Raw genomic sequence first — 288,358 nt, 5'->3', positions numbered from 1 at the left:
TTTAGTATTTAGTTGGACGCTACCGGGCAAAGTCTCCGTCATCAGCTGTGTTTTTGGACAAAAGCGGAAAACATCTTCAGGCCCCTCTGGCTGATGGAGAGCCTTGTTAGGGAAATCCTTTCTGACTTCTTCCTTCGCTCTGCTCTCCAATTAGGTCCAAAACACACAATAGTAAACAACGAGGAGTTCTCCAAGTCAGAGGGTTTGGAAAAGGGTAACAACATCGCAAGTCAAAATCCAACTTTTGCATGCCAATAATGTTCATTTAAACATTTTAAAATAGATATTTCCACCAGTATTACATGTTTTAGCTAAATAATAAAATAAATTAAAAAAATAAACATATAAATCTTTTCCATAATTTAAAATCTTTGGCTGGATGTTTTTATTTTCCTCCAAGGCAGCAGATTTCCAAGTGTCTTCATGGAGAAAATCCACTTTTGATGGTCTTTAGTGCTGCCTCCCCTTCAGGTCTGTGCTCATTATGTTACGTGCACATGAACCACTTGGGTCACATCCATGTCCTGCACACAACATCACCCTCATTGTTTTCCAGCAGAGAAGTCAAAGACACACAACTAAACCTTCTTTAATACACAATGAGACACAAAAGTGCTGTTGGCTTTAACCCAAAACTCAGCCTTAATAATAATTCTGCTCTTCATCCCACATCTTACATGTTAAACAGGGACCACTGGGAACAGAATCCACCAGTGATCTGGAGCGATAAAACCAGAACAGATTTCACGAGATGAGTAAAAAGGAAAGAAACTTCAGCTCTGGGAAGGCCGTGCTGATAGATACAGCCGGTCAAATAAGAACAGACAAGGTGAATTAAGTTGTTATGTAGTTCTGGGTGCTCCATGTTCACCATTCCGCCAGTGTCTTCAAAATTCTCCAGGGACTGGACAATATTGCATGTCTGATCTCCACACCATTACTGACCTCTTTGACCTCTGAAAGTAAATAACTCATAAAGAGGCAGAAACATAAAACCATGACGTAGTACGACTCCCGGTCAAGCCTGTGGGGCCACAGCTTTGAAACAACCGGACCTCAATGTGACCTAAACGAATGAACATGGACATGTTGGACCTCGTCCTTAGTCCAAATAAAGAACTCACTCCATTTGTGGCTGGTGAGAAAGTGGCGTGCTACAGTGTCACTGTCCTCCTTTTCATTCACATATGCAGGTGTCCTGCACGACGGGTCATGTGACGTGGTTTTGCCCAGGTAAAAAAACCCCTTTTGTTGAAATTCTTGAGCACTAAAGAAGCATTTATCGACATGACAGTGAGGATTAGGATTAATGGTCTACGAAGTATCCATTTGATCACGTGATGCTTTGTCTATTTTTCTGTTAGGTTATGCTTATCACTTACAAGTATAACTATCTTTTGTCTTTGCCTATGTCGGTCTAATACAGCCATACCTGTAGAAACACACAAAAAGCTTTTTCAATAAATATTTCATGACAGTTTTTGAGATTGTGTAAATTTTAAGGGTGTCCTCAGTCCCTTTTCCACCTCAGTATATTTTATGTATCCTTTATTTGATCATATTCTAATGATGGCCTGCACTTATTAGAAAAGTAAATGTTTTAAATGACTCCCATTCACATTCTTAGGGAGAATGGTGTTAGGGAGTGAACTGGGAAGCAGCCCCGCACACTCACAAATATGTGCATGTATAGATATTTAACATTATTTTTTTGTGTTCTTTTATTTATTTATTTTTTTACCACTACATCACCGCTGTCAGAGCAAATGACGACTATCCAATTGAGGGAGTCTGGGTGAGGCGAGAATGAAGTTTTTATTCCTTTTGCGTGGTAGCATCAGTCTTATGTTGCCCTTGAATCTCCAAGTATCCCCACTGGAGGTGTTCAGGCTGCATGAGCCATCATAGTGGCCTCTATCATCCATTTGATCTCTGCAGTCAGAGCGACAGCTGTGTCTCCTCAACATGGTGGTGTTGGATTTACGTCTGAAAAGAATGTAGTTTGAGGCACCCCCTGCTGTGAGCATGCAGAACGCTAGCCCAACGGGGCTCCTTGTTAGCCTTTGAGGTCACATTCAGCCCCAGTGTTGGTCTAGAATTGTGAAGTACAGCGGGGGAAAAAAGATTTTGGACAGGATCAGTGCTCTACTGTGTGCTAATGACCTTTAAATATTAAATTGATGATGTGATGGGTTTTTTATTTTGCTCAGTTTTTAACACATTCTCAAGTTCTTTCTTTACTACTATGTCAAAAATTTTGAGGCCTGCCATCTTGAAGCTGTCAAGGGTTTAGTTTTGTCCGTTTGCAGCCACAGCTTTTGAAACGCAAACAGATTTTTGAGACTGTGTTAATTTTATTTATTTTTTTGCGGTGGGGGAGTGGGGGGGCTGTCGATGAATGTTCCAGGTCGAAAAGAAAATTCAGTTTTCCCAAAGATTTTTTACCTCATCCAAAATAACTGGTAGGAATCTCAGTTATATACCAGTATACAGTGCTGGGTCACTGAATGCTGCCCCTAGTGGTCGTTAGCATTTGTATGCGGTAATTTGCATTATTAAAGGGTTGTGAATCATCCCAGGAAAGCCTCCTTTGTTCGATGATGGCTTTTCTTGTTTAGCAAGGATGGATTTTTTTTTTTCTCTTCCTTCAAACCATCTTTCTTCCATGGCCAAAACCTGAACATTGCTGTCTTCGCAGGAGCGTCCCTGGAGGTGTAAATGGACATTCTGTCCTGAGGAGTTGGCTCTACTGTATGTGGTCAGCTCATAGATTCATCAGAGGACTATAAAACAAATATCCCAGTATTTACTCACAAAACTGGTCTAATGCCGTTACCACACGTGTTGTCTAGATTTATTTAAGCGTCTGCGTTTTGGGTGAATGGGGAATTCTTGACGTGTCGTTTCCAAGGATGAATCCGTTCTGTACAAAGACGCGGTACCAAACAGAGCGGACGGAGACAGTGGGTGTGGAGGGCGTGTGATTGCGTGCGCGAGCTCCATTAGCCGCACTGCTTTGACATCCCACCAGGATCACTATGGCTGTGAGAGCTCACGGCTGGTCACCCAGTTTGTGCCTAAAAGGTTTTTAATATTTCATTGAGTGTAATGCATGCATTACCTGCACACTCACTATATTTACCTCCCAGGTCCATTTTAAGTCAGTGTGGATTCTAAATTTGACCTCTGAGAAATGGTCGAGCCGGCCTGCTTCCATCTACTCTTTGTCCATTAAAAATGAATGAAAACATGGCAAATATATTTGTGATGTAGAAAGATTCACATCAGTGACACACACACACACACACACACACACACACACACACACACACCAATGGTGTTCACTGACAACAACAACAGTAATTAGACGACCAAAAGGTGCCAACTGTGGAAGATGCGGTTTGTGGGCACAAGTGTTTTGTAGATTATTTCTTTGTTGCTGCCTCATGATTCTTCTATGGTTCAAAAACCTGTTTATGGTGTCACATTTTTAACACACGAGGGCGCTTGAAACTTACATGGTGCGCATTTAGCTATCAAACAAAAGTTGGCGAGTAAAAGTGTCATTCACACGTTTCTGTAGCGTAACAAAAATTATTTTCCAAACTCCCACTACAATCATGTGCTGCTAGCTCCTGGAGAGCTCAGAGACTGACTGCACACCCCAGGTCTCATCACTCCCTGCAGTTGGGCTGGTAATAACAGTGATTTCTCTGCTGTGGAGACAAGAGGCACAGGGAGCAGAATGAGACAATAATTAAGAGATGAAATCATGTGTGAACATGGTCATGCGTTTAGCATTCAGATGAAGAGTTTCCTGGATGACCCCAATAATTCAGATGAAAGTTTGCATCCAGGAAAAGGGCTGCCTTCATGGCCAGATATGCTATGCTACATGCTATATTACAACTGTGAAGAGAAAGGATTAAGAAATATTCAATAGACAATTTGCAAATCTGTATTTTCATACTTTTAAATGATATCAAAGCAAAAGGTAAATCCTGCTATTTTATGTCAGGTCTTCTAGTGATGAGGTTTGTCCCAGTGGGACAGAGACTCTACAATTCCAGTCACTGCTGATACACCTATAAAAACATTCTGTAGGTCAGATTTGGGCGACAGAAGATCGAATAACATGGACCTTCAACTCACTTTCCACTGATATGTCTTTACCTGGTTAACATGTGATCTGTATTTGGACAGTGGGTCTGTGAGGTGTGTATCATCTCAGTTACCGTCGCCAAGGTTAAGTGATAGCCGCCGTCTTTAAGCAAACTAACATGAAAAGTTGTAAGCAATTTTTATGAAATTTCCAGGAAACGTTCCTAACGGTCCAAGAGCTGGTTCAATTTTGTTCCAGATTCTGGAGGTACTTTAGCCTTTGGAAGATCAGGGTCAAGGAGCTTTGATCATAAAGCAACCTACTAAATTATGTAACCCTGCATTGCTAGTGCCTATAAACTGTATATGTATACTATATTAAGAGTGTAAGTATTAATCATGTGATATAAACCACACCCACAGACCAATCACATATGGTGTGTCTGATATAAACAAGTTATTATATCATCATAGTTGATACTTAGGGGGTCGTCCTCTTAAAAAATGTCTGTACATTTGTGCACCAGAGGCTGTCGCAGTGAAGTTAGCCAAGGCTGCCTGATCACCTGACAGGCCTCTGTCACCCCACTGGGAAGTGGTCTGGTCTGGTCTGCTCTGCTCTGCTCCTCACCAAGTAGAGTAGTGATGTTATTTCTTGTGTAGTTTTTCTGCCCCCCCCCCCCCCTTCTGTATTGATCTACAGGTATCACCGCCTTCAGCGCTGCATACTGACCTCCGACCCCGCTGACCCACTCAACTTGCACCTTACTTTACTTATTATAATGTATGTATGTATGTACCGGTATGTATGTATGTATGGTATTGTATGATCTATGCCTCTCCTCTCCTCTCCATTCTCTCCTCTACCTGTCCTCCCCCTTCTCCTCTCTCTCTACCCAGCCCCCCCATCAGCAGGAGGGTCCCCCTACATGAGCCTGGTCCTGCTCAAGGTTTCTTCCTGTTAAAGGGGACTTTTTTCTTGCCACTGTTGCTTGTCTGGGGTTAGGCCCTGGGATTCTATGAAGCACCTAGAAACAATTTTGATTGTAAAAGACGCTATATAAATAAAGCTTGATTGATTGAATGATTGATTGATTGAGAAGCAACAGGAGACTGAGTGGTTAACTTAGAGGCTTTTCAATAGTCCATCCTTGTTACATCTACACAAGTCCAATAAACACTTACCTAAATGTCTTTCTGGAGTTCACATTCAACTGCAAACTGCTCCAGCCTGAGCTAAACTTGATAAAGCCACTGATTTTTCCACATGTAGTAAGAAAGCCATCACAGAGATGTACACATGATTGTAACCACTCATATCCATAATTGTCAGGAACCAGATAAGAACCCAAATGCGACACACGAGTCTGGCTGAACACCGCTTTATTATCGGACACAGACAACAGACAGGATTCTCCGGGGAGCGAGCAGAACAGAATAGTCAGGGAGAGGCAAGGTCGAGATCGGGCAGAAGGCAGACAGAGTTTACAGGGGAGCAGGCTAAAAAGAATGGTCAGGAACAGGCAAGGTCGGAACCGGGCAGGCGGGCAGGCAGGCAAACAGGAAAACACTGGAAAATCATTGGGGAACGAATAACGATCTGGCAGGGAGCAGGTGTGCCTCCAGGGATTAAGAAGAGTGCTCATTAGTGTCCTGATGCACAACAGGTGTGCGGGGCGAGGCGGCTCACAGGCATGATTGCACGCAGCTGTGACACATAACGTTAAACCCTGAAACCACCTGTCATATACAGTACTGAGCAAAAGTTTGGACACACCTTCTCATTCAATGCGTTTCTTTATTTTCATTACTATTTACATTGTAGATTCTCACTGAAGGCATCAAAACTATGAATGAACACATATGAAATTATGTTCTCAACAAAAAAGTGGGAAATTACTGAATACATGTCTTATATTCTAATTTCTTCAAAGTAGCCACCCTTTGCTTTTTTGATGGCGTTGCAAACCCTTGGTATTCGGTCATTGAGCTTCATGAGGTGGTCAGCTGAAAGGGTTTTCACCTCACATCAATGGCGTTGGGACCATCGGTCGTGTTGTGCAGAAGTCAGGTTGTTCCACATCCAACAGCCCTATTGGACAACTGTTAGAATTCATATAATGGCAAGAACAAATCAGCCAAGTAAAGACAAACAACCGGCCATCATTACTTTCAGAAATAAAGGTCAGTCAGTCCAGAAAACATATTAATGAGAAGGCGTGTCCAAGCTTTTGGCCTGTACTGTACGTGACTCTGAGAATCATTTGGGTTATGTGAGTATTAATCGAAAAGGTGCAAAGCCTTGTCAATACAGCTCTAATTCCTGTGACAACAAGTTTTCCATGTGAACGTGAATTCCAGTTTGTGGGTATAAGTGTTGAGTGTGTTGTGGTCACAGGCACCAATGTGAAAATGGCTGACAACAGTGATCCAGGTGGAGCTCTCAGCTCAGCTGAGGCATCACCTTTAAGTCAATAATGTATCCAGAATTTACTGTACTATTTCAAATAATATACAGCTTCAGACTTACACACTTAGCTTACAAGCTAATGTACCCGTTCAGCTCACCTAAAGACATCCACTGTATTTAAAGACAGGGATCACCCATGCAGGGTAAAGGAAGACAACCACGTAACAGCGACGGTGACATGTCAGATCATATGCTTTATCCTTCTTTCATTTTAATGCGAAAAATTCCCTTTTTTTTCCTTTTCACTGTTAAAGACCATTGCCTCTCTGGTCATGATGTTAATACGTGGTCATAATTTGACAGGATATAAAACATTTACAAAATTTAAGCTGGGATGGTAAAGTACAGTACTTAAAGTAATGTTTAAAGTACTGGAGGCAGCCTTTGGGGTAAATGTTTCTTGATTTACAATGTACGAGAAAGCAAAGAGGAAAAGAAACCGGATTTATACGTAGGAACAATGGGCACCATAAAATATCCACACACTCTAATATTTCATTGGAGTGCCTTTAGCTATGATTGCAGCAGGCATTTGCTGTGGCATTGTTTCAATATCTCTCTGTCCCCACCAATGATGATGTTTACAAGGTGCCACTTCCCCTTTCTGAGGCACCAGATGGTTTTCAAGGACGGCAGACTGAAAGCCCGACTCCATGGCCTCATCAGCCTTCTCCCTCATCCATGTTTTTGACGCAGTGACAGCCAAAATTGTGTCTTGCATAGTCTGCTAGTATTTGACTGGCGCCTTTGGGGTCCCACAAGCTTCCCATGATTTGAAAGCTTCCGTCAGTAACTTGCACCACCATGAGAAGCACTGCAGCTCCAACAGCACAGGTTGCGATTCACGTGGTTCCTATAATGGCCACGTTTGCGTATGTAGCTGTGCTTATGCGCATGTGTGGCCAAGTGTACCGGGGTCACGTACCTCTCAACTGTGCCGTACCATGCTTAAACTTAGAGTGTGTCCGTAAAGCCCTTCCTAAGGGAGCAAAGGACATGCCCGTGAGGGTGCTTTCCAAGAGCTGCCCAATTAGCTTGGTTCCTTTGTATTTTCAGCTTTTTAGTAAATGTTTAATTCACTAAATAACAATGTTAGCAGAAATTTGATGACAGTATCTGCGCTGGAGGTTTTAGCATCCAGTCTCAGCTGGTTGGAATTGTGGGAGTTCCCCACTGACTCCACAAGGCAAATGGTTTATGAGGCTTTTTAAGCTTGGCAGTGTAAAGGGACCGTTGTACTGGGCACTAAAATTGATGTGCCAGGCCAGACTGGAGCCAGAGCTGACGTTTGGCTGCCCCGGTTGGCCCTTTGAGATCAATAGCAAAGAGCATCATTCATCTCGCGGTGCTAGGGCTCATTTAATGGATCTTAAATTCAATAAGCATTGTCACCGCATGTGGGAATCAAAGCTTTTGGTTTTTTTTAAGCTTTTGTAATTTGGTATTATTCTATACAAAAACACGTGTTCACAGGGAGAACAACAAGCAGCATCTTTACGACCTCCACTGTCAGCTTAGTGACTGATCGTTGTATTATCGGGCTGGTCGATTGCTAATTTGTTCATTCAGGCATTCAGTGACACATCTAGATTTACGCACATATGGAGATATTTGTTGATGATGCTTTGTAATTGACTCTAGAATGAGAGTTTGAGTTTACACACAGACGTTTGCTCAGTGTGAAACCAATCCTCCAACTCCAACATTGCATTAAGTGGAACTGCATACAGACGTCTCTGTAAGCAGAGGGCGAGGGTATGAGGCTGAGCTGTAATTGAATACCAACAAGAGTGGTGTCTCCACACAGACCTCTGAAGGAGGATCTGACCTTGAGATGCCATCATGGGCAGACAGGCAACACAAAGAGCCAGCTAGCTAATAAGATTAAAAAACATGGATCCCAGGGGATGGAGATGTGACAAGCACATTGATTCAGTACATCTCCCCCATTTCCATCTCTGTCCCCATCTCTCCCTCCTTCTTACCCCCCCACTCTTCTCTCCATACATGCCTTATTTGGTCCACCTCACTCTGCTGCCTGCACAGCGCTGCCAACACGTTTGACTTTGCGTTGTTTTTCGACCTGATCTTTATCTTACACAATATTGGCAAATTAATGTGAATTATGACCAGAGAAAGTTGTGGCTGTTATTTTCTAAAATGTCACTGTGGTTTGTCTGATGCTGTTACAAAATGCTTCCCATCATTGAAGCATCTCATTGTCAGTAAAAGAGCGGCCTGCTTGCCCTCCACAAATGTCATGTCTGAAGTCGTCTCTGTGTTTAAGGTCTGTTATTGGATGGATATCATCTCCGATGCACCATTATTGCCATATCCCTTCCTTTACTTTGTCTCTGGACTGTTACCACAAGGATATAATCAGCATTAACTGATGTAACAATGCTACTTGATAAGCAAAGATAAGCCCTTTTCCTGTTATTATCTTCAATCCTTGTCATACATTTCACACAAGTAAAACAATTTTGAATTAAGTATTATCTTCAATATGTTATCATTATTGAAACCTGCATATTGTCACCTTATATTACAAAATACATTATATTGAGACAGTAAATAACAGGAATGGACAGTAACTTTTTTTGATAATTGTTGATAATATTTTCTCGTGTTCTCTCTCTCTCTCTCTTTCGTGACCCTCAGTCTCCTACAGACTCACCATTTGTTGTCATGTGACAGTTTTATTGGCTAAAACATCATATCAATAAAGGTTTTGTTAATAGATGTCATTATGTAACTTTTCTTTATAGATAAATTCAGCTAATATACAAAAGTACATGTACTCAGCACATACAAAAAAAAAAATCAAAAGCAGACTTTTAGGGCATCAGCATATTCAATTGTCATTTGACAGTTATATATATAGACATGGTTCCATTCCTGAGGAATTGTTTCCATTTCATGCTGTGTGTATGTTGTTTTCATAATAGTAATTTAATAGGACGCCGCTAAATGCATTTGTGATTTAAGTTTAAGTTCATGTTTTACAGTGTGAGAACATTAGTGACAGTGAACAGGTGACCATGAAAACAGCAACTTTATGTCCTTTAATTATGCCCCTTCTTTTTGGAATTTAACAGCAAACAGCTGAAATCATCAGCCTTGATATTTGCATGTGTGGGCTGAAATGGACGTGCACATTATCAAGAGACTTGCAGGTTTGTTTCCGTTAATTAATATTAGATGACTGACTGCCAAAGTGGCAGCAGACACATTATGTTATGTGACTCAGCTCAAGATGCTCGAGAGTTCTGAGCAATAAGAGGAGCTTGTTAGAGGATTTTGTTCTTACATTTTGTTTACTTCCCCATATAATGAAAAGAATTATGCTGACATAAAGCCATAAATCACAGAAACTGGCGGTTATTTCGGTGTTCTGCTATTTTGTTTGTTAGGACAGACTGAGGTTAGACATTCTTCTTCATGGCTTTCATTCGTATCATTCTTTTAGTCATTTTTAAAATCCCCAACGTATCCTAATTCTACTGAGTCTAAATGCAGATGTGTTGAATCCCTGCAGCCTGTGAAAATTAAGTTTAGGCTGTAGTTTGAGCAGAGGGAAGAAAAGGACAGAAAGATCAATTAAAAAGGTAAAACCAGAGGTCACCCCCAGGACAGTTCAAGGTAGAGCGCTTAAATGCATCATCATTTGCTGGTTCCCCTTGTGGCCCCGCTCTCTAATCAAGACATCTCCTGTTAACGAGGCTGCAGGAGAAAGAGACTAAGGACACCATGTAGAGGCCCGATGGGTCCTTCTGATGTCCCAGTAGTCTAAAACTCTCAGTAATGTAGCCTGAACAAGACGTTTAAAAACAGGCTTCATTGGGGTACTAAAAACCAGCCCTGTTACTTCACTATTGTTTCCAATAAGGACTTCAAAAAGGGATTGTTAGGCTGGCATTTATTAATATAAAGCTGATCGTTTTGATCATTCAGCTGAAAGTTTTTCTTGTTTTCACTAGTTCCACCACAAAGACTCTCCATCTTTTTCAGAGGAACACCGTCCTGATGAAATGTGCGTGTTGCGTGATCCTATTGAGCAGCTTAGCGTGCACATCATATCTATCCAAACACAAAACAAAGAGCAGGAGGAGATGTTCATCTGCCTGATTAACAACTTCAGCCATTGTCTCCTTTAATTACAACAAAGTCAACAGCTCCATTATACAGCCCCTCTATCTGTCTTTCATCCTGCGCTCTCTGAGGATTGGGATGGAGCTAAACAAAGAAGGACGTAGTTTCATGGGTAGGCTGCTGAAAAGGCCTGCGATCAATACTTAGTGGAACACAAATGGTAGAATGAGGAGAGGCACGTTCCAACACATGTTGGAGGTTGGTATTTTTTCCTGGTTACTGGCCTCAGCTCCTCGGTGGAGAAACTATTCCTCGCCTTTAATTGAATTGCTGTTTCTATTAAGCAAGAAAAGCAGGAATCAGTCATTCGGTCAGCTGATCAAGCTTTCGACTGGTGCAGTAACCGAAGCTGTCGGCCTGTTAACCAGCAAGGCAGCGTCTCCACACACGGTTCAAAAAGTTCTCCAGGATACAAAAACAAGTCCATCAGGGAGACGGCTGTCAGGTCAGGCAGTCCATCTAAACGTCCGTCAGTCAGAGGGTGATGTATCAGTCCATCGTCTCCTTGTCTCATGTTAACGCTTCTATTCTGGGGCGGGGACGCCCACATTAATGCTCTGTGAAGAGGGTGATTGATGGGGATGACGAGTGGAACAAATGAGCTCGCTCACTTCGAAAGCAGTACAAAAAGAGTTAGGGCTTGTCATTAATGACCGAGGTTTAACAGCAGCTGTAATACCGCTCACGGTTACAGATGAAACCGCATTTTGGCTGATCAAGATGACTATGGTAATTTGCTCCAGATTATCTCCCAACAGGGGACAATCTTCAAGCCATATTTTATTGAAATTGGGGCAGCTGTGCAGTAAAAGTTAGAGTGGCTGGCCCATGATTGAGGGTCAAAGGTTTAAAGGATGGATGGCAGATGGAGAAATCTGGGCAGTGAATAAAGATGCACTCTAAATTCCAGCATCAAAAGGTCTCTCAAGTAAGAGCTGTAGACCATTTAGTTAACCCTAAAGTGATCAGACACGTAAGGGTTTACTATTGGAGTTAGAGCCATTCGGAACTGAAAATGAGTTTCAGTGTTTGGGGTGTTACATCTCTTCATTTGTTGATCAAATACTTCCGCACTTCTGCTGTGTCTTGTTTGGCCATATATATATAATAACCATATGCAAAATTATTAATAATAATGCATTTTTACATACCTCAGATGTCAATGTTAGTTTCACAGTAGGATTATGGTTTAAGGCTGATGAATGGTAAAAAAAAAAGTAAAAATACAAAAAAGGAACATTTGACAGACTTACTTCTATAGAGTGTGAGAAAAAGTTATTGTCTTACCCAAAATGACTAAAGTATATTGTGGATAAGAGGCCATAAAACCCAAAAATGCACAATAGGTAGAGAAACACTCAACCAAATGAGTTTATTTTCCCTTAACTTCCCTCATAACTGCCAAATATGAAGCTTCTTATCAAAAGCTAACTTCAGTGTTGTGTTTCCTGCAGTCTCTTTAAAGTCTTTATACTGAGTCCGTCCGAAGTCTCTCATTTAGTAGAAGCTGTCACATGAACTGGTTGTTGTGGTCTCTAAAGGTCGATTTCAGTTGTATTTCGACTTTATTTGTGGCATTTTGATGTTTTTTGTTTTTTTTCCCCCCGTGGGGTTGAGGTAGAACATGTGTCAGTGTTCCCTCAGAAACCACTCCTGTCAGATCATTCATTGATCACTTTTACATTTATGATTAAGGATTCTTCTATAATCGGAGCTCAGTCTTACTATAGCAGATGTCTTTCACATAATGCTGTAGCTAAGTTTAAGGAAGTGATCCCTGTGCTGATCCTAGGACCACTGTGTGTTTCCCCAGGGATCAATCATTATAATCTTAGCCCTGCTGAGGTTGACTCTATTGCTGAAGGTGCAGCAACCTCACTGAGAATCACGCTTGATTCTGTTGCCCCCCTGAAAAAGAAAATAATAAATCAGAGGAGGTGTGCCCCCTGGTATAATTCATATATCAGGACCCTCAAGCAGAAAGCGCGCAGACTAGAAAGGAAGTGGCATTCTTGTAAAATACACAGCTATCATGTAGCCTGGAAAGACTGTCTATTAGTTTACAAAAAGGCCCTTCGCAAGGCTAGAACAGCTTATTTTTATTCCTTAATTGAGGAAAATAAGAGCAACCCCAGGTTTCTTTTCAGCACTGTGGCCAACTTAACTAAGAGTCACAGTGTTTTAGATCCATGTATCCCTTCTTCCCTTAGTGGTGAAGACTTCATGAGCTTCTTCACTGATAAAGTTCTAGCTATCAGAGAGAAAGCTAACCAGGCCATCCCAACAACTGGACCATCACCAGTATGTGGGAACATACAGGGTCTCCAATGAGCCCTTAAACTCCTTCACTCCTATATATTTTTCTGAAGCGTCGTCGCTAATTCAGAAATCCAAGACCACCACGTGTCTTTTAAATCCCATCCCAACACACCTGTTGAAGGATGCTTTACCATTGATAGGCAGTTCTATCCTGGACCAGATCAATTGTTCTTTGACAGGTTATGTACCCCGGTCCTACAAGGTGGCAGTGATTAAGCCGTTGCTTAAAAAAACATAACTGGATCCTGATGTCTTAGCAAATTATAGGCCGATATCCAACCTTCCTTTTATCTCTAAAATTCTTGAGAAGGTGGTGGTGACTCAGTTACTGGAGCATCTGCAGAGGAACAGCCTGTTTGAGATGTTTCAGTCAGGCTTTAGAGCTCATCACAGCACAGAAACAGCACTTCTTAAAGTTACTAATGAGCTTCAGATCATGGACAGCACTAGACTGGTTTACATCGTATCTATCTGATAGATACCAATTTGCCCATGTCCATGGTGTTCCCTCCTCATACAGTAGGGTAGTGATGGGAAGATGATACCTCAAGGAGTGTATTGATACACTACACAAACTGTGTCGGCACTGTATTGATACTGTGTTGGTCACCCACTAGTGACCCCTGCAGTAGTTATAAAATGATTGCAGGTAAAGGAATTCCTTGTTTGCTAAACTGAGTTGGTATGTAAAATATAGCAAATTTGAGTGACAATTCAGAGTTACAATTTTTTACTTATGTACACACATTTTTTGTTAACTTAACTGTTAAATCATATGAAATAAGACAAAAAAGTGATTAGTTTATGAATTTTTATTGAGGAACAAAAGTTTTTGGAGTGTCCTTGCTCCAAGGCGATTTCTCCTCTTAAACACCAGCTCCCCAGCCTTAGAAAATACTCTTTCACATGGTACAGATGACGATGGTGAGCAGAGAGTTTTAAGTGCAAGTTGATGCAGATGTGGATATGTTTTCTGGTTCTGTCACGAGTATCTTCCAATACTTAATTGCCATGCCGAGCTCTATAATGCCTCAGCTTTGATGAAGTGCTCTTATTGATGTAAGATAGCTCTGTGGAGCAGAGCCGACACTTCACCTACAATAACATAAAAAGTGAATTTATCTGAAAACAATTCAAACCTCTTACTAGAACAGAGTAAAAACTAAGGTGACGCATTGCATTCACTTGTTAAAAAATAGACACTCTATCTCATAATAACGAGATCCTGATCTCGTTATTATGAGATAAAATGAATAAAGCAACTGTCAGGCTTTTTAACTGACTATCATATGTATCACAGGTCATTCACTTGATAAAGTGAGTGCAATGGGCCACCGTTAAAAATAGTATATAACAGTAAACAATGCTCAAAGGAGAAAAAGATTTCGCTTGTTTGGAGTGACAAGATCAAAATTATTCCACACTGGGGAAAACTTTTTAGAACGATCCATAATTGTGCAACTGCAAAACTCCATCCAACAAACCCACGACATGTCGATATAGTTTGTTTCCTTATAAACACACTTTGGCGCGGCACATCCAAACGATACAATTCCTGTATCGGTCACGTGATTCTTTCTTAAAGCAATACACGCACCGATACGGGGTTTCACTCTTGAGCCCTCGGCACAGTGTTGACGCACCAGTGTCACTCGTCCCATCACTACAGTAGGGTTAGCCATGGAGTTCCACAAGGTTCTGTACTTGGACCAATCATCTTCACCTTGTACATGCTTCCCTTAGGGAACATTATTTGGCAGCATGGGATAAAATTTCATTGTTATGCTGATGACACCCAGCTTTATTTAACCATGAAACCAGAGGAGACAGAGAGGTTAGTGAAGCTTCAGACCTGTCCTAAAGACATAAAGTCCTGGATGTCTTCAAAATTCCTTGTCCTTAACTCAGGAAAAACTGAGGTCATGGTGTTTGGTCCTGAACCTCTCAGGGATAGATTAGATCACATGATCACTCTAGATGGTATCTCATTAACATCCAGTCTCTCTGTGAGGAATCTAGGAGTAACTTTTGACTGAAATCTCTCCTTCAACTCACACATTAAAACTCTAAACTCTAAAGTCTCTAGAAGTGCCTTTTTTCACTTGAGGAACATCACAAAGATCAGGAAACTACTGATGCAGCATGATGCTGAAAAGTTAGTCCAAGCATTTGTTACTTCCAGGCTGGACTATTGTAATTCTTTATTATCAGGGTGTTCAAACAACTCTTTAAGAAGTCTCCAGCTGATCCAAAATGCTGCAGCCAGAGTTCTGACAGGTATTGACAAAAGAGATCACATAACTCCTGTACTGGCGTCTCTTCAATGGCTGCCCGTTAAATTTAGAATAATTTTTAAAACCCTTCTTTTGACCTACAAGGTCCTCAGAGGCCTAGCTCCATCCTACCTGGAGGAGCTAGTGACACCTTACCAGCCCAATAGACCGCTCCGCTCTCAGAATGCTGGTCTACTTGTGGTTCCCAGAGTTTCTAGGAGTAGAATGGGGGGCCGAGCATTTAGCTACCAGGCCCCCCTGCTATGGAACCAGCTCCCTGTCCAGGTACGGGAGGCTGACTCCATCGTTACTTTTAAGATCAGACTTAAAACCTACCTCTTTGAAAAAGCTTATTGTTACTAATTCTGTAGTTCCAGTTACTATTATAGACAGACAAATTATCATACTTAGGGGGTCGTCTAATCGTTAGGTCACATCTTAGCTGTGCTGTTATAGGCCAAGGCTGCCGGGGTCCAGAAACATGTTCATCTGACAGGCCTCTGTCACCCCACTGGGTCATGGTTTCCTCTCCTCTCCTCCTCCTCATCAAGTAGTTATGCTGATTCTTGTGTAGTTTTTCTGCTTCTCCCCCCCCACCCCTCCTTCTGTATTCATTTACAGGTATCGCCGCCTTCGGAGCTGCATGATGACCTCCGACCCCGCTGACCCACTCGGCCGGCGGCTTGCATAAATAGTGTAATTTTGTATATGTTTCTGTGCTCTGTGCCTCTCCTCTCCTCTCCTCTCCTCTCCTCTCCTCTCCATTCTCCTCTCTCTCTACCCAGCCGGCCATCAGCAGGAGGGTCCCCCTACATGAGCCTGGTCCTGCTCAATGTTTCTTCCTGTTAAAGGGGAGTTTTTCCTTGCTACTGTTGCTTGTCTGGGCTTAGGCCCTGGGATTCTGGAAAGCGCCTTGAAACAATTTTGATTGTAAAAGACGCTATATAAATAAAGATGGATTTGATTTGATAAAATTCTACTTCCTCTCAGTTTTTGATACACTCTGATACACTTAAGTATTACATTGTTGAGTATGTTCGTTGTTTTTGTCTGTTAGCATTCACCCTTCATCTCGAAAATGCCTCACATCAGCCTGCTGAAGGTAGCCACTGTTGTTCTGCACTTCACTGGCAAATGAATCGGAGACGTTACAGCCTAGTTTTTCATTTGTTCATCAGAAATGGACACAGGCTTGTTGCATTATGCATGCAGAATCATCTTTTAGAAGTATCTGTTCTTAGAGAAGTGCTGTATGCGGTGTTTTCCTGCATTTATTCAGGCTGTGGTTGTTTATGAGGTCATTTTAACCGGAGCCTCTCCAGACTCCAGCCGGTTTCACGCACTAGTCTTTCACAGAAATTTAAAGCCGGCATGCTACTATCATTATTATCACTGTTTGTAAAATCAGCTACAAATTATGGTTGTAAAATTCTCTCCTTCCGATTCCAGATCTGTTCTATTAGTTCTTATTCTGCTTGTGCACGTGCATTAGGGTCTCCTCCTCACTAGACATGGCTGAAACACTTCCTGGAGAACTGGTTCTCTACAAAATGGAGGTTTATGTCTGCGTTCTTGTGGTCTCCAAGGCTGAGTCCATCATCCTGTAGAGGAACGTCACTTCATTCACGTGTATTTGTGATATTATCTGCTGCAGCACCACCCACAGCTCAACACCAGGGAAGGTAAGGATGGCTTGCTCCTTCATCATCACAACAGCATCAGCATCCCTGTGGAAGCTGCACCAGGTTCCTCAAAGTTCCTGCTGACTGCAGACTTTGATTGAAGTTGACACAGGTACTATTGGACTGGGAATTGAATATGTAGCTCAACAGTAGCTGTGGCATGTCTTTTGACATAGGAGAACATATTTTGAAGTCTGCTCACTTGCTTGATTGTCAGTCACCCGCAGAAATGAAACATGTCCTTAAAGGCAAATACCAGTCAGGCGCTGCTGTAGCAGCTGTTCCTGATCCTCCACTGATCCCTTCCAACCAGCCCAATCTTATTGCCAACATGCACCCAAGTCCCCTCCTAATTGACATGGGCACACCTGCAGAACCTCGCACTTCTGCTGCTCCTATTAAAAACTCACACATAATTCCAATTATCTTCAGCCAAAATCTAGAAATGCTAGCAGAGGGTGAGCCTCCAAGCCAAATGTTAGGAAAAGTGCCTCTAAAAATGATTCAAGGCCAAACTTAAGAGCTTCAATGCCATGTTTGGCTGCTGAAATATATGAAAAATAAATTGGGCGATCGTGGGTCAAGCTTCCATCTTTTCACCCTGAATAATCTTGGGGACTTCTGGCAACTGCAAAATTATTTTCAAACTTTAAGTTGGTTCAATTTCATGCTTAACTGGCTGATCGCTAAACATTCTGACATTAGCACAGAAAATCTACTAGAATCATTTTACAGAGCAGGATTGCAGCTTTATTCATATGGGTGGGATCCAGACGGCAGAGCAGCAACATGTTTAGGCAATCCTGGATTTCTGCTTTGACTTTCATGAGAGTCGTGTGCTTCACAGCCTTTGTTAGCATCAGGCGATGAGCTACCAGGCATTTGCTTTTCTACAGGAAGCAAATCGAGAAGGCAACGTTCTCCTGGTTTCAAAGATGTTGAGTGGGGTTGTGTGTGTTTTTCTCTTTACTATTATCCATGCTGCATTGTGCTTTGTTTCAGCTCCTACGCAAATTTGACTATTTGAAAATCTGAGTCAGGCTCGATTTAAAGAGCTCAGCTCATGCTGTTCTTTTTGTTGAATGGTGAGTGAAACTGTGTCTACGTGTCACAGCCCCATTTCCCCAGTTCCCTCCTGTCCCTCTGCCCCAGTAATTTTCCACTCTCCCTGCCTCTGCTCCACTCTACCTGCCAGCCACTCCCACCCCGTCAGCTCAACTCCACTCACCTGCAAGAACAGCTGCAGCTTATTCCCAATCAGCCCTGCTTATAAGCCTTCCCTGCACTCTCAGTCTTTGCCAGATTGTTCTTCTGCATCGATGCGAGACTTTTCAGCGTTATTTCCCTGCCGGATTACCGGTTTCCGACCCTGCCTGTCTTCGTTCTGCCTGCCTTGCCTGTTCCCTGGACAACCTACCTGCTTTCTGCCCCTGACTACGACTTCTGCCTCAGCGTTTCTGGTTCCTGTCTGCTCCCCTGGTTTTGACTTCTCCGTCTGGCCCCGACTTCGCTGCTGCTCGTCCCCAGTCCTCTCCGCTACGTCGTTAGCCTCATCTCCTGTAAGCCCCTTTCTGTCACTCCTGCCCGCTGTCAGCGGAACTGCACGGTTCTGAGGATTTACGTCCGTCCCCCCCGTTTCCGCATTTCAGCTCTGCTCGACCCACTCCCCGAGCCTGCAACCCATAGACTATGTTTGGGCCCTGAGCCTGAAGAACAGACTATTTCCTGTGTTTCCTTGTCTGCCTGAGTTCCTGTTTGCCCATGTGCTAATAAGTCATTACCACGGCCCAGCTTTCCAGAGTGCTGCATTTGGGTTCAAATTGCACCTGTCACACTACATAGGTTTTTTTTTTTTTTTTTTTTTAAAAGCTCACATATGTTTGTAATCTTTAAGATGCTTTAAAAGAATCATTAGTGGTTCATTCATTCAGAATTTCCTCCACATTTGCACAGGTAACTGAACATGAAATGAACAAAGGTTGTTGGGTTGTGTGGTTTTATTTTATGTTTTGGAAATAATTTGAGTTGTTTGAAGACAGTGATTCAATCAGGGAGTCATTGTTGCTGTTGTGTTCTTCTGCTTCTTTCTTTACCCAATTAATTCATTTTCTCTCACCTGATTGTCCCATTTGTTCAAATCCTTAGTTTCCAGTTTTTTTTGTTCCCCCCCCCCCCCCATCAACTGTAGCCTGAGATGATTTTTGCCTACTGTAATTATTGTAGGCTGTTTTTGCTAACAACCCTAAATGCTTCCTGTTTGAGTGTGGATGTGAGGCGGAGCTGTCTTGGCTTGGAGTAAATAAAGAGCGCTGGACTGTCGCAGGAGATTAAAACTTTATTGAAGAGCAGAATTTAGTTTCACTTTGAGGGTTGATCTCTAAACTAGGACCATGAGAGCAACTCACTATGGTAGCCTCATTAGATTTGTTGGATGAATTGTTACTATGTTAAAGCATTGTCACATTTAAAACCAGACTGGGAAATGATGATGTGATTGAATGGCCTCCGGTCTGGAGCACTTAATGAACCCTGCTGAGTGACTGTGATAACCAGCACGCTGCAGCAACGCTGCCAGAGCAAACACACACGGCTGCAGATCTTGGGTAAACACGGCAGTTTATCCCTGATCCAAAACCACACGCTTCACTCTCCATCCAGTAAACAACTTCTGCAAGTTTCTCACCAACAGAAGCACAAATGTTTGGAGTATGTTAAGATTTCAGCAGTATATGGGGGGGGGACATGTCAGTTTGCTTTCTGACTGTGCTGGATTAAGTGTCTTTAACTCTCCTCTTCACCTTTAAAATAGGTCATCTGGATTTCTTTGCAGTTTCTCCTCGCTTCTTCAGTTGTGACCGACCGCTGGGATCCCCGATGGTTGAGATAAGACAAGATAAAGTTTATGGTTCCCACAACGGGGAAGTTGTTGCATCAAGAAAAGGTCAGACCATCAAAGATAAAACAAAAAAAACAGATAAAACCTATAGGCTATGTCGATTATATACAATGGAATGAGGTATGTGTAAAAAAAAAAAAAAAAAAAAAAAACTTTCAGATTAACTGATGGGTGCATACATACTGGTATGAGCAGAGTTTGTGAAACACAACATAAAAATAGTACATTTTAGCCCTGCTGTGTGGGTAATAAGGCACAAAATGGCAGAAGTGGTTGATTAGTACAAATCAGCAGGTGGTTATAGTGTTAAAAACCTGAAGAGGTATTGTGTAGTCGAACAGCATTTGGAATTAATGACCTGTGGTGGTATTCGGTTTCAATAGTGGGTGGAGCAGTCTCTTACTAAAGGAGTTTAAGGCTCCTACAGTCTCATGTAGGAGGCGAGAGGAGTTGTCCATGATTGATGTCAGCTTGGCTCACATACAAACAGAGCCAGCCTGTCTGAGTCTCATCCTGTCCCTCTCTGAGCTTCCACAGCAGACCACAGTGGAAAAGACAGCTACTGCCACCTTGGTCTGGATGTTCACCGGTGCAGTCTGAGGATAGCTCCTATCTTCAGAAAAGCTTGGGTGTGAAGTGGGAAGGAGAGAGCGCTGTACCCTGTGGGGCTCCTGGTCTGCAGATTAACACCTCAGACACACGTGGTAAACATACATGACGCTCCAATAAACAAATTATTGCCTCAATTAGACCGTAACTGGACAGGTGAAGTGCATGTAAATGTGTTAGTCCGACTGATATTGGTGCTCTCCGTATCTGACTGAGACATGCAGATAATGCGATAGGCAGAAGAGAAAGTCGATTTCCTAACAACCCCCGCATATGACCCTGGAACAAAAACATTCAAGGAAGTCTGCATTAGAATACGGTGTTTGCCTCTCGACATCAATGCGACCATGAAGGAGAGCGAGCATCTTATCTACACAATACGCACCCTAACTTATGTACAAGGTGGTGCTAGTTACAGATTTCTTGGTTCAAGCTCATTGCAAAGACTTGGGAGTTGTGCAGGAAGAGGCGACAGGACATCTTCAGAAGACCACCGAGGTGCTCTTCAGCGAGCTACTGAACCCCAGAATGCTGACATTGTACCCTGCGATGAGCGGGGGACTCACTCAGGGGTGTAACTTGCCTTCACCCATATGTAGCTACGACAGACTCCAGCACTCTCCCGGTGACCCCTAAAGGGATGAAGTGGTTAACAAAAGAAGAAAATTATGTAGAAAATGAACAAATCTGTACCTTTAACCATCTCTCTGTTTGAAATGTGGTCTGACTCCAGTTGCTCTGGGACAAGCCATGTTGACGCCAAAGTCCAATTCTGAGCATAGCTCCTTAAAGCTGCGCATACAAATGTAGTGATGGCTGCAAAGTCTCCCATAATGTGGTAAGCTGGTGCGGTAGTTGGTGGTCCACACAGACAGGTGACAGTCGACTTCAGCTCCTTTCACCTCCCCCCTGCAATATCCAGGTGTGCCAGTGACCTGTGCAGCAGGTAGGTGAAGCAAACTGCAAAGGATCCATCTTGCCATTTGCCAGATGTTGGAGGTGGGTGAGAATAATCCTCTCCATGGTCTTCATGAGGTGTGAACTGAGACCACATCTAATGTTTCCCACAGGAGGGGAACTTTCTCCAGACTGATGCTCATCTTGCACATGTGTGTAAGATCAGAGCCAGTCACTTACCTTGCCCTGGTCCTCTTTAGCTCTTTCCACAGAGGCTGGGGAGGCACTTCACCCTCAGATGAAGGTGTGATGTAGTCAGAGTTCTTCAACCTGGATGACTGGAAACATTGACCAACACCTGTTAAACCAGCTAGTGACTCTATTGCTGAAATTGTGCCATCCAGTCATTCAAGTTGTTGGGGAATTTCTGGACCCTGTTTGGAGTCAGATGAGTACCGGTGCTCCAATCAGGACTTGGACTTGAGTCTGAATGTTATGTGACTCACAGCTCCCAGTCTTTGTCCAAGAGTCGACTCATGGTTTCAAACTAAGACATAAACCTTTGTCTTTTGTCAAAAATGATGAGATAAATTTTGGTTGAAAACTAGGAAGAAAACTCAGATTGTCTGCCTGCTAAAGCAGATCCAAGTACTGGGAATGCTGTCAAAGCTGCACCCAGGAAATTCCTTGGTAGATTAAGGATCTTGACTTGGACTAAAACACTGCTACTGATGGCCTAAAGTGGACACGACTTGCACTTTGGTGACTCTGATATAGCCTCACAAATTTGTGACTTTATCATAACAGTGGTTAAACTAGTTTAAAGTTCCTGTTGGCCTTTGGGCAGAAGTTTGACAGCCATGGAGTCAAGATGCTTAGTGCGTGTCCACTTTCATGTAGTAAAGGAAAAAAAGACTAAACTAGAAAATAAGCATGAGAACACAGCAAAAGACAGAGGAAAAAACATACATGCAATATAGCAATTTGGAAACTCCTTTCTCTGGGTAAAATGGTGCAGTAAGGTAAAAAGGAGAGTTTAAAAACTTGCAAAGGATGTGGATTCTTTATGTAGTGGAAGGCTGTTACATAAGGAAGGCATGGTAAGACAACCAAATGATTTTTTGGGGGAGCTGAGGACCTGTCCTGATTTACTGGTTTTGTTGAAAATTCTAGCTGAGCATTCTGCATAAGGTGGAGATTATGGCTGGGATGCAGGATTCAGGAGGACTGGAGAGAAGAACATTACAATCGTTGAGTTTAGAAGACAGTAGAGCATGAAGAGCAATTTCAGCCTTGTGATGAGACAAACCATGCAAATTTTAGCAATGTTACGGAGATGGGAAAAGATTGATTTGGTAATCTCTCTGATATGAGCTTGAAAAGATTAAGTAGAATTAAACACAACTCCCACATTTCTGAGGCCCAAACTCTGTGTGATCATACATCCATCAACATTACAACAAAAATGTGCAGACAACTTCTTATAATTAGAGGGCCGGATCACCACTGGGTCAGTCTTAGCAGCATTTAACACTAAGATTCCAACTTATTTCATTTTTATTTCATTTTACATACACGTGTCTTTAGATCACAGGTCTGAGAGGGTTCATCAAGCTGTAGAAGGAAGACATCTGCATAGCATTGATATTTTATGCCACAGTCTGAGATGATTCCTTCTGGAGGTAGCAGAATATAAAACAAAAGAGGGCCAAGGATAGAACCTTGGGGCACACCAGAGCTGTCATCGGAGCGCTCGGAGAAATAATTATTTAAATGAACACATTGTATCCTAAAAACTTTTCTTTCGATGTACCGATCACGTGCACTGACACGGATTCTCTAAGTCAGGGGTGGGGAACCCTTTTCATATCGAGGGCCATTTCAGTTTTTATAAAGTCCTCCGAGGGCCATACTATTATGAACACATACCTAGGGATGCAAAAAAAAAAGACCAAAAAAAAAAAAGTCTATAACCACTGTGTTACTAAGTCTCATGATTGCTGCATTTGAGTTTGAATTATTTATTTAGCACACATGCATATAAAATCACCAAATAAATAGAATAAAATGACAAGTAAAATATGTTTTCATGATCATACAAAACAATAAAAAGAGGTGCAGAGTTGAGGCAAGAGACCCGTAAGGGCCTGTTCGAGGCCTCTACTCACAAAAACTGCAATACAAGATAATCAAGAAAATAAATGAAAAGAAAGAAAGATAAAGACAATAATAATAACAACTAGAAAGCACTCGGAGAGCGCAGACCTCCGCCAAGCGCAACAATTCCTGGCATATTGTGATTTCCACCATAAATATTAGTCCCACATATACTTTGACTACATATTTAGATTCCTTGACCATAAAAACATACCGTTAGCCACTGGAATCATAACAATATATGTCTTAGTTCAGTAGTTATTCACGAAAAAAATTCACGCTTTGAAACAATTTTACTTTGTCCGGCGCGAGCGCCTCAGCGGCGGCTACGAGGTGCGTTCACGAACTCTCCTTCGGCGTGAGGTTTCAGCTTCGTGGCTATTAATTCACTCACCACAAAACTTGCACGCGTAATATTCTCTGTCGGTACATGGTCGTGTGAAAGCTGCTTGTTGAGCCTCCAAACTCCGGCGAAGAGCATTAATTTTATCCAAACTCATCTGTCCTTTCAACTCGTCGAGTTTAGCGTTTTTCGCTAAGCATTTTTCGTCCGTGTCAATCAGTCCAGCCCACTACGTACATCACATGCTGTGTTCACTGACCCTGACCTTGATTCGGACATAACATAACCATCTGTTTTATCTCAGAAAACGGGAAAATATTTCATCTTGTTACGAAAGAAATTTCAGGATACGAAAGGCAAAAATACGCTACCGCTGCTACTCGCAGCTCGCGGAGTTTAGCGAATGGTCCCGCTGTATAAGTGCACATATAAAATATAAAAATCTTATTGCGTTGCGGGCCGGTAGAAATGGTCTCGTAGGCCGTATACGGCCCGGAGGCCGGAGGTTCCCCACCCCTGCTCTAAGTTATATCTCAGCTGGCTGTTGTGGCTATTTTGAGAAGTTCAGACCAGAGAAGCTGCATTGACCTCTTATCAAGGTGTCTGAAGGTTGAGATAATGAAGGTCACAAACATGTGACTGTATTCTCTGTCGAAAAGGACAAACATCTGCATAAAAAATTAATTCATTTTTTAAATGAGCACAAAGTTAATAGAAAATCACAAATATGTCTGGTGGATTTTCTGTTTAATATATGCGATTACATATAGTCCCATTCATTTATTAAAATGATCTGTGTGTTTTGTAATATGCAATGTAAATATATTACAATAGATATTCCAGTCCAGTAACAGGTTAGCCCACACTGCTGCTCACAGGCAGCATGATTCTGTCGCTGCTGCGGCCTCCCTTTGAATGATGATGTAGGTCACAAATGATATTGAACCACTTTGGTGATTAAGTTGTTTCTGACGGGGCATTTTTCAGCACACTCTTCCAGCTTATTGCTATCCACGCTTGGATATGTGTTATGTTATGCTATGCTACATTAGCTTATCGTGTTTGATGCAGACACAGCAAAACATGATTCTCTGTTTGAACTACACCCATTGGGAGAAGCGCAGCCTGTTTGTCTGACCTTTATCCAGGATGTAAGGATGCATATGTTCCTTAATTGTTTTGAAATGATGGGAACAGAGCAACAGGCGGTTAAAATCGAAGCTATTTTTGCTATCACCATTTCTTAACATCGTCACATACATTGTATGTGTGTAACGTCGCATAAAAACACAATTAGAGAAGTGAAACTTAATGTAGAATTATCTAAGTGTTGATCTGACCTGAGCAGTTTCACATTGCTTAAAGGAGAAATATCTTTAAAATCTGATGTTGTTATTCTTAGACGCACCACACCACACAACAGCGTGTCCGCCACCACCATCACCTCATACATCAGCAAATGAGTGCAGCTTAATGGACAAACTTACTGACCTTGATTTAATGAACCAGGGAAAAGCACAGATGTCAATCCAGCCTGCAGCAAACTGCCTGTATTCAATACATATGCAAGCAGAGACATTTCCATTTTTCAGTAATGACATGTGTGTTCGCTGAATTCCTGATCAGTTAGGGACATAAACAGCTCGTGGCCTTTACTAGATTTCCTTTAAAACATCCTGTGACATTAATGCATTCTGATCAATGGCATTCATCACATCATCCAGAGATGATGGGGAGAAATCTTTAAAAAATGAATGGAAATGTTGCTACCAGCACCACAGTGGTTTGACAGTGAACCGTCAGGACACACATCTTCAGCGTTTTATTGATTGATCTGGAATCACAGTAGCCACGGGGCAAGGTTGATAAACATCAGTGCATTTTCACATTATCAGCTTGCTGTGTCTTTCGGTTCAAGGCCCCACCTTGATTCATTCGTGTCATCATAAGGGAATTGATGGCAGCTCCACTGTTCCCATTTTGCCAGTTGGTCTTTTCTGTTGTTTTCCAAAATTGAATTATAGAAACATGAGCTTCGGCACAACACATGTAATTTTACATTGTGTATTTTTTTTACTGAAAGATATTCCATTACTGCGCTGAGCCGAGTTGTTTCTCATTGCCACATGTTTGGACCTGCATCCTGCTGCTTTTCTGACACAGTTGGTGCAAATACTTGTTGTTTCCAGGCTGGTCAAGCTGGACATGTGGACAGTCTGTATACACTTAATCACATACTGCACCCGTAGTACAGGTGTTATTATCCAATATAAGGTGGTAGCATAATAGCAGATTCCATAATATTCAGGTTTATCCACTCATACTTTGTCCTGATTGTATGGAGACGGGCTGCTGCTCCGCCTTGTCAATCAGGGAGGTAGCGCCCCCCCGAAGCATCATTGGTTTTCTATAATTGGGATCATCATTTACAAAATGAATGCTGCACTGTATTAAAAAAGACAGTGACAATAAACTCATTAGAAAACTCTTTATTGTGGTAATAAATCAACAAGGGTTTTAGAGATGCTCCTGCAGCATTTTAATCAGTCAGCTCTGACTTGTTTGTACGGTTGTTTCAGGGCTTTTTGGACTATATTGCTGTTGACATTTGCATAGGTGGTTGTGTACTTGGCTAATTGATTTCATTATTTATTTTTACGCGTGTCTATTGCACAAGAAAACTCGCAAATTATGATGAGGCTGACTAGACAAGTAAAAGAGTGTGAGAAAGGCCCTCGGCCCCTCAGGGTCTACGAGGTGTAAATTGGTACAGGACTCATTAGTACTGTTTTAACACTGAAATTAACACGTCAATGAGGGATTTTCTAATGCGGGTCGACCGGCCTCTGCTCGGCATTTGGGCACTTTGACATTGCCAGTAGTAGCTGGTCTGAGATCCCTCTGAGGGGGGTGTGGCTGCTTTTTTCTCCCTCTCATAAGTCATCATGACACCTTTACATGCAGCGGAACATGTGAAGTACACGATAGTCAGCAAGACGATGGTCAGCAAGACAATGGTCAGCAAGAAGATGGTCAGCGCTGTTGTTTCGTACTTTGCAATTTTGTCCATTTTTACAAAGTTTACGAGCTTAGTGCAGATTGAAAAATGTCCGAGGGTTAAATCAGTAAAGGGGATGGAATTTGTGGCTAATCTGGAAAGGCTATGAGGCCTTTTTTATTACTCCAGTGACTAGGCTACTAAGCAAAAGAGTAATTTCCAAATTATTATTTTTATTTTTTAAATAAATTATTGTTGGCAAGTAATGTGTGTTGTGTTTCTTAGATTCCTGACAACAGTGGAGGATGTGGACGACACTGGCGGAACGGCTAGCTGGAGAGCCGGAGTCGCTGAGGAGGTTAGACTAGCACTATATTAATTTGAAAAGTTCAGAATAAGTGTGTCCCAGGTTGGCTATATTGCCATGGATAACTGTCCCACACAGGGCACAAGATGGACCATGTGGCTACAGAAGCATTCGGTACATAAACAATAGAAACAATCCCCGATCGGTGGGATTTCTAGAGTATTTATTACACATTTGATTTGTTTGATTGAAAAAAACAGGAACAAAAAATTCTTCGGAGGTCAGTCTCTGTTGACTGTCTGTCCAGTGACAAAATGAGTACGCAACATGCATCACTGTCCTTGGGACATTTAGCGGGAGGATGTGGAACACCTTTTATATTACAGGCAAGCCGAGCTGAGCCACTGATCTAACAAAATGCGGTAACCACCCGTTCAGTGCTGAAACCGGAACAACCTGCTATTTTCATGCAGTCTGAAAGAGGCTTAAGTGTGAGATATCATACGGCTGTGTCATACTACACTGTTTTACAAGTGTTTACAATTTTCAGTTGTAAATTAAGGGTAGAAAAATGGACACATATTACAGTTCATGCAAAAGGGTGGCATTATGGATGGGGCTATGAAAATGTGCAGTGATTTAGGCCTTTAATTGTCTTAAATCCATGGAGAGCTGCTGGCTGGTGATTTGCTGTCCATATTTGACATATTTGTTCTCTTAAAACTAATTAAATCAGGCAGTTTTTCCTCAGTGCTTTCCAGTAAACGAAGGGTATTTTAACAAGAGCCCACAGGAGACACCGTCATCCTCTAACTTGATGTTATCTACAAGTTCAAGATGCCACGTCTTTTTATCTGGAATTAGGCTTTGATGAATATTGTATGAAAAGGATCCCGCGTGCAAAGCGACTGACCTTCACTGCAGCTTTGTTCCCGTGTTTGAAGCTTTGTCAAGACTCGTAGACTTCCAAAGCCACTCTGGTGAGCAGAAGTCGAGTGAAAAGAACTGTATATTATTTAACTAGCAACAGTCTAATTTGAAAAGGTTAGTTGCACGGCTCAACGGGGCAGTTCTATGGCATTAAAAGTGCCATAAAGTGCCCTTTCCCCTATTGGTGAGCTGTCTGAGTTTGCACATTCAGCTGCATAACTGAGATAAAGGTTAATCTGTCCATGTCAGATTGCAGTGTAATGGCTGTCTGTGGACTCAAATAACAAACCAGAGAAAACACACACACACACATTGCTATGCCATATTTACTTCATTTGATAATTGCTAAAAGCACTTTAAATATAAGTATGTTTGAATATAGCGTGATTTCATATCTTCACCATCAGGGGACGTGGTCCACTGCAGCTTCAGAGTCTCCAATAAATAACTACTTACTTTTTAATCAAAGACACTGAGAATTTGGCTCCACCTTAACACACATGCCTGGAACATCTGGGTGTCCAGCTGCTTCTTTTGCTAATCCGATTGGGTGCCTCATAGTCTGAAAACATCTGGCAGCATCTCAGCACTTTGATTCATCTCACCTGGCAGAGCCGTGCTGTTTACTTTGCTCGGTAAGCCTTTTAGAACGCACTTTGAAAACTATCTCCGGTCCCAAATGCGATGCATCAACATCCAGGGCGGCAGGACTGGAGACTAACTTTTTTGACCACCGTCCAGAAAATTGTCCCACCAAAGTGAATGCACTTCATTGTCCCCCCAGTATTGTATGTCTCTAGTCTGGCTTTGTCATTTCTAATTATTGCCACGAAAACATTAATCAGAGGAGTGGGAAATGATTAAAGGTAATTTTGATACAATTGATTTAAAACAGTATACGGGAAAAAACTTAAAAGAAAAAGAAAAAGTGAGAGAGTGAAAACTAATAACTCGACTGGGGCTGGATCTCGCATTGATTTTTCTTTCTCTCTATTAATGCTTATGTGTCCGGCAACATTGGCTCCAGGATCTAACACCTGCGGATTGGCCTGCGCCCATCTTTGAGAACTCTCGCAGGAATTAATCAGCTCAGAAATGGTTTAAATGGACACTCTTGGGCTTTGAGGGGGTTTCCCCCTCGGAAATCCTACCCTCGTTTAACTGGAGGTGTGTGAGACAGACAGACAGACAGACAGAGAAGTGAGACTGAGCAAATTACCAACCAGGCTGCCTTACAGCTAAATAGCCCCACTGCCTAGCTAAAGCTGCAGCTAACAAAATACTCAAGTGATTTATTGATGTGGTTACGTTGGACTCCAGAGGTGAACGAGCAGCAGGTCTTCTTGGTTGTGTTCTCTTGTCATTTTTTGCCACATCATCCCACCCAGGTGTTTTTCTTTTTAAAAAGTGAGGCGTAATGGCGTACAGCGCGATGCAGCTCCTGTGCTAACAGTAGTACTGCTAACATAGTAGCGTTGCCTTTATTGTTGATTCTATCGGCACTCTCGTGCTTCAAGAGGTTTTACACCTCAAAAAACATACAAATAATGTCCCGAATGCATCCTGGGGGCTATTAATTATTGTCCCAAATACATATTTTTTGTCCCTGTGATGTCCCTAGGTGTTAGTCTGGCATGTACACACACACACACACACACACACACACACACACACACACACATCTCTATTAAAATCTGTTTTGCTGCGGGGGAGTCATTACCGTGCCAGGCGTTGAGCTTACTCCACAGCTGTAGGTGACACTGGCAGCCAGCCCATTTGTTCCTTTAACTCAAAGTTCATATTTTGGGTTGCTGGTGCCAGGGGTCTCCTCATATCTGCACCTCTAACATCTGACTGGAAAACTCAATCTCTGACTGCACTCACATGCTTCTGTCCCCTTCAAAGCACAAAAAATGCCGCAGTCTTGATTGCAAAAGCTAACCAGGATGATTGCCCCGGTGGATGTAAATCCTATATTTGCATGTGATTACATTTCAGAGTGATGTATGAGTCACGATGGGGCGGACCTGTGGGAAATATCACACTTCTTAACAATGGTATACTAACCATCTTATATTGGATCTTATGTTCAAAGAGGTAGGTTGTGACAGCGGAAGTAAAAAAATGACAGGAGTTGCTACTGTTTCTTTAGGGAAGCCTGGGCAGTTTTGAGGCTACTCACTGTCTAAAACCTGAGCTTTCCATGGTCCAGCCACATTCTGGAAACTTCATCCTCAAGCTGTCAGAGGATTTGCCATCTGGAGGTAATTGCCACTGTTTTACATGGATATGGTGTTGGTAACTGTGGAGGGAGTGACCTGTAGAACACCCAGATCCTGGCTGATCCTCAGGGAGCAATGAATGAACATTCACGATGCTGAATTTAACATCTGCATCTTTTGGGTCTCATCTCATTTATGTGACACTGCTGAAGGCCTGCTGTGGTAGATGCCAGCAGAAAGTGTCATGAATTGTGTGCTTTGCACACTAAAAGTGATTCTCTTCCTGAGAGTGCAGAGGGTGGTGTCACCCGGAGCCCCACGGCTCAATCCCTCTACTGTCAGCTGAGATCATTTTAGCCACTTGAGTGCAGCTTCTTATGAACTCAACCATAGCTAATCCACACAGCACGCCGTCTGATAGCTTCCTTGTGGAGATATTATTGGATCCCAAGTGATAAATCTTGGTCGTTAGAGCTGCGGTTTGGAGAGATTTGGAGTAGGCCATAAGATGGGGAGGGTTAATCGATAAAGTGAGTGGTCCAATCACCCGCAGGGGGCTGTGCAAGTGCTGTACAATGTCACTTTTGAATTCAATAATCCACAGAACCTTTCACTCCTCCTGCATAGCCCTTGTCTCTATTTTAGTTACAATTTCCCGTTTAGACACAGATCTATGGCACTTCAATACCAACAGAAAGAGCCTATATAGGACAACGCGGTTAAAACCGGGAAATCACATAAAAAACACTGTAGTTATCTGAAAAGCAAAGCACTCACAAGCGCGTACATATAGACAAAAGATAAGGGGGGAAAGGTCTTCAGTATAGTGTGTAAATTACTCTAAATTAACATAATTTATAAAAAATGAACCCCGTCCAGTTCTCCGGATCCAGCTGTGCCCCTTGCTCAGGTATAGAATCTGTCCTCTTCATTCCAACTGTGTCTAGTTTATTTTAATGCTCCATTTTCTTGTAATTGTATTTTATTTCTCCAACCACCGATCCACCACAACCCGATGAGATTACCTAAACTTCAAACCACGACATTGGCCTCAGGCCTTAAATCATAAACCTAATAACACGCAAAACCCCTGCAGCCTGGGGGGTGTTTCCTCTCACCCACAGCATAGAATAGAAAAGAAAAGGGCAGAATGCACAATGTTCTTGTTTCTGAGTGCGTGGTGAGCGTCACACATAATTTGGTTGTAGTTAATTAAGCGGCACATAGCAGGATGGCGGGGCGCCGTTGTAAGCGATGGTAATGATGTGCCACCTATGCTGCGAGCACGCTGCAGATCTGATTGACTGTGACACTTCCCTTGGTGGATAACCTTCAAGATGTTGAGAGAGGGCAGCTCTGTCTCAGCGGAGGATATAGCTGCTGATAGAACAAGACAAGTGGACAACCAACAATGCCCACTCAAAGAAAATAATCCAGGATCCATCAGTAAAAACTCTTCTGATTCCACCTCATCGACCCACCAGCACTATTTGATTCCATTTCTGCTGTACTTACACATTTGGGGATCTCACTCTATCAGCAGGCAAAGGGAAGACTTGAAGAGAGCATGAGTAGATGTTTTGAAGTGTGATCTGCATTTCTGCCTTCTTTTTAGTGGCTAACTGTGGCTGCGACCATCATCCCCGCAGGGCCACCTGAACATGTTACAACCAGCCAGCGAGCTCCAGTCACAGCTGCTTCAAACTGACCCGACGGTCATACAGAACCCTCAAACAGCTCCCGGCGGAAAATGATGCAAAGAACGTCTGAAAATGCCGCCAGTCATTTGAGCATGAAGGAAGGAGAAGAACGAGCGATGTGGAAGGGAATTCTAATCAACCTTGTTGGGTCACTGGAGCTGCGGTTGAGGTGCTGCCGAGGTTGGGATCAACAGGGTCTTAGCTTTTAGGAAGTCGAGATAAAGTAAACCTCAGTCCACACATATCTTAATAATTAGTGTGTGTACTATGTCAGTGTGTTCTGTGCTGGACTAGAGTCCAAAGAGCCACTGATGGGATAGATTCCAGCAGCCTCTATTTGCTTCAAGCATCTTTTCTGATTTTATCTTTAAAGGATGCATGAAAAAAACATAAAACTGAGCTAATGAATGGCACTATATATCTATTTTTTTCATTAAAATGTGATGATAAGATGAATGAAAAGATGGTGTGGGAAGATATGTTGGAGCTCATAATAGAGCTTTTTGTTCAGAAATCTCAGGTCAATTCTGACTGAAGGGGTGTGTGTGTTCCAGTATTTAAGGTTTAAACTGGTGGTTTGTGGGTTTACAGTTCGTTTTTCTGGTCTGCATCTCCTTACTGAGGGAAGGTGGCCTGGTGGTTTCTGTTATGGAGGTGCTCATCAAAAACCTTCCCAGACCTGCCGAGGCAGCAAGAAATGGGAATGTCAAGCAAGGTGGGGGCGTTTTTTGGCTTCTTTATGACGCTCTGCTGCCTTCACTCATCTGCTGCTGTGCAGCCAGTGAACAGGGCAGAAGGTTACTGCCCTGTCCAGTCTGGTTCTTCTGCTGATGCACCTTCTTCGGTGCTGCTGTGATGAATATGAGGACCATCTGTTCACATTTATCACTGAAGTAGAGAGGAGTCACCTGAACGACTGCTGCTGTTTTCCTTTCTTTTTTGATGTTAAGGGACATGATGTTCCTAACACACCTACTGGGTGGGCTGGGCGTGATTATCACCATGGATGTAATTAACGCATCCTTTATTGGAGCCAGTGCCGCCTCCGAGGGGGAAAGGATCTTGTCACCAACCCTCAGTCTCCAATTCAGGTAGTATTCAGGTGGGAAAATCTACCGTCATCTACAAGAATCTTGGTTCCATAGGTAACGAACGCTGAAAGGTAGGTAAAAAAGAGCGTTTTCACAGCTGTCCCAAGATATTCAGAGTCTTTGAGGATCAGTACCTGGACTGGGACAGGCTCGGATATGTGGTGACCTGTAGGTCTGAAGTCACTGAGGTTGCTGAAATCAGGGTTTGTAATGCATGAAAATAATGGTTGCTGATTTGTGGGGGATTTTTGTGAAGACTATTGAGATCTGGATGGTAACAGTCTTCACCTGCTTTATCAGGAACTCCATTGAGCTCTTTTTGACCATTACAAAATGCCCCTGTGAAGAAATGGTATGGAGGATGCAGTATTTCAATGATGGTGCACTCATCAGACAAATTTTAGGCAACAGGAGTTAGATTCCTCAGCATGGCTCACCAGCCTTCATTTTGTCTTGCCTACAATCTATGGCCAATCTGGACAATATATAAAAAAGCCTCCAGCAGTCTGTCTATGTCAGGGTACCCTTGGAGTCACTTGTCATGGCGACCAGACATCAGATGTCTCGGAGTTCTGTGTCACAGTAGATGAGTGATTAAACGTAGTTCACTGTCTTCCTTCCACAAACACACAACACAACCAAAATAAAGGTAATGTAGCTTCCAGCTGTTGCGTCTTTTATTGTCCCCTCTCAACCATCGCCCACCCACTTACAACTGATTTTAGGTTTAGGAATTATTGATAGACCAGGGTTAGAGGATGCTGCCACCACAGCCCTCCTCCCAGTGGGAGGATTAGATTCATTTAAACTAGGACATTAGACATTTTACGGCTTCCTGACCACACTTGGCTCTGTGCCTATCCATGACCGGTCAACACAAAGTCAATGGGAAATTAGAAGTCAAGTGTAAATGCACGATATACTGCAACCGCAGTTAATTGTGGTGTGCAGATGAACCCACATTACAGGGAGATGGGAGTTTGCCCACAAAAATGTCACTTCAGTGTAGGAAAAGTCAAGGCTTCCATTGTCATGTCTCATAAAATAGCTAAGAGCATAAATCCACCCTGTGATGGGGAATTTATCAGCACAGGGTCTTGGACCACCTGTACCTCTGTTACACCTCAGCTTGTGTATTTAAGCTGTGACAGAACCATTCCATGATTTAAACTTACATCTACTTAGATGCCTCCATTTAATCAATCAATCAATCAATCAATCAATCAATCAATCAATCAATCAATCAATCAATCAATCAATCAATCACTTTTTATTTATATAGCATCTTTTACAATCAAAATTGTTTCTAGGTGCTTTACAGAATCCCAGGGTTAGCTACTTTCAATCCCAGTCAGACCAGGAGTGCTTCAGAAAGCCTACCTTCAATTTTCTATTAACCACCAATTATTCTGAATTGGCATCATGGGGGAGGGGGTACAGTACACAATCCATTCACTCACAGCCAGAGGCCATTCGAAGTCTCCAATCAAGTGTGCAAGAGGAAAATCAAGTACCTAGAAAAGCCCAGAACCAACTGACATTCTGGTACCCAGGTATGCAGAAATATAAGCTCATAAAGGTGGGTTCCAATAACCAACTGAAGGGAGGTAAAAGGTAAGACAGGGCCATTGGAACTGCAACAAAGCAGGCCAGCACAGAGCATGCACCATTCTCTAACACTATAGAGATATATGGAATCTCCACTGACCCTAATGTGTACAGTTCTGTCCATTACCAGATGTTGGACTCAAGAAAGCACACAGGCCAACCTGAATGTTGCAATATGGCCTATGAAACACAGACAGTCACATCGGTTTTAATCTAAACCACAGGAAATCACCGGCGTGACCCTGTTAACCATGCAAAGTTCTTGCAGCATTGTGTCAGGTCAGTTTTATTTAGCTTCACTAACAACATTTTGCCAATGAGGACAGCAGCCTTTGTACCTGTCCCCGACTGTCTTGTAGTTTTTGCTATCGTGTTCGACCTCCTTATCTCACCTGCTCTGTCATATCGAATATAACAAACAGAGCTTCCTAAACCTTGGAATACAGTACTCACACTCCATTTCATTAGCGCTTTCTCCTGACCTGGCCTGGCTCCTGGACACTCTGCACCAGGAGATCAAGACAAAGGAGCCGAGGGGAGCAGGCCGCGAACGAGGCTGGGTTACCAGTGCTGCATTTTACTAGTGCCAACTTGAAAAAGCTGATTTTGACTGGAACCAAGAGAAGTCTTTGGACCATTGTTACTCTCGCTATGTTTTATGTGTGTGTGTGTGTGTGTGTGTACATTGCACGTTGTAGGTAAAAATGCAGCTCATCTTTATCTTTATATCTGCCTGTTAATATGGAAAAACAAAAATCTACTGTGCAAAGACATCAAAAGGAATTGTACAATGGCCTCCTAAATCTTTTATTGCTTTGGAAAGAAAAAATCTCTGTGAGAGGAAGCAGGCAGCCAGTAGCCCCCCCCCCCTCCCCCCATGACATGTCAGACTGGGCCTGAATGGGTGCCGTCTCTCGTCGATCTAACGTCATCTGTCATAGTGCAGCTGTTCAGTATTCTCCATACAGTCAGCATCTGCTGCCTCCTCATCCTACCAGGACTCGCTCTCTCTCTCTCTATAAGTTATGTGGCGAAATCCATACGGACATGGGGACACACTGAATAACGTGTTTTCTCCTGGCTGCACCTGACCTGAGCTTTTGAGCAGGGCAGCTTCATAGCCAGCCAACATGAATCTACATGAATGGAGCTGGAATGAGGGCATATCGTTCGGATGAGCACAGTCACCCTCGGTGGCGGTGGAGGTCCGAGCGTGTCGATATCCCCGTCAGGCTGCTACAGTCCTTCTCTCTGGGACTTAACAAAAAAGCATGGTTCAACAACGCAAATCAAGCAGCATCATCAAAACTGGCCATGCCACCAAAAACTGCCGGCGTCTCATGAATTTGACATCTCCTGGGCCTGGAGGGGCAGCAGCTCTCTCTGACATATGTGGATGATCTTTCAGGCTCGTCTCAGCCTCCCTCTCCAATATCCTTGCTGATGGACTGGAACTCGGCCAGCAGGGCATGCAGGCATCACATGTCTTCTCTGGATCAGCTTCACATAAGTACCGCAGTGACCAGAAGACTTTCTGCTTGGCAGGTGTGGATCTGCAGATGGTTGTGTGTTTGACTGGACCGGACTGACGTCTCCATGCAGGAGGACGGGGGCGTCCACCGACCATGGGAGCGAGACATAAAAGAACCCCAGCTTTGATGTTTGGGAAAGAAAAATGACACGACTCAAAGAGATCTCACCGACAGCCCTGGTACATTTAAATTTCACATTTTTGGACGGCCTTCACAACTTTATAATAGGGGGCTGGATTGAATCTTATTTGAGCAGAAACAATAAAAGGTGTTTTTGGATTCCTGTAGACCGTGCGCTCGCTAACGGCTGTTCTTCAAACATCTTTTTAAAGAGCTTTTCTGTATATATAGGCCAGATCTGTTGGGTCTTAATTAGTCCTTGTGATCTGTTCCGTTGTTCTGCAGCCCTGTTTGAATTGGGCTACACAGGTGTATTTTTACATGCGAGTCAAGGCAAAGTTAACTGCTGTTGTTCTCACTCGCTGCTCACAAACAAAATCTCACCTGTGATTTCCACACTGATGATCCAAGGATACGTGGCTTCGCCTCTTATTGTATAGTCGTTCGACGTCCTACTTATTGGAATATCTGGACTATTTCCAAGGTTAACAGACACTCCCTGGGCTTAAGGGAAGAATGGTCTTGTGGCTTGTTCTTGACACATCATCTCTGTGTCGCCTGACAGCTCTTGGTACAAAGTCTGAACAGCAATGGGTAGTTTGGTGGTTTTTTTCCATCCTTGCATTAAAACTGCTGAACTGGGAGATATTTTTTGCTTTAAAAAGCAAAAAAAAGGAGGTGTCGGTTGTGTCCCAGTAATTCCAAACGTAAAACTCACTTTGAGGAAGTACTGTGTGAACTTTATGTGGCAAAAGGACGATTCGGATTACAGCGGATGCTGATTATCAGTCATGTGCAATATCGTTGGCTGTGGCCTGGTCTTGTGCAGAAAACCATCTGCTTCCTTTTCACATTCGCTGGGCATCAAAATACCAGCCTGGATGGACGGATGCATCATTCCTCCCTCATCATTTGTATTCATCAGAGGGAGAATGCCTGAACTTGATATTCAGGGATGTTTCTCTGATTTCCAGGCTCTGTAAAACTCTCCCTCTCTTCCATTTTCTCCTTTGGTCCTCTTCCTTTTAACTCTGCAAGGTAGAAAGAATTCATTATTTGAATACATTCCTTCTGTTGCTAATTTGTCGGGGAGTGAAACGAAGGCTGATGCCCTCGCCGACCTGAATCTGCCGTGTCTAATTATGCCGTCTACCTTTTTTAGGTCACACCTGGTGACACTCTGCCACACTCCAGCAATGTTGAGTGGTTCTTTTAATAGGTTCTCTGCCACAGGTTCCACTTAAAAAAAAACAGATTCATAAGAATCAGAATTACAGGATGTAGAAGAATCGTTGATGCTCTTAGACAGAAAGAAATACACAAAAGGGTGAATGAAACAATTCCAATACCCCCAAAGAAGGAGGCTAAGGTTAGTGAGCTACATGCTAGTGTAGCATTACCTGCATACTTGCTAGTCTGGCTAACTGGATTATCAAATTAGTGATAGAACGTTTCTGATGTTGAATGTAATACAGGAGTTAAACATTTTAAAGTGGTAAAAGAAAAAAGCCACACTTTCTGCTGGAAAACAGACACCCCCAGTTATTGTGTATTACTTCACATCATTGCTAAAAGACAGTTCAGATGGCTTTGATTCAATTTTGAAGAGATATATAACATTATGTGTGAGGCTGTTGAAATAACAGAAAACAACCCATTGCCAGCCACACTGTAACAGCCAGAAACAAAAAAAGGCTGTGCGACAGGGGTGGGACGAAAGATCGATGAATCATAGAGATGTGAAACAGAAAAATCAATTAGCTGACAGCAGGCATTGATCTTTAATTAAAGCAAAAAGTCTGCATGTCTCACCACACTGGTGCTTATCATTCGCAATGAGGCAAATTTAACTTGGGAGCTAAATTGGCTGAGAAGAAAGTTTTTATTGCTCTCTTCCTGTCAGTTGGGCGACCATCATTCGTCAATTCAATTTTGAACAGGATCAAGAAGAAGGAAGGGGAAAAAAAGCTGCTTCTGCACTTCCACAGGAAGAATTTATGCCAGCCGGCATAACTTTGATTTTCTTTTTAATACTGCCTTTTTTTGTCCATTCAGCATTGTGTATTGCTTTAATACCTGTTGGAATTTCAAGGAGCACCGTGGGTCTTTGTAGAGGTGTGGGTACGAGTCCAGCCCAGTCTGCAGGCTGTGAGACAGGGGCATGAAGTGGTTCCTTTCAGACAGGTGACCCTCTGTGTCACATTGTTTCAGAATATGTGGGTGGAAGTCCTCAGTCCTCCCATCACAATAGCTGAGGGCTTCAGCCCAGCAAAACCAGATTTCCATCATCTGATTTGACATTTTCACTTCAAGGTTTCTTAAGTTCCTTAAAGTGACTCACAGCCACAGGCGCAGATGTTAATTCTTTAAAATGTCTGTTAAAAATGAATAAAAGGAGATATGCTTAATATTTTAATGGCTAGAGTATATCATTAGCTACCGATAACTCTACTTATATTCAGATTTGAGGTGTTATAACGGTGTCACGATATTTGTCATGTATCATCATTTGAGGTATGCTGTGGTCCTGATATTCCTGTCCCTTTTTTTCTGGAGTCCAACCTATTTAACAATTTTTTTTTAACAGTTGACCAGTCAGTCAAACCGAAAGTTACTTTAATCAGTTTTACCCTGTTTCACTTCCCTGCTGCAGAACAAATTTCCAGTCAAACTCCCCTGACACTGAGGCTTTGCTCAGCACAAGGAGTTGAGACAGAAAGCCCACAGCACTGAAAATGAAGGACTGTTAAATAATTTTTGACAGAAGGGGATTCAGACCTGGATTCAAACAGACAGGCCTCAGCCAGGAAAACACAGCCAGGAAGAGTGTGTGTGTCACGCTCCACACCTTCACAAGCCATTGTGATCAAGTCCTCTGAATGGATGGGTGGGGAGAAAACAGAGCCACGCACACACCCACCAACACAAAGGAACACACTCTTAGATACTGCTGGTGTGTCACTGGCCTTTAGCACCTCTGGTCCAGACATATAAGATGCACCTTTTGTCACCGTCACCAGTGTCTCATCTCTCATTTCTTGTTCCACTTTATCCCTTTCGAGGTCACAGGGTGAAGGCAGGTCCACCCTAGGGTGAGTTGCCAGTTCGTCACAGGGTCCTGCATGAGCATGTGTGGGCTTGGTACCTTGCTCAAGGGTACCTTGGCTGTGTTTGTTTGTTTGTCTGTTTGTTTAACCATGAGTCCATTCATGTTGGATGTTTTTTGGAACTGTATGTCACTAAGTGGCCAATTAACACCAAATTAGATGGTTGCTTGCTTTTTAAATTGAAGGCTTTTAAAATGAAATTAGGTGTGAATGAGTAAACACAGCACCATATAACATGAGGCTTTGCCATGTCATTTGGAAAAACAGCAAATGACATTTGAATGTACATATCATGTACATACCATAGTTCTATTCTAAAGATAATGGCTAAAGTGGCTAAAGAGAATAACTTCAGCACAAATGAAGTATGAGGCGGTTGTTTTGAACAGAAACTCTTAAAGAAGAGAACATTACAGTGTGAGGAGACACTGTTTGCTCATCAGAGCTCCACTGGCTCCATTTCCTTTTGGAGTGTCACTCACTCCAGCTGCTACACCGCTGGTTTGAAAGACCAGTAACACCAAATACTGGGAAGCTAAAGTTCTCCTCTTCTGATTTTCCTCTATACTGGGGCTGTAGAAGGCAGACAAACAGGAAGAGTAAACCTTTAATATGGCAACATGTACAGAAGTTTATATTTATTCAAGCAGGAACGGGACCTCAGACACGATGGAGAGCATCATTAGAGAGTAAGAGGTCAAAGGTTAAGAGCCACTGGTTCTCATATTGGTGAATTTTCATTCTCTGACTCTTCTGATCAAACACGCATGTGGAATATTGGTTGTGCCTGAAGTAATTTGCAGACATTGGTGAGTTACAACATAAATGGGAAACAATAAACAATAATAATTAGCTTCTATTCTGAATTTTCCACACCGTTATGAGAGAAAATATATACAGTTATTTTAGACAGCAGGGGTACAGAGACCCAGGAGCTGCTTGTAGGAGAGGATGAGTGAAGGATGAGGTGAAAATGATTAGTCTGGAATATAAAATAACTGCTTCTAAAGTTAGCATGAATGCTAGCAGTTGCTTCCAACCACTCATCCTGCTAATGGAAATATTTGACTTAAAGTGAGGACTTTGCCCTGAAGCAGCACAGACATTTATCAGCATCAGGGTCAGAGGCTGGAACCCCTGGAGTGAAGGATGACAGACCCGTGTGTGGGCTCATTCCATTAATCTGTTTACATGCTCAACCCCCGTCATTGGCCAACATCATTCTCCAAACATCAGACCCTGTCTGATGGTCTGACCTGCCCGTTTTGTATTCACACTTTATCCATTCTCACCAAATAGCTTTTTTGAACCAGTGCTTGGGTCATATTTGTGGTCTGTGAATCACTTGTGCCTATTTAGCTGGATGAAGGAAAATGTTAATATGCTTCAAAAGGAGTAAAATGCAAGTTTGTCCCCAAAACATTTAAAATACTCTAGAAAATGAAGGCTGCCAGAGGGTGCTGGAGCCAACTAAAATGTCGACTACAAACAGCTACCATAGCAAGTGTTAACTTATACACTAATTATATTGTCGGTTGATTATGTTCATGCTGTATTTATGATGGTCTGTGGTTATATTAAGTTGAATTAAGTTAGTGAAACTTAGCTGAATGTCATGTCAAGATGAAAATGAGGACCTGTGGTATGGGTCTATAAATTCTTCTCTGCTTTCAGCCGACTCCATCTTTCATAATGAATCATAATGATGCCTTTTAGGTTTTGTATGCAGACATTTGTGATTTGCAGCGGTCGTAGCTGCAGCTCAGTGGTAACTGGCAACCTGAATGCTAAAACTCTACCAACCTTCTGACTGGGCAGAGAATAAACATCACAAAATGACAACATCAACATTACTTTGCTTTTGAAATGAGAACATTCTGGCTGGACTACACTTCATCAGTGAACAATGCATTTTAATTAACACTAACATGCAATTAACATGATTCCTTAATGTCTGGAGATATATCAGGACCATTTTAGGATGACTTATACAGTATAAGACTTATATAAATGTCTTATATACAGCTCCTAAGCAGTGTAACCACGAAAAGACTCAGGGAGGACATGAGGCGTCCACACAGAACCAATCAGCTCCCTCGGGCCTTGATGTGTTACCACCCTGTAACAGTGTCCAATTCAGGCACACAGTTCTCTGCTCACATACACTGAGATGGTGCAGAACATTCCTTTGTCCTAGCAACCATAAGCCTTCTAAACAGGCGCCAATAATTAATTGGAATGCACTTTAATGCAGTGTGTCAATTTAATGCACTGTTTGTAGACTGTCTACGTTGTTCTGTGAAGTCTCCTTCATGCTGTCTCGTTGATGTAATGTTGTCTTAAACCTGCACATCTATTTTCCCATTTGGGATTATAATAAAGTCGAGTCTGGGAAGTATGAGAATTCCTTTTCTTTGGTGCTTTTTCCCCCCCAGTGATTTTAGACTTTAGTGGCCAACAACAGAGCGCCTGGACCTGTGATTATTTCTAACCTCTATTTGACGGAGTGCAAGTGTGTTTTAAACACTGCATTTACACCGGCTGCATCAACGACGCTGCCCTTGTTAAACCAAAAGAACCCAACAGAAGTTAAAAACATGGTGCAAATGCGCTGGGTCAATAACTACAGTTGCCCACATGAACGCTTTGGCAAAATAAATAAATAAACACGATGGGACATCTGTTATGTTGTTTCATCCGGAGCATTTACTAAGCTGCTAGCATTATCTGAGATAGCTGTGGGCAAATATGTGCCCTAAATCATAGATAAATAACTGAAAAACCAATAAATTTCAACCACTTACAGGCTTCAAAAATATTTTTTTTTCAAACAAATTTGTCTAGGAAACTAGCATATGTTAGCCAAAAGCAAGCAAACAAGTGTTGGAGGCAACACATTTGTTCATATACTTCTTAAATAACTGTGACCTTCTCTTTACGGGAAATTCAAAGGTCTTGAATCCGACCGAAATCGTTTTCCTCAAGAGCTCTAAAAAGCTCTGCATTCTTTAATTCTTCGTCAGTACAACAGCTAACTCCGTTAACAAGATAAAGGACGAGCTCACCAATAGTGGCAGATCATTTAAATCCCATGTGGATCAATGTTAAATGTTTCGAGGTACCAAACTCTTGGAAGAGGACCTAGCTTGTACCAATATGCTCCGTTGCCTTTCTCTTTTTATCGTCCATTTTCCATGTGTTTGTTTCTCTAGACTTTGGAAGGAGGCGTTGTGGCGTTTTTAAATTTTGTGTTGACTTCAAACATCGCTGGAAGTGACCGAATGCATAGTGTACCTTTACGGAGAGCTTATATTCTAATCCAGTTATTTATGACTATAACATTGATAAACATGAGATTTAAATAAATGTCAAGCGTCTCCCAAACACGGGTAAATAAACACACTCTTTGGAGTGGCGGCTGAGATGATGTCAGGACTTTACGGTGTGTAAGGTGGCTGAGAAGTTCAATGCAAAATAATGTTGATGAAAGAAAAAAAAAATTACACATTTTTAATTTGATTAAAAAAACCACAAAAAACAAAGCACTCTTTCAAAATATCACGCACAAGACCAACTCTAAAACAAATGAAAAATAGGACTAATTTAATGGAAATGTATCAGAAGTTACCGAATTGGATGTATGAGTAGTTTATTTCAGTTGACGCATAAGTAGGGATATGTGTATGTCTGCATACATCTGGACAGACGGAGTTTTCATGAACATCAAGTGAGGACAGCCTGTATCTTCGAAAAAGGCCATTACTAAAAAACGAACTGTCCGTCCACAAGAGGAGCAAAACTGGGCAAGCTTTATAATAGGAAAGGACAAAAAGGACATAACATTCACTTCATCGTTTTACCAAACCCACGAGACGTTTTTCTTCTTCTTTTGGTGGCAATTTATTTAAGGGTTGGTAAAAGTGTTCTGAGTCAATGGAATTCATGTAGTCCTGATAGAGATGGAGGATTCTGATTACATAACGTGTTCCAGGACAGTACACGTTTCCTTGCTGATGTGAGCTTTACAATTAGCTTAGCTTTAGAATGTATATTAAAGAAAATATATTCTATTAAATGAAAAGAGATTAAAAAAATAATAATAATTACCTTTTTTTATTAGATGCATCTATTTCTTGCTCCAGAAATCATAGAGCTTTGCTCTTGGTGTAAAAGGTCCTGAAGGACCCCTCTGATATGAGTTACTTTAAAGAAAAGACCTGGTTTAAATTAAATTAAACTAATTAAATTAAAAAGAATGAGCATAAGTCATTAAGCTTCCAGTCTCCAGAACATACTATATATTTTCCAATCTGGAGGCCATACCTCCCAATGGACTCTGTCCACTCCGCTGGATCCGGTAAATCATACAGGCATTTAAATTTAATAGGGATTTCAGGGTGATTTTTTTATCGACTGGTTTATTGATGCATGACCTTTTCCTTGAACAATTCAATGATTAGTAAGAGTGTTCCAAGTCTTTTGAATGTTTGATGGGCAGTTTTGTGACTGCAGCAAAGCCTGTGTGGAGCATTGGTGCAGATGTAGAGGGGTCGTAGTTTGTTACATGGGAGCCGCTTTGAGCGGATATCAGGGTGAACAAGAAAGTTCAGTGTGGGACAGACAATAATGAGTTCAAGCCAAACATGAGAGTCACATTTAAATTTCATTTGGTGTCTCAGCTGCGACGGAGTGCGCCATCATTTCCATCTAACCTATATGTCCTCTCGTTGTCATCTGTTCAGTGACAGATTTAGAAAGCTGATGAGCATTTAACTGTTCCATCACCAGCACCTGGTTGATCACACGGGTAGAGTAGATAGATCGTATTTTGCTCGGAAAATGAGATGTTAGCAATAATCGGTCCCTATATTGATATTTGCTTGATTGACATGAAGGTCAGCCAGTTTTTTTCTAACACATGGGTCACCACACATGTGCAAGGTCAAAGTTTGTCCAACATGCAGTTACTCCGTCCCCATAGCTTATTACACTATTAGCTTTCAAATTATTCCATCTAAATAAAGGGTAAAAAACAATATACCGGATATTAAAGGGAGAGAAGTATGAGCCTATGAGCAACACGTGGAGCAACACGTTTAGACTGTGACACCGACTTTCCTCTGGAATCTAGATCATTCCAACATGGTCATTTCATGCTGAAACAGACCGGTGGGCCCCCTGGTCTACGTAGAGACGTCCCAAGAGCCTGCTGTAACTATGAGCATTCAACAAGCTTAATAGGAGATACGGGAGGAGCGCGGCACAATTTGTTAGTGAGTAAGACACTTTCAAGTGTTTTCAAAGGAATGACCTTTTGGAAATTGGGAAATTTCAGGGATGATATTGCCCCTCTGTTTTTGCAGCGCTGTATGGAGTAATAACACATATCGGAAAACATCCCACATCGGCAGGAACATGTGTGCTGAGACTGGCATAAAAATGGACCAATTTACTAGAAACCCAACGGCTTTGTCCTGGCTGATGGTCTCCAAACATCAGGGGAGAGTGAACAAAGGTCTTTTTAGACACTAACATTTTTCTTTTTCTCACTTGTACACAGTTTCAATAAATGTGATTAAAGTTTAAAAAAAAAAAAAAAATCTCAACAATCTGTAGTTGTGGTTGACAAGGATTTTATTTTCAGCACCAACAAATCTGCCGTCACCTTCGTCTGCAGCTGAACATTTCATACAGTTCATCATCATGTCACCTCCAGAAGTTCTCTGACGACTCCGCTGCTGTCAGCCTCAACACTGATGGGGACGATACGGAGTACAGAGAACTTATTCAGGACTTTGTGGACTGGAGTCTGCGGAACAACCTCTAGATCAATGCCAGTAAAACCAAGGAGCTGCTGGTGGATTTCCACAGGCGTAACAACCCCCCCGCCTGCATCCTGGGAACAGACATCAAAGTTGTGAAGACCTGTAAGTACCTGGGTGTTCACCGGACTGGACACACAACACAGACGCCCTTGTCAAGAAGGGCAATAGCAGACTGTTCCGGCTCAGGAGAGTGCAGGGACCACTCCTGAGGACTTTTTATGACTTTTTATGACTATGATGGGATCAGTCATCTTTTATGGGATAGTCTGCTGGTCCAGCAGCATCACGGACAGGGACAGGAAGAGGAGGGACAGACTGGTAAGGAGGGTCAGCTCTGTCCTGGGATGTCCCCTGGACTCAGTGGAGGTGGTGGGAAACGGGAGGAAGATAGCTAATCTGTCATCCATGTTGAGCAACACGTCCCACCCCCTACAGGACACTCTGACAGCACTGGGCAGCTCCTTCAGTGAGCGGCTGCTCCTCCCTCGCTGTGTGAAGGAGAGGTATCGCAGATCTTTCCTGCTGGCTGCTGTCAGTCTGCACAATAAACATAATGCCCGCTAGTCTGCAGAATAGTAGACGTAAATAAATAACTGTTTTTATCACTGGACTCACACTATAACATTACGATTCTCTAATAGCATTTCAACCATTTTGCACATACTGAATATTACGTATTCTGATATCTATATTGTATACACTCTTTACTACATACAGGTATACAAAAAGGCTAATTATCCATTTATCTTGGATTATATATAGACATATATAATTTTTATTCTATTCTTGCTTCAATTTTTTTTCTGCGTGTTTTTCCTGCTGTTGCATTGTAAATTTCCCCCTGTGGGACAAATAAAGGAATCTGAATCTGAAGTGACAATAATGGTTTCTCTACCACATTAATGCCGCTGGTATTGATGGAAAGGGACCTCACACTCATCAGCAGATCCTTTAAAATGTGTCATCGAATGAATTGAGGTTATTTGTGTAGAAGAGCCAGCTGGTGGGTGAATGTGGTGGAAGTCCTCCCAGTGGTAACTGCTTGTTGTTGTTCTTGGTAGAGCTATAAAACTCCTCACATTGTTATATCGCACCCTAAAGTTCGCTGCATTAGCTACTTCATTTGACCACACGTGCATGGTGACCCCTGACCTGGTATGTATGACGTGGTATGCAGTCAGGTAAACAACCAAAAGGAAGCCTACCATCTTATAAGGTTTATAACTTTTAAAAATATGAAAATGAAGATAAACTCTAAGAAACTTCTGATTAACTCTAAGGGCCAAAGACATCAAGAAAATAATTCCATTCCATTTCCATCTCTTCTTACCTCTCATCGCCAGAAAAGCAATCAGGGGAAACAAATGCTTCAATCAAGAAAAACAAGAGGAAAAAGAAACAAGCTGCCTCCTCCTCAGGTTCATCACGCTAAAAATGTGATGCTATTTCTTTGCTTGAGACGATGCTGAGTTTCTGCCTCTAACTGGTTTCATACGTGTCTTTAACACATCATTAACAAGTCAACGAGCCGAAAAACCGCAGTGTCCTCAGACAGGCTGAGACGTGCAGCCCAGAAACTGAGGAGGGAAAAAAGAAGGTGAGATATTCCTCTCCCCTGGATTTAAATGCCCCTGCGTAAAAGCCTGCTTTTCTTCGCGGAGAGCATTTTAGGGTCTTTGAGAGCCTGTAGAACTTCCTCTCTGAAAGCAGCAAAATGGTCTGTTTGTTCATATTTCCTTTTGTTGTTATTCACCATCTGCCAGCAGCACAATCATTCGTTTTATAGGAGAACATTAACAACCTGTGTGAAATTAGTTTTTCCCTTTTCCCCCCAATTTTCAAAAAAAAATTCAATGACATCAAATTGTTTCTGGAGGCCAAACAATAACACACCTGAAGACGTAGATGACCAGAATCACAGCAAATCCATGTGGAAACTTTAATAGCACAATAGGATTCGTGAGTGTTTTGCCAGTAATCTTCCGGTCTGAAAATGAAATCCAATGGGGATATGCTTTTACGTGCAATCTGCCTCCAAAAAGCCCTGCCTCCAATCTGGTGTCAGCAGCTAAATTTCTCCATCCTAAAATATGATCTGGTGGTCCATCTGATATTATTTCCATAATTGTTCATCCTTAAAATGGGGCGTGTCTATTTTACTGACTTCTAAAGTTAGACCCACCCCTAACTCCTCCAACAACCACGCCCATTTATCCAAATATGGTGCTGACCTGTAAATCACTCCGGCACATATTTCACACATATTCGGTTGTTGTTAGCATTGTTACCAACAACAGGTGATGATCATTGGCTGCAGAACCCGGATCACTTCCTATCAATCAATCAATCAATCTTTATTTATATAGCGTCTTATACAATCAAAATTGTTTCAAGGCACTTTCCAGAATCCCAGGGCCTAACCCCAGACAAGCAACAGTGGCAAGGAAAAACTCCCCTTTAACAGAAAGAAACCTTGAGCAGGACCAGGCTCATGTAGGGGGACCCTCCTGCTGATGGCCGGCTGGGTAGAGAGAGAGGAGAGGGAGAAGGAGAGGAGAGGAGAGGAGAGGAGAGGAGAGGAGGAGAGGAGAGGAGAGGAGAGGAGGGGAGGGGAGGGGAGGGGAGAGGAGAGGAGGAGAGGAGAGGAGGGGAGGGGAGGGGAGAGGAGAGGAGAGGAGAGGAGAGGAGAGGAGAGGAGAGGAGAGGAGAGGAGGAGAGGAGAGGAGGGGAGGGGAGGGGAGGGGAGGGGAGAGGAGAGGCACAGAGCACAGAAACACACACAAAAATACACTATACAACGGGTCAGCGGGGCCAGAGGTCATCATGCAGCTCCGAAAGGCAGCGATACCTACTAGGTGTCCATTAAACCTAAAGTGTTAGAGCAGCGAATCAGATGAGGACATAAAGAATAACCTGTGTAGATCATTGAAGGGAACTGTTGCACTACTTTTTTTACTCCCCTCATCTCCTCTTTTCTCTGTTTTTAATCTCCTTGCCTGGACAACCTCGAGCAGATGGGTACCCCAAAAAAGTTGTGATTTCTTCTGGATAAGGGAGGATTGTTTTGTCGTTTCTTTTTTCTTGCTAACTGCCATCAACATCAGTGTTTTCTCCCAAGAATTCATCCTGAGATATTTATTTTTGTTAATTGACACTGTATAAAAAGAATTGATTGAATGTTTATAATATGATAATACTACATGTCCTAACCCTATCCCTAGCCTTGTGGCCCTGGGCCATCATGGATTAGGGATTGGCAACATGATCCCTCTGCCAGGTGAGTGTCTCATTTTCCTAATAAGGCAGCAGAGTAACTCTAGCTTTAAACTTTAGAGGAGCAGCAAAATAAATGTGTCTGATCCTTGAATTTAAAGGGTTTTAGTTTCTTCTCTGGCTGAACGTTTAGGGTGACGGCAGGTTGAAGCTGTAGGGTTGTAATAACATCTGCAGCTGTGCACACAGACTCTCTGCTGGATCTACAGCATATCTACCTAAAAGTAAAAAGTCAACTAAAGAATGTTTGAGGAATGATTCAATCAAATCAATCTTTATTTATATAGTGTCTTTTACAATCAATGTGCCATTATTTTAAAGGACAGAATTTCTCTTTGTTCTGCAGACGTTCTTGCAGAAGACTGTGTATCTGAGACTTGTTGGGGCTTCTGATTCTTTACTTCTGCTGAAAATTACTTTTTTTTTCTTGTTTGCCTTATTATCATGCTCACCACATTTCTGACACCTTCCATCTATTCTTATAGACAGAAAACTTGAAAAACCAAAGAACAGAGACAACTTGAGGGGATATTTTATGTCATAGAAGCTGTTAAAGCAAATCAATTATTTTGTGGGTCCTCCACTTTGGAGTGGTGGACCACCTGCAGAGCTCTGCTCTTCCCCCGTCATCAGGTAGTAAGAAGAGAGCTATCATGCAAAGGAAATATAACATGAAACATCTTTAGATGAATAAAAACAACTGCTAAAAGATGCAACATCAACCAATATGGATCATATACTCTATACAGTATAATCTATCAGATTTGATAGAGGCCGTAAGTATTTAAGACACGTGTGTTTGTTCATGTTAAATCCTGGAAACACACAATAAAATTGGGTATAAGAATTTATCACTGATGTTAAATCTGCTGTGTAACTCAGACCTGTAAACTTCTTTACCGTATTTTGTTTCCTTTCTGCTTGCGCCACTCAGACTTCTGACTCTTCATCTGACGCCTTTAAGAGTTCTTCTGACTCGAAAGCTGATCGTGCAGCACTGATGAAAAACAGCCATCTGCTGATCTATTTACACACTGGGACAACAATGAGCTAAAATATTTGGATGCTGGGGGTTGTTGTTGGATAGGCTGGAAGAAGGTTGGAGGAAGCTGGATCTGGCTGTAGACCTCCACATTGAAGGTTCCTCTGGTGAAATCAATAAAACGGTGAGTTTATCCAGTCACGCTGACAAATGACAAAAAAGAAAAGAAGGGTTTTGATCAAAAGAGCTACTAATCAATCAGAGCAGACAATCAATGCACTTTACACAGAAGACATTAAGGTTTATGTATTATCTACCACTGGGTAAATGAACCCTGGTTAGCATAATCATCCAAATTACCATATTTATTGCTGCCAAAGATGGAATCGAACTAGGCACAATAAAGATTTCAGGTGATTGCACTTCCACTAAGTGATATATTTTTACTCCAGTTAATGCTAAAAAAGGTTGGTGATCCTCAGTATAGAATCATTACATTTTAATTGTAATAGTGGGGGTGGTTTTTTTTTTTTTCAAATAATTCAATTTTTTTCAAATTCAACTTGGACTTTAATGCCAAATATTTATTTTCTCTTAACTGACCGCGCTCTTCTTGCGCACTGCTAGTTTTCGATTCAATGCTGAATTATTAACTACCTAACTGAATTACTTACTAACTAAAAATATCATTAAAGGTCTTATTAAAGTGATTGTAACATGGATGATGGGACCACACTCACAGTGCTGGAGAAGAGTCAAACTTGGGTCACTCACCTAAGCTTAACCATATTATCATTTTGATTTGTCCAAACAGTTTATATAAAACTGGATGATAAGAAGAGACCCTCATGTCAGAAACATGATGTGACCACTACTAAGTATAAAATACTCATTTAATTATCACCAGAGAGATAAGAAGATGTTCAGCTGGGGACGTGAACATTGCTTAGAGAAGTAAGCAGACAGCTTGGCATCCAGTTTGGCTAATGGTTGAGTTGGATACACTGTAGAGTTGCTCAACCTGGCCTAATAAATATTACTCATCTAGTAACTCAAAAACTTCATACCGTAATTTCCGGACTATAGAGCGCACCTGATTAAAAGCCGCATAATCTAATTTTAGAAAGAAAATCAATTTTGTACTTATACAGGTCGCACCAGATTTTAGGCCACAGGTATCCCACGTAGTAATATGCAAAATTAGATCGAAAACATTCAGTACCGGTATATGTTTTTATTACCGTAAGAGACGAGTCACTGATGGGTGACAAACAGACAGGTAAGAAACAACAGCCACTCTTTTCACTTGTATGTTTATACAGAGACCTTAAATCCAATTTTTATCACGTCAGGACTTTTTAACTTTTCTTTTAATTTAATCCGCTTAGCAACATAAATGACTATATTCTACCGGTAAATGCTTTTTTTTCTGATGGTGTCTGTAATGCAGCCATCTTGAAATATATGTTTGTATCAGCTACACAAAAGCTTTTGTCGTCTTGTTGCTTTCGATCAGTTCTTTAGGCGGGCGTCTCCACCTTCTCGCCATTGATTACTGCAATGTATGCCAAGATTACGCACGGCAGCTCGATTTCCTTCTTCAACCGCCAGAGTGATCACTTTAAACTTAAAAGTCGCATCATATGCTTTTCTTCTAGTATTTTCCTTGTTGATGAGGGTTAGTAAAAATGACTGATTCACAATATTTGTGATAGTTCGCCACGAAAAAAAAACATAAATAAGCCGCACCATAGAATAAGCCGCAGTGTTTAAAGTGTAGGGAAAAAGTAGCGGCTTATAGACCGGAAATTACGGTACTTATTTTGAACAGGGGCCCAGCAAGTCGGGGGTGGAAAGCACCAAAAACCAAGGGAAAAAAGAGAAAATGCAAGAGAAAAACAACTCAAAATCCAATGCTAACATGACAAGGCTCAACAGCTCAAGCTAATACCCGTAGTGGAGCAGCAGCAAGTCAGAGGAATCCCGGAACAAACATGGATTCCGGAGATATCATCAGGACGATTAATGAGCTAAAGAATGATATCAAGGGGCGCAATGATTGTCTGAAATAGGAAATTATTCAACTGAGTCAAGCAGTCAACAGAAAACTTGATAATCTTGCAGAGGCAGTGCAGAGCCTATCAGACCACGTTGATGAGGCAGAGTCCCATGTGGAACAGGTGGAGGGACGGACCGAGGAGGCAACTAAGATGCTGTGTACATATCTCAAACAACAAAGCAGCAAAACGTGGTGGAGGGAGAAGAGGGAAACTCGGTATCACAGTCCGTAAAGAAATTCATTAAATGTGAGTTGCTAGCATCTCAACACAGACCTGAAAATACAGCGGGGTCACCAGACCGGATTGCTGTCAACTTTTTGGAGTTTACCATCAAGGAACTGATACAGGAAGAAGCTTGGAAAAAGAGGAAGATGCAAGTGCGTGAAAGATTGATGTACTTCAACCAAGATTATGCATTAGTTAAGTAGCTCAAGCGATAGAATGTGATCATGGAAGCCCTAAAAGAAAAGGGGATCTGCTTCCAAACTCCATGCACACTGAGGAATCTTGAATGCAGAATTAACCTGCCCAGTATGAAAACTCTAAATTTGAAACTCTGGTGTGAATGGTTATTTTCTTTCTAAGCTCTATACAGAAAATCCAATGTCTGGGAGAGGCAGCTTTATTTTATATTGTAAAAGTCGGACTAGTAGGATGGTAGAGACATTGTTTTTTCATAGTTTCCCAAGTCCCTCAGTTTCTTTTTTTGTTTTTTTTAGGCCTTGTTTGGTAGATGTTCTCTGTCTGTCTTGTTATGATTGTTCCTCACATTGTGGGCTTCCGAACAGTCGGGTCCAACATTCATTTATAAAATCAGGATACACGATGGGCTCAGCTAACTCACCCTGGCAAACCAGAGCTGCCACAAAAAGACATTCTGATGCCAATGCGGCTCGCCTCACTGCTGGACAGAACAAGGAAAAAAAGAACAGATTTATGGAGGATAAAATAACTGGTCCCAGCTATTGTTTGGGACACAGTTAAAGCAACAGTGAGCTCATTTCAAGAGCGGCTCTTTTAAAAAATATTAAAAAATATAAAATATTGAAATCAGAATATGATGATCTAGACAAAATAAGAAAGAGAAAATTAGAGAAGCAACAACCAAAAGATGGGGATAAAGGGTTGGAAAACCAAATTAAAGAATAAAGAGCATAAATAAATAATATCCTGAACGATAAATTGGAAATGAAACTGACATTCACTGAGCAAAACTTTTTGAACAAAAAAAAATGCAGCAAAAATTCTAGCCAAACGCCTTAGGGTGCAGCGAATGAAAAATGCACTACATAAAATTAGAGACCCTGTAACTGATAATTACAATAGAAAAGAATAACTTATGAGCCAGATGAAATTCAAAAAATTTACTAAATCTTACGACACATTTCTGTTCTTGCAGCCCAAGACTACAGAGAGAAAAACATTATACATTATTTGTCATCATTGGAGACAATTGCTCCCATCACAAAAAAACAAACAAACTTGACATCGTTCTCAGTAAACTGAAAGCAAATAAATGTCCTGGAATGATTATTTTAAAACCATTTATTTGGCCTTTACTTAAATCTGTTGCTCCACAATCATGGAAAGAGGCGGTAATAGCAGTCATTCCACAAGATGGGGGGGGGGGGGGGGGGGGGGGGGGGGGGGGGCAAAGAAAATTATGAATTATACTGTCTAATAAATCTGGGTGTGATCTTTGACTCTGAGCTTAGTTTTATTCCACACATCAAAAACATAACCAAGGTAGGTTTTTACCACCTGAAGAATATAGCCAGAGTCCGCCCGTTTCTCTCTCAGGCCAGCACGGAGGTGCTGATGCACGCTTTTATCTCCTGTCGTTTAGATTATTGTAATGCCCTGCTCTCTGGTCTTCCAAAAAAGAGCATCACAAACCTACAATTACTACAAAACTCAGCTGCACGAGTGCTGACGAGGACCAGAGGGCGGGAGCACATCACACCAGTTTTAGAATCGCTGCATTGGCTACCCGTGCGTTTCAGGATCGATTTTAAGGTTCTTCTATTAGTTTTTAAATGTCTTAATGGTCTTGGCCCGACTTATTTATCCGACCTGCTTTTATTCTATCATCCCTCGCGGACTCTGAGGTCCTCCGACACCGGCCTTTTAACCATTCCACAAGTAAGCTCTAAAACGCACGGGGAAGCGGCCTTCAGTTATTATGGTCCCCGACTGTGGAACAGCCTGCCGGAGAACCTCAGGGCCGCAGAGACTGTTGAGATTTTTAAAAAGAGGCTCAAGACACACCTTTTTAATCAAGCCTTTAATTGATTTTCTGATTATTTTAAATTTATGTCTTATCCTTATTTTACTTGACACTTTTACTGTTTTACTCCCTCAGTTCTTATTCCCAGTTTTTAGTCTTTACACCTTTTATCCCATTTACTGTTTTAGTCTGTTGTAGTCTTAGTACTGTTTTACTGCTCCAATTCTTAGTTCCTCAGCTTTTAGCTTTTATACCTTTTATCCCATTTACTGTTTTAGTCCTTCAGTTTTTAGCTCCAGTGTCTCCTCATGGTGTTTCCTCATGGGGGCCTGCCAGGCTGGGAGATGTTTCCGGTCTACCGCTGGGGGTGCTGTCCCATTGTCGACCCTGGACTGGGTGGTTAGGGGGCTCTGTGCTTTGGTGTGGAGCCTCCGGACTGTCCGGGTCGGGGTGGTCTTTGTGGCGGTACCACCTGTGGTCGCGGACCGTGACCTCCCTCGGCCTGGTAGGCCTCCAAAGGTGGCGTCTCCTTCGCCTCAGGTCTCGGTGCCCAGCCATGTCTCAGCTTGCCTCAGCTTGTTTATGTGTGTGGGTGTGTGTGTAAGTGTGTTGTATGCATGTGTGTGTGTCTGTCCTTTTCTTAATTCTGTTGTTCTCTTTGCTGTTTTTATCCTTTGTGAGGCACTTTGTGCTACCTAGCGTATGAAAAGTGCCATATAAATAAAGATTGATTTGATTTGATTTGATAATAATTATATAGAATATAGATTACAAGTTAATTACATCTATTATGTGTAAAAGAATTCAACATTCCCTGTCTGACTTGATTCATGAGGAACAGATAGGGTTTGTAAAAGGACGACCAACTCAAATCAACATCAGATGAACTTTACATGTTGTAGTACAGATTGAGACTAAAAAAAAAAACACCTGCGTGCAGCTGAGGCCAGGAAAAGGCCTTTGCCAGGGTCTGCTGGTCCTGTGTCTACCCAGTGCTAGAGAAGCAGAGCTTCAATTGTCACTTTGTCTATGCCTCTCCTCTCCTCTTCTCTCCTCTCCTACCTATTCTCCCCTCTACCTGCCCCCCCCTTCTCTCTCTCTCTACCTAGCCCCCCATCAGCAGGAGGGTCCCTGGTCCTGCTCAAGGTTTCTTCCTGTTAAAGGGGAGTTTTTCCTTGCCATTGTTGCTTGTCTGGGGTTAGGCCCTGGGATTCTGGAAAGTGCCTTGAAACAATTTGGATGGTAAAAGATGCTATATAAATAAAGATTGATTTGATTTGATTTGGTCAGGTGCATACAGGCTCTTTACGAGACCCATCAGCCATCTGAGAGGCTGCTTTACACTATTCAGGAGCACCCAGCAGGGATGCTGTCTTAGTTGTGCACTTGCAATAGTCAAGACAGAATTGAGAAGAATCAGCATAGCAAATGAGGACTCTTAGAAGATGACATCATTGTTTATCTCCAAAACCCTAATTTAACATTCCCTAAACTCAGGGCAACTTTAGCTGGATCTGGCCAAAAGTCAGATTATAAATTGAACACAGCCAAGACACAAAGACTCTCTTTTAATTACACACCGAGTAGACATTAGGGTGAACCGGGAAAGCAAAATCAATAAACTACTTGGGGGTGTCAGAAACTTGAGGAAATAAATGAAATAACCTATAAAATAATAAGTAATAAGATACAGGAAGATATTTTAAAAAAATTATCCATTCTGGGTTGGACTTCAAGGATTGAGGCAGTGAAAATGAAAAAAACCTGCTGCCAAGGCTGTTTTTTTGGGGTTTTTTTGTTTTTACATTTATCTATACCTGTATGATACTAGATTCACAATTGTCAATGTAGAGAAGAACAGCTGTCAGGGTTTATCTGGGCTGGAAAAAGACCAAGGGTAGGATTTAAAACCCCTCAGCTTGACAAAAACCAGTACCAAATCTAAGGGAGTACTATTCTCCTGCCCAGATGAGATCCTTTGTCTAGTGGTGCTGCCTAGAGTACCAAGGTAGGTGGAAACACATTGTGTCAAATATGGTACAAAGCAGGAAAAAAAATCTAAATTAGATACAGACAGTACTTCTCTCACATCTCAGATTTCTCCCTTATAGCGATGCGTATACTCTTAGAGGGGAAAACTTGAATAACTCAAGATTTTTTTATTTAGATAATGGTAACTCATTCAGATACATACAACTAAGACATTGCTATAAGATACAAATGAAGTGTCTGTGGGAAGAAACAGTGATAAACATATTTTCCAATGTATACAAATGTAACAATTCTCTCTAAGCTGTACAGAGATCCACAAAAACGAAATGGAAGGAAGTCATTGTATGTGAAATCGAAATGGGAGCTAGAAGTGAACATTAAACTGTCAGAGGGTGACTGGCACTCTATTTCTAGAACTAAACAAAACTTCCACCAGCTTTAAAAGATGAAGGGAATGGAAGAATTGAGTTGGTTCTTTTTCACACTGCACATCAAAAACAACCAAATGGGTGAACAGCAGCAATATGGGCAGATGAGTGCCAATCACATGTGTGATTCTGGTCATGTGTAAAATTACAGGGGTTCTGGGACAGAGTGGTTCAGATTCTGGAAGGCATTTTTTCCTCTAGGACATTTAGACATTTTATCTGGCTTTAACTCCAGAAGGTTCTGTTCAAAATGACCCATATCCTTTTAAAATATTGATCTTGGCATGTAAAAAGGCCATTGCAAGAAACTGGCTGAAAAGTGATCCTCAATGTCCAGGACAGTGACTGGATATAGTCGAGGAGATTTATTAAATGGAAAGACTGACTTACTATCTAAGAATAAAAGCAGGGATCGTGTGCCAACAGTGGCCTAAATGGATTGTGTATATGAAAAATATGATAGGTCAGAAATAAGACCTAATGGACAGTGATAAAAGCTGTAGCAAAAGTGGTGGGAAGCAGATTTATTGTATGGAAAAACAAAAAGGACAATAAATAAAAAGCGTAAAAAAATGACTAAATGGAAAACTCAGCAGGACGGCAAACGAAAAGCATTTGAAACTCCAAAGGCGAGGAAAAAACAAAACAAAACAAAAAAACACAGGACACAAGTTCCATGATTAATAGAGACAAAAGCACAATCAAAGCTCTGGTGCTGGAACAGGCTGAAACATGTGGAATTACATGGCAATGGAGGGAAAGCGCAACCATCTTTTTAAAGTGAAATGATTGGTGGTGGACAGCTGCAGCTGGTTCAGGTGCTCCCACCACGTTCCTGCCCCAATGAAAGTGACAGAGAGGGAGAAAGAACATGGATGGAGAGAACCAAACAAGGCACCGCAGGCACAGAAAAAGCAGGAGAAATACAGTTCTGGTATCCAATTTTAAGAATTTCTGTCTTTAAACGCAGCCTTCTTAAACATACTATACACGTTACAGCGTCGCTGACATGTTAATTTTCACATATCGTTTCTTATTTACAGCGTGTCCTGAGCTCTGTGTTGGTCTCTCCACAAGGCTGAAGATAAGTGGAAACATGGATCAATCCATCAAGAGGTGACAAGTGTCTGACTGACCTCCCTCATGTCTGCCACTGGGAGACAGACGGCTGTTTGCCAAGAAAATGACCCACAGCTCTCTTTACCTTCAGCGACACTCATCTCTTGAATCAGAGTTTTGTTTTTTATTTTGTTTCCCCCCCAACTAAATTCAGTATTTCTGTGCAGAATATTGAGGATGAAACAATCATTTGAAAGTGAATAAGAATAATCACGTGGCCAGGTTAAAGGGCCTATGAGGTGTCCTATTGTGGGCGGAGTAACTGCCACCTGAGTGATGATCTGAGTCTAGTGGATGAGACGAGAAGCAGAAGCATGTCTATAGCCGACATCACCATAAGTCAAGGCTGTCAAAAGACAGCCGCTGTCATATTTATCCTGCGGCAGACAGGCAACTGTGATTTATTTCGCCAGAGACCCTCTTGTTTTTTTTGTTTTCATTTTCTTTAATTTATGATCCCACCAGATGCCTCCTTATTTGTATTCTCTGACCCCCTTTAATTCTCTGTTGGTGCAGTGACATATAAACTGATATTCAGCCATATTTCGTTGGATGAAACCACTCAACGTCTGCAGCAGATGATAGTTTTCTCTTGTTGCAGAGGTTTGACAAATGTCCAAATAGCAGAATTTGCACCATTCTATTTTGTTGTCTTCCCTGTTGTGTGACGTCCATTTAGCCTGTAATGCCTCCTGTGTGTCAGAGGGACAGACTGACAGCCGTACACCTGCAGGCTGCTTCGCTGGATCCTCTCAGTATGTTCATTTAGGATGTGGTTGTGGTGGCGGTGCCATTACAGCTTCTACAAATCTCCTTATTAATAACCCATTTATTTATTTTCTCTTGGAAAAAACATGATCATTATATGTAAATCTGTTGCTTGATGTTGTGTGTGTTGGCCAATGAACACACACTCGTTATTCTATCTTGCTGAGTTCGATAAGTGCAAGCCTGTGCTGTGCCCGAGAGTGTGATCCATGAAGGAGAGCATCCCAAAAGCATCCTAAATGAAAAGAGGCAGGAGATAACGGCCCTCCCAGCGCTGCTGCTGCTCGCCATCTATCCATATTCATGGAAGAAACGATGCATTACGCGGTGTACAGAGCAAACACCCGGTCATTTCACCATCTAATCCCACTAGCAGAGGACAGAGGAGATGGTAACCAAGTCTATCAGAGGACAACTGTGACCCTCCCCCCTTACCAACCTGTGACTTCACTGCTGTCACAACATGAACGCCAAAGGTGAGAAAACAGAAAGACAAAACAGAAACACCCTTCTACATGTTTTAAATCTTTTTTTTTTAAACCACTCAAATGTGACGCACGACGCCAGCCAGAATGTGCAGTTCAGTGGAGTGGCGAGTGTCACCGCAGTGTTGAGGTCTACTGTGACATTTCACACACTCGCTGAGCTTTCCCTGGTGAACAACGACGAGCCTCTGTTCAACCAGACAGTTCTGGGAGGATGCATTCTCTCCGGCACCATTTACTTGTTTACGCTTAGATAGATCATATATGAATATCCGGATGTAACTTAAGTGTCAGGGTGCCAGGTTACACACAAATCACCAAGATAATACAGCACCATTCAAATACACACCAGATTAAATCTGAATTCAAGGCAAACACTGTGTTTTCTGAAATCCATTAAGTTCTTTAATATAACAGTTAAATATTGCTTCCATAGGCCCAAAGTCACATTAATAACTTTTATTTATATTGAAGCAGCCTCCGAAAATGGATGACAAAGGTAAACCCACAGCTAAGAAAATCTCCTTGCAATTGAAAAAACTGGAGCAAATCAAATGAAAGCTTCATCTGTTTGTGAACAACAGGTCCACCACAAACAGGCTGCAAGAATTCCTGTTAATGTCTGCTTTTATGTGCGGTGAATACACAGCACGGAACAACATGTGTGATCCAATAGGAATCCAGTCCTCTCCTGTGCTGTACGTCATGAGGGTCTCATAATCATATTTTATTGTAATTACTATGATGGTCGTCATTATTGTCGACAATAATGATAATCCATTTTATTCACAGCGGCCTTTCTGAGCCCTCAAGGTCACCTCACAACAATAATGAACATGTCAAGAAATAAATGAGCACAGTAAAAGCTCAATGCCAATAAATACATTCAATAAAACCCAAAAGAACAAAACAAGCCGTTGTGATGGAGGCGAAAGACCCGTCTCAGTCAAAAGGCAGCAATTAGGTCTTATAAGCTTGACAGAAAAGGTGAAATGCTAGAAATGTGATGTTTCTTCAAACTCAATATTCAACTTGGAATTTCGATGAAAAAATAATCAAGATGCAAAAATTCAACTTCAAACTGTGACCCAGATTTACTTCCATAGATCTAGTATAAATAAACAGGAATTTGAATAAAATAAGGAAGCAAGTCTTGGTCTTTTCTTTCTACACCAATTTTATCCTTTTTACAAATATACTCAGTCACTAGAAATGGGAAGAAATGGTCAGTACTGGCAGAATAATAACCAGCATATTTGGCTAAGTAGAAGAGGCTGAGGATACAAGAAGAAAAATTTTGTAAAGTTGCTGTAAAGTTTCTTTTTACTCAGGCAATTATTCAGTTTATGCATGTCATTTTTTTAGTTCCATTTACTAAAAAACACATTTAATGAATTGCTGGTGTGCTGATAACAGTGATTGGTGGCGCTAACAGTCAGTATTTCTGCATAAACGTTTGATGTCTTATCGTCATTTGAGCATTATAGCTCAGACTATTCTATTGTGTGGTGATGAAAGAGTGGATGCAGATCTGAGAGCTAAATAAATACTGAGAAAGTGGCAAAAACAAGGAGATCCTTCACAGACAGCCTTTAAAATCATTTTCTTCTTTATAGCAGTCATCAAAAATCCGGCGGGAATGTTTTTTCTTAGCTGAAAACACAACCTTTCTCCTTTTCATCTTCAATCACTGTCTCGATTCCCTTTTATTGGAGTTTATATGAGCTTATCTTGATGGGAAAAAGAAATTCAAGAAAAAGAATATAATTTTATTCCCCTTTTATTAACTTAACTGATTGGAAGCAATGTTGTGAGGTACACTGTGTCTTTTGGATTTTAATTGCCTAAAATGAACTTATCATCAATTAAGGTCTAATCAAACTATAAAGGTAGACTGTAGCCGTATTATGAGATGGGCGCGTGCATGTGATGTGTGGTCGAGAGAGAGATGAGCCACTGGCAGTTTGTGAGGTGTGACAGCAAAAGAAGCCAGAAAAATTATATATTGTAACATTCATGAAAATAAAGCTACCGTTTGAGTCCGAGACGTCGGGTCTGCTGCCTCCACTGCTGGCAAAACGGGAGTTAACCCTGATGTTGGCCCCCAGGGGGGGTCTCCTCGGTGCTCTCTGACTATGGTCTAGAGCAGGGGTGGGGAACCTCCGGCCTCCGGGCCGTATACGGCCTACGAGACCATTTCTACCGGCCCGCAACGCAATAAGATTTTTATATTTTATATGTGCACTTATACAGTGGGACCGTTCGCTAAACTCCGCGAGCTGCGAGTAGCAGCGGTAGCGTATTTTTGCCTTTCGTATCCTGAAATTTCTTTCGTAACGAGGAAATATTTTCCCGTTTTCTGAGATAAAACAGACGGTTATGTTATGTCCGAGTCAAGGTCAGGGTCAGTGAACACAGCATGTGATGTACGTAGTGGGCTGGACTGATTGACACGGACGAAAAATGCTTAGCGAAACACGCTAAACTCGACAGTTGAAAGGACAGATGAGTTTGGATAAAATTAACGCTCTTCGCCGGAGTTTGGAGGCTCAACAAGCAGCTTTCACACGACCATGTACCGACAGAGAATATTACGCGTGCAAGTTTTGTGGTGAGTGAATTAATAGCCACGAAGCTGAAACCTCACGCCGAAGGAGAGTTCGTGAACGTGCCTCGTAGCCGCCGCTGAGGCGCTCGCGCCGTACAAAGTAAAATTGTTTCAAAGCGTGAATTTTTTTTCGTGAATAACTATTGAACTAAGACATATATTGTTATGATTCCAGTGGCTAACGGTATGTTTTTATGGTCAAGGAATCTAAATATGTAGTCAAAGTATATGTGGGACTAATATTTATGGTGGAAATCACAATATGCCAGGAATTGTTGCGCTTGGCGGAGGTCTGCGCTCTCCGAGTGCTTTCTAGTTGTTGTTGTTGTTATTGTCTTTATCTTTCTTTCTTTTTCATTTATTTTCTTGATTATCTTGTTGTATTGCAGTTTTTGTGAGTAGAGGCCTCGAACAGGCCCTTACGGGTCTCTTGCCTCAACTCTGCACCTCTTTTTATTGTTTTGTATGATCATGAAAACATATTTTACTTGTCATTTTATTCTATTTTTTTGGTGATTTTATATGCATGTGTGCTAAATAAATAATTCAAACTCAAATGCAGCAATCATGAGACTTAGTAACACAGTGGTTATAGACTTTTTTTTGTCTTTTTTTTTGCATCCCTAGGTATGTGTTCATAATAGTATGGCCCTCGGAGGACTTTATAAAATTGAAATGGCCCTCGATATGAAAAGGGTTCCCCACCCCTGGTCTAGAGGAGCCGAGCAGCAACGGTTAACGCGGGTCTCCATGGTCAGGGTTAAATCATGACTACAATCAGAGGGATTGTAATTCCACACCGTCAGTCATATTGTGTTTAAGTCTTTGGCTTGTTTTCCTACTTTCATTGTATCTAAATTGTTATAACTATGTTATAATCCAGATTTGTTTGATTCTTCAGAATCCATTCTGCTTCATTCGTGTGGATATTACTGAAAGACACATCCTGCATATTTTCTTAAAACTACATTTTTACTGATGAAAATAAGCATTTTTGCAGGTGGAAGGCGTATGGGTTCTGTTTCTGACCTCCTCTGTGTCCTTTGGCTCACCTTTTGGATTCCCTTAATTAGCCTCACGTCTTTTATCTCATGTGTTGTCGCTGCCTGTGTTGTTGTTGCTCCTCTTGTGTAGTTCGGTCTTTACATTCTGTTTGTGGTCAAATCATTATTCGCTTGTTGATGTTTGCTAACTGCATTGCAATTTCTATTTCTCCATGTTATTTGCTGTCTTTGCACATTGAATCATGACTTTAGGTGTGCACCTCACGTTAGCAAAAACACAGCTAAAGCTCATTTCATACAGTTAAATATATGTAATTACACAATTTGGCTGTGCGGAGTGGAACACAACCTCTTGAAATGATTTCATTGCAAAGTCTAACCTGCTGAACACAAATTACCCACAGTTTCTCCTGTTGTCACTCACGAGAAATAGTCGTATTCAAAAATGATCGAGCCCACACTCGCTTCTTTATTGTTCATTGTTTTGAGACAGGAGAAGCACACATTACAATGGTTTCCCTCAAGGTCATTTCCAGTTGAGGAAAAATTAAATTTTGTAATGAGAGGCACCCACACAGAGCTGAGACATGTAGGTACCGTGAATGAGAAACGGTGTGTGTAACATCTCAGCACCTACGAAATGGGGGCGTGAGACTATAAATGCTGGTCGGAGATTTGTGGAGTCACACACTGGGACAAGGTGAAGTCGTATCAGCTGAATGGCGACCGCTAGTGATTCGATTACTGGAAATGCATCTTAAGACAAACGACCCTTTTAAAGCCCCTTTCGCTGTATAGGAAAGCAACGTCCCCCAACAATCACAATGAATGTTGAGAAGGTGACAACAGCCAAGTAATATTAGCTCCAGGATTGTAACAGAAGCTGAAGGTTAAGATCCAACTCAAGGACCCCAGCTTGGTTTCTGCATCTGTCGCCAATGTTGTGGATTTCCCATCAGCAAGGCTAATGGTGGAGTGATTCTAGATTTTGACACATTTTATAATTACATTAGATGTCATGCATTTGTCAGAAGTAAAATAGTCATCAGAACTGGGACTGGTCACTGGCTCCATCCACAGCGGATTAATGAATAAAGCATGGCGAGGTTACAATCCCTCATTTCCCTCCAGTTCACACTTGCACCTTCATTGGGTGATCGAATTAGAAGAGAAAGTGTGTGTGTGTGTGTTTTACAGGTGAGTCATTTATCTCACTGACACCTGTCAGAACCTGCCTGACCTACACCCATACAAAAGGTTTTTAATTAGTGAATCCATAATGTGGCCAACCTTCGTGGAGGGCCGCTGCATACTCTTCCTGATTGGTTGACCCCCACACATCGTTTATAACCTGACCCGTGTCTTGGAGTCGTAATCATCAGGTTGAAGAAACCTGCTTCCTTTAAGCCGCCGTAATAAAACGATTTTGTCTGTTACTACAGCTGCTGGGAGGAAAAACACCATACTTTTGGCTGACGTGAGAAAAGCAGCAGTCTAGACATTGGAACTAAAACCTTCAGCAGTGTAACCGATGTGTTTAGGCTGCAATGAAAAGTGTCTGCCTGCGCGACTACACAAATTCACACTATTACAGAAACCCATTTTTACCATTCGTTGTGTTTTGTCACATATATTCCCACTTATTTCTCCTTTTTCCCACCTTGTTCCTATCGTGATGGAATCCTTGAGAGGTGAGGAATTTCAACTCAACGATTTCAGCCCAGCCGGAGAGGTTCAGGGGACTGAGAGACATGCTGTCGCTTTCACTTCAAGTCATTTCAGAGCCATAATTCCCCCCATTCTCTGCAAGCGGGTTATAACCACTCTGTCAACTTTATGAAAAATTGGTGGCGGGTGGATTGCCAGCTATAAAGTGTGCATTAAACAGATCCATCGTGCAGCCAGATGGTAGCCTGGCACCGGCACTAGTGTCCAATAATAGAGTCTGTTTTTGCCAATTTTAAACGACAGACAGGGAAATGAGGACAATAAACACATTTTGCTTCCTCAGAAGCTTTCTCCGCAGCTTTCCAGGACACTTACCATCAGATCTATAGGTTTCACATCAAACATTGTAGGTTTTCAATTTACCAAAGCTATGATTTGATTTCTACCGATTCAAGAGCAGGGAAAAAAAGATCTGTGTCGATGGTCTGTCCGGATCTTTAATCGCTTCCCTTCCTTCCCTCCCGGGACTGATTTGCGTATGAATGTTTCACCATTTTAATTTTGCAGCAGGAACACCTTTGGTACTCGGAAATGGGTCTGTGAAACGTCAGGTTTTGGTCTTTAACAGAGTGATGGATTTGCATGAGGGAGGCAAATGAAATGGTTCTTCTGTCTCAGGTGAGGGGAGGGAGACTATTCATAGGCAGCTTGCTTGGAGAGCTGTGGGATTATTCCAGTGTTTCATGTTGAACGTTATCATGGGTAGGCAGACTGATGTGGGCTAAAACCAGCAATGAATCACAACACCTAACCAAGGTCAAGCACTTTCTCTGTATCCCTGCTTGGCTCAGTTGAGAAGAGATTTGTTCAGAGAAAAAAAGTGAGATGAAATGTCAAGAGCAGAGTGATTGTCTTGGAAAGGGAGATCCTAATTAACTCTCACTCTGCCTCTTCTCGTACCCCATGTGCCCATATGAATCTTTCATCTCATCCTCCTTGCCTTGCCTCTGAGGACACGGCTCCGCTCACAAAAGCCAACAAAAGGACAGACGGGTACAATGAATGCAAAGGTCAAAAAATAAACAGTCGAGCTCTGAATGACAGACTTACTCTTGGGGATGGAGACAGACAGTAAAGAAATCCCAGAAGAACGAAACCCAAAGTACATGAAAGTGCAGAAAAACTGACAGCAACTAGTGGTCTGTCGGCAACAAAAAGAACGCCAACCATTGGGTCAGTACCTCAGGGGTGGAGCTCCATGCTTGTCTCCTTTTTTTCCCCCTGCATAATGGAGACAACTTAAAAGGATTTGAATGGAAATATATTGGCCAAAAACATTTGAGGCATCAGTCTAAAAATTTAGACTTTCAGCAAAATGGAATTGCAAATCCCTTCATTACAGGGTCATATGTCACAGGGATATTCACTCGGCTACGGCTAATCAGCGCTAATGGTGAATGAGAACAGAGCCGCTCATCGACTCCAGCAACCTGCAGCTGGAAAGAAAAGACAGTCATTAAATTTATGCAGTGACCCACCCAAGTACACATTGTGATAGCTCATCATGTGACCTGGGGTTGCAGTGTCAATCACCAGTGTGATTCAGAAAAACTCTCTCTAAAAGTCTCTTTAGTTCAGCCCTACTTTCTTTCAACCGTACTTTCTTTTACTTTCACCCAGTTTGCAAAGCAACGCCCACAGAGAGACGACGCGGTGGGTCTTGACCTTGCTCACATCACATTATTTCTAATTCCAAAACAGATTATTTTGCCATCAGTGTACGAATGAGTGTGAAAGGGTGACTGCGCATCTATGTAAATATAAAGTCCTTTGAGTCGACAAAGATGACTAGAAAAGTGTTGTTTAAACACTGTCTATTTACCATTAATTGCTTAAACCTATAGACTAAAATAACCAGCCTAGCTTACATCATATGTGGTGCAACATCAAGGATGCCACTTTATGCGGCACTAATATTTCACCGTTAGGAGGTTTTGCAGAGGTGTTGACATTTGAAGCAGGTTTTAATCACTGACAAGGGTCTGCACTCTCTGCTCCACTGATTAGAGCCAGAAAAACAAGGGATATTACAGGGTCATTAGCATACCTACATACTCTGCGGCAGCATATTCCAGTGCCACAGAGTCCTTGTGTTGGCATCATATCGCAGAAAAGGGTTATCTGTGAGCTTTGGAAGCGATTCCAGTTTCATCCTTTTCAGACATTACCATCTTTCAACAGGTGGTTGTTTGGTAGGCAAATGTTGAATTGGAAATGAGAGGCAGAACTGATGCCAACAGGACAGAAGAGGGTTTCAGAAGACACAACTTGCTCAGCCTTGATAGTTCAGGCACGTGGTTGTGGTGACCACATGGTCAACAAAGGGGTTACACCGAGGATTTGCTCGGCGCTCCAACACAAAGTTGAGTTGTTAAAATAATCGCTGTAGTGCAATCAAATCCTCAGAAAGGTTTTTGGACCTTTTTAAAAGTCAGGAGTTTAAGAAAAACATCAAAATAAATGGATCCGTCCTCGAGAAAACAGATTCCTGTAGGCAGAACGGAGAGAAAAAAGCCTTGTGCAGCATCTCAGATGAAGAGCTTTAGGCCAAAAAGTGCGTACTGACCTTCAAAAATCTGTGAAAATGTTACATCAGACAGAGCTGCAGGGCGTTGCCTTTAATTCTAAAAAAATGGTTGAAATGGAGAGGTTTGGAATTCATGCAGCGAGCTGCACAGAGCAAGTGTCTCTGGGGAGGCGTCGTGTCAGCAGCCCAGCCCCCCTGCAGAGTTCACAGATCAAAGCCAACAAATTACAACAGAACTCACTTCTCTGCTCCCCATTCACATTCACGAGTCAGTGACATCGGGCTCCCGTCCTTGGTCTGAAACTCTCAGGTGTTCTCCCGAGGCCACCTCAGCAAACAAGGTGGCATGGAACCTCATCGGAACGTCACAAAATAATGTAGCGGTGCTTTGATCTCAACATCAGGCCATATTTTTGGCTCCTGCTTAGCATCGTCTTTGTCTCGTGAGTGGATTTAATTGGATCCATTTAGCAACCTTCATGAGCACATCACTACCTTTGCCGAAGGTGCGCTCCTGCTGAAGCCCAGGATATATTTAATTAACGGAGCCCTTTATTGCTCAGTATACTGAATTGGACTGTATTGATAAAGGTCAAGTGCTTCACTGAAATGTACTGAGGCGCCAAGACGTTATCCATCACACAGGACGTGGACGTGTCATGTATTATTAATGAAGGCCAGTTGCGTGATGTGGGATGATGATGGATGGACAGGAGCTGTAAAAAGCCTCTATTTTTGCTATGATGTTTAATTTCATCACAGGTGATGATGGTGATAGAGACATTCAAGCTTCTTTTGGATGTTGCTTCATGCAGTAGAACGAACAGCACGAGTGCTAAACTACTGCTGCAGAAACACCCGATTGAATAAGAGGGCGGGACGAGCATTCCGGCGATGGTTATCGAGGAGGATATTGAAACGAGGGCTTTGGTGTTATTTGATTTCACGACTGAGACACACTTTACCTGTTGGGCCAAAATTGCATTTCCTGCATTTCAGCATACGTAATGGAAAATCCTGCATTTCAATTTGTGTCTGTGTTTATTTTAAAATGGGTATAGATATTTACAATAACTGAACAGCATGGGTCTCCAGCACGGTCATTATTCACTCCACTTCCAATACGAACGTGACATACTTGGAGAAAATAGCCTATGCGGCTACATTTACTTAGGAATAAGGCGTGAGGTTAAAGTCTAAATTTCAGCCTGAAGTTGATAGTGTTTTAGAAAAAAGGAAGACTCAGTTTCATTTGTTCCCTGCTTCCTCTGCCGGTTCTGAGGAATAAAGAACAATAGCAGGATTTTTTTTTGCCATTTTGCAATGCCGCTTTACTGAAATGCAGCTTTTGAAAATGTTTTTTTATGTCAGCAAATTGAGCATTTTATCATCCTCGCCCCATTCTCACTTCTGCGTTACATATAATAATGACCGTTTAAATTCCTTTTTCTCTATTGTAATGAAACGAGGATGGATGCAAGACTGACTTTTGTTTGTGAAATGACATTGTGCAGCCTGTACACACGTGTAATTTCCATCAGGCGTGATGGGAGACGTGTGGGTGGTTGTGGGGGGAAGGTCACCTCCGGCTGAGATCATGAATGTTGAAATGTGCCTGTAAACAATCACAGAGGACAGATTCAGATTTCAAAAGCAGATAGAACAGGTTCAAAAACAAGTCCAGCCATTGTTTTTATTTTCGGAGGAGGATTAAACGTGCACGTTCTAGTGACGCTGATTATAGTTAAATATTTGGATTGTGCAACCTCACCTGTTTGACTTTGAGTCCTGTGTCAGCAGCCTGAGTATTGATGCTGCTGTTAATAAACAGCCTGTTTGGCTCTGTGATTAAAGTGCTGCTTCTCGATGACTTCATTAAGCTGAGGCTCATATTGCAACATTTTGATTTTATTTTATGGCTCACTTTGATTTTGAAGATGTTAGATGTTTGTCTTTGTATTGGTGTTTATCTAACAAGAAATGCAATTAGCTTCTTGTTCCAAGCTGGTGCTTTGCAGAACTGATTATGATACATAAGCTGTACGTTCCATTCATCTTTTTCCTATTCACAATGTGCTAATAACCTGGGGGTGAAAACTAGCTCATTTACTGGGACCACACAACATCACCATTTAAGACCTTGAACCTCAAATCAAACCCAAAACCTCTGAGATTCCTGTTTTAACTGCAAACCGCAAAGTTGTTTGATCATTTTTAGACCAAAAATCCACATAATTAAACCTTGAAAAATCCATTTCATGGCTGTTTCTGTTGTTCTTTACAATAGAAGGGATGCAAACAGCCACTTTCTGTGGCACATCTGGGTTAAATGTATGTGACAAATTGGGAGAGCCATGTAGCTTAAAGCTCCAGTGAACCTTTTGCAGAAAAAACTTGAAACCAAGTGTGTTAGAGGGTGTTTAAAAAGGCACTGAAATGCAGATGGAGGTGGTCTAATCAGAGCGGGGCTGCGTCCTGTTGTAGTTTCTGCCCTCATCAGGGAATAACTGTTAAGAATCTGCAACTTTCTTCTTATCAGGCTTCTCTCGCTTTAATCTTGATGTGCGTGTTCAGCTCTGCAGTGGGCAAAGTTTGCCTCCTAAGCATCACTGAAGGACAGACAAGGTTGTTTGGGGCTCAGCTGGTTGTTTCTGGTGAGAGTCCTCAACAACCAGCACCTTTATTGGAAGCTGCAGATAAAGTGAGCTCCAGCAATTTGCAGCACTCAGCACTTTGGTCCTTGTGGGAAAGTTTATTTTACTATTCAGATCAGGAAAACTTTTCATGTTTGGAATAATCTAAGTGGAATTCTGTTTTACCTTTAAAGTTAACCGCAGCAAAGAGGATGATAATGAAGAAGACGAAGATGCCCTGAATGTATGTGAGGGATTAGGCTGCATTGATTGGAGAGGAGAGGAGAGGAGAGGAGAGGAGAGGAGAGGAGAGGAGAGGAGAGGAGAGGAGAGGAGAGGAGAGGAGAGGAGAGGAGAGGAGAGGAGAGGAGAGGGGAGGAGGAGAGAGTAGAGGAGAGGTGAGGAGAAGGGATGGGAGGAGAGGAGAGGAGAGGAGGAGAAAGGGGAGGAGAGGAGAAGAGGAGAGAAGAGGAGATGAGGTGATGGGAGGAGAGGGGCGAGGAGAGGAGGGGAAGGGGTTAAATTCAAGGTCATATCTATGCTGCTGAGTAAATGCAGAAACACTGAAGCAAATCCAACATGAAAAGCATAATTAACATGAAAACTGTGATTGGACCAGGCTGTTGCTCTCACTGGTGACATCCTCCAGCCTCTTCAGTTAACTACTCTGACCTGTCACATGGCACTGAGATCCAGCAAAACAACTATGGATGAGGCAACCGTCCAAAGCTTTTAGAACACCAGCATTAAAAGTTTTGGAAATGTGAGGTCAGTGTAAAGTGGCTCAATGAATGACCGTGTACTTTATTTGTACAAGGACTTAGAACACACACAGGAACACATCATGGCGGAGTGATTCATTGTGACAAGGAAAAGTGAATAGACCATAAAAGAAATGCATTCCGATAGTTCATAATTCACTTCGTCCATAAATTTTGATCATACGATGAGGGATTTCTACACCAGAAGTTCTCGGGTTTGAATTGTCTCATTTTGAACGTGTGTAAGACTAAGGTCACGTTGTGGTTGCTCCTGTAGTGTTGTAACCACTTACACACTGAAGCAACTGATACCGGTAATATTTCCCCTCTCAACTGTGATTAGAATCTAATTAACATTTTACTCTTAATTTGTTGAAAGCCCCTTTCTGTGGGAAGCAGATTTCCTGCTGTCTCGGTGTCTATACTTGAATTTGATCCTGGCAAACAGGGTAAATCGATGCCTTCTTCGTCAAAAATATAGGAAAACTTTCTTCTTTCACAGCAAAGGGTTTTGACTTAATAAGACAGGTGCTTCCGTACATACAAATTTGCCGAGGCACAGATGTAAAATGCTCAAAATCTTTTAAAAATCAAATCAGTCTTAAAGGTTTTCTTTAATGCTGCAGGGGAAAGAGTCAGTACCCATCCATGCTCAGACAGCACGTCACTGAGAACATCTTCTCCATGTTGAGCTGTTAGCATCTCATCCCTCGGGCCTCATCTGGTGTCCCTCTGACACTATCTGCTCCAGTGCAGCCAGACAAGCAGGGTACATGACTAGCAAATCAACCAGGAGAGACTGTTTTCCCTGCTGATAACATCTCCTTGCCACTGTGCTAGCTGCTGTACCATTCAGCGGAAGCTATTGAGCAGCCTGTCCCATTCATTCAAAGCCCCTGAGGATAGGAGACAATGAGCTGCTTGCATTTGGAAGCTGTGGAATGTGAGACCTGACCAAAAATCCAAGATTACTTTTACGAGGAACAGCAACAAAGCTCTTCTCTCTGAATACCCTGCAAGTCAGTAACATGAATCACCGACACACTAATCAGCCAAAAAGCTGCAGGACTCTACAATTACTGCACTGGTCATAGGTCAAAGGTTAAAGCTCCTGTTGTGGATCAAGCTAACACAATCCCTGAGTTGTGCCCCAATGACAGGTGGAGGGTTCAGAGGATTTCGCTGATGTGGCTAATCTTGGGTAGCTAACCCCACTAGCAGGGTGGTAGCTCAGCATAAGCTGCCACCATCACTCCATTAGTAACATCATATGGCATCTCATTTGTGCTGCTCAGAGTCAGCCATGATTAGCATCAGAAGCCCGTCAACAACCAAAGATCTTCTCCGTGAGGAAAAACATCTTACTGTGGCTAAACACATGAGAAGCAAAGCGGAAATCAGCGCTACAAGGATAGAAGTTGCAGCAACGTCTCCACCTCTAAAGCAGACAGTGGGTTGATGTGTGTATATTACAATAAAAACCTGTTCCTAGCTGTCAAAGAACTGCAGCACAAGCAAGCACAAAAACACTGTCATTCATTTTGGACGTTGCATTTTGTGGAAGATGTTTCTCCTTGAATGTGACGAGAGCTCATCGGCTCTCCTGGGGGGCCGAGCGGCATCCTTTCACAGAGTAATAGAGATGTTGAGGCCGTTGTTAAGCGTGACATTGTGCCTATCATGTCCTGAGTTTGACAAAATTAATCGACCTGTTGAATATTGTGTATTAACGTGCTTTCAGCACTGAACTGATGGAGCTGATGGGAAAACATCATCGGGAAACATCGACTCATTGCCGCACATCTCTGATGGCGCTTTTGTTCTTCACAAGACAAAAGATAAGATTTAAAAAAAAACACTACACAAACAATTAAAAACTGGAAGGAAACATTCAGGAGAGAAAAACTGGCGACATGTGCTGACTGCTGACTCTTTTCAGCACTTCTTTTCAACCCGAAAAATCAAAATATGCTTTTAAATTCTATCATTTACAGATAACAGTGTATTTTTTTTTAAACCTATTCTGGGCATTATCTCGCTGCTCCCTCTACAATGATGTTTCAGTCCGTGATCTTTAGGATGAAACTCAGGAACAAAAAATATCCATTCAGAAAAATAAACTAATAAATAAATAAGCACACGGCGATGCAAACGATAAAAAAGGGAAGATTTGGTAGCTAAAACTCTGCTCACGTCTTCGCCTTCCATGTTTCTGGGAGATTTCGGTGATGGTGTCACAAAAGCCACTCGGCCTCTTCTGGAATAGTTAAAAAAGAAAGTCAATATAAGGATCCACCAGGGAGGAATGATGCCAGGATGGTAAAATTCAAGGAAGATGTGGTCACTGCTGTGGTTTTAAAGTGCTAAAAACTCCAACACATTTGCTAGAAAAGGAATAATAGAAAGCAGCCCGACAGCTTCTTTTAAAAGGCCGGGGTGAGACAAGGCTGTCACCTCCCTTTGCTGCAGGCCCTTCCTTCCAAACACTTGCCAACTATCCATCTCATCTCTAACCTACACGCACATCTTTCTACATATGCATGTTTATTCATGACAAAAGTCCGACTGTGGAGGCTGCAGGAGGAAATGTGGCAGCGTGCTGTGTGTTTCTAGGCTGACACCGTGTCAAAGGCAGATGCCGACATAAAGGAATTAGTAAAGAAGCCCACATCCGACTGCACTTGGAATCCTGACGTGGAATGAAGACTGGAGGCGGCAGGTTTGTGGTGGCGGTCCATATTAATCACTTTCAGGTGAAAGCTGGAGCACTGAGCGCTTCAGAGAAATAAACACCATCTGTTCTGCATGGCTGATTTACACAGAAAGGACAACAACAAGCACCGTGACAACGTGACACGAGGTAGATCTCAAATCCTGACACCCTGCTTCTAATGGCAACACAACCCCAGTCTGAAAGCTTCAGCCTTGCAGACAGAAGCAGAGATGGAGGTGCAGAAAAGAACCTCTCTCCTCCCCGTAGGTCAGCGCTGCCTTTGAATATAAAGGAGCAGGGAGAGAAGTTCTAACAAGTTCTGTAAGGAAGGCTCGTCTCTTCGGCCTTAATCTTTTATTCATTCTAAAACAAGCAGATAAACAAGGAAACGAACGCACGCCTAATGTGAGACGGAAGCAGCAATTTCAGGTTGAACAAAGGGAACGTGAGAGCATCATTTCACTGGCTGGAAGAACAGGTTGGTCCAGTGGGAGGAGATCAGCATCATCCTCCCCGTCATCTCTCTTCTTCTCTCTGTCTTCCCCACCTCTTGCCTTCCCCCTCTTCCTCCTATGTCTCTCTCTGTCTCTCTCCTCCACTCCTCTTCCTCCCACTCTTCTCTTTGCATCAGGGGCGTTTTGGCTTAAGCGGCTGAGTTTCTCAGTCTCATGTGTGGCTGCTGCATGATGACTGAAGGATATACAAACATGTCCCATCCAAGTGGGAGACTTGTGAAACTTTGTGCAAAAGGGAGCGAGGAAAGAAAGAATTACTGAGATGTGAGCGCGTTGAAATTCGGAGCACGTCTAATCTGAGCATCACTAAAATATGAAGCTGTTTTGGTGCGATCATCTCTGCACGGATGTGCACAGACCCAGAGGACAAAGACGTGAGTGTGGATGGGTGGAAGCTCGCAACAATGTTTGCGCTGAGACTTTGACACTCTAAAAGTGAGTTCAACCCCCCGAGATTGTCCAGCCTGTTATTTATTGAAGACAATAGGTCTATAGGTACGCACGGACCACATTTGGACTTTCTTTGAGATGCTGCTTAAATGGAGCCAACATTACCCTCTTGCTTCACTAATCCTCCCATCATACAGTCATAATCCCAGATTAAATCCTAAAGTGTAGAGTTCTATTCAGAATTTAAGTTGAGCGGATGTTTAAAGCTCCACCTATGATGGATCGTATTTAGAATGAATAAGAATCTAGAGTAGTTCAGGTGCTGGAATTGTTGTAAGACAAATGTGTTGAGGTTTGGCTTCCGCTCAAAATGAAACCTGACATACACCTCTAAAGTCGACTTTAAGTGCTAAATTTGTCAGTGGACATTCAGCTGGTGGCGATCCAAATCTATAAACAACAATGATTCTGCTTTTATTAAAGTAGGACGATCTAGCACGGAATTCAAATGTGATTCATTCCAGTTTCAGAATGACGCTGCCAAACCGGTGATGCTAACAAATCGGTGAATCTCCTCTCTGCGTGCACAAGCTCCTTCAGATAAACGCTGCAGCTGCAGATTGAGTCAGTCAAGTGTTGAACGCATGGAAAGCAGCAGACGGAGGTCTTATAAAAGATAATTATACTGGTGATAAGGTCAGTGGTACTCAAGAGCTTTAGCAACAACATTGCACTGAAAGACTCATATGTTCACTAAAACGTGCACATGCGCCTAATTTCCCCTGAGAAGTCAAAAATATTTGCATGAAATTTGACATAGGACAAATAGAGCCCAAGTTGAGATGTGACAAGCTAATTCTATTTCCATTGAAACAACTTACTGAAGCCAATTTGTTGCAGTTTTTGTTCCCTCACTTTATAAATGCAAATGAATTCGAGTCCTTTCACCTAACAACATCGTGGTCATGTCCTATCAGAAAAGCTTTTAGAAAAGAGCTGGATGGAATTATTGAGTGGTGAAAACACTATGAAAAACACGAGGAAGAGATTGGGTCCTCTTGACATTGGACTAGCTGCCATTAAAGACTGAATTGTTTCAAATGAAAGCCCAGCGTGATGTGTATGTGCAGCACTTTAGCCAAGGTACCAGCATGCTGCTTCACAATAAATAAGTGGTACAAAAAGATTGATTTGAGAAAAAAAAAGAAAAAAGTGCTCCAACCTTGAATCCCTCCAAAGTTGAATAATGGGGTTAATTTCAGCCGATACTACATAGCTGAGCTACAAAGACGGAGTGATGAAACATGCTGAGTGGAGTTGCTCGTACCTTCATCTGCATCCACGCTGCCCCCTGCTAGAGTGAGGAGATAAACAGGAAACCCTGCTGGTGTCCACAGGTTCCCACAGTTCTCTGACTCTCATCAGCGGTTTTGTCATTACAGTATGCTTATGAGAGGAAATGTTTCTCGAGTTGTCTTGATTCTGGTGCCCCCTGTGGACAAAATCAGTAGTGCTTTCAGCCTTCTACATCTTCAAAGTTTGCCTAATTCTTTTTGTCATGTTCAGAAAACTGGTACGCTCAGGAACCTTTTCAGGAACTGTTTGATGCAACAAAAATGCTGAAGCGACGTGGGTGACAGCAGCTTCCTGCGCTCAGTCGTGAGGCCTTCGTGAAACCACTGCGGCAGTCAGAGTATGAATAAGGCAACACTGGCTCATTCTCGGATAATAAGATGCCCCACGCTCCTTTTAACTTTCCCACATCCCTGCAGCAATTCTCCATTGACCCCTCGATTGACAGGCCAACAAATGAGGGGGCAGTACCTGAGAGCCTGGGAGGACAAGGATTGGATCTGAGCTGTGTGTGTGCATTCTAATGAGACACTGCCTTCCAGTGGAATTGGACTGAGAGCCGTCCAGCTTAATCTAGATGTCAACACCTGCTGAGCACGCCGGAGATTGCTGTGGGGTGACATCCCCCATCTTCTGCTCCGCTGTGAAAACTTAATGTGGCAAGTGATTCCACCCCCCCTCCAGGAGCGAGTGCAGATCCTGGTATTTCGGTGCTGCTGTGCATGACTGTTCCTCCTGGCACTTTGGCTACTGACCTTCTTACTTGCTTGCTTGATTGCTTCCCGCCTGGCCACAGTCCAAACCTCCTCCGTGACATTCTCAAAGGCATGTGGAGAGTTCATGTTTAGAGGATGGTGTGATTTAATTTTAGGTGTGTGTATGTGTGTGTGTGTGTGTGTGGGGGGGGGGGGGGGGGGGAGGATATATGCAAAATATCACCACCTGTAGCTCAGCTTCACATCCACACATGGAACACTTCTAATGCTACATCTGTGTGTTCAGCAGTCACTGCTCTATTTACTAGAAAAATAAAGTAAAAGTAGATCGTCTTTGGTAATATTTGAATACAATTTGCTTTGGTCTGTTATTCTTTAATTCCATTTGATGTAATCTTGTGTTTTCTACAACGGCTGATGATAATTTAATCAGCGAGTTGCCACGGAGTCTGGCTCACTCCTCGGTGCTCCTGGCAGTTTGGAGAACGCGCCGTTGAGATGTCTCTGATGAAATATTAAGACTTTGATTTGAGTTAGTTTACGTTGTTTCAAACTGCGGCTGCTCAGAGAATATTTAGCTCTCACCAAGTACAATAACAGTGTCAGCGCGTCCCGTGCGAGACGCATCATTCAGTCATTACACCATCTGTGATGCTCATATTTAATGGAAAAAAAAAACATTTGTCGATAACAAATCCCACGTATCCAATTGAGACATCTACAGTATTATTATTTGGCTGAAGGTGTCACATGTGTTTGTTCTTTAAAAAAAAACAAAAAAATCAACACTTACTCAACCTCTACTGAAGCTTTTTGTTCAATTATTTGAACCTCATAGCTGATTCAGCATGTTTGTTTGAAAGTCTGTTTTTTCTCCTTGAGATCTGGTACTGTAGTCCTGGGAAAGCTCCAGATCTTCCACTTTTGAAGCACACACAGATACAGAAAGACCACCAGGATATATTGTTCTGAGATAACCCTGGATTAAAGTTACCAGCTCAGAAAACATATGCTGCTATTTGGCTTGTGAAAAATGAGTCTAATATTTATTTTGCGATCTATAGGTCAATGGAATCCATCATAATATGTGCTACAATCCCTTTTTATTGGAATAGATAGAATGGGCTCCTGATGTTGGTCTTCTAAAGGCAAAGGGTAAATCCCCCCTGAATCATGCCACTCTAGACCGCCAGTGATACGTCATTCAAACTCGCTGTATCTAAAATGTAAACACAGTCAACATACATGTAAGACTTTAGGTATTCTTGGCAGCTGGACCCTTCCTTTGTGGCTCTCCATCTTCCTTTTCTATTTTTCATGAGCTGGTTGGAGAGTCTAAGGACAGACTTGGAAGGCTGGGAGCACTACTGCTTTTGTCCACAAGGGGCATCAAAATCAAGACAAATATCACAAAAGTCGAGAAAGGTTTCCTCTCATAAACTGCAGGGTGGAAAGTCCTCCGAGGCAAACACTGTGATTTTGGGTCTAAATAAATTTGATTTGATTTTAGGCCACAGTGCAACAGTGTGCTTGTGCCTAAATGGCTGCCGAGCTCACCACATGCAATTAGAGCACCAATGAAAAGATTCAGATACCCCCTCGAAGCCAAATAAACCCCAAATTTTGGGGCAGGAACACACTCTAGATGGGCCACACACTTTACGATGTGGAAGCTGTGATAACCATCGTGGTCGCTCTGGAACATACGGGCCGGACTTTACAAAACGTGCATGCACTTCTCCTTCCTTCGTTTACTGTGTAAAATATCAGCAGTTCAAAGAGTAAGTTGACATCCTGATCCTGGAGCCCCGGGGTTCTTTAGAAGTGACAACACTATAATCGTCCCACCCAAACAACAGTGTTTGAAGAGGCACAGTTATTGTCTCATAAATTGCTTTCGCACTCCTTTAATGCACACTTTGAAGAAGTCTACAGCGTCAGCGCCGTAAACACTGCAGCTGCAGCTCAGGGCAAAAACAAGCGATATATCATCAGTGAGTATGAGTCACTTGACCCTGACCTTTTCCAGCCAGCACCCGCCACATTTAGGGAGCTCCTGCAGCCATGAAATCTCATCTCACTGCTAATCGTCACTTCCTTCTCAACAGTAAAGACAGTTAACCCCCAGACCCCTTCTAAATTCCACCCCCTTCTGTTCCTGTCACGCTCTCTCGTCTAATCCCTCCCGCTCGCCACCTCTGTTTCCATTTTGTCAAAATTCATTTATTTCCGCCGCAGATCAAACCCAATTAGAGGCGAAGCTTTTTGGTTAAAATATTGTTTTCATCGTCAAAATCATGCTCGTTATCTGGGTCACTGCGCGCTGATTGGCTGCATGGCTAATAGAGCGGAAATGTCCCATTTTGTTCAGCGCCTTTCATGTTTGAAAGAAAGCCCAGTGGGAAAATGATCTGCATATGGGAGAAGTGTAAACAGTTAACAGGTCTCCGTTTTTCAACAAACACCTTGTTGCGGAGTAAAAAGAAAAATGCAGAAATAGAAAATAGGCAAGATAAAGGTTAGCTCGTCTCCGGAGGACTGGAGGTTCTATTCAATCACACCTGATAAGAAAGCCCCGGGGATTAGTCAAAGATAGTCTCCTTGGGTGGTGAGAACGGCGCCCTGGGTTCAGCTACTTAACAAAACCCGTGTTTACAGAGGCTGCTCGGGCACAGCAGAGGATTTCAGACATGATCACGTGGAGAGAGCCAGCCCAGGACGTGGTCAAGGTCACCGCACGTGTGAGTTTGTAAGAGAGGAAACCAGGTGCCCCATTATGGTAGGATCTTTCTTCCCTCTCTTTGTTTGCGCAGCCTGTTTGCTTGCAAATGAGTTTGCCTACTTATGATTGCAAAAAAGAGAGAAAGTCATTTCCCCGTCCTTGTGTTGTCTAAAGTCAGTTATCCATGACCGACACCGGCATTTATATCAGCGCGAGCAAAGCCCGGTACAGTCACTGTAAAAGTGGCTAACCACTGTAAAAGTGGCTAACCACTCATTTCCTATCAGCCATTTTGGTCTTCAGAGAGACAGATGAGCGTGACTCACTCTCAGCGCTCGAAGGTGAATGAACTTTCAGAAGCCATTTCCTAATGCCGCCTTTTGTATGTGCTCAGATGCTTTGGCTGCGTCGCAACGCTTGATGCTGGCGAGCGGTCTGTCTTGTTGAGCGCGGTCAAAAAGCAAAAGTTAGACAAGCGACTATGTGGTGCTGTGCATGTCTAGTTTGTTACTTTGATTACTTACTGGTATATTATTATTATACGCTGGTTAATACTGTGCACTGCATTTTCACTTTTTTGGGGATTTTTGGGGGGTTTTACATGATCCACCTGCTGTTTGAGAACACTGGTAGTTTTATGATGCACAGTTGGCTGTCTAATGTCCAAAGTGAGAGGGATAAAAGTGTGCAAATGGTCCGAGCTGTTCTGTTGCTGCCGGAGATAATAATCACGTGCTTGTGAGCATCGCTGTATGTGCCACTTTCAACTGTAACGCACCTCCGTCTCTGTGCACGTTCCTCGTGCTCAAGTTGAAACCAGACACTAGGGACTAAAAAACCACAACTGTGACCGTGCCCTCACACACACACACACACACATACATACACACACACACTATCCCAGAGAAGCCTGAACACACACAACACTGTGTAATTGTAAATCAATAAACAATTAAGGTGCCGCCATCATAACACACTGCTTACTGACCTCAAATCCCTCGGTGCTAACTGTGACTCCATTTTCCTGTTGTTGTTTGGAAGAGGGCAGTGAAAAACTGTAATGGGATAGCTGTCGGCTGATGTGGATGCTGGCCAGTGGAGCATGTGGCAACGATAAAGCTGCAATGTCTGTTTGTTTTTGTGCGTCAGCAGACTGTGAAGTTACATTTTGCTCTGATGGATTATCTCTTCCAGGCATCACAAACATGCGCCGTTCACTCTCTGGGATCAAAAATGCCGTGTTGCACGTCTCTATACGTGCATTTCTGCCATTTATCAGATCATAAGGCGTCCCTTGTTTTGTCTCTGTGTAATTTAAGTTGTTATATCTTTAAATGCATGGCCAAATCTCACCTCCATTGATGCTTCTGAGCTTTGACTAAACAACCAGTCGAGTTTTTAGCCTTGGTTTTGATGTGCATGAGGGTTGTTTCGAAACAGATTTTGGTTAAATCTGTCTCCTTTGAAACTCTCAAACAGAAAAGTACAGAACCAGTTATCAAATAGGCCCTGGCAGAGGTCAGATTCCTAACAGACAGTTCATTCCCATCAAGATCAAGATAAAATCTGATCACATTTAGCTAAGCAGGTCTATTGATGCCAATAAAAAGAGAGAAAGCAGATGAAGTTTTGGTGATGTGCAAAATTAACTGAAAAGTTCCATCTTTTAACTTTACTCTAGTATCGTTCTGGGGGCAGGTGCGAGGTCTGTTCAAACTTCAGCATTTGATGCCATTCACGCCTGCTGTCCAACCAACTGCTGGGCGCTCGTGGTTTCTACTAGAGCATTTTTCTCTTCCCAGAAAGAGTATTAGTTCCCTTAATTTACAGCAGAAACAGAGAGAATGAAAGTATATTTCTGCAGGTTTCAGGGGATATGTGATCATTGGTGCAAAGACCCAAAAATCCATGTTCCAATTACCAAAGTGTGGACGAGCTGTGCTTCTGCTGCATAAAAAAATGATCCATAAAGCAAAAGGAACCAACCAAATGGTCAAAAGAATTGCGACTGCAGCCCAGCAGAGATCTCTCCTGCTAAATTACTCCAATGTCAGGGGTTAATGTTGTGGTGTCGGCAGGAGAAGTGTTGAACTCAACCTTGAAACAGATTTCAAGCTCCAGATGAAGAAAGGAGGACAGACTTAAAACAGAAACTCATGTAATACTCTGTAATACTTCAATGATAGGAACGGTTGTTCTCATAAGTTAATTAGTCAAATAAGATCCATACAAACATCTTTTCTCAGTCGTGCTGTAAACAAATTTTGTCCTTTTATCCTCTTCTTAATTTCTCTGCTTCAATAATGTCAAATTTGAGGTTTTAGAGATGAGGAGCTGGTGTGTGAGAGAGACCAGCCTTCTCAGGAGTGGCCAGGAGAGGAGCAGATGAGATAGAATGCAAACACATGCTGATCAGCATTCCGAGAGATTTAGATGAGAGACACGATTTCGTTAAATTTACACAGCTTTATAAGACAGGACAAAATGGAAAAGGAGATCATCGGATTGTTTGAAGACATTTTCTTAAGAGAGTCACATTAATACAAAGATCTATAATGGAATACCAGTATTTCATATACTGCAGTTTTTATACCACATTTTTATATTCTGTAACATGTGTACATGGTAATATGCCAACTTCAAAAAGTGTTCAGTTAGTTCATCCAAGGAAAGAAAAAGAAGAAATGAGAACTTTCAAAAAAAAATATTGAACTCACTATGAAACAATTACAATACTCTGCAAATGCTCACGGTCTGTGTCATAATGTCTTTAAGCTTTACTCTTCACCACAAGAGAACACACAAAAATGCAACGCTTTGGGTAACTCGGCCCATCGGATCCTGCCTTCATTTGGAGGACTTGAAAAAACTCATTAATGATTCACAAAGTCCCAAGACAGAGACGCCACTGTGATAGTGTGAAGAGTTCCACTCCAAAACGCTGGAAAATAACATAAAATACAATCTTTGCCTGAGGATTCATCCTCCCCTTTGTTTGTTTAGACGGTTTTCGTGAGGGAGGGGCCCACGTTCTCACCATTTTGAGCAAAACTCTTCCTGCAAATCAGCTGAGTAAATACTGGAATTATCAAAACCTATGGAATGCACATGAAGCACACTGTTAGCTGGTTCCCACGGATCTTCCTCAGATCCTCTCTGGTCTCCAGTAAAGATGGTTTTAATCAAAGTGGCCGTAAAAAACATGCCGGTAACATGTGGCGATAGTGATGTGAGACATGTATAGATGATGAAAAAGAAATGAGGAGAATAAAAAAACACAGGCGCTCTCATGGACCTCTGCATGGAGATGTGATGGCTAAGATTTTGTGGATTGAGGAGCGGGCTCAGTTGTTTCTGATGCCAACAAACCCGACACACCTCCATGTGGGTATTTTGGGAAATTGGACAGAAGAGATCGTAAAATAGCAACCTTAACATGAAGACTGGCAACGTGGTGGGACTAAGTCAAGATCTCTGACAACATGGCGCCTCAAAGGTGGAGCTAAAGCGCTTTTTTGGTGGAGACATATAGAAGAACCTGTATTTCATGCAGTTCTTTAACAGTTAAAGTTATATATGCTGCATGACTCCAGAAATAAAGAGGGTGAACAACATGACTGACTTCTGATTGGGTGTAAGTGGAAACGCGTGCTTCCACTCCCAGGGCATCAATGACCACATATGCTGTCAGCAGGACCTGTGGAAGATGTATTCCACATATTTTTGGCTTCATCTTTTTTACAAGCTGGTGTGTAATATGTTTTCCATTTTTAGCCATGTCACTTGGGCAAACAGCTACCCTATCTTTGCCTAAAGGCCAAAGACATGAAGCTAAAAATCAAAATAAATCCATCCATCTTCTGTTGACTGCCAGTTATTCCTGTAAATCCCAGTGGCTTTAAGCCGAAGCAGCAGGGAACAGAGCAGCACGGGGCAGCAAACTGCTCCATAAATCCTGCTAATTAACAGCTCATATATCGTGTTGCGTTGTTACAATTTGGTTCATTGCAAAGAGAGAAGCATTAGCATATTCGAAAATCAGTTTTATGATCAAAAACTTTCACTTTCGACTCGAAGCTGAGCACAGAGGTCTTTCCAGTCTTCATAGTAAGCTACGCTGAGCGTCTCCTGGCTATGGCTTTATATTTAGGGATAACAGATTAGTGCAACTTCCCAAATTTTTTTTAACGGACTCCTCGGCGTTATTGATTTTGCACAAAGACACAGCCACAGCTAACAGATGCTGTCTGCTTTCAGGGGCCAGTATGATTTCGTTCAGGCGGAATAGCAGTCTTACATCAAAAAGCCTGAAGAACGACGGTGCGCTTTCTCAAGCGGTGTCTGCGTGTTTGAAGGTGCGGCGTGGGATATTACTTAGCGATGCATTATTACTGCTATAAAAAGCAAATGAAGTGGAAAGTAAGCGTGAGGTTTCATCACCTCTGTGGAACAGTGTCATGACGATGGCTTTGTGTTGTCGCCCATTTTTCCGGTCTGCGTCAGTCACTTCCAGCAAACTTTCCCAACAGCATTAACCTCCATCAAATAAGACAACCCACCAGCACCGCCTCAGGTAATAACCGAGAGAAATCTCCTCAAAATTATCATGAAAAACTAATATCATAACTTTATACTTGAGCCACCTAGGTCACAGTCAGGAAAAGAACCAAAATAACACAAGAAAAAAAGAAAATAAGTTAACATAATTCTGACACAGAGAATTTTACAGTATGTACATTGTTGTTGTTTTTTTTCTTCTTTTAAATTAAAATAGAGTTGTCATTTGTTTGATTGGGTAGGTCCTTTACAGAGCATTCCATTTATGTTTTTGCAACCATTCCAGTGTTATTCCACAGTGGCAGAATTCCCGCTAAAAGCTCTGTGCCAGCCAATCAGAGTGCAAGTAAGGCTGCCATCATCAAGTCCCTGCCAAGAGTTTGTCGGTGATGTCTTCAGACAGGGCCGAGCCCTTAGCAACGTACATGGCAGACCCTTCAACACCATGACAAAAAGAAATAAATATAAAATATATGTAATATTTCTATATATATCCATAAAACCAAACCAAGGATAGATTTAAACTCTGAAGTGTTGAATAATCGAACTGGTCATTCCCCCGCTGCCTGTCCACTCTGCGTCTGTCCTGTTTTTGTGTATTTTTGCAGTTTTTTTTTTTTCCAAGGAAAAACAAAAGTCTTCTTCAAACCTGTACATCTTAGACGCAAGTAAACAAAATGTAAAAGTGCGTGTTTTTAGAACATGTTTTATCCACTATATCCAAAAGTGTTGCAGGCACTTAAGTCCTTCCAAACATTGTAGGTGTTTTTCGACAGTGGAGCAGGTTGGTTTGGTTATTTCCTGGATTCGTATCAGTCGGTCTGTCTGTTTGTCTCCCATCTGTCTGTTGGCTGAGGATCGGGAGCCGCCGCTAGCCCAGGATGTCCAGGTAGACCGGCGTGGCTTTTCCCATGGCGAAAAGGACCTTCTGAATGTCCTTAATGTTCAGTCGCTGCTGCGGTTCCCTCTGCCAGCAGCCCAGCATGATGTCATAGACCTCCTTAGGACAGATCCGTGGCCTCTCCAGGACACGACCCTGGGTGATGCACTCGATAACCTGCAGAGAGAGGGCAACGGAGTGAGACGGACAGCTCTCGCTGACTGATGGCTTTGTTTTGTTCGTAATGGGAAAGCGGTGACACGGGGCACGTTGTCCTCTGAGGACACAGCTAATGAAACCACGATGAAACAGCTAACCATTTTCTCCGGTTTCTGTGAAAGAACAGACCCGATCTGGGTTTAAATACAGACGCGTTTGCACTCAAGGGTGTCAACAATACTGAGCACAAGGCGACAATTCAACAAATCTATGGGGACGTTCGGTTCTCTTCCTCTGACTGTTGCGTTTGTTTACCAAACTGTTGCGCAGTTTCCTCTATAATAATATAATCAGAATTATTTTATCATTAAAGAACACGCCGTCCTTCAAAAACATCTAAGGCAGACCCTTCTGGATATCGCCATGGTAACAGAACGGGAGATAGTTTAAATGATCCTCCATACAAACAGTGTGAAATCGAGCAAAGCAAAGAGAGCTGTTGCGTGTTTGTCCTTGCTTCTTGGAATTCCGAAATCTAGGAGAAATCCAAATTTGGGAAGGTTTTTTTTGGGTGAAGACTGGCAGCAAAGAAAGTTGGAACAGTTTTCAGTTGGGAGCTCTTGTGTTTTTTGTGTTTTTTTGCAAAATAAATCACGAAGCACCAGGTTGCCACTGCCGGAAATCTTGATGAAATTGGCTAAACAATTTAAAAACTGTAGGACATCGGCATCAGTCTGACTCTGATTAAGCTGCCCTCTCGTCTCCTCTTACAGCCTCAACTGAATACATCAGCCACAAACATCTTTCTGTCATGTTCATTAGTACCACTTTAGGCTACATGGCTACATTGGGATCACCCAATATGTAATGCTAACAGGCTAACTTGCTCAATTAAAAACCAAGAATGATGACACTGATTATTTTTTGATAAAATCAAGGCTTTAGTCTCTAGATTGTACTTTGTAATCACATCCTCTTGTCTCTGAAATGTTTTACTTCATTTTGCTGACAGCTTATGTTAGTGGTTACTTTGCAAATTGAGCACGTGCAGCTGTTCTCAATTAGCCCGCCTTATTAGACCACTAGTCAGGGGGACGCCGAGCGGAGCGGCGCGGAATAACTGATGTCACCAAACTCGGCAAAGGCTGACAATGTCGGCAGGGCAGCATTGACGGGAAGGCGGGGGGACGTGCGAGGAAGGCGAATGGGTTCAACCAGCCGAAGTGGGCAAACAGCGCGGGTGTTTGGTCAAATAAAGCTGTGAGAGCCCACCAGTGATGCTGGAGCCGGTGATAAATGGAACACCAGGCCCCCACACTAACAAGCCGCTCAGATGGATGTGGGGGGGGCTCAGCTGCGGGGATGTGTAGTGGGCTGGATGTGGATCAGCTGCTACAAAGAGCCGGAGTGCAGACGAGCCACAGCTGAATACAAAGTGGCAGGAGAGATTTCGCATTTCATTTCTTAGAAAATAGGACCAGATACTAGATAGATGGACAAGCAGAAAGACAGACAGATATAGCTGTAAAGTGTCATTTGGTAAGTGGCAGACTTGAAATCTAATTTCATTATTGCTTTAAGGTTTGTAGAATCAGCTTAAGAGCTCCATTCTAAAACCTTTCCATGCAGGATAACTGTGGAAATCCTAATGTGTGTGTCAAGTCCAAGCACACCTAAATGCCTTTTTTATTGAAAATGCCAGGTTATTCTTTGAGGTCAATTTAATTTTCTCAATATGTTGGGTTTACAAGAGTAACCCTAATTGAATTTTATTGATTCCAAGTGGATGCTCCAGTGGAAGAACTAACCAATCACGGGTGTTTTGTCTTGTCTGCTGGCAAACTGGTATCAATCTATCACCTTACTGGGCAAAGGCCCGACATGCACAGCAGCCGGCAGTAGAAGGACAAGGAAAATGTCTGGATTGTTTGAAAATTTTAACAACTTTTGTTAAACATTTCTGTTTGCTCAGCTGTAGTTTCAGCTGTGTGTTGTGTCCCGTGTGGTCTCAACCTGCTTTGGGCTCTTCTCTTACCTCATTGTTTCCCAGCTGAAACCAAGGCTGCTTCCCGTAGGTAAAGATCTCCCACAAGATGACTCCGAAGCTCCAAACGTCACTTTCCGTGGAGAATTTCCTGTACATGATGCTCTCCGGGGGCATCCAGCGAATGGGGAGCATGGTGTGTCCTCCAACCTGCAGGAAGTAGACGGCACCTGTTACAAATGAACGGTTGCGCGGCTAAAATGCAGATTAGGAACTCCAGTAATCGACACGACACCCAGTCACCAGGGGATTAACTGTTCTAGCAAAACTGATCGGGCAAGCTTAACGTCTCATGAATGTGTGCTTTCGACACTGATGGTGCTGGAAAATGCTGACTTATCTGCCACCCTTTCTGTTTGGGCTGTATGTGGAATTCTTTAGGTGAGGGTATTAGGGCTGCTTTCTTGTTCTTGTTGAAAAATCCCTTCGCTGCCACAGCGGCATTAAGCGGGAATCGGACTCCTGAAGCATGGAATAGAATGTGTCCCAGTCGTTTTCTTTGGCAGAAGGAGTTTGAATTGATCCTCACATTGAAGCAGATCATATGGTTTCTAATGCAAATGTGAATATTCAAATGAGACTTTTCTCTTCTTGGAGGAAGATTCATATCACTATGCAAAGCTGCTGCATTCATGAGAGGGTTTTCATGACGGCGCGGTGCAGCGGAGGCGGGCAGGATATCAAGTGTTAGCTTCTTAATGTCTTCAAACCAGCAGGACATGAAATGAAGTCTGTCTTCTAACCCTAAATGCCTCAGAGACTGGATATTAATCGATTAAACAATCACCTCTGAATCGTGCTTGCTCTCAGCTTATTAGCAGACATTGTTTGAAAATCTATTTGCCATTCATGACAGGCTTTAGTCACCGCGGTGACGTTCTGGACAAGACCGATTAGATCACAAAGACAGTCAGCGCGAGTCCAAAAGCACTATTGGCAGATCCAGCGATTAACATGCTTGCGCAGTCCCGGTTTCTTCCACTTCCAGCAGACGTGCGTGACTTGTGCTTATCTGAAATCTCTGCAGAAGCGTAACCATGACAACACCTGTTATCGCAGGGAATCAATCACATGTCACTATTTGCTCCGCCTCCTGGGTTATGTCATCGCCTCTCTTGCCGATTGGCCGGTTGGTTGCAGATCCTCTAATTCTATTGGACACGTCTAAAGATGTCTGATTGGAGGAAGCGAATTGATCCAAGAAGAAAAACTGTTCATTTTTTGTTTTAATGAAGTTACCCTCAGGATAAAGAAATCGTTCCAGGAATATTAAGAAGTCTTTTGGGTCTTGGCAGAGATACATTATGAACTCTACTGAGTATCATCTAGTTAATTAAGATCAAATAATGGTTCACATTTTCTTTCCTTGAGGCAGAAATGCATAAGATAACTTTGCATGACTGCATGTTTTAATCTTTACGTTTTTAAATTTACTGTCAATGAAAGACTTCCCATAATTTTCCAGTCGAAGGGCTGTTAGTAATATACATGTATATTTACTCGACATTTTCCATTGACCCAAACTCCTTTGTAGCTTGACCTGGTTAAATTTAATATATTACATACATCAAATCAGATATATTACAATGTTGTAACTCACAGAGGTGCATTTTTGGTTTTTGTTTTTGTTTGATTTTTTATAAATGCAGCGATCTACATATCCATCCATCCTCTGTGCGTCCAGTTACCCAGTTACAATGTCCTCACTTCTAAAGAAATGTCCCCACTTGGCTAACAGAATGTGAATTTTGGTACTCAATATGTAGCAAGTATAAACACACACACACAAAAACACACACACACACACACACACACACAACACACACACACACACACACACACACACACACACATAAACTCTGATCCTCAGGGTGGCAAACAATCAGTTTCATTTAATCATAATAAGGGCTTTTTCAAACTTCATTTAGCAGCTCCAACATCTGTGTGCCTTCAGCTGTGAACATCGCTGGCATTTTGAGTCGGAGACGCTGTCGCACTAATTACCCCCTCGCTCCATCGTGTGCTCATTGCACATTTCCTCTGACAGTCAAAAACAATCTCTGCGTCAGCTTGACGCAGCAGATGAATCTTGCGGATGGTTTAAGGAAATGTGAGATTTGTCAGCGTGCCAGGAGCCGCTCAGTCAGAACATCCTGTAGCTGCTGCACTTCATCACATTTGAGTGATGGTACAAGGCCTCTGTTGCCTTTACTGTCCTTTTCCTTCCGACCTTTTTGTAGGTTCTGGAGTGGGATGTAACAGTCATTTGTATGCATATCTGCAGGGTTCAGTGGACCTTAGCTCCTCTTAAATCAGGTTGGACCATTAATAACTGGAAAGTCATCTTTTTTGGTCGTTAGACATCCACCACATCCTTTAAAACACATCTATCCACCTGTGGATCAGTTTACCTCCATTTTTGTCCCACAAGAGCAAATGTTTATCATTTATAGCACTATTTTTCTCCATACCTTCCATCTTAAGGATTACCTGTTATCATTAACTGGTTGTAATCAACACTAAAGTATTCCATCTCTCCCTAGCATTTAGTGTGTAATGTAAAGAAAATATACCAAGATGAGTACCGTATTTTCGTGACCATAAGGCACACTTAAAAGTCTCAGATTTTCTCCAACATGGACGGGGCACCTTATAATGCGGTGCTCCTTATGAGTTCTAAAATCTGTAAATGCTTTTCAGCTTTCGCAAAAGCCATTTCGGATTCTTTTTGTTAATTTCGGATAAAGAAGCTGATCTACATGAGTACATTGCTACTGTAAATACACGCTAGCATGCATGTTTTAAGCTAGCGTACCGGTATGTTTTACCACGCCAGCACCCTATAATCCGGTGCGCCTTATGTATGTGTTAAATACAGAAATAGTACCCATAACTGAGACTGAGCCTTTTAATAAGGTGCGCCTTATGGTCGCGAAAATACAGTCGTAAGTAGCCGCACTGCTAAAATTACTGAGTTTAGTCAGATAATGTCTACAGAATTTGTGTCAATGAGTGTCAATTTCTTTACATTGCATTTTTCTTAAAATTGCATAATTTCAGATAAATAAGTATTATTGGGTGACTATTGAGGTGTGGAAATGTGGCAAAAACTCCAGCCTCTTTTCAGCTCTCTTGAGCAACATTAACCAGAAGTCTGTGTGTTTCTTCTATCACTTCAATAACACAAATTGTCACAGACTAAACTATTTGGCTGCGAGATGGGAGCCAGTTTCCATCCGTCATTTTCAAAAAGATCAATTACGCACCCCCCCTGAAACAAACAAGCTGCTGTAATCATTGAAATAAAAACACAGCAGCACATCAACATGAATGAAAACCACCACAAATTATGCTTATTAATGTAAATTTAAAGGTAATGCAGCAGTCAGGAAACAGTGAAAATGGATTGAAATCCATGTGCGGTTTAATGGAGTGGTGAGCCGTTCGGCTATGATCTGATCCTGCATCAATAATCAGCGCTGATATCTCAGTTATGCTTCTAGTACTACCGTGGGGGACGTAAAGGTTGAGTGTTTGACCACAGCTATGAAGAGCTACAGTCAGAGGAAGAGCAAAACCAGAGGAAAAGGGTCGGCATGAATTTCAAAGTCTCGTATCATGCCCACACAGCCGTTCCGCTCCCGATTTACTGAAGCAATCCTCGTTTCCCTCCAACCTGAAGCAGAAAACCACGAATCACTGACCAGCTGTTGAAGCAGATGATTTTAGCGCGCCCAAGCTAGCAGCGAGTCACGTGCGTGGCGGACGACGCGCGGCTGGTTCACACTAAACCAGTTTGTTCTCATTTTAAGCAGCTGGTCTGAAATAGTCTTAGTGATGGTGAATAAGTGGTGGCACTGGTGGCCACAGGGTGCTGAAACTGAGAAATAGAGAGTTAATGTGAAGCCTGTCAAGGGCATCTTCCCCTGCCACTTTGGAGAAAGTCGAAAACTGTAGCTGAGTGCACTTTTTGTGCATAAGGCCACATGTGGTCTCTACATTTAACACAAAACGATATGTGAGCATGTAGCCTGGAGGTCAAACACATCATTACAGATGGCACCAGTACCACCAGTATTTGCTGACTGGGGTAAAAACATTTCACTCCATTAAACTCAGGTTCAGGCTGGAGCCGAGCTGCAGGAAAGGAAGGCATCACTTCAATTGTGTTATTTTAAAAGTCAAAAAAAGTAGAATGTTGGGGGACGTGACATTAGAGATTGTTTGAAAACACAAAATAAAAGCTCCATGAATTTGAATTTATGGTGTAAAGTAAATGTTTTTACATAACCTATGATGATTAAGGGCATGTAAGAGGTCCAGCCTATATTAGCAACTTTACAGTCCTTTTCCCTGGAAGGATTCATGTCCCAGTGAGAGCCAGATCCAATTTCTGAGAAATCTGCACCAATAATTTTCCACCTCAAGAGCTGCAAATGTTACAGGGAGTCCGCTGGGAAGGGGGGAGTTGCAAATGAAAGCAGGATTATTCCCGAGAAAGCGGAGACCCATGTTCACAGCCCTGCTGGTAATAATATTCTCTTTCGCCATTCGGTCAGTTTGGACCAAAAGGTCTTGGGATTCCATCCACTTTCCACTTCCATCCACTCAGGATTCCATCCACGCTTTTGATCAGAACAGCAGCTCTGAAAGATCTGGTAAGGAGCCGGGGACTCATGTTGTGGCCAGTGCGTAAAGAAATAGCTGCCCCATTCGGAAAAAGTCCATCCTGCTTCACATTAATACCTTTACAAATATTTACACCTTTAAAAATACTCAATGCGATCGGGATTTCTGCTAATCCCTGCAGCAGATAAGCGCTTCGCTCAAACAAACATGTAGGAGCGGAAGAAAATCTTGTAATTTTACCAAACTTTTGGATCAACAAATGCTTCTACAAAGCTTATCTGGGGTACCGGGTGCATTAGCAGAATCTTGAGAAAAAAATCATTTGCTCTTTTGCTTTATGTCTAAAGCTCCAGCCCCAAATACCCACAAGGCCCCGAATCCCACTGAAGACCAAAAAAGGTAAACCAATCGGAGGTGGTAAAGTGCCATTTTTATTCAGTATGATGGTGAATATTGAGTCAGCGATGTGGGCTGGGTCAGCTGACTTCTCCACTGGGGCTACAATCAAAGCTGCACCAGGTTATACCTTTTCTTTGTACCCAATATCAAACTGGGCCTGATGAAAAACTATTGTTCTGTAAGAGATGAACCAATGACAATTGGCTGGAAGTGAGGTAAAGGAGCCAGCAAGGGCTGTAAGACAATCTGTCCCCCTGTGGAGTTTTAAAAAGATTAAACAAAATTAATTAAGTTACCCTCTAAATCACTTATCTGAGGTGCACCCAGTCCATTCCACGTAAGGCTAAAGCTCATCTGATGCATGCTAATGACTCAGCAGCAGCCCTCACGGATGGGGCATTAAAGCAGCCGACATTTCCCTGACTTCCCCAGACGTCTCGTGCTCTCAACTTGGGTTTTTATAACAAGGCCATGGGAATTAGCCCAGAACATGGGGGGAAAAAAACAACTACAAACACGTAATAAAAATAAAATAATTGCCCCTGTAATTACCCTCATCTTTCTCACTCAATGTCACATGGAGAAGCTGGCAATCCTCTGCAGGGAGTGAGGAATGAGTCTGGGGCTTTTTTGTAGCTGTGTAAACTGGATTAGTGCTCTGCCTGTCCCACCGTGGCAGGGGAGTGATTGGATTAACGGTGTGGAGAGCATAGCAACATGGCAGGGGAATAGATTACTAGTCCAGTTGGGCTTTTCCATGGGCACTCATTGGCCTGCAGAGAGCCCTGGGAGGCCCCAGACATCTTAAAGGACCTTGATTACCATCTATACACCCTCCCTCCTCACCTCAGCCTCGCTACTATCTTTGGTCTACCAGCTCAGACAGGAGTGAACACAAGTTCACTTTTAGAGGCTATGATGTCCATTAAGGTTCTACCTGCTGTGCTGCTGCCGAGTGGAGATAAAGTAGAATCTATTCTGGCTGCTGGGTGGTGAAAGATTCAGAGGATTTCACCACACACACACACACACACACACACACACACACACACACACACACACACACACACACACACACACGCACACACAGAATTCAGAGGTTCATGTCTTGTCCTCATAGTATCACAATTTTTACCTTCTGTTCAGTATTTGGGCTCCTTAGACTGATAACTATGTTGTGAATATGAGATTGCAGAGCAGAGCAGCACCGTTTGCATATTTACCAAATCCATCACAAGTTTTGTGTGTTTGTATCGTGACACCAATTTGTACCACCAACAAGGCGGTTTATTTTGTGTGTGTGTGTGTTGCGGGTGAGATGAAGTATTGGCAAGTTAATGAATCGGAGTAATTCCAGTTCATTTACCTAATGCAACGATGTATGTGGCAGATGTTTGGTTTCAAAGGATGTGACAGAGAGAATAAACATCTTTGCTCTTAGAACTCATAAATTTTCCACCAATTAAACCAGTAAACCTGTCGACTGCGTCAGTGTGTAACCCAGATTTTAAGCCTACAACTAAATAGAAACAATTCAACCTAGGATGACCACACAATTCACAGATGCAATAAATGTGATCAAACTGAAACTGCAGTTAACATTAATTCAGAAATGTATCCAGCGTTTATCCAAGACCCACTAACAATCACAAATACCCACTGAGATGCTTCAGTCATGAGCAGCAGATGGACACACTGACTAACTGAGGTGCCGTGCTGTTGGCCTATCTAAAAATAATTTGAGGAGATTGGCATTTTCTCAAATTCTTGCGAAAAATCCAACTAAAATAATGAGCACACTAAAAATATTGCTTTCCTGGGCCGTCTCAGGTAGCTGCACATGTTCTCGCGGGTTCTGTTGCATGTGTTGGTGCGCCAGGCGAAGCGAGGAGGGGAAATCGAGACCCAAAGGGACTGAGAGAACAGGTTTTTCTCCCTTCCTGTACAAAAGGAGCAATACATATGGCCTGTGTACTGATTACCAGCGAGCTCTGCACAGTTTTGCGTAAAATAGCCCAGACACCATTTTTCTTCAAAGCAAAGCAGTGCAGGTAAGCAGAGGCTCCTGGCACCGTCACAAAGAACACCAGGTCCTTGAATCTCATCACGTTAGAACATTGCTGCAGATTCCACAACACAGATGTGCCATTTGAAAGAAGCTTTTATTCTGTAGCATTCCTCATGACTAAATCAGCTGAATGGATACTTTAATTTTCTCCTTCTTCGCATCCAGGATGTTTCAGGCTCTCTGAAAATGGGCAACAAAGCCCCACCACCACCAAATGAAAAGGCTCCACCGCCAGCAAACCTCTGGTGGGAAATCAGAAAAAAAATGCTAATGTAAATGCAAGAAATAAAATAAACAACTTTATTTTCTTTGACCCCCGGTTGAAAATAAATATGGTGTAAATGGCAATCATAAGAAGAAAAAAAGCTAAATTGCTCGAAAGAAAATTGAATTACGAATAAAGGAAGTGACTGAGACTGACATTCCACTAACAGAAAGTCATCAGGCTGTGTTTCACCTGTGCACTCCGCTGCTTCCTTATACAAAGCATTCCCCGTCGCTGCGTAATCGGGGTTCCTGCTCGGAAAACTCGATCAGACAGATGAGGAATCCCAACCCAACGTGATAACAAAAACCTGCATTAGCAGCTTGTGCGGTCGTCTCCCTGTCAAACCACACAAACACCTTCCTACAGGTGGAGGAACGGAACGCTTGCGTCTGTCCAAGTTGTTTTCCCTCTGCCGCATGTGTCTCCGAGGGTGACGAAGAGTACAACTAGTCAGCGACGGGAGGCTTGAAGCTGCTATTTATAACCACTCAACATACTCCTAATACTGTTAGGAGCTCCTTAGCTGTGGGTCTGTCAATATTCCTGCGCGTAGGTGGACCGTCACACTCTCATATAAGGTGTAACACATATAGGACATGCTGTCCAAGTGAGGATACACACTCTGCTTTTTAGTGTTGCTCTTCTCTGCTTTCCGCCTAATCCAACACACATCTGCAAGAACCCCTCAGATCCTCAGTCAAGTGTGCGCCCAGTTAATTATTCCATAAATTATTCAACCGCCTCAAATTCGCTCAATACATTTGCCACGGAGTTTTTTAGAGGGAACCAACATTTCCACTGAAGAAGTTCTCTGACGCTGCTTTCTAATAAATTATTTGTAGGGGATATTCATTATTTCTTTTTAAATATGCACTGAGTTCTTCTCGCAGACGGTTTCCGGTGGTCCGACACGGGTCGCTGAGCAGTGCTTGTGTTTTTGGGTAATCTCTCAGAACGCGTTGACGACGCTTTACTGACACTGCATACTAACCTATTCCTGACAGCTATCACTATAAGCAATTATAAATCCCTTCTCGTGAGCATTCAAGTCGCTCTGGACTGGCAAAGGCACTTTATCATCCTCGCAAAAAGACTATCTCCCCCACTGGGTCCCTGAGTCCCTCACAACAGTGACAGGTGACAGAGAGGCTGCCTCCTCAGCTCCTGTTAAGGATTAATGGTTCAAAACACTGAGCTCTATTTAATAGCAGGACCTTATCAATTATGCTAATCAAAAGTTAACAGGGTTCAACTGTAGCTGCATGTGATGAGAGGATCAGTCAAACACACATTAAGGCTTTAATTACAACCACTAAACAGCACATTCTTCTGTGCCTGACAGTATCACTGTCACCGGTTAAATAACAGAAAAAAAGGAAATATATTTCATCCTTTCAGTACATTTCAACATATCAGAGTTATGAGTCAGTTTCCTCAAGTTTCAGTTACCATCGTGGCTGACAAGTGCAGCATACTTTAACTATTGTGAAATGTGTGATGTGACGCGCAGTATGTGAAGAGGAACAATGAGGAAGGACGGAAAAATCTGAAGCATCCACTTCTCTGGCATCATCAGCCCGCCACGATTGACAATAATTCATGTCAAGTCTAAAGCTACCACTTAAATCTCTAATTGAGGCTCCTCCAGTGATCATAAAGATGATTTCAGAGGGAGATTCATAAACCAAAAGCAAATCCAGAGCATATGTACCGCATAATTACAACACTGCGATAAATCATACGCACAAGATAATTAGCCTCATATCTGCCATAGTTACCATAAAAACAGGGCTATTGATGCAGCAGTGTCTAAATATCCCATTATCATCCGTCACACAGAGCTTATAATGAGTATTCAAGAATAAAAAAGCACAATCTTTCTATACCACTGATGCTAAACATCCAAACAATGCAGCAGTAATTAGTTTGTAACCCAGGAATATGTAGCATGTGGGCTGAGAATGTAGGTGTAAAACATACATGCTAATATTGCACAGAAGCTCCTTCCTCACTTCCATATTCACGTGGAAGTTTCCGATTATTAGATTTATGTGGTTGAGTTTGATTATTGACGATTTGAAAGATCCCATATAAAAAAAGCTCCTCCTTGATGAGACAACCCTTTGGGAGCCCAAATCCAGTCCCGGAGGGCTGCATATGAGCCAGCTTCTGTCCTACCAGGTCGACTGTCTTCCTGCTAGTAAAACATCAGATCCTAACTTCAAAAACACAAACCTCACAAGCAGCCTGCACAGACAGAAACATCTGACACAGCGTCAGGCCACCAGTACAGCAGAGGACAAATTTATGCATCCAAATGCAAAAAGTCTAACTTTTTCAGCTTCTGCTGCGTAGTTTGCGGCGTTCAGAGCATTAATCGTGTTAAACAGTAGAGAGGACATGAATATGGAGCTGCATAAACAAGCCCCGAAGCTTTAGGTTCAACACAGCCGTCTTCTAAACTTCTCCATCCATGATGGCTGGTGTGTGTGTGTGTGTGTGTGGAAGTGGGGGTAGTACACCCTCCAAAAGTAATAAAAACCAAAACAAAAAAGGCTCGAGGTGATTTATGAACATTGTGTTAACTAACGTGAACACTAGCAACTAAACACTTCATATGTGCCTGATGTTAGAGGCTAACGCCAGTGGAAGAGGAGGATGTGGGTGGGGGCTTTTAATCAAGTTCCCTTTAAAGTTTATCTGTTGACTTTAGCAGCAGGGAAGAAGTCTTGATTTTAGAAAGCATAAACAAGGACCCCAAATTCCTACCCTGTAGTAGTCACTGCTGTAGATGTCCCTGGACATGCCGAAGTCTCCGATCTTGACCAGAAGGCCGTTGCCCACCAGGCAGTTGCGGGTTGCCAGATCTCTGTGAACAAAGTGCTGGGAGGCCAGGTACACCATGCCTGAGGCAATCTGGGTTGCGATGTGCAGCATTTGGGAAAGGCCCAGTTCACCGTTGGACTGCAGTGGCTGGCCGTCCACCAGGATCATGGCGTCTGGACCGTGTGCTCTGGGTGAGGCAGAATAAAGTCAACTATTATTTTTGATATTCTTCACTGAACAACAGCCACAAAAGTCCGTAATACTCCAATAAAAGCCACAGGTAGCACATCTTTAAAACTACTTTTGTCCAATTTCCACAAGCTTGTTTCCTTTTAAAACTTATTTAAAATATATCACAATGCTGGTTTAAAATCACATTATTATTAAAGAACCATAACCAAATAAACATTCATTAATAGATACAACTCCAAGTGTCTACACAATGTTGTTGTTTTTTTTTTTCATGTGCTTTTAGATCTCAGTGCTGCCTTTGACACAGGTGACCACAAAGTTAACTTGGTAAGTCCCACTCATCTTTTGCCCATCTGTAGCGCGCAGTTCCACAAGGCTCCATCCTCGGGCCAGTCCTCTTTTCTTTCTACTCTCTCTCCCTTTGATATATATTTTATGTTCACGAGGGTTCTCCTCCATCAAGTAATCCGTTTAAATCTTTAGTCAACTGGACTTCTGAAAGTAACTGAATATGTTGCTCCAGTCATCCGTGAGGCTTCTTCAGTTCTGAGTACCGTAGTTTGGGGAGGGGCGGCGGCTATTTGTGCTAATTGCACTGGATGACTCTTTAGTGGTGTTAAACTGCAGCCACTCATCTTCTAACAGGAGTCCACACTAGTGATCACATCAAGCCTCTACTGTCTTCCTGTTTCTAATAGGATTCATTTCTTTGTTCCTTTGATGGTTTGGCACCCGGATAAATATTCCATAGTGATTAATAGATTAATAAATGATTCAGCTATGAATGGCTGTTCCAACAACGAGCCTCAGAGTACGATTGTCCTTCCTTTTACACCAATCTGTGGAATAACTTGTGGCCCACAGCCTGTCAACAACTTGACTCAAAATCCATTTTTCGCTTTTTGGATTTAAACTCAGGATGACAGTTGTGTCAGTGTGGGTCTATTTTACTCTTTTATTGCATTTTGCTTATGAAGATTTAGTTATTTGCTTTTCCTGGCTGCTATAACCATTTCAGGGTCAGGAGGGGGTTGCTGAAGTCCATCCCAGCTCCATTTGGATGAAGGCAGGCTCACCAGCTCAATGCAGGGCCCTATGTGAGCATTGTGGGGGGGTTGGTACCTTGCTCAAGGGTACTTTGGCTTTGACTTTCACTTATTTTACATTATTTTACTCTGTGTAGAATCTGAAAAAAAAGTTTATAAAATGTGCTGTTTCATAAAGTGGATTGGATTAAATAAAAGTACAGTATGTATGAACGCAGAAGACCCACAGTGGTTATATCTGAGGCAGGAACGCCTCAGTTTGGGTTCAAACACAAACACGAACCCCCAGCTTTAATCGTCACGTCTGAAGGTTGAACTGGAATCAGATCTTCCCCTTTCTACGACCGATTTTCCACACATCGCATTTGCCAAATGTGACCAAGAGGTCCAACAGAGCAAAAAAAAGAAAGAAAAAAAGACTTGCACCGCGCTTGAAAGAATTTCATCACTCACGACGCTGCCTTTCATTTCAAGAATGATTTCCCCGCACAAGGTCTTTAATGCACACACACACATGCACACACACACAGGCGCTACTCAGTCTCCTTTTGAAGCGCTGACGTGGATCATCTCATTACCAAAGCACTGGCTGTACCGCCATTGTGTCGCTTTTGTAGAGACGTATCAGAGGTCATTTCCCTCGATACAGTCTGACATTATGATACAGAAGTACTACAACTAAACCTGTTTGCTAACCCAGAGAAATGTGACTTCTGCACGTCACCCTCAGAAAAGTTCCCAAAATTCCTATCTTTTCCGGACTTGTGTTTTTAACTCGTACTGCTCGGTGCAATATTAATGTGGCCTGTGTACAGGCAACCTTTGGAGAACAGACGACTGACTGACCTGAGAAATTTGTTGAGGTCTCCATGCTTCATGTACTCGAACACCATGATGAGAGGGTCTCCGTCTACACACACTCCATAGAACTTAACAATGTGGTCGTGCTGGAGGTTGGTCAGCAGCTCCGCCTCCCTCTGGAAATCCTTCCTTGCTGACAGGTTGGGATCTTTTAAAGTCTGCAAGTGAAAAAGTTTAGCAAGTTATGCCCTCAGCAGAGGTATTAACACCAGCAGCTGTATGCTGATAAGCCCCAGTGTCAGTCAAAGCAACATACAGTAGTAACTAAAAAAAAACCCATCGCAGACACATTAAATGGAAACTGGATTATTGACTATGTTGTTTTTCTAAGATTCCTGTGGGCAAAACCCTCCTTACATCACCACCACAACACAGGAAGTTACTTGTGTTGATCTCTGTGGCCTTGGTTGCTGCTTTGTCAGCCCGCTGCTGACGTTATCACTGATGGAGAGACCTTGGAATGCAAATGCATCCTTCTGTGTTGGGGAGGGTTAAGGTGCAGAGCAGAGCAGGTAAAACTCTACGGCCAAATCAATCGCACTCCTAACAAGAATCTTCTTCTCCTCGTAAACAATAGCATCCATTAATCACCTGCAGTAGACCATTAAGAGCTCTCACATACATACACAAACACATGAGGGTATGAGGGTTCTCAGTGTTTCCTGGATGACTGAACATGTTCTCTTTGAATCCTCAAAAAATAAATAACATTTTATTTTAATTTAGATGACTCAAACATTTTAGTATCAAGGCCCTTAGCTGCATTTTGCGTCACAGTGGCTGTAAGTTGCCTGCAGAGCTCCTGGTGACGGAGGCTTTCTGGGTAGACACTGTGGTTAAAAGATGCATTGATAAGGGCTGTTGCCTTGTCAGTGAACACGGATGATGTTCGTCTGTAACTCTTATCAGTGACATTTTCAGGCATCAGGTCTATATATCCTGGTAAAGGGAAAAATTCTGTAGTTTCTTTACAAAAACAAAGTGTCTCGTTACCATAGACAAGTCAGTTAATTGTTCAGGGCGCCGTGGTCCAAGATGTGGTGACTGGAACCCTGAATATATGAGTGTGCAGCCTTTAATACGTATCAAACATGAACATAAGTGTTGCAACAGAATGTTGGCCTCTAAATTGAGGCTCATTCTATTGGAGGGTCACAGCTGAGAGGTTTTATTCTGTCTGAATTTAAAAAGTACTGACACTGACCCTGGAATAATTAAAAAAAGGATTGTTTGAAGACCGTCCATTGGCTGGTGTTTCGATCACACACCCACACACACACACACACACACACACACACACACACACAGATGTGATGAGGACTTACCTTGACAGCCACCAGCATCTTGTCCTTGGTGGGGCTCAGGTTGTAACACTCTGCCAAGAAGACTTTGCCGAACGCACCTTCGCCCAGCTCCCTTTTCAGGATGATGTCTCGCCGCTTTATGTGCTGGACAACTAAACCGCAGGCGGGCAGAGGAGAGAAGAGCAGAGGGTGTCATTTTATAAACCATTTCATGGTCAGAATGCCGCATACTGGCAAGAAAAAACATTTTTAGAAAGACCTTTTTTACACGTGAATGCTGGGACTGAAAAAGAGAAAACAGACACAATTCCGGAACTGATCAGATGCACGAGGAGAGGAGATTGGAAAGGATCATATATGTGGTTCTTTATGCCTGTAAACTGAAGAACATGTAAGAGGATACCAGCCTGTGGTGATGACCCTTCATAAACATCTAAAGGACCAGAAGGTGCCGCTGCTATCACTCTTAATATGTAACATCTGGAAACATGAAAAATGTGAGGTGAAACTGTGGGTGCAATGCTATTATGAGCAAATCACTGCAGAAAAGCAGAGTAGAAACCATCGGCTGACATGTAGACAGGATGTATATAGTATATTTGGAGCTAATAAGACAGCTAATGAGCACCTTTAGAAATGTCAGCCTATTTGTCTCTGGAGGCTTTTGTACATTTCTGCTCTAGAATTATGTTGAACCAGTTCTGTCAGTTAATTTCGGAGAGTGTGGCCTTGGTTACATTTCAGCAGCTAATACCTTAGCAGCAATGCTGTGGAGGACGCGGTAGGGAGAAGATGGAGGAGTTTTTGGCTTAAGGGCAGAGTCGCACTTCCAGGCTTCACTTTGAATGAAACGCAGCTGATTGTTGGCTCAACGCTGCTATAAATGTGTCCACATACGCACAAAACAAAACAAACAACACTCAAAACAAGTAAATGCAGCTTCTCCCATGTTGGGCTGATTTGGTTATGAAAGGAAAATGAAGGGAAAATGTGATAAACATATTTCTCTTGGTGATCGCTCTTTATTTGAGTGACGATTTGAGGCAATAAATATTAAAATGAAAAATGTGTTGCCAATGACGCCAGGATAATCTTTATTGATTTACTGTTTACATATGGTTTACTGGAGTTTATTTAAGAAAGTGTTGGACGACCAAAGTCATCAGTTCAGATGGGGAACCTTTGCTCTCTGCAGCTCTGAGCTACATTTACCGTATTTTCCCGACCATAAGGCGCACTTAAAAGTCTTAAATCTTCTCCCAAATGGACGGGGCGCCTTTTAATACGGTGCGCCTTATGGTCATGAAAATATGGTAATTCTCTAATTCTGTTCTTCTTTATCAACAGATGACAGACAAACCAGTGAAAAGCAGCTTATGATCCCATGTTCTGAGCAGAGGATAATATCCTGTAACGGTGACGAGCAGACGGTTAAAAACGCCAAAAACAAACCATTAATGAAACTAAAGACCATGTGGAAGACTTCCTAGTCTAGGACCTACACCTGGGATGGAAACCACCCTGCTGCTGCAGCTGCTGCAGCTGCTGCTGCTGCTGCTACTGATGATGATGATGATGCAGCTTCTGCTGGTGTTTAGCCTCATTCAGCCGACACGCTCGACTCGGTCTGCGATTTTCAATTGGCCCTGTGTTGGCCCGTCTCCTATAGTTAACCAAACTGCTCCTTTGTTTCAGCGTCCGCGCACTTCATACACGTTATGCAATAATAATGGCAGCCAGATTGCAGCCCGGGTTTGTTTTTTTCTTTCTTTTCTGAAGCCTACTTTCAGGACAGCGGGGGGTTGATTTCAGGTGGGGGTAACCAAACACAGCCGCTCTTTCTTCAGATGTAAACTGTCAATCCAATCAGCTGGAAGCGGCTTGTGCTTCCATAATTAAGTGAGGTGAGGTTTTTATTTTTAAAATGATATTTTGAGCGGTGAATGTTAACTAACAGAATGACGTCATATGTTCAGCCTGACCCTTCCTCTGTTTCCACTTTATTTCCATGTTAATCACCATAGGAAGAGAGAATAGAATAGAAGTGTCTGTGGAAAGTGGCGGCCAACGTTCTGCGTGTAACCCTCACCTGGAACTTGAACCCATCGCCGCCGTCATCAGTAAAATCCTGCTTTCAGAGCCTTAAAAACCACATCCAGAAGACAAAACACTGAAAATGTGCCCTGGCTCACTTTCATTGGGCGAAAGTCCTAAATATTTGCTCTTTTCTCATCTGATTTCAGACCTGATGGATGTTGAAAACATGAATAATCTGAACAGCAGCTCTGCTGACTGCAGCCCTCAGTCATTAAGGATGGAGGGTCGGTGCTGGCTCATCATGCTCAGGCTGTTGTTGGAGTGTCTTGAAGCCTCTCTTCATGAACCAGCCAGAGAAATAAAAAAAATCTGAGTGGGGCGAAGCCTGTTATCTACAGCATCAGCAGGTGGGGAAGCGCTTTTACCCACATGATGAATGCTGGATAATACATTCCTTTGTCTGATTTCTCCTCAGAAGTTAGTATCGTATCGTTATCTTGACTTTGGCTCCATTTATCGTCTCCTTCGCTGTGTAGAGAGGTGATATTTCATGGATGAAGTCCTTATCTCCAGTGTGAAAATAGGAAGTTTGTGCTTGGTTTCATCATATTTTATCAGTTGTATCACATCAGTACTTAAATCTTTGCTTTAGGTAAATGAACTCCACGGAGTCGCTTCATGATTTTAGCCGTTCTTAATTGCTCCTGTTCGTCTATTCTGGAAATAATCTACCCGTGTTCTATTTCATGAATGAAGCATTTCTATGTGACGATGTGTTCTTCAAAGGTTCTGACCTTGTGATTTTAAAACGCTGTGGAACACATTAATAATCAGACCTGGATGGATATTTATATTAAAAAAAAGAATCGTAGGTAGTACTTGTGTTCCTAAATACAGCTGGGAGAATACGGATTAATATTGAAATTAAAATAATGGTGAGCTGCAGACATTTTAGTTAATGTAATGTTTCTGTAAGTTAAAGTTTGGTTTTAACGCCACTCAGTAGCCATAAACTGGATGTAACTGGCTGCTGAGTTCCTCAGTTTATCTTCTGTTTGAGAGCGTCAGGAAAACTCAAAATGGCTACTGAGTCATTTGCATATCATGGAACTGACCTGGATCAGGAACAACGTTCGCTGCACCTGGAAACCTACTGGATTTTTCTCTAAACCACATGCAAGCCAATCGGTGCATAATTGAAACAAATCTTTTCAAATGAATGGAACTGTAATCAGGACTAATGTAAATAATATATTATCAGAGCGGGGTTGGTGGGAGCAGTTTAATAAGGCCCGCTCAACTGCAACAAATTAATGCAGGAAAATTAGTTCTCCAGAGAACACTGGAGTCCCCGCTATCAAATCTGCTGCAACAGAAAACAGTTTAGCTCCCCGTTTGTTCCAACTGCCACCACTTCATTATTTTCTGCATGCAAATGTTGGATTTAGACTATTTTTATCAGACGCACCTTTATTCAGCGGGTGAGTCCACACTGACCAGCTTATTACTCCCCACTGATGGAAATAAAGAACAAATACAGCCTATTATGGACTGGGCCTGCTGGCAGTGGCGAGGACAAGGTCCTTTAACCTTGACTTTCTCCGCGGTACAAAACTGCTTCCTGCAGTCCATTCAGGCAGAGTGAAGCGTTGAAAAGGCCCGAGATTAAATCTCCGACCACCAGTTCGGCACCATTCATATGTCCCGGCTCACCTGAAGCCGGCGCGCTGACAAACATTCTCCCGGGAGGCCGAGAAACAAGACTGTACTGAGATTTAGTCAGTGAGTCAGGTCCAGCTGCCGGGGGAACGCTGATGTTTGACCAGCTTTGTTCCCTGTGCGAGTCTGTGTGTGTGTGGATGTGTGTGTGCTTGCTTCTGAGTGAAGGTGTGTCTGACAGCTTCCCCAAGTGTCCGATAGGTCAATCGATACAAGTCTCCTGGTCTCTGACATCAAGTCCCTTAAATGTGGAGGTTTGGACACAACGAAGCTCAGCGCTGGAGACCGAGCTCCTCTCACACTCTCAGCTCACGTCACACAAAGACATTTACCAACAATTGTGAATATTCCGGACATTTCTGAGAGCAAACGGAGCCGCTGCTGCACACGTCGCGCCCAGACCGGTGTAGACTGCCGACCCTTTGTCACTCAGATAAGCGTTTCAAGCTGCGGAGAGAAGGAGGGGAATCACGGCTCCTGCATCTCTGCCTGTCTACAGAACAGAGCGCTGCAGGATGTTGGTACTGAGGTGGGGTGGGGGGCTCATCCAGCAGCTCTCTGCAGCAGAGCAGCTCCATATCTGCTGCTGCTGTTGGCAAACTCTGACAGCAACAGCCCCATTAACCGCTGACTCTCAGCATAGCCCTCCTTACAACCTGCTGAAGCTGGATGACTGCTGCTTGTGACCTGTGCTCCTTCATGTGGTGCGTGTGCATAACCACGCAGTCAAGACTGGCCAATGGCAGCGGCAGCAGCAACAGCGACCCTTTAATCCATGAAATCTCACCACTGTACAATAAAATTCATGGACTGCTGCTACTGGTGTCAGGACCAGTGTGTTTAATATGTGATCTTCTATTATAAGAGGTTAAAAATCAAATGTGTTTGTATGACTGACAGGGATGCTGCAGAGTTTATTAAGAATTTAACATTTTTATAAATTTAGAATGGTTTTTTCACCATAATCCCTCAATTTTGAATCACATTGCTGATCTACGTCAATAAACTGGAGGGAAAGTAACCTTTAGATGTCTGTAGCTAACTAACACACTGCGTTAATGTCTCACTTATATAATATCAATGTGGTACAAAATGTCACATATTTAAAAGTTATATTTGGTAAAACTTAATTTGTCTGATGGATGATTACACTGTGATCTACGTGATCTAGCTTAAAGCAGTCACACAAAAGGTTCCTCTGATCTTCACTGACTCCTGATTTCTCATCTCCGACAGCATCTATATTTTAATATGAATATTAATAGTTTTTGTAATTGAACTGACTCTACCTGGGTGTTGAGGGACAAATGTTTTATTATTTGTAAATGATTTGATATTGTCACAGTTGGTGAGGCAACGCACAGCATTTGAGAGATAAACTTTGCTGTGTGACGGCTGCTCCCTCAGCTCAAACTAGTGTTATTTCTGGATTAAAGTTTTAGCATTAAGTACACTTAAGCACTAAGTACTTTACACTTGCTGCTCAGGGGATGTTCTTTATCAGTCTTAACAGTTATATTTGTCATCTTAGAGGCGAGGCCTGGTGTGCACCCTGAGCTGAGCGTCCCTACAGATGTGCCAGTGAATATCTAATAAGAGGAGAGAAGTTCTGAAGTTCACGTTAACCAAAAGCTAAGCTGGTCCAGTTGCTAACGGGTTATTAGCGGCTCGACATGTACCCACAGTTTCAGTTATTCTCGCACCTTTGTTTTGTCGTGCTTTTTATTCATTTCTATTATTAGTAACGATATTTGTTTCAGCCTCTCTGATAAAAGCTGCTTCCTCTGTGTGAAATCACCTCCTGTGAGTCAAGAGCCCAATCCTCTCCATCGCTGCTCATCAGTGACTTCACGTCCAGGCACTATTTGTTCACATCGCAGCAGTTTTCCACCCAATCGTCTCTGCTAAACCGATTTTTACAGCGGAAATTCAATCAACGTGCGAGAAGTGACTTGACACATGCTGAGTTGAGGTGAGCGGCCTAGCTAAAGAAGAATCATTTTAGCTTGTGATGATCTCAGTTTAGCACAAAAAATTAATCTATGCTTATGTAAGAAAACATTTTCTTGTTCATTCTTGCTCAAGGACATGGTTCAAATGTTTGGGAGCTTAGAATTATAATTCTAAATGTTCTATTCTAAAAGAATAAAAGGAAATGTGCTTTTAAGGCGGCAAAATAAAACTAGTTAAAACTTTGAAATGATCTCCGCCACTGGCCAACCACGATGGCAGTAATTTGCTGTGATGTGCAGTAATAGGTGGTACAAAAATGTTGAGGAACCAATTAAACAAGCCTGCAGATGCGGTTTTGCATTGTAATTCATTTTTCATCCGGCGGTTTGGCTAGTGGGTGAATTTTAATGAACTTTGGGGATATAGATTTGATAGAATTGAATCTGGCACGGACATCTTTGTGGTAATCCCTCTGTATTCCTGCATTTGCTCCCTTCTGACCTCTCCTGAAAAGAGCTCATCTTGGATGACTTCAATGGCAAATTAAAGAGCAATCTTTGAAGTCACAACTGGTCGGTCAGCATGGCGGCTCACTTTCCAGCTAGCATTCATTGAATCACAGCCTTGGAGGATGACGGCTCCCTTTTAATCAATCTACTCTGCATTTTCATTCATTGGTGGCTTCAAGCTGCCAAATTACTCTCTCCTTGTCTCTGCTGGAAACATTTTAATCTTCAAAAACATCACCATGAGCAGAATTATGTCTCTGTTACACCAAAAGCAGAGGGGACAGGAGGGGTGGGGGTGGGGGGGGGTGTCCGAGCCATGTGTGATATCACTAATAACATGGGTATAATGAAAGACTCAGTGTTACACTCCAACATCAAAAGCTATTGTATGATGTTGGCCAGCGGGATGTGACAAATCTGTAATTAAAATAGCGAGCCGACTGATAAAACAAAACCACTTGCTGGGAGACAGCAGATCCAGCTAGATATAGATCTGTCATTAGGCTAAAGAATTGTCCTTTGCCTTTTCTGTCCTTATCTCCCTAATGTGGCTGCAATACCCCAGAATTGGCCTCTTTTTTTTTTTTTTTGCCAGGCATTTAAAAAAAAAAAAGCTGATTTCAACAAAAGCTCTAATCAGTTACAGCTCGCTTGTTTACTGCAATAAAAGTCAAGACCAGCGTTTCATCTGGAGAATTGAAGCAATCATCACCAACAGAGTGACAATGAGATCGACGCTGGTTGATACCCCCAAATCTCTCCAGCTCGTCACAGCTGTGTGCGTGAGAGTGCTGTGCGTGCGTGAACATGTGTGTGTGTGTGTGTGTGTGTTTAGGTTTGAGGACAACAACACCTGGATGATATTTATGTCATTTCTTTATATATTTGCTGTGGCTTTAAAATGTCAGCAGCAACAACCAAGCAGCAACCGAGGACAGAAAGAGAGCATTTTTCCGCTTTGTGGTTTTTAGCTGCACCTGACCAGGAAATTCTCCTGAATAATTCATCTGGGAAAACAACAGTGGGATCTCCAGAGCTGCGGCTCCCCCCTTCCATGCAGACGGTCCTTCCCCATCCAACCCAAAGCAGCTGTTTGAAATGGTTTCAAAATGCTCCAGAAGGAGCTGCGAGCTTCATAAAGTGATGTAGAAACCAACTTCACTGCTGCCGACAGCTGCTTTTAACAAGAGATGATAGCTTTACGTTTTAATATTCACAGATTTACTGTGATTTACTTATTATTGTTATTCAGTAAATGTGATCAAGCTGTTAGCAAAAAAAAAACCTTGTAGATAAACGGAGCAAAACAATGGGCCGCAGCAGTGTTCAGAGGGGATCTCACAATATCCCAGAAGCTCTCTGTTGGACTCCTGACAGATGTAAGTAAGGAAAGTTTCTTTAGATGTGTGTGTGGCTGTGATTTTATGTGTGTGTTATCTTCTTTGACAAGCAGTAAATGAATAAATGAATTATGTATCGGTGCCACTGGATGCACAGAGCAGCAGCAGTGGACAGGAGCTGTAGGACAGTGTGTCTCAATGAGGCCTGCAGCAGGACAATAGGGAGCCACAGGGGCCCAGGGGCCACCCTGGGGATCAAGTTGGAGGTGGAAAAAAGTCTACCTAGATGCGCATATGTGCACAGATTCCATTTCCCTGTTGTACACCTACACAATGTGGATATAGACATGTACACACAGATATCTCCTGCTCCTATGTTTGTGTCCTGGGGGAAGGAAGCATTTATATTCAGTGAAGGATCAGCACAGGCAGGAGCTGTTCTGAGCTCATTCCTTTTTTCCCTTTTTTTTGCAGCCAGTAGCCATTTATGACCCTGTGATGAAATCAGGGTTCATTTGTTAGAGTCTCACTTTCTGAACATGCACATGGAATGAAATCTAAAAAGGGGAAGGTAGAGCTCAGAGAGCAGGAACGCTCAGAGGGCTTCGCCAGACATCTTTGACTTTACACAACAGGAACGTGGGCGAAAGTTTCATTTTGCAGCAGCTGTCATTTATTCATTAGCCTGCAATCAGATATCCTGTGCAAGACATGAAGATCTAAATCAGTCGCTGCCTTTGCCATTAACAATTCATGTGATTCATAATACATCAGACCTGACGTTTATTTATTTATTACCTCTAAATGGGATTTCCTTCAACCTCATTGGCTAAAATCCATACGTCCAATTCTGTTAACCTGACCAGTGGTCATTTTCGGGATATGAGCCGAGGTGTCAAAAGCCGTCTGCCTGGTAAAATTGTGGTAAACTCTCCTGACCGGGACCAACTCCTACAGGAGCAGGAGTCACTCTGCAGCCGCTGCGACGTCTCGTTGTGACTCCCTGGAACACCTGATGTAATCGCGAGTAAATGTCACATTGCAGCGGTCACGTCTTTCCCCAAACCTGCAGCATGAGTCCCAGGGGACCAGCGGATGGGTTCGGGGACAGAGGGAGGCTGGCTACATCCCAGTCGCCTGTCAGACTGCGAGCAGCAGAACAAATTGTAGATGAGGGGCCTGAAACCATGTCTCCAGATGTTCACGCCATATAAGGATGCCGGCGCTGTAACCGATACTAGATTACTGTGAAGCCCTGTGGGCCCGAGTGCTTCTCGGCGTAAAGATAGAAAACAAATCAGGGTGCAGATGTGACACCGTAAACGAGCCTCATAAATTCATGGGGTCACTGACCAGCAGTTGGGGTTTTTTACTCATCATTTTATGTTGTGTCGCATCGTTGGTGTTGATTGCTCATATTGGGTTAAAAGGTTGTTTAAACCTCTAACCAGAGCCTGGTTCAGTGACGGAACCATCCCCCCCCCCCCCCCCCCCCCCCCCCCCCCCGCTGTGCTCATCGCCAGCTCTCTCTCTCTCCTCTGGCTGTACAAACTGGTGAATTTTGGGTGAAACACTGCAATGATGGGATGAATATTGAGAGTCCCTCTCCTGTGTCTGTCTGAAAGGAAAATACGGTGTCCAGTCTGGTGGGCTTGACAAGAGAAGGCTGTTCCAGTTCAATCACTTGGTTATAAATAATGATGGATGAGACACAGCAGCTTCCTCTTGCTGCACCAACTTAATGATGGCCTGAGCACCTCAGAGGATAGAAATAATTACATGTTCTGGAAAAAGCTTAGTTCGGCACGGCATTGAATTCACGGAATGGCGCAGGTCGAAGTGGACCATTCGGGAAGCGTAGGCTGGCTATGTAAAGAAGCACAAAGCAATGACATCCAGGAGGACTTTAGGATTCGGTCCGGGCCCATCAGCCCCAGCAGAGCTGACCTGCCCCTCTGGTTCGGTACCCCAACAGACAGGAGACTGATGGACTGATGACTTACGGGTTGCTGGCTTGTTGCAGTTGTGGCCGTGTCTGAAGTACTGGGGATTCTCCACCACTGGGATGCGCGTCATCCCTATGACAACCGCATCAGGACCCGCATCCAGAGTACACGGGGTGATGATCCCGTGGTTGACATGATGGAGAGGGCTGGCAGAGTCTTCCTCGCCACTGATCACAGCAACTGGACCTGGAATGACACACAGAGACGGTGAGTCCCTCGATGTTTTCTGCAGTGCGTCAGCAGATTTAACGTTTTTTTCATGTGTTATTTCAGATTAAAGACTGAGGGGGTTCAGATCTGTCTGCGAGGAAATGTCTCCTAAGAACTCTGGTGTCAGTTTACTCCAGTAAAATAGGACAAACCGTTGTGAAGGTGGACGGTTTGTTGTGATTTCTGTGAAATTAAGTCACGGCAGTGGCAGCGAGTGTGGTGGAAGTAGGTTTACAGCCAGTAATAATCAGCAGTTAGGTGGGAATAAAGCACTTAGACATTTAGGGATACTTCAACACGCAGAAACACACTCACACATGCCTCATTGTATGTTTAACCAAGCGTTTAGAGGTGACAGGAAGCCGGTGTGTTTCCCGGAAATACATTTCATGCGATTTGCCAAGTGATGCCAAAATCCATCCAGAACTCAAGAGGAAAAATAACCTGCAGCCATGGCGATAACTGATCAATCATTTCAGGATTTGTCAAGCAAAAATACCTCCTGTTTAAAGCTGCAGATTGTGTTTCCATGGAGACTAAGCAAGTTAGATCAGAATTTGGCATTCACTGACAAAACAAAAGTGAAACAATTAAAATAAGTCATGTTTAAAGAAGAGACTAATCAATAATTCCACAACTGAAGCAGCGCATCGTATTCATTTATTACCTTTGGTTCTTTCCCAGTTCAATGAATAGAAACATAGATACAAATTCCTGCCAACCAACAATCTTCTTTCTACAAATTGAACAGAAATAATTTACTGTCAGCCAACCTCACCTCTCTGCTCTGACACCGATCAGATATCACACAAGTGTCATTACGATGATGGAGGAAAGGATGGGAAAAAAGTGTGGGAGTCCATCTATAAAGGTTCCTTTCATGGCTGACTGGTTATTAAAAAGGTACCAGATGCAGAGCAGTTCACTGTAAATGTGAATCTGCCCCACAATAGAAGCCTCTCCAGTGTTTCCAGTCACAACACGACCAGTGAGACACACCACTCCAATCTCTCTAGTCTCCCATTCAATCATTACAGATGGTCATGAATGAAAAGTCCTGAAAGATTAGATACCTTGGAAAGTCTTCTGATGAATTGAATGGATTGAAAAGTCACCGGATCAAAACGCAGACCTGGATCAATGCGGTCTCCAGCAACGTCTGGCCGCACTTCAAACCGCAGCACTCAAAAAGGACAAAAACCTGCCTGATTTTTCCCAGATGAAGGTTTTTAGAGGAAATTGCACTTCTTGACTCCACCTTAAAAACTGCATTAATGCTCAGTGAGTAATGAAAAGGCCCGATGGGCCGGCAGGGTTTTTATTATCTGAGCAGCCGCCTGTGCACACACAGCTGTTCAGGCCTGGACGTTCCTCTCTGTGAACCCAACGTTAGGTTATTCAGGAAAACTAAAAATAAGGCTGTGCTCAAAATCTTCTATGTATTGCAGAGCAGCAGCCACAGTTATTAAAGCCACTAATTTTTAAAAAAATCTAGCATATAGTCACCTACAGCGTGGAGTTTATTTCAACTTTATGATCTAGACCTCATTGAAAAGATTAGCAAGTATTTTACTGAGTTTCAAACACCCCTGAAATGATTACCGATGATCTCGACAGGAGCGGTGGTGTAAGAGAGGGTCAAACTGTCCTGAGACGACTGTTGAAATATCATGAAACGACCCTGTTAATTAGCTTGAAATTGGAAGTTTTTGCACACTAGCATCCAGCTGCTTTGTGAGTCCGAAAATATAAATTTAAAGGTGATTGACAGCTGGATTCTGCTCATATTTGGTTGAGCTTTGAACTCCTGTGGCCAATCAAAATGATATGACAGTATTGGACTACGTAAAAAAAAAAGGCATTTAGAAGATCTTTTATGGGATATCTCATCAAAGGTGAATTTTTGCAGTTGTTTCTTTGTTTAGGACTTTTGGGTGACGTCTCCCCCGACCCTTCACAAAAACAAAGCCTCTCTTTGGTTGGTACCTCCTCTCTCGTGATCAGGATGAGAGAACATTGCTGAGTAATGTGATAAATATGCTGATGCACTGGAAGAAGTCACCTTCACTTCATCAGCGGGACGACGCCCCCTGGACTTGCCAGTGAGTGATTTTAATGACACGGATTCTGAAAATGTTGTTCCAGAACTGATGCATTTCACAGGGTTAAACACTGAATCATAATTATTTGAGTTTTTATTAATCATTTATCGCTGCCATTCATTGGTTTCCCTTTGTAGCTGTATATATTTATCTAATTTCAAAGGCAGTAAATGTCAAAACATGCTGAGAATTTTGGACATTTTTAACCTGTATAGGGAACATTACCCATTCAATTTAAAGTGCGTGTTTGCTTACCAAAGCTACTGGTCACATTTCAAAAAGGTTAAAAAAAAGGTCACAGTCCCTGTGAAGGTCATCCCCGCAGTAAAGGCAGCTTTTTTGTACTTGTCCGCCACATGACCTCCACGTCAACTGACCCCTTCATCTCCATTCAGGTTCCTCTGCTTCCAAAACAAGTGCTGAAAGTTATTCTCAGGACAAAAGTGGGTAAGTGTCGGGTTCTCCCTGTGGTGGGGAATAAATTTTGCAGCGTGTGATTACTTCCGTTCCACCTCCTTGTGGTAATTATCACATAGATTCCTTTCAAAGGTTGTTAATTAGGAGTGGAATTAACTCGAGGACATGTAAAATGAACAAGAGAACACAGGAAGGATAACTCGCTGAGGCAAGGTCTCATTTCTGGTTCCTGATGGATTTGCACAAATTAAATCCATACGTGGGAAGAACTGGAAGCACGAAGATCTAAGCAGACGACTTTCAAGCCGAGAAATAACAACAGAGACCCCTAAAATCAATGACCTGCTTAATTTGATATAATAGCTGCCCATAAAATCAGTTCTAGCTACTGTTTGTTCATTACACTTCCTATTTTCATCAAAAGGATTACCTGATCAATAGCTTTCTTTGAAAAAAAATTCAGTCATCTGCTTATTGGGTGTTTTTCTGGTGAGAATATCAATGGAGAACAGAGAATTCCAGCTTTTGCATCCTCCCCACACACGGCCATCAGCAATGCCGCCCTGCTCAGGTAGCTAATTTTAAATGGTGTAGTAAACGGTTGTATATTACGGAGCGAGATAATACCCGGACATAACAAAGGTGATTTATAATGGTTTTAATGGCATGCATAACAGCTTTAGAGGAATATGACTGTGGGTGTATTTCAATCTCATCGTGGAGTGACGAGAGTGTGTTGATGGTAGCGGCTGAGGAGAGAGGAGACCCAGACGGACCCGCTGTAGTGGAACAGTGAAAATGAGGTGATGGCGCACCAAATCCACACAGCCACCTCAGCTTTATGTGCACTTAAAAGAGCAACTAATTGCCAAATGCCGCCACTATGGGAAAAGCCTTAAAACAACCAAAACAGTGACACCTCCCCCCTCTGTGTTCTAGAGAATATCTTTTTCATCAAGCTGACCAGTTTATCCTGCCAGGCTAGTGAGCATTGAGTGACGTTGCCCTACATTTCTCAAGTCCATCCTCCTCACTGTGACTTAAACAAAGCGGAACACAGGAGGGAAAGACAGCCCTGTTAAAACCAAACCCACATGGAATTCTTCTGTCACTCCATAAAGCTCAGACACTCCGGCGAACGTCCCTGAGACTCCGGCACGTAGCCCCGGATGAGCATTATCAGTTGAAGCAATTACAGTGTTTGTTGCTGCGTATTTGTGGTCTTGATGTTGACAGTGGTGATCAAATAAAACAAAGGAGCGACATTGTTGGTCTAAACCAAAGACGGGCATGTCATTTTACACAAGTGGTGAGAAATTATGCGAAGCCTGAGGAGGTGGTTCAGGTGGAAACGTTGCAATTTCTGATCATTTGAACCCTCACCCAGTTAAACTGGTCACTGTTGAGCGCTCTGCACTGCCCCTATGCTGCTCTATGCTGCTCTGTGCTGCTCTATGCTGCTCTGTGCTGGTTTATGCTGCTCTATGCTGCTCTGTGCTGCGCTGCTCTGCTCTGTGCTGCCTTGAAGTTTAATCCCCCAGCATCCTCCTATGAGATCTGTCTCTAGGGTCCCTGGTGGGACGTCTGCTATTCATTCCCTGTAATGTCTAAGCAGATCATTATCAGAGAATCAATACATCACTGCTCTGCTAGTTGTGCAGATAATTGTGGATCGATAAAGTTATTACGTCTAATCCAGAGCTGTCTGCCTGTGTGACATCATCAGACGGTTTGAGTTGTCTTCCGTCCACTTCCTGATTTACAACAGTCGGGACGGCAGCCAGGTCTTCATTTCTAAACTGTTGCGTTTTCCAAAACTGAAAACAACATACGCAGCATTTACAGTAGAGAGTGGAACACACCCCCCCCCCCCCCCCCCCCCACACACACACACACACACACACCAACTGTGCCATTCTTCTTTCTTGTCTAAATGCCCAAATGAAAAAAAAAGCGTTTGCATTGTTACAGGAAACAAAACAGCCGGTAACAGTGAGAACATAAAGCCATCAACTATAGTAGGAATAGCTGCATGGCTCCAGGCACACTCACAGTCATATATCAGAGAATTAGAATATGAAAGGATTCCTCAGCATCAAACATCTGGCAGTGATAGCACGTGATTCGCTCCGTGGTCTTGCACGCCGTCGACTGTTGCACAGCTCTGCAACAAGTGTTCCAAAGGCAGCGAACGCGTGTCGATGACACAGCGCTGTGATGTCGTCTCTCCTCCACCTTGATCAAATCCATGATTCGGTTTGGTTCTACGACATCTTAATGTGTCTTTATACTGAATCCATTCACGCAATAAATCAGGGAGATTTCCATAAATATGGATGAGCTGCTGCACAGCTAGCTACTTCCTGGAGCTCCCAAATGAATGGAAATGATTTAGAGGCACATCAACCATGATAAGTGTGCTGAATACAGCTGAGCTGAAGGAGATGCTCATGTTCTCATGGCTGCATTAACGTAACAACAATGTCACCATCCAAGCAAACATCATCCAGCAGCAGGCATCGCTGTGGCGTTCCTGTGGGAATCATGAATACTTTTACATACGCGACCGACCAACGTGTCCATCCCACTGAGTGAGGCTTAAAAGCTACAAAGCCGCTGTCTCCAGAGAAGCACATTAGACTCTTATACTGCTGGAGTGTGTGAGACAACAGTAAATTTAGAGTACACAGCAGAAAGATTCATATTTAGTAATATTTCAGCTTGTTACGGAGACATTGGGGGGGGGCATATTCAGACCCCTGCTACCACGTATCATGATCATAAGTGCTTGATTTCACAATGATCAGGACAGTTCCCAGAGCAACAGCAGAGCAAAACCTAAAAAGCCTGAAAATCACCATCTAAAAGACGTTTTTAAAAGATTGTATCCGCCTTCCTCCTTCCCTCGCTCTCCTCCTGCCTCTTGCTCGCTCTCCTCGTTCCCCAGGGGCCTTAAATCCTGCCTCAGTTCTTTCACCACTCTCCCTGTGTAGGAAGCTTTCTCTGCCAAACACATTTGTTAGCCTTGGAGGGGAGGAGAGACGGAACCAGGCGTGTGTGCGTCCGTGTGCACGTGCGCGTGCGTGGGAGGTCATTCTAATTACAAACTCAGATGCATGAATGCAAATCAACCTTCACGCTCTTCCAAATGCCACACTGGGCATCGCGTCTGTCTTGGATCAGCTGTGATGTGAATGCTGCGAAGGCTGCTGGTTGAACTTTACAGCAAATTGATTGTTATTCTAGATCTGTTTTGTTCTGATCAAATACAAATCCGACAACTGTCCAGGCAGCTGTGTGCTCTTCGGCGTTTTCGTTTTTTTTCCCTGGAAGCTCCAGCTTTACATTCAAACCCAGCGTTGTTCATCTATTATCGTAAACACACATCTAAAATATCCGTTTTTGGAATTATGTCAGGAATTATTAAGAGTTCCGCTCCACGTGTCGCCAGCGACTCTGGTGTTTTGCTCTGCAACCCAAAGCAGTTCCAGTCAAATGTCACCTCTTCAAACCCAGCTGTTGAGCTTTTCCCGGCACCTGCAGGCACAATCAGACAGGACGCTGGTCCAACATTCAGGACAGAACCTGGCTCTATTCTCAGCCTCTTTTCAATCCAAGCTACGGGCCTGAAACCTGAACAAGCATGCAGTTGTTGTTGTTGTTGTTGTCACCCCCCGACATGATATCCACTGTTGCTTTGGCAACAGACACGGCACAGGTAAGCAAACCCCCAAACATAACTGCTGGCTTTTCCTCATTCGAGTAATCACAGCTCGGCTGATCGGAGCCCACAGAGTTCGTGTAAGCCGAGCCGACCTCCATCTTCTGACAGGTGCGACAGGCCTGTTCTCACTCAGACAGGACGAGTCTTGTTTTTTCCCTTCACATCGTTGCGGTCGACGGCAGCAGGAGGTGCTACTGTACCCGTGACATATGCTGCGGCGCAGGCGGCGCCCCCTCTGTGGCGATGTGCTCCGGCACAATGCCTCTTTAATATTTCAGTCAGACTCTCTGCAGACTGATGGTTTACAGGGGCAGCCAGCCAAGGTTAGCCACAACATCAACCTCCCCCCATGTGACCCTGCGCGCCGCAATAACGCACGCGGAGGAAGGACGACCCCTTTTTAGGTGCCCTGAGTTCAGAAGTTCACTACCACATAATGTCTCAAATAATGCCTCAAACAGCAAGAGATTTACGACATTGCGGACAGAAATGTTTGTTGGATGTTTTTCATTCACAACATTGAAGTTGCTGTTTTGATGCGGCTTTAAATTGCATTAAGAGACATCAGCAAATCACAAACGGCTTCTCTTATCCGTTTGTTTACGCTGCAGTTTGGTAAATTAGTCCGGAAACCATAAAGTCCCCCCTGATATTTATGTTTGTGGGATTTGAAATGGCTTTGGTGATGCATGTTGCACCTGTCAACCACGGATGGATGGTGGGCGGTTTTTTTTTTTTAAAAAAGGGTTTTTCTTCTTCCTCATTTGTCTCATCCACGTGGATGTTTTCTGTCCTGCTTAATCATACTGCAGGAGATGTCACAGTGGATGTACAACAGCGTTCAGGCATTTAGAACAAAACAAACATCAAAACCGTCTCCAAGGGTGACTGCTGTGGGCGACACTTTCTGAAACAGAAGACATCATCCATGCTGTCAATCACTGATGGGTCTATAGGGAGAGGAGCTAAAATTATCTTCCCCCGTGGTCTGTGTGTACACATCTGTGGAAATACAAACACAGCAGTGTGGACCGGAGCTGCTGCATGTCTGAAATGTATGAAGCACTCCGAGCAAACAACTAAAACTTATTTGTGAGGGGAAAACTCTAAAAAATTTCAAAACCAAAAGCGTTGAATCAAGATGATGTGGGGGAGGGGGGTGAAAATGTAGGTCGGCTAATCCGACTCTCTGTGACTGGAGGGCACCAACAAAGAAGAAGAAAGGCACAGCAACTAATGCAGCCAATTAAACTCCCCCTTCCCCCCCGAGCTACCCCCATCCCTGCCTCAGCAACCACTTCAAAGTGCTGCCATCAGCGAACGGCAATAAAGTGAATGAGCTGGCTGGAAATGGGCCCCGATGTTGAGGATGCAGAGGCAGGGGACTTCAAATGGCGCTCATCACCATCAGATAACAGTCTTTCCATGTGGAGGGAGGCTCTTCCCACACCTTCCACGCACAGGCGGCGCCGAGTCTGCGCGCAAAGACGCCGGCGCCGTCGTCGAATGGACATTTCTCCTGATGGCCAATAAGGTTGATGGCGATGTTGCCACAAAAAAGGAGGGAAGGAGCAGCGCGTCATTACCGCTCTGTGACACAATGTCCTGGCAGAGGGAGCAATCTCCCAGCGGGAGCTGAGAGCTGATGGCTGGGTGGGAGCCATCACCCAGCTGCCTGCTGCGGTTCCGTCAGATGGGGGATCCGGGCCCCGAGAAGAGGGATCCACCGGGGACAGACCAAAGGAGAGATTTTCAGTTTGCTGCTCCAGGTGATTTCAAAGAGCAGAATTGGGGCATCTCATTACACAAAATACATCTCCCACAAATCCCTTCCTTTACATAAAAGCCTCCCCTTCCCTCGCTCTCCCTCTCTTTCTCACTCCATCCTTTCAGAAAAATATATTTTCCCCTCCCTCTCTTTCTCTGTTTCACTTCCAGAGCTCAGCTGTTTTGTGTCCTGCTGGGCATTCACAACAGGACAATTTCCACACCAATCTGAGCAGCGTTTAAATAAACATCAACAGAATATGTCAGAGGGAGCCTGTGAATAACACCAGAGGCTTATCCACTTCTGCAGCTTTAAAGAGGAGAGGGGGAGCCGTCCAGGTTCTGTCTGCCTCAATACGCAGCATCCTGCTCACAAATCTGCTGTGTGTGTGAGCTGGAAAGGACTGGTTTCCAATCCAGGGTCCAAGAACGTGGGGGACAGATCTACCGATGGTCACACTTCAGAGCCAAGCCAGAGAAGATGGTCCATCTTCTCTGGGGCTGAAATAAAGGGTTCCTATGTGCTCATGGAGGCTGACAGTTTGGCTCATTCTGCTTCTGTTATTGGTTACTGTGTGGATGGAGGCGTCCCGGGTCGGCAGACAACAAGGACGGCTTTTGTCCAAATCGCAGACGTTGTTGATAGCAGGGTGGAGCCGAGCGCCAGTGGACGTTTCCTGTCCAGTGGGCGTTAGCAAATCTAAAGGAAGCCGGATTTCACAGGGCACAAATGTCAGCGGGTCATTAGGACGAGGGCGTGGCAGAAACGGCCGTGTCTCAAATCAAAATCAAAGTCAGTTCTTTTTTCCAAAGTCAAATCGGTTCAGGTCCTTTTCTGTGACAGCCAATCAATGATGGCGATCCAGCCCCGTCCTCCACCCACACCTCTCTCCTCCCGTTTTGCCGTTAAACTTGCCGCAGTCAATTTCCTTCTGCCACAATGGACTTTTTAGGCGGGAGGACACGACCGAAGCTGCTTTTGGCTCCTCAGTTTACTGTGATCGGCGGCACGGCCTCGGAGGCAGCCCTGTGACTGACAGAATGAGAATACAGCTCCTGTTCTGACTCCCAGAGAAAAGACAAGAAGGGAAGATTCTCCAAAGGGCAAACTGCAGGATTAAAGCAGAGGGCTGCCTCCTGCTTACCGTGGATTAGTTACATTACCGATTCCTCTTCAGGTCGGAGGAAGCTGGAGGCACTGAACCGAGAGACAATTACACTAATCAGAGGCAGACAGCCAGGCCTTGACTTCAAATAACGAGCCCATTTGAGACATTATCTCAGCTAAAAAAAGAAGAAGAAAAAAAAAGAGAAGAGAACAACAAGCAGATTTTAATCGAGCGCCAACCCAAAACTGAAACACCGAAGGAATCGCGGGATCAATTCTCTGACAGAGGCTGGATTAATATTCAAAGTAGGAAAGTCAATCCTGTGATGATCCAGTAAAGAAAATCCTTCCGGCAATAATTTGCCTAATTTCACACTTACTGAATATCAGGCTCCCAGGACACAAAAAGTAGGGCTGCAACTCTGCCGGAGCCTCCGTGAGGCGTCTTTTAATGTTCACAGGTGGATTCTCCATCGTTCGCTCTCGTGAAATAACTGATTTTCACAAAACAAAGATTGTCAAGCAGCCAGGAATAATGGAATATTACTGGGATATTCGGTTTGGCCTGATGGACCAGTCCTGGCATTACACAGCGGAGCCTAAAACCATTAGAGTTCCTGCACGTGTATTGGTCAAACAGGCTGGTTTTCCATTTCCAGCAGTGTTGTTTGATTAATTAGAGGGCAGATCCCACAGTCCTAAATTACATTCTGTTTTTAAAGTCCATTTGGATGACATAAATCATCTACACGGGTCAAAAAAACAAACAAACAGCAAAATCGGTTTATTTAACCTGATAATGGGGGGTTGGTTCAGTGAGCACGTGTCATCCACGATCATTTGCAGTCTCACAGTTAGCTGCATCGCAGATGCCTTTCAATTTAGCACGGAGCGTATTAAATTTGCTTAAAATGATGATTATCAATCCTTGGTTGAGTCTTTTCCAGAGTAGGTGACGAGGATGTCGTGTTCCGCGCAGGAGCGCCTGCCTGGGACTCTGAATAACAACGGCGGCTAATAGCTTTTCATGTCCATGATTTGTTGCCCTTGTGTTGATATTTGTGCCTCTATTGAAGAATGAATCAGCAGCATGGAGGCCCAGGCCAATACTGTTCCCCTCCTCCCCTCTCGTCCCTGGACAATTCCCCCCCGACACTCAGAAGACAGCTTTCTGGCCCTCCGCCTCCTCACGCTGTAATGAAGGTCGGATGCTGCTTTTCCGCATTTCTGCCCACATTAGCATCTAACATTAATTGGCACCATTTGCTCAATGGCATCGCTGGCGTTTGTAAATTACTTGTACAATTGTCACTAATTATTGAGCCCGATGAGTGGAATTGGCACAATTGGCCCCCAGTGGAGCGGAAACACAACAGGCGGGAGGGGGATTAAGACTTTGGGGGCAACGAGAGGAGCTGGCTAGCTAAAAAAATACAGTATGTTTATGCTAATGAACAAAGGCTTACAGACAGGCGGCGCTACTGTAGATCTGGCTGCCATGCATGCTTGATGAATTACTGTTGCGTTTTGGCTGCGTCCCCCAGAGAGAGAATCTTCCACGTTCCCTCTTTGTTTTGCATATCATCTGTACTGGAAAGTTCCACAGAATTGCTCACTGAGAAGCGGGTTGCCAGAGATTTATGTAACACGTCTGCAACAGCCACAGTGCAAAGAGAGAAGCTAAACACACAATGGAGTTTCCATAAAACGATTACTTCTGTAATCACAGCCGGCTAATAAGCCTCAGCTTTGCCTTTCATAAGATGTTGAGGACCTTGTTTTTTTTTTAGCTGCTGTCAGTCGTCACACATTAAACTCTCGTAATCTCATCTGATACAGTTTGAAAGTCCAAGTGAAAGATGTAATACAACTTTGTTTTCACGCGCACAATTAGCCAGCTAACGGAGTCAGTTCACTCCAGGGCTGCTTTGTGCGAAATAAACGGTTTTATGTTTGGTTTCATATTTGCGCCAGACCGCAGGTGTCCAAACACATTGAAAGGGATCACGCGCTGAAAGTTGAAATAAAAAATAATAATAATTTGTGTTAGTAGCTGAAGAGTGAAAATATTCTCTTCATTAGCTTTTATATTAGTATCAATATTCTTAATGGCTTTTTCCAAAGGGAAAAGTCAGTCGTTAAAAAATGCAGCACTTATTCTTATACAATATATAAATATGAGACAATATGTGCGAGGCCAGAATATAAACTTGGAAAACGTTGTTCATCCTCTGGCTCAGAAAAACTCCATAAACACAGTCCAGGTTAGCACCAAAGACATTCTCATTGTTATTACGCTGTTATTACTGAAGGAAACATCGCGATTGACACCGGAGTGCTGCTCGGGATTGAGCAGGCCGGGTTCTGGATGGGAACTCGTTACCCCGGCTCCACCGGCCAGACGCCGCCACGCTCCGGCTTTAAATGGCATCAGTAGTGATACAAAGTGCCTGACGAACAGGCGGCGACAACAGAAGCCGAGGTTCTCTCTGATTATTCAACACACATGAAACAAACAGCCCTGTCGGGTCCTAATGGAACCGGCTCACGGTAACCGTGTGGGTGGAGAGCGCAGCGACGGTCCAGGAGCAAACCTGCACGGGGGCTGCAGCAAACACGGCAGCCCACAGCTTATCTGCAGCGGGTGACAGACGTGGACGCCGCACGGGAACATTCGGTTCAAAGGAGTCTAATAACTGAGGATGGAGCAGTTATCGGAGAAAGACTGTTTTGTCTTGTCGGTCCGGCCTCTCAAAGGCCAGACAATTTGCAGTCCAAATGTCAGGTTGGGAAAAGGCAAACATGGCCCGGTGGAAGCAGAGCCGACAGAGACGAAGGCGCAGGTTAAAGACGTGACGTGCCAGCCTTTATCATCCAATTATTCAGCCCCCAAAACCCTCCCAGACTGCAAACAATACATTAGCAGCAACAACGGCCTTCCTGGAATATCAGAAAGATAAATGGTCATCTTCTGCCGAGCATTAATCTTTCATTAAAAATGCTTTGGGTTTTCCTTGTTTTGCTTTTTTTTTTGTCTTTGTGCTGTAGAGGAAATTGGATTTTGCCCTCTGGCACAGCAGCAGGATCAGATTGTGCGCTGCAGTCAGGTGGATCTTATCTCAGCCTCAGCACACGTTGCTGCTCCTCTCCCAGTGGAAATAAGCTTCAGTCGACCGTCGACGCAGGAAAAAGGGAGAAGACGTGCGTGCGCATGCACAAATGCAAACTAAAGCAGTATTATTATTATGATTTCCTTCTTGATTAATGTCTGTTTGTTTGCAAACACATGCTGCATTTACCCGCAAATGCATTTTACATGCAGGTGTGTGTGTGTGTGTGTGTGTGCTGGAATTGTTGATATATAAATCTAAATGATACCAGCCTTACCATGACCCAGAAAGAAGTGATTGCTGTGGTTGCCATGAAAATGCTTTTAAATCAGAGCTGGAAGTGATCTTAAATCAAGCACACACACACACACACACACACACACACACACACACACACACACACACACACATGTTTTCAACATCCACACCCATGCAGTCAGGCCAATTTATTCCAAAAACAAACAAACAAACAAAAAATAAAATGATTAAGGCAAAAATCATCATGTAATCTGTGAAGTTGCTGATGCTGTGTTTACTGTATTTTTGCTCCTAATATTTATGTCAAGTGAATTTGATCACGTCTGACCAACCCAACATCAGTCTGAACTGAAAAATAACTCCACCCCCCCCACCCCCCACAGATGCCTTTGGCTAGAAACGCTACAACAAATAAATAGAAAAATTAAGCTAACTCCGAATGTGGCTGTATATGATGGTCAGAGCAGATTTAGCCCGCAGCACCCCGTGTCTAAATGTAGCTTGGTGGGTTCATCCCAGCTACATTCAACAGTTGCTACGTCAGCCATTAGCCCAAACAGCTGAGACAGTTCCCTGTCGTAGCATCCCATTTCCTCTTCTTCTCACTTGCTTTCCCCCTCTTTTGGTCCCCCTTTGCATCCTGCCTTCCGCTTCCTTCCTGCACACGCTTGCCTGCGCTGTAGCAGCATTAGCCTGTTAGCTTGTTTGTTTAGCTCATCATCACCACAGTCCCCTGGGCTACATGGAGTTTATCTCCCTGCCAGTTAGCTGCCACAAAACGCAAACACAGGAGTAAGCCACTTTGCCACGCGGCTGAAACACAATAATACAGCAACAATGCAATATTCCAGCAGCCAGTGGGCTCAGAGACGTCCTCAAAAGACTGATGCTCCACAGGGAGAGCGTTGGTTTATGGAAGGAGGACTGCAGTGTCTCTAGAAGGTCAGCGGTCCATTTAAAAAAAAAAAAAAACCTCGTTCTTATCTTCATGAAATGAAGTATGTATATCTTCATTTAAAGTATTTGACTTTCAAATATTCGCAGGAAAGGAAATGTCACCACAGCAGATAGTAGCTAAAGAGTCCTTCTCCCCGTGGGCGTCAGTTGCCTGGAGAAAATAGCTCTGAACGAGTCTGAAGCTGAATGTTTGGACTTTATAACTAAGAGAAACACAGATTGTAATTAAAACTGACCAAAATTATTTATGACCACACTATATTTTCCTCAAATGCTTTTTGTTTTGCTCTGATTTCTCTTCCAAATGGTAGGAGGCAGCAGAAATATAAGATGACGCCAGTTAATGGGGGAAAAAAAAGAGCTTTAAATTGTAATTAAAACAAAGTGCCTGCCAGGCCTAATGAGCAATCAGTTTTACAGGTTACAACCTTGCACACACACACACACACACACACACACACACACACACACACACACACACACACACACACAAACACACACACACACACACACATTTAAAATAGGTACACATTTGCACATTTGTTTGGTTCTTAAATCCTTGTATTTTACCATCTTAGTGGAGCCTTGAGATGGCAGCCTGCTGTTTAAAGCAGGGCTGACTCACTGAAATTAAGGTTCTCTGAAGCAATCTCTGGACTTTCACTCCTCTCTGTGGTCCAGGGGTCAGGGACAGCAGCAGAGGAGCAGGAGCTGAGAACAGGTTCAGTGTCTGGCTTCAGGACATGTTAGCGCGGTCCTGCTGCCACCTGCTGCTTAATACCACTGGATGAAGATGGTGGAACTCACCAGTAATAAAGCTCAGTCCAGTTTGAAACCCTGAGAGATCTCAAGCGAGGGACATGAGAGAAGTTCAGCTAGCTTTGGGTATAAGAAGATAACGAAACCTTTCCAGGTATAAATGATTGTGGGAAACACAAGATGTTTGTCCAAAAGAGACATTTTGAATATGGCGTATTTGCGCTGTATTTTAGCCTAGTTTAGCTCTAGCTAACCTCAGAGATGTGTCACTCCCGAAAATTGGAACGATGTGGAGAGGGTCCTTCAGGCTCTAGGGCTGTTTGGGCAACACCACAAATGGAAAAACTCGAGCTTTTCTTATTACTTACTTGTTGAGTGTTTTCTGGCTAACTTTTGTGTGAGTGGCGTGTTGTTGTGCGCTGTTAGCTAATCAGTAGCATTCTCATCATCCAGAATCGTTTGTCCAGAAAAGGACGGGTGTGCGAAGGCGCCAATCATAGCTCCCAACACCACGAGTTGATGCAATCGGGCTCCATCAGTCAGCAGCATCCCAGCGTTTGCAGCCGTTCAGACTGAAGACACTTCTGGACTCGTTACCGAACGCGAAGCTTTCACCGAGACGGAGCGGATAAAGAAACGTTGTGAGCCAGAACGCTGTGACCTGTAAAATTGACGTAATCTGCCGCCTTAGAGGAGCCAGTAATGACCTCCCATGGCAGTCTGGCGCGCTCTCCGTCTTCATTTCACACCTGTTTAAAGCAGCCCCCCCCCCTCCCGATCTTTGGGAAGCAAAGGTGCAAACCCATCTCATCTCCAGTGGCCATGGTCTTACTGGGAAACCAGCACTGGCCACACTGGTCCTCATCATATTCTCTGAAGATACGGCTGAAAGAAGGGTCACCATTGACGTGGTAACCGTAGCAACCGTGACTGTCTTCCTGTGTAGCCTCTGTCTATATTGCAATATTGTGTACCAACAGTTATTTTCTGGGGGTTAATGGGGGGGTCAGTGAGATGGGACGAGGCCACTGTGAGATGCTGCTAATCCAGTCAGGCGGGATAATTTGTCTTGCCTCAGAAGTGGCAGCGACCGCCGCTCGCCGCTCTTTAATTCATCCAAATGAATTTTCTTTTAATTGTTTTATCATCAATGCTCACTAACTCCATTAGTCTGGAAAGACGGAGGGAGGGAGAAAGAGGGAGAAGCAGGAGAGTGATGGTGCAGAGATAAGTGGGAAACAGCAGACAGGCAGGCAGACAGACAAGCAGACAGACAGACAGGCAGGCAGACCAAGATGCCGACTGATGTCCGTGTGTCCGTCTTTCTATAAATACTCTATCAAACCTCGTTCAACCGCTCAGACGATACAGGCAGCAACGATTCAGCCATTCAGCTGATTGTTCTGCACGTCTGAAAAAGACGCCGTCGCGCTGATATAAAGTCGGAGCCGCGGAGAATTCAGAACACACGAGGACAGCTGGAACAGTTTGGGACCAGAGAAAACTTGTTCTGCTTCGTTCACGCATCCAGTCTGAGAGTTTCATGTCAATAGTTAAAGTCTTGCATGGGAATCTTCATGAAGATAGTTCCTTTTTGCTCTCCTGGAACTCTAATCCAAAGATTTGCCAAGAGAATATTAAACTATGCATGTTAGCAACAATTTTGTAGGTATCATTTAAAGGGCTATTACACAGATTAGCTAGATAATGTAGGAGTAACAGAGTATTACAGTGGGATTAGACTGTTTTATTAATGATATTATAAATTACAGACATGTTTGAAATGACTACTGGGACGGCACTGTTGAAGTTTAATCATTTTAATGCACCGTCATGGTACCGTCTGATCTGTTCCTGCTGTCAGTGTAAAAGCCGCCCGGTCGTCCTCATCAGCGGAGGAGTGAGCCTGCAGCCCCAGATTCAGCTGTTATATAACTCGAGCTGCTTGCTGGGCTGGTGGCTCAAATTCACACAGAACTGACTACTAGTTACACAGATGACTAAAAACAGGGTCAAAAACTTCTCCTCCTCGGCACCACCTTCGGAATGGATGAAAATGTTTGAAGAGCTGCACAAAGCTAATAGCAGCCTGGTGCCCCCTCATGACCCTGTCAGAGACTTTGGGGGCTTTTCAGAGTAACTCAGTGAATAAGGAGATGAGCTGCAGCCTGAGATTTAGACTTTGGCTCCGTATCGGCAGGAGAACCCGTTTTTCCACGAGGGAGACGGCAGCCGTCGAGGGGGGGCTGATCTCACCAGAGCAGTTTGCAGCGTTTCCTGTAAAGCCCCCTAACATTAGGGACTCGCTGCACCCTGAACATCCTGACTGGCTGGTTTTACCGTAGGAGCGCGTCCTTATTCGAGTTACCGGATCACAGTAACCTGGACTGAAAAGAGAACCTTCCGAATCTGCTCAGGTCTGAAAGTGTTTCGGAGGAAATAAATGCTGCCCGAGCTGAGTCGTCTGTAATCAAAGGAGAACCGGTCCCTTAATGGCCGTTAAAGCGGAGAACCTCATCAGCGCGGCACTGCCAGGTTCCTTTTTTCAAGGTATTGTGCATATTACAGAAAATATGAGTGTAATGATGGTTTGAAAATTCCTTGAGGGTGTAAAGAACACACTGAAGTGTGATTTTAGATTTTAGAGCTCAGTGGGTTTCTGGTTAATTTCTGCCAAGCTGATAATCTCTGGCATGGGAAAACCCCCCAAATGTTTCAATATTTTGTGTGTCTGCATGTGTGTGTGTGTGTGTGTTGAAGCTTAACCCATTAAATAAACTGCCAGACTGGGCTGGGAGAGCTGAATATTGAAGACAGACTGAACGATGGCGTATAGGTAGCGGTTAAACCAGTGGTCCCTAACTATGGCCCGTGGGCCGGAATACGGCCCGCCTCCACATTTGGTCCGGCCCCCTGAACAATACCAGAAAGCATTTTAATTTTTTTTTTTTCATATATGTGTATTTGTATTTGATAATAAAGTTGGACTTTAGAGACTGCTCATATGAGTCATTTAAGTAAGAGGTTCTGCTCCGACAACTAAGCTGAACTTGGACCTGTTAACATTGTGCACGGCACAACAGAAAGTTTATGTTCCATGGCCTTTTTTATGTGAAGAAACCAGAGAGGGTTATGTGGTTATTATTTATTTCATAAATAGTGTTATTATTTATTTCCTGACTTGTGTTCTGTGAAGAATCCAGAAAGGGTTATTTGATTGTGCTTTCCTGAAAACAATACATTTTTAAATTTAGGCACTCCTGCAATCCTCACACTTTTTCTGTTACAAACTGACCCCGGCCCCTTATCAGAGAAGGGAAAAGTTATGTGGCCCTCACAGGAAACAGTTTGGGGACCCCTGGGTTAAACCAACGACATGTCCGTTATCTGCTGTTATTAAAGATGAAGCGTCATCCGAGGACCTTCGCTAGTCATCCAAATGTGCCAACGCAGAGGCCATCCCCGATGCATTGTCACGGTTTTTCGGCTCAGCTGCGGTAAAGATGGCTCGGCCAGTTAAACGGCGCCAGTGCGACCCATATTTATAACCATATAAAGCCAAATTCTCCAGCTTGCCACGGTCCAAGAGAAGAGCAAATGGGATATCTTCTAAACAAGTCCCCGTGGGGACAAAGGCAAACTGCTGCAGCAGATTAGAAAGTCAGGAGGAAGGCTGCTTCTCCTTCTCCTACATCTGCACTCTCCCATATCCTGGCAGCTTCCTTGTACATGCTACACAGAACTATTTTTACAACCTCCTAAACCTTTGATAGAAAAGATTTGAAAGGGCCCAAACACCCATTCAAAGTGCATCCAACATGACCACTCTGTGGGCCTGGCCTTTTACTGGGACTTACTTTACAATGCATGACACAACACCTCTGCAGAAAGACAGTGAGAGGACAGAGAGCACTTAGCTCTTAGCGGGCTAGTGCTGACAGTTCAAGATAAAGAATGGAAAAAATAGAAATCCTATTTGTACTCGGAACAGCAGACTTAGGTCAGCCTGCACTCTGCATCCGAACGGCCGGGCCGGACTCCCGGGGATGACGCTCATGCAGATTTGATTGAAATAAATAAGTAAAAACCTGTTTTTGTGTTTTCATTCTACATGGAACATGTAAAAATAACAAAACCACCTGGGATGAAGCTGTGGCTGCCACAGACAGCGGTAAACAGCCTTCGAACCCTTCAACGGTTCACTAAAATGCAGCAAGTCTGCAGAGACAAACTGAAAAATGACAGAAATGATGGCAGGTGAGCCTCAACTCCCCAAACCCAGACTTGTTTGTGGGTAGACATGTAAAAAGGACACAAATAAAAGAGGAAAAATGCACTTTCAGTGGCGCCTGTTGTCCCCATCTGTCGCCTGTGTTTAGAAGAATGAATTAGAGCTAATTAAGATGGTTAGTGCTGTAGCTACAGTGCAAAAGGGTAATCACCATTTGTGCAGGAAAAACAAGCAGTGCGTGACCCGTCTCTCCGGAATTCTGCAAGAAAATGAAAACCCTAAATGTAAAAAAAAGGAGTTTTATATCTGGAAAACTATCATTTAAGTATTAAAAGAAAGACATTTCTGTCCCCCCCCCCCCCCCCCCCCACAGTAATGTAGCAGTTAAATCACCTTGGTTACAAATGCTGCTGGAACATCCGCTAATGGCAAATTAATCAACGCTGTTGTTGTTGTTGTTTTCCTCCCTTTTTCTCATTTTGCCGCCGTCTTTGTGGGTGAACACGGACTTTGTGTGGATTTACACAATCGCTTCTTTGCCTGTAAATTCCCAACAGTAAATTGCAATTTCATTCTCATCTCCCTCTAAACACACAAGCTGACATCCTTTCATGAACTTACTAATGTTATAAGCACCGATTTTATGCGTAGGAAAGTCTATCCTTTATTACATAATCTCAAGAGGTGAGGCTTCATTTTGATCCTGGCCAGGGGTCCGTAGCCTTTGATGGTCAGCTAAACTGAGCATTTTATTCGATTTTTTCAGGACAAAGAAGCCGTAAACTTCTAAAACAGACAGGTCAGCTCTCCTCAGCTAATCCCATTATCTTCGATGCATCTTCTCTCAATCCGACCTTATTTCAGCTCCAGCTGCAAACAGCTCTCATATCCACCAAAGCTCAGCCTCATAAATCCATGCTGCTTTCCTGTTTCCCAGCATTTTCCTCCAAGTGACGTTTGCATTTATAGAGACTAAATCTATACTATTGATTTTTCATTTCAAAGCAAAACTGTAATTGTATTGTTGAGATTTCCTTTATGTTTGTATAGACACATAAGACCAGAGTGTCCGCCTGACTAGCTGCCTGCAGACGTGTCTGAGCTTGATCTGGCCACAGAAGGCCAAGGAGAGCAGTGATGCACTAAATGTTGCAGTGTGTGTGCATGTGTGTGTGTGTGTGTGTGTGCTGATCATCCCTGGTGATCCCCTAGCCTGTTTCAGGTAATGTAGCGGAGACAAAGATAAGTTGCCTTGACACACAGGCCTGGATCACAGAGGCTACAACACAATGCCACAGGGTATGGCTAATGCAAGTGTGTGTGTGTGTGTGTGTGTGTGTGTATGTGTGTGTGTGTGTGTGTGTGTCTGCACTTTAGAGGACATCTGTAATTTATCTCCTAAAGACTAATTGGAGCTGGTTATAATTCTAGAGAATGAAGGAAGAATGAAGGAACGAACACATTGGACATTTTACAGGTTCACTTCTCACATCTTGGCTGATCGTTGAGAAAGACCCTGACCTGTTTGAGGTCTCGGAACCCCCCCTGGGAGCTGTCACCGCACAGCTCAACGAATCGATTCAGATCAGGTTTCTTCTTTTTTCTTTTTTTCACTCCCTACGAAAACTGCCTGAGGTTAGACCGGAGCTTGATTTAACTTGTCTCCTTTTGTTGTGCAGAACACACACAGACCTGGGTCAACTACAGCGGTTTTCACTATACAACAGGGCTACATTCATATTGGCATTTATTTCTGCAGCACATTTTACGCCCAGCAGGAATGATGCCACAGGACCTTCCTGCATATGTCTTCAGCGATTTTTGCTAATCATTGTCTTTACATTTGCAGCAGATGCAGACTGGCATCGCATTTTATCTAATCCCAAAAATGTGTAGGAGTGGAGACGGACACGGCCCAATCTGCTCCATCCCATTTCTATCAGGCAGCTCAGCAGGTAGCAGAGGAGATGACCAAGGAAGACGTCTGTACTCTGCAACACAAGAGTTTTATGTTTGTTTCTTTGTTTCTTTTTGCTATTCAGGAACGTCCTAGTGCATTTTGTGTAAATTAAACGAAAAACAGCAATACCATAATAGCTCTAGAACATGTCGGTGGTTGTAATCAGGCTCTACCAAAATGTTCATTCTACTAGCAACATGAGGGCATTTTGCCCGGACCTCACAACTTCAAAGGGCTGTTTGAGGGTCACAACATGGTTTTAAGATTGATGTTAGAATTGGGTTTAGGTTTGAGTTAGGGTTAGGGTTAGTTAGTTGGGGTGGTTAGGGTTAGGGTTAGGGCTGGAGAATGCATTAGGGATATGAAAGTCCTCACAAAGATGGAAGTACAACGACAGGTTCCCTGTTCCCAAGTGGCGGCGTGACCTGCTCATCTGCCCTCAGCTGTACTTGCATTATTATGAAGTCACATTTTTCAATGCAAACATTCCCCGTCTAACCTGGCAGGATGTTGGAGTAACTCTGGAGAAAAGCAAATCAACAACGTCAACAATGGAGACAGCAGGAAGTGACTGTCTTTTGGCGTCTCGCTAAGTGGCTTTTTGTCATTGCAGGCTAAGGTATTGGCTGGCTGACAGAGACACCGTGCACGTGTGAGCGCATTATTCTGAGTCCTCGGGTTAACTGACAATGAAGGACTGGAGAAATGATTACACACGGTTCGAAAACATCCATCATGTCAAGGATGACTGCATCAATCATCAATAATTTTTGGCTCGCTAGCTAGAGGGTTGGACTTAAATACACGTGCACAATCTGCTCATCTTGGCCCACAGGTGGGATGAAAAACTATCTTATATCCGACCCTGATATCACAATGGTTCAGCATTTTGGAGTCAGCGATTCACTTCACTCAGCAGTTTGACTCTCAGAACTTTAACAGGGTTAAAGGTCAAGGGACAGATTCCTCCCAGGTGCATTCTGCATGTTCCAAACGTGAGTACCATATTTTCCCGACTATAAGTCACACTTTTTTTCATAGTTTGTCAGGGGGAGCAACTTGTACTCCGGAGCGATTTATATGTTAAATAGATACATTATTACAGAATTTCACATGTTCGTTAGTTTCACACTGACAACCACAAGAGGGTCATGTAGCTGAATTTGTTACGTTAGCATACTGTAACCCTATTGCTAATCCATGCTAATGGATGGCTAATTGCCTTTCAAGATGAAATGCATGTTCTTGGTATCGGATTTTATCAAATAAATTTTCCCCCAAAATGCGACTTATAGTCCAGTGCGACTTATATATCTGTTTTTCTTCTTTATTATGCATTTTTTGGCTAGTGCGACTTAAACTCCGGAGCGACGTATAGTCCAGAAAATACGGTAGTTACCATGCAACCATCAAAAAAAGTATAATTACTAGGTTATGGTAGTCAACATGTGATTAGCCATAGCTGATCGGAGATGTGCAGATGACTTTGTATGATTTATCTCTCTTGTTTTCCTGCCATCCGTGTTTATTTTGCGTTCCGACACTTCCACGCAACCTGGAGGAGGAGCCTGGGAAACGGTGACCACATCCAAGGAAGGCAGGAGACTTGCAAATGAGCCACTCCCGTCTGTAGTGGCACGTCAGCCGCGTCTCTGAAAAGAGCGTCGAGGGCCTATCTTAGCAACACTGACAGCGCTTTCTATTGGTCGAGAGATCCCTAGTGTCATAGCAACATTGACACAGCAATGTAACGGTGTCTTGTTGGTCAAAGCTCGTTGACACTGCTTAAAACAGGACACAACATTTAATTACAAAATAATGGATGACTTGATATTTTATGAGACTTCTGTCATAGAAACAACAACAACAATAATATTTTCCTGCAATTGTTGCTCGCTATAGTTTTTATGTGTGTGGTGTGAATATGAACGGCAGCTCTGCAAACAAATGGAGACACATCGAATCATCCAAATCTCAAGTGAGTCGCAAACAAAAAACTGGCCCAAAAAATCTGTTTTGTTCAACAATAATTAAAGACAAATCATTGCTCGTGGGAATAGTCAAAGGAAGAAAAAAAAATTCCCCAAAACTTGTAGACCTACATCAATCTCAAAATCAATGGTTCCTCCCCAAATGCGTCTGTGAAAGAATGACTGATCCCTACCAACAGTGTCACTTCCTGCTGACGCCCATCTGTCTCCGACTGACTGTACATACATTCTCAGTCCCGGCTCTGCTGTGAAAGCCTAAAAATAGCAGCCGCATCATCTGTGTCTAATATAAACACACAACAGCTGTCAACGACGATTGTGGATAAACCCGTGAAATGCACAAGGTGCCACCAAGGGGGTCTTTTAAAGGCGCCGACTGTTTTTGGGGTCACGGGGAGGCTGCTGGAGCCTGTCCCAGCTACAAGGGTACCTCGGCAGTGCTCTGAAGCTGTTCTGGCACCTCCTCGTACTACAAAACACCTTCCCTCTTGTCAGCCCATTTAAGTCAGAGTGAGCTACTTTGTCCACTCTTCTGGACAGAGATCTCAGATATTGTCCCTGGGATCTGCTGGGATCACCCGCCCAGATTGAGGGGGCCACAGCCCCAAGCGGTCCGATGACCACGGGGATCACCACTGTCTTCACTCCTCTCATCTTCTCAGTCCCTCGGATTTCTCCAGGCTGTCCTGTTCCTTCTTCATGATGCTGCTGTAATTGGGAGCTGCCACATCTGTTTCTGCAGCATTCTTGTCCCTTTTGGCCACCACCACAGTGTCCAGCTTTATCTGGGAGTCTCACAGGATCTTACCACTGTCATCCTCAGACACATTTGGAGGTGTCCCACTTTCACCTCGGAGTTTCTAGTCCAAACTTGGTCCAGACATCCATCATCAGCCTTGTATGTACTGCGTGGTCTTTCAAAAATCAATGGAGCTTTTAACCCCAAGACTTCTGGTGCACAGAAAGTGATAAGAAGTCGGATAAAGCACGTAGAATTGCACGAGCACCACAGATAAAGTGATACTCCATCGGAACAAAACATGATAGGGAGACACTTTGTACTAATGATCGGGGCAGCACCTTTTTCTAAAGAACACTATTGATTCTCTGCCGACATAAAAATCTGTGTGAGAAACGCTTCAGAAACCCACCGTGTGAATCACCACGTGAAAGATGAGCCCGCTCAAAGATGCTTTCGCTGGGAGGTAAAATGGTAACATATTGATCAGAACAACAGAGTCTATTTTGCTGAACACACAAACAGCAGCAGACACAGTAGCTTTCATTACAAAACAAAACACAATTACCAACACATTTAAGGAGAGAGGTGCACACACACACACACACACTACACACACTTCAACCACAGAAAATGAAAGAAAAACTTTTTATTGGTGCCCCAAAACGGCCGGTGATCAAACTCCAACAGCCAAAAGAGCCACAGAGATTTAGTGCAGTGAAAATCCATTATGGCTCCATCCAAAGGTAATGACTTCTTCTGCCCTTCCAGCTGATTCTCCACAATGAAAAGGATCAAAACACACACGCGCGCAAGGACACACATGCACACACAGTGCAAATCAAGCTTGAGTAGAGCAGCAGAAAGTCATGTGCCGCTCTGCTCGCTCTTTAGGTCTTTTATACCTTCAGTCACTCTCAATGACAGTAAATAGCTTTTTCATTCAAACTCGGCTAAAGGCTACGTTACCGTATAGCTATATACCATTTTTACACAAGGACCTGTCCTGAAATAACAGAATGGCTCAACTGGGTACTTTGCTCCATATTTTCATATCCGTTTGTTGTGTTGCTACTGTAATTTATGAAACTATCACAGTGAACGAGGCAGCTAAACTCAAATTATGAAGCGGAGCTGGGAGAAATGCAAACGAGCTGCGTTGCAGTGGAGTGAAAAATGTTGAGGGAGCCCTGAGCGTAACGCAGACCATCTTAAAAGATTGCAAGAAGCAATGGGGCAGAGTGCAGAAGCCCGAGAATATAATTTTTAGAAAGCATCCTATGGTGTCCAAGTGGAATTAGGACTTTACCATCAAGTGTGATAAAATAGGCCCTCCGATGCTCCCACACAGGAAACACTGAAACCATATTTCAGGTGAGAGTGAAAATAACACAAACAATAACAGGGAAGAGACTGCTAAACCACAACAGAGCCCGAGCGCTTCCTCTTCGAAGCAGCTGCTCTGACAGAGAATGCTCCGTTTTTAACACGTGAGCCTTCCCGGTTAGGACTACAGTCTCCTCCGCTGGATGCATTAGTGGGACCGGGACATTTCTTTCTGAATAGTTTCACAAACTAGTCTGCTGCCCCCGCGACCCGACCCCGGATAAGCGGTAGAGAATGGATGGATGGATGGATAGTTTCACAAACATTAAGCTAAAAGTCAACATCAGTTTTGCATTTTTGTTCCAAATGCAGAAGTTAAAATAAATGTAGGGATTGAAATCCCACTCATTAAAGGTCATAGCTTTTATTCAACATTAAATAATAGGCTGGTTTACTGAAGATGGACACATAGATTTCCTGTTTGTAACCAGTCCACAGGTGACGCCTGCTGAACACATTCATGGGCAGATTCCTAAAAATAACAGGAGGGTTCGCCAGTTCCTGCCTGTTCCTGCCTGTTTCTGTCTGGTTTTGCTTGGTGGAAGATCAGTGTGCCAGCGCTGCTTCACCTCATGACCTGTCATGACTGAACAAACACATCTGGAAGCCTCATTAACCATGAGACTCATCCTTTATTAAAGCCAGCTTTAGGTCAATGCAATAATTGACAACCCTTTAATAACTACAACAGAGGCTTTGTTGCTGAGGTAAGTAAGCAGCCCTAATCCTGTAAAGTAGCTCATTAATAAATGGCAGAGGCTAATGCTCCTCTGCACCATGCTACAGCAGAAAATAAAGAACATACATGGTTGGAGTGCTGTGTCAGGGTGGAGTTCTGTTGGAGCCGTCTCAAATTCAACAAAGAGAAGAAGAAAACTGCAGTTTCTTTACAGCAACACTCCATTCTGAGGCGCGCAGCACTGAGCAGATGCTGCCGCTCAGGCTGCCAGCTGATAAGAGCAGCGCTTGGGTATGCAAACACTTGGTCCCGTACCAAAAGACTGGAGCCAAATGTTATCCTCTCCGCTCACCTCTCACTGTCACAGATCAGAGCTGCAGCGGCTGTCACCTCTTCAACGTTGGTGATGCCGGAGAACAGAGCAAAAACTTACAGCCGGAATGAAACCGGAGCTCGGCACACACAATGCCACATTAATCCTGATCGACAAGCCCGAGTCCCCTAATTAATTTGGGCTCCTCGACACCGGTGAGTGTGATTGCAGATCTGTGGCCTTACTCAATATGGGCACTACAACATTGAAGACAATGAGAAAAGCTCCTTTCTCAACATGTAATGTTAAATATCATTGGCTGTATGTCCTGCATACATTTTTTGCTGAATAAATAAAAGTTTAAAGGATTTTAGCAGGAAGGAAGGGGGGGGGAGAGACGATACACACCGTGACAAATCTAGCAGAAAGGCAAAAACCCAAAGAAAGTCAAATGTGTCTGTGGTGTTCCGCCTGTATGGCAATCAACAGAGACTTACCTTTCATACCGAATTTGGAGCGGCGGCCGTATTTGTTGATAAGAACAAAAAGGACGAGGAGGAGGATGCAAGCGAAGCCTGCCAAGCCCACAGCAATGGAAACCTGGGAGAAAAGAAGTGTAGAGTCAGGCTCAAGCTTCAGTCACGTTATAATTCCATCCAGCCTCCCCATCACCTTTAAATACACAGAATCAGAGCAGTCTCAAAATACAAAAACCTGTCTCAGCTGTCATTTATTCCAGGTCACAGATTATAGTTAAAAGACGTTCCCCATCAGCAGAGCTTAGATCCACCATGTCGAATTTCTGAGTCTCAACCCTGGTTCCCATTTTCAACTGTTTAGAAACTGATGTCTGATTCGATTAGTCCTAATTTCAAACTATTACTATCATCGTCATCAAAATATTTGGTTTCAGTTCCAGGTTACCATCACCACAAACACCTTCCTCTTTGTCTATTCCATCGGAGGGAGCAAAGCAAAACCTCAGTTGAAATAGCAGTAAATGCAATCAAAATAGGGTGCATCCAATGGTTTACCAACATTTGCTTATTTATTTAGCATTGCAATGGCACGAGCATGTTCATTTTCCAAAATGAAGATATAAAGCTTCAAATAAGAATTTGTCAAGTGTGTGTTTTACTGCTTCCTATTCCATGTATTCAAGAGCAGTGTTTCTGTGCAAAATGTTAAATTAGAAGGTTAAAGTCAAATATTCTATCAGGCCTGCCTCATTGTTTTCAATATCCTGAAATATTTCGGTGCAATGGCCACATTTCACTGTAGTTGTTGGCAGGTGGCATAGGTGTAATTCTACAGCGATGTTGGCTCACCTCCACTTGGACATCTGACTGGGCCATGCCAGCGAGTAAATATACCCAACAAGGGAACTGGAATGCTCACACTTGACAGACTGCAAAGGTATTATTAATGTCATTCTTAATCCTGTGCTTTTTTAGAAATGACAAGTCAAAATGCAGTAAATGTCATTTCAGACTCATTAAACACGGCAGCTTCACGGTATTTGTGCAGTAATCAAGCTGCGGAATACACAGTTGAGAGGACATCGGCATCGCTTAGTCCAAGCACACACACACACACGCACACATACACACACAAGTTTCAGCCTGTGATGTGGCTTTTGGTGCATCGTGAAATTTGTTTCTGCACATAGTGGAAACTGTGCAAAAGCACAGATGAGCAACTGTGGATTCTGAAGGTAGGACTATTTACAGATGTGTCGGCCACATCATTAAGGAAAAAACTCACCCCGAACGTGTCCTCGTGTGTTCGCCCCGTCTCACCATCTGTCGGTGCCGTAGTCACTGCAAAACAAAACACAACAGAAAAACCCATCAGAGAGTCTCCCCAGAACCAAACAGGGTCATTAAGGTGTCCCGTTGAACCACAAAACAGTCTCCTTTGGTAAAAAGTATTTCTTTCCACAGATGAACTTTTGATGATAGTACTGTCCTTCACAGGAAGCAAAAGGAAGTCAGCTTGTGTCCGTGAACGGAGCTGTAGCTGGGACGCTGTCATTGGCCAGGAGAACAAGGTTGATAAAATAAGCCACAAACAAAAACACAAGTTTCAGGTAAGGGGGAAAAAAAGGGTCTGATCCATGTTGCACAAATGCATGCTGTATGTCTCTATATGTCGAAAAACCATCTAACTTCCAAATCTACAAATGCAGGCAAGTCGCAAAGCAGCAGGAATGTCAATGTCTTGGAATTGTTCTCCCAAAAAAAATTCCTGTTATTAGGACACAACATGTGAGCACAAGCACACTTTTGGCAGAGGTCTAGAGGACGGACGGGTCTCACAGCCATGAAACCAAATGAGCTAGTGTCAGGAAAACTCCAGTCAGGCGCCTCCAGCCAGGACATCAGAGAGTAATTGTTGGCAAATTAATGGCCACATGGCAGAGCGGCCGCCACTGGCTCAGACACGCATCACACTGCTCTGTGTGTGTATTTGTGTGCTAATGCTAATCTGTGTGCCTCTCCTCCAGCCCTCATCCCTCTCTCCGCCCTCTCCCCTTAGCGGTGGGGAGTATCAGTCAGCCTGTCAGTCTTGTTTCTACGCCCGAATTCCCTCGCACACAGCTGCTGTAATGTTTGTAACCCAACCACCTCGCCCTCACCTGCAAGCTGCCACGGGCCCTGTGAGTGTGTGCATGTGCGGCTACGTGAAATCACCGCTCGCTATGGGCCCATTTATCTCCATTCTGTGTCCGTGCTGCAGCTTTATAATCCTGATTTGAATGAATGGCTATATATGGAGACGAAGAGGACTGTGATGAAGGTCAAAGATTCCAAGGGCATCCTTTATTAATGTCACCCTCACAGCCAGCGTCAGAGAGCTTTGTGGGAACAGTCTTCGCAGACCAGCTGAAGCCGTCACAGCCGGCAGAGTGTAGCGCCGTACTAATGCATCAGCCAGCGTAATGGCAACACTTGAAAGACGAAAAGTCTCTATTAGCAAATGAAAATAATAACCTCCCTCGTTGCTTTTTTTTAAACTACATTTTTGGATTCTCTGCTCATTGAAGAGCTTAAAATAAACCTGGAAATAGTGAAACAGCAAAGTTTTCATTGGGAAATTTTCAGAAGGCAGTGTGAGCTGTAACAGCTCCATATTTTATAATGATGAGACCTTTAGGAGAACGGAAACAGCCCATAGAGCATCATCGTTCCACAGTCTGCTGCAGTTCCAGCACCAACAGACTGCATGACTGGATTCATTAAGACTTAATCCCGCAGGAAGATGCTCTATACGTAGCTTTGCTGTTCACATACGGTTATGTGATGTTATTTTTGTGTGTTTGTTTGTGACAATAACAACATTTGATGCTTTCCTCCAGTGTGACCTGATCACAGTTACCTACACACCTTCACCTGATTTTTCAACACCACGATGAGAGCACAGAAAAAGCCTTTGGCAAATACAAAATATGTGAATAAACGCACACCCGTTGCATCTTTGCTACAACTGTTTATACCGACAAAGTGAACAAATTTCTCCATGGTTTTCCTCTTCGGTGTGTGTGTGTGTGTGTGTGTGCATGCATAAGTACCAAATAAACAGCTACTAAGGGATGTAGCGAAGAACTGAAAGAATCAGCAGGGTTAAAGTTTAAAACAGAAACACTCACCTATTTCCACTGTGTCTGCAAAAGAGAAGACAGAGAAAGCCATGCTGTGTCAATAAATGGACTGGCAGTATTAACCTCGGAATATTGACCATGGGGAGAAATTTGCCAGTCTTTGTGGGTTTACCCCCCTCCCTGTGAACTGGGAATGAACTACCGATGAACAATCTACCTGACTGAACTGTGGATGAACCCTGGCTGCAGTCCAGACAGCAGGGATCAGCTCCCCATCTGAACCAGGAAGAGGAGCTTTTAATGAATTCTCCTAATAGTTTCTCCACCTTAGACAGAACCTGAGGTCCGTACGGGCCAAACCGGTTGACTGACTGCTGCAATTTTGATGTCAGAAAGTAGACCGAGCGTTCTCTGGTGGGAGTTTGGGAGTTAAAGGTGATGCTGTCTGCTGGGGTGTCTGGGATGCTTAAGTGGAACTCTTGGGCAGTAAAAATGACATTACCTTTAAATCTACTCTAAATTGAGATTACTGACAAATCACTGCTGTTAATATTAACCTGAAGAGGCTATGGATTAAGGCATGATTTGTCCACTCACCTTCATCGATATCAGGAGCCATGAGGAAGTGACCGTACACTGTCTTTGTGACTGTTCCCAGTGGGTTGCTGGCCTCCAGAGTGTAGTTGCCATTGTTGATGTGCGTAGGGGTCTGGAAGGTCAGGCAGCCCTCCAGATAGTCTTGGTAGAAGTCCATCTCAGTTCGAATGTAGTCATTCTGCTGAATCTCCTTCTGCTGGTGGAACCAACGCAGCTTAGGATGTGGGTAACCCCGCACGGTGAACTCGATGCAGGTGTCATGGCGCTGCTCGGGCTCAGCCAGTCTCAAGATGACTGGAGGAACTGGGAGAAGAGTGAGGAGATAAAGACTGCTTTACACAGGGGACAGTCTACTGCGTTTGTAAGACATTTAACCTCTCTTAAATAAGAGAAGACCCAAAAACTACAAGCATCTGCTCTGTGGATTCCATATTTCATAAGAATTTGTGAAGAAATTTGAAGACACGTGTTGGACCTTTATGTGGGCTTCTTACACTTTGTTCATATAGAGTAAGTTAAACCTTTAGAGGAAAAGAATGGGACATATCTGCTTAAAAGAACCTTATTAACACCATATTCCTCCAGAATCGGAATTCTTCAAAACCACCAAACCAAACTTTGAATAAACAATTCATGCACTGATTTCTCTCGGCAGCGAGTCTGTCCTGCAGCCAGTTCAGGAGGAAACTTCACACCTTGATAGGTGGGGAAGTCTTTGAATCCAATCTATCATCCCCCAATTTGTCACTTCATGTTTTGTGTTTGTTTTGTAGTTGAGACCAGTCATCCAGTCAACTCTCCAGGACTGGACTCTGGTAAAACTGCCCTTTCTGTATGAGATTTGACTTGATTCTTTACTGCTTGATAGTCAAAATGTAAACGTAAAAAAGGAAATCCCACTCAAGTGCAGATGATCATCATCCAGAAGATAGATTTGTACACAAGAAAATACCACGTGTCATTTAAAAGTGTCCTTTAAATTGCGTTCTTCCAGAGTTTCTCTAGTCTAAGCTAGGAAAAATAATGTCACCTCTTGTTTACCGATAATTTGATAGGTTTTTTTTTGTGAACATCGTCTATACCTCCATTGCTAGTTTTAAGATCAGACTTAAAACCTACCTCTTTGAAAAAGCTTATTGTTGTTAATTCTGTAGTTCCAGTTACTATCATAGATAGAAAAATTATCGTACTTAGGGGGTCGTCTAATCATTAGGTCACATCTTAGCTATGCTGTTATAGGCCGAGGCTGCCGGGGTCCAGAAACATGATCACCTGACAGGCCTCTATCACCCCACTGGGTCATGGTTTCCTCTCCTCTCCTCTCCTTTCCTCCTCCTCATCAAGCAGACTAGTTATGATGATTCCTGTGTAGTTTTTCTGCTCCCCCCCCTCCCCTCTCTGTTTATTTACAGGTATCGCCGCCTTTCGGAGCTGCATGATGACCTCCGGCCCCACTGACCCGTTGTATAGTGTATTTTTGTGTGTGTTTCTGTGCTCTGTGCCTCTCCTCTCCTCTTCCCCTCCTTCTACTTCTCCTTCTCCTCTCCTCTCCTCTCCTCTCCTCTCCTCTCCTCTCCTCTCCTCTCCTCTCCTCTCCTCTCCTCTCCTCTCCTCTCCTCTCCTCTCCTCTCCTCTCCTCTCCTCTCCTCTCCTCTCCTTCTCCCTATCCTCTGTCTCTACCTACCCCCCCATCAGCAGGAGGGTCCCCCTACATGAGCCTGGTCCTGCTCAAGGTTTCTTCCTGTTAAAGGGGAGTTTTTCCTTGCCGCTGTTGCTTGTCTGGGGTTAGGCCCTGGGATTCTGGAAAGCACCTTGAAACAATTTTGATTGTATAAGACGCTATATAAATAAAGATTTATTTGATTTGATTTAATTTGATACCGCCAAAGAAGACACTAATTCTAACTGTCTTCTATGGTGGTGAACGTCTATGAGAATATTCAGAGGCTGGCAGCCATTTGTAATCTATGATCACCTATTAGCTACTGGTCCCACACTTGCCCTACTCAAACATATGAACCATTGCCAGATATAATCAAACACAATTACAGCGCTGTGGACTGCGATTGCGGCTGGTTGTGTACCACTGGATGGCTTGTGTTTAACAATAATTCTCTTAGAAAAGATGAATTAAGCCTTTATTCCTGCTTGAAAGCTGTCATTTTTCAGAAACCGCTTGAGCGATATTGTCCCTGCCAGACAATAGTGACAATAAAGTCATTCAGTTCAACTAAAAAGCTGAGGCACGTGCATGTGTGAGAGCAGTGGTGTGGAGGTGTGCACTGAGCTGTGGATTCTGAGCTGCAGAAGAAAGAAGGGAGACAAAAAGAAGATGAGGGAGGACGATTGGCCCATAGTGAGGGAGGTGTGTATCTGCAGCCTAAAGACAGAGGAAAAAGATTGAAGTTCTGTCACTGATGGACAGTTGGGGACAGATCCATTTTCCCCACAGCGCTGCTGTCAGCCCAGTCTCACTCAACACAATACACATCAGCGCGCGGCACCGTCGGCACGACCGCGTCCTCATGCCGCACACGCACACGCCAGGTTTTGATAAATACATCCGCTCGATCACAAAGAACACGGAAAACAAAAGCACGTTGGGTAATGTTATCTTGCGCCAACACTCGCGGCCCGTTTCAAACACCGTGTTCTGACCTGACTCCAGACATGACATCAGCGCCAGCAGTGGCAGGTCAGGCGACACATCCCTCCGGACTGGCCCCAGATGTGGAACTCAAACCATTTGTTCTAAAACCAAGCACGTTCTCTTGTTCCTGAGCAGCTCCAGTCAAGCGGAAGGGCAGAGCGTCAGCGGCCCGAATACTGCCGAATCAGCATCTCTCTGAGCCTAAACTGGGAGATATTCTACAGTCTTGAAGTTTCGGTTTTCGCCCCATAGCTCCGTTGAATTAAATCAGCGATTACATCAGCCTCCACTTCCCAAAACACGCAGATTAGTTTCAGACATTACCCCAGAATGTGCAGATCGAAGAATATGCCGATAGATTTTAAATTCCACTCACTGAAATAATGGCACTCAAATCTAAATGTACACACATTCATGAGTGTGGAGGCGGGTCTTTGAAGCCCCAGTAATACAAAGCCCCATTTTAATACAAATATAATCTCAGTTTTGCCCCCCCCATTACTTTAATTTGTAGTAATGTTATTCAAAACACACATTAACACTAGAATCCTGCCGGGTTTACAACAGTCTACAATTACTTAACTATCGCTTTCACACTGAAATAAGCACTTTGATGCAGGATTTTTTAAAGTGGATCAACCCTGATTTCTGTGTAACACCTGATGGATAATAACGAGCAAGCGAGTGCACTTGCAGTTGTCACATTATTTAACATTTGTATTTATATCTATTATTTGCAGTATTACGGCAGTTTGCTTCAACTTTCCACAGCGGTGAGGGTCAGCATGGTACATTTGCAAAAACAGCGAGTGCGAGATTGTGACACTGTCTGTGTCCTCCACTCCTGGGTGGTCGTCCCTTTTTGTTGGGCATTGCCAGCGGGGATTGACAACACAGCGGAGGACGCTGGAGACGCTCAGGCAGGGACGTCAACATCATCGACGCCTTTCGCACTCCAAATTTCTCAGGTCGCTCGCGGGGCCATTTGACCCAGGATGGAATGACAACCCGTTCATACTGCCGGAAGGACCTGTGTTGATGTGGGACATCACTGGGGGTTTCTGTAGAATGGAAGTGGCTTGTGTCCTGGGTTCTTTAGGCAGTTTGTCGCAAGATTTTAACTTCCAAAGCCAGGCAAAGTTTAAGTCAACTAGCTTCTGACAAGGAGAAGAAAGGCTGACTGGGGCCTCATCTGGACAATAATATGACTCAATTGGTCTAATGATTTAACAGGTAACAAGTTGCACAATGGCACAAGCTCGAGTCAAACACGTCTTTTCTCTGCTGATAATAGCAGCTATTATTCCCAGGGAACAGGATTTTCAACATCAGCAAGGACTTTGTTCCTAACAAAAAGACGCTACATCAAACTTTAGGACCAAAAGGAGAAAAAAACTCAGGAGTCTACAGCGTTGTAGAGCCGCTATTGTTCAGGCAGCAGTGGGACAATGGTTTGTAGAATTTGCATTCCAATAATTACAAATTGACTAAAAACAGGGACGATGGCTTTGAATGCAGAGAATGTTATTTGACGGCTGGTAATTTTGCTGTCAGTCACATTACTCTCTAATCAGAACAGCAGTTCGAGCTTTTTTTTTTTAAAAACGTTTCCAGAGACAATAGGCAGGTCCGGGAAGGGAAATGTAATTACCATCAGAGCATGTGGTGAAAAATTAATAAGTTAATTTAGAACACCAGCAGACAATGTCAACAAAAAGAAAAAGACAAAAAGTCTGGAGATACGTAATCCATACACTGCCCATGTGACCAGATGCCACAACGTCAATCAGTCATTGCGTCGCGGCGCACAGCTGCTCTGCTCCAGTAGGAGGTTCTGAACTGATGACAAATCGGCACAGTGATGCATTACAAACAGGCACAATAGATTGTCCGCTACATCGGTGAGTTTGCTACAAAAAGAATAATGTCCCCATTGATAAATGTTGTCTTTGGATATATAGTCTGTCCCATTTCTGCCTGAGGCTAATCCCTGGGACAAACCTGTGGATGAGCTGTGATTCAGGGATATTACAGGAACATTGAGATCATTGCTCTATTACAGCGTAAGGTTATATATCACCCGCTCATCCTCCCATAGCTTTTCTTGCCGGAGAGCTGGAGGGCTGCAGGATGGTCTACACTGTTCAATTGTCTTAATTGTCTTCATCAATTTCACTCTCAACATCTCATTGCATCCTAAATGTACCTGCTTAATTTGGATGTTCTGCTGGCAAAAGAGGTTTTTCTCTTATTCTCTGACAAATTCCAGTCTGAATCCTTCTTACTGCCATAAACAACAGTGACTTGCGCAGTCCTTGGACTTCAGCGAGGCTAAAGTATCATCAGTCCGCATCCAAACAGTGTATTTAATATGTTGACACTTGGCCACTAATTTCCTGAATAGCCGCTGATTTTGGCTGCTGATTTTACACGTACGCACATTTGCGAGGTGAAGCTAATGGAGCTGGTTCTGCAACTGATTTGAAAGAAGCGGCAGGAAGACCCTCTGAAGCCAAAACCCCGATTTAAGGAGTTGGTAAAGAAAATGCATCTTTTAGTCTCAACATAGAGTCCAAAAAGGTTGGGTTGGATGTTCCATACTCATCAATGAAGAAACACTGTATTGATTTAATTGGTGCCAGTTCAGTGGGCACTGGACGTGCCTTGACTTCTACTAATCCTTTCGTAAAACTACTTTTCAAAATGATCTCATTTTAAAGAAGACTTTGATTAAATGTGTGATATAGCTAACTGACGGACTGGCGTGATTGCTAGCTTTAGCTCTTCAGTGTTGACAGTCCAGTCACAGAGGTGCAGCTATGTGCTTTAGAGCTGATCCGTCTTCAAAGCCAGCGGGTTGACAGCAGATGAAGGACATGGATTAACGCCTCACAAAATAATGAACGGGCTGATGACCGAGGGGAGGTTGACATCGGAGCTATTACCTGCTCGGTTGTCACGAAAATTGAAAAGAAACAACAAAACAATATAATGGAAAAGCTTTCATTCAAACACCTGAAGCCTTCTAGGCCAGAGGTCTGATGTTTGATGATCATGTTTGTGTTGTGTGTTCACCCAATCCTACGCGATTACTGTCGTCCTACGTGAGGACACAACATTTAGAGAATCTGAGTGCTCTAAAAGTGTAACTCGCTGTAACGGTCCTTTTTCACTCTACATGATATTTTAAAATGGCTGTAAGTGAAAATCCTTGGAAGACTATTGGGAAACCAAATTTCAATTCCAATATCTGACTTTTTACCCTTATTGTCGTTGCTATTTAGGGTTTCTATGTGTGTTTGTATGAATATTTACAGTAGGAATTGTTCTGGATTAGTCCTGATCAGCTCCAGTGGTTCACATTCTCTCCATTAGAGGTGTAAAATAAGTTGTACAGAATGAAAAAAACAGCTAGGCAAACCTCCAAAAATAAAATCCATCCATCTTCCCGTAACATTTTCTCCTAGTGCGCTTGTGTATTGATCTGGATGAAGCTCCGCAGTTAGGAATAATACACTTTTCATGGCCAGTTCTCTGTGACAGCGCTACACTCATCACATTGTCTCAGGCGCTCTGCTGGGAACGCTGGATTCCTGATTTATTTCAAACCTCTGCTTAGCACCTTCCCAGCTAGAAACCGCTGAACTTCCTCCTTACGTCGATAGCAATCAAAGGGAAGAACAGCGCAGGAATCGTGGGTTTTGATTCAAATCAGCAGATGTAGTGAAAACACCTTTTATGGCCTCTTAAAGCAGTTGTGTGTGAAACATGCCTGAAGCACAACTGTTGGCTGGAAGATACAGATATGGTGTTTTGTTGGAGCTGTAATCACTTTTTATCCTCTAATACCACTTTCCATGGAATAGAACAAAACAAAACATGCAGTTAAAGTTAGAGAATTTCATGATACAAATCCTGAAAAGGTAAACGATGCTGAGCAGAAAAAAAATGCAAATGTAAAGATAATTCACAGCGTTCCTCTCAACTAATTAAATTTAATATTTAATAAATATGGAACAGCTTAATCCATGTTTCCTTAAAATTCAACCAAACAATAAAATATTGGTGTTATATATTAGGACATTCTTCTGCAGGTTTTGTTTTTATTTAATATCAAAGGAAAGAGAATTCTAAAAGAGAAGTAAAAGAGCATCTGCTGAACCTGCAGAGCTTCATTCTGTGTACTTTGCTTGTGTTTATGAAGAATCGTTTGAGTGGAATTAAACACGTGTGGCTCTCTGACAACCTAAAGGTGATTGTCCTCCAGGATCACCCTTCTGAGGTGGTGGTGAGTTCTTTTCTCTTTGTCTCTCTTTTTAATAAAGCTTAAACTGATGAACGGACCTCTGCTACAGGAGGGAGAACATTTCTGCAATCATGGATCTTAAGCTAACTGACATTTCTATTAAACTTTTTTTGGTTTCCTGGAAATTCAATTGAAATGATGACAGCCATCAAAGGAGCAAAGGACAATGGGAAGGAACGGTGCGGTATGCGAATGTTCCGAGATGGAAATCCCACTCACACTGGACGTTGAGCTGCACGGAGGCGTTGGTCATCCCAACCACGTTCTCTGCGATGCAGGTCAGCTGATAGTTGTTGTCATCTCTGCTGATGTTGAACAGGGTCAGGTTGATGGAATGGGTGGTGGGGTGGATATCAGACTAGAGCAGGAGAGGAGGGAGGAGACACACAAAAGAGAACATATATGAATGGGAGCCGGACTTCTGTCTGATGGAGATCGCCGTGGCCTGAAGGGGAACGTGCACACTCAGTCTTTGGGTGCTCCGCCTGCTTGCTACTTTCAGCCAGACGGGAGAGCGTAGGATGTTTACGCGTCCCCCGGTGCCTTCCGTCGGCCGCGGTACCTTCCACTTTACTCATCCTGATGAGCTACATTATCGCTAAAAACATCAACCCTGAGGCTGCACTAACTTCCATTTGTAAGGTGACTTTGAGCATTAAAGGCATGGCTGACAAATGCCATCACATAGCAGCTTCCCAAACTGCATTTCTCTTCCTCCTGCTGTTTATCTCTGCCGTTGTTATTGCTGCAGCATCCCTTGGGCCTGTCTCAGGGAGCCAGATTAGTGCTTTAGCTGGCACGCTGCGGGTTCAGCCCGGGCCTCTCAGTCTTCCTAAAGTAGCTTATTTTGATCAGGGGTAACCTATGCTGCACAGCTAATCTGGGAGCAGCAAAGCAGATTAAAGCCTTGTTCTTCATATGTGAATAAGTCAGACCATAATTGCATGTTTGCGCATCAACATGAGCTTTAAAGAAACAACCCAAACATTTTTAAATATACATCACATTCAGGGGAGCGAAACAAGCCGACGGCAAATAAAACTACCAGTAAATGCATTTTCTTCGAGGCGCATTGGCTGTTACGTGGATTGAGGTTCATCAGCGTTCTTTCAGAAGCTCTTTAGGAATCTGAATTTGTTTTGACTGTTTGCAATGATTTATGCTTATAAATGTGCTGCTGCGACATCACATATGGAAATATTCTAACATTACACTAATTAAAGAGGAGTGCCAGGAACTTGTATTCCCACTGAAGCGCACTGAATCAGGCTGCTGTTTACTGTCTGGAGTCGTTTATTTCACTTCAAATTGGACTTTCCTGCACCTCCCAAGAGCTCCATTTCCAGTCACTTTGGCCAGTTCACGCTTATTAAAACAAACATTCGCCCCACAAAATGCTTGAATGATTTTTTTTTTGTATAAGAGGAAAAATAATTCCTTTAATTTCCCTATATGGCCTGATTTCGATGGATCACTTTATCGTGACGCAAAAAGGCAGATGTGGAATTAAACAAAAGCACTGGCTTTAAGGTCTGTTCAAAAGATGGTCCGCGCTTTCTTTTTTTGCCCTCATTTGGCTGCTGAAATGTAAAAATAAGTCCAGCTATTGCCAAAATAACCAAAAGGGAATTCTGACACTGATAACAGTGTTAGTCCTCAGTGACATCACACAGCTTGGGGAGGCTAATAGCTAACCACTAATGGTTGTTTCTCTCAGTGTCACAAATGCTGTCAAGCTAATTAAGCATAATGCCAACAGCTGTTTTCACCGGAGTGTGTGCGCGTGTGTTTGTGTGTGCGTATTTCACCATGTGTGTGTTAATGGAGCGCAGGCCGCTGATAGTCCAGTCCACATCAGGCAGAGGTAGTCCAGATCCATTGCAGCTCACGGTCACATTGTCGCCCTCGGTCACCAACACGCTGCCATGGCTCACACTTATTTCAGGTAAGTCTGGAAAACACACGTGCGCAGACACACACACAGACACTCAAGGTGCTTAAATCAATGCTGGTTGTATGTATTTTCACACAAAATTACATTTTCACTTCTATTAGTGTAAGAGAATCAGTGCATTGAAAGAAATAGGGCACGCCCACCCACCCACACCCTACATACACGCACACCCTACACCCCCCCCCCCCCCCCCCCCCCACACACACACACACACACACACACACACGCACACAATGTCACAAGGATGAGTCACCACCAGGAGATAACACTGCAGAGTCTCCAGCGTCTGTCAGAATCAACACGCAGCTCCTCACATCAGATTCACCCCGTGAACCCTGTCACACACCCCCGTCCTCCCGCCTCCGTACGCCTTCCCGCGCCTCCTCCTTTCCCTCCATTTCACCTTTAACCCTTTCCGTTCTTCTTCAGACCTTTCCTTGTCTTATTTCCATCAGCCTTCACTCATTTGCTCACCTACTTTCGGAATCTCCCATCTTCCCTCAGCTGATTCCTTTCTTCTGTCCTCTTTTAATGCAGTTCACACACACACACACGCACGCACACACCCGCCCCCTCCCCGTCTTCCTGCTCTTACCACATTTCTGGATGTACATGTTGTGCAGGCGTATCTGGGAGTCTTCGTTCTTGCAGTACAGCTCTTGTGTGTGCAGCCCGGCTTCTCCTCTCTGCATCCACAACTGGATCCAGCGGATATTGCAGCCACATTCAAACACCACGCCATCCAGACGCCTGGAACCCACAGACACACCAACACCATCAACAATGAGAACAGTCCAAGCGGGCACCTTTGAAATCCGGAGGAAACCGATGCTTAATAAACACATGCATTCATAAAACATATCGGTAAACTGCATAGCACAGACATGGCTGATAATGTCAAGAAGATGCAACTGGAGGATGCTCTGGGTCTGCTGCATTTAGCTTTAACAGTCACAGAGTATAGCTTTCTCCCATTAGCAGAACCAGGCTGGAAGCTGTGAAAATCTTTAGTAGGATTAAAAGGTCAACTGTCCCTGCTCATTAGTGCTGCTTATTGCTGTATATGACAGGTAGCTTTTGTTGAAGTTGGATTTATTGGCACACGGAGATGAAACAGGAAACTAACAAAAGGCTGCATGCCCGTGTTCAAATGTCGGAAGGTGAAAGGTCAGGAGCTGTGTTAAGGCAGACAGGTACCATTAGGCTCCTCTGAGCATGCGTTTCTCAGCATTCTCATCGTGGGCAGCTGCATTGTTCTGCACGATACGCCCAATTTGCATTTTGCATATGTCCAATTTGGAGGCTGGGCTTGGCTGATTCTGTCAAGACGAATGCCCATCCAACCGTCCTTGACAGAGGTCAATATTGATATTGCGGAATGCATGAATAATGTATGCCTCCAATGTGCCACATTTTAAGTAATGAGAATAGATTTCCTCGGGTGGATCGGGCTTATTATCAGGTGCTCACTGGATCTGATAGTAGAGCAGGTACAGCTTTGATGCAGCGGCAGCGTCACGCTAACCCTGCATGCTGCCGGTTACACAGATCCCTTCCCTTTTAACGGCGCATCACTTGAAGATGAAAGAAGCATTAAAAAGTGCTCTTCATTTGTTTCAGTATCACAATTTCCAGCCATACAGAATAAAAAGGAACAAATTTAAATTGCAGCAAATATGGAACAGTTACAGAAATGGCACCAACACACACACACACAGACACACAAACATGAACCATCACACAATGGTCGTTCGCTACTGTTGTGCACGTCCAGTGAATGAATGAAAGCATAGAGGATAATGAAATCGCGTGCTGCAGAAGAGGTCGGCTTCCTGCATGCACAGAACTTTTAATTTAACGCTGGATGAGCTGAACCACAGGAGATCAATGCTCACTAACACAGATGGTCCAGGTTGTCCTTTCTCACACTAAAATTATGCTAATTCTTAATGAGAACCACCACATTGGTGTATTATCAAACCAGTAGCTCTCAGGGACGTTCAGCGTTCCTGCTGCACTGATACAGAGCTACATTTCTATACAACAGGCTATAAAATGGATAAAAATGCATTCTCCATGTAGGTTTTCATTCATCCAAGTCATATTAATCCATAAAGGTCCAGCGAAGGGTCAATTGGACTGTTTAAAGCAACAAAGACTTTTCACCCCTCACCTGAAAGGCTTCTGAAGCCGTGAAAAGAGCAAAGATTATGTTTGCTTGAAGCCTGCTAACAATCCGCCCCCCCCTCCACCCCCGCCTCTCCAGAGGAGAGCTAATGATCACATTCTTCTATTTTCGTTTTTTCTTAATTCCTGGAAAGGTTGTCATGGCCTTCAGTTGGGAATTGGCAGATCACAGGTTTCAGAGCTGCGCTTTGTCCTTTTATATGTCGTCAGGCATTATTTTAGGCAGCGGGTGTGTTGAATCCCCGCTGCTTTGCCTTTGCGTCGTGCAGTTGAGCATCTCTTTGTGCTGTTTGTCACCTTTAATGCAACCCAGCAGAGCTGTGCCTAAGAGTATCGGAGAAACCCTCACTGATCACAGTTTTATTCCAGCTTTCAGACCCTCAAATTGGCTTCTCTTAAAGCAAGTGACTGACATTCTGTCATCTGTTCAGGGTAAAGAGTCAGGCTAACCAAACTGAAGCGGCCTCAGCTGGGTGCACAAGGCATAACACCAACCCTGCACGCAGCAGCGCCGGACACCGGAATAAGTTATTCACTCATTCAATACCTTTATTTAAACTCATGAGGCAAGAAAAGAAGGCAGATCTCCCCAGCTCAGTAGAGATTTGGGGCTTTTTTTCAGTTGCAGCCACTCACTTGAGCAGCTGATGTAAGTGTTTGTGGACTCAACAGTTAATGAAGAGATGCAGTTTGGAAGTTTGCCAGTGAGGGCCTTATAAATGAATAAAAACATGTGGAAGTCACGTCTTTGAGCCAGGAGGGCCGTCCAACCACGCTGGACGACTACAGTGATGTGTGGAATCGGAGGCTACAGTGATAAAATAAGGGTGGAATGGTGGATAGCATGTAGACTCTACATGCTATCCTAGCATGTAGAGTCTACATGCTATCCACCAGAGAAACACGAGTAAATGACGTCACCGTAATCTAAAATGAGCATTAAAATAGATTCAGCTAAACAAATGAACAGCAGATCTCTGAAGAGCAATAAAAAGAGCTAAGGTTTCAAACTCTGAGGTCTTTATCCTGCTCATTGGTGCCTGTTTAATGTGTGTATTTCATTTCCAATAGTGTCTTATGCCTTTACAGTACCTACTTTATTAGTAGATACAGCACTCTTGACTTTCCGCCACATTTATCTGGTATTTCTGGGATAATATTGCACTGGCTGAACAGAAACACTGGACTTATTACAAAAGCCTCCCTAATGCTTATATTTGAAGCATGTCAAGCTATTTATTAAATTCTAGTATTGCATTCCTGGTTAGTTATCCCAATAAACCCTGAAATTGCTTTGCATTTACTTGAAATTTAAATGTATTACAGATGGCAAACTTTATAAAGACAAATTGGATTTTTACTTTTTACTTGAGTCCCATAAAGCCAATATCATCTCACCACTTTACCACTGAAGCTCCTCTGCACCAAAAGCAAACAAGAAAAGAAAAACAAAATGCACTATCCTACCAATTCACCATAACCCCCCGACCCCCCTCTAAAACCATGTCTTCTGCAGCTCCTCTACATCAGAAAGCACGCTCATTCAAGCACTCACCGCCTTTCACCGTCCTGTCGAAGGTGTGGAAGCTCCACGGAAAACAGCAAAGGTGTTTGCTGATCTTTGAGCGCTCCGTCCCTTGGCTGTACTCAATTAATACAAACACACTTTTCTCTGGATGATGAAATAATTTGCAAAATGATCGTTATATAGCACATCAGTGCTGCCTTTCATGGCACGCATGAAGTAGATGTAAACACCAGCTGTATTTGGTCTAGACATGTCATTTTTGACTTTACAAATACTAGAATCTTTAAAGCTTTATATCACAGCTCCTGCAGTTAAGTGCACTCATTATCCTGCCGTAAATGACGACTGCTTGACATTCAAATATTTCTCTTTTCTTTTTGCAAAGAAGCAGCTTTTTTGATGTTGTTGTCGAGGCAGCTCTTTGATTAAATCCGGGATGTTGCGCCAGTGACAGGAAATAAAAATATCTGAACCCCTTCAAGTGAACCTCATTGTGGTGCCACAGCGCCAACTTCTCCAAAAACTGAGTCAGTCGCACTCAAAGACTATACAGGCGAATAAGCTGCACTACAGGGAAGCCCAGAGACATTCGGAGGAGCCGTCCTTTGTATTTAGTTGTAAATTATGAGCACTTGCTTGAGTATGTGGAGTCAGGTAAAAGCTGCAGTGGCAGAGATAAGGGAAGACTAAAGTTGAATTCTAAGAAGCTCAGGGCCTATCATCCTCCTGTTCTACTCTCAGCCGATGTTCCCCCGCATTAAAGGATGCTCTGCATAATCAAATATTACCAGATCGGCCGATCAAAGCTAATGTGACCAAAACTACTGCCTTTGTGATAAAGAAATGACTCTATTCAATCTCACTGCCTCTGTCTTCATCTATAGGCCTCGTCCCCCCTGCATGTGTTTCTTCCTCTGTTGGGCTATTTCCTGCTGTTGCTGTTAAATGGGGAACAACTCTAATTTAATGGTAGTTTCTCCATCGCTATCATATTTCTATTGTTCATTATGGTTTGTTTTAAACAACATTTCTACATCTTATGACATCTTGGAGGAAGGAGTTCGTCAGCAGATGAGTTTATATTCATTTTGATGACTTTTCACATCTAGTTTATTGGCCAGTAGCATTAGTTAGGGCTTTTTTTTGTTTTTTTTTTAATAAAAATGCTCAAGAAAGGGCAAACCTCTGACACTGCTGAAGCCTGATGCTGAGAGGTATGTGGACATCGTTGACCTGGGTCAAACGCAGGCTGTCACTGTTCCTGATCCTCCAGATCCTGTTACTCCCGCGGCTACGGCGGTGTCCCTCTTTGCACTTTGTTCTGCCACTGCCGTTGAACTGCTCCAGCTTCTCTTCCTCAGCTAAACACTGTCTGATCCTGACACCCCAGCTTTGCTCCCACATGCCTGCTGCACCAGAATCGCACATTGGTACAAATGTTTCAAAGGTGACATTTTGGACATTTGCCAGTTATTGTCAGTTTCACCATGCATGACAGTCAGTGTTTTCAGCCGCTGACCTCCAAATATCTGGGCCATTTATTCTCATAATCCCGTCTTTTCTTCTATATTTACCATTTGAATGCTCTCTTTCCACTTATATGTCGTCCTTTGAAGTTTGCAGTGTCAAAGAAAATGTCACGCGTTTGACTTAAAGTTTGGCCTAAATGCTGTTGGGCACTAATGAAATGGATCGAATTGAGTAATTTACCTGTCAGGAAACCTTGGGAGGGAAAAATGAATGTTTAATTTAGCCTAATGCACTGGCAGTCATATTAGAAGATATGACTGGCAGTCATATTTGATCTAGGATCACACGTTTGATCTAGTCACATTTCATCCACATTCAAAGAAAAATCCATTTTGCACTGAGAGGCGTAAATGTTTGAGTTTGCGTCGGCCAGCCCCTGCTTTCCAGAGAGCTCGGATTAAAGAAGCACGGACAGAATAAAGGGATTGGGGATGCACATTGCCTCGGGCTGATTGCTTCCACTGCAAAAGAAGAGAAGAGAATCTCTCCCTCTTTTTGTGTTCCAGACATTATGCTCTTCCTCCAAGACGGCGGTATCGTTGACTGCCACTAAGTCTGCTTCCTATAATCTCCAGTTAACATCACCACTGAGAGCCTCAGCCACAGATTTAGCATTTAGCTGCCCAATTCAACTCTGCCGCCTTTCTCAGGCTTCTGATTGGACGGGCTGCAGTTCTTCAGCTAAAGGGCAAACTGACAAAGAGGCAGAGCCGATTATGTTAGTCTCATCCAGAGGCAGCGCAGAGCAGACTTCCATTGTAAAGGTTTTGATATGACGTTAGAGCCTTTTCACAGGAGCCACAAAGGACTCCAGATTATTAAGATTCCACTGATAGCCGCGTCATTGTCACCGATATTAAGATATTGCGGGGAGTGTAAGATATCTTTGCAACCAACCTGCAAAACAAAGCAACTTCACAGTTCCAAGATCTGATAAGAGCAGAAGCACAGAGACTTCACATCCAGCGACGAGAAACACTTGCTCCTACGTTGACCTGGAGTCTTGTCAAAATGGCTGGATTTGTCCTGGGTTTGATTTTAATTAGCAAATCCATTTGTTTGTTAAAGGAAATAACATGTCAATAAGGGGAATGATGGGGCGGGGATCTTAAATGTCTTGAGTCTTTGCTTCAATTTCATCATGTCCGGGAATTTCTTTTCATTAGGGTGCACTTTTGATGTGATATAAGCATGATTGAGCAGCGCGGGAGTGTTTTTTACTGATTGTGAATGTAGCTGTTTCCTAATAAAGACAGGCAGTTGGTCAGGATGCTCAGTTTGGCATGACTGAATGATTGACGCTCAGTGAGTGAAAATGGTTTAAATTAGCACACTGATGCAGTGAAGAAGGTAATAATGTTGGAGCCATGTTGCAGACTCTGCCCATGATAGAGTGACTCAATTCCCATTAGCGAGGGCTGATTCCACACGGCTTCCTTCTTGCATAAAGCCTCGGCCCCCGTCTCTGCCGCCACGCCACTCCAACTGACACCTCTTAACCAAACACGCCAAATGCGATAGACGCTAAGCCTCACTCCTCATCAGTATTCAGCAGGAAGCATGACATCATCCCGGCCCTGCTCTTCATGTAGAACAACAAAGATGCCATTTGTACTCATAGAAAACTGCGGCTTAAGAACAAATAGCAATGAACTTTAGTGAGTTGTGTCAACCGAGGGAGTCATTTTAATTTCCCCAAAGCGCCCTTGTCTAAAAAGGAATGCAGTGATTTCCCAGTAGGTGACGTGATGTCACTAATCACTATTTGTCACATCCTTGTAAAATGGCCACGTTTGGAAAAACCAACTAAAGTCATTTTCAACCCAAGTAGAAATGTTGTTTTAGGAGCACATATTATTTTTCTTTCTTATGTTTAAACACACACAAACACTCTAAAAATGCTCCATTTGTTCTTTTTTAACTTGATAACTTTTAAAGTACAAAAATGCAAACAAGAGGATTGACGTAAATAAACATTATGAAATAAAGTGGCATATTTTGGAGGATGGTTGGATGGAGATTCAACCATTGGGGGACCAGGGAGGTGGTTATGGGCCGGGCTCGGTTCCCTGTAGGTACCTTTAATGTAAACCCAAAAAGGTGTGTTTGAAGGTTGTTGTGAGGACCAAACAAATGTCCTTACATCCCAGAAATGTCCTCACTTTGCTGGTAAAAGACATATTTATGTTCTCCTTATGGAGCAAAGAGCGCACATCCTCATCCACATTGGCTGGGTGTCTAAGGGAGTGTGTTAAATGGTCCAAACAAAGTTTTTTTGTGGGCATGCCTGCATGTTCGTCCCATTTTTGTTATTGCTGATGCCACTGTTGGTCTTTGCTAGATGAAGATGACATTTGTATGACTTTTTATTCCAATTTCAGAGGTTTACTGTCATGTTCTTCAATTTATTGACCAGCGAAACTGGTATTACGTGACTGCCGCTGATGTAGCAATTTCTATCTAGCTTAAGCGTCCTGGGGTGGAAATGCAAGTCAGGTCACTATTTACCATTTCAAATCATACCAAGGTCAGCAGAACTGAGCTTTACCACTTTCTGGAAAGGCAGCTTCACATATCTGTCTGTTAGAAGAAGAAAACCAGTTTAATTGAGTTTGCTGTAATGAGAAATGAATCCGCCTGGTGATGAATGTACTGGGCTCAAGATTTGAAAATCAGCCAGCCTCGCCAGTGATATTAATGAAAACCTGACTTGGCCACATCACTGCCTTCAGCACACTCCGGCAGTTAGAAAATTAGCACACAGCAAACAGCAGAAGCTTTTTGTTCAGCCACAAAAGTATCAATTTTAATACCTTCTACTGATCGCTAGGAGTTTTTTTGGGTGAAAAAAGAACATATCACGGTTTAGCCAGTGCGGAACGTCTACAGTCCAGAGAGGAAAGACATTCACAGGAATATAACATGTATAATGAGGGATTTACAGCACATCTGCCTGGGAGGAAGGCACGCGTTGAGATGACACTTGTGGAACACTGGTACGAGGTCCAGGCTGAGGTGCAAACTATGCAGGGATGATGGGAACAGGTGCTGATCCTGCAGTTCCTGCTAGCGCAGCGGATCCCGATGAGAGCATCAGATAAAGCACGAAGTGCCTTGAGATTTTCAGAGATAGTAATAAAAGCCCAATGTCAGGAGAAAAGCCACTTTTCACACCAAGAAATGCACCTGGAGACCCACAGGGGTACCACAATGTTTAAATAAAAAAAAACACACACACCACTGGGCATTTTATGGTGCAGGATCCTCTCTGACTGACTATTGATGCGAGAAGGGGCGTTCACACTGATCAACAGAGTGTGGCGCTCTCTCAGGACCTGCCCTGCTTCTACCTCTGAAAATAGAACAATAAGGAGGTTTGAAATAGCCTCCTGCCCTTCTCTGCCTCCACTTTGCTGGCCTGTAGGTGCAGGAAGCGCAGCGCCAAGGTTCAAATGATGGACAAAGTCGACAGGTGTGCTGACGTGTGAATCACAAGCAGGTCGGCGTTGCACTCGTCTCCTTGGTAGCGAAATGGCAAACTCATTTCATAAGCACACTCATCACTAAAATATTCATGACAAAGAGGAAAATAGGGTTGGACTCCTTGTATGCAGGCCATTACATTTCCTTTGTGAACATTAATTGAGTCAACAAATGACTTATAGGATCAAGCAGCAGCATCAAGCCGCCTATAGGTTCAGTCTTTTGCAGCACGTTCAGACAAATGAGAGGTTTTGCACAACAAAGACGGGAATTAAAATGGTATGCAGCGAAGACAATTCGTATAGAGGGAGATATAGCACTTAGGGTGCGGTGATAAATTGATGTAGGGAAATACAAACAAAAGCCAATGACAGAGACAGAGAGGGAGGGAGAGAGAGAGATGCGGAGTGTGATGAAGCATCAGACTTACAGCTCGGCGAGTTGGAGGTTCTGGAAGAGCTGCCATGACAGCGTGGTGAGAGGATTCTTTGACAGGTTTCTGCAGAGGAAAGAGAATCAGAGAAAAGGAATTATGAGCACCTTTTTGATGATCAAAATAATAAGGTATTGAAATTACTCTGCATCATTTTTATTGCGTTTTTTTTTTTGGAGACATTAAAGTAAACTGAAGATGGGGACGAGGCCTGCACTGATGGCTGAAAATAACTACTAGTGATGAAGAAATGAAACCCAGCATGGCCGTGTGGCGCTTCAGGGCTCAGCTAACTCAATAAAAGACAAATAAGTGATTTGGCTAGAAACTTTGATTAGGTTTAAATATAAAAAAATATATGTGTCTGATGGACATGTGCGTGTGTCGAGGTTGTAGGAAATAAATCCACTCTGGCCCCAAGAAGCATCAAATCCTGCCACATCTCCAAACAACACAAATATACATTAACAGTGGCTCCTTCAGATTATTGTCATCCTATACGTCTCTGACAGAATGTATGTACTCTATACAGTATGTACTCTGTGGAGTATGTGTGCCTACTCTCTCCTCTACCTCTGCTCTCGTCTCGTCTCGTCTCGTCTCCTCTCCTCTCGTCCCCTCCCCTCCTCTCCTCGGCTACCTATTCTCTCCTCTACCTGTCCTCCCTCCTTCTCCTACCTTCCTACCCAGCCCCCCATCAGCAGGAGGGTCCCCCTACATGAGCCTGGTCCTGCTCAAGGTTTCTTCCTGTTAAAGGGGAGTATTTCCTTGCCGCTGTTGCTTGTCTGGGGTCAGGCCCTGGGATTCTGGAAAGCGCCTAGAAACAATTTTTATTGTAAAAGACGCTATATAAATAAAAATTGATTGATTGATTGAGAAACCACCAATCGCCGATTCAGCGACGCGTCAAACGGTCCGATCTAATAACGTGATATTAAGACAAGCTACAATTCACACTAGTAAGATGTTGAGAAATTCTCTACACATATACACTCCCACACACACCCTCCCTCACACCTCTGGATGTTAATTTTTACGTGGGCCCTAATAGATTCAGTCGTAACCAGAAGTGTCACCATGGCAACAAGGTGTTGCTCCTTTTTTCCTAACTTCCTGCAAGGTTGCTCACATCCAACATGTTTGCATGGAGTTGCTGGTTTGAATCTCATTTTCACCTTGAAATGTATGTTTGTGCAAACGCACCTCGGCTCAGAAAACAGTAGGTGTGTTAGCGGAGCGTTTAAAAATGCTGCGTGAAGTTTCACCTGCCGATGAAAAACAGCCTTAAGTCCCTCTGGGACTGTATAATATATGAGGAGAATACATCCTGCTGGAGCGTGCGGGAGAGAGAGGGGAAGGTGAGCCATTAAACAGCTTCAGTCATGCTGAACACGGATGCTGAACACATCTGTCAAATCACAGGCCTCAAAATAGACACATTTACCACAGATCGTCAACTTCACACCCTCCAACGGAGGACTACAAAACAGACACGCTTCAAACAGACCAACGACATGGAATGCTGCACCACAGCGTCGCTGAGAGGGTCAGATGCTCGGGAGTTTACCTCCAAACTCCCGACAGTCTTCAGAAACTACAGAAACCTGTGCTAAGCTTCAGCGCAATGACAGACGCCGATGGATGCATCCTACCAGGACTGGGGGAGGGGGTCAGGTTTAAAATTAAAGAGAGAGATATTTTGCTGTTTAAAACCAGGAGGTTGAAAGAAGCTCCATCAGCTCTAGCTTCCATCCAACCAGGAAAAAAGTCTGTGTTTTATGTTTTAAGTTTTAATTTCCTAGCATGCATTTGTTGCCCCAACGTGCCACTGTTGTAAGTCTAATATTGTTGCCTTGTTTAATGTTCAGACGTGTATTTCAGGCCTGCCTTTAGCTCCCCCTAGATTAGAAACATGGTCGGTGACAACCACTCACCCTTGCATGTACTCATGCACGTGCACACTCCCCAAGAGGACAGCAAGAACGAATTGCAGCAGTTGCATCAGAATGATGCGTAAGTGTAACTTCCACGTCTGTCTTTGCCAGGATTGACATCATCCTTCATGCCGGGTTTTATCAAATCATCTGAGACGCGTCTGCAGACACACATCCACAGCCGTGATGATGTCACGGCGTGCATCGTCACACATTTGAACTACTTTTTCTTCACCGCTTTACCCCTTTTGGGGTCTCAGGGAGGGTGCAGGGGCCAAATTTCAGTTAACATGTTGAAGGAACCTACATCTGTCTGTCTGTCTGTCTGCCTGCCTGCCTGCCTGCCTGCCTGCCTGCCTGCCTGCCTGCCTGTCTGATAAAGTCTAATTTTTTATACATTATATATGATTTATATATGATATGTTCACCTTTAACAGTGTTGCCATGAATGCATGTTGTACGTTTCCATGGCAACACAATGCTCAAAACACCGAGCTGGTAAAGGAGGGTTCTCTGACTGGTGTGCACGGAACACCATAGAGCCTTTTGACTTTTTTACACTGGGATAAAACTCATTAAATAATGAGCTTAAGTGAAGCTTGTCACATGTTATTATGTGTAATAGAGCATGCGTTGTTTAAGCAGAGGGACTGCATTCACATCTCCAGCAGGAAATGTTCCGTTTTCAAAGGTCATCCACTGCAGCTCGATAAGAAATGTCATTTGAAATTGGATTGAGGGGGCAAATGAATTCATTAATATATAAACAAATCAGCAAATAAGCCATCAGAACTGATGGAATGCCAAAAGACAGGATGTGAGGAAGGCCAATCACTGCAGAGGGGAAAGCAAAATGATTATTAGATTTAAAAAAATAATAATTGGAGTAGAAGATTAATCAATTTATAAGCCAAAAGGACACCCCCCCTACACCCACACACACACACATGCACACTAACATGCACACATGCCACTTTAAATATTGAGACCCAGCATCAGAATCCACAACTGAGTCACATATCGTTTCTGCTCCTCAGACATTGCTCATTTAAATAAAGAATTAGAATTATGCGATTCACATGAAATTTTCATTAGGTTGGGGTAAAAAAAAAGGCGTAGTGTAGCAGATGTAAGCAGGAGTTAATATTTATCACAGTGCTGGATCCCCTTGCCAGAGGGCAATGAAGTGAATGCTAAACTGAACCTGGATGTTCGCTCCTCTGCAGAGGAGGCCCAACTCCTCCCCGCTCCTTCTTTAATAATTCTGTTTGGCACAGATGCCATTGGGAGGACTCAGCTACTCAAGAGGATTGGCTAATTAGCGCAGCAGCACTGGTAGCCACTGTGTGAGTGTGGGGGAGTGCTGCAGATTGACATTCACGACCACGCACAGGAGAACCAGACAGCCACTGTGTGAGATGTCGCAGCCCATCAGCAGCCTCGACGCCGTTAAAACGCATCACCGTCTGTCACGCTTAAGAGAAGCTGAAAAGAGTTTGCTCTAGCACAACAGCCGAAAAAACCTAATTGCTCCGTGTTATCTCTTTGTTTTCTACCAATTTTTTGTCACGTTAGGAATTTTTTGAGCACCGCCGAGGACTCTAAACCGTGCAATCACGGCGTTAAAAGTCTAACTTTAAAATACCATGGCTGTCAATCATGAGCAGAAGTTGTTTTTCCTCCTGTGCTTGGAAACGCTGACATTTTACAGAAAGAAGGTTTGTGGTTTTTAGCAGCCATCTGCAGTTTATGAAATAACGCGGCATCCATCACCTAAAATAATGGAAAGTGTTGTTTGCGAAAGCAAACGACTTCCCAGAAAATAAATATTTATTCTTCATTCTCTCACTTGTTTAGGACGCAGCATGATGAATCTGGGGAAAAATAAGCCCTCATTAACTTTTTTGTTACCAAAGCAAATGGATGGATGGATGGATGGATGGATGGATGGATGGATGGATGGATGGATGGATGGATGGATGGATGGATGGATGGATGGATGGATGGATGGATGGATGGATGGATGGATGGATGGATTAGTGGTGAAGACTTCATGAGCTTCTTAACTGATAAAGTTCTAGCTATCAGAGAGAAAGCTAACCAGGTTATCCCAACAACTGGACCATCACCAGATGTGCTGACTGTGGGAACATACAGGGTCTCCAACGAGTCCTTAAACTCCTTCAGCCCTATATATTTTTCTGAGGTGTCATCGCTAATTCAGAAATCAAAGTCCACCACGTATCTCTTAGATCCCATCCCAACACACCTGTTGAAGGATGTTTTACCGTTGATAGGCAGTTCTATCCTGGACCAGATCAATGGTTCTTTAGTGTCAGGTTATGGACCCCGGTCCTACAAGGTGGCAGTGATTAAGCCGTTGCTTAAAAAAACTTCACTGGATCCTGATGTGTTAGTAAACTATAGGCCGATATCCAACCTTCCTTTTATCTCTAAAGTTCTTGAGAAGGTGGTGGTGACTCAGTTACTGGAGCACCTGCAGAGGAACAGCCTGTTTGAGATGTTTCAGTCAGGCTTTAGAGCTCATCACAGCACAGAAACAGCACTTCTTAAAGTTACTAATGATCTTCTCATAGCTTCAGATCATGGACTGGTCTCTATGCTGGTTCTGCTGGACCTCAGTGCTGCTTTTGATACAGTTGATCACAGCATCCTGTTACATAGACTGGAACATGTGATTGGGATTAAAGGGACAGCACGAGACTGGTTTAGATCACATTTATCTGTTAGATACCAGTTTGCTCATGTCCATGGTGTTCCCTCCTCATACAGTAGGGTTAGCCATGGAGTTCCTCAAGGTTCTGTACTTGGACCAATCCTCTTCACCTTGTACATGCTTCCCTTAGGGAACATTATTCGGCAGCATGGGATGAATTTTCATTGTTATGCTGATGACACCCAGCTTTATTTATCCATGAAACCAGAGGAGACAGAGAAGTTAGTGAAGCTCCAGACCTGTCTTAAAGACATAAAGTCCTGGATGTCTTCAAATTTCCTCCTCCTTAACCCAGGAAAAACTGAGGTCATGGTGTTTGGTCCTGAACCTCTCAGGGATAGATTAGATCACATGATCACTCTAGATGGTATCTCATTAACATTTAGTCTCTCTGTGAGGAATCTAGGAGTAACTTTTGATCACAATCTCTCCTTCAACTCACACATTAAATTAGTCTCTAGAAGTGCCTTTTTTCACCTGAGGAACATCACAAATATCAGGAAACTACTGATGCGGCATGATGCTGAAAAGTTAGTCCATGCATTTGTTCCTTCCAGGCTGGACTATTGTAATTTTTTTATTATCAGGGTGTTCAAACAACTCTTTAAGAAGCCTCCAGCTGATCCAAAATTCTGCAGCCAGAGTTCTGACAGGTATTGACAAAAGAGATCACATAACTCCTGTAATAGCATCTCTTCATTGGCTGCCCGTTAAATTTAGAATAATTTTAAAAACCCTTCTTTTGACCTACAAGGTCCTCAGAGGCCTAGCTCCATCCTACCTGGAGGAGCTAGTGACACCTTACCAGCCCAATAGACCGCTCCGCTCTCAGAATGCTGGTCTACTTGTGGTTCCCAGAGTCTCTAGGAGTAGAATGGGGAGCCGAGCATTTAGCTACCAGGCCCCCCTGCTATGGAACCAGCTCCCTGTCCAGGTACGGGAGGCTGACTCCATCGCTACTTTTAAGATCATACTTAAAACCTTCCTCTTTGAAAAAGCTTATTGTTGTTAATTCTGTAGTTCCAGTTACTATCATAGATAGACAAATTATCATACTTAGGGGGTCGTCTAATCGTTAGGTCACATCTTAGCTATGCTGTTATAGGCCGAGGCTGCCGGGGTCCGTAAACATGATCACCTGACAGGCCTCTGTCACCCCACTGGGTCATGGTTTTCTCTCCTCTCCTCTCCTCCTCCTCATCAAGCAGACTAGTTATGCTGATTCCTATGTAGTTTTTCTGCTCCCCCCACTCCCCTCTCTATTTATTTACAGGTATCGCCGCCTTCGGAGCTCCATGATGACCTCCGGATGTGTGTATGTGTGTGTGTGTGTGGGTGGGGGGGGGGGGGGGGTGGATGGATGGATGGATGGATGGATGGATGGATGGATGGATGGATGGATGGATGGGCAGTAAAATTGAGTTGTTTCTTTACATGAAGCGTCTTTAGAAGTGAAGAAGCAGCAGCTGCACAGTTGTCTCTCCCCCTGAAAACAGCCTCCTTACTACCAAATTCCAGCCTTCTGTTTCTGAGAAACCATATTTTTCTCTTCAGTTCCAAACACATCAAAGGTGCCGGTGCCGATCACCAAAGGTCACCCCCAAATGTTGCCTCTGACTACTTGCAGAGGCTGAATTACAAGCTGTTCCAGCCTCAGGAATAAAAAGTCAAGTCAGAGTGAAAAACACATCAAGGAGTTATTTCAGACTGCGTGTGGCTGCAGTCTTCTGCATGTATCTCCTCAGAATTTATTTAATTTCATGCTTTTCATCCCACCCAGCATTGCAGCACAGCTCACGGTCGGCTAGGCCTCAGTCGTCCCCTCCGCAGCTGACGCTTAAAGCTCACGTCTTGGCTCAGCGCACGTATTGATGGAGTATTCGATGTACTGTATGATTTTGTGCGTGTCTGCTATGACTTGGTTCAAGGCTAATATCTGCAACCTTTGGCCTTGTCGATTGTGACTTCTGTCTGTCTGTCTGTCTGTCTGTCTGTCTGTCTGTCTGTCTGTCTGTCTGTCGTCTGTCTGTCTGTCTGTCTGTCTGTCTGTCTGTCTGTTTCTGCCCATCCAACATTCACCTGCTGCTGATCAATACCTGATGATGACTCCTCCTTAAAATTCTAAAGACAAGTACGAGGTCTGACATTAACAGGAAATCCTATAATTAGTATTTAACTTTCAAAAACCCTGAAAGTTTCTTATATTTACCCACATGAGCATATGGTGGGCCACTTGGTGTATTGGAAAATAAGAGAAGAAGCATGGAGTGGAGAGGTTTTACAGTGTTTAGCACATTCTTCAGGAAGAATGCATTTTCTCCCCGTGCATGTCTGTGTTTTCTCTCCAGGTTCTTAAGTTTTCAACAGTCCAAAAACATGCTTGGAAGGAGACTTGTGAGTGTGTGAGTGAACAGTGTGTGTGTCAATATATACTTTCAATGCACTGAGTACCAGCATTTTCTAATAGCAAAGTGAGGACATTTTTGGAAAGTGAGGACATTTTGGCTGGTCCTCATAATTACAAAGTCTGTTTGAGGATTCAGGGTTTGCTTTCAGGTTGGGGTTAGATTAGGGTTTAGGGTTGGTTGTAATGATTAGGGTTACAGTACAGGGCTGGAGAATGCATTATATCTATATGAGTATATGGATGTATGTGTGTGTGTGTGTGTGTGTTAAGGTGGGGTTTTACAATTTTATGATTGTTGAATGACCAACTCTATAAAAAACAGCTACCAGAGAGGATGTGCACATGATCCCTGCGCAGTCACCAAAAATAAAGATAATGAAACAGACTGAGATCCTTAAATGGAAAAGAAATGATTTATTTAAAGCAGGAGAAACTTCAAACAGCCTTCCCTTTATTATAATCATGAACATTATATGCACTAAGACTGCATCAAACATAGGTAGGCTTGACTCTGGGGAAGGGGGATAAATATAGTTGATTCTTTAATCTCAGGAAAATCCTGAGCATGTGTGCATGTCTCGTTTCAGAATTCCTCTCATCTGGAAGGAAACCTGTTTATTCCTCCTCCACACCAGCTTGGTCAAAGCACATGAAGCAGCAAAGTCGCCTGGAGTGAGGAATAGAACGTCCAATCATCTGTTAGCAGTATTGTTGCTTATATTATCATTAGCATGTGGTTACACACAGGCCATGTCAAGAGAGCTACAAGGGCAGAATGTCTGATTGCTGTGTTCTGCATTTAAACGCACCACAAGTGGCACATTGGGATGACGTCATCGCTACAGTTGTTGCCGATTCCTGTTATGCTGCCAGTGATCATTAAGGATGCTTCCATTATCATCACTATGTTTATTACAGGTTGTTCTTCAGTTTGAAGTTTGTTCTGATGGATGGAAGTGCTGCATTCATGCCAGGGATGTTTTAAATAATTCTACTCATCAAAAGTTGGTTTGTCTTCTTTTATAATCTTCTAGGTTATAAAACATCCAAAATCCTACCTGCATAAATTCATAAATGTGGGGATTTTTCATATATAAATAATAATTGCAACGAGGCAGCACTGGGCTTATTTTCTCCGATGTCTGTCTGTTTCTAAAGTAGGTAAAAACACACACTTTCTCCTTCACACAAAGCAGCCGTCCAAAACCTGATTAACCACCACACACGGTGTCCATGCAGCACCGCTCCCTGTTGGACAACAGATGTAAATCTGTCTTTGGAGCAACTTGGCAAGACGTGATCTTCCTCCTGCATTAGCATTTGTCATTGTCATCTCCTAATCTAGTCAGACTAGAGATCACCTGTAAATCCTGTGATTATTCTGCTCTCTTTCTTACATGTTTGAAGACACTGGCAGTGGCTCTTGGCTGCTTTTCCCTCTAGTCACTCCAATGTCTGGGGACAGACTCATACCGGGAGCCGACTGCCAGGCCCACAGAGGCAGTGTTCGGAATTTTGGACGGTATAAATAAAACTGCTGAATTATTAGAAAAGGCATTTTTACTGAATAATGGAGCTTCTGAGTCAGTCAGGAATAAATGACGCTCTCCTCAGCGATCTACATTTTTTGTAAACAGCAGCCTTATGGTGACTAATGGCATTAAATAACAGCCCCGCACGAGCTGTGACTGACAGGAAATGATTAGTTTTAATAAGAACTTAATCCTTTTCTGAAGCTTTTTGGAAATTCAGTTATCAGCATTATGAGCACACCCGCTTGTGTCGTTCCGCTGATTCTGATCCCTGAGTGGTATCTTTGTGTTACTGTAGCGGTCCTGTTTTAGCACAAGGTTGAAAGATGAATTAAGGCTGTGATGAAGCAAAAAGCTTTATGAGATGACAGCTTAGGCCCAAGCTCGCTGAGCTGGGTGCAGTTAAGATGTTAGTTAGTGGAATAAGGCCCTGCATTATCACTTGAGCTTTCAATTTGTCAGCATAATTAATGCAACGGAATATTGAAAGTCATCCGTCTATGCGGCTCATTACATGGAAGAGATGCTCACCAACATTCCAGCATGCAGGAGGAGCAAGCCTTTAAGCCATGATTCTGATTATTTCTCCAGACAGGGATGGAGATGCTAATATAGACTGAGTAATGTCAGGAAAATTGTCTCCCATCTAATGAGACAAGCGGAGACAGAGGTGCCGCAGGGCTGATGGCGTCGCCACACAACCAAACCTTTCAGCCAGACTTCTGATTACATTTGTTAATTATAAAGATAACACGTGGGCCTTCACACAGAACAAATGACACAAACAGCACACAGAACGCTGCAGCTAGCGCTCTAATGGCGACGCCGAGAACACGGCAGCGAGCGCGGCTCAGGCTTCCCACTGGCTGCCTGCTCCTTCCTGCTGCTTTATGAAATGCCTCTTGCTGAGATCGATAAAATGTTAGACTTGATTAAAAAAAACAGCAATAAAGACGCCCGGGAGCATTTTTTTTCCCCCTCTTCAAAGAACTGCAACAAACATTTCCAGCCGCTTCTCTTTTCAGATAGATTTTTACCGGAAGCAAAAGGATTCTGGGTAATCACAGCCGGTCTGCTGGTTTGACTCCAACGTTTCAGTGAAGAAGAGACGCTGCGCAGGTTAGTTTAGTTGAGTTCAAATATCAAGAACCTCCTGTAATGTCAGAAATCACCGAGCTAAATCATCCAAAGTAAAACCTTGAATTAATCTCACTGAAAATTCCTGTTTGCAGCAGAGCAGCGCAGCTGTAAAGAGCTGTGGCTCACAGCACTGCAGCCTGTTGTGTGCTCGGGTGCACTAACGCTGCTCTGTGGATTCCTAAAAACCCTCGATAAATCACGTGCCGGGGTGTTGCAGCAAAAGTGAAGGTTGACTACCGAAGCAGCTCAAGTGTGTTTGGCATCTTTCCCCCGAAGCAGGAGACCTTAAATCATTTGTTCTGTGAGGCTGACCGGCACGTAATCACAAATCCTCACACCGAGCGATGCAGGCATTCACTGCTGAACTTGCATTCAAACGCGCAACAGTCTGGAGCAGCAGCAGCCAGCCCAGACTGCAGCAGGGCCTGTCTGCCTGGGCCCATTTGTAATTCTCACTGTCCCTAGGACTCAATTAAATGTTGTTTCTGGTAATTAAAACATTTCTACTGAGTCACAGTCTTGGCCCTTATTCCTGTCTGTTTTCCCACAGAAAGCACCTTCTTCTCCTGTGGACTTGCTGTACAGCAAATAATAATGTTTGACCATTTTTTATCAGGTTCTAGCATAAACCCTGTGGCGTAGAACTGTCAGTAACTAACAGAGAATTAACCAGGAGAACTTCACCTGCAACCAGATCTATTATGAGGTTGGCACTTTTAGAAACACGCATACACACAGCATGAGACACACAAGAGCAAAACAGCCATTCAGCAGAGACTCGGTGTCAAGTGTGTTTTTACTCATCCAGTATGCGAATAACAGCTCTCGTTCTTTCCTTTTCATTATAAAAGAACCTACATTGTGTTTCCACTGCAGCCTCACAGTCGGAGGGGGAAAGATCCAACAAGGAATCTTTCTAAGAACTCCAACTTGTCAATCATTTCCCCCCCCAACATTTACACTTGATGTAACTGTGTCAGCTTCTTGGCTTTTCTTCTGGAGTCTTCTTCCATTTCCTGGACCTCGGGGTCCGTCCTCCCCAGACCGGTGGGAAGATTCACAGTTTTATGGAGAAGAAAGCTCAGGTACAAATAAATACTCATAATAATTCAAGAGGAGCCATTTTTTTCCCCTTCAATTCACCAAGGAACTGCATCAAAATGAGAAAAACCTTCCAGAGGCAGTCAGTTCCGAAGCAATTATACGACCACATCGCACAATATTACAGATAATTGCTTAAAAAAAAAAAAAAGAAAGAAAATAAGTAAGAAAAGACCCTTTTAGAATGCTGAAGAAAATGGTGAGAATGACTCTGAATAGTCATAGATTTGTGTGCCTGCTGGCAGTGAAACAGGGTTCTGAATGTGTTTTGAACATTAAAATGTTGCTAATAGATTAGTTTCCAGCAGCAAATTTGTTAAGTATTTTGAATAAATGTAAGCGGAGGTTTGGTGAGCAGCAGCTGTTTGCCAGCCTGAGCCTGACCTGTCGGGTCCAACATCTGCACAGCCGCCAGCGTCTCTGCGTCCGGAGCACGGCTCAGAGGTTGTGAGAGCCACGACCATTTCAGCTGGATGCATCAACACTTTCAGGAACGCAACCCAAGCAGGTGACATAAAAAACGCTCTCGCAGGTAGAAATCAGAGCAGTGACATTCAGAACATGCAAAACGGCTGTGCCCAAAAGATTAAACGCAGCTGCTTTGCAGTCGGCTCCAGGTTACATTAGCCTGGTCTCATGGTCTGATCACATGACGCTCCTGCAACAATAACAGCCCCCTAAAGCTGTACCACACATCAGCAGCTTGGGACGCCTCCTCTGGCTTTACATTAATGAGTGACACTGTAAGAGGACAATAAAACAAATCGGAGCAGGGAGGAAAGAGAGTGGAAGGCAGCAACGCGAGCAGATTTTATTCCCTCACTCCCAAACAGCTTATTTTCCCCACAATACAACCTTTCACAATCACAAAAGACACAGCGACGCACATCCTTTCAAGGTGATACTGATGTAACATTGACAGTACGCAACAGTAGAGCCTGGTGGATTAGGGATGAAGAGGAGTGATGAAGAGTAACGGTGAAAAGTAGCTACGAAGGGTAGTGAGGAAGAGCGGCAATGAAATGTAGCGATGAGGAGTAGCGAGAAAGCATAGTGGTAAAAGTAGCAAAGGACAGTAGCGAGGGTGCGAAAACATAGTGATGAAGACTAGCTGGGGTAGTGATGAAGAGTAGCAAGAGTAGTGATGAAGAGTGGTGATGAAGAGTAGTGATGTAGAGTAGCCATGAAGGGTAGCTATGAAGAGCAGCAAAAGTAGTGATGAAGAGTAGCAAAAGTAGTGATGAATAGCTACGAAGTGACAAAGTGTGCCGATAAAGAATGGTTAGAAGATGTTATGAACAATAGAAATGAAGTGTAGTGATGAGGAGCAGTGATGAAGAGTAAAAATGAAAAGCAAAGATGAAGAGTAGCGATGGTGAGCAGCAAGAGTAATTACAAAGAGTAGTGATGAAGAGTAGCCATGAAGGGTAGCAAGAGTAGTGATGAAGAGTAGCAATGTGGGTTCCAATCATGTGGGAGTCAACAAGGAAGTGTAGGAGCTCCCATGACGGCAGTAAAATCCTCCATCTGTGGGGCTCTTGAGTCCTCTTATTGAATATAATTATTTATTTAAATACCATCTAAATAAATAATAATCTATTTTGGGTTTCTGAGGAAAGAAAAACCAGCTGTGGAGGCCCAGATTCCATCGTCGCAGCACAGCTGTACTAGCTCGGCCTCTATGCTAGCTCCACACCTGAAGGTTGGCCCGCCTCACACTTGGACAGTTTCTGATTCACGATGTCTCTCGCTTATCTGCTGCTTCTGAACCAGTGGACAGAAACAGAGGCCGTTTCAGAATAATGGAGAGAGCTGTTGGGAAGGTGCCTGTGCGTCCAACCATCTAGACCTGGACTTCACAGGCTCTAACAGGCTGCCGAAAACCTCTTTCATGCAGCGCTTGCTGGCTGTCTTGCTGGGGACAGTGTCTCATAAAGTGGGCTACTGTGTGTGTGCGTGTGTGTGTGCATGCGTGTGTGTGTTGGACCATGTAATGAGCAGTGATATCTCTCTCTTTCACCTCTCTCGCTCTCTGAAATGGCTCGTTATTTATTTATCTCCCTCTTATCTTCAGTCATTTTAAAGACCCCCCACAAAGCTCAGATTGTAATTTGAGCACTGATAGCGACGAAGAGTAGTAATGAAGAGTATCAACGAAGAGCGGTGATGAAGAGTAGCTATGAACCATGACGATAAAGAGGGGCAATGAAGAGTAGTGAGGAAGAGTAGCGAGGCCTCATGCTGAATTGATCTGTGGGTAAAGAAGTGAGTGCCGCTGGCTCATCCCGCTCTGATGTCATCATGGCGGAGATGCTCCAAACATCAGAGCTTGGAGAAGATATGAATCCACGATGAAACCATGACATCATCACGTGCACCAGGCGGCCTGGCTCAGGTGTGACACAATTTTGGAAGAACACGTTTTTTTTTCTTTACAAGTTGACGTCGCAAGGTCCTCACATGGAAAAGAAATTACGGAGTCCGGATGCGGAATGCAGCAACATTTCTACAAATTTGTCGGAGCAGTCAGTCGACGAAAAAGAAAGAAATCCCGTCTGAGGTTTCCCGTCTGTTTTGAGATGGAAAAGTGCTTCTTTGTGTTTCTGTGCAATAACCTCATCACTTCACAGCTCCCTCCATCCCAAAGAGTTATTAAGCAGATGAGATAATTCCGCATTTCTGTCATTGTTTCTACTAAAATCTGTATGAAAATGAAGGGGAGAACAAAGAACATCGTGGAATTACTGGCAAGCATTTGGGCGAGGAAAAGGCCTTGTTTTCGCCAAAATATATGTGGACAAGTATTAAAAGTCAAATGTCAATCTACCACTCACTGCTAGCTTAATTGCTTCATTACACAACCTGGTTTATTCTGTTGTTGCTCCTCAAATAGCGGCTTTTGATGGATTGTCGTGAACCAGCAAGCCATGGAAAAGACCGCGCTTGCTACAGGTGCACAGCAGCACAGAGACGTGTTTAAAATAGCGAGGTAGTGTTTTATTTAAGGGCGATAAGCAGGTAAATGTTACCGGGGCTCCCCAATCATTTTTACCAGAGTCCCTGTGGCTTTTTGATGATTTGACACTTCAATTTTTTTATCACCATTGTGACCGAAGTTCCTAATGAATTTACCTCTGTAGACGGTTGTACTGAGTGACTGGGCACAATTGAATCCAGTGTAATAAAACAACAGCGGAGCTCGGCCTCAGGAGGACCCCGATATACTGGCTGGAATAAAACCTTGTGTGACGTCACACGCTGCATTTTTAGCCCTTTGTCAAAGTAATGGTTCGGAGTATAAAAGTGGAATATAATATACTGTTTAACAGTGACTAAATATGGCATAAGGCCTTAAAACTCCAAAACGTGTCTGGGATTGTCCTTTAAAAGCTAAAATATTGTCAAATAGGGAAAAATGCTTAATCAACAAAGTGTCTCCCTAATTTTTACAACTATAAAGAGAGGAAAAAAACACCTTGATTCTGTTGCTGCCAGATTTAGTTGCCAGGTTATGAGGATGGTGTTCCACTTGTGGCCAAAAACACAAGAGAAAATGATGTAATCACGGAGGAAGAGAAACTCTGCTTTCCCAACAGCTGCTGGGAGAGAGGCAGAAATCCACAGGAAAGGCCATCAGTCCATTACAGGACACACACACACACACACACAAATGTGCAACAGTTAAGCAGGCTAAGTGTTGCTCCACCCATTGATTAAAAGCCCTAAAACCCATTTAATGTCATCATTAAATTCCTTATTTTAATTGTGATTTAATGAACCCTCACAATGGTTCGTATGTAATTCGACATCTTTGCCTCATTTAGAAAATGGTGATCCACTTCAGTCCTGGCTCACTGCTGCTCAGCAGCTGGAACCTCTTCTGTCCGTCAGGATCTGTTTGATGGTGTCGCATCCGTCTTTAGCTTCGCCCTCCTCCCGACTCCTCTCTGCCTGGCCTCACCAGATCGCCTCTGTGTTTCTCACCTGTGTCTCTGCTGTTTGGTTTACTCATGGACGTCACAGTCGCTTAGTAGAACAGAATCACACGCTGAAAAGGTTGAGGCGTCTGGCTGATGATAATAAGTTTGGTCGTTAAAAGCGGCGGCAGGAACAGGGGACGGCAGCACTCCCCCCCCCCCTTCTCCCCCTCCCCATGAAGGTGTTGCTGTGCGATCATCTGAGCAGCCTGTTGCTGCCAGAATATCCCTGCATCCCCTCTGCCGCAGCCGTCATACACGCCCACCCGAGGCTGCCATTTTGACTTGTTTTGTCGCGTGGGAAGAGGAGCAGGGGCAGATGGCAGTCATGAGCTGGGGGGGGGGGCAGTAGGACGACACCTTGACCGGGAACAGCCTGATTTCAATTCTATCTATCCTGCTGGAAACAAAGTAACAACGTATATTTTACATACAGGGAACAGGAAAGATCAAACTTAGACTATCACCGTTACACACAGTACGGAGGCACAAGAAAGACGCAAACCCAGAACCTTCTTCATGAGGCATCTAAACTAGAAACAAACCTCCAACTATCTCATCTGTAGTGTGTATCATCATTGTTATTATTATTATTATTGTCATCACCATTATTATTATTATTATTGGTGGTGTTATTGTTAGTATTATTATTACTTTTGCCAAGGAGGCCATGTGACAGGCGGCCTTTGTTTGTCTTCCTTTTAGTAAAATGAGTCACAAAGTTCTGAAGTTATGAATTTAATGAAATTTGGAAATGTTAATTATGGGCCGAGGAAAACCTCATTGCATTTTGGTGATCTTCTGCATTCCGGAAGGACTTTTTTAAAGCGTGGGTCTTTGATCATAAAGCAACCACTTTGCTCTGTAACCATATATTACTACTGCCTATATATTGTATTTGCTGTTTCTAGTCATTATTATGGTTGTTATTTTGGAGCACATCATAGAAGACTCAAATTCTAACGATAAAACGTTGTGCAATAACATTTAAAGCTCTTTCCAAGTGACTAAAATTTATAAGGAATGTCTTCATTTATTCAGATTAGAACATTATTACCATTTATTGGGTTTAGTGGAGCTATCAGCACAGAACAGATTCTGTCTGGAACAGCCAACGGTTGCGATAGAAAAACCTGGAGCACTGCAGGAAGGATGCACGAGGCAGAAGAAGGGAAGGGAAATTAAAAAGCAGCGACGATTCAGTAAGCGTGCGCACCAAAATTGGAAGACACTTGTGGCGCGATTGGCGTGCATTTTTTATGCAACCGGGCTTTCTGTCTACAAAGGAGATTGCAGTAGCTGGATTAGGGGTGGCATCAATAACCACCCCCACCCCCCCCATCCCTCCACCAGGTGGTGATTTGCGCTTTGTTGTTGTTGGTCCTCACCAATTGACCATTTACGCCAAAATGGTCCATCGCCAGAGAGAGAGAGAGTAGCCAAAGCTGCGATGGTTGAGTTTATACTTGATACTTGCCATGTCGATACTCTGCATGGCGATACTCGGCATGGAGATACTCGGCATGGAGATACTCTGCATGTCGATACTCTGCATGGCGATACTCGGCATAGCGATACTCAGCATGGAGATACTCTGTATGGCGATACTCTGCATGGTGATACTCAGCATGGAGATACTCGGCATGGCGATACGCGGCATGGAGATACTCGGCATGGAGATACTCGTCATGGCCTTCTGGGGTAGGAGCACCTAGAGCCACCATGAGCATTGCGCTGATGGGGGTGCACATCGTAACGGGCCTGTGGATAGTTTTTTAAAATAATTTCAGGTTTTGCGCCCCTCTATGGTCTTGAAAGCATTGAGTTCCTTCAGTTCTTCCAATAGTTCTCGGCCATACTCACAGGTCACAAACTGTTCGTGTTTGTAAAGCTTTTGTGTCCAGGTCAGCAAAATATAAAATGTAGCACGTGCATGTATGCATAAGCCAGCTGGCAGGCCGCACGCTCTCACTAGGCCACTCCCAACCAAGCTATCGGGGGTGATTGTCCAGCTACATTAAGGATACTCCGGGTCGATACCGGCACATCCACAATTTAGAATTCAGTTTCCTTGTGTGCATGTAAATGCACTTAATGATAATGGCAGCAGAATTTAAGTGCGTGCATCGCTGTCTGCTGCTCACTCGGGGTGACATTTGTGAAAGAGACTTCGATTATCGGAACGGTTCAGTGAGTTTTAAGGTGTGATAGGCAACGGCACTTCAGAGTGGTTTAGATATTTGGAGAGAGGCAGCGAGTTAGCGCCTCTGAAAATCACCACTCGCACCAGCTGTTTCATCTCCACAGCTGCGATTTGATGTAAAAACATTGCTTTTCATGGGGAATGTAGGGACTGTTTTGAAGACCAAACACGACCCACATAAAAGGGGTTTAATGCTGAGCTATCAGAGGTTCTTGTCTTTGAGCTCTCACTTCATTTGATCATATTCTCTTTTCTGTGGCTCCAAACGTGTGTGCACAAACCATAAGAGGACTTGTGACTCCTCGATTGTGATTCCTCTATCATCAGCATGTGCACAGATGTTTCCTGTAGTGTCGCATCCAAAATGACATCGGCAGGAATTGTTAGCAAGGAGATCTTTGCCATGACTTTGCTAACATTTAAACGGTAGCATAACTTAAGCTAACGTGGCTGAAAAGAATGTCAAGGCTTACTTTCACACCTCCAATACAGAATTATTTCTCCCCAAAAAGTGAAAAATTCTGGATTCAACTGTTGACTTTCAGGCCAGGCCTGCTGCCCCTAAATGTTCTATTGAATCATAGGATGCTACACAGCCTTCAGAAAGCCCTAAAATGCACCGTAAAGATGATGACAAGCAGGACACCTGACATGGAACATTCCGACCAGTGCCAGCTGACGGGTCTCCTCAGACGCACCAAAGGAAAAAAAAAAAACCTATTTCCTCTCGCACATAAGAGTCTGTCCCCTCTATCTGTCTCTGACACGAGGAAAATCAGCCCAGCGCCACGCTTGCACGCCCCCCTCACAGCTTCGGTGAATGAGGGGCCAGAGGTTACAGCAAAGACCACAGGGATGAGGAGGAAATGCCTGATCCTGCACCACCACCCCCCACCCCCCGACAGTAAATAGCAATTGGACTGGCTGAAACTCTCATCCTCTTGTCCAAACACATCTGAAGGTTCCTCGCTAGTGTTGTTTGATTGACGGCGCCTGTGTGGAGGGGCTTGGTGTTGTGTACGCTGCGTGTCAAGACTCAGCCAGCACACTGTCCATCAGTACGCAGTTTTCTGGAGTGAGAGGCGAGTGATGTGAGGACAGAAGAGGATAGAAGTAAGCACAAGTGTCCGATGGGCAAAGTGTCACCTCAGGAATCACAGAACCTCATCTGGCCTGCAGGATCTGGCTGAGGCTGCCCCAGCTACTCAATTCAAGGGCACAGGCCCAGACCATGGGCATGGAACCAGCAACACACTGGTGTAGTCCAGAAGATACGCGAGTGTATAGTATATTTTCACTTATTTTTTTAGTCAGCATTGCATATATCCCCTTCTAAATCCCTCACCATTCAATAGTATCTCCAAGACAAAGTGCTCATTTTTACCCTAGGATGGTGAAGCCGTAGTTGGTCATGGCATGCTAGTACCCTCTGCCTTCATCAATTAGAATTACATTGATTAACGTTTTAGGCATTAGTACAGATGAGCCAATCAGAGGCAGAGCAGGGTGGCCATGTCGAGGAAAATAGTACTGACAAATGAACTTTTTCAGGTTTATTTGAAATGTTTTGCTTTATACGTAATGAGCGGGTTTAATGAAGAGAGCTATTTAAACAAAAGTGTGATTTCACAATTACAAGTGTCCTCGCAAATTAACATTAGCCAGCAGCTCAGCTAACATTAGCGATGCTACACCGGTGCAGTTAGCCTGCGGCTCCGTAAACATTGCTGCCTCTTGTTTTGTTGAACACTTTGAATGATGATTTTCAATATTTCTGGTGATATGTATACTGATAAACTGATGTTTATATATATCCAATGTTAACATAGTGTTCAGGTATTGAAAACCAAGTAATGTATTTTATGACAGTGGATTTGAAATGTGTTTTAATGTGTGTAAAAGGATGACTTGCATATTTTTCTATCGAAGGTGAAGTACGAACTTGCTTTGGCAACTTTTAATTCGAAGTGTGCGCTTTATATAAACTAAAAAATAACTGAAATACCATTTATGTTTGCCTCACAATGAATATATATTACCATAATGCAGGCAGATCATGTGACCAGTGATACCCACAATCAGTGCTTGGTTGCTGACTTTCCAGGGGGAATAGTTGCCATTCTTTATTCCTTAGTCCATCCACAGTATGGACTTTATAATCCTCCCTCTCTGAGGCCAAGCAGCAGAAATTAAAGGACAGTGTGCGAATAATACTGACGGAGTTTTGGATAGATTAAATAGTTGTCATATATGTCACTAAAATAGGGCATTTTTCTGGGCTACTTAAGAAAAAATGCAAAAAATGAGAGTATACTCACTTCTCCACCACTGCTGCAATGCTAATGCTAATACCCGTCCAGCAGTGTAATGACTGCAGGTCTGTTAAGATTTAATAGTAATGAAACGTGTTGTTTTGCCTGAGCCACAACCAGTATTAGCTGTTTGGCATCAAGCAGATCAAATTGGGATTTCGATAAAGCGACAGCATCGTGGTGAGGAAGCTCATAGCGGTGGGTGTGAGGTTTGAACTGGAGACAGCAGGAGAAGGCTCAGTGTAACAGACGTATTGATCTGGTCACACCGGCTGACACGGAGTCTCATGAGAGTGAACATCCTGTCCTGCAGATTAAGTGAAGCCGTTATTCCAGGGGCTCGCTGTGACCCACAGCAACCCAGCACCGTCTGAGGACCAGCACCATTGTCATAAAGCATTAGGCTCTGCAAAAGTGCTGTGATTATGGATGTAAAGATTGCCTGTGCAGGCTGGCTGCTCTCCATCTCAGTGAATAAGCTTTGAAGAGAAGCCCCCAGCTCTTGTACTAATGCTTTCATGCCTATTTATCCGTCTCTTCTCGCACGCTGTTATTTACCTGTAGATGCTTCACAGTTTCTATTTCTGACTTAATCTGTCTGCTTTCATCACCTTTCCACCAACTTAGGTTGAGAGGGTTCAATAAAAGCACGGATGGTTCAGCGAGGTTGGAAGAGACGAAGCAGCATCATTATTGTTATTATCTCACCTTAGTGTTTTTAGTCACTCACTCTTACATTTTCTGTTTATAAGGGTTAATTCAGGCTCAGGCACTTCAGGAAAATATCCCAGTTGTCAGGATTAATACTCACATATATATTATTTATATATATATATCTATATAATTTGTAACACAAACATGTTTAGCCAAATTTTCAATGGTTCGTTATTTTAAAACATGTTGGTTATAGCAAGATAATGCATCTGCAGCTAATAAGCTAATAGCAAATCCACTGCTAAGATCAGACTAGTTATGCTGATACTTGTGTAGTTTTTCTGCTTCTCCCCTCATTTAGAGGTATCGCCGCCTTTGGAGCTGCATGACGACCTCCGGCCCCGCTGACCCGCTGTATAGTGTATTTTTGTGTGTGTTTCTGTGCTCTGTGCCTCTCCTCTCCTCTCCTCTCCTCTCCTCTCCTCTCCTCTCCTCTCCTCTCCTCTCCTCTCCTCTCCTCTCCTCTCCTCTCCTCCCTCTCTACCCAGCCCCCCATCAGCAGGAGGGTCCCCCTACATGAGCCTGGTCCTGCTCAAGGTTTCTTCCTGTTAAAGGGGAGTTTTTGTTGCTCGCCACTGTTGCTTGTCTGGGGTCAGGCCCTGGGAAAGCGCCTTGAAACAATTTTGATTGTATAAGACGCTATATAAATAAAGATTGATTGATTGATTGATTGATTGATTGATTGATTGATTGATTGATTGATTGATTGATTGATTGATTGATTGATCAGAACCATATGCAACAGTCGCTTTTGATGATAGCATGCTGAGTGTTTGGGACTGCTTGAATTGGGAACCAGTCTAATCCTGCGATCCCCATTCCCTTTCCAAAGAACAGTTACTTTAATTAAACGTGATTATCTTCTACCACAAAACCTGCAGTGCATCCAAAATCCCGATTAGATTTGAGTTTTTCCTGAAAGTAAAACCTGCTCAGTGTTAATATTCGTACGGTTATTTGATATCAGAATCCAACACACACGTGCAGTTATTTTATAGAGGATCATACAGAAGCAGCGTCTTCTGACATTTGTACAAGGCTTCACAATTTCATTGTTGTCCTTGTCAATAATTCTTTGACTTTGGCCAGACTTTACAGACCAAAAACAGTCCAGGAATCCTGTGCTCAGCCGGCGTTTGTTCTGTACACTACGCAACCGGTTCCAACCCACAGCACAGGCGGATACACTCCATTCACACTCAGCTAGTGTCTCAGCGGTCATCCGGAGAGCATGTTTCCATGCGCTGCGCAGACGCCTGGCGCCGCTCTCAATGTTGCTGCTATCAGACGGTGGCATGTACGGACGTTTTTACGGTTAGAACGGCAGAACACACATCCAGGAGCCGTAAACATCAACACATCTCAACGGCGTACTGAATTACTCACTCCGTTAAACCTGTATGTCAGAGACGTTAACCATGCGATATGCTAAGATTTAGCAGGCACATACAAGATATTCTTCTCTGGCCTTTTTTTAATAGTGGAAAAACTAATTTCTCCTCCCAGGAACGATGAAGTCAGCAAAAAGCAGCGAGCGATGCTACAGCCTGGCATGATTAATCTTGTGCAACAACACAGTGGTTGGGGCTGTAATAACATTTCCGATGGTTCGTTTGCTGCACCAGGAGTGATTTCATGTAGTGCCATGTGGGTGGCGAGGGTGGTATACTACAAAATCTATTACTGAAGGGAAGTCCTGAAGCATCCTCTACCTCCCCATCAACTAACGTCCACGGTCAGATTGCGTCCTGGCAGAGCAGGTCGGCCTGTGGGAGGGAACGGGCTTGCACAACATTGTCAGATTCGAATTGAATGTTGAAGGAGAGCAAGAATATCAGCGCACAAATGCACAAATCACAGGCTTTAATTCAAGGATGTGTCTCTCTACGGTCCATGTCCTGTGTGTTGGGTTCTGGAATGTGTGGAATCCAGCCAGCTTAATCGTGCATATTTAGGATTAAATGTTAAAAAAAAAAAAAAAATAGTGGAAGGCTTGCTGAAAAGATCAGCTCCGGTCTTGAAAGGGTGCAGCCTGAGTGTAGGAGGTAGTCCTCCTCCAGAGCAGTGTTACATTTTTACACTTTGAAAGGGAGAAATAAACAGCCAGTATGCCTGTCTTAAAGAATCAAAAGTCATATGACGACTCCCACAGAAAGAAAATATTTGCCCACATACGCTCTGACTGAATCCGCGGTGGCCTTAATGCATTCTGTGTGATTAGAAATCCAAGCAAAGACAGAAAAAAGTCACGTTCTCTTTGAGTCACAGCAGCAATATATGTTTGTGTTTAAATTTGTCTGAAATGTGTTTGGGGATAAACAAACCCCGCAGATTTCAGCCATTCCAGTTGCACTAATCAAAAAGATATTACGTACATTAGAGAAGTGTTACAAAGATGACCTAAAAAACATCTCAGGCAGTTTAGGTTTGTTACATTACTGCAAGGATGAGGCCAAAAATCGTCACGGAGACTCTCCAGAGGTCCAGAGATGATCCACAATCCTTTATCAGCCTTATCCGTGTTGGGTCAGAACAAAGCCCATCAGTTAGACGGCCCAAAAGTGGCGCCCTGCGAGAGCGTCACAGACCTGATTTCACTTGGCTGTTACTGTTTTTAAGCGCTTTATTCACTGTTTTATTTTTCTACTACTGCTTTATGTTGCATTTGTGTTGCTTTGTGCTTCTTTTGAGGATTTACCTTCAATGGGCTCTCGAGGCAAAATTAAGGTCAAACATTTTGGACACAAATGTTACTGTTTTTATGCTAATTTTACAACTCACTTGATTTAGTTTTACTATACTAAAGTATATATGTATGTGTGTGTGTGTGTGTTGTGTGTGTGTGTGGGGGGGGGGGGTCTATATATGTATATAGAGAGATGTCAAGAACCTGATCACCTCTAAGTCAATGTCATAAATATTTCCAAGATGTTAAAGAGATGTTTCTGGAACATTCTCCAGCCCTGAGAATAATTAAACCTTTTCCTCCTTGACAACAGAAGCAAAGATGAACCGGCCAGAATAATGTGACAATATTAAATCAAGATGCCTAAAAAGACTGCAGATGTCATTTTTGGTACATTCAGTCAGCAGAGCAGGAAACAGGAACTGGATAAAAACATCCAAACATGCAGAGAAGACAAAGTGGAAGCTGAAGAAAGTGGCGTCTGTTTGAAATGGACACAAAAGCGAGGGTTTTAAAGCATCTTAACAAGGTAAACACTGAATAGCAAGACTTCTAATTAAAGGTGATATAATGGGAGTTGGCTACCTGACCTGGTTCTAAAAGTGACACTTTGCAGCAAAAATACGGAGGATGGGAGATTTTAATGAGAGAGCTTCTCTCCACTTCCTCTCCCTGTGGGGAGTGACCTTTCCACCTCCCTGGTGACAACATTCCCTCTGGATTTATTGGACCTCTCCCTTGGCTGCACCAGAATAAAGAGAAGAGTTGCCTCACTATCCAGACGCTGACCTTTAATTTGACACAGACGGGGACAGGAACAGCACACAAAGCCTGTCCAGTCAGCAGCATCAAAAAGAGAAGGACCAGCAATGACAGAAGTACGCTGAAGGCTTGAAAGGACAGTGCAGCGTCGGCTTCATGTCCACCTGAAGCTCTGGCTGCAGAATAAATACTGTACATGAGAGAGAGCAATGTCGCGGGAACAGAGTGAGAATGTTTGACTCGTGGTAGGGCCAAACAGGAAGTGATGACAGATGAGTGACAGGCCTTGACCAACACGTAGTTATCATCACTCCTCACACTCATCAAAGGGAAGGTTTCCATGCAGAAAGGGGCAGAGATGCCATTTGATGGCATTTTAAGGCTGAATGCCTCATCTGTGGAGGAATTTACACAATACCAGCTCTTCATAGAAATACATGTTTTGTCTTTTTACGAATTACGTTTTCCATGAGTTTTATTTTTTTTCAGGCACTCTAGTTTCCTCACACAGTCCAAATACACACCAAGGTAATTGGATCTAAACTGCCTTTAGGTGTGTGTGCGTGTGTGTGCGTGCGTGTGTGTGTGTGTGTGTGTGACTGAACACTGTTACCAAACTGCAATTGTCTCTTTTTGAGTTTTCAAAATCCTTAATTGATTTTGCTTCAGGAGGTATTATTATAATGTTTGTTTGTTTGTTTGTTCCCATTAACATCATGGTTGCAAACTAAAAATGTCATATAAAAAAAACCCCATCAACAATTCCCTCAGGACGCTACTTTTACATTTCATATCTAATGACTTTTGCCAAAAATGCTTTTGTCTGAGTATCACTCAAAACCACATGGACCAACAATCCCATACTGTAGTTTAAGCTTAAATAATTACAGACACTGTGGCCATTGAAACAAACAAACAAAATGTTTTTTATCTATTAACCATGAATACTTTCAGAAGCGTTTCTAACATCTGCTCCATAAAAAGTTACTGTCCATTGGTCCCGACGAATAAAATCAGGTCAAATATCTGTTTGAGAAACATAAAGATTTGATGTTGGTGATGAAACGTGTCATCAAGAAGTAAAAACACAGAAACAGCCACCGGGAACACAAATTAGCCGTCAGCGCGCAGAAGGGGGCCAGTGTGGCGCCCCGCAAGGGCGAAGGGCAGTTTTAGTTTGTCCCCATTTGCTACAATAAATGTGGCTCAGCTCTGACTTTATCTCTGTCAGTGTGAAGAAGAAACACACTCCTTTGTTATGCACTGGTCATGTGACACCTTCAGGGTGTGAGAGGAACCTAACAGACTGTTCTGAAGGTGACTAGCGCTCGTAGAAGTGCTGGTAAAGTGCATCTTTAGCAAATCTCTTGTGAACTGCATGTCTTGCCCTTCTCATCTAACTCTAACTTCTGATTGAAAATAGCTGTGAAATAAGAGAGTTTCAATAACATAGCAGCTGGTGGAGGAGACGTTTTGGGGGAAAGACGACATTTGGGGGAAAGACGACAGTATCGCTAAGAAATAAACAATGTGCTGAAGGTAAATTTTACAGTGTTAAATTAATTAACACTTATCTGTAGGTTTCCGGTCGGAAACATGTAGATTTGTGCTGTTATAAGACTTAAGTTCATTGAATCCTTGATTCTTTGCTACAGAGATTCAGACGTTCTGATGTTCTTGATCATCATTATTGTCCACAGCTTTGTGTTAATAAACACTCACCTAAAGAAATTTCAAGAATAAGCCTTGAATAAAATGCTGCAAAAGAGCACAATCATTACAAAATTCACCCATTCTGAACTAATGTGCATTCTGAACTTTGAGGATTCTTCACTACAGTTATTAATATTCCCTGGTCAGGGGGGATTTACATCTAGTTTGCCTTAACTTAGTGTCTCTCTGCTAAATAACATCATTATCCACATTCCCTTTCACTTTCTACCTGCGGAGCAGCACTTAAAACCAGTACATTTACTAACTCCACTTCTGGAAGCTGGCATAAAATAGTTCTGCATCTCAGTTTGCAGTAATTTAGGCAGATTCAAACGAGGTAAAGCAGATCAGCGTGACTTCTGATTTAATCACCGTCTGTGTCATAATGCGCCCAAAAGGACCTGAAGTAGGAGCCACAGAGTGGGATTATCTGTCTGCAAAGACACTGCAAAACATGATGGGTTGCTTCTTTAATGGCCCTTTATGGTACTTAAGAGGTCCTGGAATCTCTCCAGCCACTATATTTGGTGTGATGGGAATTGCCGCTGAGTCACTGGGACCTCTGAGAACAACACACTAATAACTTTATTTGAGTGGTCTTTAAACAGACGCATCACACAGACAAACACTTATGGATATACGTAAAGGAAGGATTAAAGGATTCCCAGTTTTTTTTTTCCTGCAGGACAGAGCAATAATGAAATAAAAGACATATGTAGGACGTTGTCATGATGCTGCCTTTAGAGTTACTACTCCCAGCCGAGCTGCTTGGAGCCAGTTCATAAAGCTGCGTTATTTTTGTTCAGCTGCATTCACTGTCCTCCTCCTCCTCCTCCTCTTCCTCCTCTGTGCTTCCTCTGCAGAAGGCGGTGAAATAAAAATGCACCATTATCTTGAGTAAAACTCAAAAGGATCAAACAGGTTGGACACCAATTTAGAGGCATACGTGTACTCGGACTGTAGGATAACAAATTCATTTGAAATGACCCTAAAATAATACAGAATTTGTTTAAAACAATTAAGACAGCATTATTTTTCTCCTATACATTAATTTGTGTATTGGGCAATTATTTCCATGTTTAGAAAAAAAGACCCCCAATGTATAGATTTGTGTTCTAAAGTTGTTTAATAGGAGTGGCAGAGGTGCCCGCGCAACACCACCCTGGACATGTGTTTGCACAGCTCTGCCACAGTTATTGTCTCAATCCTTCACACTTGGAACACATCAACAAGAAACCCATCAGCCGGGTTCAAAGGTTGTTTGCTAACGTGCACAACTTGCGAGGATATTAATTCCGATCGTCGCCAAATATTTGTGTCACGAGTGTGTACTTAATTCTGGAGAGGCTTTCTGGAGAGTTGCAGTTTATATTTACCTTCATATTGGACAGCTGATGTTCCCGTCTGAGCGTTAGGAGACTAGAACAGGAACCTTACTGAGGAAACTTATTCTGAGCCATCTACAGATCTACATCAAATCTCCCATGGCTCAAAGCAATAGTTCGTAGATTAATGAAGTTTATTTTCGGCTGAGATAAATAACAGTGGATTACGACAGCAGGGCTGCTTTGACAGGAGCAGTTCTGGAGAATAAACAGGAAGTCAATGACATTCTAATAAATTTAGCTGATTTCAGGGAAGATAAAAGTGCTCCATTCATCTATGAAGGATGCAATTTATTGCATATTATAGCAGGAAGCCAGTAATTGTACACTGAATTACTTTGAGTGTATGGTACACTAAAACATTAATTTATTTTCTTTCGGTTGTCTATCCCAGGTGCATATAGCGTGTGCACATTTGGAGGGTCTGGTACCTTGCTCAAGAGTACCTCGGCAGTGCTCCAGAGGTGCCCTGACTCCTCCAACTACATCGGGGCTTGAACCAAGAGCCCAGAAATGTCAGCATTGCCTCATGTCTTTCCGGATCCAGTCTGGTTCCAGTGTGTTATGGCATCATACCCTGCAGCCGGCCAATAGAGGGCCTCGTTTGTCCATTCTATTGTGCAGAATGTCAATCAGACAGGAAGTTAGGACTTCATCCAGCAAATACACAAACGTTGTTCGGCAACGCCTGTCAGGAAACTGCTGCCTGTCAAGGTGCATAACTTCACTCCTGCAACCACTAAATGATGCAAGGAACATGTATGGAATCACGAAGCAGAGTGTTAATTGGAAAGGCAGTTTGAGGTCGTTAATAAGAATCATCAGCAGTGATGTCAGAGCTGTTGTCCAAACACGAGAAGGAGAGCTTCAGATCTCACAGAGGAACGGGTCTGAAGACTCGAGCTTGACACAGTCATCAATGAGGTCCTTCTGAAGCTAAGCTTAGTCATAATAATTCATCTCCTTTTACATCATCAACTTGCGTCACCTAGCAACCAGCAATTTGCATCGAGGAGCACTCTCGTGGATGGTCTGGGCTTTGGCTGTGAATGCTCCACAGCGAAGGCAAAATAATTTACTCAAAATTTCACTTCTGCATCTATGCACGTGTTCATCCCAGATGGGTGGCTTTTTCTCTGCCTCTATTTTTTGTTTTCCTTCCACTTGTTTGGATAATCAGTAACAACAGGTCTGCAGCCATGTTTCTCATGAGTGAGAGGAACCGAGCACAGCATTGTCCGTTCACGCACCTCTGTGAAGACGGTTTCCATCAAACAGCACAGTCATGTTTACCAAATAGAGGAGTGGGAGAACGTGGTGGGAAGGTCATGAAAACTGCATTTTTTATGTATTCTGGGAGAAATGCAAAATGAAATGAGGCTCTAAACCCCTTTTTTGAGGGGGGTTGGGGGATAGAAAACACTGTGTGCATGCACACCACAGCACGTGCACACCGAGACTAACACATTTTGCACATGATCCAAACGTGTACATAAAGACCAGAGTTTATTTTCAAATTCACTTCATGATTTGCTGCCGTCTGTTTCTCTCTCACAGGGAACGTGCCGCACATCTTCAAGCCTAATGGCAGTAATTGAAGTGTAGAGCGTCTGAACTCTTATCTGACAGCTGAAAATTGTGCAAAGCAGTGGGCACAGGTAAAAGAAGTTCCACACCGTGTTTACTCTGGGAAAATTGAGGAATAACAGGCTGTCAAACCTGGTGACACATCAGCCTTTGTTAAAGAAATTGCCTTGTTCTTCGCCCAGCTCTCTGATGATCGGCCACCTCCTTAAATTGTCCATTTGGCGCGCACGCGCTAAATAGAAGTGCATCTTTGGCATGTTACTCAGCTGAAGCACAAAGAGCCGCAGCAGATAGGAATCCAATTATCCCAGGGAAATAATGGATGTCTCATTTAAGATGTGCGGCCGTTGCAACAGTAATAGCAGCGCCACAATTTCCCCAAAGCCAGTCACGATCAACTGCTTCATCTTCTGCTCCACTAATTCATCCAGAAACATGTTGCAAAGTGTCAAGTGTCGCTCGTCTGAGCGGCTCCTTTCAAGGTACAGGGAAACGTAGCTGTCACGGACAAAGAGGCTTTTACTCACATGTAGCGCAGGTTGGAATTCTGAGCAAAGGCACGGGGCTGGATCACCTTCAGGTTGCAATTCATGATCGTTCTGAAATGATAAATCATACAAAAAAAGATGAACTGTGAAGTAAACAAAGGCATTTCCTTTCCTTTGTGTGTGGGACAGGTTATCATAGCACTGCATCAAGGACTTTTTTTTTTCTTCTTGTAATTTCCCTCCTCATCAATTAAATTTAGGTATGCTTTATCATGCGTCAGTGAATCGGATCTTCTCTTTTTATTTGAGATTGAATAAAAGTGGATCTCACAAAATGGCACCCTCGTAGTCAAAGAGCAATAATAGAGAGCTGGCCAAGACGTTGCCGTCTGTGATCTGTTACAGTCCACTGTAACCAATCACAGCACGTCCTTGTCTCTTCTTATTACTTTAACTCCTCTGTGCATGTGCATGTGCATGTGCTCAGCCTGTGGAGATGGAAACTCGCTTTGAACCACCGCTCATAAAAGATTTGTTAACTTGTGTGTCCTTAAAATGAAGCGAGCGAAACTTCTGATTAAAACATGAATGCTAACGCGTCCCTTCATACTGTGAACTTGCACCGAGATTAAAAAAAAAAAAAAATCTAAAGTAATTGAATCCTCATTTTGCTGGAGACAAAATGGACTCGTTTCATGGAGTCCTGGAGTTCCCGTTGCTCTGGTTTAAGGAGCTCTTCTGCACTACAATGGTAATGACTTTCTAATCTCTCCCTACAACTTCAGCGGCCGTCTCCTCACGCAGAGCTCTGATTATGACACGAATGTTGCTTTTCATCGCCCAAAACTTGCAGAAGCAGAGCTTCAAAAGTATGATTGGTCCCCTTGAAGCCCATAGTGAACTCTGAGCGCTGGTGTTTCCTGTCCGTGGTGACGACAGTGGGATTTAATCAGAACATGCAGTTTGTTTTGTTTTCCCTGTTTAAAAGCACAATTTAAATCCTCAGATTTTTGTCCCATTCAGTCTTTTTTCTGGAGCACAGGGGACTAAAAAGAACCAGTCTTTATGTTTGTGTTGGGAGGTTTAGCAAAGTCCTCAGACAGAGGACAGAGACAGAGAAGTTAGTGAAGCTTCAGACCTGTCTTAAAGACATAAAGTCCTGGATGTCTTCAAATTTCCTCCTCCTTAACCCAGGAAAAACTGAAAAAAATGCTGCAGCCAGAGTTCTGACAGGTATTGACAAAAGAGATCACATGACTCCTGTACTGGCGTCTCTTCATTGGCTGCCCGTTAAATTTAGAATAATTTTTAAAACCCTTCTTCTGACCTACAAGGTCCTCAGAGGCCTAGCTCCATCCTACCTGGAGGAGCTAGTGATAGCTTACCAGCCCAATAGACCGCTCCACTCTCAGAATGCTGGTCTACTTGTGGTTCCCAGAGTCTCTAGGAGTAGAATGGGGGGCCGAGCATTTAGCTACCAGGCCCCCCTGCTATGGAACCAGCTCCCTGTCCAGGTACGGGAGGCTGACTCCATCGCTACTTTTAAGATTAGGCTTAAAACCTACCTCTTTGAAAAAGCTTATTGTTACTAATTCTGTAGTTCCAGTTACTATCATAGACAGACAAATTATCATACTTAGGGGGTTGTGTAATCGTTAGGTCACATCTTAGCTATGCTGCTATAGGCCGAGGCTGCCGGGGTCCGGAAACATGATCACCTGACAGTCCTCTGTCACCCCCCCCCCACTGGGTCATGGTTTCCTCTCCTCTCCTCTCCTCTCCTCTCCTCTCCTCTCCTCTCCTCTCCTCTCCTCCTCCTCATCAAGCAGACTAGTTATGCTGATTCCTGTGTAGTTTTTCTGCTTCTCCCCCCCCCGCTCTATTTATGTACAGGTATCACCGCCTTCGGAGCTGCATGATAGGCCCTGGGATTCTGGAAAGCGCCTTGAAACAATTTTGATTGTATAAGACGCTATATAAATAAAGATTGATTTGATTTGATTTGATTTGATAAACACTCATTTCACTGCACAAGATAAAAATTTCAATCAATTGGTCATTTTATCCATCTAAAAAAGGATAGAGCCTGGTTTATTTTTCATATTGTCGAAAATCCTTTTCAGATTTGGCCCTGAATGAGCTGTGGGTGATTTTATCGGGAGGAGCATTAAAGCATCAAAATGTGCTGCGAAGACATGTTGAGAACAGCGATTTTCGAAGTTTCTTACAGAGTTCACCCGAAGTTCTTTCCACGAAAAAATGGGTGTAAAGTTTGTTTCAGGTGAAGCTGAAGCCTGAAAGCAATAAACAATAAAGCGATTTGCTTTAAAATAACATCTGAGCCTGCACTGGGTGCCTCTCACCTGCAGCTGGAGCTTACCTGCACTGCTCTTTAAACACCAATGCTGCATCACGTCAGGTTCTTAGAAGAACCCTATGGGCTTCTAACAAAAGCCCACAGATATGATCAAGAGCAGGGAGTTGGTTCCAAACTGGTATGAAACTGGAAACATATTTAGGATGCTGACTCTCCCACCACAGGCGTGGCTTCTACAACGGGAGTTGAGGTGAGACAAATTCCTGAATGAGGTAATTCCATAGATGTGTTGTTGTGTAATGTAAAACTTTAATCTAATGCTTTTTGTTAATGAAGCTTAAATGATCTTGAAGGACAAAGACTGATGGACGCTGTGGGAACCAGTGGATCCACACTGGCGAGTGGTTTTGAAACTTTTTTATGTTGTTTAGGTCTTTGTTGTTTTTTTAAAAGATTCCATAAAGCAGAGAATAAAGCCGAGATGCGACGCCTTAAACTTTAGATGACTGTGGTGAAGAAGGAGCAGAGCAAACGCGCTAACAGAGCAAAGGGCTTTTTTACCATATTTCAGGTAAGGGCCTGACTCTAGCTGGGGAGGAGTCAGCAACAGGAGAGAGGCAGCGGTAATGAGAAAAATGCTAATTTAGCGGTGGAGATATTACATTTGGCCTCCCTGATGAGGGATCAAGCGGATCAGGGGAGAGGCCAGTTCTAACTTTGGATGGCAGGGGAGAATAAGGCTCTCAGCTGGGAGGGAGAGGAGGTGGCTGAGGGTGGAGTGGAGGTCTGAGAGGAAAGTACGTGATGGCAGTGGAGAGAAAGGAGTGTATCATTGGTTTATGCAAGAAACAGATGTGCATTTCAAAGGGGGAAAAAAACGGCAGGGATTCGTAATTTAATTCTCCCTGCTGCTTTGTGGCATTATTTGATCAGTGGCTAAGCAAAGCGAAGGGGTTGTTCCGCCAGTGTGGGTCTGTGGAGAATTAAAAGCTTGTTTAAAGCTCAGCTTGTGTTAGGATCTTTTTTCCTCGCCACACACACCACTGCAGCACTCTGTCATCTCCTCGGAGAATTAACCGGGATTTTGTCGCATTGGACATGGAATCCTAAATCGTTGGCGACGGTATCGCTGTAGCCACTCGTGCTCCAAGCTGAGTCAACCCTCATCTCCCGAGATGAGCAACATGGTGCCACGCAGAGATTAACGGCGATACGGTTGCCCCTGCCACCCCCGAAATCTGTAACGCAGTCAAGAGACGAGGACATTTTTGTCCTTCCTTCCTTCCTGCTGCAGATAAAACACTCACAGTCTCTGCAGTCCGGTGTACAGCTCCATATCCACGTCCTTCAGAGTCTGCAAGCCCGTCCAGTTCTCTATGTGGCTGCAAACACAAAAGACAAAGTAAATAGTTAATGATAGTTTTCATCCGAGGGGAAAAGGGACCGAATCAAAGCCAACGTCGGTTTCCAGGCATCTGCGTGCCGTCAAAGGTTTGCAATCCAAATTTATTTAAATTGTAATTACTGTCACAGCACTCTGCTGCTCTCTGATAGTTTTATTTGCCACGAGGCAGCTTTTGAAGTTTAATTTGTGAGAGAGGGGGGAAAAAAAAGAGCAGACCAATAAGCAGCTCAAATGACTTTTGCTATCACCACCAAAAAGTGAAGGCCTTATACGCAGGCATGCTGCAGCTTTGCTCCTGATTTACTGTTCTGGAAATAAAAGGCTGCATGTGTGGAGCACACAGGTTTCAATTAGGCTGGGGAGATGAGGAGATGGTGGTTTACTCCGCCAAAGCAAATTATGACTGAATACAACAGGGAACGTCTGCCTAAATGTCACATTTCAAATCAATGCCACCACAATGCCAGTTGTGCTCATATTGTGTCCTTGCCATCTGAATAATTGCCATTTCTCTAAGCTTCCACTGCGACAGGAGCTCAGATCACACGAGTCAGGCGTCCCCGCTAGCAAGGGAGGGCAAAAACTGTGCCCTGGCAAAAACTGTGCCCACAGCGGGGGCTAAAATTAAATCCGATGTGCGGCTTCAATTGCCTTTTAGTTGGAGCCGCAATAGCGTTAATTCCAGCTAGCAGTGCGAAACCTTCATTGCATCTGCAGTAGCGTTGAAATTACTGGAGCTGCTTTTTTCTGCCACTTTAATGAGACACAGAGAGCAATGGCTAATTTCAGCTAATTACTGTGTAATTGTTATCACATGAAAGAGCCTTTGGAGGCTACATTTATATGTTCTCAGCATCCTGTTATGGAAACGTCTAGTTTCAGTTCAGATTTACTTTCTATCCTGCTCTCCTCTCTATGGCTTTAACAGCGTCGTCTATTTATACAGTTTATTCAGGCTCATTTGGTTTAGCATTTATGCTACTACTCAGAGCTGGACAGTCTCATTTCAGCTAGTCTTCCTTGCTTAGATTTGTTTTTGAGGAGAAAGCTGTGAGCTCAGACGGATGGGGAGCGTCCCGACATCTTGGGTACAGCATTCCGCGAGCGTAAAGGAAGCTGGTAAAATTGGCCAAAGAGAAAAAAATGTGCCATCCAAACTACAACTGGTCCCAGAAACACACTGCAAATGTTGAGCAGAGGAAAAATTCTTCCGCATAGAGCATTAATTGAACATCTGAGGTGCTGGAAAATACTAAGCGGAGAATGAAACAGCGTGACTGATGATATTTTTCGGCGGAAAGGTCAGAGGTCAAAGAGATTGTGTAGTTACACAATCAAGATTTTCTACATTTTCATGCAGATTTGATAGAAATGAAGGCACTGCAGGAGGAAATCTGAGTAAAATAAGAGAGAGAACAAAAACCAACACAAACAGACACCGAGCCTGAATCACGGTCTCAGTTGAGGCTCCTTTTCCACATTTTTAACTTTCTCATTCAGTACAACCTGTATTTTGTCCTAATTGAAGAGGTTTTGACTATGAGACATTTACTTTTATGGATTTTTTACTTTGGCTGAGCTAAAAAGTGCTGCTGAATTCAGACTATTTTCCTCAATATGTTTAGAGAGAAATGTAACAAGCAGACTGTTGTTTCAAATTCAGAACCATCAGTGAAATAAGATGAAGCTACGCAGGTTTTTACTTTATTTTTTTTCACTGTCCAGTCATTCATCAAGGGGAGAAAAAAAAGGCTAAAATTTGCTAAATTGGTCAATTTTACAGTGGATACACAATAACAGTTCACCCAGACCTGAAATGATTTTGCCTGGACAAAGATTTCCAGTCCAGTCATAATGAATCCCACGCAGAATTTAGATTTAAGCAAAGACAATTTTTTAAAAAGCCATGCGCGCTCTTTCTCCCGGCTCTGTTATTTCAGCCTTAAATGCTTTGTTACTTCTAATTTATGGCAATCCTTTCCTCTAGAAAGGTTTTGTAAATACATTGGCCACAGCAGGCTTTGATTAATAACTGCTGAGAACAGAGAAAATGAGGGGCATTCTATCTGAGCAAACTGCTCCTGCAGCATCTAAAAGCTCGCTCCGCTAACACACGGGGATATGAAATTACAAGCATGTTCCATCTGCTTCAGAAAATGGCCTCCAACAAAGTACAAACTGTACTGGGTGGCAGGGTGGTCCGGTGCTGGAGGAGAACACGCTGGAAGCAAACAGTAACAGATTCCTTCCCAGCAACAGCCATCTGTTGTGTTGCAGTGGCCCTGGGATACGAACTCTAGCCCAGCGTCTATTGTGTTAATGAATATGCTGCTCTTTTGCTTCTTTGTTGGGGGAACCCAGCAATCGTGAGCGACGAGGCAGCCAGAGAGCTGCAGTATTCTGATCTGAACATTAGAAACTGGAGAGCCTATCTGCTCCGCCCTGACAAATGCTGGTGAAGTGTGGAAGTATATTAGTTTAAAAAAGATGGAAAATATAGCAACCGTGTGAACGAGGGAGGAGTCATTAATGTGTTACTCGGAAGTGAAACTGAAACCTGGACGCAGCTGCAGGAGGATATCAGCAACCAGCTGATGCCAGGATGTGCGTTCCCTAGAATTTATGTAACTTTTAGGATTTTTCACCGTAAAAAACAGCCCAAAAAAAGGCTATTACAATAAGTGTCTCGCAATGTCAGGCTTGGCTTTCTGTAATGTTTTTAAGAAAGAGTTCAACTTTATCACAGACGTGATCTCTCATTCAGACAATCAGGATGTTTACATTCTCCAGACCAGCGGCTCTGTCCCAGTAGACCTTCAGCAACACAACAAGTGTTGATAGCGAGCTAACAAGTTAGCAACCCAGAATTTTTTAGCGTTTTATGTGCAGGCTGGAAATAACCAGGATTCCAAACAGCACATAAAATGCTAAACATTCTGGGTTGCTAACTTATTAGCTCGCTATCAACACTTTTGATTTAATGCATGAGTAGATCAGTATCAGGGATACGGAAATTAAACCTTTTAAAACTCGATTTTAGTGGATATAACATCTTCACAGGAACCTTTCAAGTCCTGCTATGCTCAGATAAAGCATCAGTTTAGTTTTCTGGTGTCATAAAAAACCTGAAACCAAGAAATCTGATCTAGTATCATGTTTTAAACGCTGTTATGTCCAAACTCAAGGTCAATGAGGAATGAATGCGTTTGGTGAACACCAAAAATAACGAAAGACACTTTAATTAGTTTCACTTTTCAGGGTTATGCTTAAAAAAAAAAACAATTAGAACTACATCTTTGTGTTTGCACCATAAATTTAGTCCCCCAACAGCTTCAGTGTTCTGTAACGGGCTGAATTGGAAGCAGATGATTAGCTTTGTCTGCACACACAAAGATTTGTGCCATGATGAAGAGAAGATTCTTTTGACGCTCCGCTGGCGCAAACATGATTCCTGAGCTCAAACGCGATGGTAAAGAGACAGAAGAGATTCCCCGCAAACACAAAACATCATGTTTCCCCCATAATCTCCTCTGATTCTGCCCATTGTTGCAACCTCCGCTGTCTGTCTGTGATTTACGACTTTGTTTGGATGATCTACAATCCTCACACCAGCACCTTAATGGGAAAATGTTTAATAAAATAGAATGTCTCTGGTGGCTTCCCGGGATATTGATCTACATTCTGCCTCCTTCCCTGTTTTCATAGAAACAGAGCAGCACTCTATTGCCCAAACACCTTCGGCTGAGTGCGTGTGTGTGTGTGTGTTGTAGCACTCTACAGTGAAGTAGCACTCCTTGAGATTAAAGGAAATGCCTCAAATCAATCAGATAACCAATCTCTGATTTCTTTCCTAATGGCTCATGAAGGTAAGGGGAAGCTGCACTGGAGAGATTTTGCTGGAAGATGCACATAAAACACGCTGGCAAGACAGAAAAAAAAAACAGGGACAAGGGTTGCTTGATATCCCGAGCTTCTAAACGGGAGTCAGGTATCACGGTGGCTGTGGTCGGGCCCACTGAGACACACTCACCGTCTCTGTAGACTCAATCACAGACAGACAGATGCAGCTAGCAGCCTGCTACCTCATGTATGAGTCTGTGAAATCGCATCCAGCCTCCATCTGTCGGACAGAATCTGATTATAAAATGGCCTCCGACCACGGTGTTAACATACGTAGCCGACTGAGGTCGTCTTCTTTCCCAGCCAGGAAATTCTTAGCGTACATAAATGTGTACGACAGGAAAAGTGACAGGAAATCTTTGGGACTAAAATTGATTTCGTCCTGGTAGAGATACAGAAATGGACTCCATGAGTGAAAATATATGAAATGAGTGGATAATGAGCCATTTAGTCTGAATTCTATTTGCAGCAGAAAGCCTGTGTGACAATATGATAGTGATGAAAATGTGACAGGTCAAATAGGCCAAATCACAGCTTGGTTAGAAGAAGAAATAGTTCCTCTGCGCAGAGACGGAACCGCATCAGAGACTGTAAAAGCAGCGACAGACGGAGGTGTGAGGGAGACGTTTCAGGACACCAGAGGGACGTAAATTACAAACAATTTTATTTATACAAGGTTTTTATATCTTCCTGGGAAAAGATGGCGTCAGTTACGGACCAATATTGTCGGCTAAAGTACTAAATGTGGTTCTCAGGAGACCTGACCTTCGCTCTGGCTGCAACAATACCCGTGCAATAAACTGAAGACTCTGAAATGATGACTACACATTCTATATTGTATTTCTGGACTGAGAACCTTCACAGAAATTCTACATTGCAATATATATACGTGTGTCTGTGTCCTCATTTTAATCTCATTGTGCGGGAAAAAATAGTCTGAACATCGTATTTATCACACATGGTCCGTTTTTTATTTTTTGTTGGCCAATAAAATGCTTCATAGTTGCGGCATATTGCAATTATTTAGTCGCGAGTACATCAAAACTGGACTGTTGAGCCTAGATCAGGTTGATTCAGGCCACAACTTGGAAAAATGTGTATTCAACAGTCGCTGTTACGATTGAGCTAAAATCAGCCTCAGTCTGAGTCCATAAATCAGCATTAATGACATCAAATTGGCACCTTTTAGAGAAGCTTTGATGTTATGACTGTCCTGTTTGAAGCAAGCATCTGATATTCTGGTTTTATTCTGGTTCTACACCTCCAGTTAAAGTCACCAAATGCTGATAAGAACTGGAAGTGTTCGTATAATTATAACCCATCAGATGGGATCATGTTAAAACCAAATCAATCTGCCTCCCCAACACGACGTTAGTGCTGTGCTCCTCTGACGCCTGGTCGGGGTCATCAGACCATGGTGTTTAAGCACTCTCGCTGTCTCTTGTGCTCTCCTGAATGGTTCTGTGTCACTGGTTCTGAGGCACAGTCCTGGGAGAAACTACCTGAGCTTCTGTCAGTGTTTACCACCGGTGCAGCCAACCCACAGCAGATTTTTGGCAGGGCTGAACATCGTGGGAGCACTGCTCCGTGAGCTGAAAGGTATCAACTCGTTCCACACGACAGAGTCCAGCATTTCTGCCCAAAATGGGAATGATGGTAATTAGCCTGCCGTTTTGTTAAGTGTCATCATGCTAGGATTGTCCCTCCATCCCGCTCAGAATCAGAGTATGAGAGATGTTTTAGCTAATCGTGGTTAAGGTAATCTGCCATCTTTATTAGGAACAAAAAAGACGCACCATTGTTGCTAACTAGCGCTGTGGGTAAAACTTGAGAGGAGGAAGGTTTGTTCCAAACCTCCTCATTGGAAGGATCTCTCACTGAGCCATAGAGCTAATCAATTTTTTTCACAATGAAAAAAAAAAGAACGATAGTGCTGGATAATGAGCTCTGCTGTTAAGTGTTTGATTTAACTTTCACACTGGAGATGATTGCTGAAACCCCAGTGCTTGGCGATTCAAGTGTGCTACCGATGTGAATGCGAAAAAAAGGGGGGGGCGGGGGGACGCAGGTGAGACCGTTGACTTTCTGCCACGCTTTCGTTTTTTATCTGTGAAAATGGAAGCAAATGCTTCAAAGAACGCAAAGAAACACCGAAACGTGGGGGAAGAGGAGGTCCTCGGAGGAAGGAAATGATCCGTGTTGTTGCTAACCAGGGTCACAGTGGGATGAACACGTCCCAGCTGCTCCAGCAAATGACTTCATTCATTTGGTAAACACACCGAGATAGGACCCTAGGTCTGATCACTCTTTAAACATGGTGGTGGAGGGCAGGCTCAAGGCTTCCTGCTGCTGTCAGCACTTCCAGCTCCTCTTAGGGCTTCCTGGCCCGCTGAGCATGATACTGCTTAATCCAATAAGTGATTATATTGTATAACACTGGATATCTGCCAGTCCTGCCCTATGGAATGCAAATGTAGCGCAGAGATATACAGCAAAGAGGTGAATAATACAGCTGCAGTCTTGTTGAAGCGGACCATCCTGAGCACATGATGCCAGAGTAAGGAAAAGTGGGCCACGGCCAGACAGCAGAGGACAGGACAGGCCAAGATAAGCTACATTTGGGCTGACTGAGCAGCAAAGGGGGTATAGAACAGAACTAAAGCGATATGATGGGATAAAGCGTGACACCATGTCAAGAAAATGATGTACAATTGTACTCCTTATTGCTGATGTTTGGCCAGAAAAGGGATCGACTCTTTCTAATATGTGTTACCAATAAAAAGGACAATATGATGGCGATGTCTCATGGATATTTATAATGAGGGACGCTTCCTGACTGTGTTGATCAGGACCTGCTGGGACTGATGTGGCACTTTACATTTTATGGTCCCTCCCACCTCTGTCCTCCACTACTGTGACTTATGAGCCAACTACTTATCTGCAGCCGAGCTTTATGCTAACAAGCCGCCGTATTCCGTGTCCAAACACCATCTTCAAATCAATTTGAAAGGCGTTTTTATCTCGGCCTTCATGTTGAGACCATCCATCATCACCGCAGATACGAGGAAGGAGATGAAGAGAGGTTGTTGACAGGTAGAAGAGGAAAAACTACAGGGAGTTTTTTGAGTGCTGAGGTGCATTTGAGCTTTGATTGCAGATTATGTTGCCATCTGCTGTCACTGGTGGTCATTCTGTGGGCGGCAGCCATCACGTACGGGACACGTGCACTGTCAGCCGCTGCTGTTTCTGGAATAAAGACGGGTCCCTGAAGGCCGGAGCTTCACAGCAGGATAAGTCCAACCCTGGCACAGAACCTGGCTTACGGCACCAAGAGTGGATTAAATGTTCCACACACGTCCTTCATGGAGCTCGTCTCCTCCAATTTTAGGATATGATAAATCTGCAGCTCAGGGGCATCTCTCCTGGAGAATTCAATTAGGGAAAAAAGGAGTAGAGGTTCACAGTGATATTAGGGAACTGATATTAGAGCTCCTCTGCTCTCCCAGTAATGAACCGCTCCGTTCCTCCACCGTGACTAGATTGATTTGGCTGGCCGGGCTCAGGGTTCATCGTCTCTTTAAAGTCACTCTCAAAAGGCCGGGCGCCATTGTGAGGGGGAGAAAGTCCAAAGTGCAGTGATGAACAGCACAGCGCGGACCGAGGGGCAGCCAGCAGATGGCGGACAACACGCCGTGATAACCTTTGAAGGAGTCTGTGATTTCTCATAAGCCGACAGGACTTGACGGCTCTTTTGTATGCAGACCAGATCAATAATTCTGTTCAGTAATTACTTCACATCTTAATTATCAATTAGATGCACTCTGATTGACCTGCCCCTGATTTTCTCTCCCCGTGAATGGAATTTAATCACAATACGAGACCATGTCGGTTGCTTCTGAAGGTGAAGCCCACGTCAGCCGTCCTCACCGGTAATCTGCATTCTGTCCACCTGAAGTTTAGATCAGTTCACAGTGCTAAGAGCGAGTCTCGGGTGTGTAATTGTGCTGTTATAAATGGGATAATTAGCTGTAATATATCTGATAAGACTTTTTATGAGATTGCGTGACGAAGGCTCCAACAATTATGGACCAGATGAATTACCTGTGTTCGCTGTGCATCTTCAACACGCTCTGATGCGTATCTCCGTTGGTTATGGATCTTAAATGCCCCAGTTGATAGCATTGTTGCTAATGTTTTGCTAATGTTTTGCGGTTACTTTGGGCTCCATATCCATCAAACACTTTAGCAAATTAACTTTGAGCTGCACAGTTAGACACAATACGAAGTTCAATTATCTGGCTATTATATTTTTTGAATACTGAGCTCCTCCTTCATTTTTCTAATGGACATTTAGGGAGTCAGAATCTGTAAAATGTCTGCACATCTTTCCAATCCAGCCAGTTGCATCTCTGGAGGGAAAAAATTTAATTATTGAGGATCTGAGGGTGAAATACTCTCCAGCGCAGCATTCCTGCCTGACAGAAGTCCAGCTCCATCTTCCAGTTAATGACATTTAAAGATCTCATCGCTGCAGCGTTATCGCCCACCGTTTGTTCTCTGCCGTGAACTTTGACCTTTATGACCTCTGGCTTGTTGTGTTGATTTTTGATTAGTATTTTTGTGTGTGTTTCTGTGCTCTGTCCCTCTCCTCTCCTCTCCTCTCCTCTCCTCTCCTCTCCCCCTCCCTCTCCTTCTCCTCTCCTCTCCTCTCCCCCTCCCTCTGCTCTGCTCTGCTCTGCTCTGCTCTCCTCTCCTCTCCTCTCCTCTCCTCTCTCTCCTCTCCTCTCCTCTCCTCTCCTCTCCTCTCCTCTCCTCTCCTCTCCTCTCCTCTCCTCTCCTCTCCTCTCTCTCTACCCAGCCCCCCATCAGCAGGAGGGTCCCCCTACATGAGCCTGGTCCTGCTCAAGGTTTCTTCCTGTTAAAGGGGAGTTTTTCCTTGCCACTGTTGCTTGTCTGGGGTTATGCCCTGGGATTCTGGAAAGCGCCTTGAAACAATTTTGATTGTAAATGACGCTATATAAATAAAGATTGGTTGAGATTGATGATGGGGAAATAATGTTAGCTTTATTGTTGGTGGGCTTTTTCCAGCACAAAGGTAGAAGCTGGTTGGGCTGCAGAACACCAACAACTGAGGTTCTTTACTCAGCAGCAGAGTGAGATGAATCATTCGGATGATTAACTAAGAAGAATTTAAAGTTAGCCGAATGCTTTCTCACAATGTTTCTGTAATTATCAGCAGTTTATCATTTAAAAACTTCATTTTCACTGTAGCTTCTAAAATGCATCCATCCATCCACTCATTTATTAATTTATTCATCCACTGATTCATTTAGCCACCCATGATTCATCCATCCACCATCCATACATTAGCCATCCATCCATCCATCCATCCATCCATCCACCCACCCACACACCCATCCATCCATCCATCCATCCATCCATCCATCCATCCATCCATCCATCCATCCATCCATCCCCATCCATCCCCCCCACCCATCCATCCACCATCCATCATCCATCCATCCATCCATCCATCCATCCATCCATCCATCCATCCATATATATTAAATCCATCCACCATCCATCCATCCATCCATCCATCCATCCATCCATCCATCCATCCATCCATCCATCCATCCATCCACTAGGTTTTGTGCCACAGGGAGACGTGCCTGGACCTGATGTGTTTGGGTCCTGGAGCAGCTGAAGAGGACACAGGACAGGAGACCTTGTCCAGGTCCTGTGAGCAGACTGGATCAGCCTGCAGCTCGTGAAGCATGAAACGCTGAGCTCATTTCACTAACAGCACTGACAGTTCATCAGAGCACAAAAGTCCTCCTTCACGTTAAAGGGGATCAGCATCGTGACTCTCAGACGTAAATCGGGTGTAAAAGTAAAGCAAAATGAACCCAGTATTGGAAAATATCTAGTTCTTTACAACAGTAATGGTATTCCACACACTCCCTCCTCATTCCTTATTTTGAGAAATCCAATTTTGTGACTGGCTCTTAAAAATGCTCTCCTATACTTATAAAATAATTAAGGTGACAATGCAAAAACTAAAAATTGGACTTGCCTGGATAATAGTGTTGCACCTCCTTTAAGTGTTTTATAGTTGCTCTTGTCTAAAACACATCAAATGAGACGCTGTAAGCACTTAATCAAGCCTTAATATGAAAATAATGTAAATAAACAGGCCATTCAGATTCTTCTCAGTGAGCCTGTAAAAATGAGCTAAGGGGGTCCCCATAAACAACTACAATATTTGTTCCCCTGACAAATATGCATTTAATCTGGCAGGAAACCTCCTATCCCACTGGTGCGTCACGCTGCCATTGAAGATGTGCTGACATGTCTGCCCATAATAACCCCTCTGTTGTTCATAAAGAGCAACAACATTGACCAAAGAGTACAAGATCAAATGCATACCTCACGATATCGACCTTCACAACTGGGTGTATGACATCAATTTTTCAGTCATATACAAAAGCCAAATTGGGTGGTCACATGGTCCACCATCATGCTTATTTCTTGCCTTGTACTAAACAGCAATGTTGGGAAGTAACATGAGTTATGGGGCCCTATGGTCATGTTTTTGTATACGTTGAAGAGACTCTAGTAATTTAGTTACATGTTTCTGGAAGCTTAATAGATCTGGAGGGAGAGACAGAGTCCAGGTACATCAGCGGAGGGAACAAACAGGGCTGGTTTCCTGTCAACCCGCAGGTATCAGGCTTAAGGGAAAAGCTTGGGGTTAATGTGAATCATGTGGGCGACATCCTCCCACCTGCCTGTTTGTGCTAATTAAAGTCCCCGGTAAATAAGCATTTTCCACATCGACGAAGGCGAGACTGAATTTACACCTGCAAAAACAGAAGCCACAATCACGGCAGGAATGAGACACTGTGATATTTAGCCAGGTGTCAAAATAACAGGATGCTGCTTTAGCAAGAACACGAAAACTGGTTAACGGGGTTGACAGCCAGCAAGGTGTCCTGCCTTTGTAAAGTTAAACACAGCCCAGCACAGATAGAGCGCTGCTGGGACTGTTTTTATTTAAAATTTTTAGTCTAAGATGGATGAGAGAGCTTAGCGCCGCATCCAGATTTAATTTACTTGGCTGGAAACAGGTTAGAGGCTGTTAAAAGAAGATTGCTCATAATGTTTTACCGCCAGCCGAGCTAACATACTGTGTAGATTCTTGGAATTTTATAAAAGCTTAGCTGAATATGTTACTAATATCGGAGGAGATGTCTAAAAAGGATTAAAACAATTAGTTTCTTGTGTTTCAGCAACATTTCTCTAACTTGGTTCTGGACTCAGATTTTCAAGGGGTTTCTTTCATGTATCTATAAAGTGCCGCACCTTTTAAATGTTTCAGTCTGGAGGCACCGAGACATAAACATCAGTCAAAAAGAAAGATGCTGCGAAGCTACAGTAGCACATCAGGTGAACATGCTGTTATTTTCACTGACATCAGACAGGCACATAACACTGCCTGACAGCTATAGAACACATGTTCAACTTGTTGGTGAGGAAAATCTTAATGGTAGGAATCTCACCTGCTTCTTGGCTCTTTGTTGCCATGGTTTCCATGGCTTGTGTAACTTGCAGCAAATCTAAAGTCATAAACTGAAATATTGCATTGAAGTATCCGCTAATCCATGACCATAAGCGCCATTTCTCCTCATCCTCGAGATGTTGCCACACACTGGTAGGACAACCTAAAGGCGCATTTTGGTCGTCATGTCTCTGCTTCTTGAGGGCAAAATTTGACTGCAACCTTGCAACTCTAACAAAAATAAAAGCCAAGAATCACTGTTGACGCTGTGCCCAGGGAAAGGACAAATAGACGATTACATTTTAAATAAGAGGAACTTCATCGGCACTATAATGCTCAGAGAGCTGTCCCCACTGTCTCCTCTCTTGCATTTCCAGAGGGGGACAAGTTCATTGTTCCAGCAACTGTAAACACATTAGTGATGCTTGACAGGTGACGCTTCCTCTGGAAATGAAAAGAATCTGCAGTTACTGATGTCGGACGCAGACAGATGCCATGTCAGCCACCAGCGCCGTCAAAGTCACGTCAAAGAATAAATAGCAGGTTACGCGCAGATGCTAATTTAGCTAAATTATCATGACGTCCAGAAATGACACTTTGATAAGCATCCATGCAGGATGCTATCTTCTTAAATCGGAGGGCCCATTTTACCAATGAATTTGCTGTAATGTGTGTGTCATATATATGGGTACATATATTAGGGCTGTCAAGCTGCATTGATGTACGATGATTAATTTCCTGAAATGAATGCATTCATTTAGTTAATGCAATTAACAGGTGCAACCTGTTGCAGCTGATGATCAGCAGAGCACGGAGAGAAAATAAGAACAACCACAAGAGGAAGCCCCTGGCCCACCTGATGGGTTCTAGGTAAAGAGGGAACCTTGAAGTGAAGTGAATCTTTTATTATTTATCCCTCTATTCCCACCAAAATGAAGAGAAAGTTTTTTCTTTTGTTGGGTGCATCGTTGAAGAGCAATCAGGATTAATCTGCAGATTTTGCTGAGATTTAAAAATGATGAAAAACTATTTTTTGATAGTTACGTTTTATATATACTGTAATTTAAATATGAGGTGTATTTGTGGGGTCATTTGGAGGACAAATATTTTTTGGCTCTTTGTTTTTGTTTGTTTGTTTGTTTATTCCATTTGATAGCTAAAGGGAAACAGGGAACTGAAATCAAGTAAAAGCAGAAAAATTGAATCCTGCTGGGCTGGAATCAATACTGTAAATGCTACCATCAACAAGCATAAATTATTAATAATTATTCTGACAGTGTTAGGTCTCTCTCTCTCTCTCTGTATCACTGTCTCTCTCACACACACATTTAAAGGAAAGAGAGTCATATTACAGTAATTGTGCCATTTAAAATAGTCAAACTGCTGTGGGAGGATGTCTTTACAGTAGATAGTGTGTGTGTGTGTGTGTGTGTGTGTTGTGTGTGTGTGTGTGTGTGTGTTGTGTGTGTGTGTGCGTGTGTGTGTGTTCTTGTATCGTGTGTGTGTGTGTGGTGGTGGTGGTGGATACTTCATAAACAGGTGAGAGTGAAGACGACCAGAGTCTGAGCTGAGCAGCAAGGTCACTGCACCATCAGGAAGCCAGTAGAATAAAGCACTGAATCCCTGTGGACCATTTACTTTTAATGTCTTCTCATTTGCCTGAACACAAAGCCCTGCTGGGGTCTCAGAGACCTCCTCTTGCTCTCGGTGCTCTCAAAACCACCTCCACTGGCTGCGAATGATCAGTGAGCAGACATCAATAGCCTGCCCGGCCTGAAATGTTTTAATACAGTGGAATATGCATCAATAGCCAAGAGAAAAGAACATATACAGAGACTTTGCCAATCATTAATGAAGGTCCGCCATACTGCTCAGGGCCTCTTTTTCAGCATATATAATTTACATTTATGTTGGCTAAACAGCAGCATAAAGGCGATCATTTACTGTAGGAAATTACAACCGTACATATCAAGGCGTTTACTGTACGTTCCACCTCTGACGGCATTGGTGGGTCAGTGAGTGGTGAAGTCTGGAGACGCCGGGAACCATAATCAGGTCAACAAGGACCATAAAGACTAACCGCAGATTTGACTTTTCACATACTTTAGCAGCATTAACTGAATAATTCATAACGTCCAGCAAGGAGGTTATATGACAGCCAGAGTCTGTCTGTCTGTCTGTCTGTCTGTCTGTCTGTCTGTCTGTCTGTCTGTCTGTCTGTCTGCTTACGTATGATAAATACTACTATACGCTACCTACTGCACTACAGGCGTGAGTCTGAATATGTGGAGAAATGTCCTGAGGTCTGAGCTCCTGTTACATTTGTTACAATGTTACATTTAAAAAACTCCAACTCTAACCAGGTCATTTGTCATTTTGCCGGTTTGTCCAGGGTTGTTGCTGCGCACACAAACTCTGTGGCGTTGTGTTTTATTCTACCTTGTTTGTAGGCCATGTCTGTGCTACATTCACTCTACAGAGGTACAAAATGAATGGTCGGTCCCCTCACTTGACAACAAATCTTGAACCTCCTGCTCCGCTCAGCCCCCACCCCGACCCCCACCAACCTGGTGCCATGGTGCACTATGGGAAAGTTTGCCACTGCTGCACTTCAGGCGCGCTGGGAGCAGAAACAAGCGACGAAAGAGGAAGCATTAAATATCTCGGCCGGTGTATCAGAACATAATTTCAGTGACGTTAATGGCCAAAGTTTCTGTTATGAAAACGCCATCGAGGGATCACAGAAGCAGGTTAGAAGATCGCGGCTGTAATGTTTGCTGTAACACGTGGGACACTTCATAAAGACGCCATATGGCTGAGTTAACAAGTTCCAAACATGATTTCTATTAGCTCCAGAACGTGCTGTTGTTACAGTATTGGGCTCTGACACGGAGACCTGCGCAGTGATCCGGCAGGTGCCGCAACATGTTCAGTCACACAATAAACCTCCGAGAAGCAACGGACGCCGGCTTTACTGTCACGGCCATTATAAGGAAGGAGTGGTTCTGTGTAGCGGGCTTGGCTCTTCACATGCTGCAGCCCTCTGCTTCAAGGTCACAAGATTGATGAAACTGCATACTTATGAGCAAATTATGACAAAAAAAGATTAGTTAATTGAACAAGAGTCAAAGCAGTGCTTGTAAATATGGTGGTAACTGATTAACTGAAGTTTTTTGTGCTTTTGTTGAGCAACTTTCTGTTTAGGGGGGCTGATAGATCATGTTTGTTCTCCTTTTTGCTTCCAGGACAACTGTTATATTTGTATTATACACACACACGTGTGCTTTTGAACAAACACACATTCCTTAAATGTCAAAGCGAGCCAGATGGTGTTAGCTGGGCCTTACTAAAATGGCAAAAACTGGAGAGGCTTTTGTATTTTCAAGGAATCCTCTGATGGTAAAGTGGACGAATAGAGCGTCATTTGCAGGGCCACTTCATGGGTGCTCGAATGTTCCGAATTTTCCGAATGTTGGGGTGGGAACAAGGGTGGCAGAAGTTGGGCCGGTCACAATTTCCAGACCTTTTGCATCTGAACGAAAGCAGAGCTCCTAATTCTCAGATGGCAGCCGTGGCCTATTTTCACAAAGATGGGCTCATGCAAACTTGATAACATGCTGTGAACAGAGAGAGGAGCCCATCCTGCACCGCCCGAGGTGAGTCTCAGATCCAGCAGGGGGCTTGTGTGGTAAGGACGGCCTAGCACAGGCGTGGGCTAGTGACGCCGCCGCAGAGCCTCGCTGACATTCATGCGAGCTCTGGATTGTTGACGAGAACACGTGAGCCTCCTTAGCTTTCATTTTCAAAGTGCATCTCAAAAGTAAGTTTAAAAATGAATATTAAATGCTCCCTCGAGGAGCTACGAGAGTAATAAAGAGGTTAAAGAATATCCACATAAACACGCATTACAGCAAAACAAAGTGTTACTTTAGGCCCTCATTAGTGCTTAAAAGTCCTCCTAAAATAAAATTAAATGTGTTGATACTGCCATTGTTTGAACCTTTAAAAGTACATTCATACCGTGTGAATGTTATTCTTTTCTTATAGCCAGAAATGTTCCGTAAGGAACGTCGTCTGCTTCTTATAGTCTACTGATGTTTTAAACTACTGCGTGATGACGTCAGCAAAGACCGATACTGGCGCAGACTTTAGCCCCCACTAAATCATCATCAGCTGTTGGAGAGTCCTTCGAGAACCACTTAGGTTTCAGTTTGCATCCGTGCGTCAGGAGCTACGAATCTAAACTGATCGGACATGCGGACACGGAAGATTGGGGTGGATAATTCTCTTCTCACATGCTGTGTTCATTGACAGACTGATTAGGGTTTTATGTGGTCATCGATGATGCCTCTGAAAGACAAGGCAGTGCTAAGAACTGGATGCAAAACTGCAAATTTTGAGGGTTTTTTTCATAAATCAGTAAAAGTCAAGAGCATTTAGCAGCATTATTATGGACAGAAATTTGATTCTGTCTGCTGGGATGTAATTCGGACATCTTCGTTCCCCTCGGCAGATACTCACAGCTGGTTTATTCACCATTCATCTTCACCTTTAATAACACAAAGAAGCCTTATTTACTCTCTGAGTAAACTGAGGGAAACTCAATAAAAAGAGAAGAGCTAAGATTTATATCTGTGTGACAAAGAAACATGAATCTGGAACAGGTGGAGACGAGCTGGGCATCAGATTCAACTGGCAGCAGAGAAATTGATTAATATGAGGGAGGAGGTAAGGAAATAAATAGAGTGTTTCAGCACTCATGGATGAGGGGGCACACCCTCAACATCCATCTGACAGCCCAGATTGGGGGGCGGGAACAAACCTCTGACTGGGTTCCAATTGACTGACTATTTAAAAGCCTGGACGTGTTGTTCTTTTTTCCTCACCGATGCAAATTCCTGCCTATCTGAAACGAGCCTCTAATTAGCCAGTGAAGCAGATGACTTTATGAAATATCCCAAACCTCAATGTCGAGTTTAACGTGGATGATAACCGGCGGCTGAGTTCTTGGTGCATTTACCCCACAAGGGTTTCATCAGCGTGTTTTCTATCAATGAATTTGCCAAAAAGTGAGCAATTGCAATAACTTGGCACTAATGTTTGCACCAGTTTGGCTAGAAAAGCCTACAAACGTCTGGAATCTACGAGGGTCGGCATTTGATTTGCTGAATAAGCGAGGGTGTGTTATCACGTTTAGTAAAACCTTTAAAGAAGGGCTCTGTTGTGCTGGCTATCAGCTCTGCTGTGATGCTATCATCTCAAGCTGGCTACTTCTGTGAAAATCACTGGTGTGTTTCCATGACAACAGCTGACCTCAACACTCTAGATAGGAGCAAAATCAAGCAGAGAACCGAACAGCAAAAGTGTGGCTTTGAGCTGTTTGGGGACGTGGTTAGGACCAAAATCTCACCCTTTTGATTTTTATTTTTTTTTAATATAATATTTGTTTCTTCTTCTCTGTCATTGGACTAGTTGGTTCTGTCATTGAAGCTGCCCTGTCTTCGTCCTCGGCCGATAATCGTTAATGCTGTTGATTAAACGTGATGTTGTTGTGGAACCAACCAACACACCACAGATGCAGCTTGTCCAATCAAATCTATAAAACAAACTTGCCGGAAGTAACTTTTATACAGTGAATGCAACATTGGATATGAACATTTATGTGTTACTGACTGGGTGGTGACACTGGTTGTGTGTGGCCGATCTAGTTTAAATGAAAAGGTCCTATTGGATGATTCTCTACCGATATTCTGACTGTGAGAAATTGTGGATTTATTTCTTTTTCGATCACCTTGCTCCAGAGCTAAAATCAGATTCCCAAAATATGTGAAGCATCTTCATTTTGAGGGTCAACTTTGACAACAAAAACTCTTCCACAGGATTTCTCTTGACTCCGGTGAAATGAAACACAGTTAAGTTATCAGCTCCCTTTCAGAGGACTTATGCAAGCGCTGCGGAGCAGAGCCGCGTAGTTTCTGCTGGCGCTCTCTCGCTGACTGTATGTGGGCTTAGTAGTTGTAAGAGGTACAACAAACACTGAATTTATGTAATAAAGTAATGCTGACTGGCCGCGTGCAGCTCACACACGACCTTTTTCATAGTAAACCTCAGGTTTTGCGTAAAACTTGATCTTTGAGTTGGCAGGACTCGTATAAAGAGTGAAGGTAAAGGTGGATGGAAGCTGAGCCTTTTATAGATTGGAACGATCTGGCTGAGTTTTTTATAGGGTCAGCGTAACTGTCATCCGATGTGACATCTAACGGACTCCACAGGCTGCCAGGCTGTCGATGGATAGATGTGACGGCTTTGTTTATTTTCAACAACTTAGATCACACCTGTTCCCATAATCAGATTTAAGATATGGGAAATTGCGTTTTCCCACACTGACGGGTCAGAAATCCAGTTGGGCCGCAGCCGGCTGCTCCATTATTCTTTAACCAGCGTCCACAGCCCGATGTGAGCAGACTCAAACTGCTTCAGCATCATTTCAGAGAGTCCCGAACCTGAGAGGTCAACGGTGATCGTTACCTGTTATAGGTTTTTCAAAGACTGTCTTTCTTTCTAAACCAAGTCAAGAATAAAAGCACTTCTGGGTGCAGGAGTCTCAGCATGTCTGACTTAAAGCAGGTCGTAAAGTCTGCAAGTCCACAAGAATGTCTTTGATTAAATGATGAGTCGACATGAGGTGTGATGCTGCAGCAGGAGCAATTTTTGTTTTCAACTCGACAGAATAAATACAGGATTTGTCAGTTATAGCAAGAATTAGCTTTGAATTACTAAGACATCCTGCCCTGCTTCCATATTCCCAAACCTGGGCAATTTGCTAAACTTTGAATGACAATTGTTCTTCTTTTGTCTGGGGAGGGAGACATTGAACCCTGAAATAACCGTATGCAGTTATTTTATGTGATTCTAGACAGAAAATTGCAAAGCGTATCATAAATAAGGCCTTCATTTCATAAAATGGCACACAAAAGACTCTTAAAAGGGTGACTTTTCTTGTAGAGTCATAAAAGCACAAAGAGATGATAAAGAAAGTAGCAAAATATCCAAATTTTACGAGAAAAGCAAAGATGCAAACACAGAAAAACCCATTCAACATAAGAGACGTGTCATTCGAAACCGAAATGTCATGTTTCACAGACAAAAAAAAGGAACAATCTTCTCTGGGTCACATGAGGACCTAAGGAATGTAGCAAGAGAAATAAATATATATACGGTATATATAAACCTGCTGATTGTAAAGATGAAAGAACATAAATATTAACAGGTGCTTTGAAAACAACTTCTGTTTTCATCCTTGAGGAACTCGGGTCTGAGGGAAAGTGGTGGGTAACAGATAGGAAGAGATGATGAGGATGAATAGTCGCACATTTTAGTCAAACTCTGGGCTTTTCGATCGGTTTGGAATAAAGAAGGAAAAGAAAAAGCAGATCGCAGCAGCAGGCGGAAGCACCAGAAGACAGAGACGTCCACACAGACCTCAGCTGCTGTCCGGGAGAAAAAGCTTTTTTCTTCAAGCGTCAGGGCCGGGCTGGTTCTGATCCATTATACTTGAGGATGCTTCTACGCTAAGCTTCTAACTACTAAACTATCACCTGGACTTGGAGCTGTTTTCTTCAGCTGCTTAATCACAGAGATGTTTCTGCCTCCAGCTTTACTTTTCCATCTCCATTGATTTGTCCTGCAAAATTGCCCTCATCTCTCCTGTGAGGTGGGAAAATCAACTCCTCAGGTCTCAAAACGCGGGTATGTCACAACTTGAAAAGGCAGAAAGACCAAGGACGGCTCTGTGTTACTATGGATACAGAGTGAGCATGTTTTTCCGGATAAGAAGTGTTCATTTATTTATTTTCAGTTTGCCGTGCTCTATATTTATAGATACAGTGTGCTGCTACGGCTAAAAGCTATTTTATGCTATTTCATACTTTTAAATAGCATTTCCAACACAGAGAGGTGAGCAGATGATCAGATTATGCACTCTGGTAGGAGAGGAATAGGAACGATGTGTCATTGAGGTGCTGGCAGTGTAGCCCAGTGGTTACGGTCCGCGCAGAGCTGCGAGAAAACAGGCGGCCGGCTGGCGGCGGGCCATGAAATGCACAATTAGCCCCGGGCCATATTAGACTGGGAACGGCAAAAATCAGCACCAGAGAGTGCGCTTGTTCTTTACAGCACGTTACGTTACGTTGCAGCAAGAGAATATCTCAACCAAAGCAGGAAGTGTTTACCTCCAAAAAAATTGTAACAGCAATAATTAGCATTATTATAATTGTTATTATTACTATTTTAAGCGTAGGAGAGGAGGAAGAAGAAGAATTCAGCTAAGAAATTACTCTGTATCCACTCTGAAGCTCTAACCAGCCTAAAATGGCTCAATGTGATCATAGTTTTGCTCATTACAAATCATGAAAATCAACCAGTTATTAATGATGCACTTATCGGTTTTAGTGAGACTTTGAAATATTCAAATAATGGTTTAACTATGGTCAAAACTCCACAGGCCAATATTGTTCTGGTATCATTTTGCACATTGATGCAAACGGCGGCATCATTGTGGACAAGACAAAAGGCTGAAATGGTGCCCCTCCGTACGAGTAAAGACAAACAACTGCCACCATTTTGTAGTTGGATCAATAATGCTGTCAACAGTTTGTCGATGAATCTGATGTATCTTCAGCCATTTCAGAATGCAGCTTTCGAATAGTTCAGCTTCAGCACGGTGAAAAGGGCCCTTAATTGACCCGTGAAGGTCGGAAGACAGAAAATTAAATGTGCAAATGTGTTTGGGATGAATGTGAAATCATGCTGACATGTTTGAATCAAACCCCTGATCCTTTCAGGAAATGATGGGATGTCGCATAAGAGGCATTGCTGTGCAGAAGCACATAAAAAAGACAACTTCCTCAATATTAAATGAGTAAAAACAACTTGGTCTATTTGTCTTTAGCACTGCTCTGAGCTTCTGTCACACACAGAATTTTGCTGCATGTCTAACATTTATTGGAATATTTTGCTCACCAAATTTCATAAAATCCTTAAACTCTGATGTTTGAAATAATCAGATTGCCCTTTAGGGAGGAGGAATAACCATCTTCATCTTATGAAGTGGGTAAAATTATTTTTATTAACTGCGGGAAACATTAAGGCAAGGTGGGATACAGGGTTGCAAACATGCCCTTTAGAAGGATTTTTTTTCAGTTGGAAAAGAAAAGTTTAATCGAAATATTGGAGCAACAGTCGTTTTAATTACCCTGAAATCGCGTATTTGCCCCGTTTATGTTTCCATTCTGGGCTTTATTTACTGAAAGCTCTGTGATCCAGCAGCAGCGATCCAGTCACGGTTGGCTCGCAGCGCATAGAGGGTGCCAGGCTACCCTCTAGTGGCTCTGAAACGCGATGAACCGTGTCACTAAAAGAAGTTACAGCCTCCGCTCCTGAAACGAATAAAGGCTAAAACCGGATACCAGAACTGATGATGGGAGGAGAAAAGTCAATTGTGGCGTAGGAGACGACGCGCAGGAAGGGGAGTCCCAGTGCGTAAAATGGGACGATGTTTACTTTATATGCAAATCAGCCTCATCGACACCACAGGTCTTATTTTAAGGCCCCGACTTTTTAAGAAAGGAAGCTTTGATGTTGGCAGGAAGGATCGATGCCAGGGAGAAAGAAGGAGGAGGAGGAGAGAGGGAGGGAGGGAGTGTGAGGGAGGGAGAGGATGCAGAATGAAAATGTACTTCTGCCTCATCACAGCCTCTCTGTTTTAAATCATCTCTGAGTCCCACCATCTTCAAGAAAGAGGTAGAAAGCCACAAGTGACGTCCTTGTCCTGCGCATCATCTGGACATGATAAAGTTTGGCTCTGATGGGGAGACAGGCTCAAACGCAGCTGGTTGACCTAAACTGTGCCGCTTTATTTCTGTTTCATTTAACACAATCTGTCGGAACGGCTGAGGCGAGCCTCTCCGCAACATCCTTCCACTCTCATTTGGCTCATGCAGGCCTGCGGAGCCGCTGCGGAGGAGCAACTTTACGGGGGAGGTGGAGGGGAGGGCTTTAGAGGGTGTCAGGACATAAAATCTGACACTTTGAAAAGGCTCAGCATCAAGTTTCCACGTCCATTATGGCTGCAAAGACGCTGCCTCATTGCCAGGACGCAAGGCAAATGAAAGCGCATTGAGCATCCACACATGACGGATTCTCGAATATTGTCATGAGGAGGCCACTCAAGAGAGTGTCAAGTGCAAAAGTGCGAAAAAAAAAGTGCTACAAATAAACAGAAGCCCCTTCATCAAACCAGCGCGAATGAAGCAACAGACAGCCTGGAAGCGTTTGAGCTCACGGAATGATTTAGGGATGGAGAGTAACAGCAAATAACGCGCATCTACTCACATAGACGTGATGTTTTTGAATAACTCTTTTATGTCCACGTTGGTTCCATTGCTCCCCGTGTCTTGGAGGGCGAGTAAAGGGAAAAACCGGTCGTTGTCGGACTTATTGCAATAGATCTCTGTTTGAGAGCAGCTGCAGGTCGGCGGGCAGTCCAGCATGGAGCTCAGATAGTCCTGAAATATACTCATCAGGAACAAAACCCTCCACCAGTAAATCCGGATCGAGTAAAACCATAGATCCATGTCTCGGGCGGGAACAAAAAAAAGGTGCAGAAGAGGTCCCGACGTCCTCTGTAGGTTCGAACCGAACAAGAGCGAGGAGAGGATGAGAGTAGGAGACGGAGGGGATGGAGGAGAACGGCGCGTACAGAGGATGCTCTGTGAGCCTTTCTGCCGCGGATAGATGCTGTAGTGTCCTTGCGCGTCAGAGACTGGATGAAAAGGAGGAGGAGGAGGTTAAAAAAAACAGAAGCATTAACAGAAAACTGAAATCAAAAATGAAAAGGAGCGATGATGACGGGCTCCGCTCGTCTTTTCAGTCTGAAATACATGATGAAAGCTGCTACCACTGCTGCTGATGTCGTCGTGTCTCTCCAAGCAGGACTAGGACGACTGACTGGTGAGGAGAGAGAGACACAAAATGTGAAGTTGGAGCATCAAGTCCCTCCTACTGGCTACAGTCACACTGACACCTGCAGAAACCGCCTGCAATCATGCGTCCGCGAAGGCGTCAGCTCCACGCACGAGCACCTGTGTGTATCGTATTTCAATGGATTATAATTCTTTAAGCATCGCATAACATTACAGAGCCAACAAACGCCTTTATTTAGATTGGTTAATTAATTGTGTTTTTTAAAAACAGTCAACAATAGTCAGTCAAACTGGAATGAATAGGCTTTGATCCTCCCTGCAGTGTGTGTGTGCGTGTGGTGTGTGTGTGTGTTGGAGGGGGTACCTACACGAGTTTCTGCACCAGAAGGTGATGTTCACCCTCCCAGATGCAACGCGCGTTCCTGTCCATTCTGATTGTGGCGCAATTTAGCAGGGGTTGATTGAACGTATATACCAAAGTCCCCCAAAGCGCCGAGCCATGACGGATTCATGTCCTTAAAGGCAGGAATGTAGTGGTTCGTCTCTCAACAAATATGGGGTCATCTTCCAGCCACTGGTGGTCTGAGAACATGTACATATTTTGGAAATCGGTCCATGTTGTGAGATTTTCTTTTTGTTCCCAGGGGACAATTAAGGTGACACAGAGATGGCACAACATCCAACCAAATTGAAATGAATGTACTCTTGTTTGCTTGACACACACACACACACACACACACACACACACACACACACACACACACACACACACACATATATATATAAAGAGAGAGAGAAAGGTCCGAGGAACAGCTATTATAGTGAATGTGGCCCTCTAAGTGACCTAAAAGTATCCCAAAAAAAAACCCGAAAAACTAACGTGTTGCTATGATGGTGACAGCAGTGTGCTGGTGTGTGGGAGCTCCGCTCCATCAAAAACTGCACATCTCTCCCTGAGTGACTCAAATTTGCCAGGAAATCCTAATGGAAATCCTCTGCCCATCTGTTTGTGACCTAAACTTACAGAACACTTGGCTTACGCAGTGGGACACTGATCCACACTGTAGGAAAACATCCTGTTCTGAGGGCCCAGAAGAGATAAAATGAGGTTTTCTAGTGGAAAGAACTAACTTGGATCTGATCGAATTACTGTACACTCTAAAAAAAGACCGTGAAATGTACATAAAAACATTGTAAAATCCCTACAAAAAAATCTTGTAAACCCAAATACATATATTTTTTGTTTAAATAAATCACTGTGAAATTTTGTAAACTATTAAACAGAATTTTTTGTTAGATTTACTACAACAATATGTGATTTAAATGGAATTTTTTGTTAAAATTACAAATATTGGTAAAAGAAACCGGGAACTACTGCAATACTCATAACAAAGCAACTTTGTTAATTGACGTGCAAATATTGCAAAAACTATCGTTTTAGTCTTTTTTTTCAAAAAAATACAAAAACTATATGTTATTCCCTTCACAAGTTTGTTCTTTTATCAAAATTATTCCTTTTAACATTAATGAAATTATGTTAATTGAGGTCAACCAAATGTGATTTCACACAAATTTCATTGTAACGTGAAACCGTTTACTGCCTATCTATTTTTTATATTTTAAAAATATAAACGTATAATGACATTGTTTTTTGTAGCCTATTGTACTGTTCAATCTTAACCCTTGCTTTTATATTTTTTGTCTTTAAATTTTAATGCATTACAGCCCATTATTATTATTGTTGTTATTATTATTAATAATACAATGATAATTATTAATATTATTGTATTTATTTATATAATAATTCAAATAGAAAGCCAGTACTGGTAGAATATTCATAATACTCATAATGGGCAGTGCATCGTCATCACTGGCTAATCAACCTAACAGCGCCTCATACCTGTGCAATAAAGCCGCCTCCTTCCGAGACTTATTTTTTTGAGTTTAAAATTGCGCGGGTTAAGCTCGTCTGTGATTGGATAATGATGGAAAGGCGCGAACTCCTCGTTGACGGACACAACGGACACCACTCGCGAACGGGTCGGAACAGAGCAGAAATCGCAGAAATTTTTCATTTCAAAAGATTTTACAAAAAATCGACACACTACATACAAGATTTTGCAGGGTCTGGAGTGACTGCGCAATTGGAAAGTCTAAAGTTTGCACGGTAAGTTTTCTTACTTTCTGCGGAGACCTAGCAAAAATGTGTGCTAATAGCAAATGGCTCAAGTTAGCAATTCTCCATATTTCAGTACATCAGTTTGTAATTATTAAGCAGAAAGAGACAGACAAACACTTGAAATTTTAAAAATGATCACCTGTGTCTTTTGTAAAAAGAAATTGGTTACGTTAAGATGCTATGTGCAACATTGCAGAGTGCATAGGAATGAGCCACGCTGTCTTTTCGAATGTGTTTGCGCCAACTGTAATAAAACCTTTACTACTTACTCGGCTTTCAAGGGCCATTTTACCGTGTACACAATATACTTGAGCCACAAGCTGTTTCTGTTGTTGTGAATTTAAAATGTGCGGTTTCTTTGTGTGTCCGCCATTTTCAAACAGTGAAAGAGCTGGTGTCACACTTAAAGGATCATATTGGCGAAGGCAGGTCTGTGTCATGTCCAGTAAGTGGTTGTAAGCACGTTTTTACAAAAAAATCCACATTTACTTCTCACATGTGTAGGAATCATAAAGAATGGATTTGAAGGGGAAAAGGCTTCTCAACTACTTGACCACAGTTTGTGTCCACAAGAGCAGAGATTCCATCAGACTTATGCAAGGCTTCAGAGGATGCTGGGACAGTAGAGTGGCTGCTCAGAAGACGTGAAGGAGATGCTGCTGCTTCCGCTCAGCTACTTTGATGAGAAGGAGGAGTCCATGTTCTTCCATGTAGATGATACATGTCTGGCAGAAGAGGTTGAGCTAGGGCAGGTGCCTCTGACACCCACTATTATTGTCTGTGGTAAGTCTCTTGCATATGTGTCTGAATTTGTTATGTGAGTGACTGAGCTATGACCACCACACACTTATTAATATAACCTGTTAAATTCTAGGCCAGTCCTGCTATTCCTCAACAAGGTACATGCTGAGTCTGGATCGGAACCTTGTCAACACAAACATCTCTTCCTTCATTTCTGCATTGTGGCTAATGTTGGGAGCTACTACTGTTTCAACATCCATTATCCATCTGAGCTGGCTTCTACACTGGAGTTTCTTCAAAGGTGAGTAAACATTTCCTGGGACCTGGAGTCCGGACTGCACCCAGAGCCAAGGCCAAGAGTCAGACCCAGACTAAGAGCCGTAATCACACCTGGTCTTGGTGTGGGTCTGATTCTCGGCCTTGGCTCTGGGTGCAGCATTGGTTTTGATATGACTTTGAGTCTTGGCTCGGACCCAGACTCAGACTGTTTGTTTATATATGAATGTGTGTATTCATTCATTCCTGTAGTCTTCTTTTAACTCATTAAAATGCTTAATATGTTTTTATATGCTTTTATTCTACAGGTGTTTTTCTTGATAAACCCAGAAAAAGGAACCAAAGTAGAGAATAAAAACTCAAAGCGTCGTCTCAACGTGAACCCTCGAGTTCTGACCCTGATACAGGATTTCGCTGATCATGAGTGGCGTGAAGGCTAAACAAGGATTCTGTTGACTCCTAGAGAAGAGGTGCTGTTAATTTTCACTTTGTTAAATGTACAACATGCAAGTTTTGTTTTAAAGGTCCATTTTGTAACTTTCTATGAAGAGGTTCTGCCACCTGCTTGTTGTCCTTGTTATCCAACAATGTTCCACAGTATTGTAAAAATCTTGTCTATCTTCAATTACTCAAATAGAATATGTTTTAGCAAAAAATAACACAGATAAAGTATGACCTGTAACTCTGTCTGTTCAGCAGTTAAAAAGAGCCAATGCTTGAAAGTTCTTTGTGTTGGGGTCCAGGGTTGTGTTGCTGGTTTCTTCCTGCAGTTGCTTGGAGGAGCCACTCATCAGCCACGGCTGGCGCCGCAGGCAGATGCACCTGCGGGCTCTCTTCAATCTACCGTGCTATTTACCATGCTATCTTCCCTGCTTGTTCGAGGTCTCCATGTCGTCTGCTGGACCTGTGAATGTGCAGAATCGGACTCCTGAGATTCCTGCAGTCCAGGAGGACTGCCTTTGTGTCCTTGGTGAACGTTCGCAGGTCCAGCAGACGACATGGAGACCTCGAACAAGCAGGGAAGACGCAAGGGAAACAGGCAGAACAAAGCATCAAAGCCACAACACACAGGAGTTCTGTCCTTAAATAGCACGGTAGATTGAAGAGAGCCCGCAGGTGGGTCTGCCTGCGGTGCCAGCCGTGGCTGATGAGCGGCTCCTCCACGCCACTGCAGGAAGAAGAAACCAGCAACACAACCCTGGACCCCAACGTCTTTGCATGCTCTATATGTTGAAAAAATGAATCTAATTGTTTGCAACTAATCACAATGGCTGTTCAATAAATTTCCTAAAAGTGATATTCTCTTGTCTTTTATCATGATGTATTTTGCATTTTTGGTGGTGTAGTTCTAATCATTTTAAACTGATTATTAAAACATACAACTACTGCATATAATGAGTAGCTTGTATGTATAATATACAGAACAGCTCCATTTAACATGCAAAGTTTTACTGTTGTTCTACCAGTTTAAATCGTTTTTTGCCTGGTAGTTCCACGTTAATTTTACAATTTATTGACGCATAATAAGTAGTTACATGTAAAAAGTACAGGAAATGATCTATTTATATACAACAATGATCCATGAAATTGATAGATTTTTTTTGTAGAATTAACAGTTCAGCCTTGGCATTCACTGTAAAACCATTTACATATTTTCTTTGTAAATTTATCTACTGTCCTGTTGGTTTTTTTACAGGAATTCTCTGGTAACCCCAGCTGCCAGCGTTTTCCTGTAAAAACGACGGTCTTTTTCTAACAGTGTAGCAAGCACACATTTAATATTGGAAATCTGTGCGGTGTGGCTGCAAAGGAGAGCGAGCTGAAAACTCTCTGCAGGGATGGAAAAAAAACTCATTGCAAATGTTTAATTGCAGGTATTGCTGCCTAGGAGGGCCCGACTGGATATCAGATTGATTACCTTTTTTTTTTTTTTTTACATGGATGAAGCATATCTAACTCCAATTAAAATGAAAGATTATTTATATATTTAAAAACACAAAATAATAGTGATTAAGGAAGACATTACTGCTTTACAGTTCTACTGAAGCACAATAGCAGATATAATAGAAAAATCTCAAAAGAAAATGTTTCATGTTAATCTATAAAAGAAGAATTCAGGCCCATTTAACTTTAATTACTGTCTGTAAGGTCAGGAAAAAAGGAAATGTCCTTCTCAGAGACACAGCTTGAAAATTAAGATTTAATGTTCAAATGTAATTATCAAGCTAATTTTGAGTTTAGATGGCATCAAATTAAATAAATGCATCAGTATTGTTTCATCGCAGGGAGCCGAGAAGACCCCCAGTAATGATTTTAATAAATGAATACAGTCTGATACAAACTCATCATGATTCCAATACACACACACACACACCACACACACACACAACACACACACACACATATCCTAGTACGTCTGTCTCTATGAGATCTTTTCAAAGACATTACATTCCTTACGCTACCATCCCAACCCAGACAAACCGTGACCATACTGGGAACCATCACAACTAACCCCCAACCCTGATTCTAACCCAACCTAAATCCAAATCTAGCCTTTATAGTTCTGGAGACCAGCCAAAATGTCCTCACTTCCCCAAAAATGTCCTCACTTTGCTAGTATAATGAATATTTTTGCTACTCAATTTGTCTCAAGAACACAGACAAACAGACGGACGGACAGACGGACGGACGGACGGACGAATATAACGATGATGTCATTTGCACAACAATCCAAAGAAGCAACGTGCATGATTCCCAAACTATTGGACTCTGGACCTGCGTCCTGGCTGCAGGACAGACTGAGGGATAGCCACCGTTGTCCCCATTGCTGTCCGGCTCCTCCACTCTGAACTGCTACCATAGGATGTGGCGCTCCCAAAGCCACGCGGCACTAAACGCTTTACTTTTGAATGTCGTGTTGCCGGTTTTGTCCTTTTTGTTAATTTGTTTTTGCTCTATTGCTCCTTTTAATAAGATATATCTATGCTCCATTTAATTGCCCCCCAGAGACAAATAAGGACCTTTTGAATTAAACTAAATTGAAACCACCAATGTCCAAGCAGGCAGGTATGCGTATATGTGGTGTGTGTGCATGCAGGTGTGACAACTGTGTTAGTCTGACACACACCATGCTGGCCCAAAGCAGACGGCGCGCAGCACGGATAGACAAGGCGTCCACTGAAGGACCCCTGGTAGCCCAACCATGCTGATGGCCGGCTGGGTAAAGAGAGAGGAGAGGAGAGGAGAGGAGAGGAGAGGAGAGGAGAGGAGAGGAGAGGAGAGGAGAGGAGAGGAGAGGAGAGGAGAGGAGAGGAGAGGAGGGAGAGGAGAGGAGAGGAGAGGAGAGGAGAGGAGAGGCGAGGCGAGGAGAGGAGAGGAGAGGAGAGGAGAGGAGAGGAGAGGAGAGAGAGGAGGAGGAGAGGAGAGGAGAGGAGAGGAGAGGAGAGGAGAGGAAACATGACCCAGTGGGGTGACAGAGGCCTGTCAGGTGATCATGTTTCTGGACCCCGGCAGCCTCGGCCTATAACAGCATAGCTAAGATGTGACCTAACGATTAGACGACCCCCTAAGTATGATAATTTGCCTGTCTATGATAGTAACTGGAACTAGAGAATTAGCAACAATAAGCTTTTTCAAAGAGGTAGGTTTTAAGTCTGTTCTTAAAAGTAGCAATGGAGTCAGCCTCCCGTACCTGGACAGGGAGCTGGTTCCATAGCAGGGGGGCCTGGTAGCTAAATGCTCGGCTCCCCATTCTACTCCTACACCCCAGACTGCTGATGGAGTCCCCATAGCCATAAGTGAGAATAGCAGATGATCACAGTCAGAACACCCAAGTGCCTCTGAGCCAGGCACAAGGCCACCAAGACAGAGACTCATTCACATTTATTTATTTGTTTGTTTGCTTGACAAATATGTGTCATTCTACAAATAATGTTTGCCAGCCTGTGCCGTAATTGATTCGAAAGACACATTTTATTTACATGTATTGTGCCATCCATCTGTTGCCAGAAGTTAATATTAATACATGAGGTCTTTTGATCAAACATTTACTGAAGTGATGTGGCCTTTTTTTAATGTTTACTTTCATTCGATTGAAGATTACATATATTTCAGTGTCTGTCATAACCACCGTGGCATGAAATGAAACAAGAAGTGGTTTATTTTATATTGATGAGTCTGTTCCGGACACTTCCTGTTCAGCAAAGAAAGGTCCCCTGACACTAAACCTGTCCGTGCTGGTCCTACTACGCTAAGACAGCATTGAGCATTATAATACATTTATAAATACACAGTAACAAGAGCAGAGCTTCCACAGAAGAGAAGACATTTGTTCACTGCCGAGAGGGTGGTGCTTTGGGCTTGGGGTGCACACCACCACTGCCACATTATTTAAGGCGTGCTTCTGTACCAGGAGGATCTAGGTGGGGGTTGTTGCTGCAAGGTGCCGATTGCATTGTGTTGTAGGAAGGACACAGAGCTCACACAACTCACAAAGCTCACACAGCTCACACAACTCACACATCTCACAGAGCTCACACAGCTCACACATGTCGCAGAGCTCACACAGCTCACACAGCTCACACATGTCGCAGAGCTCACACATGTCGCAGAGCTCACACAGCTCACAGAGCTCACACAGCTCACAGAGCTCACACATGTTGCAGAGCTCACACAGCTCACACAGCTCACACGTCGCAGAGTTCACACAGCTCACACAGCTCACACAACTCACACAGCTCACACATGTCGCAGAGCTCACACAGCTCACACAGCTCACACAGCTCACACAGCTCACAGAGCTCACACAGCTCACACATGTCGCAGAGCTCACACAGCTCACAGAGCTCACACAACTCACAGAGCTAGTGATGAGACGAGTGACACTGGTGCATCAACACTGTGCCGAGAGCTCAAGAGTGAAACCCCGTATCGGTGTGTGTATCGCTTTAAGAAAGAATCACGTGACCGATACAGGAATTGTATCGTTTGGATGTGCCGCGCCAAAGTGTGTTTATAAGGAAACAAACTGTATCGACATGTCGTGGGTTTGTTGGATGGAGTTTTGCAGTTGCGCAATTATGGATCGTTCTAAGTTTTCCCCAGTGTGGAATAATTTTGATCTTGTGACTCCAAACAAGGGAAATCTTTTTACTTTGAGCATCGTTTACTGTTGTATACAATTTTTAACGGTGGCGCTTTATCAGTTTATCAAGTGAATGACCTGTGATACATATGATAGTCAAGTCAAGAGCCTTACAGTTGCTTTATTCATTTTATAGGGTGTCTGTTTTTTTAACAAGTGAATGCAATGCGCCACCTTAGTTTTTACTCTGTTCTAGTAAGAGGTTTGAATTGTTTGTAACTTTTTATGTAATTGTAGGTGAAGTGTCGGCTCTGCTCCACAGAGCTCTCTTACATCAATAAAAGCCACTTCATGGCAATGAAGAATTGGCAGATACTTGTGAGAGAACCAGAAAACATATCCACATGTGCATCAACTTGCACTTAAAACTCTCTGCTCACCATCGTCATCTGTACCGTGTGAAAGAGTATTTTCTAAGGCTGGGGAGCTGGTGTTTAAGAGGAGAAATCGCCTCCAAAAACTTTTGTTCCTCAATAGAAATTCATAAACTAGTCACTTTTGTATTATTTCATATGATTTAACAGTTAAGTTAACAAAGAATGTGTGTACATAAGTAGAAAATTGTAACTCTGAATTGTAACTCAAATTTGCTATATTTTACATACCAACTTTACATACAGGAGACAGGAGTCTTTACATACTTTACAACTTTTACATACCAGTTTAGCAAACAAGGAATTCCTTACCTGCAATCATTTTATAACTACTGCAGGGGTCACTAGTGGGTGACCAACACAGTATCAATACAGTGCCGACACAGTTTGTGTAGTGTGTCAATACACTCCTTGAGGTATCATCGTCCCATCACCACACAACTCACAGAGCTCACACAACTCAAAAAGGTCACAGAGCTCACACAACTCACACAGCTCACAGAGCTCACACAACTCACAGAGCTCACACAACTCACAGAGCTCACAGAGCTCACACAGCTCACAGAGCTCACACAGCTCACAGAGCAGTGGAAGTTTGGACGTTTTCTTCAGACTGTCATGAAGGTCAAAGGAAAGAAAGTGCACCACCCCCGCCAAACTCTATATAAAAGTTCTCTCTGCTCAGAGGAGTCAAGACTATTTGAACTTTTACCCCGTGGCTGGAAATACAGAGTAAACAAGAAGCAACAGTCATTTGCAAAGACACATGGGTTTGTTTTCCTTCTCACGAGGTATTAAATAGGAAAAAGTTCATGTGGATGTACAGTTGTGTGGGATATTTGGTGAATATTTGGTGTTATGGTGTGTTTGGTCTCTCTGGTTGTTACTGTACAGTGATCATTTTAAATGTAGTATCTTTGTTCTGCATGCTGTCGAAAAATCGGACAATAAACCACATTGTAAGTTGCTCTAACGTGAAATCATAACAAGATGTCAGTTTCAGTGTAAATAAACATACATTAACTTGTTGCCAAGGTATATATTTTCAGTCCTGCTTGTTGTTAAGTTTGCTTTTGGCAGATTCTTTATTGAGCAAATGGTGGAGACCATGCCAAGGAAGGAGCTATTCAATTTTGGGTTGCATCCAGGGATTATTCTTATTACTGTTTGAGGGGACGTTTAGGTTTTATAACGTATGCTCTAAGGACAAGGTGAGTGTCATACCAGTGTAATAACAAGTCCATTCATTAGGCTTAATTTATCACACCACCATTAAAGTATTACAATTTTCAGATTCATCAAAAGCTGTTTTGACCCATCATCCATCCTTCCTTTGTTTATTTAAGTTCTGTAAGAGACTGTGAACTATGAATATTTACAATATCTTGAATCAAACTAATTGCTGCAATGTGTCACGCTCTACACTATAGGACATAAAAAGAATTTTAAGCAAAACAATAACTCATTTTTCTTTTAAAGGTTTGGCCGTATCTGCAGCCACCATAGGCACCTTGGCCAGAGGGTTTACGGTGTCATAGAGGAGACAGCAGAAGAAGGCAGGAGACAGTAGGAGACACCAGGAGACACAAGGAGACAGTAGGAGACAGCAGGAGAGGGAAATAAACAGAGGGAGGGAGGGAAGGAACAACAGGAACACAAGATGACCCGGGACAGGCCACTCCATTAGGCCACATCAGGGGCTTCCATTTGGTCCTGCACCTTGCAGTTTGAACAGCATTTGCCAGAGACCATCAGAATTGGCTGATCCACCACTGGGATTATGGTCTTTCGATTGTCCACATGTGACAGATGTAAGTGTGGAGATACGGGGATAGATGTTCTGGTGCCTGCAGCAACCTTCAGTAGAACCAAGTCCAAGACTTGGGAGTCATTGTCTTGGAGGACTGCACAGACATCTAGGCAAAGGTGCACTTAGACCCATTTTCTGATCATACTGGGTGCAGTGGGGATTGGGTTCCTTCATGTGCTTGAAAAGGCCTGAACTCATATGTGAACCTCTGGCTGGACTTTTTAAGACATTTAGGACACATCATGCATTGTTGTTCCAAACGCCAAGTTACACCACAGACTGACCAGGAGGTGACCGGTTCCCTAATCCAGGTGTGGGAGGAGGCTGCCTAGAAAAATGCCGGTTGCCTTAATAGAAGCATGTCTAGGAAGTACTTTCACACACACTGCTACTCCAGTGCACTTGACATCCTTCCCCAATAAATGATTATAATTAGGCTGAATTTCACATTTGAACGTGTCCCTTATATGGTGCTTTTCCACTACACAGTCACGACACGGTACAGTACGGCCGCATTGGTACACTAGGGTACCTCGGCGATATGGGCGGGGTCTTCATAGTGAGGCAGTCTGAAACCTCTTGTTGTTCATCTCTGATTTTAAAAAAAAAGTACCTTAAAAATGCTGAAAGTCACAAAACTCTCCCACCCCCTGTCTAATTTCCAAGAACTTCATCTTTGAGTTGAGGCATCTCTCCCTCCCATTGCTCACCAGTCATGCCAAAAATAGCGTCCATTTGATTAAACCACTTCCAATCCTTCCTTTAAAAAAACAACCCTCCATTCCCTTCCGTTCATCCCACTTTGGTAGACGTTTTTGGTGTTTTTAGTTTTTATTGCGATTACATTTACATCTGCTTGTTCCTGTTAGGGGGCATTGGAGACCTCATGGTAAATCGAAATTCTGATCTCAGTGAGTAGTTTACATTTATTTTGTAAAATAAAGAAATACACACGCAGACGGTGACATTAACCCCCTGGCCAATCAGAACCCGTCATTAACATAGCAGGCCCTAGTCGGCATGCCTGGTGACCCTAGTGGAGAAGCCTCCAAACAGGGAAAAAGTGGCATTAGATCAGTGTGGTAAAGATTCTACTATTAACAACACATGTGCAATCCTCGCCACAGCCCTGATATTCACTCATCATCTTTGACTGACTGTGGACAAAGATATCTACCTCCACAGTGTTCTTCAACAGCTCAGCTGGTCTGCCAGAATGAATCAAGAACATCCAGTTTAAGTGGAGAACCTTCAAAGTGAGACTGAAGATGAAGGGGTGCTATGAAGTTGTTAAAGACTAATTAATTGGATGGGGCGTTCTGCTGTCCTTCCAAACTGAGAAACTCAATGTTCATTGTCTCTTTCTTAGTTTTCTTAGCTTCCAAAACAAACAGTTAACATTTATACAGTGTAAACCATGTTTGCATAGAAATCGCAGTTACAGTCGTGTCATATTGTGTGATGACCTCAGGGAACCGGTCAGTTTAGAGAAGAAATGCTAATTTTTATTAGCTCCAATTAATGTCTGCAGTGTAATGGCTAACCTATCAGGAGAACATGTAGTTCAAAAGCAATACTTAAAGATCTATTTATATTTCAACATATGCCTTCTCTATGACTATGTGGAGCAAAATCAAGTGATCATTTATTACAGTTAATATACAGATCACATATTTTTCTGCTTACAGAATGTGTTGAAGTGGTGATCACAGGCAGACCAACCTTCTGTTTCTTTTACTTTTGATGTAGTGGTTCCAGATTTATAATAAGTATATTTCTTGCATCATTTAGATTTTAGATGATATTTGGGATCTGTCATTTAGAGGAAACAGAAGAAGCTTTATTGTCATATAATTTATTCTATGATGAAACTGGATGTCCAAATGGAGGGTCAGTGCTGGTGCTAGGCCACTGTGGATCAACCTAACCTGGTTTCCTCTTGATTTGTTGGTCTATCTAAGAGATGATTAACCAACTTTGAGATCTCTGAGAAGTTTGGAAATGAAGTGACATTTTGGTGAATACATGACAAAGTGATTAGCAGTAAAGGTAAGAAGAGTGGCTCATCCTGGGATCCTTTTGTAGGTTCAAAACATTGTTTTTTTATTAAGGCACTCATGCTACTAGTTTAGAGGAGCCACTTAATCTGGTGTATAAATGTTTAAAAGGTTCATCTTTATAACCAGCTGGAAAGATAAAAATAAAAAAAGGTAATTTCTAGTGCTGAAGCCGAGGGGCTTTACTTTTCTTTTCGTTTCCTATATTTTGCCTTTTCTTTTTGCACAATGCAAACTCAAAAGTGAATTCCTCCAAGACCTGGGTTTGCTGACTGCTGCGGTTTTATCCTTCATGCACAAATCTTTTGTTGCCACAGTTGTAGCTTTGCACATTTAATTTTCATTTCTGCCAAACTGCCACTTTGCTTGAATTCCTTTTAGAAACGCTAACATAGTGAAAGGAATCAGCATATCTGATTGAGGATCATACTCGCCATACTCTCCATCCTGATGGAAAGATCTCAGTTGTTTTTGGATAACACTGTACCTGTAAGTGCATAGGACTGATTTTAATGTAACCTTTTATGATATTTATTGAATGGTCCAGAAATGTCACACAAATTTCTGTAATCTTCTCAAGATTACAGGAGAAAAAAAGCTATTCCAGATCACATGTTTCCTATTTTATTTTCCTTTGTCATAAAAAACCCAGTTTAGTCACGTAAGACATGATTAATGCTGTTAGAGAAATAAAGGGAGACTGTTGTTATTTTAAATAGTTCTTAAAGGAGAGTTTAGAATGACCACAGATGAACTTTGGGACATTGGACCCCTGGGAAAACGTGAGAATATTCCCCCTGTTTCAGTTAAATGTCCAGTACAATGTGTACTGGTAACCTTTATAACACCTAGAAAAAATAGGATATGAGTAGAAAAAGTGATTCCTTCCTGAGCTTCCAGAGGCAAGAACTTGTCCACTGTTGATAAATTCAGATGTAAGCAAGACTCCACTTGATCCTCAAGGGACACTGTGATAAACATTTTAGCTAGACATCAGCATGAAACCACACATTTACATGCATATTATCTGGCAGAGAGAAGCAACAACCAAAGGACAGAGGTCCAAGAAGAGGCCCTTGTGGGAGATGTGTGAAGATGCATTTCCAGAGCAGTGATGGACCCAAATAAAGTAAATATAAATGTAAACATGAAAAAATAAATTAAATGTGGAGCAGATTATATGGAGATGGAGAAATATTAAGGGACTGAGTGCATATTACATGATATATAGTTTTCATGATATAGCAGCAGGTGTCTGATGCTGGGGAGGGATGTATTACGTCATGCACTGAAGTAGCTGCATTTTAATTAATCCCAAAAAGTGCACCTTCTGCACAGGTTCAATAATGTGCATTAATAATTTTTAATCATGAGCAGTTAGAACATACTTCAGTAACTTCGGTACTTTAACGGACCCAACAGTGCATTCCTGAGAAATGATGAAATAAAAATGTCACACGCTGAGATAGTTTTAAAGGACTGAAAATATGTAGCTTTTGCTGAGTGCCCACTCACTGAATATAGAACACAGCACTTTAAAAACTAGTCATTTAAGCATTAATCATAACTCTGACATAAAGTCAGAGCATTTCAGTAGTGGCCCTGTTTTTAAAAAAAAAATACATTCAGTCACTTTCATTCATTAAATAAAGAAGTGCAGCTGCAGAACTGGAACGGAAGGCTCAAATTGTGTAGCTTCAACTGAGAATGCTTAGCAACAGAATCGTTGCATACTTACATTTCAACATGCCAGGTAATTCCTCCATGTCAGGGGGCTCAACCCGGTCCTCAAGGGCCGCATTCCTGCAGAGTTTTGAGTCCTACCAGGTAGAAAACGCTCACCAAGGCAAATGGGGCTAAAAGCGTTGTCCAGCTGTAGGATAAAAAAAAACCTGGCTGGATTGGGATTCACAAGGATGGGGTTTGGACCCCCGTGAGGATTTCAATGATGGAACCACAAAAACAGTTCCCTTCAAGCTTTAAATGCAAAGTTTTTTTTATTGATTGATTGATCGGGTGAAACCTGAGCCAAAGAAAGCCAAAGAAAACAGACTGTGATGCAGGATAAGTTAACATCTTAGATATGCTGCTATAGGCCGAGGCTGCCAGGGTCCAGAAAGAAGATCACCTGACAGGCCTTTGTCACCCCACTGGGTCTCCTCTCCTCTCCTCTCTCCTCTCCTCTCCTCCTCTCCTCTCCTCCTCTCCTCTCCTCTCCTCTCCTCCCCTCCCCTCTCCTCTCCTCTCCTCTCTCCTCTCCTCTCCTCTCCTCTCCTCTCTCTCCTCTCCTCTCCTCTCCTCTCCTCTCCTCTGCTCCCCCATCCCCTTCTGTATTCATCTACAGGTATCGCCGCCTTCATAGCTGTATGCTGACCTACTGACCTCCGACCCCGCTGACTCACCCAACCTGACTCTACCGGCAGCTTATTTTAATTAATATAATGTATTTCTATGTTCTGCCCATTCTATCCTCTACCTGTCCTCCCCCTTCTCCTCTCTCTCTACCCAGCCCCCCATCAGCAGGAGGGTCGCCCTACATGAGCCTGGTCCTGCTCAAGGTTTCTTCCTGTTTTTTCCTGCCACTGTTGCTTGTTGGGGGTCAGGCCCTGGGATTCTGTAAAGCACCTAGAAACAATTTGATTGTAACAGAAGCTATATATATATATATAAATTGATTGATTGATTGATTGATTGATTGATTGATTGATTGATTGATTGATTGATTGATTGATTGATTGATTGATTGATTGATTGATTGATTGATATGTGACAAAGTAACAAGCAACGAACAGACATGTCAGAACAGGACGCGAGAAGGTGAAAAGAGAACCACAAATGAGACCCAAAGGAAGCGCTCAATCTGTCATAGCTTTGAAGAAAGATGAAAGATGCAAGTTTCCCTCAGTATCTCTCAAAAAATGTCTTTTTTCAGCACGAAGCTTGCATGAGAAAGAAAAGTTAATTTTTATGAAGTAGTTAATGAATTAGACTGTTGTGGAATTTGTGGAGATTGTGGAACAGACACACTGGAGACTCAGGGGGCTGGCATTGAAATAAGGTTTACCAATCTATCTGGAGGAGGTCTACCAACAAAGCAACAGTTCATGTATGCAGAGTCACCACCTATTCTTAGGAGCCACCTGCACCAAGAGGTTTTCAAGAGGTGGGAGAGGTGGGAAGCCAAGCGCTAGCTAAGGCAATAAAGAACAGCAGTCAGTCTCTCTTTGGTTACTACAAAGACTAAATTCTAATCTTGGATAAAGCAGCGGCTCCAGCAAATCTGCCACCGAGTAGGGAAAGGAATGGAAAACAAGATCATTATGAGCTTTGGACGCCTAATGAAGAGAGGTTAGAAGGTAGAGGTGAGGAAATCTATAATATAATTTAGGATGTGTCTCCAAGTAGCTGAGAGAAACAACTCCAGAGGAGAAGGAGTCATTGTGCCGGTGGTGGAGGAGCAGAAGGAAGGCCTGAAGTCAGACCTGGAACATCAAGGTAAACTCCTTTTATACCCACACTGGGGTAAAGAAACTCTCCTGACATGTGTCTCCTGTCGATTTACTGTCTTTATTAATTATTAAGGGCAGCAGGACATTTATTATCTGTGTCTTGCACACACTCGTGCACACGCTTCACTGCGGCGTGTGTCTCACCGCTCACCCACTTACTCACACACACACTGTGCACATCTTATATAACAGCTTTTTTAAAAAAAAACTATTTCTACTATCCCAACCCACAATCCTTTGCTGTCGGTCATACAAGTAAACATTGTCACTGAGATTTTAAACAGCAGAGCTGTCAATCACTGGTCATTTGGATTTATTAATATCAGCCAGCGCCAACATATATGGTATTTTTAGATACGTTTATGCTGGAGAGTAACGGATGACAGGTTGGCTCAATCATCAGCTCTGATGGGTCAACATGGACAACATGATGCATCAGGCTGAGATTTATGGCTAAAGAGGGAGGCTCTTGGTAATTTATTGTTCCTAAAGGGACTCATTGCAGTCGTCTGACTCTGCTCCTATAGAATAACAATGGATTTGTGCTCCAAATAAAACTGCAGCATGTTTATTTGGCACATCTGCCAAAATTTTAACCGCAGATAAATGTGAGACTGTCCGAAACCTGATTGCAATGACCCGTATTCCACAGTGAAGTACAGATAACTTACCCAAAGATTTTATTTATTAGTGTGAGGAAATTAATTCTTGTAAAGGTCAACTGAAAGAAGGGAATAATAATAAAAGCATAAATTTACGCCGGTCACCTTTTAAGAGCTTAACCTACGATACCATCAGAGAGGGACATTTTCTCCCGTTTACCGTATCAGGACTTTGGCGTCCAAGCGGGTTCTGTTCAAGGCCAGTTCTTCTGTTAGCTCATCACTAAAATCTGGATAATTAGCAATCACAGAAATGTTCAGATTAAGAACATGGCCGTTCTATGGACTAAATAGAATAAATCTACTTTCAAATAAGAAGTTGAGTGCCAGCTCGCCGTGCGTTGCTGTCCCGTGGTCACCATCAGAAGATAACTGCTCCATCACAGTGGCTGTCTGCCTACGATTGATTGTAATTGGCAGCATCCTGCGGCTGAATGGACTCCAAACTTTCCCAGACAATCAAATTAGAGCACTAAAGCCTTAGACAAAAACAATGAAACACACATTTTTCTGCATCCTTTCTGGATTGTTTTTTTTTTTCATGAGGAAATACAGTTTGTCACATTTCCATCTGGTGAAGCTCAATTTTCCATCAAACATAGTCATTTCTAAGCAGTTAAGATCTTAAATTCCCTTAAGAGATTAAAAGAGCACTTTTTTCTTGTTTGTTTTGGACATAATGGGTCAGTTAATCATATTCTATAAATATACTTTAAACCAAATGTTTTGGGATCTTCTAAAATAAATATGAAATCATGGAAAATGTATTTTTACTGACTGTAAGGCACCAACCAATAAAGGGGGAAAATATGAATGCACAATTTATGAGCAATTAAGCTAACATGTCTGAGTAAAGAGGACATAAATATGAGCAGGATGTGATCTTCAGTCATTCCGGTTCTGTCGAAGCTCCACTAAACATCTCCGAGGTAGTCAAGATGCCCCGATAACTACAGCCACGTCTCTCCATCAGCTCCCAGAGCTTCTCTGTCTCTGCATCTATTCGCCTCCTGCCATTCAAAACAGTACAGTCAATTAGTCAAGGTGCATTACACAGTGTCATCCTGACCTGAGATTTACACCCCTCAACGCCTCTACCGTGCGGGGGGGGTGTAATCCCCCTAGACTGATGGCAGCTCATGTTTCCTGGCAAAAACGTGGGATTGTCTGACGTTTCACCGCCTGGATTAATAAAATTGAGGACTGTTGCACTGAGCCCATATGAAGAGCTGTTATCTTTGTGTTTTCTGAGGCCCCACATGTGATGAATCTACACCCTTCAAAATATAACGGACACCTAATACCTGTGAAGGCAGAGTGTTGAGGTGAACTGTGGGCCTGAATGCACCAGTGACGATGATCTGCTGCTAAAGTGGGAAAGGAAACATCAACCTCTGATGTCTGGAGCCCTGCTTTGCTACTAGCTGATATATTTCTGTTATCTCATGTAACTCGGCATTATTTAAGGACCCAGTTTTAATACAAACAGAATTTTTTCACAGAGAAGCTACAGTGACTTGTAACAGCTGCAAATAAATGTATAGTGAGCGAGTCACACCTGCCTTTGAAAGCCTTTTTAAGTGGCCCCAAACTCACTTGAGGGATTAAGTAAATGTTAATGGGAAATCCTCTGCAGAGCCTGATTCCAGCGTGAGCCATTCCTGGACCTGATGGTTCAGCCATCTCCTCCATCTGTACAGATGATTATCATGGAAAATATATACTACATTATATAATTTTCCTTATCTTGACTGCTTTATCCCTTTTGGAGTCACCTGGAAGGTGTCCCAGCTACACATGGAGGCTGGAAACACTCCTGAAAGAGTCACCAGCTCTTTGCAGGGTTATATGTGAGCATTTAGGGGACTGGTACCTTGCTCAAGGGTACCTCAGCAGTGCTCTGAAGGCATCCTGGCACCTCCAGAACAACTTCCATGTTTTGTCCAATTCCAATCTCCAATTCTCATCCCAATGCACCGAGCATGAGATCGATTGATGATGATGATGATGATGATGATGATGATGATGGTGAATGCTGCTCTGTTGCGAGATCAGATCAGACATGTGAGGAATTTCCTCTATTGCTTCTACTATCATAACATTCTCTTTCTTTTATTTCTTCCACAGCAGACAAGTTATTGAATGTGGAGAATGCTGACATGGTTCATGATTGTTTTCATAGCAGGGAGGATGATCATTTACCCGACTGGCATTACCATTTTTGTTGCTGCTTGATAGAGGGGGGGACTTCCAGATTAGGTTTTAATAAATGGCAGAATTGAAATCACATCGTTCTGGGTTTGACTCTCGTGTTACACCTGACTGAGCTGCTGTGTTTTGGATGCCAATGAGCATTGGTGATGCGAAGCCTGCAGCGCCAGTTCAGGCTGACAACTCAAAGGTCGCGATTTGGCACCTGACCCTCCCTCCTGATGGGGGCAGATATTTAATCCCCTCCCTTTTACCTGGCCGCTCCATGCTGCTGCTGCTGCTTGTGCTGCTCTGCCTCCTGCGCTCTGCTGCTCTGTGCTCCGGAGCCCAATCCCACTGCCTCCTCAGCATCCTCCCGTGAGTCAACATCCTCCCGTGGGCTGTTTATTCAATCCCTGTGGTGGGGGTGGGGGGGCTGTTATTTATTCCCTGTAATGTCTAGACAGTCTGTTATCAGGGAACAAATGATGCTCTGCTAATTTTGCAAATAATTGTGCGCAATAACGAATTTACTTTAATCCTGAGTTGACTGTTGAGTCTGTTGAGACCATGTCAACAAATCTGTGTGTGCTCAGGGGTGGAGGGGCTGAAGCGAAAGACACAATAAAGGTGCAGCTCAGAGTCATTTGTTGCGAAGCAAAATCGAAGAGGGGATCTCAGCGCCGACACACTCGAGCCGTGCGGCCAGTGTGTGGTTATGCAACTGTCATCACATTTGCACTTTTCACTGTTTCTCTGTCGCAAATAAAAGTTAAACTGTCGCTGTGATCAATAATATGTTCCGTCTCTACAGAGCGATTTACATTAGAGATTAAACAACCAAACAATCAATATATTCTGCAACAGGCAGAAGAGATTAATAATAATAAAATAACAATAACCTTTCATGGTCATGGGTGGTTATTGTTTTTTTTTCATATCTGGTCATGAGATCAGGAAAATGTCCGCTGTAATCTTGATTTTATTTAATTTTCAATAAAAGTATCTAAAATGTCTACTTTATACTGCAGAGTATGCACTTAAAAGACTTAGGGTGGGTTTGTGGGTCGTTCCAATCAGGTTAGTGTCATTCCTCACGTCATCACGTGCACGGATTGATGCAACAGGGTTCCTTCAACAACGTGTGTGTCTGTGCAGCACGGCCACAGGGTGGAGGTATTGTGGGAGGAGGGACTCACTGAGGGAGTGAGTGCGTGTCTGTCGTCTGTAATTAGCAGGCATTCGTCATGGACTCTCATCACACCGAGTGACTACACAATAACTGACAGCAGCTGACTCTGTAAAGTAAGAAAACATGAGCCTGGTCCTATTCAAGGTTCTTTCCTCTTAAAAGAAGTTCTTCTGTGCTACTCTTGCTTGTTTGGGGTCAGGGTCGGGGTTCTGTTACACACCTGGAGGCACAGATTCTGTATAAATCAAATTAAACTGATTTTCCTTTTCAAGAACATCCTGTTTTGAGTTTTGTTCCCATACGAAGAGCTTGTCGTAGTCCAGGACCCGTCTGAGAGAGGCGACCGACTCAGCTGTCACTCTTGGTTAAATTAAACTTCCAGTCAGCAGCCTGCCACCGACTGATTAAAAATGGATTAATTAAGTTTGCTTAAGGGCAGAACAGTATAGAAATTCAATTTATCACCAGTGTCTTTTTAAAATGTAATTACATCACAGGCATTAATACATTTCAACAAGGCACAAAGATTCCGAGCCGAGACACACAGGCTCAGTCCTCTCAGTCTGATGTGTGTCAGCCGATCCTTCCTTGAACAGGGCCTAGACACTCTTTAAAAATATAGATAGATAAAAATGTAAAACAGATTTCTGAGAGAGCAAAATAAGGAATATGATGCTTTTTCCTTTTCATCCAACTCTGAGCTGGATTTTCTAGTGCTGGGCTGTATATTAAATGTGTCAATCACGTCTCCGTTCCTGCATTTTCATTTTTGATGCTGAGCAGCTTAGATCTTTAAACACGTGTCCACATCACAAAGAAAGAGGGGGAAAAAAACATTTTCGACATTGGTAATGCATCCAAAAGGTGTCTTTTGAGCCAAATAGAAATATACAAGCTTTAATGGAACTTTAAGACGGAAAGAGTTCCGTTCTGATGTGTCACCTGCTGTAAATATGTCCAACTTTCCATTAAAGTTATTGGATTCAGCACAAAGAAAGGATTTTCTTCCTCCAGAAGTGATGGAGACAGATGTCAAATGTTTTGTCAATGGATAAATATCTGTTGTCAATTTGAGAGCTTCATCACTCTCAACTGCTGTCAATTTGCTTTTAAGATCTGTGATTCGCACTTAATGGACTCAACTAGGCAGCTTAGTTTCACTCAACGTGTAGTTACTTTGTGGTTTTAACACTTTAATAATGCATCAAATGGTAAAACCTTTCAAAGGTGATTTTTAGACCTTATGTAGAAACATAAGAGTAGACACTCTCGGTGTCACTTTTTGCACAAGCTAGTTGACACATTAATGTCTTTTCTATAAACTCTACTTTTCTTCATACAAACTCCTAGTAGTGTGTATGCAGCACATTCATTTTTAGACATTGTTAGTTGAAGTAGCTTAAATGGTATAAATGGCTATAAATGACTGCAAACAGCACATAAAAATGACTTTAAATCATGACTGACACATTGTTTTTAACAACATGATGAACAAGCTGAGGTAAATCAATAAAACCGATAGAGGTTATAAAGTAAATATAACGCGGAGGGTTCTCGGTTTGAGCCCCAGTGTAGGGGGGAAGGTGCCTGAACTTCTTCAGAGCACTGGCCAGGTCGCCCTGTGGAAAACCCAAAAATGCTCTAATAGGGCCCCGCAGTGAACTGGCGGCTCATCCAGACCTGCCTTCACCCATGTGTGCACCCTTCCCGTGACCCTGAAAGGGGGTAAAGTGGTTTTGAGAAGATGAGAGAGATGATTTTTGCATCAGCACTGCTTCTTTAGCATCCTATGTTATTGCTAAACTAGCTAGTATGAAACACACAATGCAAGAACACAGAACACACACAGAAAGAGAGAGAGAGAGAGAGAGAGAGAGGATGAGAGAGAGAGAGAGAGAGAGAGAGAGAGAGAGAGAGAGAGAGAGAGAGTCTCCTCTGTTCAGTCCTGCATTCTTGAACCTGGAGCTTACAGGATTGGGACAATGACAGGAACCCCTTTTTGCTTTTGGGGTCAGTCTTTAACAAATCTGCTGCAAATTCTTCTCTAATGGGTCGAGTTGAGCATTATCTACAAGAACCACCATCTTAAACATTCATTATGTTGTCACGACGACCATTTTTTTGTGTCATTGATCATTCATTCAGTCCAATCCAGCAAACAGCGCCTGCCTTTGGACAACATCCAAGTAACGGCCACATTTCTCTTCAGAACACACAAGCAAACGCAACAACTATTTATGGAAACCTAACATCCATGAACCACATGAGGATTTTAATGCAAGGAAAGAGAGAGCCTTGTGGTGTACTCTGCCATCTTTTTCAAGGATGTGTGTGTTTTCTGTGTAAACTCATATGTGTGTGTGTGTGTGTGTGTGTGTTGTGATGTGATGTGTTAGTGTGCTGGGTGTGCTGTCTTACGTCTGATTGTGTGGCCCATGAAGGCATTGTGGAGTTGGAAGTGAGCTACATTCACCACATTGTACGTGCAGGTTTTTGAGCGTGTGCAATCTGTTTTTGATGTGGTTTGGGCGACAGTAGCCAATAACAATTAAATGTACAAACCTGACAAACTTGTGCTGTGCATTCAGTCCTGTTGACGGCGTTACAACACAGACCAACAAGCGATGGCCGTTAAAAGCGGTGGTGAATAAAGAGGAGAACAACGGTGATCCACATGGTCATCAGAACAAATGGGGGTCGTGACCCTGAAGCATGAGCTCCAGCAGCTCCTGGGAATGTGGTCTAAGATGTCTGTCCAGGCGAGTGCAGTAACGTCCATAGCGCTGTTTCCCCACTCGGCTTCATTCTGATGAACGTAAAACGAAACATGAATGTACAGAACTCCTCCACCACGTTCCAACCTCTACAGAGGATATAATTAAGTGAACATGTCACTGAATCCACATTGAGTCCAGTTCTGGAAAACACAGAAGACAGCAGCACCAAAAGATGCCCGCTCACCTCTCCCACAGAAAATGAATCAAAGTGGAAGCGTTACGGCTCAATCAGGACACATCTGGTGCAGGCCCTATTGAGAACTCTATGTTCTGCCTTTAAAACATATTTTGTGTGATTAAACACGGTTTTCTGAATAACACTCGGAACAGCCAAGATATTGTGTAGGACGCTCAGGCTCCCGGACCTCTGGAGGAGGTGCGGAGCGCCCCGTTTTCCAGTTCCATCAAGGAGGCTTGAAGCTGCCACTGATGTTTGCATATATGAGGTCATGTCAGTGGCCTCGGGGCACAGATGACCATCCCCTCCCTACAGAGAACAAATGTCTGTTTCTGCAGATAAACAGCAAATGTTCTCTGTGTGGTTGCCCATCAAAGAGTTTAAAAGTGGCAGGGCTGCAGCATTTAGGAGCATTTCCCCAAATGTTTCTTCTTTAATCGCGATTAAACTGTGAATCCTAATGGTAAAACCCTCTCCAAAGCCCACCACAGAGAAATGATTTCTCTTCACTTTCTTTGTCCAAAATAATACTTGGTATTTTTTAGGAATAAGAAAATATCAGGCTAATAAAATCCTCTCAAAGTACTGGAAATTGCCCAAAACTAAGTTCATTTTTTTGCTATTAAATTGGTCTTTTTTGCCAAAATCAACTCTTTCTACTTCCCGCTCCCCCATTGCAGATCAAAGTAGCATCTGTAGTCGGCCCAGTGCTGCTTAATGAACATCTTTCCAGTCCACCCACCTACTTATTCACAGCCGCCCACTTCAAAGTACCTTAGATGGAACTTGACTGGTGCCCTGATGAAGGCCAAGCCTCCTGCTCCATTATTCCAGAGCTGCCTCAATCTTGGAACTTTGACTTTCTTGCCAGAATTCCCATATTAAATAATATGTGCTATTAATGGGTGGCAAGCATAAAATATGTTGAAACAGAAGATAGAAAAAAAAGAAAGTCTCAGGACATCCCGGAAGCTTAGAGTCCAATCACACCCGTTTGTGCGTTGGCTGTGGATATGAAGGTTGTCAAAGCAGTCATCATCCAAGCTGAGGATTTCAGGTAAGAGGTGGTGGGAACTAAATCTGCTGCTTTTCAGAAATAGCAACAGTATATCAGATGGCGACAGATGGCATTTTCCATTAATCACCTTTCAAACATGCAACCAGATGGAATGGTGACACACACATAAAAAATAAAACAGTAATGGGAAATTAATCTCATCTTTTAACAGATTAGCGGAATTCAAAAGTTTAATTCACTTCACTGGGTTTGTGAATCTTTATTTATTTGTGGCTCAGCAGAGATTGGAACACAAAATAATATTTCAGGAACAATATTCTTCATTGAGATAACATCTCTGTAATGTGATATTTATTTACTTTGATGCTGAGATGCCGCTAATGACCTAAAATAAGGTCAATGCTAGTCTCCACCCATTTCTTCCTGTGAAGGGGAAGTTTTACCTTGGCACTGTTGCTTATGGGGGGGGGGGGGGGTCACAAGATTGCTTCCAACAGATGCTGTATAAATAAAGATGATTTGATTTGGTTTGATTTGAAGTCAAATTGGGAGAGATAACAGACATCAGCCTTAAACTTTATGGAGTTTTGACTCCCAAAAGCACAAAATGATGGAAGAAAAACAGCTAGCGTCAAAAAGACATTAATGTCAGGAAAGATTGTGGGTGAGTGCGAGGAAGAGATGAGTGTGAGCACATCACAGGGTGGAAGCGGCACCATGACAAGAAGGTGTAATAGTGGCTGATGGAACTGAATGACTGCTGATGATGTGACTCCTGACAGAGGGAGCTGCTCACATTCAGACAAAGGCTACAGGATGCTACGAGACAGCGATTTCCACTGCAGATGTATGACTCTGAACAAGTTCAATGAGAATATTTGTCAAAAGCAGCCCAGACTAGTTCAGTAGACCAGTTTAATGGAACCCACAGGAAGAGTCAACCATGTTATGTACATAAAGTATAAATCAGGCTGTTAGAAAAATGTTGGAAAAAAAATGTTGGCTTCCTTTGTGTGAAAAGTAGCTTCTCTGTATCGTCAGCTGTGATCCGGTTTTGTTGTTTTCCATTTGCTGAACTGCAAATGCTAAACATGATCTGATTTATTGTGTCTCTACCAGTATTGTTCCAGTCAATGTAAACTTTGCAAAAGTTCAAAAAAGGGAGGAACCCTTAAGGGAGTACCCTAAATTCTTTTGGGATGTCTATTCAGAGGTTCCACAGCCTTCTTCATGTTGTTCTAATGTCAACAAAGGCGCACACATCAATGAAGATGTACAGCATGCAAGAACCAGCCTGCATCACACTGTCTCCACCCGCTTGTCTTCTTCACAGAGTGCAGCTGGCTGGTGAGACAAAAATCCTGAAAATAGTCTGCTGCTGCTACTGCTGGTGTGCTGCTGCTGCTGCTGTGCTGCTGCTGCTGCTGTTGTGCTGCTCCTGCTGTTGTGCTGCTGCTGCTACTGCTGGTGTGCTGCTACTGTTGTTGTGCTGCTGTTGTGCTGCTGCTGCTACTGCTGGTGTGCTGCTGCTGCTGCTGCTGCTGGTGTGCTGCTGCTGCTGCTGTGCTGCTACTGTTGTTGCTGCTGCTGTTGTGCTGCTGCTGCTACTGCTGGTGTGCTGCTGCTGCTGCTGCTGCTGCTGCTGTTGTGCTGCTGCTGCTGTTGTGCTGCTGCTGCTATGCTGGTGTGCTGCTGCTGCGCTGTGTGCTGCTACTGTTGTTGCTGCTGCTGTTGTGCTGCTGCTGCTACTGCTGCTGTGCTGCTGCTGCTGCTGCTGTGCTGCTGCTGCTGTGCTGCTGCTGTTGTGCTGCTGCGGCTGCTGCTAGTGTGCTGCTGCTGCTACTGTTGTTGCTGCTGCTGCTGCTGTTGTTGCTGCTGCTGCTGCTGTGCTGGCTGTTGTGCTGCTGCTGTTGTGCTGCTGCTGCTACTGCTGGTGTGCTGCTGCTGCTGCTGGTGTGCTGCTGCTGCTGTTGTGCTGCTGCTGCTACTGTTGTTGCTGCTGCTGTTGTGCTGCTGCTGCTACTGCTGGTGTGCTGCTGCTGCTGCTGCTGTGCTGCTGCTGTTGTGCTGCTGCGGCTGCTGCTAGTGTGCTGCTGCTGCTACTGTTGTTGCTGCTGCTGCTGCTGTTGTTGCTGCTGCTGCTGCTGCTGTTGTGCTGCTGCGGCTGCTGTTAGTGTGCTGCTGCTGCTATTGTTGTTGCTGCTGCTGCTGCTGCTGTTGCTGCTGCTGCTGCTGGTGTGCTGCTGCTAATGTTGTTGCTGCTGCTACTGCTGGTGTGCTGCTGCTGCTGTTGTGCTGCTGCTGGTGTGCTGCTGCTGCTACTGTTGTTGCTGCTGCTGCTGCTACTGTTGTTGCTTTTGCTACTGTTGTTGCTGCTGCTGTTCTGGCTGCTGCTGCTGTTGTGCTGCTGCAGCTACTGCTGTTGTGCTGCAGCTGTTACTGCTGCTGCTTCTGCTGCTGCTGTTGTTGTGTCGTTGCTACTGTTGTTGCTGCTGTTATTGCTTGTGATTTTGTGGCCCTTGATGTCTTTTGACATCTGTTTGTGTTTTTCAACCTCATAGGAAAAATAAATAAATAAATAAATAAATAAATAAATAAATAAAGGAAATTTAAAATAAAATCCTGTCCTCGGAGTTCGCAGTGATGCCTTCAGGCTGCAGCTTCATAGCACCTATTAGGAAAACAAATAGATGAGCTATTTTTTCCCCCCATCTGTCTTTAGGCTTCTAAACCTGGAATGAGAATCGGTACTCCTATTTATGTAGCTTAACAGGCAATGTATCTCTGTATGCAGACTTTGTACTTTATTTACTTCTGCCCTCTTTGTTGTCTGACTGTGCTGCTCTTCCATGTGTGCAGACAGTGGTTTTAGTGCAAGCAAAAACTGCTTGTCATTATTGTTGATTGTCTTTTACATATTTGGCTAAAGAACAATCAACTGGACATGCCTCGGTATTTTGAAGACGTTTCACCTGGAATCCAAGAGGCTTCTCCTGTTTGAAATTAACTGGTGGGAATCCCAGTTTCATGTACCGGTACCCTGTGCTGGTTTACTGGATGCTGTTGGTGGTCATTCTCAGGACAACAGCGTAAGCATTGGCAACTGGTGTCTTAAGCCTCCTCCTCTGTTAAGTGATGGGTTTTCTGGGTCAACAAAGATTAATTATTTTACTCCTCTTTCAAACCATCTTTCTTCTGTGGCCAAAACCTGAACATTGCTGTCTTCAGGGGAGTGTCTGTGTGGTTGTATAGTCTTAACGATATACAATCTGTAAATTCTTCACTGCGCTGGACAGCATAAAGCAAAAATCATTGTTAATGGCTGAATGATGTGTCCTTTGGGTGGACTAGTCTGTTGGACTAGCAAGTTATTAGGGTTAAAATGAACATGGATGTTTGTTAAAAATCCAATGTTTGTTAAAAGTCCAATGTGAATGTGGTCTGGGGATATAGCGTTTGGGCTTTTGCACTCTTACCAACATCTACTTCCAACTTAGATAAAGTTTCTGCAGACAGGAACACCGGCTGTGCCATGGGCTCTCCTAACGTGGATGACACATGGCTTAAACTCAAGACAAAGGAGGTGGAAGGCTTTATTGACCACATCAACACAGTGGGTCACATCATCAAGTTCCTGAAGTAGAGCCTCAACATTAAAGCATACACAGACACACCCACAGACCAGTGTATTTGACAGCCATTAGAATCTGCAACACAAGCTTGGTGTTATACAAACCCCGAACCACCGTGCACACATGGTACCTTCAATGGAAGAGGGGCAGGGGAAGGAGAAAAACCACATCAGGAAATCTCGGAAAAGGTCTGGTTGTATCAGTCAAGCCTTTCTTAAATCCACAAGGAAGAACAAGAGCAAACCGGAGAGAGATGAAACAGAGACGCAACGCAACAGCGTTGCCGTACCATCCATATCAGCTACATCACAGAGACTCCGAAGGATTTTCAACAAACACAACATCCCTGTTCATTTAAAACCTGGCAACACAGACAGAGACTGGCCCACCCAACGGACAAAACAGCCAGGTATAAACTAATTAACGGAGTTTATGCTGTCCAGTACCGTGAAGGATGTAGAGATCTGTACATTGGTGAGACTAAACAGCCACTGCACAGATGCCAGGGCCAACACAGAAGAGCCAACTCCTCGGGACAGGATTCAGCCGTCCATCTTACTAATGGCCACTAACAGCAGCATTCAGTAAACCAGCAGAGTATATGTATAACTCTGGGATTCCAACCAGGTAATTCAAAACCAAAGAAACCTCTTGGATAAGAGGTGAAAGGTTTATGGAAATCTAATGGAAGTCAACACTCATCATCATTTTTACCCACAGGAAGAGCTTGAACTGAATCTCTGAATCTGAAAGAATCTGTGTTTATGAGCAGGGGCTAAAGGTCACCAGTGTTAAGCCACATTGATTCAATGTTGTTATTTTCTCAGAGCCATCAGGCTGAGTCCAATGACTCGCCACTTAATGAGTGTATGGCTCTTCTGCCTTTTCAGACATCACAAGCCCTGAAAGAGGAGGCTTTTTCTTTATTGTGCGAGAAATGAGGTAGTAATTCTGACATTAAAGGAAAGTCTGGTGCCATTTTTCTTCTCTAACCACTCTCTGCCAAGCTGGGTGGTTAGAGAGGAGAGATCTGTGGCGGAGGTTCTTAATGTTTGGATTGTTCCTCTCAACATTTGTAAAATAAGAACATAATCAAACACACTTCTGTTATACAGTACCTGAAAAATAGAAACTAAACCATGTAACTGAACAGTAAGTTCTAAAATTGTGGCAATATACACAGACCGGAGGTTATGTTGATTGAAAAATGTGTTTCAGTAAACCAGGCAGCAGGTTCCTGATATTTTGGTTGTCATAATTCGTGGTTATCAGTTTACCAGAGACTGTTTGAAAGCTTGTGTTTAATGGGTTCCTTTGGCTTTAGTCTAACAGACTCAAAGCCAGTGGAACATCATGTAAGAACAGGTCATTTCAAATTTATCAGGGCCTAAGGCAGAAAACTGTCGGGGGGTCTTCTGAATCCCAATATTCTTATAAATTATTTCAAAGAGTTGACTGCTTTTAGTGCACTATCTACTTTATTGTTTCCTTTATTGCTTTTGTTAGCTTGTATTTTACAGGGATGATTCTAACTTGGCTCGAGTGACTTTAAGGCCACTGTAAAAACATGGAGACCCCATGGAAACAGGCGAGTGGTGCCAGGTACAGTTCCTGAGGGAGGTCAGATCTTAATGTACACTACAATTTCCCTTAAGGGGAATTATGGAATTGTGCATTATGGAAGCTGCTAAGGTTTGGAGCCCCGACTTCACTCAGGTGCCAATTAGTTGTCTGACTTTTTCCCGTGAATAAACTTTCTTTATGTGAGATAAATGAAACCAATAGACATGCAGTCTAGGGACCTGACCTATAATGGTCTGCGAAAATGTATATGATGATCTTGTGAAAATCTTACTTTGTTTGGTTAAAACTTTGATTATTGTAAGTGTATAAAACTTGTAAGATTATAAATCACCCCGGTGATAAGAATTTGAAACTATTGTTGCCTTTGACAGAAAACACAGATAGGATTGTCTAACTATTAGCAGCCGTTGTGTCGGCACAGTAGCCGTGACCTGTGTGTTAACACTCAGAGAGAAAAATCCAACCTTCTGCATGTTCACTGCACTTGTGAAGCATTAAAGAAGTTTCCAAGTACTTTTCTGTGACGGTGCAAATGGGAGTTGCAAGGTCTCATTGTGTGAGTCAGCAGTGCTGCACCCACTTTAGCTCCAGCCAGTCCTACTGCATTGGCTGCCATACAATCCCTCCTAATATAATAGAAACCAATTAACTGAGTGGGTGGCTTTACCCAAATCTTGATTTAAAATGAAGCTTTATTAAAAAGAGCTACAATGTGGCAGCGTGCTTAACCTGACTGGTGGCAGAGATATGATAAGAAATGTAATCCCTGAGGCGAGAGCTGATTAGCTTATCCAGTCAGAGTCACTGCTGGAGCAAAATGAAAATGGCTGCTGTCTTGAGGGAGATGGGGAAAAAATGTTATTTAAAGTTATTTAAAGAATATATACATACAGAAACGTGGCATTGCAACTTGACCAGGAAACCAAGCCATAGATTTTAACCCACGCACTAGTTTGACAAAATAATAGTTACAATTTAATTACATATTAATTACATAGGAATGCCCTGAGGAGCATGTGCACCCAAATCATTACATGCTCACATCTTCCATCCTGATTTATATAGCACCGTACATACTATGTTTATTGATATGAAACATCCCCTTGGTTCCTATTTTAGCTTTGCTGCAGCCCTTCAGGTCAAGCTAGGCGATGCTGTAAAATGTGATAGAAATGGAGCAGTAGTGGCAGCCTCTGTCTTGTTTGACTTGGCTGTGTATTGCAGGTACAGCCATCTTCTCCTCCTGCTGGCTTCCTGTTTGCCTGCTCCTTGTCAGTGTTTATCTATGGATTACACCTTGCCCGCTTGTCTGCATGTCGCTCTCCAACTGCAGCCTTGTCTTCTTGCTGAACAAGCATCTCTCTTGGAGAGGCACCGTGGTCCAAATGTGGAAACAGCATCTTTTCCCATAAAGAACAATTTATAGGAAAGCTATTACATTCAAACATCTTTTATATTGCAAATTAAGATCGCTGTGAGTGAAAAGCATATGTTGCTGCTGTCACCAGAGTGGATTTGAACTATTTATATCTGTTAGATTTTTAAATGTAAAATTTTTGGATTCAATTATCTCAACTGATTGTGCACAAACTAAAATAGTAAACACAGAAATGGGCAAATATGAATGATGCCTTCTTACAAAATTTAACAGCTCTTATATGAACAGAGCTTGAAAAAAATGTACTGCAGTAAACAGACAACTTTCTGATGGAGGCCTGCGTGATTGCTCATCACATTTTGTTAGTCTGAGTCTCAGTGAGGCTGCTGCTCTCTATGGTGGTGCCACACTGGGGTGGGAATTACCTTCACTACTTCAGCCAAAGAACAGTAGTCAAGGAATAGTTCTCCCAGGTGGTGAACAGAAACTTGGAGAATAGTCAGCAGGAAAGGTATACACTTCATCAGGAGGATATCATGCAGTTTTGAGTGGCACACTGGGTTCCTTGAATCCATTTGCCTGCCTTGCAGTTGTCTTCCACTTATTTGTTCTTTATCCTCCACTGAATTGTTCCCTCTTCACCGCTTATCAACAACATGTCCACTGTCTGGCCTTTGGTAGAAAGCATTTACAGTCAACTGGTGTGACACTCAAAAAAACTGCAAAAAAACCCCAAACAAAACCCTGCAATCTGTTAAAATGACGGAGTTCTTTGGGAAATATTTTAAAAAGGGCTTTCAGCCCAGAGGAATAATGGTGTACATTTTGGCCTGGCAGGCGATTACTTGATGAAACATCTTGACCCCCCCTCGTGCACAGGGGGGCAATTGCAGAGAACACTGCTGGATCACTGTGTGAAACCTGCTGAGCCGTAAGGATGCTGAAGTACCTGATTCCAACAGAAGATGCCAGAAACCAGGTCACTGCATTATCCTGCAATATACTAAACTAGGCTGTATAACAGTGCCGGTTGTAGCCACATGTCATTAATGTGACATGTAAAGTTTAAGTAAACTCCATGTGGAATTATGGGTTGATGTAGATGAAGGACTAAATATCAAATTAATATTAATCCTCAAGCAAAACACTGGTTGTTATATGAAACAAATGAAAGGTTCTATGTCTGCCCCTGGGTTACAGAGGCAGTAAATGTTTAAATTCTCCAGGATTCACCCAAGTGCCGCATTCGCTGATTTGACACAAATCTTTATAGATGCTGTCGTGGGAAACACAACACAGTGCTGATATGTGTAGGTAGTTTTTATTCTCTATGCCTTGGACTTGCTGATGGGCTTAAATATGGTCCTGATGATGGTGATACTGAGGCCTGTTTTGCATGATTAACAGTTAATTGTAGTTGTCGAAGGTCAGTTTATATAAATCATATCAAGTGATGTCTATTGAAACTTTGGCTATTTCTACAGCAAAGGAGAAGAGGAATTATACCTAAGACAGAGAAGTCAAGGTTTTGGACTGGGTAGGGGCTTTGGGACCATCTGTAACATAATATTATATAATAGTAGAGAATATATTTGTTAATATTTGAAAAGCAAGGCAGGACTTTGTCTTAATGTTCCATAATACAGTAAAACATAGTAGTACAGTAGAAAACTAAGTGATTGTGAAGCTTGGTCCTTGGAGCCAAATACACATAATGTTGCCTGCACTTCAGAAAATAGCCATACTTCAAAGCTTAGATATCTGTTGTAATATCCCTCCAGAACATCTTGCAATTATTTCTGCTTTATACATTTCCATGTGAACCACAGTCTTGCCACTCTCTATACATCATAGAACATTTACAAACCAAACAGTTCAGAAACACAAGATGGAAAATTAGCCAGGAGAACTTTGGCACTGGTTGGGTTTTTGTGAAGGAATCTGTAATATACTATCACCTTTTGAAGATGAAACCAGTTCCTATGACCAGTTAACACATGCATCCTGATTTGTTGTGATTCCACAACAGCAGCATTGAATCATTTTCTTTACAGAAAAACAGTTTTGAGGACAAGTTTAGTTCCTCCCACAGAAGGAAGATCTAAACTGCTACAATATAAACTAATTAACTAACTTGGTATGAGTTTTCAACAGGCCTCTGGAGACAATCACCTGCCATTCCAGTTAGGTACTCAAAGACTGAAATGGAGGTTTCTGTTCTTTCCATATAGATAGGTATGTATATATTACTTTGGAAAGCTGTTAGCCAGCTTATATCCTTTTATAGTTCCCAAATAGTGGTGAACATGCAGTAAAAAACACATTCCTCAGAGAAAATTGTTTAAGAGGTGCCCATTGAGAAGGATTGACTCAGCAGAATTGTATGCCTTGTATTCTTAACTGCTTTATCCCTTTCAGGGTCACAGGGAGCGTATACAATGGACGAAGGCAGGTCCACCCCTGCATGAGCACCAGTTCATCGCAGGACCCTATGTGAGCATCTGTGGGTTTGGTACCTTGCTCACGTGTACCTTGGCAGTGCTTCTGGCATACAGAACACCTTCAATGTTTCGTCTGCACTGGGGCTTGAACCGAGAATCCTCCATTTCACAGCCCAGTTCAAAAGACTGAGCTACCACCACCAAGAATTGTATGTCTTCATGACAATTTCTGATAAATTTTGTTTATATTGTGTTTCTAAGCTCTACCTTTTTTAACAGGCAGTAAATGGGTAGATTTTTAGACCCTTGGTACTGTGAAATTAATTAAAAAGAAAACTGTTGTAAATTCAATTGATTAGACATGATTTTAGCTGTCTGTTTAAGGTCTCCCTGCTGACAGTAGCATGAAATGCCTCCAGAGCTCAGATCATGGCATCTAATTGGGGAAGGATTAAAACACTATCTGCACTCAAGGTTGCCAAGAGCAGAGAGGTTGTGGAGTAAAACAAGTTTGAAGAAAAGCTTCAGCAACCAGGGTGCTTCTTAGAGCTGGAAGGATAACCAAGGATCAGGGATAGGGTTGTTGGTGATTGACCAAGAATGCAATGGTCACTCTGGCTGAGCCAGATGTCCTCAGTGCAGATGGGAGTGGCCAGAACAAAGCTTCTCCTCAGTGGAATAAAACAAAAAACAAAAAAAACCCTGAAAGCCCACCATATAGTATCTGTAGGACATGTGGATTTTTTTGGTTTGATGGATTGTTTGTGACATCAGATTCTAATCTGTCTCCAGTCTGACATCATTGACAGCTGTGAGAACTGTTTGTAATGGCAGATGTGGACAGATGTGGTCTGACTTACTGGACTTTTGCCATTATGAAACCTAAATGTACAGTTGTTATTTTCAGCATGTAGAAAAACAGAGACATCAGCTATAATGGAAGAAGGTTCTGTGAGCTGCCTTGCTTGTCTAATCGCGAGAGGAATATAAGCGACCATTATTTTACATATGGATGTAATGAATGTATAATGTTTGTTTTCTTCCTGTCCCAACAGTGTTACCTTGCAACATGTTTGCTCTTTTCCATTACCTGCCATTAAAAAAAAATAAACATGCTCAAGGATTAAATGTACTTATATTATAATATTGTCTATTCAGGTTGAAGTCAATGAATGGTCACCTTCAGAGATTTCAATGGCCTTTACATACGGCACCCTATGCTGTGACAGTAAGACTTTATATAGAGTTGCTGCAATGAAGAGCTTCTATAGGGGCTTGCAACTAAAGTAGAAATGTTCCCATTACTTTGACCTCTTTAAAGTTTATAAAAAACATTTAGAATGATGGGGTAAATCGTCGTTAAATAATATGAATAGTGGTCAAGTGAGCATGCAAACAGTAACCTAGCATGTTTTATTTGTTAGAGACATAGCTATTGTGTTTTCTGGCCTTCACAGTGGTCCCTCTCATTTCTCCACAGTCTTGTTTGTCCTTTCAGCTGCATCACTGCCAACCAGCACAGCTTCTTGCACTCCCTGTCCTCCTGCTACTCTGGCCAAGCTAAGCCACAACTGTCCCACATGGCACGTCTTACTGGATGTGAGAACAAAGCTCCGAGGCAAGTGAAGCGTAAAAGGACCTCTTAAGTGAGTTGAAGCTGGAACATCTTTCCTTTTGATTCCCTGGGGAACAGGGACAAATTTAAAAAGTGGAACCTGACTGCCTTTTTTTCTCACGGTCCTGGAAGTGACCCATCGCTGACATTCACTGGCCCCCTGCTGAGCAGTCCAACAGCCTGTCAGTCAGATACAACCACTGCTCCATTCCCCATCCCCATTGAATCCAAAAGAGAGAAGCCAGCACAAGCTGTTCATCTGCAGTCTTGACAACTCAGTCAGCCCGCTCACTCGGCAACAACGTAGGGAGAAGCTGGTCGATACAAGCTGACAGGCCTTTTTGTGTCTTTACTGCCGATGATCCATTGTACACTCCTGTTTCAGGAAAAGTATGACACTCTTATTAACAAACAACATTAGTCAATGAATGATGAATTCAACAATACCAATTCACATGCACTCACATTAATCCACTCATTATCTGCAGCGGGAGTGTGCACATAAGAATGTCTTCTTTCTGCAGTGTCGCTGCCAGAAGGCCTATCCATTTGGCTGCAAGCTTGTAGTGTGGCTACCAGTTATCACACCACTGCATCTGAACTGTATGGAGAATCCTAGAAAATGAAGACAGGATTCCCATCTCAATACTTCAGAGCAGTGAGTCTGAATTCTGGAGACTGTGAATGAGCCAGGTCCTGGGAGAGACACACACGCGCGTGTGTGGAATACAGAGTGAGCATTTATGTATCCTTGATATCACATGTAAAAAACACACACTAGATGCAACAACTCTCACATGTTAACTAGTCAATCATGAATTAAGGTCTCTAGTTAACTACTGCATACAATTATATGTTACTAGTTCATTAGTGAAGGCTGAAATGCTCACTGGTGAACTAGTTCAAGCCTTTTCTTGCCCTTACTAATTAAACTACCGTAGATGGACCCAACATGTTTACTAGTGAACCAATAAAGGTAAGATATCTACTGGTTGGCTAGTAATCCCAGCAGATAAATTCTGTGCATGTGTGTGTTTGTGTGTGCGTGTAAAATGGAGATCAGGTGGAATGGAGGTCATGCTTCCCTCCCGGATATATTTACAACACAGTGTGACTGCCCTGACCAGAACAGGAACGCCTGCATCCATTCATAAAATAAAAACATTGTCTTGATTTAAGTTTTCTCAACAGACAAAATCAGAAGGTGTCCGAATTCCCCATCCTTGTGTCAGAGAGCAGTTGAGCCAAGATTCATCATCACCTGAGTGTGGGTGATAATAAAAGGCATCATCCAGCATTTCATAACCTCCACTATCATAATTCAACCCTGGACGCATTGCTTAGCCAGGGAAATGAAGAAATGACCCAAAAATTTACTGAACCTTCTCCTGCGCTTGGAAAGGGGGCATGGTAGGTTTGGAGATGAATTCAACACAGCAGATTTCAAGAATTGTGATCCCTCTCCTGGTATAAAAAGGGAAGGCACTGATACAACAGTGGAGTGGCGTTCTAATGAAACTCGTTACACTGGATCTGCCACTGCCAGGAAAAGAGATGGCAGCAGTGAGGGGCAGCCAGCCTGCTAAATCACTCCTGCTGTTCTCAGTTTGTTCAGCCAGGCCCTGTCACTATCAGCCCAGTGCTGCAGTTTCTGGCTGCACATGCACGCTTTCAATTATTTGTCGACTTGCAGCACCATGCAAACAGAGAGAGGGGTGTTCTTCAGCAGCCTGTTAACCACTGTTAACTCCCAAAATCTCTTTTTGTGAAGCCATTTTGGCTCGTGCAGAAACAGGCTGTCCTGTTTGGTTAAAAAAGTTAAAACTGTAAATTGGAATTATTTTCCATTTCTTCCTGATCTGAAAAGACCAATATCAAACACCAATGTTGGTCTCTGATTCTCACAGGAGGTGGAGCGGGGCCCAAACCTGCATCATGAGACAGATGGCTCTTTTTTTAGAAAGTAAGTTAGAGATTTATTCATCAGGAGTGTGAGATACAAAAGGAATAAACACAACTTAGCAAAGGAGTCTAACATAATTAATGCAATACCATGATACTAAACATTGAAAGAAACATGTTAGCCACAAAAAAGAAAACGATGGAATCAAAACGAAAGAAAAATGGGGAGAAAACACAATAACAGAGGGAATGAATTGCACATAACAGGTAATGACAAGCATCAAGAAGCACACATTGAATGAAATCTCTACAGCTGACAAAGACAGCAGGAACAGGACAACTAATATACAGGAGGATGATGGGCAACAAAAATGCATGCAAAACAGAGAAAACAAAAAGAAAGAATGCAAAAACAAGCAAGTTGAAGCCAGCTAGAATGGTGCTCTAAACTATGTGTTGCAGGTCGTGAGGTTGTAACCACAGTAATAAATGGTTTTAGGGTTCAATGCCCTTAATTGGAAAACACCGTAGTTACATCAGACGAGTAAAGACACAAACGCCCTACTACTGTTTGAAATTTCCATCTCTTTTATAACAACTTATTAAAAACATAAAAAGCAATGAACCTTCTCCTGTCATGCTCCTGTTCCAATTAACGTTGTTGGTCCACTTTCCCTCATTTGGTTTAAATTACATTTTTCAATATACATTGGGTACAAGTATTAAAAGCCTCTTACATTTTTCACTTGTTATGGTTAAGCCATGTCAAAATGTTTAAAAATATATATTTTTTGTCTTCATCAATTTATTCATTAATCTACACTAAGTACCTCATAAGTGCAGCAACTCTAAAATATCCCTCTTTTCTGTCACATTCATATAGGTCGTTTGGGTGTCATCCATTTCTTTTATTTAGCTTTGAGTCGGATCTTTATCTTCATCGGAGTCATCTGTGTGTCAGTAAATGGATTTCTAATGCACACACCTGTCTAAATGAATTCTTACACAGTGTAGGGTATTTCAGAGCATAGGTGAGCTCTAAGAGGACAAAATAATTGCCTGAAAAGTTCAGAGAGAGAGATGTAGCAAGACACAGATCTGGACAAGGCCAACAAATAAGAAAGTCAACTTCATTTATTCTTTCTCAGAGACTCTAAAAGATGTTTGGGTCGAAGAGGATTCTTTCTACAACTGAAAATTTGGGGGAAAAAAAGCTTTGAGAAGGGAAGTAACTAATGCCACATTCCCACTGATGGTATTGGCTCTAATGCTCTTTTTGTGCATTCCTACCGAAAAAAGAACCCGTATCCTGGCATCTGGTGCTACTTTTTGCTACCTTGTCTTTTGAGGTTCCAAAAAAGCAGTCTGGCTTTTTCTAAAAAGTGACATAGACACATCACAGACACTGCACTGGTTTGTGGTTTTAAAAATAAAGGCTAAAAGTAGGGCAACATCCTGGTCCATCAGCGAGGTATGGTTTTTAGAGCTGTGTGGCAGAAGAGATGGAGTTGAAGGAGGAGACCTGGAGGTCTCCATAAAGTGCACTCAGGCGGCATAAATGTGATACTGAGAGAAAAGTTAAAACAAAAAAGACAATTCCTGGTCATTCAAGGAACAAAGTGAGGTGAACAGAAAGGATGAGAGGTTTTGGTTTTTTTTGAAAAAGCTATAGGGCTTACAGCTACAATGTCCCAGCACGGCAGGTGTCACTGGTCAAGACTTTTAACATTTTATTGTTGATACCCCACTTGTTTTTTGCAAGCTGTTGACACGACGGATGGTCAAGTGACTATTATGTATTGATCTCTGGATCAGCAGTGCCCTACCTTAAGTAGGCGTCTGATCTCCCTTTTCAGGCACCCACAGACTAACTCCAGCAATGTCTTGATATCTCTGCAATCTCTACATCTTGTGGTGTTAGTGTCTCTGATTCTGCTCCTCTGGAAGTTCTGATGAGGAGAGATCCCGGATGAGCCCCAGAGTTTGTTATGAGTTCCTGGAATGGGAAACACTCTAACAAATGTTTTTTGGGGTTCATTGCCATGACTGTAGTTTGGTCATACCAGTAAAGACATGACCCACCTCTTTCTCTACCTGATTTCCATCTGATGGAAGACAGAGAGTTGGTCACTTTAGGCACCATGGTGAAACAGCAATCTCCCTATTGATTCTGCCCTCCAGTTTATATCATTGTTTTTAACTGTAATTGACCCATCTCTAAGTTCCACCTTACCGCCACTGACCAATAATGTGAAAGCAAACTGTAACTAAGATAGGAGCACCTGGAAACCTTTCGCATCCGGGCGCAAAAATGCGGAATCATTGTGTGTAAGGGACTTGCAAGTCTAATGAAAGATATTCAGAACCTTGGGGTATTTTTCACCCTACCAAAACCAAAATCATAACTGGAGAGACATTGCATGTGAGACTTAAACAGTGCAGACTTAATGTTATAACATCAGTGATATGGTTATGTACAACTTGAGGCTAAACAAATATACCAGATAAATACATATCCAATTATTTGTCAAACCCATCATGTGGGAACAATATCCTGGTGCACCATAAACAAATAGAAAACATACCATTTGGAAATGGGTCACTTATAGGATTCCTATAGTGAGTTATAAACGAAAGTTAGCTAAAAATAAAACAATATGTTGACTAACTCTCCGATGCAAGAATATCGTTGCTACTTTATACATTTGTTCTGTACATGAATCATCAAGATGTGGGGTGTGTGAGTCATGCAATATGAACGATGAGCCTTCACCTCAATTTTAATGTCCTCTTCATCAACATTACTCCATTGTCAAATGATGCATATTGCTGTCCTTTCTGTCTAGTTCTCTATGATGTGAACTATTACTAAAGAAATTTGATACATCTCCTTTGACATATCTTTCTATTTCAAGAATGACTCCAGAATGACAGCGGATTTTGAACAAAAAAGGAGCGCAAATGGAGAGGACGAAGGGTCGGAATGGCTCAGAGTGGCTACCCAAAAACCAATTCAGCAGGTGAAGCATCCCACAATGTAGCCTTGAACAACCGGTGAAAACATTCCTACAAGCAGGTAACCCGAGGGAGTGAACCATGTTAAAGACTCTACAGCTCAAGGCCACCGGCACGAATAAAGAATGACCCATGTATACATCGCAAGGGAGGGTTAAGCCACCTTCTTGTACCTCAGTATCCTTGAGTTTGAGGCTTGTGTTCTTAAGAGCCAGGATTTCCATGGCCATTGTCAGCAGCCATGACAGAAAAATACATGTTCGGTCACCTTCGACATAGCAAATGTCATTGGCTTATAGCTCATATCAAAATTCCTCATATTTGTGCACATTGTCCAAAAAAAACCAAGAGGTTGCCAGGTTGAGCAGTATGTGGCCAGAGCCTGACCCTCATATTTTATATCCGTAAAATTTAATTGACCTAGCTTCATTAAATCCCTGGGTCTGTTCGGGAGTCCAGTCAACCCAGTCGTTCACCTCCCTTAGCCTCAGGGCCTCATAAAGTGGCTGCAGGAAGTGGGCTATGAGAGAGGAAATGACTGTAGAAGTTTACCATGCCTGAAAACTCTTGCAGGGCATTAGTGAAAACTAAACAAGTTAAGTCTGCACTGCACCTTAGAGGACAAGGGAACCGCACCCTGCCATGAAATGGGATGACCCGAAAAGTCTGGCCTGGCATTTCACGAGGTTAAGAATCAGTTCATGTTCCTCAACGACAAACCTATTCCAGGTGCTCATCAGCTGAAGTGATGGTCACCAAAATGGAGTCCAACTAAATGAATGTGAATGAGAGGACATTCATCACTAAGTCAATCAGCGACTGAAATACTTGTACTGGGTATTCACAGCAGTCCTAGGCACATCTTGGAGTCTTTGCAAAACGGCAGCTCCTGCAGTTCACAGGCACCCAAGGCTGCTACAGAGCACTAGCTTTGGGATTTCCCAGCACCTGGAACATGCAGGGACGCATTACTGAGACTTGCAACAAAAACACTGGTGGAAAAAACACAGATCACCCGACCCCCTCCAGTTGGAACCCTCAGCCATAATCCACATCCTCCACAGCCGGTTGCAGGGAATCTGATGCCACAACACAAATGGAGAAACATCTGGAAGTCAGTATTACTCGATCTGCTTCTTTGGCCAAACCATGGAAATCACAGGCAGCCAAGCACAGGTACTTTGCCAGGACTGTGCATACTGGGGGTGGGATCTGGTGCAAGAAAATGTGCAGAAAATGCAACCCATCTAGCTTCATCTGAGCCCAGCAACCACAGCATATGATCCAAAAGATCCACTGCCAAACTATTGCATTAAGTGGGCAGAGAAAGTAGCTTATCTGCTCTTTCCACAGAAGACAGGCTGCACCTCCGGAGCATGAGCTGCTTGAGTACTTACCGACCTGCGGCAAGACTTGTTGCAGTTGCATGATATGGCATAAAGACTGCTGATCCAAAGCTGTGACCACTGAATAATACCTGGAGTTGCTCCATCAGAAGTCGGGAAGCTTTACAGACACGTCACAGCCAGCGGGAGCTGGGACGACATGGCTCAAGTGGAGACACCATGTTCTGTTGCCTTGAACATGTTCAATGTGGGCAGACCAATGTGGCAAGTTAAAGAATGGCTGTAGGCACGAAAGTGTCACCCATGCCTTGATGGACCTTGCTTTGCACACCGTTTGTTGTGCAGTCCTGATAGAACAGGAAGGAGCTATTCCCACAGTGTTCCCAAAACAACGAGTTCCTTTCACTGGCCTTATGGGGCCGAGCCCAACTCCTGAAAGACAACCCCACACCATAATCTCCCTTCCATAAAACTTTACATATGGCACAATGCAGTCAGAGAGGTACCATTCCCCTGGCAACTGCCACTCATCCACCAGATTGTGAGAGTCATCAGTCCAGAGAACAGATCCCCACTGCTGTAGCACCACTGCATCCAATGCTTGGCTTTGCACTTAATATAAGGCTTGGATGCTGCTCCTGGGTGATTGATTCTTTCAAAAATGTTTGTTGGCTCGGTCTACATGCCTAGGTGCTTGATTCTACACACTGCTGAACAGAAAATTGATGTGTGAGTGAATATTTTTGACAATGTACCAGTACTCAATAAGTCCTGAAATGTACGCATGGGTTTTAATGTGTTTTATTTCCAAATTTCACTTGATTTCTTTACAGAAGTCATGCCATACAAATACAAACACCGTGAATGTCACAATTTACCTAGAGTTAAACTAAAAGGAAAAATATACACAAGAAAGAGAAACCTAGAATGACTAGAAAAGTGTAAGCATGAAACGAGATAAAATGAGCAGCAAAAGACACAGATCCTATCTAACACATAGTCAATAACTTCTGCACACTAGGAACACATCTGACAATCTGACAGGAACATCACAGCTTTTATATCTGATGCTGGGTGCAGGAGGTACATAGCACATATGGAATTTAATGCAATCAAGAAGCAAAAGGAAAGACACAAGGAAGCTTGGCAGGACGAGACAAGACAGACACATCACAGGACACAAGGCCAATCAATACTGAAACTAATATCACAGAAACAGAAATAATCAAAGAGAACACCGAATCATCACAGCCAGGAGGAGCATCATAATGTTTGTCCTCTGAGATGAGAAAAGATGCACTAAATTGATTTGTTAGGAAATGAAAGTGAGTAAAGCTCATTTTTAACTTAGCTGAAATAATTGTTCTGGCTTCTGAACGGTTAGCATCAGTTCAATAATTAAATGTTGCGGTCATTTATGCTGCACGCATAACAACTGGAATGAAATTTGGGTTTTATGAGACTTTCCTGCTTTTCCTTTTGACAGAAAAGAAAAAGCTTTCGTTGAGAAACTCAGATCATCCTACACAGAATTGTAGAATTATAGGCTAAATGGTTCATATGCTGCTGGATGGAAAAGTGTTATATGTAAAATGTCACACTCTATCAAAACACTCCTCTTTTTTTCTTCTGTTATTCTGCGCAACATTTGACTCCACTCTGCAGTGCAGAGTTGTGGTGTTCTATATAAATACAAATGGATGAAATGCACAGGGGCCATAAACTTTGATCAAATATATGGTTTGGAGTAGAAACATTAAATTTGTTTAATTCTGGGCATGGACATTAGAAAACAGTGTACCATACATTTGTTTATATAATTGTTCTATTTAAAAAAAATTGAATTTCCTTATCCTTAAAACCAATCACTCTCACCCTGGTGAATGACAAGTGGAGAGCACACTTTGTAACTCTTTTTACGCTTTTTTTTTTTTTTACTGGCAGCTTTCCTTTTCCTTCTCTAGAGAAAAGTGAAGGAAATCTGGACATGGGGTCCTCGTGTATACTCTTGGAAGAATTTTCAATGCTTTTAGCCATCAATGAGTTGCACTTGTGGAATATGTTCCTCTGCAAACTACTGAATACACGACTGAAAGCAGAACTGATACCATTAGCGATGAGTCCGTTCACGGCCTCCTTTGTGTTCAATACACTGTGAAGATTCTTTAGTGATGGTGCCTAGACAGATAAATGTGATGGTTATTTTGTATAATAGCTTAAAAGCAAAATTAACATGTTTTGTACAATGAAGAAGTACCCATTCTAAGCAAAGAGAGCCTCATTTCAATAAAGATGTAAATATGTTTCTGGATATTGCACTAATGAATGCCTGATTATTGGCCAACCTCACCATGATATGGGTAGGTGGAGCCGGGGGATAAATCTGCATTGACCTCCTTGTAGAATTTGCAAAACATCTCAAACATAATGGCAATGCCATACATTTGAAATATAGGATGAAAAGAATAGGGGAAAGAAAATCATTAAGCAACTCACTGAGGCAAAGAAACATATGCTTTACTAACAAATTTAAAGCCGGCACGTACAGTATGCAGCTTATCCACTATTAATGTCACTCCTGATAGACTTGTAGGACAATAGCAAATTATACTGTAAAACATACTTGGACTTGCAAATGTTGGCATGTGTCAACAAATACTACAAAATACATCTTGTCATGATCTGTCGTTAAGCTAATAAGCTCAAATTTCCTTATACATTCCGCATCTTTTCCACAAGAACACCACAAGGATTTAGCTGACTCTTTCCTGTTTATAACATTCAAATTTCTAAATTGTTCAGAGGTACTAAATCTGATAAGAGACCATCATTTAAATACAACGGTCACAACGCAGGAACAGAAAATAAAAAGTTACTCTTCACAAACAAACTTACAACTTGTTAGAAAGGAAGATGAAGTTTCCCCTTTGGGTTTTATTATTGAAAAAGCCATCGACATGACTATAAAAGCCCCCATTAGTTCCTCTGTTAATACCTTATGAAGATCTTTGTGGCTTTTCTGTGGCTACTCCTGCTTCCTCCCACCGGCCAAACCCATACACATTAGCCTGACTGGAGACTAGAAATTGACCTGAGGTTTGAATTTCACCAGGGGGCGAAGCACTACCCTCTTACTGAATTGGAAACTTGGCTTCAGTAGGCCAAAGCAGGGAGTCAGCAGGTTGTGCCTCACCTCCAAGCCTTACACAGAGCAGCTGCATGTGAACCCAACAGCTGCTGTGTCTTGAGCTCATTTAGGGCAGCCAGTTAAATTAAAGTGGACCCTGCAGTCTGGTAACACTGGGAACCATCTTCTTCAATAGATGTCACAGCTTTTTATTCTGTTGTTTAATGTGTTCACCACTCTCAAACAGACAAGACACATCTGCATTTCTCTGCTCGCTTTAATATGAATTCCTATTAAGAATCTTAGGAAAAATGTTTGATTTGATTGACTGATCTAATATTGACCTGTTACCGGGGTGAGGCACATCCACTGCAGTGATCGGTGGCTCTCAGGTGATTTCATGCAGTATAACAGCATAACAAGCAAGGTCCTATTAAAAACACCCTCTGAGCTGCACCTTGGATATGCTTTACATGTGTTTATTGAAATATTTGCCCCTCCAGGCTTTTGTGTAATGATATTTTTATGAGTCATATCAGTTTATGTGCACTTCTTGGTTCTTTAAATGTCTGCGTGCTCATCACTGTAATGTCTTTATTGCTGTGTAAATATTTCTGCTCAGTTCAACTTATATAATTATTATTTGAATATTATTTCATGGGTTTAAGTGAGCATGTTTTGTGGCTGTACTGCTTATAGGTTATTGCCTCAACTATGATACATCTAGCTTATGTAAAGATGTGTAACTGCGGTCTTTTATATGTGTTTTCTCTCATCGTTGTGTTGAATTTGCTGTACAATATGCTGGATGTGTGTGACATTTTATTAACACTGTAAAACACATGCGTGCACATGCTCAGCAGGAAGTAAGGAGGTGACGATATAAGTGGAAGTGAGAGGTTATGGAGAGGATATAGCAGCAGGCTGGCAATTACCCCACTATCATACCTTGAACACAACCACACACACACACTCATTAAATCACTCCTACATTCCCATCTGTAGTGAAGACACAGGAATAGATGCCAGCTCTGCATGTGTTAGTGTGTCAGGTTTAGCATGCACCCTACATAATATGTCCATGTCCTCTGCAGCAGAACCCACACAGAGGCCACAGAGATGTTGGGCACCTTTAAAGACATACAGTTGTTGTGAGACCTGTCCTTTTGCAGAGAGGAGAGACAGTCACATGGGTCCAGAAATACCTGAATATACATCCAGCATATATGAAGGTCTTTCCAGGACAGAAACCCCTCATCCAGGCCTTGAAGCCTGAGGGTTCACTGTAGTAATAGCCGTTCCTATTGCTGGTACTTGAATCCTATGGCTTGAGATGCCAGATGCTTGTGGCATTGGTATGATCCAGACTCATTTTTTAAAAATTGCAGAAGAAAGTTCTGGATTAGGATATTGCGCAGTGCAAAGAAAAAAGATGACTATTCTGACTACTTGAATATCTCATTTATTTTATTTTAATGTGTGGTATGACTGAATGTTTTCTTCCCCAAGCCATTTAGTTATCATTTTTGCTCACTGACAAGGTGCTCCATCATGCTGGAAAAGGCACAGTTCATCACCAGCCCATTCTTGGATGACTGGGAGAAGTTGTGCTCACAGGACGTTTTGGCAACGTTCCTCGTTGATGGGCAACTTTGAGAGTGAACCTACTCCCCAGGCTGAAAAGCAAACCCACACATGAATGGTCTCAGGATGCTTTGGTGTTGCATTTCCAACGCACAGGTGATGATGGGGCTCACTTGTTCTTGCTCAGACAGGCTTCTTTTCAGATGCCTCAAACAATCAGACAGGAGATTTATCAAAGAAAATGACTTTACCGCAGTCCTCAGCAGCCCAGTCTCTGTATCTTTTGCAGAATATCAGTCCGTCCTTTGTGTTTTTCTTTGTTGCTGCTCTGTGTTTGCAAATGGATTCACACATGCCTGATCTCTTTCCTGGACTAGCCCAGCAATACCCTGGTACTACTTTCTTTCACTCTGAAGCATTCTTCACAACAATTAAACCCCTCTCCTTGAATTTCTCCATGATCTGATGAATGGTTGATTTAGTTGCAGCAGTTGTACTTGAAGCAATATCCAGCAAAAATAAAAAGCCCTTTTTTGTGCAAAGCGATGACGACTGCACAGATTCTCTTGCAGGTTCCCATGCTTAACACAGAAAGAACAAAGATTTCAAGCACACGCACCCCCCCACCTTTTTAATCCTCTAGTCTCTAATCAGCCTGTCTACAGAAGAGTATTAGGGCCACCCAGGAGAAAAAATTAAGAGGAGTAATTTTTCTTTCCTTAATGTACTTTGAGTAAAAAGTTGAAATGTCAAGAATAAAGTTGGAATGTCAAGAATAAAGTTGGAATGTCAAGAATAAAGTTGGAATGTCAAAAATAATAGTCGAAATACATTTGGAGAAGATGGACAAAACACAATTCCAAAAATCAAGTCAAAATAAAATGCTAAGAAAAAAAATCAAACTACAATATTGAGAATAATGTTGAAATATAATGATAATCAACTTCAGCCTTGTGTTTCATGCAGTCTCCTCAAAGTCCTAATACTGATATTGACACCGTGATTGTGAGCTTAAAGAGAAACTGTTTGTTACTAAAACTGGCTGCAAAGTATCATTTCACGTTCACAACATTTTGTAGGAGGAGTCACATGCTTAGTCTCAAATGGCTGACTTTTTTCCCCAACATATTTTGACATTTTTCTGCATGATAAGATAATTTACCTCCTTGTCTCTGTCATGGGTGAACCTAAAACTCTTGTCAGCGTGCTCTCAGGAGTCATAATATCAGCTGACTTTTTTATGGCAGGAATATAATTAGAGGACTGAAGGTGTGTTGGGGGAATTAAGTTCATTTTCATCATTCATCTAAACACTTCCTGACACTCTAGAGAATCAGCAAATCATAGAAACCGGGCTGCAGAAGTCACAAACAGTAATATTGCTTCCTCTTGCAATAATTTACAAGAGCAATAAGAATTTTAATTTCCAAGAAATGACTCTTACCTGTGGCTACTGCCCTACACGTCTGAAATAGAGAGTGTAACATGTAATGGCGGTCGGCCGTTAACTACTGATAACAGTGTGTGGCTAAATGAATCCTTGCTAATTACAACTAAAGAGTAGATAAGAGAAATAAGATGAGCGCAGCAGTTTTTGAAACCCTTATCGTTTGTTCAGGCAGGTGAGCACATGGTTGGTGGGAAAATGTTCGTCTGACCTCACCACCAAAATTTAAGGGTGAAATATAACGGGTTAATAAATGTAACATTGATAAAACATATTTTAACTGTGAATTTTAACACACCTCTTTTCCTCCTTCCTATTAGGATGCTCAGGCAAAATGGGGTTTTAAGCACCACCAGAGAGAAAACAACAGGGAAGTGAGCAGAGGGGTCTTTTATTTGATATGTAAGTATTTCTATATGTTCAGATGGTTTATATTTAGCGATTATATGTGTATATTTTTAGTCAGGGTTTATGTGAGTATTTATTGTACTTTTTGTGGGGTGATTTCAGACATCACCTGGCTGCTATGCTTAGGCTAAATTGAGGGATTGGAGAGGGTGAGATCTAAAAGGCTCTCGGTTGTGGTGTGGGCAATACAGAATGAAGGATCTGAACTCCCTGCTCTCTCGGTCACCTCATTGGCTTTGCCGCTCGGTCCATCTTACTGTATTGTAACTTTGCAAAGCTGCGTGCCTCGCTAGCACAGTCACTTCTCAGTTAGCAGCAGCCGTGAAAAAGAAAGTAGCTCAAATTGCTCTATATTTCCTATCAGCTGCTTTTTCCAACCAAGTCGAAGATGGTGCTCTTTCTTTGTTATGGTTCCTGCAGGAGTATCAAAAGACACCTTTGACCTGCAGGTGCAATGTTAGGATGGAAAGACACCAAATTATTACCACATAACTAGATGTATATTTCCATTTATTCTTTTGTTTATTGTGAAGTTTGTCATTGAACCTTTTAATTAGTTTTCCTTCTCTATATTGGCACCATTCAGAATGCACTACGTTGAATGGAAACGAGTGCTGTGACAACCTTTTTAACCCATTCTGGATATAACGCTGCTCTATGCTCATAAATAATTCAGGATGTGTAAAACAGATGCATTATGTAGAGCTCTATTGTTCAGACACTCTGTTTAATGAATAGGCATCCCTCAGAGCCATTACCTGAAAGCAAAGCTTTGCTCAGTGTTTTCCTCCCATGAGCATTAGTTGACCACCGTTGTTCTCCCATAAAGACAGGGGCGCTGCTCGGGTTCTAACTATCTAATGCTCATGTTCAGTAAATTGTGTTGGAATTGCTCCCCTGGGAGACATGAACATGACAATGGTCTGTGGTTAAGAAGTACTCGCTCATAACAACACCGCGAGTCTACTTGGCCTTTTCCTTTGAATAAGAAATTAATTATTCATCCACCATTGGGAAATAAAGAGGGGGGAGAAAAGAAGATGAGGTACTTTTGTACACAATAGATGTTTAAAGGCGCCAGTAATGCTGGAATTAAGGTGCGATGATAAATGAGAACAATGGAGGGAAAAGGTAGAGATGTCTTGATTCTAAATGAAAATCACTGACCACAACAAGCTTAGCCAAGGAAATTAAAACTTATGAATGTTTATGCATCATTTCTCATTGTTTTCTGTTAGAATAATCAGTAGCAGATCAGTTTCAATTGTTGGCTGTTTACCACATGATTTATTTCACTACTGCCCATAGATACCAGCAGCAGGCCTATCTCTCTAAATCTCCACGCACGCTGCAAAAACATCACACCCGTGCACGTAGCATCAATGCTCAGACAGCCACGAAGTTAATTTCGAGAGCTGAAATGCCCTTTAATTACCAAGTCTCAATTAAAATGCACAGCGCACGTGGTGGCACTATTTGAAGACAATATTGTCTCCCTGTTTATTTTCCGAGATGTGGGAGATATCATCTATCTTATCTCTGTGTTGTTCGTAAACAACATTTTGCTTTCAGTGAAATTCAAAATCAAAAACCCTTTATCAAATTTTCATCAACTGGATTATGTTGCCTGCCGGAGAAAATAATAAGGTATAAGACCTGGTAAAATGCAATGTGGGGAGGATTAAAAAGAACGATTGATTAAACACCGTCAGGGTTTTCTTACCGGCAGGCAGCATGGGTCATGGGCTCAGGGTGGGGGGAAAAAAAGTCCTATCTACTAGACACACATCCAGCCAATAAGCTGGTACATGACTATTTCCTTTTAAATAGTCACATTTATGCCATGAAAATGGTGTCTTTGATATTGATTGACAGCTTGATTCTACATAGAGGTTTGGCAGTCGGATGTACGGGCAGCGATTCAATACCTTATTCTCACTTTCCAGGTCTTTCTCCACCAGTTCTGCCGTTCAATGATTTCACCACAGCGAGATGGCAGTGCTCATAATCTGAATACATTGCCATCAACATTGTACACTAAAAGAAAGCAACAACATCGACAATAACAACATCATCAAAATGATGTCATTAGCAACATTAATGGTTGGGCTCTTGACTAAGAAATAGCCCTTTAAAGCCCATTGATCACAAATTAAGGAAGGAATCCAATTCATTTCAATTTACTTACTGCAGCATTTTTCTACTCTTCTTTGCCCTGAAACACGCTGCACCAACAGGTTATCACCTGATCTCCTCAGACAGGAAGTGAGGTGCCAACAGCACTACCAGCAAGGAAGCTGATAACATTAGCTGCAGGGAGGAGGGGCACACAGGTGATAAGGCATCAACAAAGGTAGTGAGGAAAGAAATGCAAGTCAAGGCTGAAGAGGTAAAGATAGTGTGTGAGCGTGCATTTGATTCCATAGAAACTGCATGTCGAGGTACCGGAGCGACCTATAAATACATGCTGCCAGCACGGTGGGCAACCTCCAGCCAGGTTGAAGTCGTTTCCATAGCAGTAAATGCCATTTATCTAATGTATTGGCCTATTACGACCTCTCCTCTCTATGCTCCTGCTGAGGGATCCCCTGCAGTCTCACAGCAGGGCCACCAACGCACAATTGATTGGGGAGTCGTTCTATTTCTGCAAGCAGACCCTCACTCATGCGCTTGTCTCTTGCTTTGCTTTCATCCTGCTCTCTCTTTATCTGCCTATTTTTCTTTCTGTGTTCCTCTGCCTCTTCCTTTTTATCTCTCTCGGCTGTCTCTGCGCTCTCCGAGGACTGGCTGCAGGCTGCATTGTCAGGCCACTCTTGCAAAAATCAATAGTATCATTCTAATTCAAACTGATATCAAAAGGCAACAAGCCAGCAAACTATTTCTCTGTAGGCTTATCATAAGCCTGTGTTTTTCGTTTGGTCCCTTCAATCTCTTCTTTAGTGGGTCCCTCTGGGTTTCCCTCACCCAACATGTCTGAACAGAGTTTGTTTCATTTGAGGCTGACAAATTTGGCAGAGAATCGTGTTTCCAGGAGCCCCCATTTATGAGATATCCATTCCTGTGATAAGTATCCCGCATACTGGCTGACAAATGCTCTTCCACAGCAACGCAGGGAGCGGCCCAAAGTTTTTAGGGCAAAAGTTTTTTTTAAAAACCCAACAATTTTATATTCTCAGAAGCCCAATTTTCATATGAACAATGCAAGTAGACAGGAAGGATAAACAAGGCAGGGCGCATTAAGCACTTATTTATTCCACTTTAGGTCCACCAGTAACATTATCTCAATGTAGTTATTGCAAATTGTCAATGTTGTAGCCCCTCTGGCTGTACCAAACCACTAATACTCCTCCTCGCACAGGCCAAAAATGCTTATCAGTGTGTTTCGATCAATTACACAGTCATTTGTGAGGCTAAAATGGAGTCCAGATGTATGTGGAGATGTTAAGGTGCTGTTGAAATCCAATATTAATGAGATAATTTGATCAACTTTGCACCAGCAGACATTCTGCGGTTGGATTCTCAGGCCATAACCGGGGTTATGGTTGTTTTACAAGAAGTCTTTTGCAACTCAGCAAGACTTGTAATGACTTAGCGTTGAGCTCTTTCCAAAGTAGAGGATTTAAAAACAAGCCATGTTATATTTTCTCTCTTTTTCATCTTTCTTCAATAAGGTTCAGGAGGTTTTTAGTGTACAAGAGGCACATGTTCTCCCTAAATCCAATATTCCAGCTTAAGTGTTTTTCATTTTAAGGTGGTGCGCACACTGCTTTGAGGAATTCTAACATTCATACATGGTCAGCCGAAAGAGTATGTGGACTTTGTGATACGTATGAGGAACGTTGTTAGATGTGTTTCCATCCCTTTGTGTTGCAAGTCTTGCTCTCAGATATTACAGATATTATCTGTTAATTTGAACTCTGAAGTCACTCCAGCTGTAAGATACTCAGCTGTAAGATACTCAGCATCTTGTCTTAATACGAGTTTGTAGTGATCCAATTACAATTGTTCTGCATTTATTTGGTCTGTTTTCATCTTGACTAACACCTTGACCAACCTTGGCTAACAAATCACGTGTTCACTGTGACCTACTATATATAGAAATGGCCAAATACAATTTTACTATAATACAATATTAAATCTGGAGTCATTTTCTTGGCTTTCGCAACGCATTGTACACCTTCTTCTCACTTATCCGCTACTTGACGCTGCTTTTTTGCAGCTTTTCCACTGTGACAGATCCCGTCACAGTAGACTTGTACACACATTTTTACAAGTTTACACACTGCAAAAAGGTGTATGTCATAAAGGGGATTGTGCTATGTGGTCGTTCCTAAGACGACACTGAAGCTCAGAGACAATATACTGCCATTGGCAGGCTATATTTCAATGCTACAAATGGCTTCATAAACCTTTTAGGTAAAAATGCTGTTAGCATTTCATGAATGGAGAGGCGACAGGTCTGAACACTGAATAAATCCAAAGACACTAATAATACTAATTATTATTATTATTATTAATGATGATGATAATAATAATTATTATTATTATAATTATTATTATAATTATAATAATGTAAATCCTCTCACATACTCATATTTCTGCTGCTTATTTCTACAATGTTTTAAGAACCACTAGTGATTTTTGAATGTGTTGCAAGGACACTGGATGCCCCTTAGCCAGTTGCATATATTATAAGCAGAGACATTTTGCATGTGATATATGCAGAACACTCTTGGACTTCTGTGGGCTTGTTTTAAAAAACACATTTTAATTCTACTTTTGGTTTTGTTTATGTGCAATCATCCAACATGCAATTTCTTTGCCTATTACTACCAGCAATATGGACCTTTTTTTTTTAGGATTCTCAACAAGGAAGGTGGAAATGAAGAAAGGTCATATAAAGGAAACAAGATGTTCCCCCCTTAAAATGCACAGTACGAGATGAGATATGTTTTAGATGAACCTGAACCCGATGTCAGTGTGGAAAGGTCCAGATGTACTTTACATGCCCACAAAACAATAACCCAAACTTACCTTTAAGTGATCGCAAAATGAGCTGTAGCTGTTGGCCCGTGTGGCCTGTTTGCACATTTGTACAGCCTCAGCCCTTTAATGCATCTGAGGGCTTTTCCCCTCAGGCTGAATCAACTGAGTCCGGTGGTCCCTGTAGGGGAGTGGTTTGTAAGTGGAGTGGTTTGGAAGATCTGCTGTCCGTAGCTGGATACGCTGTGTCAGTCATCTCTAATGACTTCAGAGACCTCTGATGGAATAGAGTTTTTTTTTCCTTTTTATGTATTGTCTCATCTCAAGAACAGGGGACGGGTAGAAACCTCGGGACACGGCAAACCATAATCTTCTACTGATGCAAATTTATTATTCAACCTTTAAAAATGGCTATATAAGATAAAATGAAGAATCTGCACCAGATGTATGACAACAGCCGACTGCATTTACTAATGATGGAACACAGAGGAAGATACTAGTTTAATACTTGCTCTGTACAGCCTAAACTTTGTTTCACTTCTAGTTCTCTTCAATCACGCTTGCACCATGACAGTTTGTCCACACATGTTAAAGCCTCCCCAGCCAAAGAAGCAGTGATTCCTTGTCATGTTTAGGCCTGCATATGTGCCTTCCTGATCTGTGCCTCCCGAGCACTAATATGATGCTGTAGTTCACTGTGGATCAGTGTGATTGTGTGGGTGAGTTAAAGAGAGACAGCGTGGGTGAGAACGCGCCAGAAGGACAGGTGTGTGTTGGCGATCACACCAAAGGAAGAGGTGAGCAGTGACGTTGTCAAGTGGTAGCAAATATACAGTGTAGGCAACAGTTTGCCCATCAATATTCAAGAAGTCCAATGCGTCACTTTCCAGCTGCTGGGCAAAAGTGACGGGGGAGTCTGTGGGATTAAAAAACAGACATGAGAGATGGTGAAACAGCTGCATTGATTAAAATGGAAGCGAATCAATTGCGTGGGGCACATGAGTGAAAATCCATGAGTTATTCTAGTTAAGATACAGTGTTAGTTACTGTGAGAAAATCTATCCACATTCGTAATTCATTCTGACATTCTGTATATATGTAGCCCAAAGTGAGCAGAGTGGGAGTGAATCACAGCTCCTACATCATCAGGGCAGGGGTCTCTGCCTCAATGCATGCATACTGCGTGTTGCAGGAGCAGCAGCCAGGGCTGCAGAGTGGAGAGTCGGGTTGTAGCTTGTTAGTGGTGCAGGCACGGGGGATCCAGTTGCATTCCATCTATCAGAGGGTGTTCAAAATAACTCAAAAGCCTTCTGCATGCACCATTATAACCACAACAGGTGTGTCACTTCATATTTCAAGCTTATTGCATTCAGAACCTGTCATAAATGGAAGGTTGACGGAGATAGAAAATACAGCTCGGGGAGATGAGCAGTCCCCGCACCTCGTCAGCGTTAGATGATGCCAAGTAGACTCACATCATAATAATAGGATGCACTTTCTGAAGTTACTATGAAATATATTAATACAACCGCTGCATCCAATAACATGTAGCGTAACAACAAAACTGTGACCAACAGGTGTTACACACAGCCTGAACTGCTGCTGCTGCTGTTCCATGCTGCTATTGTGATTGAACACAACAACAACAATAATAATAATTTGGATCATCTGAATAATCTGTGTAATGGGGGAACAACCAATAGCAGAAAATGAAAATCAACCAGAGCCTTTTTAAAAAAACAGCTTTTTTAGACAGCTCATCTTTTCCAAGATCGCCAGTGTCGTATTTTTTTAATTTGCATCAAGTCTCGGAGGAACTTCTCGGTTTTTGATTCCTAATTATATTTCCTTGATTAGACAAAAGTTGGCAGTTTATGACAGTTTATGGAGCAACATATCACCAGGACGCTGATAAACTTTTTGCATTTTAAAAGGGTCACACGTGTATGTCTCATTAGTGCTACAAATGAAATCTCAGTTAAAGGTTTGCTGCTCTAATTAGAGACAATAAGGGCAACAACAAAATAACATCCACTGCATGGATTTACGGATTTTTGGAAAATGTAAAACTTGCATAATCAATCAATCACACTTTTGTTCACTTATACTGATTTTTGTTCACATGTTCTGAAGCATCTCTGATGGATTGTTTCTTTATGGAAAAATACTGAAAGAATTGATGAATATTGATGGGAGGACAGAGAATGAGCCACTCTGTGTTGGTATGTTTCCAGATATGGAGGCAGACTCAGGTATGTTCAGATTAAATAGACTTGATCTTGGCAGAGGTTGGACTTTCTGAGTGCCTATGGTTTATTATGAAACAATTAAGAGCATTTCTGGGATGGCAACAGTGCGAATGCCTAAGAAAAGGCCTTTAAGGACCTCAAGCATCCTCCTCACCAATCACAGGGTCCAGAATGATCACTTTGGACACGGATGGAATGATCACCAGCATCAGCATTACCTTCCACTCCACTGCCTGTTTTCACTGCCTGGGAGCAGAATGCACAGCATCTTTATGGATTCAACACACAGTCAGTGCATTCAAAAAAAAACAAGACATTCAAAAAAGCAGCAAGAAAAACCTTTCAGTTAAGAATGTTATTTTCTCTGCCTCTTTAAAAAATAAAAACAATGGTGTGCCGTCGCCCCATAACAAACAAGAAGATAATTATCTAAAGCTATTCATTCATTCCTGTGTATTTTGGAGATCTACTTGTGTAACTCAGACCATTTGGTTCAAAAATTGCCTCGTTGAAGATTTTTTGGTTGTATTTTTCTCTGTTTTTCTGTAAAATGTTTAAGCCTAATAAGCACAAGCTTCAACCACACTTTTTTTTGTTAATATTAAAGTAAATCTCATCTATTCAAAAGAAAGGGTTAAATGCTAATCATCTAAACCAATTTGAACTGAATTGCACATAGCACATAATCAGTTAGAGGACAAGCTAAAAGTTTTTAATTAGAATTGTTTTTTTTTCCCATTTTGCGTGTGTTTTTAGTTTAGAATAAATGAAATAAGTCTTGAGGTATTACGGTTGGTGAGGGACAACTCCATTTGAACCCGTACGAACAAATGCAGGCAACATCTGCCAGGGTGGATGAGTAAAGTAATAAATAATTCATGGTAAAAATATTATTTTAAATGCAACATTTGCATACATGCATGATGCTATATGGGGACACTGGTTTGCATCTACACTCACTGGATTTATTTTGTCATTTTAATTCACAGTTCATACCATGCTTTGTGTAGAATATTCAAATTCTTATTAAATTTGCTGCTTAGCTTTTCATTAGATTTGGTTTACTTTTTAAGTGTCCACGAAAAAGCTCAGCATGACTATAAACATCATCTCCGAGACCCTCAGTCAGAATTTACGTGTGTGTGCTTATTTTGGGATGGAGTAGAAGGGTGAAATAAAGCTGGGTAGGTTTTAAATTGCCTTTTAAACTTTAGTTTAATGTTTCTGCAGAGGCATTGTTCAACCTGACTGGAGGATCATTGAGGTTATGAATTTTTTAGAAATTCGTTATGGTTTTATTGCTTTTGTGAGTTTTATTTTTATGTTATGTGCTATCTGAATGATTAGTAACTATACAGTATCTTAGACAGAAAGTCCTCTACATTACTGTACAATTATGCAATTAAGCTGATGGATTCGCTCACATAATGTCGCCATGCTGATGGTCACTTATTCATTCAAGAATTGAACATTAAAAGTTACATTAAATGTGTCAGCTGTTTGTTAAATTGATTCATTTTCTCATTAAATATTTTCCTGCATATTTATGTAAAGGCCATATTGTCAGCTGTGGTCTGTGTATGAACATGAACTATAGAAGAGAGTTATGATGGCCAAATGTTTCCTTTTTGCTCCAGTTTTACACAACAAATAGAATTATACTTTACCGTACTCAGCAATGTGTAACCATGGAATTTACTTTTAGAAGCCCACGTATGAATAGCAAGTCCATCAGGTTTAAACAATGAGTAACAATTAAATTAAAATTATTCTTTATTATTTTGGCTATTGTGCAGCAACAAAACGTTATTCAATGACACATACAGGTTATGCACAGCACAGAGATTTTTTGTTAAAGAAATATAACTAAAATCGTATAAAAAAATTGCTTTTCTCTTTTTTCCTAATGTGTTACCATTAGACCGTACAAATGATCAATATAGGACAACGTGACAGCTTGCCTGGGCAGGGAGCAGCGAATTAAATGCTCAGCTGATCTGACCACCCTCGCTGTCCCCTCAGATGGAATCATTAACCCCCCTCTGTTCTTTAGTTTGAGTAAGTGGGAGCTCTGATCAAATGTCGCAGTTAGCGCATCTGTGACCAAGCGACCACAGCATATATCACACAACAGCTTCTTCAAAATGTGCCTAAACACAAAGACAACAGCATTTTCCGCAAGGCAAAGTGTCTTGGTAGAAAAAACTTGAACAAACAATTGAAAAAATGTTTGCAAAAGGGGATGAAGTTCCACAGGACCTGATGTGCTTGGATACACCCCATCATGTCGCCATGAGACGGCAGAAAATGGCCTGAACTGGCCTCGTGTAGGGCTTTTATTCCAGCTCCCTGAGAAAACATAAACACAGAGACTCACTTTCACATATCACCTAGCAAGACCTGATTTTATCTGAAGGAAAAATAAAGCACAAATAAATGTCAATCTGATGATTGTTTGTTAAAATGAAAGAAACAAAAACTGAAATTTCTACCTGATGCTCTGGTTGAATTAAAGAGCAACTCCAAGAAATCTTGGCAAAAGAGAAAGGTGTAGATGTACTGTTGTCGCAATGTTGATGATACCTTCACAAGAAATTGTTTTGGGCAATATCATCATGACAGAGGAATAAAGTAACTTCGAGAGAGCATTGACTGACTTTGTTCATTCATAGACTTGAAAGCAACAAGTAACAATAGTGTAACAAAAGAACAGAACAGAACTGTTATAGATTCTATTATAACAACTCAAAAACTGAAAACATTGAAGTCCAACAGAAACAACATTGCAACCACAGAACAGAATATGAACTTTTGATGCAGGACAGTACAACAGAATAAGACTAGGTGATAAAATAAGACCGGAATCAAAGGGAAATTCAAATTCCTCGCACATCGTCAATTCAACAAAACCATTTAGTCCTTGGGCTGCAGAAAAATCTTCAGTAGCTCTCTCTCCTGCAAAGAGCAATGTTGTGTGAAAGTACCAGTTGTCATCTTTAGAATATTCTCGCAACAAAAAGGTATTTGGTCAAAGTATATTTAATTTGTCTGTCAACTATGTTCAAAATTGAAAGTGTAGTGAGCATTATTTACAGTGTGGTGCTGATTTTATTTAAATCCCCCTACTTAGAGAGGGACGTTATTTGAATGTTATGTCAGAAACCTGCTCAAAATACTAAGTGAAACAAATTAGACTACTTCCAAAAATCTCTTTGAGCGAGCAAGGGCTGCCATTTTTCTGGGGACAGGCTCACAAACTACAAAATTAGATTCTTCCAATGGCCTTGGAGGCAAACCACCATACAAACAATAACCAAATATGTTATTTACACTATCCACCATATGAACATATATAGACATTTTGTGGGTTTGAGGATTACATTGGATGTTTTTATAATTAATTAAAAATGTATAATTGGAGTCCAACATGAGGCACACATTCATATTTAGCTAGATCTTCCTCCTTTTTTCATTTCAACATGTAATGTTAATGCCAGAACTCATCCATCTTGGCAAAAATAAAAGGCAGTTATTTAATATAGATGCACTAAACAGGATTTCCAAGGCATGTCATTAATCACTGGAAGCAGTATTGGCTGTTACCCAGTGAAAAAAATATTCAAGTCAGTGAGGGGTATTTCCTTAAGGCGTTCTCTTTATTGTTACATCATTATTTATTAATGGGAATGTTAATAATGAGTCTAATGTAAGTGTAGTTATCACTACAGTTCACCAAAATAATTTTTAAAAATGCACAACTCATAACTTCAAAAAACATGGATGATACTGTTACAGTGTACGTGGATGTGGGAGATGATTATTCAGAGACTCCTCAACTTTCCACAGTTTAACTCAGATAAAACTGGAGTTAACACTAGGTCCTAAAAACCTAAGGGACATATTGTCTACTGATGTGGCCTTGCTGAGTGGCATTGATCTGGCTCCCAGTACCATAGTAAGGAAACTTGGTGACTTGTTCAATCAGGATTTGACTTTAGATACCTATATTAAGCATGTCTCGAGTTCCACCTTTTTGTCACCTGCAAAACAATCTCCTGTCCCAAAGTGATGAAGAAAGATTAGTCCATGCATCAATTTCCTCCAGGCTTAATGACTATAATTCATTTTTATTTTTTTTCCGAAAAAGTCCTTAAAGTTTCTACAGGTCCAAAAATGCAGCTGTTTGGGTGTTGACAAAAACAGGAAAAGAGATCATATTAATTCAGTATCGGCTTTTTTACGTTGGCTCCCTGTTAAATTTAGAGTACATTTTAAAATCCTCCTCACATATTTGGCTGATCATGGTCTTGTTATTTATTGCCCTCTTATTTAAATGACCTTATAAAGGCCTATCATCCTGTGTTTGGAGTGCAGCGCTCTCGCTTGTAGCTCCTAGGGTTTTCTAAGGTAGTATAGGGGCAGAGCCTTCAGCTGTCAGATGTCATTTTCTATGGAGCCAGCTCCCAGTCTGCAAGAAGCAGACACAGTGACGCTTAAACATCATTTTAAGCCAGCCCTTAAACTTTCCTTTTATATAAGGCTCAAAATCAGGGTGAATACAGAAATGGCGTTGGGCCAATGGTAGTTCACTCTGTTGGGAACTGGTCTGAGAAGAGGAAGGTTTTCGGTTCAAGCTCCACTTCCCTCAAAACGTGGAAGGTGTTCTGGTAGTAGGGGAAGGTGCCAGAACACCTTCAGAGCACTGCCAAGGTTCCCTTGAGCAAGGTACCAAACCCACAAATGCTCATAATGGGCCCTGTGACAGACTGGTGACTTCTCCAGGGGTGGACCTGCTGTCACCCTTTGTGTACCCTTCCCGTGACCCCGAAAGGGATAAAGTGGTTAAGAAGCAGATAGGTTTTAAGCTTTCATAACCAAAGTCCGGGTCCAGGGTGTAAGAACAGAGGATGTCACAACTGTGCAGCTTGTAAAGCCCTCCAAGGCAAACAATGTTTGTGATTTGGGGTTTTAAATACAATAAACCTGAACCCAAACTTTTCCAAATAGGTGTTTGGGACCGTGAAAGTGGAGAGTGACAGCAAACTCCCTGTGATCTTTGGTGTACTTATGGCTGTGTGCTGACAAGAGGTGTACAGGAAGATCAGGAATTCATTGAGCCTAAGATAATTATGAAAAACACTTGAAATAACTAGGAACTCTAAACAGACAGAAAAATATGATTGTAGATTTTCTACAAATTTGTATTTCTTTTTTACGTGAGCATGAATCAATCTTGTCTTTCAGGTTGACCGTTATGAGTGTCATCCCTCTGAGATGCTCCTGAAGACTGTGCACTATGTTCTTTGCTCTCTTCTCTCTAGACATTGCATTTCTTTTTTCACTTTTCAGACTCTCCACCCTAGCCAAGGGACCAATGAATGGGGCCCTCACATCATCAGATGATGAAGGTAGAGTGTAGGAGTGGTCCTAGAGGAAACATAGGATCGTCAAACAAAAGATTTCTGAAAAGAGTGACATAGTGAGAGGTGGCAGAGTCTTAAGTATAACAAGTATCATCATGTGCACAACCGTTTGAGGCATGTCCAGGGTGTTATGTACTCACAACTTTGGATACAGACGGGTTCATCAGTCTCTTGGACAGGCTGTGAACACAATGACAGAGCCTCTTGAGCTTTTTTCAGATCTGGTGGAACAGACTAAAGGGAAGGATAAAATATTTCAAATTTATCAAAGTGTATTATAAAATATATAACTGATTCTTTCACACTCAGAAAAATATATATAGCATGTCATTTTTTATCTCAGAAATGATAGTGGCATGTACACACATTGGAGGTGAGCTGGGAAATTGAAAACAGAAGAAATAGCTCCTTCTCTGATCCTCACTGTCTGGGAACAATGGTAATATTATCATGATATTGTGCTTACACCTGTTGTTTTTGACTATGGACGGATGTTAACTGAGCTATTAACTAGATGTGCTTTAATTAATGGATATAAGCCCATGTGCTGAATAAAGTAAAAGCCATTAAATGAATTAATTCTGCAGGGAAACACATATCATTTTCCACAATGATGGAAAATTACACTCTGAAACTGATGTTATGATGGTGAAAAGCACAGAGAATATGAGTCAAATAGGATTAAAGGTTTAACAGTAACATTTGACCCTATTTATCTACTAAGGGTAATTCCCTGAGAATTCATTTGGACACTTAAATGGTTCGAACAATTCCATACAGCATGCACAAGGCATTTTACCCTCTCTGATTCATGCCTGCACTGATAAGGAGGCAATGTTGGCATGCCTTCAGCACTGGGTTGGGCATCAACCACTCCAACCCATACCAGATGTATGGGTTCTCCTGCAGCCTTTTGCCAGCAGTTTTCCATACTTACATATTAGGCCTCCTCCAATTTTCTGCCAATATTTGTTGCCTTGTTGACTTCTACTCTCAAGAAAGTTACCCTATAAAGGAAATCATCTTACAATCGTATGGTTTTCTACTATGATTTAATTAATATTTCACAGTTGGAATATTTTCACAGTCCAACAGCATCATATCAAATAATGCTTCCAGTACTATATAAAATAAATATTTGCCTGACTGCCCCCTTGTGATTAATGCCAACATGTTTTGATGTGTGTTAATTAATATTTTAGGGTAGCATATTTTGATACACAAACAGGACCCTATCAAAAAATGCTTCCAGCGACAGTGTACAAAATATTTTTTTTAATTAACTAATCTTTATATTCCAAAGTAAAGTCAAGAACAACATTACATACGTATTAATTTTATCTCATGTGTTTAATAACCATTTGAAATGCATGGAGCAAAAATATTTGGCTTTCGAATTTTGATTTACATGCATAGAACTACACTGTTGCACTTTTTCATAGATTGAATAGGCTGATGTTAAATTTGGAGAAAACTTTAAAAACTGAAAAAACTTAGTTTTTAACATCTTATTTCTTCTATATCTTTTTACCTCATCTCACAAAAATTCATACCCATGTATTTTAAAGTCTGTTTGGTTTGGTTTTAACAGTTCTACTATGAGGTGGCATCGCATTCAGCCATCCCTTCACCCATATGCAGCTAGGATAGGCTCCAGTGCCTTCCCCATGACCCTGAAAGGGATGTAGTGGTCAGGAAAAAGGAAGGCAAGAAAACACACAGCAACATCCTCTTTGCTAAGTGCTTGAAATTCAGGTTTAAATACCGGTGGGTTCTGTGTGTTTCATTAGCAGTTTCGGTGTTGACAGGTCGGCGCAGCTTATTAGTTCACAGCTCATGACTGTCTTTAAAAATGTGGAATTGTCTAATTGTTATTTTATGAACATACCTATTTTTATGTGTAGATTTAATGTAACTTAAATAAATAGCAAAGATTTGAGTGGAATTTGAGGTTTTTTGACCAATTGCTTGGGGCCTCTAAAACCTTGGCTGCGGCCCTGCACTCGACCTCCTGATGAAATTTACAAATGCGGCTCACATTTTTATTGTTGTTCTTGATTTCATGCAACTATTTCTGAACCAAAGGAGGAAAAAAATACATTCTCTATGAAGATAACTTCATTTTGTATTTTGATGATATCATAAGTGGATGTTTCCATGTAGCCTAGGGATGAAAAAAGCATTTGCACCACATTTCAAGGGTTCTCCACAAAAACCTATAGAAGCATTTTGAACAGAAACGAGAGTTCAGTCAGGGCCACTGGAATTAAAGATTCATACAGTTATATTTGGTGGTAGCGCTCTACTCTGCTGCTCAGCTGCATCAGGAGATGAAATTAGAAGGGAAATAACTAAGATCACAGCCCAAGCAAATATCATATACTATTTTATTTCAACGGCTTTTGGGGGAATTGGGATAAGCAAAACTTCCACCCCTTTGCAAAGACACCAAAAACACTGAAAAACAACAAAACATATTTAACAGGACCTTCTGCAGGATAGTTCTCATTTGTTTTAGCCAATGCTACAAAGCTTGACTGTCTGTGGTTTTCGGAGCCAACAAATGTCCTTCATCTCAACCTAAATTTATTTGATTTAGGGCTTAATGGTCGACTGTGTGAAAACCTATTAGGCCTTAAGAAGTGTCCAACTGGAAGGTGCTAGAAATTGAATGACAGATTACCTTATCTTTCTGAAATATCTGGGAACACTTATTTCAAAGTGAGGCCCTCATGCAGGAGTCAATCACTCAGGTCCAATTCTGACAAGCAAGTCCTTCCACCACAAATGGCAAAAAGGCCTTTTACAAACTTGAAATTTTTGTTTGTTTCTTTAATTTACTCAGGTCATTTTAAGTGTCAGGTGTTAATTATAAAAACTTTCATGCATAAGTGTATGATAAACTAATCTCTTACATCCATTTCTGGGATTTCTGCTCTATTTCATTCCTATGTTCTCATCTCCCTCTTTTTATGTAGCTTTTAAAAATAAAAATAAAAAATCTCATTCTTTATTCACTCCCTCTCTTGTGCTCTCCCTCTCACTTTTCCTCATTCCTGTCATTTTGACTTTAACGCTGTCTGTCATCTCTTGCACGATGGTGACCAAATTGTCTAAAAACAAGACTCCACTAACGTTTGTCTTTTTCATCCTTTCTTTTCAATTTTGTGTTTCTCTTTATTTTTATGCAGTATAGGAAGCACTTGGTGTGACAGTTAAAAGAAATTTTGTAAAGTGTATTGTTAAATCTGAAAATAAAATCACAGGAAGTATTCAATGTGCTATGTTTATTTTTACAATTAATTTCATTTGTATTGAAACATCCAAAAAAAATTTTAAAAAACGCTTACCGGTAAACCTTTAAGTAAAAAGCAATGTTTCATTTTATTTTCAAATGAACAAGTGTGCTTAAATGAAAACAGAAATTGAAGCAAATGTTTTGTTGAAATGGTGTCTTCTTCTGGCATCTTCTCAGTGCCTCCATGTCATACCACATCACCGTAGTACAGATACAAGAGTAACACTTCACAATAACCATAAGTTAATAACTAACAGTTAATTGACATTTAAAAATGGATTGGAAGTTGTTTATTACAACTTATTTTGTTAAGTAGTGACTTTCCTGTAAACAATCTATAAATGTTCATTAATTATTAAAAATATATACTAACAATCTATAATTGCAATTATGTATGTTTGTGTGCATGTGTGTAAGCATGTGGAAGTCAAAGTGAGCCCGTGCAAGTATGCTGATCTTCACTGTTTATTGTGGGCAGGGGTAAGTTGGTTCACAATGTTTATTGAGAAAATAGGTCAATGATTGAGTCGGGTAGGATGGGATGAGTCCGGTTGTTTTTTGGAAATGTCCGATGCACAGATCAAATGGGTTGGGTACGTTTTATGATGTTTTTGTACATTGCTGTGTAGCTAGTTAGCGTTAGTTCTTCATCATAATAATCAACTTGTGTCTCGGTGTGAGATAAAGCCCTGCAGCCAGGATTTATCTGAGCCGCATCTAGTAGATAACACTCCCCCAATTCAAAACCCCCTCTCAGAGAGTTTAACTCTTCACTGGATGGATCTTTGTGATCACTGGATGCTAATGTGATGTGCTGGCTTCTGCCTTGTCAATTTTCCAACAGAACAGACAGGTGAGCATTTTTTCCAGCCCCTCCAGTTCTGGAGACTGAATAAAACTGGGAAGCCCTCTGTGAGCAATTCCAAGCTCCATCATTTTCCAAGGAAAATTGGCCTCAATTGACGATAACACCTCAATCTTCATATCAGAGGATGAGGAGGACGATGACATCTCAATGGCTCTAGTCCCAGCTGAAAAGTTGAAGCTGCACAAGTCTACCAGCAGAATGGCAGATGGAGTGAGCTCTCCAGCTCCCTCCATTAATGCTCGACCAATACAAATGTGTGCAAGAGAAACTAGATGTCCCCTGGCTCTTTGCAATAGCGGACCCCACCCTGCCCTACAATGAAGAGAAACAGCTTATGTCTTACCCAAATTGCTAGTAACTGGCCAAACATTAATGTATTTCCATGATCTCTTCCTATTCTATCCTCTACCCGTACTCCCCCTTCAAACTCCCTGTCTACCCAGCCAGCCATCCGCAGGTGGGTCCCCCTACATGAGCCTGGTCCTGCTCAAGGTTTCTTCCTGTTAAAGGGGAGTTTTTTTCTTGCCATGATGCTTGTTGGTAGTCAGGATTCTGTACAGCGCCTAGAAACAAATTTGATTGTAACAGACACTATATAAATAAAGATTGGTTAGTTAGTTGGTTGGTTCTTCCAAAGCCTCCAGTAGAAGTCCCCATAGCTGCACGGTAGTGCATCCCGAGTAGTAGCGATCTGCAGTCCTTCCAAGCATCTATAGCTGCAAACCAAGCCGAGGGGTTCCAGTATGCACTGACCAAGAGGGTGTACAAGGCAGCCTCCCTCTTTCCTTGAGTTCTCAGTATATTTCCATCCTTACTGCCTATCAGGCACAGCTGTTTGGGGCATCCACCGATGACCAGGACAAAATGGCGATGATTGCTGATTTGTCCTTCCCTCCTAACCAGCTCATTTCAGGCCGGGAACGGTGATGGCGACAATCATTGTTCAGGTGCAAGTGAGATGACAGTCACTAACTTGACTGAGGGAGTGGACTGACATACTAGATATGCCAGTAATTCTGGGGAGCATTTTCAGTTCTGTACAGACCAAAATAGAGCAGAGATGTGAGGCAAGGAAGAACAAAGAAGCCCTGACACTTCATTTCACCGCAAGGGAACCACACCTTCACCTCTGGCGCAAATCACTTGCTCAAGCTGCTATCCAGCCACCACCTTTCTGAAGCGGCTGCGACAGACAATCCAACTCCTCCCACTGAGGAAGTACCTCTTATGACCGTACCTCTTATGATAGAACAGGGGCTGCAGTAAGCTTCTCGGCTTTCCCTCAAACGGAAAAACTGGAAAGCAAACACAGCCTCATTATGGCTGTTATGCACATTTTCTCAGTGAAACAGGCTCCAGTTAGCCCATATTCCTTCCTGTTTCTCTGGCAAATAAAGTCTCAAACATAGGGGCAATTAGCTCGAGTCTTACAAGAGGAAATCCTCTCTCTGTTAGAAAAAAGAACAATCTGTTGTCGAAAAAGATATCTTCCAAAAGGAGTTTGTTTGCCTTTTATTCCAGATATTTCCTTGTTTCCAAACAGGGGGGAAGAGAAATACATGCTATTCAAGACTTGCAGGCCTTTATAAAATTTCTATGGAAGTACACCTTCACTGTTGCATGTAGTAAGACCAAATAAATGTTTTTTCATTCAAATGCTTTTCATCCATAGATCTGATAGATGTGTATATCTATATTCCTGTTCACCCCCTTCATCTTTGTTAAGGCATGCAATGATTTTGCATCCAATTTGAACAGATAAGGCCGACAGGTGGCCAGTCTACTTCAGGCCATGGGACTATCATGTTAACTATGCCTTCCCACAAAAACATTTTGGTTAACTTGGCACCTTCTACATTCTTTCACCTTCTCCATTCTCCATCTTTAATAGACAGTTCAACATCTTGGGCCTACTACCTGCAGCCTTGATTCTGCCCAGAACTTTTTTTTAAAAATGTTTTCAACCTGTTTAGCATCAGATTTACTACAGATAGTTAACAGTTCTCACCAGACGGGCAACTTTCCAAAGGCCCTAAAGTCAGCAGTAAAAAAAACCGACTGCTCAACAAGAGCAGTCTGGATGCATCAGCAATTAACAAATATAGGCCCATATCAAACATGCCTTTTTTAGGTAAGATAATTGACAAGTTAATGCTTTTATAACACAAAATAATTATTTTAATGTTTTTCAGTCTGGATTTGGATCCAACTACAGCACTGAGACAGCACTTACTGAATGATATTTATGTGAGAAGTTACCTATTCAAAATTTCAGTCTTAGTGTTAATGGATCTTAGTGCTGCTTTCAATATATTTGAACATACTGCTGGACAGATTCGAAAAATGATAGGGAGTACTATCTGTCAATTGCTAATTATGAATCTGAGAGCAGGAACATTATTGATGAAGTTCCCCAAGGGTCTATCCTTGGATTTATTTTATTTAACATCCGCATGCTCCCACTGGCTCAGATTATGGAGTTTTGTAATGTCACCTACCATAATTATGCAGATGATGCCTCTCCCTTGCTCTATCTATCTATCTATCTATCTATCTATCTATCTATCTATCTATCTATCTATCTATCCGTCTGTCTATCTATATATCTGTCTGCGTGTGTGTGTGTGTGTGCAAATCACAACATCCTCTTTATATTTTCTGTATAACTTGACTCCATGTCACTTCAGACAATGATTCAAGCTTAAAATCTTGGAGAAATTTTGCACACAACCTTTAACAACCACATTGGGACTAAAACAAAATCAGTTTGCTACTATTACTTACTGCTAAAAATATGGCAAGAATTAAAGGATTTCTAATTGAACAAAATGTAAAACTGGTTGTTCTTTTGTTTTCAACAGGCTGGACTATTATAATGCGAGTTTACAGGTTTTGGTAAAAAAAAAAAATTGTCAGAAGCCTGCAGCCTATCCAGAATGCCACAACCACAGGCCTCAATAACAGAACAAGTGGGTGGAACATTACATCCACACAAAAATCACTGCGCTTGCTACCTGTGTGTCAAATAATCAGAAAAAACTTTCATGATTTGTCCATAAGGCAATGAATGATCCTCAGCCTAGTTACATTTGTGAGTTACTTTTCCAATATAAAACATACAGACCCCTTGGGTCTTCCGGAATTGCAGTACTCCTGGTTCCTAGAGTCATAAACAAAAAGACTTTAGTTACTATGTTTCTTACTTGTGGAAAAAACTTCCTGAATGCCTGATGGCTACCTTAAAACTTTATTATTCACCCAGCCCATCTAATAGATAATCTAATTTCTTTCTCTTATTTTCACTAGGATAATGCTTTTTAATAAAGCTTTTAGCTTTTATTGTATTGTATTTCTTCTTGATATTCTATTTGCTTTGTTCTAATGTATCTCTATTTTTGTTTTAAAGCACTTTGAATTGAATCTTGTCTGAACAACTTACCCACCTTCACAGCTAACATTTCTGATTCGCCATTCAGGGGGGTGCTACGATTACTGTGTTTACTCATTTGGTCTTTCAGCCCAGAGGTTTTCATACGGTTTACAGAGACCACTCTCATGTCAGGGCTTACAGCTGACCACTTATTTGAATGAATAACTTTTGTTGGCACAACCAGAACAGAGGGACGGGGTTGTATCACACATTGTCATGAAACACCAATTTGGACTTTGGAAAATATGGAGAAGAGCCAACTCTGCCACAGAAGATTTCTGGGATTATCCCCTGCACAGCGGGCCATTCACAGCTTATCTCTTGGAGGAGAGAGTAAAATCGTTCAGAGCTTGCCCTGCACTCTTCTGTCGACACAGGTCTGTCCAGTTTATACTGTGCCATTCCTCTAGAGCCACCACATACTGGTGAAGATACACAACAACAGTAGTGTATTTAACATCAAGGGCATTTGTGCTCGTATATTGCACAGGAGCAACTCACATCCCATGGACCAATCTGTTGTCAAGGAGTGTGCCAATATTTGGGGAATGGATGATGCACAGGAGAGGTCTGTTCACATCCAGAGAACCCTGGGTGTAGATGCACTAACTCATTTTGTGCCACATATGCTGCTCAATGCTTTTCCCCCTGCTGGCCCTTATACTCCCACTCTTGCCAAATTCAACCACAAGCTGATGCTGATAGCTCCACACTGGCCAGTGTTGCACTTGGCCCAAGATATATTGGATGCTATGCGCCCAGCCTTGTCAACTGCCAGTGCGCAAGGACTTGCTCTCGCAGCGGGAAGGGATGGTGTTCCACATGCATTCAGAGGAACTTCAAAATGTGTTTAACACTATCCAAAATGCCAGGGCACCCTCCACTAGGTCTCTGTACAACTATAAGTGGGGAGTCTTACAGTGGTGGTCTCTCGAATGGGACCACATCCCCTTTCAGTGTTCTGTGCCAGTGATACTGTCATTTTCATGGGGGTTAATAGATAAAGGCAAAGCCTTTTACACACTCAAGATTAATCTGGCAGCTATAGCAGTTTGCTATATAGACTATTGGAATGAAACAGCAAGATAACACAATTTGGTGTGCCAGGTTATAAGGAGTGCACGCAGGCTTCTGCCTGTCTCCAGACCACTGATGCCTACATGAGTCTTAGGGGTGGTTCTGGATGGGCTTATTTGAGCCATTTCATAAATTAGTCTCAAACATCTGTCCCTTGAGACAGTATTGTTACTAGTTTTTGCCTCTGCAAAGCTAGTCACTCATCTCAAGTGCTCTCTGTAAGCCCTTCGAGCACTCAGTTAATTTTAGTGATAATGCATATGGTTCTGAAACCCAACCCGGTCTTTGTAACTAAGGTAGGGGGTTCCTTTCCCTGATTGAGAGCTAAACCCTAAAAGGGAGAGCAAGGCACAAAGCTTCTACAGGGCGGTGGAGGCTATAGCTTAAGTCCATACAAGCAGGTGTCTGCAGCTGACATTGGGTTTGCACGCAGTACTCGTGAGATGGCTGCGTCTTGGATTCTATATAGGAGAGTGTTTGTTTGGGTCATTTGTTCAGCACCAATTTGGTCCTCATCTCTAACATTTATTCAGTTATATATGCTTGACATGTCAGGGCTCTGCATGGCTAGTGTACTCCTAGAGTCCTCACTTGTTACGATACGTGGTAGTACAGGAGGCAGAGGCAGTCCTCCTAGGCTGCAAGGGGAGCAGGAGCGGTCCTCCAGGAGACCAGGAACAGGAGCGGCCCTCCAGGAAAACCGGAAGCTTGGGGACAGGAGCGGCCCTCCAGGGCAACAGGAACACAGGAACAGGAGCGGTCCTCCAGGAAAACCGAAGCTTGGGAACAGGAGCGACCCTCCAGGAAACGCAGAGCACCAACACACGACAGGGGAAGCAACCAAACAGCTTCACCACGAACAGACACCCTACCAACACCAAGGAACCCAAAAAAACACCCACACTAGAGAAACAAACACAGTCCCCACACGAACAGACACCCCGGCACTGACAAGCAGGCACAACCTGCTTAAATAGGCAGCAAGATGTAAATTGCCTACAGGTGCACCCGCCTGCAGTGCCAGCTGCACCTAATTGTGCTCAACACCACACCCTGCAGGCCAAAGACAGACACAAACCAGAAATCCCAACATCACTGAAACCCTGGGATCATTCCCACTGGCAGGTACATATCCCATAGCAAGTGAATTTTATAAAGAAGAACTTGACTCGCTAGATGACTCTTCATGCTGGGCAGTGAGAAGAGGTTTGATTGTTGAATCAAGGCAGCGTTGTCCGCATGCTCTGTTTATATTTATAGTGTAGATGGCACTAGTAGGTGGTGCAAGGATGAACACCTTTCACTGACTACTCTGGATTGGTGGATTGAGCTTAATGCTTCTGTTAGGCTGGCGGGCATATTAAGACACCTCATGTTATAATATACTACAAAGAATGATGGTCATTTTGGATAATCAAACATTTGCTATGTTTTCTCTTTGCTACACAGGGATTGATGTCTCATATTCCTCTTTCTGTCACTTTCTGTTTTTTTAATGTATATTTGGCATAATTATGAAATTTAACAAAGTTTGTGTCATCTGATTTTCTATTTCCACTTTTATTTGGTTTAAATTTAATGGGTAGATTTTTTTAACTAATTTATTTTGAATGAATGTCATTCATTAGCAAATGCCAATTAAATACCTGATGCTTATTGTAAAGCTAAAGGTGCTAATACTTGTGCCATTATGTACTACATAACCCTACATTACTACATGTACTACGTTATGTACTGCATAACATTATGTACTACATAAAAAAACAGGCAAGTTTAACCAGAAGTTGGAACTATTGGATTTTAATATAACAGAATCAAATTTTACAACAAAATCTGATCAAGAGCAGACAGCAGTGACGGATGCCTCCTCCACCCCATACTTGAGTGCCCTGCTTCCCCTATCAGTGATATATAAAGAGCATTACCATGACAAAAGACTCCTATCTGCACAGCAAAATGCACTGCTGTGACGCTACATTATGATTTACACAATGTCATGCCTCCTAATGCACACATTAGATTTCAGACATTAACTCATAACAGCCTTCGGCCCTATGCTTTTTAGAAACTTGTTATTTAATACTTGTTTTAAATAATAAAACCATAACAAGCTATAGCTAAAGGAGAAGAGCATTTGTCCATAACAGACCACAACCCAAATCTCAACTGTAAACAAAGGCGGAAGTCCGTGTTTTGAATTTACTGAAGACAAAAAAATGCTGATTTAGGAACCTTCTGATGTCACACTGTTGCCCAAGGTAACCAAGCACCTGCTGATTTATATATATATATATATATATATATATATATATATATATATATACTCAGCAGAGTATACACATATATGTGTATTAATATAATAATAATGACTATTTTCTATTTTTAAGCATTATTCAGATCAATAAGACACTTAACATGAAGACCTATCAAAGACATTTAACAAAATGTTTCCTTTTTATAAAGGTAGAATTTTAGGTTTCGTTTAAAAGCATTTGTAGACTGCTGGGCCCTCAGGTGGTTATGGAGGGTGTTCCACAGCCTCAGGGCAGCAGAAGAAAAGGCCCAATCATCCATGGTGCAGAGCTTGGTTCCCATGGCTTGGAAGGTGTTTGTAGCTGCAGAACGGAGTGTACATGAGAAGGTAAAAAAGGCCATGTCAATAAATGCACTCGTAGGGGGGGAGGAAGACCTTGTACTCACGTACAGATTTTCTATTTGACTTTTGTTATCTTTCATATTTTATACCTTTATTATATAGGATTGTTAATATACAGCATTATGGGGGATGGGGGTGATGTGATGATGTTTGCACATTGTCATCAGGATCCTGGCAGTGCCGTTCTGGATGTACTGTGGTCTCTGGATGCACCTGCCAAAGTTCCCTATTAGGAGTGCACTTCAGACCCCCTGTGAGACAAAGGCGTGGACGAGTTTCTCTGCATCTGCCAGGGCGAGTGTTGGATGGAGTTTGTTGATGTTTCTGAGGTGGTAGCAAGTTGTCTCACATGTGGGTGTTAAAGGTCAGTTGATTTTCATTTTAACACAGGGTGGTGACAGATGTGGAAAGGGAAATATTTTTTGTCAGAGAAGATTGTGATAGTGATGGTGAAAGGGTGGAGCTGATGTGGTGCGCCAATTAGGATGTCAGCCATTTTAGAAGAGGGAGAGGCCCAGCAGGGAGCCCTGAGGGACATCATAATTGATGTTGTGGATGTGTGATTTTGCTTCGCCTAGGGTAATAGGTTTAATGTCAGGTATAATGTAAACCCATTTTTTGAATGCTTCTGACAGGCCAATGGTTTATTGCAATCTGTGGGGGATTATGATGTAACCAACTGTATCACAAGCAGCTTTTACATCTTAAAGGATGAATAGAGATGATGAAACAGTGTCTGTTGCCATTGGGAGGTCATTGGTGACCCTGAGCAGGACTGCTTCTGTGTTGTGGCCAGGCCAGAAACCAGCCTGAAACATCTCAAATAGGTTATTGGGTTCGAGGTGATCCTGAAGTTGGCTTGCAAAAAACAGTTACAGTAGAGGGTGGCTTGATCGAGGGTGGGTATTTTCAGTAGTGGGCTGATGTTTATGGTTTTTAACACTGATGGGATATGGCTGATGGGATATGGCCAGGAGGAAGTGGTTTATGATCTTGGTGATGAATGGGGAGACAGCAGAGAAGTTGGGAAAGGGTCCAAGGCACAGAAGGATAGCTTAATTTCTCTGATGATGTCCTCCACCTCTTTCTGCGAAGAGCTGAGTGGCGGGCAATCTACAACAGTTAGGGCGCAGCAGAGCAGTGGTAGAGAGGTGTGAGTAGGCGTTACTACATTTCTCTGAAAATGTGTTGTGCATGTTGCACCCCTCCCATTGTACCATTGAAGAGTGACTGGTACAAAACAAGGCCACACTAATAATTTGTGGTACATCCTTTAGCATTTTATATTTCAGATTCTTTAAATTGCTACCATTTGCTATACGGCTTTGCACACTCCTGGCATTCTTTCGATGAGCTTTATGAGGGGGCCAGGTCATCTGACAGTACTACATCACACTCCGTTTTGGTCAAATAGCCTGGAGGTGTGTTTAGGTTCATTGTGCTGCTGAACAATAAAGGATTCTCCTATCAAATGCAAACCAGATGGGATGCCATGTCACTGCTATGGTAGCCATGCTGGTTGAGTTTGCATTCATTTTTGAGTAAATTCCCCACACTGTCAAAAGCTAAGCACCCCCAGACTATCATCTGCATGTTTCATGCTGGGAACCATGCACGTAGCGACCATCCGTTCACCTTTCCTGCACTGTACAAAGACATGGCGTGTGGAACCAATGATTTCCAATTTGCACTCATTAGACCAAAGCACTAATTTCTACTGCTCTAATGTCTATTCTTTGTGTTTCTTGGCCCAAACAAATGTCTTCATCTCTTCTGAACACTCAATGTGGATATGAGTCTACTACTAGAACTCTGTGTGGCATTTAACCGGACTTTAATTTGAGTTGATTTCTGTGAATTGGATTAACATATCAATAGCAGCAGAGGCTACTCGTGGCCTTCTTTTCCTGGTAAAGCCCTCGATGAGCCAGTTTTGTTGTAGCACCTTTTTTAAGACTTGTGATTTTTGCGTCTGCACTTGGGGATACATTCAAAGTTGTTGCAATTCTCCAGACTGGCTGACCTGCAGTTATTAAAGTAATGATGGACTGTTGATTCTCTACAACTGGCTGATTGGTTTTTGTCATGATATAGATTCTAACAGTTGTCAAATAGGACCGTCAACTATATACCAGCCTGACACAAACAAGTGATGGAGCCAGCCAAGTTAAGAAGACAGGACGTTTCACGGATTACCCACACCAGTGATATGAAAACCATTTCAAGGGACTACCTTATGAAGCTCATTGAATAAAGGCCAAGGGTTTGCGAAGCAGTCATCAAAGCAATGGGGGCTACTTTTGAGGAATCTAAAACTTGAAATTTGGGGGTTTTTTCCTACGTAATTCCTTATACATGCATTTATGTGTGATCATGTGATGAAGAATAATGTCTACCATTACAATAAATGATGATTGGCGTAAAGGGGCTACTGAAAAAAGAATCAGGTTTCCTTACTGCTGCGGACAGATTACATCAGCCATAGCAAACAGGTGAGTTTTCTTTCAAGGTTCAAGTGGATGAAGGTTCCTAATTTATCTGCATGCCATGCTGAAGTGCTGACGTGCTTCAGCGTGATATTGCTGTTTAACCTGCAGACCGGCTGTTTAGCTCCAAAACACTTGCAATTAGGATCTCCTTCTGTTCAAATTCACCTTTACTGTATGTCTGTATTTTCTGATCATTTGGTCTCTTTTATAAGAGACAGCAAGTTGAAATGCATCAGTTAAATAAATCACCACGTTTGTCTTACCAGAGCTTGGAATTCAAATGTTCAAATCTATTTTAATCTTAAATCAGGTTGCTAAAATGCCAAAAGCTTCTTTTCTGGATTTGTTCTCATTTGGGAAGAAGTTGAAGAATGTCCAAAGACTCTCTAGATTTCCATTTTAAAAGATGAATAGCTTCAGAAAAGGGAGCATTATTTTTCCACAATTACATAATATTAGTCCATATAATACAATATTCTACTCATCTTCTGTATTATTATTGATCTACCATCATGTGAACACATCTGTTGTTCCCTTAAAACTGAATTTTTAGCAGTAATTTGTGGTCCAGTTAAATGCTACAATGAATTCACATTTAATGTTTCACACCACCACAGGTTTAAAACACACTTCTGTCATTCGCTTGTTAGCTCTCTTAAAAACAAACCATTGATCTGAATTAAAATGAGTGAATGAAAACATTAAATCAAGGATTAAAATTCATGTAATCAATAATGTTGCATACACCTGATAACAAATGTTGGAGCTTATGTAGCCTGGCAATCTTCAATGAACAGATGCTCTATAAATACATAAGTAAAGAGAGCAAAGGAGAGGGTAGTTAGGCTATTTATTCAGCAAGTTAGAAGGAAGATGTGGGTTGGGGGTATGTAATACAGGGGAGTGATTCATTGGTTTGCTGACCTAGTTTGGAAAAACTTCATCGTGTGTTTCAAAAATTCACTCTGACAACTAACAATATGACCAACTCCAGAGTGGACATTGTGTTGGGCTAGCGTGAGGTTGTGAGAACAATAATGGCCCCGTCCCCAGGTCATGATGGATGAAGCAAGGCTGTGGCACGCATCAGCTCACAATAGTTGAGTAATTGAATAGTTGGAGTTTAAAAAGTGAAGTAACATGATCAGCAGAAAACACTGAAACATCATTGTCATTGTGTGTGTGTGTGGTGTGGATGATTTGTAAAGCAAAGGTTATCTACTCAGATATTGTGCTAACCAGATAGCCTGAGGACATGCTGCTGAATTGTTTCCCGTACCTCTTTGTGTTGTGCTGCTCCTCCACCGTCAATGTGTCCCTCTATTTCTTCTGTAATATAACTGGCGTGTTTGTTACAGAATAGCTGTGTAGGCTGTGAAGTACCCAATGACTTTCTAATGTGTCTTTATGTAGTTTTAATGAGAATGCTTTATGTCCTTGGATTCCATGTGATTCATCTGCATGCCCTATCTGAAATTATGCCTTTTAGTTAAAATGCTTATTTGAAAACTGGCTAACACGTGTTTCACTGTTATAGAAGCCATTGAATGTACTGAATTTTTTTTTTTTTTTTTTTTTTGATTCAGCCTTTACTTTCAGAACTCTTGACCATGGTCATAAAGACTTGGTGTAGATGGAGCTGTGCGACTGCATCCCTGACTCTATCACCAGTACAGCAACTTTGCACCAGGTGTATGACCATAATATATGTATAATATTTGTCCCTGAAGTGGATCAGACAGAGAATTTTTTTAGAAAGACTGGGCACTGGTGATGCAGCACAGCTATCTTATTCCCAGTGATTGTGCTCTCATGCTGCCAGTGTTTGCATCATGGCTTTATCTGTTAAAGGAAATAAGATTGTTTTTTTGGTGAAATGTTGCTGCATATTCAGCCAAACACATCCATGAATTCATAATGGATTTATGCACATACTGGATGATAGGTGTATCCTGCTGTGTACAAAGAGCACGGGGGTCCGAGACAGTGCTGGAAGCCCAACTCCCACCAAAAACAGTAGATTTGGACTGTTAAACCTTTGAAGCGTGTGATTTCGTGCCACAGATGAATGGATGATAGAATCCCGAGTTCCACTTCACTAGGCATATTTGATTAAATAAGTTTAGACATCCAGCTGTGCCTCATGAGCTCAAAGATTTTCTCATATTTGACCCATCAAACAATGATTCTGGCTCCTACCTGTCTACAAGGAAACACGCATACACTTACCTCCAAATTCTTCTGTTGGATGATAAAAAATATTGGAATCAAATTAATCGTGATCTAAAATTAATTAAATTAAAGCTAATTATTAAAGCTGCAAAACTCACTCTCTCT

The 288,358-nt window shown here is 42.6% G+C and overlaps 1 protein-coding gene and 3 long non-coding RNA genes across 6 annotated transcripts; 2 read left to right on the top strand and 2 right to left on the bottom strand.

Moving 5' to 3' along the window:
- Positions 1-80,789: 80,789 nt before the first annotated feature.
- On the bottom strand, positions 80,790-212,003 carry ntrk3b (neurotrophic tyrosine kinase, receptor, type 3b). 3 transcript variants are annotated; one of them, XM_057016324.1, is made up of 17 exons: positions 211,374-212,003; positions 189,423-189,497; positions 185,838-185,909; positions 157,118-157,186; positions 148,555-148,709; positions 147,814-147,956; positions 146,225-146,363; positions 139,050-139,352; positions 138,501-138,515; positions 136,616-136,671; positions 135,358-135,451; positions 109,138-109,326; positions 99,598-99,728; positions 98,258-98,430; positions 96,117-96,360; positions 85,975-86,133; positions 80,790-83,957 (listed from the first exon to the last, which is right to left on the bottom strand). In XM_057016324.1, exons 1-17 carry the CDS (start codon positions 211,613-211,615, stop codon positions 83,772-83,774), a joined length of 2,445 nt encoding a protein of 814 aa, XP_056872304.1. In that variant the 5' UTR covers positions 211,616-212,003; the 3' UTR covers positions 80,790-83,771. The 3 variants fall into 3 exon arrangements, with proteins under 3 accessions (XP_056872304.1, XP_056872297.1, XP_056872312.1); XM_057016317.1 differs by having other exon boundaries at positions 135,349-135,451; positions 211,374-212,002; XM_057016332.1 differs by lacking the exon at positions 138,501-138,515 and having other exon boundaries at positions 135,349-135,451; positions 211,374-212,002.
- Positions 160,481-165,202, top strand: LOC130515823 (uncharacterized). The gene is made up of 2 exons (XR_008947273.1): positions 160,481-160,772; positions 164,786-165,202. It is a non-coding gene; the product is annotated as an uncharacterized LOC130515823 (long non-coding RNA).
- A 1,672-nt stretch (positions 212,004-213,675) lies between the features above and the next one.
- Positions 213,676-215,378, top strand: LOC130521805 (uncharacterized). The gene is made up of 4 exons (XR_008949458.1): positions 213,676-214,130; positions 214,526-214,571; positions 214,647-214,925; positions 215,017-215,378. It is a non-coding gene; the product is annotated as an uncharacterized LOC130521805 (long non-coding RNA).
- Positions 215,379-268,535: 53,157 nt separating this feature from the next.
- On the bottom strand, positions 268,536-271,056 carry LOC130521516 (uncharacterized). The gene is made up of 2 exons (XR_008949351.1): positions 269,273-271,056; positions 268,536-269,129 (listed from the first exon to the last, which is right to left on the bottom strand). It is a non-coding gene; the product is annotated as an uncharacterized LOC130521516 (long non-coding RNA).
- Between the last annotated feature and the right edge of the window lie 17,302 nt (positions 271,057-288,358).

Source organism: Takifugu flavidus, chromosome 2 (genome assembly GCF_003711565.1).
Source record: "Takifugu flavidus isolate HTHZ2018 chromosome 2, ASM371156v2, whole genome shotgun sequence".
In the NCBI taxonomy this organism is placed as follows: domain Eukaryota; kingdom Metazoa; phylum Chordata; class Actinopteri; order Tetraodontiformes; family Tetraodontidae; genus Takifugu; species Takifugu flavidus.
This window is presented reverse-complemented; position numbering and strand designations above follow the sequence as displayed.

Coding starts and splice junctions, on each gene's coding strand:
- ntrk3b (XM_057016317.1), bottom strand. CDS start 211,615: ATGGATCTATGGTTTTACTCGATCCGGATTTACTGGTGGAGGGTTTTG. Junction 185,910..189,422: donor TACACCGGACTGCAGAGACT/GTGAGTGTTTTA, acceptor TTATCATTTCAG/AACGATCATGAATTGCAACC. Junction 148,710..157,117: donor AACCTCCAACTCGCCGAGCT/GTAAGTCTGATG, acceptor TGTGGGTTCCAG/GCGTCTGGATGGCGTGGTGT.